Source organism: Leucopleurus acutus (genome assembly GCF_964270905.1).
Source record: "Leucopleurus acutus genome assembly, chromosome: 19".
Lineage (NCBI taxonomy): Eukaryota > Metazoa > Chordata > Mammalia > Artiodactyla > Delphinidae > Leucopleurus > Leucopleurus acutus.
Genome location: NC_139161.1, coordinates 58511921 through 58759763, shown reverse-complemented (window position 1 = coordinate 58759763; position 247843 = coordinate 58511921). Strand labels below are relative to the sequence as shown.

Sequence of the window (247843 nt, the reverse complement as noted above, 5' to 3'; positions counted from 1 at the left end):
ATCGGGAGAATTTCGCGGACTGGTCGACACGCTTATCCATTAGCAGCTGCGGGCGCTGCAGGCAGCAGATAAAGTCCCGTGGAGTCGGCACAAGTCAACGCTTCCGAGCAAATTTTGGTTTCAGAAGATTTTTGTCATCTAGTTTCAAACAAGATGTTGTTTCATTTAAGACGGGGTGAGGGCAGCAAAACCTGTCAACCCTGATGCCTTAACTCTACAGCAAATGGCTTTGTACGATGAACTCGCAAAGCAAGCGGGTTTAATTTGGTGCCCCAAACTAGATCTGAAGCCTGCACGTTGAACTCTGTTTTAATAATTTTTCAAGTTGATGTGTCTGCTTGTGGTGCGTAATCTTTTCTTCTGTTAAGAAGCAACAGATGTCTCTTTCTAGCGTTTGTGCTCATTCCTTGTTTTCTATGGACCACCTTCTCCACAGTGTGGACTATTAAGGGTAAAATAGGACATTTTTGTCTTGGGCTTGGTTTTCGGGGGATGTTCCCAGTGTATCTTCACTAAGTATCTTCTTTATCAGATTAAGTAAGTTTCTGTTTTGTTGATTTTTTTCCCCCAAATGCTTTTGTATAGCATGTATTGAGATGACCATGTAGTTTTCTTCTTAACATTATTAAACATAGGTGATTATTCTGCTAGCTTTTCTGTCAATAAAATCCTGGGATAATTTAAAATACACGTCTGGGTTGTTTGATAGATTCACTTAGCTAACATTTTATTTAGGGTTCTGGTATCTATATTTGTAAGAGATTGGTATATATTTTTTCACCCTCCTCCCATTTTTGTCTGAGTTCATAATCAAGGTTATGCTGTCCTCACTGATTAAGTGGGGAAACTTTCCATTATTTTCTATGCTTTGAAGCAGAAGAACGGTCTGCACCTTGAAGTGTGGCACAATCTGACTGCAGACCGCCTGGGCTGCTGGTGGTTTTTTTTGTTTTTGTTTTTAAGGAAGTTGGTATCAGTATTTAACTACCTTTTCATTTTTCCATGATCATTGACTTTTCTCAGGTTTTCTATCTCCAAAGTCAACCTAATACTTTATATCTTCCTGGAAAATCATTAACATTGTTGATATTTAATATATGTTAGCATAATGTGTATACTTGTCTGTTGCAAGCAAAAAAGTCTTTCATATCTGTGGTGCACTTTTTCTTGTTCATACGTGTGTGTGCGTGTGTGTGCATGTGTGTGTGCTTGTCTGCCTTTTCTCTTTTTTAATTGGTCAGACTTGCTTAATGCTTGCTTACTTTATTAGTCTTTCCAAAAAACCAGATTTTGGATTTATTGACTAATCCTATTCATTTTTCTTTTTCTATGTCACTAATTTCTGTTCTTTTTCTTTCTACTCAATTTGAGTTTATTTTACTCAAATTCTAGCCTTTGAATTGAAAGATTAGATCATTTATGTAATCAATCTCCTTCTGATGGAGGCAAGGGCCTCTAATTCCTGTGGCCTCCCATCTGGCCTTTGCTCTATTTTTAATTTAACTCTTCTAATCAGACATTATTGCTGTTATTATTATTTTCTAGGTTAATATTAAACGTATCTACCTGTTTACCATTGTCTTCACTCTTCATTCCTTCTTGATCACAGATACTCTTTGGATCACTTTCCTTCTCCCTGAAGTACATTCTTTAGAAGTTCCATCAGTGATAACATATTTTTCTGTTTCTATAATATCTGAAAATTCCTTTAATTTTGTCCACATTTGTGAATTTTGACTTCACCAGGTTTCTCTAACCTATTGATTCCAAAGTTATATATATATATTTTTTTTCTAGTATTTTTTTTTTTTTTTTTTTTTTTTTTTTGTGGTATGTGGGCCTCTCACTGCTGTGGCCTCTCCCGCTGCGGAGCACAGGCTCCGGACGCGCAGGCCCAGCGGCCATGGCTCACGGGCCCAGCAGCTCCGCGGCATGTGGGATCCTCCCGGACCGGGGCACGAACCCGTGTTCCCTGCATCGGCAGGCGGACTCTCAACCACTGCGCCACCAGGGAAGCCCCTCTAGTATTTTTAAAAGATACTTTGTAGCTGGAAGGTCTGGGGACTTCAATTCTGCTATATTGCTGAAAGATGAAAAACAAATTAATTTGTAGTCTAACAAACTGTCGGTTTTAGTGACTTTTCCCTGTACAAAGTTATATGTTCATCTCAAATTTATTAATTATAACTTATATTGTCTGTACACTTATTTTTTCTGTTTGACCTATTGATTCCGAGAGTTGTGTTAAAGACTTCCACTATGATTCCTAGTTCTATTAGTTTTTGCAATATTATATACATTTACAGGCCAGCCCTAAGTAAACGGGCTGTGTGCACTTCCGTTGAGTGTATGTCTAGAAGTGGAATTGCTTGGTCATAGGGTATGCATAGGCTCAGTTTTTGTAGATACTGCCAAACAGTTTTCAACAGTGGTTGCATCAACTTATGTACCCAAGAAGCATACGTGGTCGCCACACATTCTTGCCAACTCCTGGTTAATTTCTTTTTTATTTTAGTCATTCTGGTGGGTATCACATTGTGGTTTTTGCTTGGATTTCTCTGATGACAGGTGAAATTGAGCTCTTTTGGTATCCTTAAGTTTTCACACATATCTAAACATTTTTTTCTCTTGATGTTTAAAGATAATCTGCATATATGAGATTTGGGGATTTTGTACTTTATGCATCAACAGTCATAAGTTTTACTGATTATTTGCTCATCATTGATTGTTTTATCTCTTGTTTTCCTCCTTTTTGGATTCATTATTTATTTTGATTGAATGAGTCTTTAAGTAAATTTTTCCCCCCAGAGATTCTGTGGGTGGTAAACTTTCTGAGCCTTCACATGTTTAAAAATATTTTTAAATTTTGCTGTTCCACATGAATACTCTTGACTAGGTATAGGATTCTAGGTTAAAAAAATTCTAAATTTTGAACATAATTCTCCATTACCTGCTGGCATGGCATCTAATGTGGTTGATAAGTCTATGCCGCCTGATTCCTATTTCTTTGTAGTTAAACTGTTTATTTCTCTGAAGCTCTACAGTTTTTTCTTTTTCTCCAGTGTTCTAAAATTTCAGCACTGTTTGTCTAGGGCTGGATTTCTTTTGTTCTTCCTGCTCGGTTCTCTGTGGTCCCTTTCATTCTATAGATTAATACATTTATTTGGCCCTGGGGAAGTTTGAGGATTTCCTCATCTCCTCCATTCTCTTTATTTTCTGCTTCTGGAATTACTGTTAAATGGGGTATTAGAATATCTTAATTTATCTTTCAAGTTTCTTGACTTTGCTCTCAAATGTTCTGTCTCTTTATCTCTGTGGACGGTATTCTGGGAGATTTCCCTAATCTAGTGTTTAGCTTTGTCCAGTCAACTCTTTAGCCGATCTGTTGAGTGTTTTAAGTATTGTTTATCATATATTTAATTTTCAAGGTTTCTACTTTTTGAAATTTAATTTTTGGAATAGATAAGATATTCAGTGTTCAAAAATTATACTGTATTCAAAGGTCTCCCCACCACCCTATCCCCCGCTACCCAGTTCTCCCTCACCCCACAAGTGGGTAACCATTGTTATTAGTTTCTTACGTATCCCTCCAGAGTCTCTTTATGTAAATAGAAGCAAATGTGAATTAGATTCTTGATCCCTCCTTTTCCTTTTGCACAAACAGTACTACCCTTGAGCCTGCTTTTTTTGTTTTTTGGCCGCGCCCCATAGCTTGCGGGATCTTAGTTCTGCGACCGGGTGTCACACCTGGGCCCCAGCAGTGAAAGCCCCGAGCCCTAACCACTGGGCCGCCCGGGGCTTCTCTTGGCCCTCCTTTTTAATCTCACAAAGTGGAGCTCTTCACCCATCAGCTGGCTCTTCTTTTGCAGGTAGAGTCTCCCCTCAGTCTTTCCGAGGACATTTAATAATCTCTTCTATGGGCTTTATTAACTCCTTCTTCTGGTAAATGTACTCCTGTCGGCTTGATGTCCCTATTTTCATGACGCTGAGTAAAACCTGGGGTGCCTTTCTTTGTGTGCTCATCTGTAATTAATTAATTAATTAATTTTTGGCTGCGTTGGGTCTTCGTTTCTGTGCAAGGGCTTTCCCTAGTTGCGGCCAGCGGGGGCCACTCTTCATCGCGGTGCGCGGGCCTCACTGTCGCGGCCTCTCTTGTTGCGGAGCACAGGCTCCAGACGTGCAGGCTCAGTAGTTGTGGCACACGGGCTTCGTTGCTCCGCGGCATGTGGGATCCTCCCAGACCAGGGCTCGAACCTGCGTCCCCTGCATTAGGCAGGCAGTTTCTCAACCACTGCGCCAGCAGGGAAGCCCATGTGTGTGCTCATTTTGAGTGTGAGGATTCCTGTGTCCCTGCCTATCTCTTTGCTGCCTCTGGTGATTGCTGGCGAGCTGTGACGTGCTGCCGGGCGGAGTGTGTAGCCCAGGGGAAGGGCTTGTGTTGTGGCCGCTCAGTGTGCGGGGAAAGCATCCCAGGGCCCTGGCCATCCCAGCCGCCGCGCCCCAGTTCATCTCGTCAGAGCCCATCCCCGCCCCTCTTTCTGTCTGCTGATTTGGAGCCTGAAACCTGTTACCATTTGCCCCTGCATGACGGCCTCCTCCCAAGCTTGTAGTGGGCTGGGGTTCACTCAGGCCATCTGATCCTGAGAACTCTCCACCTTTCAGAAGTGTCTCAGATGCTTTAGTTGGCCAGTGGCCCTGTTTCTCGTTTCCCAGGTCTCTTACTGATTTAGTGGTTTCAAACTACTTCTGTCATTCCAAAGCATTTTAGGGTACCTGGAAGGCAGAAGTATGTGTTTAGTTCATTTTCTTGGTCTGATCGCCAATATTTCTTTTATCTTGAATTTATTTCTGTGTCAGGGTCCACTGGACCACCCCCAGATTTAGTGATTCCCCAGGAGGTGTCAGGGGCCTCAACACATCCCATTTATATGCCTGCGATTTGTCACAGTGGAAGAATACAATGCGAGGTCAGCAGAGGGAGAAGCCCCATGGGGTCAAGTCCAGGGGACCAGGCACAGGCTTCCAAAAGTCCTCTCCTGGCTGAGTCACACGGTGACGCGTCGTGAGAACACAGGTGAGGCGCTGTCCACCAGGAAGCTCTCTGGAGACTCGGCACCAGGGTTTTTTTCTGGGGGCTGGCCACACGGACGTCCTCTGCCTGGCACCTATCCGAACTCCTGACTCCCGGAAGGAAAGCAGGTGTTCAGCATAAACCACCGTGTTTGCACAAACAATTTGGGAGCAATAAGAGCCTCTCTTCACAGTCCTACACATGTCAGGAAGTAAAACCCGAGTCCCCAGCCAAGGGCCAACCTGGCAAGCAGGCCTTTTTTCAGAAGAGCCATCTCAGGCCTGCTCTGTTAACCCTTTTTTGTAAAGTGTGCCTCCTGTTTTCCACAGAAAAAGATGGATACCATACCTGGAACTGACTTCTCCCATCCAGCTTACCAAGTGCTTTTTGCCCTCTCTCTGGAGAGAGCAGCTTTTTTTGAGTATTAAGATGCAGTGATGGGTAAAGAACTGTTTCCTGACTCTGAAAGAAGCCAAAGTATGGCGCGTGCCAAGCAGCCCTGAGGGGGCAGAGCATGGGGTGACTGTTAAATCATTGGTTTTCTTGTTGGTCTTTGGTCACTTCAGGGCAACTGGTGGTTCGTCGTGAACATGGCAGTCCTCAGTGTCATGCATACCTTTCCCATGGTCCATTCTGGTCACCCCGTCCGTGGCAGGCTCTGCTGCCCAAACTCTGGCCCTGGCTCTGCTCATGGGGCATCTCATCTCTCACTCCTCTTCCGTGGCTGTGTTCAGTGGCTTTTGTTGCTTCACTTTGTGTCTAAGTTTAATCTCCCACAAGATTGAGGATTCCCTGAGGATCAAACAGCAAATCACACAGTAGCTATGAACCCAGAGCCTCCCTGCCAGGGTGACTGCTTACACTGTCCCCTGTTAGCGCTGCTTGAGGAACAGCTGTGTTGCAGACCAGGTTCTTGGCCTCCTTAATTAATAGAAATTGACCAGAGGCTAGACAAGAAATTTAGGCAAGGCTTTTTTGGGGCCCCTGCTGCAGCTGGGGGAAGCTAGAACAAACCGGTTCTCTTGCTTGCTTGCTGTCTGGGGGGGTGGTGGGGGGTGGGGCTTGTTCCTTATATGTGGTGAGGGTAGGGGTGTGTCCAGGTGACGGGTCAGAGGGGTGACTTAGCTGTTTTGCCCACCCCTTAGGTGGTGGTGTGTGCAGGGGGCATGCACAGTACCCTGCCTTTGCTCCCGGCACCCTGTTTTTGTTCCAGGCTCTTCGGAAGTGGCAGTTGGGTTTTTTGGTCTCTTTGTATCTTGGGGGTCCAGAATTTGCCCCAGCTGAGCATTCGTGCAGTTATTTTTAGTCCCATATTGTTTCTTTGTATTTTGTTGCTCCCGGAGAGGTGTGTCCAGGGGCAAGCATTGCAGCACTGCAGCAGAGAGTCCCAGGTCCCAGCCTGTCTCAGCTATCCTAAGGACACAGGAAGCTGTCTCTTTTTCATCCTATTCCCTGCTCCCCACGTTGCTGACTTGTTCTGTGCTGAGGATGGTGAGGGAAAGCTCCAAGCTCACATTAACAGCCTGGGTTGTCTGAGTTCTGTCTTCCCAAGCAGCAGATGGTATAACGAAACGTCTCCGTTGGAAAGGCTTTTTGAGGTCATTGAACCTGCGTGTGGACTTAGATTGTCAAATCTTTTCTGACTCTACGGGCAGTGTCCAGTTGTAGACCTCATTCCTCCGTCTCCCCATGGTTTTAGACCTCAGGTGTGGGGAATTGAATTAATCACATGCTCCTTCTTAGCACTTTATCATCGTTGGTCCGTCCAAGATCCTCTCTTGTTTTGTGTGCTTGTTCATGCTTTTGTTGGTTCATTTATAATTTCTTCCTTCTTCTTCTGTGTACCCCACTCTCTCATTCTCTTCCCCCCACAGCCGACTATTCTAATGTGTTTAATACATATGCTTTTGTTGTGTGTATTCTTTTTTTTTTAGCGTCAGTTGTGGTTTTATTTGTAGTTGTATGGCCCAAATGTAACTCAATTTATTCACTATCTTGACTTCATTAGATAATGTGCTTACATCTTCCCAAAATATTTGCATTTGAATGAAAGTCTCTTCCCTATCAAATATTTCCATGTCTTGTTGTATGTATTCCTAAGAATGTGTACTGTTTTGTGTGCATGTTTTTTCATATTTTTTAAAATTTGTGTGCGTGTATTTTTTTCTTTATTTTTAACTTTTTATTTTATGCTGGGGTGTAGTTGATTAACGACGTTGTGATAGTTCCAGGTGCACAGCAAAGGGACTCAGCCATACATGTGCATGTATCCATTCTCCCCCAAACTCCCCTCCCATCCAGGCTACGTGTGCAAGTATTTTTTTTTTTTTTTTTTTTGCGGTACGCGGGCCTCTCACTGTTGTGGCCTCTCCTGTTGCGGAGCACAGGCTCCAGACGCGCAGGCTCAGTGGCCATGGCTCACGGGACCAGTCGCTCCGCGGCATGTGGGATCCTCCCGGACCAGGGCACGAACCCGTGTCCCCTGCATCGGCAGGCGGACTCTCAACCACTGCACCACCAGGGAAGCCCTTGTGTGCAAGTATTTTAAATGGTGTCACGTTATGGCTCTTCCTAGTGTTATCACTCACCGCCATGTTTCTTTGACTCATCCCTGTTGCTATGGTGACCATCTGGTTTGTGTATCCACCACATTCTGCCTATCTCTCTCCTGGTGATGGACGCCCACATTGATTCCTACGCCCAGACATGAACCTCTTGTATTTGTCCCATATGGACTTCTGGGAGCATCTCTCTGGGATTCAGGCCAGGAGAGGACTGCCTGTTCATAGCGTGTGCCTATACTTAATAGAACCGAGTACCACCGATTGCTCTTGAAAGAGGCTGCACCATCCTACATTCCTCCCTCCCCCCAGCAGTGCACAGGATTCCAAAGATCTTTATCTCTGCAAACACTTGGCATTGTCCAGCTTTCTAATTTTTAGCAGCCTTACTCTTTTTATTTACATTTCTCTGGTTACTACTGAGTTTGAGAATATCTTTATATATGTTTGCTGCCTTGTTGAATTTCCTGTAACATGAATTGCCTGTTCCCGCTCTTTCCCCATTTTTCCTTCGTTCTTTTTTTTTTTTGGGGCTGCGCCACTCGGCTTCTGGGATCTTAGTTCCCCGACCAGGGATCAATCCTGTGCCCACAGCAGTGAAAGTCCGAGTCTGAACCACTGGATCGCCAGGGAATTCCCTCCCGCCCCCCATTTTTCTTTTTTTTCTTTTAAATTTATTTATTTATGTTGGCTGCATTGGGTCTTCGTTGCTGTGTGTGGGCTTTCTCTAGTTGCGGCGAGCGGGGCCTACTCTTCGTTTTGGTACACGGGCTTCTCATTATGGTGGCTTCTTCTTGTTGTGGAGCATGGGCTCTAGGCGCCCGGGCTTCAGTAGTTGTGGCCCGTGGGCTCAGTAGTTGTGGTTTGTGGGCTCTAGAGCGTAAGCTCAGTAGTTGTGGTGCACGGGCTAAGTTTCTCCGAGGCATGTGGGATCTTCCCTGGCCAGGGCTCGAACCCGTGTCCCCTGCATTGACAGGCAGACTCTCAACCACTGCGCCACCAGGGAAGTCCCATGCCCCCCAGTTTTCAACTGGAATTTCTGACTAGAATATTTTAGACATTAGCCGCTTGTTGATTTTTAGATGATGCAAATGGTTTCTCCTGATACATAATGTGTCCATTCACTTTGTTGTTGGTATCTTTGTTGAGTAGAAATCCTTAATTCTGTAATCAAAATAACCAATTTGGAGAGTAGAGGAGGGAAGGAGTGGGAGTTTGGGATTAGCGGAGACAAATTGTTATATATAGGATGGATAAACTGCGAGGTCCTACTGTAGAGCACAGGGAACTATGTTCAATATCCTGTGATAAACCATAATGGAAAAGAATATGAAAAAGAATATATATATATGTATAACTGAGTCACTTTGCAATACAGAATTAACACAACATTCAACTGTAGTTCAAAAGAAAAAATTTGCCCCCAGATCCCAAGATAAATGCCTATGTTTGTTGATTGACAACATTTTAATAATCAAGACATTCCACATAAAAATCCAGATTTCTAGCCTCTGTTGAATCAGTCGTGCTTCGATGTTGGCTAGGGTAACCGAGTGGTGGGCTGTCTCGCCTCACTAGTTCTTGTGACCTCTTTTTTTTTTTTTTTTTTTTTTTGCGGTACGCAGGCATCTCACGGTTGTGGCCTCTCCCGTTGCGGAGCACAGGCTCCGGATGCGCAGGCTCCGGACGCGCAGGCTCAGCGGCCATGGCTCATGGGCCCAGCCGCTCCGCGGCATGTGGGATCTTCCCGGACCGGGGCACGAACCCGTGTCCCCTGCATTGGCAGGCAGACTCTCAACCACTGCGCCACCAGGGAAGCCCTCTTGTGACCTCTTGGTTGTGTGGTCTTTTGAGCTTATGACCAGCCCCTGCTGTGTGTGGAGCAACACCTTGAAATAAACAAGCGTGGTGGTAGTAAGTGTGCACGAGGGTGTTAAGTGAACTCGATTATGGGGTGAAGTGGGCGTGGAGCTGGGAGCACAGTGTGGTTGCCGTTCTCACGACGTCCAACGAGTGTCAATGTAGGAACAGAAAACCTATTGCACTGCCCACCATCTTTCAGCAGTAGTAACTCATTCTTTTCAACCTTTCCTGGGTTGTTTCTTGTTTTGATGCATAAAAAAAAAAAAGGCCATGGCTTAGTGGAGTCCGCATATGAGTGGAGGCTCCAAACCAGGGGTCTAAAACCTTGTTCTGTAAAGAGCCAGATAGAAAATATTTTAGGCTTTTCGGGGTCGTACACGCTCTCACAACCACTCTGCTCCTGCCCTGGTAGCTCAGATGCAGCCGTAGACAGTATGTGAATAAATGTGGTTCGTTCATTTGGTCCAGACTTGACCCACAGACTATCGTTTGCTCACTTAATGTTTTCTTCCTTCTGTTGTTTCTAAGGTGCACGGTTATAACATTCATCTGATCACTGCGTAGCAGGTACCTACTGTGTGCCAGTGCTCAGATTATAGTGATGGATGAGACACAAGTTCAGACTTTAGGCTCGAGGTCTGGGTGGGGAGACAGAGAAGGGAGGATAACAGGCCAGGACTGGGTGAGCCCAGATCGGGCATTGGGGTTTAGGGTAGGGCATATCAGGGAAGACTTTCTGTAAGAAGGAGGCGTCAGAAATGATCGGGGAGAGGAATTAGGCAAGACAGGGGCAGGGCCTTTATGTACTTCCTCTACAAATCCAAGAGGCAAGAGTTTTGCTCAATATAGCTGGAAAGCATAGATCTGGGTTTTGTGGTGGCAAGGAATGGGGCTCAGGGTGGATGTAGTAGGGGTGGTAACCAGCCAGAAAGTGGGAAGCAGGAATGACAAGACAGAGACTGGGTGAAAATTCCACACACACAGTTACGTGTGCTTGAATTATCAAAGGTTTATGGTGGGGGCTTCCCTGGTGGCGCAGTGGTTGAGAGTCTGCCTGCCGATGCAGGGGACGCGGGTTCGTGCCCCGGTCCGGGAGGATCCCACATGCCACGGAGCGGCCGGGCCTGTGAGCCATGGCCGCTGGGCCTGTGCGTCCGGAGCCTGTGCTCCACAGCGGGAGAGGCCACAACAGTGAGATGCCTGCGTACCGCAAAAAAAAAAAAAAAAAAAAAAAAAAGGTTGATGGTGTGTCAGAAAATAAGAAAACACAGAACGTTAATTGCACAAAGTTAAAATAACCCTGATGGAGTACAGTGCAAGCCCACAAAAGTAAAGTGTAGACCAAGCTAACATATGGATGTATGCAAATATCCTAGATAAAATAGCAAAATGAATTCAGCAGAAGTTAGAGGAATACATTTTCCCAAGTAAGTTTTATTCTGGGAATTGAAGAATGCTTTGATATTAGGACATAAGTTAGTTTAATTTATTGTGTAAGTAATAAAAGGGGAAAGCTGTGTAATCACCTTGAGAGAAACTGAAAACGCACTTCATGGAATTTGAGGCTGAACATGTGCTTTCCTGAGAAGCTTCCACTGCCCTGCCTTCAGGTGTGCAGTCTCCCTGCCTAACTTCCTCACCTTTTTGTTTCCCTGGCACACCTCTGCTCTTTATTTCTTTACGTTTTCCTTCTTCATGTCCTTTGTGACCCTTTCCTGTGTCCTCGGTGTGGAATTAGGTTATTCTCTTCTCCCTGGTCCAGGGAACACTATTCAGACCTCTCATCGTGCGTTTCAGTTGTAATTCTTAGCCTCTCTCAATACTTAGTTGATTTCCTTCTGTTGGAGCCTGGTCCTGTGGTGGGCACTGCAGATAGGGAGCTAAGTTACATGATGCCGGTCACTTGCCTTTTCGCCCTCAGGCTGGGCCCCGGTGCTCCCCTGGCCTCTGCCGCTGGCTATGGGTGTGAGTAGGAGGCGGGGAGGTGAGAGGAGGGTGGAAGCCAGGGGATTTCTCTGCCGTTTGCTGCCTTGGACCCTGTCTCAGGGGTGGTTCCAGGTCCAACTGAGTGACAGTGGTCTCTGGCCTTTGTCCCACCTCCTTCCCTTGTCCCTTCAGCCTTATTAAACATGCTGGAGGGGTCCCCCTGTTGGGAATCTCTGGGTCGGCTCGCCCCCCGACTTGGCGTTTTAGCCCTTCCCAGACCTTGTGGCCAGTTCCCGTATTAGGTTCCCTCTACTGAGCTACTGCTCTTGAATTCTGTTTTTCTGACTGGACCCTGCCCAATGTAGACAAGAGCCCTGCTTCTGGGTGCCCACAATCTTATAGGACAAACACATTAAAACGACTCTGATTTTTGTCCAAGTAGACCTCACCTCAGGCACAAGCACTGGCCGTGACCCAGACTGAGACCATTGTAGGACCTCACACTCCTTGTTCACAGAGACTTTTCCAAGGATAATCATGTCTCCAAACCAGGTTAATCCCTTTCTTTTGAGCTGCTGGAGATGGAGCTGGTGGGGCCAGAGCCCCCTTCGCTCTCGGGGGTCATAGGATGCGTGAGCTCTGCGGGAGGTTGGTCTTTGGGGGTTTTTTGATTATTTTAAATTTATGAACTTGGTCTTTGTTTGGTTCAGTGTGTGTCTCCAGTGCGTAGTGAGTGCCCAGTCAACATCATTTCATAAAATCTAAGATGCCATCCATTTTCAAACAATTATTTTGTGTTCCACTAAAAAAGAAAAAAAATACTGTCAATTAAACTGCGATGTAATGTTTTTGATTATGGGCACTTTTTATTTTAGGCTTATTAAAAGGTCATTTACACGTATTTAAGACATCAATTCATGTCATACGGCGTCTGGTTCGTATACAGAAAGGAAAGCATAAATGAAGGAAACTGCTTAGGGCATTTCTAAAACCTCCTCTTCTGAGTCACTTTGACTCCAGGTCATCTGTCTGTGACTTTTTGCAGATGATGTCCCCTCTGCCATCAGGAACCCTGGTAACGTGCGGTTGTAAAACTGTTCCTCACTTGTCTCCAGGATTTTCTTTGGAGCTTTGACACCCATTCTTCAAATTTGATCCTGGCCCTTCCTTATCTCACCGAAGGGATCAGCAGAAGGTGTTGATAAAGCAACCAGGACTCACACCGCTCCTTCGATTGCCCGTCTTGGTGTGTAGGCTGAAATATTGTAGGATTGCGGTCGTCTGTGAGGCCACCTGGAACGGAAGCCGAGTCACTGCGCTTTTTCAGGGAGCTTATCTCTTTTTATTTTTTAAAAAAAATTATTTATTTATTTATTTTTGGCTGTGTTGGGTCTTCGTTTCTGTGCGAGGGCTTTCTCCAGTTGCGGCGAGCGGGGGCCACTCTTCATTGCAGTGCACGGGCCTCTCACTGTCGCGGCCTCTCTTGTTGAGGAGCCCAGGCTCCAGACCGCAGGCTCAGTAGTTGTGGCTCACGGGCCTAGTTGCTCCGCGGCGTGTGGGATCTTCCCAGACCAGGGCACGAACCCATGTCCCCTGCATTAGCAGGCAGATTCTCAACCACTGCACCACCAGGGAAGCCCAGGGAGCTTATCTTGTAACCGGCCGAGCAGCACGCCCGGCCAATGGCTACTGTAGGCGGCATGCTGACTTCAGGGATGTTAAAATGTGTGTCTTAGAATCGACAGACTGTGGTATTTGCACAGTTAGTTAAGCGAAGGAACCTGGTGCTGCCTGAACCCATCCCTTACTGAGAGAGTGAAGACAACTCGCAGAAAGACGTGGGGTGTGGGTGTCCCCGGACCCAGTTGTTCCTTGGGCCGCATCCACCCCTGCGCTTTCCACGGTTTATGTACGGAAGCAGGTCATCCCTCCCTCTTTCTTTGTGAAGCTAGTTCAGATTAGTTTCATGTCACTTGCAACCTAGAGAATCATGACTAATCCAGAAGCTTATAAAATGAGTATAAACAATGTGGCGTGTGCAGGAATTAAAAGAATATCAAGGCTCAGAAGTAGCATCAAGAAGAGAGAGACTCGCTGTGTCTGAGGGTTCCCTAAGGAGGAGGTGGTCAAGCTTTGACTGTTGAGTTTCCCAGGTGAGGCCAGACCCTCCGCTGGGGTGCTTCCCAAGGACCCCGTGTACACCCGTGCTTCAAACTACTGGACCCCACTGTCTTTCTCACTGCTGTTTCCTAAGTCAGGAATCAAGGACCCAGTAGATACTCGTTGAGCAAATGAATGAATGCGTTTTGAGGAAGGAAGAGAAATTGCTTGTCGACAGGGGTGGGAAAGGCGCTCCGGGAAGAGAAACGAGAAAATGCAAAGGCATGTGGGCCTGGAGGAGCAAGACGTGCTCTGGAAACTGCATGTAGGGAAGCTCTGGGAGGGGAGGCTCAGAGCTGAGATGGTTGGAGGTGAGACTGAGGGATGGGCAAGGGCTGGGGGATGGGGCTGATGTGTAAAGTAAGATGCTTGGACCTTAGTCCTTAGGCAGTGGGAACCATTGAAGCATTAAAAATTTTTATTGTGGTAACATATACATGACATAAAATTTACCTTCTTAACCATTTTCAGCGTACGGCTCCGCGGCGTGAAGTGCATGCACATTGCTGTGCAACCGTCACCACCCTCCATCTCCAAACTTTTTCATCTTCCTAAACGAAAATTCTGTCCCCATGAAACACCAACTCTTCATTTTCCTTTCCTCAGCCCCTGGTAACCACTCTTCTACTTTCTGTCCCTGTGAATTTGACTACTCTAGGTACCTTATAAGAACCACTGAAGTTTGGTGGTAACACGGTGGGTAAATAGATGTGCATTTTAGAACATTCACACGGGCCACTTTTTAGAGGATTGTCAAGAAGAGAAAGAGTCTGCTGAGTGTAGGGGAGCCAGTTGGGAACCTCGATGGTGTGTGAGCCAAGGCTTTCGCAGTGGGGATGACGAGAGGGCCTGGAACCCTCAGGGCCCTGGGTGTGGGGCTGGAAGAGCTCGTTTTGACACCTTTGTTTTGGCTTGGATACCAGCCATGATGGGGAATCCAAGAGGAACTTGGATGCCCAGGTTAGGATGGGTAGCAGAAGCATGGGTACCCTGTCCGTATCCCCTTCTTTTCACCGCTTCGGTGGACGTTGGCCCGACTCGCAGTGATTAGCACTTGCGTGTCTTTGCCCCGGGCTTCCTGGGGCCCACAGGTGCCCACTTTGCTGCCCAGAACAGCAGAGCGGAAGTGCCAGGGAATGAACACCCTCCCAGCTCCCCAGAAACCCTCCGCCAAAGGTGATGGAGTTGGTGTATAACCACCCCAGGTCCCTGCACCTCCCCCTACCACGGGACAACGCCAAGGAGTGTACTGTATATGCTGGCGCCCAGAGTTCCCCGGTGGGATTAAGCTTCAGGTACTCACAGTGGTAATTTGCTTGATGAAGCACACTTTGTTGGCTGCCTATTCTTTTTCTTGTCTAAATGCCCTGACCAGAAGCTCCAGTACAATTTCACTAGAAGTGGCAGAGAAGACATCCTTGTATTCCTGATCTTAGGAGGAAAGCATCCAGTGTTTCACTGTTAGGAATGATGTTGCCCGTGGGTTTTTAGTAGACGCCTTTCTTCAGGTGGAGGAAGTTCCCTTCTATTCCTAGCTTGTTCAGTGTTTTTTATCAGGAAAGGGTCTTGGATTTTGTCACATGCTTTTTCTATGTCTATTGAGATGATTGTGTGATTTTTACTTGTTCTGTTAATTGATTTTTGGATGTTAAACCAACCTTGCATTTCTCACATAAATTCCGTTTGGTCATGGTGTGTAATTTTTTTAATCTGCTGCCGGATTTGGTTTACTAGTATTTTGTTGAGGATTTTTATATCCATATTCAGAGGAGATACTGGTCTGTAGTTTTCTTGTGATGTCTTTATCTGGTTTTGGTATCAGGAAAATATTGTTGTCATGAAATAAGTTGGAAAGTGTTCCTTCCTCTCTGTTTTTGGAACAGTTTGTGAAGAATTGATGTTAATTATTATTTAAATGTTTAGTAGTGTTCAGCATTGAAGTCTTTTGGGCCTGGGCTTTTCTTTGTGGGTAGTTTTTTTTTTTTTTTTAGTAGATCTTTATTGATAATTGCTTCGCAATACTGTGCTAGTTTCTGTTGTACAAACGGAGTGAATCCGCCATATGCATACATACGTCCCCATATCCCCTCCCTCTTGAGCCTCCCTCCCACCCTCCCTGTCCCACCTCTCTAGGTCATCACAAAGCACGGAGCTGAGAGGGTAGTTTTTTAAATGACTAATTCAGCCTCTTCACTATCACCAGTATAGTTGTTTCTGTTATCCCTTCATTGCTTTCTTTTGCATTGAGTGCTCTCTAATATAACATTTCAGTGGACTGAATAGTCTCCCCCGACTTCACGTTCACTTAGAACCTCAGAATATGACCTTATTTGGAAAGAGGGTCTTTGTAGATGTAACTAGTTGGGGATCCTGAGATATCATCCTGAATTTAGGGTGGGCCCTAAATCCAATGACTGGTGTCCTTATGAGAAGAGAAGAGGACACACAGAGGCACCCAGAAAGCAGTCCACCCAAAGTCAGCAGAGGTGCAGCTACACGCCAGGGAACACCTAGGATCGCCGTGGCCCACCAGCACCTGGAAGAGACAAGGGAAGTTTCTTCCCTAGGGTCTTCAGAGGGAGGAGACACCCTGATTTCAGACTTTTAGACTCCAGCACTGGGAGAGAAGACATTTCTGTTGTTTTAAGCCACTCAATTTGTGGTCATTCATTCCTGTAGACCTAGGAAACGAATACAAACCTTGTATTTTCTTTAGTGATTTTTCTTCCCCCATCATATCTGAGTTATGTTCTCTGTTGTTGCCGCAGGGCATACTGTGTATATCTTACCAGAATCTACTACAGATTTATATTAGTTTAGTTCCAATGAGTTATAGCAACGTTATTGCTGTATGGCTGTACTCCCTTTGCTCCCCTTTTGTGGTATTGCATAGTATATCAATGAATATTGCAAACCTGACCGTACATTGTTAGAATTATCATCTGAACCATCTACAGTGATTTCTTTAGCCCAATAGAGATTTGTTCCAACCCATCTCCTTTGTGTAGCTGTTGGCAAGTATATTGCACATATATTTCTAGATGTTACAGGTCCAACAATATATTATATGCATAATATTTTACATAATTAAAAAAAATCAATTCACAGGAGAGTAAAACCTGTGTTTTTACTATCACTTATAATTACATAATTACCTTCACTGGTGCTCTGTGATTTTTTTTTGCGTGTGAATTTGAATTTCCTTCTGGGGCTACTTGCTTTTACCTTGAAGAACTTCCTCTAGTATTTCTTCTAAAGCAGGCAACAAGTTCTCTGCAGGCTGGCAGACATTTTATTGGCTTCCGCATGCTACAATGGCTATAATAAGATCTGAGGCTGGTCTTACAGGTAAGGCAGTGGGACATGCCTCACTTGGAATGAATCATTCATTGCTGAAGGTGACTTTCAGAGCTTCATAGCTCACCCTACAGGCAACAGTGCACCGCTGGCGTCCAGCTTCTGGGTAAGTGAACTAGGGTTTTCCTCTTGCTGCCAGGTGCTCCTTCTGTATTGCTTTGTGACTTTTAAGTCAGTTGCTCAATTTCCTTTTTTTTTTCTTTTAACTTTTATTGTAGAAAATTTCAAACATTCACAAAAATATACAGCCTCATATGATGAATATTCATGTACCCATGACCTGGCTTCAACGATGATTAAATCGTGACCAAACTTGTTTTACCTATACTTCCACCTAATCTCCCTCAATATTATTTTGTAAGTTGCTCAATTTCTTTTCCTCATTTTCATCTGGAAAAGAGTGTGACGGTATCCTAAACAAATTTAATTAAGGTGTAATGAGAAAAACCTACGAAACCCTTTGATGTGTAGTAATTAAGTGAAAGCTGTATTAAAAGTGCAGGACTTAGTCATTATAAGTAGCAACAAAGGATGCCTAACACCATATGGTAGGGTTTGTTTTTTTCTTTAAAGGAGCTGTAGTGTGGCATTTTAAAAAGTGTTCCAAATGACAGGGTGGTTGCAGACCGAGTCTAGCTTTGAGATTGTAATGATAAGGGACTGCAAGCTTATAGTTTTTTTGGTTGACTTTAAGTGGGCTTTGGCAGAAGGCACATGTAAAGTGACGTTATTTATAACCTGCATGTTGACTGAAGGGACAGAACCTAAAAGGAAAGACTAAAATATTAAACACAGTGTTTATCAAGCAAAGGGTGTGTGTGTTATTTTTTTATGATCAGGAAGAATACTTTTATTTCCATCATCACTGACAGAGTTAGAGGCATTCCATGTGTGTCTCTGTGTGTCTTAGATATCAAAATACGAGAAAAGTTGGCGATGCTTAAGACCAATAGGTTTAAAGAAATGTTTTGTTTCCTGAATTTAATCTCTTTTTTTTCAAAAAGTAATTCTTGCTTGGTGTAAAAATTGCGAACAACACAGATATACGACTTAGTGAAAATTCCTTATGTTCCCCCAGCTGTTTTGTTTCTATTCTTCCAGACATTTCCTGTGCGTGCCCTGGAACACAGTCTATATTTGTTTTCAGGAATCTGCTCATATTAACATAATCACACTGTACTGCTCGTTGGTTTTGTTTTCACATAACACACATCTTCGTATGTCAATATGTGGCCATCTTTATGCTTCTTTTGTACTCTCGTATAGGCAATATCCTGATGATGGACGTTTGGATTATTTCTCATCTTTTTCCTCTTATAAACAATGCTTCAGTAACATTATTGTGTGTGTATCTTTGCCCAGTTATGTATTTTGGTAGAAATGATATCTAGGAGTAGAGGTGATTATACTAAGTGAATTAAATCAGAAAGAGAAAGACAAATATCATATGCTATCAGTCATATGTGGGATCTAGAAAAATAATACAGATGAACTTACTTGCAAAACAGAAATAGACTCACAGACATAGAAAACAAACTTATAGTTACCAAAGGTGGGGATGGGAGGGATAAATTAGGAGGTTGGGATTAACAGATACACACTACTATACATAAAATAGATAAACAACAAGGTCCTATTGTAGACCACAAGGAACTATATTCAATATCCTGGGATAAACCATAATAGAAGAGAATATAAAAAAGAATGTATATATGTGTATAACTGAGTCATTTTGCTGTACAGCAGAAATTAACACAATATTGTAAATCAACTAGACTTAAAAATTAAAAGTTGTGACTATTTAGGATTTTGCCAGTTGTTCTCCTAAAGAGCTGATCAATTTACAGTGGCGAAGAAGGCACCCCCCCAAACTAAAGCAGATCTTCCCTCTCCTACACTCTCAAAGCACCCTGGATTTCTCTTCTGTACCACGTGTCAGAATTGCATTTAAATAATCATGTAAATTCCCCCTCCCCTATTTACCCCCTAAAAATATAAGTTCAGTGTGGACAGGAACATTGTTTCTATTTTATTCATATTTGTATCTCCAGCACCCAGAATAATTCCTTACACATAATGTGTCCTCAGCAAATAATAAATATTCCCCCGCCCTCTCGCCTTGGTATTGTCAATGTTTGCCAGTCTAGCAAGTATCACAGATCATTGTTTTACTGTGTATTTTAAAATGATTAATCGGTGTGAGGCAACCTCTCCCATGTATTTTTAAACCATTTGTATTTCATCTGTGTTCTTTTCTCTTTTTTTCAACTGGACTGTTTACCTTATAATTGATTTGAAGAGCTCTTTCTATTTTTATGTGATATTAGCAGTGTTGCACATATTTTTAATCTGGTTTGTTTCTTGTCTTTTGATTTTGTTTATGGGGTTTGGCGCCCTATAAAAGTTTTGAATTTTTACATAGTAACATTATAAATCTCTTTTTTATGCCTCTGGACTTCACGCCAGAGGCATTAAATTTCCGCAAACGAGCACATTGTTTACATCTAACTTATAACTGGCTGCATTATGACTACATTTTTCTAAAAGTTCTTTTTTTTTTAAATTGAAGTGTAGATAATTTAAAATGTTGTTACTTTCAAGTGCACAGCAAAGTGATTCAGTTATACATATATAGATTATATTCTTTTTCATATTCCTTTCCATTATAGGTTATTACAATATATTGAATATAGTTCCCTGTGCTATACAGTAGGTCCTTGTTGTTTATCTATTTTATATACAGTAATGTGCCTATGTTAACCGCAAACTCCTAATTTATCTCTCCCTCTAAAAGATTCTTGAGTTCTTTCATATCTTAAATTGCCTTTTTTCCCTTTCAATGAGTCACATTCTAACATGGTGAAGGATTCCTGGGTCTCTTCTCCTCCTCAACACTCCACAGACATGGCTCTTTCATCTCTGACTGCTGATGTTATGGAGATGGCTGGAGAAGATTGTTTCCCTGTTATAGGTGATCTGATGCTTCTGCTTCATTTTCTTAGGTTATCTCTGTGTCTTTGAGCACCAGTCAGCTTTGCCAGGATAGAGCCTGTCTTGATTGCCATCTCCCAATTTCCTTGATATACGGTGAACTTTTTCAATTTCAGGAAGAGTTTTCTTATAGTACATCTTTTGTTCCCTTTCCTGTCCCATTGTTCTCTTCTTCAATATAGCAATTACGTGTGCATCACATTTTTATCTTCCACAACAAACATCTTTCTAGTCACTTTCACCCCTGTTTTCCTCTGTTCCATCTTCTCAAATGAATCTTCTATTTCCCTGGCTTTTTCAGCATTTCAGTTTCACTTCTTGCTCTTCCTTGTGTAACGTTTACCATGGGATGGTGCTGCCTTTTTCTTCCATTTGTGTCGTTTTCATCTCCTGCTGTCGTCTTATTAGCTCTTCTGTGATGACCTGTTTCTCCTGTATCTTCCTTCAGTGGGGACCAGAGCCCTCGGTGGGATGTTCCTTGCTTCTACCTCTTAATATAGAGAAATCTGTTACTTGCCAAATTTCCCTCTCTATTTTGACTTTAACTGAAGGGAAGAGTACATAAATATGTCTTCTTTTATAAGAGTTCACAGACATATAGCTTAAAAATTGTGTTTTGTGAGAAAGTAACAAATGACAGTATACAAAATTCAACATGTTCAAAAGGAGGTATGGGGAAAAAGAAGTTCCTCTTTCACCACTGTTCCCTAGTCCCCAGTTCCCGAGTCTGGAAAGAATAAATCTATAGAATACATTCATAGAGTGAAATTGCTTTTGTCAAAGAAGATATGCATTTGTAAATTTAATAGATGTTCCAAATTGCCCTCCATAGAAGATATCAATATGTATCCTTCTGGCAAAAAATAAGAGTGCTGATTTCCTCACACTCTTACCAACATTGTGATGTACCAGAGTTTTCAAATTTTTGCCATGCTGATAGGTAAAACAGATTTATAGTTTTAATTAACATTTCCTTTTTTAAAACTGAGGTTGAGCATCTTATATGTTGTTGAAGAGCCATTTGTATTTTCTGTGAACAGTTACATTTGCACATTTTTATTTTGCATTAATGGTGGTTTTTCCTTGGGTTTGTAGGCACCTTTCATGTATAGAAAATTAACTCTTTGCCTGGATATGAGTAAATAGTGTTTTTCCTCGGTTCATTCAGTGATGTTAATTTAACTATGTTTGTGCTGTGTTTAATTAAATATACAGAAAGATTTGGTTTGTATGTAGTTGATTTTTTTCTTTCCTAGGTTCTGAGTTTTCATATTATCAATAGAAAGACCTTCCCCATTCTGACTGTAAATATTCTCCTGCCCTTTCTTCTGCTACTTATTTTAGTTTTATTTTTCTTTGAAATATTTGGTATTGCTGGAGTCATTTGGGGGTAAGGAGAAAGTAGGTGTCTAACTGCACTTTTCCCCTCAGGTGCCTGTCCAGCTGACCATTTATTGAACCCAGTCTTTTCCTTTGAAATACCAGCTTTATCATGTATTAAATTCCTGTGTGTGTTTGGACCTAATTCTTTTTAAAAAATTAATTAATTAATTTTTATTGAGGTATAGTTGATGTACAATGTTGTGTTAGTTTCAGGTGTACAGCAAAGTGATCCAGTTATACATATATATATATATATATATATGTACATATATATATATTTAGATTCTTTTCCCTTATAGGTTATTACAAAATATTGAGTATATTTCCATGTGCTATGCAGTATGGACCGAGTTCTCGATTTATCGATTCTGTTGCTCTGTTTATTTATTGATGTATACCAGTGTCAAACATTTAAAAATTTAGTCTTATAATATTTTTTATAAAAATACTAATTCAATAATATTATTTTGGAGAGAAATCACGTTGAAAGATTTTAGTAGCATCCTCACAGTAAGATATTTTAGATGGTTCTTCTGGGCATAACCCGCTCTTCATTGTTAGGACATCCGTTTACTTACTTGCTTTGAATTGATTTTGCTGATAGAAATCAGGACTTTTCTACCGTCTCTTGCCCTGGCTCCCCAGTGATATAGGAAATGCATTTTCAGGGTTGGTAGAGGAAATTAGGATTTTTTGTTGTTGTTCCGGAATATATCGGCACTAACTTAGGCTCATACTTGATAGCTTCACCTCAGTAAGCATCCTGCTTTGATTAAACTGGCCATGGATATTCTCCAGGAAAAAAAAAATGCTACAATTTTTTTGGGCAAATGTGTGCGTGAGCTGGTAAAGAAGAACTTCCTTTAGGCACAGTTTCAGAGTTATAGAAGCACATCTTTGTTATCATGATCTTGCAAGTTTGCTAAATGCTTTACTGAAAATAGTACATGGAAAAATACAGCACAGTATGTCCCAAATAAGCCCTTGGGTATTTCTTTTTAAAATTTATAATTTAAATTCTGTCTTGGACTTGTCAAATGCTTTCTTTTAAAAACACATATTTATATAAGCATTTGTTTCAGTGCTTTTGTTACCAAACCAAACTTGGGCCCACTCTCACCAAGCCAATCTACTGACTTCAGGCTGTGGTGAAGGAAAGTACAGCGTTTATTGCAGGGCCAAGCAAGGAGAACCGACAGCTCATGCTCAAAAGACCCGAACCCCCCAAGGGCTCTCAGGGAAGGGTTTTTAAAGACACTGTTAGGGGTGAGGGCTGTAGGGTGTGTGATCAGCTAGTGCACAATTCTCTGATTGGTTGGTGGTGAGGTAATCAGGAGTCAACATCATCGACCTTCTGGTTCCAGTGGGTCTGGGGTCTGCGTGCTGGTGATCAGCATGCAGCTAACTTCTTCCACCTGGTGGGGGGGTTTCAGTATCTGCAAAACAGCTAAGGATACAGCTCAGGATGTTATCTATAGCCCTTGAGGAGGAACGAAAGGTCCTTGACTTGTTTTATGGCTAAACTATTATTATTTCGTCTTGCTAGACTTTTTCCCTTTATTTCTGCATTTTCTGACTTTTCTGATGAACTTTGCTCTTTGGAACTTGAGGAAGGCCTAGGAGGCCAAAGCTGTTCTACAAACAACAGGCAGGGCACACGGAAGGTGGCGAGTTGTCTGTCCCCAGGAAGGCCCTGCAGGGTCCTGCTCAATTTCACTTTCCTTTGGAAGTTTTTCATTCATTTATTAATTCAACAAATACTTCTTGATTCCCTGCTCCATGCTAGATGATGTTCTAGGTACTGAGGTTGGGTGGGGAGTGAAGCAGACAAGGACCCTGCTCTCGTTGAGTTTATCATCTCAGTGGGAAGATAGGCGAGCAATAAGGAAACTTCAGGTCATGATCAGTTCTACGGAGAAAGTTAAGCAGGGTGGTGTGAGAGTGACTATCTGGTGGAAGGTCACTATAGTTATACTTTAAGTTAGTTACCGTTCATTAGAGAGACAATGTGGGAAAATGGAAAAGCATGGGCTTTTTCTGTGCAAATCTCAGGTTTTTTTAACACATGTTGTGTGAACTTCAGCAAATTGCATAACCTCTCTGCTCCCCAGTTTCCTCAACTGCGCTGAGGGTAAAAAGTAATATGTAGCTCATAGGGGCTTTTTAAGGATTAAATGTGCCAATTTAAGCAAAAAACCCTAGGAAAGTGTTGGATCTGTAATAGTTGCTTTATAAATAGTAGCTAAAATATTTCTTGGTTAATTGCCTTCTTCATTAAAATTTAAAAAACAAGAAGCTTCCCCATGATTTCATTAGGTTTACAATCTTGTGCCTAATGAGGTGTTTCAAAGAAAGCACCTTTAAATAGCCATTCATGCCCATGGTCACCATGGTAACTGCTAACACGGGGACTTGCTGGTATCTGCTTATTCATTTCCATGAATCATAGTTTAATGTTCATCTACTCTTGGTCAGATTTTGCTGAGGTCCAAAATAACAGAAAGGGAGCTACATTTGTATGTAACACTGCAAAATTTTAGTAGAACTGAAAGGTAATAAATCTAGACACCAGAACAGGGTTCTAGTGCAGAAACATCAACACCACCAGTTTCTTCTGTTCCGCCGCGAGGAATGCGACATGCTGCGGTTCAGAGGAATTTTACTACCTCGTCCGTACAGCTAGGGGTCCAGGCTGGGATCCTATTAGGCTACAGACCGGGAGCAGGCAGAGCCCCCAAGGTACCAAGTCTGTCAGGGCTGCTGATGGGAACTTTCCACAGAGGAGATTCTGAGGCCAAGCTGGTCATCTTCTTAGATAGGCAGCCAATCAAAGGCCTTATAAGAGCTTGGGGAACAGGAAAGCAGGTAAGTCAGAACGGTGAAACCTACAGCAGGCCAGGGGCTTGTCGCGAGGGTCTGCATACAGCAACAAGAGAAGGTGGGAAGGCTCAGGGAACAGCTAAGCTGACTCCAGTGTGTTTCCCAGCATGGGGCTGCATCCACGTTCCGAACGACACACTTGGTCGTGTACCTACTTGTCCTGGAGACAGGACCACCCTAAATAGCACCACTTCTTTCTTCTTTTCCTTCTCTCTCAAGTAAAGCGGTCTCTCCTCTGTGCTGAGTCAGTGGGACCTTTGTCAACTACCCCCTACTCATTTGTACTCTGACTTCTCCCTCTCCACTGATTTCTTCTCCCTCTACCTGTAAACACGCTCAAATCTTTCCTGTCTTAAAAAAAAAAAGTCCTGGACTTCCCTGGTGGCACAGTGGTTAAGAATCCGCCTGTCAATGCAGGGGACACGGGTTTGAGCCCTGGCCCGGGAAGATCCCACATGCCTTGGAGCAACTAAGCCCGTGAGCCACAACTACTGAGCCGGCGCTCTGGAGCCCACGAGCCACAACTACTGAGCCCGCCTGCCACAACTACTGAAGCCTGCACGCCTAGAGCCTGTGCTCCGCATCAAGAGAAGCCACCGCAATGAGAAGCCCGCGCACCTCAACAAAGAGTAGCCCCTGCTCGCAGCAACTAGAGAAAGCCTGCGTGCAGCAACAAAGACCCAACACAGACAAAACTAAAAAAATAAATTAAAAAAAAAAACTTATTAAAAAGAAGTCCACCCATATCCCCTACTCTGACCTCTAACTGTTCACTTCCTTTTATGCCTAAGTTTTCAGGAATAACCTGACTCCCCTTGTCTCTCATTTCCTCCTTAACTCTGTAACCTTGCTTCTAACTCGGTCTTCTGTAGACTTTGTCCTCGCTGAGTTCAGCAGCGACCACCTAGGGGTATGTCCGTCTCCCTCTGGACTCTTCCAGCTGAATGTCTCCAGCATTTCACATTCAGCATGAACTGAACTCATCCTCCGCTTGAGTGGTGTGATGATTTGAAAACATATCCACAAATTCTTTGATACTTTTCCTTTCAAGAGGTGGAGTTAATTCCCTGTTCTTGAATGTGGGCTGGACTTAATGACTCCCTCCTAATGAATGGAATAAGGCAGAAAGGATGTGTGAGACTTGAGGGTCATTAAAAAGATTGTGGCCTCCTCCTTGCTCTTTCTTGGGTCACCTGGTCCGGGGGAAGCCATGTGCCGTAATTGAAGGCTATTCAAGCAACCCTGTAGAGGTTCACTTGGCAAGAAACTGAGGTCTGCTAACACCCGGCGCTTAGTTGCCAGGCACGTGGGCGAACCCCTTGGAACTCCAGCTGTGGTCAAGCCTTTGGATGCTGCAGCCCCAGCTCAGGGACAGTCCAGCAAAGCCTCTCCTAGATTCCTGACCCACAGAAACTGTGAGATGATAAATGCTGGTTGTTTCAAGCTGGGAAATTTTGTGGCTAATTGGTTAACACAGCAGTAGATAACGAATATGCATGGCAAACCTTCTCTTTTGTGCATCTCAGCAAATTGTTTCCAAACCGGAAACACCTCCTTCCTCCCCCAGATCCGACTGGTGATCAGGTCCTGTTATTTCCATTTTGGTATCTGTAGGTTCAACCTCTTGTGAATTTCTCCGTCCCTCTCTTAGTATATTATATCTCATCTAGACTGTTTAAATTGCCTCCTAGCTGGTTTCTTGCTTCCAGCTTTACTCCCTTATAATCTATCCTCCATGCCGCCATCAGAGCAGTTGTCCTAAAATGTGAATTTGATCGCCTTGCTTCTTTGCTTAAATCCTCCTCACTGACTAGGGCTTATCAAGTCCAAACACCTTAGCAACACAGGTGAAGATATTTGAGGTTTGAGCCCTTCTTGCTTTGCAGCTTCATCTCCTGAATCTCATGCAGGAGAGAGTTCAGCCATCACAAGAATACTTGTTTATATTGCTTTGCAGCATTTCAGTATAGTTTTTAAATATGCCAATAATACGTGAAAAACGTATTTAATTTGTAAAGAAAACTGTCAACTACTGGGGAAGTCAGGCTCATGGAGACTTAGTTGCCCATTGTAGTTTGGTCACATGAAGGCATCCTAACATCTTATAAAGAAGATGTGGTACATATATACAATGGAACATTAGCCACAAAAAAAGAATGACATGATGCCATTTGCAGCAACATGGATGGACCTAGAAATTATCATACTAAGTGAAGTAAGTCAGACAAAGACAAATATATGATATCACTTATATGTGGAATCTAAAATATGACACAAATGAACTTATCTATAAAACAAAACAAAACAAAAAACAAAAAAACAAATAGACTCATAGACATAGAGAACAGACTTGTGGTTGCCAAGTGGGGGTGGGGAGGGATGGAGTGGGAGTGTGGGATAAGCAGATGCAAACTATTATATATAGAATGGATAAACAACAAGGTCCTACCGTATAGCACAGGGAACTGTATTCAATATCTTGTATAAATCATAATGGAAAAGAATATGAAAAAGAACATATACATGTATAACTGAGTCACTTGCTGTACAGCAGAAATTAACACAACATTGTAAATCAACTGTATTTCAATAAAATTTTTAAAAAAGGTATCCTAACATCTTAGCATTAAAAGCCTGGATGTTTTGGTTAAGATTCAGGCCGCTCCAAATATTGATTACTGAGATATACCGTGTCAGCGAGTCACCTGAGAGCATAGAAACGGTCTTAATTGGCATCATCAATGTCTTGAAGAAATAGTTTTCTGTGATTCCTCATTTTAAGTACCCGTGTGAGTGCCTGTCCGGTGTGAAAAGCAAACCCTGGTGTCACATTCCGTACTGCACACTGAAGAGAGAGATCGTCCGTGACCGTAGTTTGAGTCCGAGTGTTTATCCCTTTCTCAGCCCTGAGTGAAGATCAGATGGTTTATTCGGATCATCTGCTCTTGTCCGAGAAAAACAGCAGTGGTGTGGATGGGCCTTGAGTTCCATGTCTTCGAGTCTGCTTTGCGGCTCCTTTTCTCCCTGGCTGCACCAGTGACAGGCCCTCCACCTGTCTAGCTCCCTGAGGTTTCAGTCAACGGTGGGTTGAAGTTATCTGCGATTCCTCTTCCACGTGGCGTGCCATAGGTATTCCTTGACATTCAGAGCATTATTTGATAGAGGAATTTTGCTAACATCTTGTTCTGTTTTCTCTCTGACCAAAACATGTATCATTAACTTTGGGGCAGTTCTAAAAAACGTTCCGTTAGTGTGTGTTCTGTACCAGTTTTATCTCTGAGGGGTACAACATTAAATGAGGCCTCTCTAGTTTTCCTTTGAAATGCATCAGTTTTGCCCTGAGAAACATTATTCTGCCCTTGAGGAAGAGCTTGGTTGGTTTACCAAAGAGGCCACGGTGCTTTGTTTGGAAGTCACGTGGAGGGCATGCGTGGTTTTCTGCCACTATTTCAGAAGCTTCATAAAAGCAGTAAAGTGCTCTAGCCCTTAGGAACAAATGCATCAATGGGCCAATAAATTCCAATTCTTCAGTGTTCGCTGCTGTGCTTTCTGCCTGAACATCCCTATTTTAACTGGCTGGATGGCACGTCACAACGTATGGGACATGCATCTCTCCAGCTTACATTTTAGTCCTGTTCAGTAGTGACCCTTCCAAACAACTGTACTTCAATTAAAAAAAGTTGATTCAAAATAGAAAAAAAACAGTGACCCTTCTGATTGCTGAGTCATATTTATACTCTCAACCTGACCTTTATGTTTCCTTGAACCTCTCTGCTATATCAATTTTTCTGAACTGATATAATGCTACAAAATATAAAAAGATAAAAACTGAGTTTTAACAAATACGAACACCAGTGCACCAATATTTTGAAAATATACAGTGAAAATAGAGTAACAGACCAACCAAGATGAACCACATCCTTTTAACTAAAGGTTAGATGCAGAAAAGTGACGAATGCAAGTATAAATTTCAAACTTAACGGTTATATGAAGAGTGCAACAGGATTTCAGTGAAAAGAATAATCTTAACATTTCAAGTTTGTAAAATACATGTGAGCAAAATTGTTGCATTTGTTTCTTTTGAAATTGAAATTCCCAGAGTACCTTTTGATGTGTTCCTCCAGTTTTTCTTTCAGTATTCAGCAAACATTTACTAAGTGCCCTGTGTTCCGCACTCGGCAGGGGGCAGGGAGAATAAGACAGAGCTTCTGCCCTCACGGAGCTAATGGCTTTTGCGTGTGCGGTTTCCTTCTGTATCATATCCAGTCTGTACTTTGCGGCTTATTTTTCTATTTCCCCTTTTTCTTACCTATTATGTTTCAGATCCATAAACTATTTTAAGTCTGTGTCCTCATTTCAGGTTACTTTTTTCTCCAGTCTAAACATACGATAACAATTGTGGCATTAATCCTTGTGTATACAAGCTCAGAAATTCCATTTTTAAAATTCCAGGTGTAATACATAAAACACATTCTTGTAAAAATTCAAATATAGCAGTACAGAGAGTAAAATATGAAAAGTCCCCTTTTACAACCTCCAGTCCAGCTGCTTCCCAAGAGCCATACATACAAGTGTGTGAAATTGCCTGTTTCCTACATTCTTGCTCACATTGTTACCCCTTTTAAAAAATATTAGTCCATATGATGGGTTTAAAAGTATCTCATTGTTGGGGCTTCCCTGGTGGCGCAGTGGTTGAGAGTCCGCCTGCCGATGCAGGGGACGCGGGTTCGTGCCCCGGTCCGGGAGGATCCCCCATGTCACGGAGCCGCTGGGCCCGTGAGCCATGGCCGCTGAGCCTGCGCGTCCGAAGCCTGTGCTCCGCAACGGGAGAGGCCACAACAGTGAGAGGCCCGCGTACCGGAAAAAAAAAAAGTATCTCATGGCTTTAGTTTATGTCTGCTGGATACTGGGTAGATTAAGCATCTTTTCATGTGTTTATTAGTCTTTAGTATTTTTGTGAATTGCCTTTTCCTACCTTTCCCTTCTTTTCCCTCTGGGACTGTTTGTTTCTCCTTGACTTAACTTTGGTAATCTGGGTTTTCCCACAAAATTATTCATTTTGCCTAGTTTACAAATCCGTATATATAATTATGTCCTCTTTCTTGTTTCTAATTTGGATGCCTTTTCTTCTTCCCTGATTAAATTTGCCAGCGGTTTTTTTCTCTTGTTAGTCCTTTTAAAACACCAGCTTTTAATTTGATTAATCTTCTGGACCATTAAAAACTGTTTTCTGTTTCGTTAATTGCTGCTTTTTCTTTATTCATTACTTCCTTCTACCTTCGGTGGATGTACTACTTTCATTTCTTCCTTCTGCTTTCTGTGCGCACATAGGAAGGTGGGAGCAAAGCTTCAATGGTTGTTGGGGGTTGGGAGAGTAACTGTTGGCGTCATCCCCGCCCCGCGTGCCCCCCTGCCCCCCCACCATCACCAATACAGACGGTTCAGAATCAGGAAGAAACAAGTCAGGCATCAGATGGAGATCGTGTCGGCTTTGTTAATAATAAGGCTGGCTTGAAGAATAATGCGTGACCTGCGATTAGTCAGGCTAACGACCCTTTCCCTCTGGGTTAACTTAACCAAGACATTCTTAGAGCAAATGCTTTTTGGAAGGTTCGACATGAAGCCAGTTAGAGCTGAACAAATCAACTGCTCAGGGGCTATGAGAGCTGCATGCCCGCAGGGGAGTTCAGTCTCCATAGTTCCATCCGGAGACCCAGATTGGAAACAAAGAAAAATGGGTAATTTGGTGGGTCCCCAGTTGGTGGCTGACTGTGCAGGGCCAGAGTAAGGGCATCCAGGGAGCTGGTGGGGAGCCTGGCGGGAGCAGGTGGTCTTGGGGTTCAGACTGGGCCGGGAGGCCTGTGGGACCCGCAGGGGAGGGAAGGAACATGAGTCTGGGAAGGGTGCAGGGGCAAACCAGGCTGGGAGGGAGGAGGTGGTGGGACAGCTGGAACAGGGGCCGCTGGATGTCAGAGACGGGTCTTTCAGGTTCGGAATGCTGATGGCAGGAGAGTCAGGTAGATGGGCACATCTCCAGGGATGATGGGACTTGTGGGGGACCAAGGCTGAGTCATTCTTCAGACGCTCTGGGGCTCTTGTTCTTTTCCAAATTTAGCTTAACATCTGCTTTGAAGCCAAAAGAGTCACTGCTTTCCTATTCCTGGCTAATTAAACAAATTCAAACATACGCGTTGCCTCACTCAGCACCCTCACACGGCTAGGAGCACAGTGTGGGTGGCAGGTGCGTGGCACCAGCAGCCGAGGGTGGTCTGGGCTGCGGTGGGAAGTCAGCAGAGGGGGTCCAGCCCTGGAGCCACATATGCCTCATGGCGACGTGACCTGTCCAGGCTCCTTTGGGCATATGGATTCATCTGGCCCTCCAGGAGTGCTTTTTATGACACTATATCAACGCATTGTAACTCATAGGCTGACAGAACTCTTGTTCCTAGCGGCGCATTTACAGAAAGAGCCTGGCCTTTGTGTTTTCTTAGGGAGGATGCAGTGACCCCTGCCCAGAGCTCTTATGAAGGCCAACTTCACTAACCACGCCTTTCCTGGTGCAGTGTGTCTCCCTCTGTAATTACTCCTCTCTATGTAATTTCCTACGGTGAAATTTTATGCTTTAGAACTAAATTAAAAAGTCGTCTAAAGAGACGGTTGGGTTAACATAAAAGTCAAGTTGCTCTTAGGAGGAATGAGTGTTTACAGTCAGGCCTTGTAGATATTTACAAGGAAGAGCAATGTATATCCTACACGCTGACGTCAGGTTGCAGAGTTTCTATAGTAGATCAGCATATTCATTATGACCTGCTAACCCATCAGGTAAACAATTATTCTTCCTTTCTTTCTTTTTTTGTTTTTAATTTTTGGCTGCGTTGGGTCTTCGTTGCTGCGCATGGGCTTTCTCCAGTTGCGGCGCGTGGGGGCTACTCTTCGTTGCGATGTGCGGGCTTCTCATTGCAGTGGCTTCTCTTGTTGTGGAGCACGGGCTCTAGGCATGTGGGCTGCAGCAGTTGCAGCAGTCGGGCTCAGTAGTTGTGGCACACAGGCTCCAGAGCATGCGGGCTTCAGTAGTTGTGGCGCCTGGGCTCCGTAGCTGTGGCTTGCGGGCTCTAGAGCACAGGCTCAGTGGTTGTGGTGCATGGGCTTAGTTGCTCTGCGGCATGTGGGATCTTCCTGGACCAGGGCTTGAACCTGTGTCCCCTGCATTGGCAGGCGGATTCTCAACCACTGCGCCACCAGGGAAGTGCCAGCAATTTCTATTTATACTCATTTTCCAGTAAGAAACGCTGAATCTGTTGCTGGCAGGTGACTTGTAGAAACCCGTGAAGATTTTCCAGCTGTTTTTGCCCCTGGGAGGGCGCCCTTTCAAGGTGCATCATCACAGATCCTCGTGGGCACCTCTCTGCTAGAATGCAGAGGGGTCCTGGGGACTCTCACAGTCTTTGCAAAAATTCATCAAACATCTGTTTGAAACCCATTCAGAGCCACTTTCATCTTTTGGCTTTGTCCTAGTTATTTTTAGGGTTGATACATTTATTTTTCCAAGAGCAAAACAGAACATTTTAAGGCTTTGATATTTGGCTAAGGTTTCGTAAATTCTGTTCCATGGAGAGCTGGCAGGTTTCCCATTGAGGCGCTTATGAACTTGGCTGGCACAGAGGTTTCCTTTAGCGCTGGTCTGGAGTCATGGACCCAGCCCAGGAGCTGGTCCACCCTTGTACTGTGCAGCCTCCGTGCCAGTGGACACCTGGACATGCCATTGTGGTCTGTCACCTCCCTCTGTTCTGAGATTCTCAGTCCCTGCAGAGGGAACCTTGTCCAGGGTTTACTTATTTCTACAATTAAGAAAGCCTTCCTTGGGTCACATTGAACTTACTCTCTGCAGTATAAGCTATCAAGTCACAAACAGAGTCTGATGCTCTCAGATGCATAATTGTTGTTATGCTTAAATACTGTTATTAAAATTGTACAACGTTACATGTTCATTGTAACGAGTGTAGAACAATCTTAAAAACGTAAAGAAGATGAGAACCTCCCATCGTCCCAGCACCCAGAGATAACATCCTCTTTTTTGTAATTTATTTTTGAAAGTTTTGTTTTAACGTGGTAAGAGCACTTGACGTGAGATCTACTCTCTTGAATGTTTACACGTACAATACTTGATGGGTGATTGTAGGTACAACGTTATACAGCAGGTCTCTGGAGCTTTTGCTCATCTTGCTTGACTGAGACTTTATGCCCGTCAATTAAATAATTAAACTTTATGACCCATTCCCCTCCCCCAGCCCCTGGCAACCACCATTCTCCTCTGTGATTCTGTGAATTTGACTCTTTTAGATTTCCTCACGTTAAGTGGAATCATGCGGTATTTGTTCTTTTGTGACTGATTTGTTTCACTTAGCATAATGTCCTCAGGTTCATCCATGTTGTCACATGTTGCAGAATTTCCTTCTTTTTTGAGGCCGAATCATATTCCATTGTATGTATACACCACATCTTCTTTATCCCTTCATCTGTCAATGGACACTTAGGTTGATTCCACGTCTTGGATATTGTGAATAACGCTGCCATGAACACAGGAGTGTTACTATCTCTTAGAGATCCTGATTTCAGTTCTTTTAGGTGAATGCCCAGAAGTGTGATGACCTGATCATATGATAGTTCCACAGTTGACCCTTGAACAACATGGGTTTGAACTGCATGGGTCCACTTACACACAGATTTGTAAAAATAAATATATGGTTGGCCCTCTGTAGCCACAGGTTCTGCATCTTCAATTCAGTGCTGATGCAAACTTAATACACGAGCCATGGGTGGTTGACTCTGTGGATGTGGTACCCATGGATACGGAGGGTGGACTGCAGGACTTGAGCATCTGTTGATTTCGGTGTCCCTGGCGGGTCCTGGAACCAACCCCCTGAAAACGCGGAGGGACAACTGTGTTTTTAATTTTTTGAGGAACCTCCATACCGTTTTCCATAGCGGCTGCACTGTTTTGCGTGCTCACCAGCAATGTACAGGGTTCCAGTATCTCCACATCCTCACCAACACTTGTCTTCTTTTTTTTTTTTTTTTTTTTTATAATAGCCATCCTGACTGGTGTGAGATGATATCTCATTGTGGTTTTTATTTGCATTTCCCTGATGATTACTGATGTTAACCATTTTTCATATACCTGTAGGCCATTTGTATGTCTTCCCTGGAGAAACATCTATTTAAGTCATTGGCCTATCTTTTAATTGGATATTAGGTTTTATACTATTGAGTTGTAGGAGTTCCTTATATATTTTGGAGATTAACCCCTTATCAGATACATAGTTTGCAAATATTTACTCCCATTCTGTATGTTGCCTTTCCACTTTGTTGGTTGTTTCCTTTGCTGTGCAGAAGCTTTTGGGGGGTAGTCCTGATGGTTTATTTTTGTTTTTGCTGCTTGTGCTTTTGGTGTCATATCCATGATATCATTACCAAGACCAATGTCATGAAGATTTTCACCTTTTTTTTTTCTAAGAGTCTTATGGTTTCAGATCTTATGTTTAAGTCTTTAATCAATTTTGAGTTGGTTTTGTGTATGGTATAAGGGTACAGTTTCATTCTTTTGCGTGTGGATATCTAATTTCCCCTGCACCATTTGTTGAAGAAACTATATCTTTTCCCCATTAGAGATTCAGTGCAGTCCCTGTCAAAAGCCCAATGGCGGGTTTCCCTGGTGGCGCAGTGGTTGAGAGTCCGCCTGCCGATGCAGGGGACACGGGTTCATGCCCTGGTTGGGGAAGATCCCACATGCCGCGGAGCGGTAGGCCCGTGAGCCACGGCCGCTGAGCCTGTGCACCCGGAGCCTGTGCTCCGTGGCAGGAGAGGCCACAACAGTGAGAGGCCCGCGTACCGCAAAAAAAAAAAAAAAAAAAGCCCAATGGCATTTTTTAACAGAAATACTGAAAACAATTCTAAAATTCATATGGAACTGCAAAAAAAAACCACAAATCATTTTGAGAAAGAGGAACAAAGCTGGAGGCACCACACTTTCTAATTAAAAAATACACTACAAAGCTATAGTAATCAAAACAGTATGGCATAAAAAACACACATATAGACCAATGGAACAGAATAAAGATTCTAGAAATAAATCTACACCTGTATGGTCAACTCATCCTTCAACAAGGGAGTCAATAATAACATTTTTAATATATAGACTTTTCTCTAAGTCTTTTTTCTATGCCTATTGTAAATATGGTTTCCTACTGTATACACCTTTTACAATCATATTTTCCACTAATTTATTGTCACCATTGTTCTACATGATCAAATATGTTACAGTATCCTTTGTGAAGTTGCTATAAATCACATACCATAAATTCACAATTTTAAAGTATACAATACAGTAGTTTTTCTTGTGTATTGACAAAGTTGTGCAACACTCACCTCTGTCAAATTCCAGAATATTTACATCACCCCAAAAAGGAATCCTGGAGCCATTAGCAGTCACTCCCCATTCTAACCTATCCGTTCATCCCTGGGCAACCACTAACCTACTTTCTGTATTTATGGATTTACCTATTCTGGAAATTGCATATGAATGTAATCATACAATATGTGGCCTTTTTGACGTGGCTTCTTTCACTCAGCATGATGTTTTCAAGGTTCATATATGTTGTAGCATGTGCCACTACTTCACTCTTTTTTTTTTTTTTTTTTTTTTACTTCTTTCCTTTTTACTGATGAATGCTATTCCATCATATGGACCTACACATTATGTTTATCCATTCATCACTTAATGAACATTTTTTTTCTACTTTTTGGCTATTGTGAATAGTGTGGTTGTGAACATTTGTGTACAAATTTTTGTTTAAACTCCTGTTTTTGGTTCTTTGGGGTATATACCAAGGAGTGGAATGACTGGGTCACACAATGTATGAAGGTTCAATTTCTTCATATCCTTGCCAACACTTATTACTGTCTGTCTTTTTGCCTATAGTCATCCTAGTAGATGTGAGGTGGTATCCAATTGTAGCTTTGATTTGCATACCACTAATGCCTAATGATGGTGAATATCTTTTCATGTGCTTTTTGGCCATTTGTATATTTTATATTCTCCTTGGAGAAATGTGTGTTTGGCTCCTTTGCCCATTTTTTGGTTGGGTTACTTGTCCTTTATACTCTGGATAATAGACCCTTATCAGATATATGATTTGCAAATATTTTCTCCCATTATGTGGGCTATCTTTTTACTTTCTTGATAGTGTCCTTTGAAGCACAAAAGTTTTTAATTTTTATGAAGTCTAGCTTATCTAGTGTTTCTTTGGTTGCTTGTGTCTTGGGTGTAATATCTAAGAAAACATTGCCTAATCCAAGGTCATGAAGTTTTATACTTATATTTTCTTCTAAGAGTTTTCTGTTTTTAGCTCTTACATTCTGAGGTGATTCTTGCATGTGGTATGTGGTAGGAGTCTAACTTCATTCTTTTGCATGTGGATGTCCAGTTGTCCCAACACCACTTGTTGAAAAGACTGTTCTTTCCCCATTGAATCGTTTTGGCACCCTTGTCCAAAATCAACTGCCTATAAATGTATGGGTTCGTTTTTGGACTCTGAGTTCTTTTCTGTTTATCTACATATGTCTATCCTTATGCCAGTACCACATGGTCTAGGCTGCTGTAGCTTTGTAGTAAGTTTTGAAATTGGGAAGTGTGAGTCCTGCTTTGTTCCTCTTTTTCAAAATTGTTTTGACTATTCTGGGTCCCTTGCATTTCCATATGAGTTGTGGAATTAACTTGTCAACTTCTGTGAAAAGAGCAGCTAGAATTTTGATATGGGTTGTGTTGATTCTGTAGATCAATTTGAGGAGCACTGCCGTCTCAAGTTTTTCAGTACTTGAACCTGGGATGTCTGTCCATTTACTTAAGACTTCTTCAATTTTTTAAATGTTTTATAGTTTTTAGTGTACTGCAAGTCTTGCATGTATTTTGTTAAATATATTTCTAAATATTTTTGAGGCTATTGTAAATGGAATTTTAAAAAATATATTTGGATTGTTTATTACAAGTGTATAAAAATAAAATTGATTTTTGTATATTGATCTTGTAGCCTACAACCTTGCTGAACAAGTTTATTAGCTCTGTTTTGTTGTTGTAGATTCCTTAGGATTTTCTACATATGAGATCATGTCATCTGCTAATAAATATAGCTTTACTTTCTTACCAGTCTGGATACCTTGTCTTTCTTCCTCCTTCCCTCCCTCCCGCCCTTCCTTCCTTCCTTCCTCCTAATTTCCCTGGCTAAAGACTCCATTATATTGTTGACTAGAAGCGGTGAGAGCAGACATCCTTACCTTGTTACTGCTCTTACAGGAAAAGTTTCAGATTTTCACCATTAAGTACGATATTAGTTGTTGGGTGTTTTGTAGTTGCTCTTTATCAGGCCGAGGAATTTCTCTTTTATTTTTTATTTATTTTATTTCTCTTTTATTCCTAGCCTGTTGAGTGTTTTGTTTTTTTTTTAATCGTGAACATGCATTGGATTTTGTCAGATGCTTTTCTGCATCTATTGAGATGATTAATATGATTAATATGGTGTATTACTTTGATTGATTGTCATATATTGGAAAACCTTGAATTCCTGGGTAAATCCCACTTGGTCATGGTGTATAATCCTTTATGTATGTTGTTAAATTTGGTTTGCTAGTATTTTGTTGAGGATTTTTGCGTTAGTATCATAGGGAATATTGGTTGATATATGTCACTTTTAACAGCTGCATAATGTTTAATCATGTGAATATACCATCATCTAACCAATTCGATTTTAATTATTTCCTTTGTTATCATCGTTGTTATAATCAAGGATAAGCTTATAAGTCTTGTACACACAGCTGTAAATTCCTTCATAATTATTTTCATAGGATTCATTTCTACAAATGGAATAACTGAACCAAAGGTTATGCATAGATGCTCAGCTCATCTTGTCATTGGCATTTACATTTTGTTCATAGTTTTTGTTTTGCAGAGTTTTTTTTTTTAAAGTAGTCAAATCTGTTTTTCTTTATGTATTCTGCTTTTGCAGGTGGGCTCCGAGGGGCCTTTTTCATCTTGTTTAGATATAGAATCTCCTCTATTTTCTTCTAGTTCTTGTAATGCTTCATTTTTATTTATTTATTTTTTTGCGGTACGCGAGCCTCTCACTGTTGCGGCCTCTCCCGTTGCAGAGCACAGGCTCCGGACGCACAGGCTCAGCGGCCATGGCTCACGGGCCCAGCCGCTCCGAGGCATGTGGGATCCTCCCGGACCGGGGCACGAACCCGTGTCCCCTGCATTGGCAGACGGACTCTCAACCACTGCGCCACCAGGGAAGCCCTAATGCTTCTTTTTCTACCCACTTAAATCTTTATTCCTTCAAAATTCATTTGGTGTGAGGTAGGAATCTCTTTCCTTCTTTCCCTGTCACTCTCTTTTTCTGCATATGACCAGCCAGTTTTCCCAATGCCATTTTAAAAAACAATCCATTCCTTGTCCTCAGATTAGTGACGCCATCTTTATTGTAATCCAAATTCTCGTGCTTGCGCTTTGTTATGGTTCACTGATGATCCTTCTATTCCTGAGCCATACTATTATAATTATTTTACTTTTCTGGTCTGCTTTAATATCTGGGAGTATAAATACACTTTCTTTTTTTTTAGAATTTTCTTTTATAGAGAAGGATGAATTATTTTACCAGATGAATTTTAGGATAACTTTATAAAGAATTTTCTTCACACTTCTAATCCTATTAGAATTTTTATTGGAATTACAATACATTTATAAAATTATTTTGTGAATGATGAATATCTAATTGGAAAATCATGGTATATTTTTCCATCCAGCCCCTCTTTTTGTCATTCTGTAAAATATTGTAGATTTTCGGGGGCAACAGCAATTTTCTTACCAGGTTTATTCATAGATATTTTATATATATATTTTTTACTTTGTAAGTAGGATTTGTTTAGCATGCAGTAACGTATTTAATTAATTATTTTATTACACAATTTAATACCTACTTGTTTTAGAAAATTTAGAAGATGAATTAAAATTAATAATTAAATGAATTATTTAATGAATTAAATGAATTAAAAAAAAAATGACCTGCAATTCCAGAGATAACCACTGTTAACATTTTGTGTATATCTTCCTATTAATAGATTTACAGTCCGATTGGGGAAGTAAGACATGATCACATGAAAGGCTTAACTCCAAGGCGCTAGTGGGTGACTAGCTTGTACTTTTTTGTCTGTCCAGCTTTTTTTTTTTTTTTTTGCTTTTGGGAACTGCTCTTACAACTAGTGGGGTCACCAATCACCCAGGTCCCTCTCCCCTCCACTGGGTTGGACAGTGTATCACTCTGGGGTTCTTTTCTGAGGTCTCTTCTCCTGAGATCTTGAATGCTTAAAGCCCCCTAGTCCTGGAATGCTGCTGGGAAAGGCTTTCCCATCCCAAGAGCACCTGTGTTGGAGTGACGCGAACTCAGGGAAGCAGAGCTGAGAGGTGATGAGAAGCAGCTTCCCAGTGGCGTTTGAACCTCCAGGTATAACTGGCTTAAAGCCAGCTTGAAGTCATCCCCAGACTAGCCAGTTAGCCAGTAAGTTTGCTATGTTGCTGAAACGGAGTTCTGTCACTTGCAGAGTCCGGACCATGGCCACCTCCTGTGACTGTGCCACGGGGCCATGCGCTGGAGGAACCCCGGGGTGAGTTAGGTCCCCATGCGTCCCCGGCACCCTGGAGGATGGACCTTCCTCCGCGAGGGCGTGTCCCGTGCATTGTGCCTCTCGCTTTCTTTAAGGCAAAGAGGGGGGTCCCCCAGAGGCGGCAGCGTTTGCCAGGGGGGCATGGGGCCACAGTTATAGCAACACCCCTGGCGGTGGAGGTAGTGGGGAGCGGTTCTAAGCTGCGTGAGCAGAGCACCTTTCTGTGGTCTGGGATGGGGATGGAACCGCGGTGAACACAGGGGACTCAGCATCACCGAGGCTCTGCCGACCCACACCGCCATGTAAGAGCTACTCGGCTGCTTTTCACACCTATTTTTCAGTAAAATAGCAATTAAAATCCAGTTTATGGCCGTGACTAAGCTCTGCCTGGCCCTGATCCCTTCAGTTCTTGGTGAGTGTGGCTACAGCACAGTAGCTTGTTTACCTGCACAAAATTTCTTCCATGTGTATTTTCCATGCAGCGTGTTCGCCCCCTGTAACAGGAGATCTTACCGTCCTGGGGCTTGTAGGCCACCTGTCGTGAGGGTGCTCTTACGATCTTGGAGCTCTCTGAATTCAAAATTAAGTATGAAAGTATTTATCTTGAGTGAAAAGTGAAATCTCAACCAATCACGGAGCCTTGGAGATCCAGACGCCTTACCTCCGAGGTCCCTAGAGCCTGCTGATCAGAACCACCTGCTTTGAAATGTTCCTGGCTGTAATCTGAGTTTGCCATCCTACCTAGAACATTCTGCGAGTCACAGGCCCCTGAGGCTTCAGGGCAGACTCACCTCTGAAGAGCAGACTGGCTTTTTTTTTTCTGTTTGATATCTCAGGGAGCAATCAGTGAGAAACTAGTCAGCCTACATCTTTGTTCTTATGTTTCAGAGAGGTTCAAAGGAAGTATTCAGGAACCAGTAGGATAGAAGTGATTTTGCAGGTTTTTGCGGGGGGTGGGTGGGGGGGTGGAGGGGAGGGAGAGGCAGAGGGAGAGGCCGTCGGAAGCCCTGGAGAGCAGAGCCCGCCTGTTTCCTGAGCGAAGCGTCGTTCCAGTGCTCAGTGCCTGGCCCCTCGAGTGTGGTTTTCCTCCCGGCCGGCACCAAACCCCAAAATAGTGCGGCTGGCTTGCTGATTGAGGCCAGCCGCTCTGAGAAGCAGGAGAAGCCAAAGGTTTTGCAGTAAGTACCCAGTTGGTTATTCTTTAAGATGGAGGTGGAAACTCTTAGAACAGCTGTATCTGTGGGAAGAGGTTCTTCTTTTGTGGCTGTAACGTCTCAAGTCCCGGTGACTCCTGCTGTGACTACAGCGTTATTAATATATCGTCCTGTGGTTGTGGACTGGGCAAGTTCATGCTACGTGCATGTTTGGGGGCCTAAAAATGGATTTCAGACATCTTCTGACAGCTTGAAAACACTGTCTTTTCTCACTGCCTGTCACTTTTCTCGTCTTGCCAAGTAAGGATAATTAATGCTAACTTTAGGTTAAACGTCTAAAGGTCTTTGGAAGAGAAATCCTCCCGGTGGGTACTAATTCCTAGCAGCGTGGAGATCTGTGTTTCACAACCGCAGTGAAGAGGGCTGCTTCTGTGCGTTCTTCTCGCCAAGGGTGGAAGTCTGAAATCCCACGGGGGAGCCGCCCACTTGCCTGGTTCTTCACCCCCAGGAGGTTCTAGGGCCTTCTCCCCTGGAAGACCAGCTCTGGGAGCACGCCCACCCCTCCTTGCAGAGGGCCCGATAACGTGCCCGTGCTCAGTATCTGGGCCAAACATTGTGCTTGCGAGGCCTGGATGGCAGAGTTTCAAAGATATGACAACGATAGAGGCTTTTCTAGGAAGTTACTCGTTATATGGTTTCTGTTTAGACGGTCTTTTGCCCCACCCGCCCTGGCAAAGGGCTCCAGCTACTTTGAAAGGTCTCCACCACGCTGCTGGAAATTAAGTTTGGGTTTTATTTTCCCCTTTTTTTCCCATTGGGTCTAATCTCTTGGTAGAATCAAACCTTTAGCTCAGTTATGTAGAAAGTCCATTTTTTAAGTTGACTCGAGAAATGTGCTTTGCCCCCTCCCATTAGGATGCAAAGGTGGAGACACACATGTGCTCCTTGGACCTTGGGTCCGTTCTCTGCAGCCGCGCCCCACAGACTATACATTTTTACGTGGCTCTGGCTAGAGTGGCCGTTTCACTTCCCTTCATCTCTCCTTTGCCAAGTGAGTTTACGTGGAAGTCGCAGTGTCGTCTCAGCAGAAGACACCCGCGAAAGTCGAGGGAGTGCAAAACAGACAAGACCACACCTTCATTTGGGAAAAGCCACTGCATGGGAAGCATCTTTTTCCCGCGCTTCAATTTTATTTTTCAAACATGTTAATATTTTTAATAATGATAAACATACCACTTTTGTCTGCTTACTGCGTGGCAGACACAGCAGTTGAGCTCTCCCCGAGGATCATCTTCTCTGAGTCTCACTGTCGTCCCCTGAGGCGCCCACATGTGCGGTCTTCACTTTCGAGGTGGGGAAACTGAGGCACAGAAAGGTCTTGTAACTTGGCCAAGGGCAGACTGACTGGTGGGTGGGGGTGGTCTGGGATTGGAACGCAGGTCTTTCGAAACCCGGAGTAAGTTTAGAAATCAGAGGAAAGAGTGACTCAATCCCATGCACTAAAACGACTTCAAATTTCTATATTTCTCTGGACCTGTACAATTAAATACTATAGCATACTTCTTTATATTATTAGTTCACAGTTATTTTTAATGGCGTATAATGTTCTAGTAAGGGTTTGTTCTATAAATTAATTTACTATTCCCTGTTCTTGAAAATGGGATTGATTTTTGTTTGTTTGTTCGCTGTGATAAAGGGCACTTCAGTGACTGTCTTGTCCGTATAATCTTTCCCAAGTTTTTGGATTATCTGTAGAATGGATTCTCAGAGGTGGGATTACTGGGTCAAAAGCGCGTGAATTTTTAAAAATTAATTAATTAATTTTTGGCCGCGTTGGGTCTTCGTTGCTGCGTGCGGGCTTTCTCCAGTTGCGGCGATTGGGGGCTAGTCTTCGTTGCGGTGCACGGTCTTCTCACTGCGGTGGCTTCTCTGGTTGTGGAGCACGGGCTCTAGGTGCCTGGGCTTCAGTAGTTGTAGCGTGCGGGCTCAGTAGTTGTGTCTTGTGGACTCTAGAGCACAGGCTCAGTAGTTGTGGCCCACGGGCTTAGTTGCTCTGCGGCATGTGGGATCTTCCCAGACCCCAAGACCAGGGCTTGAACCCATGTCCCCTGCATTGGCAGGCGGATTCTTAACCACTGCGCCACCAGGGAAGCCCAAAGCGCGTGACTTTTTAACAGTGCTTTGTATATGTTGCTAGATTGCTTTTCTACCAACACTGTGTGTAAGATGTCAGTTTAATTTTATCCATTCCAGTGACAGCACCATGAAAGAAAAAAAAAAGAACAGGTAAAAAGGAAGCACTTGTTGGTAATTTTGCATCTTTTTTAATATAGTTACGATGAACTTTTTTTTCACGTTTGTTTACAAATTGTACCTTCTCTTTGCTCACTCATCTATTAGGATCTTAATGCGTTTTTTGTGGGGGTGGCTAATTCATAAAGTTTTTTTTTTTTAAGATTTATTTATTATTTAGTTTCGGCTGCGTTGGGTCTTAGTTGCAGCACGTGGGCTCTTCGTCGCGGTGCACGGGCTTCTCTCTAGTTGCGGTGTGCGGTTTTTCTCTTCTCCAGTTGAGGCGCGTGAGCTCAGAAGTTGTGTCACATGGGATTAGTTGCCCCGCGGCACGTGGGATCTCAGTTCCCTGACTGGGGATCAAACCCGCGTCCCCTGCATTGTAAGGCGGATTCTTTACCACTGGACCACCAGGGAAGTCCCCATAAAGGTTTTTAAAAGATTTACTCACAAAGTTTCATCAGTTATTTTCCCCAGGCTATGTTTTACCTTTTTAAAATGAATTTTTTAAAACCATACAGCCATTTAACATTTTTGCATAGTCACATCTGTCCATTTTTAACTATTCTTACTTTAGAAATCTGTCTTTTTTTAAGGGATTTATTTCCTTCTAGTTTTTACTTTGGTGCATGATGTGAAAAGTGGACTTTGACTTAAACGAAATAATGCTAGGCAGTTTTCCCATTGTCATTTATGAGTGATCTTTATGTTCTCTAATATTTTATAATTTTGTCAGTTTATATCCTCAGCTGTTCTATGATATGTGCTTTTTCTGGATTGTCTGTTTTAGTTATAGGAGCTGACCGTGTCTGAGCTGTTATCACTCTGTGTTGATTTTGCTGTTTTAAGATGTGTGGAGAGAATGGGTTGTGTGGAGGGACGCTGAGTCAAAGGAAGAGTTGTTGGCAGCGAGGGCTCCGTCTCAGCCTCCCTGGCCTTAGTCTTCTCATCTGTAAAATGGGGATGGTTATGGTGTCCACGCCATGGGTTGTTGGGGTGGGGAAATAAAGTTAAACAAGGAAATACTGAAAAAGTATTTGGGGTACACAGATATGCATAGAGACATATATATATATGTATACATCTATTTTATATACATAAATATGCATTCTTGGGCTTCCCTGGTGGCGCAGTGGTTGAGAGTCCGCCTGCCAATGCAGGGGACGTGGGTTCGTGCCCCGGTCCAGGAAGATCCCATATGCCGTGGAGCGGCTGGGCCTGTGAGCCATGGCCGCTGAGCCTGCGCGTCCGGAGCCTGTGCTCCGCAACGGGAGAGGCCACAGCAGTGAGAGGCCCATGTACCGCAAAAAAAAAAAAAAAAAAAAAAAATATGCATTCTTTGTGTTTCTTTTTAATGTAATTTTTATTGGAGTATAGTTGATTTATTACAATGTTGTGTTAGTTTCAGGTGTGCAGCAAAGTGAATCAGATATATATAGACATATAGATAAATCTATATAGATACATCTCTATCTATCTGTATGTATAGATATATATATCTCCACTCGTTTTTAGATTCTTTTCCCATATAGCTCATTACAGAGTATTGAGTTGAGTTCTCTGTGCTCTACAGTAGGTCCTTATTAGTTATCTGTTTTATATATAGTAGCGTGTATATGTCAATCCCAATCTCCCAATTTATCCCTCATCCCCCCTCCCCCCCCCGTAACCATATGTTTATTTTCTATGTCTGTGACTCCTTTTCTGTTTTGTAAATAAGTTCATTTTTACCATTTTTTGTTTTTGTAGATTCCACATATAAGCGATATCATATGATATTTGTCTTTCTCTGTCTGACTTACTTCACTCAGTATGACAATATCTAGGTCCATCCATGTTGCTTCAAATGACATTATTTCATTCTTTGTTATGGCTATGTAATATTCCCTTGTATATATGCACCACATCTTCTTTATCCATTCCTCTGTTGGTGGAAATTTAGGTTGCTTCTGTGTCTTGGCTATTGTAAACAGTGCTGCAATGAACACTGGGGTGCATGTATCTTTTTGAATTATGGTTTTCTCTGGATATATGCCCAGGAGTGGGATTGCTGGATCATTTGGTAGTTCTATATTTAGTTTTTTTTAAGGAACCTCCATAATGTTTTCCATAATGGTTGTACCAGTTTTCATTCCCACCAAGTGTAGGAGGGTTCCCTTGTATTTCTTATATAGAGTCAAATGTGTCATTCTTTCCGTTTATGACTTAAGACAACCCTTCATGTAATCTTGGGAGACAGAAAAAGATGACACACTTGACTCTATACACATTTAAAAACTTGGTACATTGAAAGACAGGCATGTGGCAGAGAGAACTATGTGTAGTGCCCATACCACAGAGAGCTGCTAACCATTATAAGAGAGGAGTTTCCACACATCCCTTAGAAAAAGGCAAAGACACACAGGAAAAGTGGACAAAGGCAACTTATAAATAGAAATGTATATTTATTTCCATAAATATATGAAGAAATATTGACAGCCAATAAAGATACCTCGGTAAGAATCAGGGAAATGCAAATTCAAATACTAATGAAATGTCACTTGCCCTGTAGCAGATAGGCAGCGTCAAAGAGAACATATGGAGATGGGCACTGGCAGTCACAACTAATAGGAACAAGAATTAGCAAAGCTTTTTTTGTATGGCAATTTTACAAAACCTACCAAAACGTGCAATAGCCTTTAATGTCTTAGAAAATACTGTACATGTTTTCAAGTACGCACATCCAACATAATCATATTTACATTAAAAATGTCATTATGTTAAGAAACCTGAGCTCTAGATTTTTATTTGTATGAATATAAAAGTTCATTTTTTAAAAAGTTCTGGATATAAAATCTCATGCTGTTCACGGTGTTACTTCTGGAGAGGTAGGGAGAATTAGGGCAAGGTCTCTTTTACCTTTTTCTAGATATACGTCCATGTTTGAGTTTTTCATGAGTCTGTATTTGTGTAAGATAAATACATAAATAGACACGTTTCCGGGCCCACGGGCCAGAAAATTTTAGGGAGCAGGATCCCAGCTGTAGAGGCTCAGGATTGGGAAAGTTCACAATTTTAGGAATTTTAGAGGCAACATTTGAGGCAGTGTTGAGAGGCAACATTTTATTCTTCCTAAACGTTTTTCTTTTTTTAAAAAAATTTATTTATTTATGGCTGTGTTGGGTCTTCGTTTCTGTGCGAGGGCTTTCTCCAGTTGTGGCAAGCGGGAGCCACTCTCATCATGGTGCGCGGGCCTCTCACTATCGCGGCCTCTCGTTGCGGAGCACAGGCTCCAGACGCGCAGGCTCAGTAGTTGTGGCTCACGGGCCTAGTTGCTCCATGGCATGTGGGATCTTCCCAGACCAGGGCTGCATTGGCAGGCAGATTCTCAACCACTACGCCACCAGGGAAGCCCTTTAACGGTTTTTTTTTTTTTTTTGCTGTACGCGGGCCTCTCACTGTTGTGGCCTCTCCCATTGCGGAGCACAGGCTCCGGATGCGCAGGCTCAGCGGCCATGGCTCACGGGCCCAGCCACTCCACGGCATGTGGGATCTTCCCGGACCGGGGCACGAACCTGTGTCCCCTACCACTGCGCCACCAGGGAAGCCCTAATTTCCAGCTTTTTGTGGGTGTGGGGAGGTGGCAGTCAGATGAGGTTACAGGGAAGAAGTCACATCTGATCTGGGGCTTGAAGGATGGGTGAGATTTGAGTAAAGGGCAGTGAGGGTGAAAAAGGCAGCTCAGGCCGGGGAACAAGAAAAAAAGCAAGGATGTGGGCATCTCAGGCTGCTGGGGGCTAGGGAAGCCCAGGCTGGGGGGAGCAGAAGCGAGTTTGGGAAGGTGGGCTTGGGCCAAGGAGAGATGGCATTCGTTCAGCCCACATGAGCTTGACCAATGCCTGCAGAGTGTGACCTCTGCCACAGTCGCCCCCAGGTCTCCTGGCTCTTCTTGACAGTCAGCCCCTCTGAGGTGTTTTCCAGCCACCAAGCAGTTAACTCAGTTCTGGCGCTGTCCACCTGGACAGAGTGTAAAGGCTTAGTCCCACAAGACTGTCCCCGCTTCACACGCTGATCGCAGGTCCGGGCTGACCCCCGTGCTTCGGACCCACCGGCTATAGATCAGGGGTTGCCAGGACCCCCTCCTCGGATTTGACTAATTTGCTACTCAGAGAAACATTTCCTTACGTTTGCCAGTTCATTATCAAGGGTATTATAAAGGCTACAGATGAACAGCTGGATGAAGAGGTATAGAGGGGGCGGTCCAGAAGGGTCCCGAGTGCTTCCTTTGGAGCTCCTGTCCCTGTGGACCTGGTGTGTGTCACCCTGCTGGATGTGTACGTGTCCACCAAGAGATTATGGAGCTTAATCTGCAAGCCCCTCTCCCTTCCCAGAGGCTGGGGGAAGGGGCTGAGATCCCAACCCTCTAATCACTTGGTCTTCCTGGTGACCAGCCCCATACCAGGAACCACAGGCAAAGGCCAGATATATTTCATATACACAACTCCTTCTTCTACTCCCAAGCCCTGGTAACTGCTGGTCTGTGCTCTGTCCCCAGGGTGTTGCCTTTTCCATCGCGTCATGTGAATAGAGTCCCGTAGCAGGAAGCCTTTTGAGGCTGACCTCTTCCCCTAAGCATAATTCATCCACTTTCTTGCACGTACCCCTAGCTCCTTCTTTTTCACTGATGAGGAGTGTTTCACTGCGTGGACACTCCAGTCTGTCTATCCACCCACCATGGAGACAGGTTGTTTCCAGTTTTTGCCGTTATGAACTGTCGATGCAAAAATTAATTGATCGTCAATCTAAGAAAGAAATGGACATTTTATATGAGCCAACCCAGGGATTATAACCCGGGAGACGGCCTGTCAGGTAACTCTGAGAACTGTTCCCAAGAGGTAAGGCGGGGAGGCTGTGATTTTGGCAAAGGGGGTACATACAGTGAAGCACTCATCTCAGTAGAAGGTTGCTGCTGGTCACCAGGAACAGACACCTTAATTAATGCTTTTTTTTTTTTTTAAGTGCTTTTCTAAGTATGGGAAGATGCAAGAATCCAGGTTCATAAAAAATTTCTCCTGGAAATGTCTAACTGTCTGAGGGTTGGTTCTGCCAGGTTTCCCAGAACACAAAGTGCCTCATCTTGGTCTTTGCTCAGAATTCCTTTCAAGGTGTCCTGTGGGTCACTGACTGCACTGCAGTGGCTGATGACTTGGTTCTTGTGGAACTGGATGGTGGGCTACATTCTTTATGTTACAGGCCCCTCCCTTTTGGTCTTAATTTTGACAAAGGTTCGGGAGGCATTTAGTGACCAATTTGTCCCACGGTCCTAGGAATGCTCATTCCCAGGTCGGGTGAGGATTTTGTTGATGTGCCCCTTGATGTGCTGATACTGGACTAGGCCCTGTTAATAGTTGCCCAAAACCTCTGGACCCCCTGTCCTACAGTCTGTTATGGTCCAGGAAACGGTTCCCTCTGTGGCTTCCTCCCAATTCTAGAGTTACACTGTTACAATCACTGATCTTATAGAACTATGTATTTGGTCAGTCGTTTCAAGTCACCTAATCATCATTAATTTTATCTGAGGCTCGGTCACACATTTGGTGACGTCAGAAACAATCCTTTTGTAAAATAGGCAGGATACAGGTAACATAGCTAGTAATGCTAATGTAAGGTCATAAGTATTTAAGCTAAGAACTTCCTTTAGGTATGGCCCAGCATCTCTCTAGGTCTTCTGACCAGTCTCTTCTGCACCAATCACTGTCTTTAAGGGAAATGATATATTGGCTTCCTATATAAAGTCCACCAAAGATATCTGCATGCACCAGGCCAGTGGTGGTCATCGTGACCCCTTACGGGATTGAGAAAGGAATATTGTCTTCTCATGAGTTACATGGCTGGTACCAGAGGGAGAACATTTTTGTTTTTTGTTTTTTAATTTTATTTTTTTACTGAGGTGTAGTTGATTTACAGTGTTGTGTTAGTTTCAGGTGTATAGCAAAGTGATTCAGTTATATATATACATGTCTATATATTCTTTTTCAGATTCTTTTCCCTTACAGGTTATTACAGAATATTGAGTATAGTTCCCTGTGCTATACAGTAGGTCCTTGTTGCAGAAGGAGAAAAATTGATCTTTATGGTTGAGCAGTTCTCTCTGCCATGGGGGAAGTCTGGTTGATGAAGATGCACAGTGTACACTGGAGGCGGGGGAGGAGACCAAAAGCAGAGAAAAAAGTTTCTGTTTAAACTTTTCTTGTCTTGCCTTAAAATAGGCATTTTATTTCATCAGAACCCAAGCCTGTGAATCAGGCTTCCCACTCAGACACAGTTTTCATTTCTCTTGGATAAATACTGAGGAGTGGGATTACTAGATTGTATGACAAGCGCATGTTTAATTTAGTAACGTTAAAAACAAGAGGCCCCAAATGGAGTCGCTGATGCTGAGCCCCACGCCACCAAATTTCACTTAATTACAGTTTCAGCCTCTCCCAGAAATAGGATCTTTAACCAGGGAATCGGGAATCCCCTGATCAGCACCAGTGAGGTCACCTGCCGGGTGGACCCTTGCATCCCTTAAAGGGAAGTGACCTTGCAGTAACCAGCCTGCTTTTTGCCGAGTATAACTTCCTGTTCCCGCTCCTTCTGCCTGTAAAAGTCTTTCACTTTGTACAGTTCCTCGGAGCTCCTCTCTCTGTGCTAGATGGGATGCTGCTCTCTTTGTGAATCATTGAGTAAAGCCAATAAGATCTTTAAAATTTACTCAGTTAAATTTTGGGGTTTTTTTAACAATAAGAAATGGCTACACTGATTTGCAAAGCAGCCGCACCAGTTTGCATTTCCATCAACAATGAATGGGAGTTCCAGTTGCTCCGTATCCTTGCCTGCACTTGTTTTTATTTTTTTAAGCTTCAAGCCATTCTAATTAGGCATGTAGTAATATCTCCCTGTGGTTTCAATTTGCATTTACTTAATGACTCATGCCCCTGAGCATCTTCTCATGTGTTTATCTGCCGTCCAGTTATCTTCTTTGGCGAAGTGTTTAAATCTTTGACCATTTTTTATGGAGTTGTGTGTTTTGTCATTGTTGAGTTTTGTGAGTTTTGCTGAGTTTCCTCCTACATGCAGGAATCAGGTCCTTCATCAGTTTTGTGTTTTGCGGATGCTTCCCTTCCAGTTGGCTTTTCATTTTCTTGACAACGTCTTCTGAAGAGCAGAAGTTTTCAATTTTGATGAAGTCCAATTTATCAGTTTTTTAAAAAATTTTATTTATGGATCATGCTTTTGGTGTTGATTCTAAGAAATCGTTGCCTGACTGAAGGTCACCAAGATTTTCTCCTGTCTTCTTCTAGCAGCTTTCTAATTTTATTGAGGTTTTCAGCCTGTCTTTACACAACATTGATTATGGCCCAGACAGTGGGCGGAGAGCTGTGAAACCACAGAGGAATGAGATGGTCCTTTGCTCCAGGATCCTCTGGACCGAGAAGCCGGGGTGGGAGATGAGTCAGCAGGGTGTCAGTCTGGTTGGGGTGCTGTGGACACTCCTTGTGGTGGGGGAGCAGGACAGGACGGTAGGGGTTAGGTTGAAAGTAGGAGTGGGGGTGGGGAGCCATTGTCCTGGGTGTGGAGTGGCAGTGGGGAGGCCTGGAGGCTGGTGGCAGGATAGCTGCCCATCCTTTGTGGCGCTGGGATCTGAGTGCAGGGCGCCTGGCAGGCGTGGGCAGAGCGCACAGTGGGCCTCATCCCAGAACAAAGAGAAGGTGGGGGCAGCCTGGTGACGTGGCTCATGCCGGGTCCCCTGAGGGACAGGGGACTATCTTTCTTCCGTATCACAAAGGGCCCATCCTTAGGGGACGGCCACAGTGCTGTGGCGTCATTGTCTCAGGCTCCTACCCTGGGGGTGGACCAGAGAGCCGCTGCCGTCCTGCTGTTCCTTGTAGATTCGCTCCCAAGACCCCTGCGAGGCACCCATGATGACAAGGTCGTCCCAGGAGCAGCCTGTACATGATCCCTCATATTTGAGGCTATTGTATATATTTAAAACACAATCCTCAAAGTGTGGTATGCTGGGGAAAGGTAGGGCATGCTCCAGGTGCTGAATACGTTAACCCTGCAAAGGACAGCAGTTGCTTTCATGAGCCAGTTGGCACTACAGGAAAATAGCTGAAGCCTGTGGCTTAGAAAAGAATATTTCAGGAATGTGAAAACAAAAAAGAAATCAGCACGTCCAGTGATTTAACTTAAGCCGGTAACAATAAGGAAATCCAGAGCAATGGCAGAGTCCTACAGCCCTGCTGGAGGGACGGACTCTGCCCCTTACCCAGAGGGGGTGTCTGCCACGCCTGGGGTGGCCAGTGCCACCGTGCGGGCCTGAGTCAGGCCCCTGCACGCTCTGTGCCTGTAGAAGGTCCAGGAAAGTTCTGTTTCCCCCTCGTTTCCTCCCGTGGTCCAGGAGCCAACACAGACCGCTAACAGGGTCAGCGGCTGTGCGGTCCCTCCCTTTGTCCGTCCCCTGCCCCGCTGTCCTGTCCCTGCACTCGAGGTGCTGCAGACCCAGCTCCTGGGGCCACAGCTGGGAGCCTGGCCCGCCCGCTGCCGCTCCTCCGCCACCGCCAAGAGCCAGGGCTTCCATACGCCCCCAAAGACACGATGAAAGGGCCCTTCATCTTCCCGGCCGAGTCCCTGCCTCCCTCCCTGGGCCCCCAGGATGAGAGTTCTCCCGGGAGGTTCTTCAGTGCCTTGGACAGACAGACAGGCAGACAGATGGACGGGCTGCCAGGGGCCACCCTGGCCGGCCTCCCGACACTCCTGGGCCACAGCACGCAGCGTGGCTGATCTCCAGCTGAGACCCTGCCACTCTGAACCCTTCAAGCTCCCATGACTCGGGGCTGCCTTTGCAGAATAATGTCATCGTTATAGAAAACCCACAGCCACCAACGGGGTCCTCTGTGAGTCTGTCAGGGACCACAGGCCTCTGAAGGTACCGATCAGAGGAGAAGTCCGCCCTTTCTGAGTAAGAAGCAAGAAGGCAACCAGAGTCCGTCTTGGTTTCTTCCCTATACAAGTTCTTCATTTTGTCGAGCTCAAGATTTACTTTGCTTATTCAGTTGCTTGTTCCCAAACTCCTAAATGAGGAGCTTGGGATTCACATATACACTCTATATAAAATAGATAACCAAAAAGGTCCTACTGTATAGAACAGGGAACTATATTCAATATCTTGTAATCACCTATAAGGGAAAAGAATCTGAAAAAGAATATATATATGTATATATAACTGAATCACTTTGCTGTACACCTGAAACTAACACAACACTGTACCTCAGCTATACCCCAATAGAAAAAAAATCCTAAAACAGATCGGTTGTTCCCACTGCCACACCCACACACAGACAGACACACACAGATGCACACACACACACACACACACACACAGAGGCACAGACACAGACAGTGCACACACAGGTATACATACATACAGACAGACACACACAAGGTCAGAAACATGGCCAGAGGCCCATGTGGCTAACGTATAGTGAGCCCAGGGGGGCGGTGGATGTGGGGTGGGGCCCCATTTCTCCGCCCGTGGACGGAGGGCCCCTGTTTGCATCTGTGCCCTGTAGCGCTGGGGGAGGGGACTTGTGTGCTCCCCATCTCTGTAGGGCAAGTGCATTGAAGTGAGTGGTGGAGGGCATAGGGTTTTGCTGGGGGTACTGGGGTTGGGGGCGGCATGCCCTGCAGTGTTCGCATTGTTTTCTAGAGGAAATAGAACAGAATGACTCAGAAGTGGCCGCCTGTTTCCTTGGAAGCTGTGCCACTGACATCATAGGGCCTTGCCCCTTGTCCCTCCTGACTGAGGGGCCCCTGGTAGGAACAAAGAAACAGAAAAGGCTGCATAAAAGGTACTTAGACTTGACACTTTAACTTATTGGGTCCCTAAACCTGTGGTTGCCATTGGCTACCACTTAACAGAGCATCGAACACAAATGCATGTATTGTGATGTTTTGGTTAAGGTGTCTGCAATCTTAGAGCATAAAATTGTAAACTATTGGGCTTCCCTGGTGGCGCAGGGGTTGAGAGTCCGCCTGCCGATGCAGGGGACGCGGGTTCGTGCCCTGGTCCGGGAGGATCCCACATGCCGCGGAGCGGCTGGGCCCGTGAGCCATGGCCGCTGAGCCTGCGCGTCCGGAGCCTGTGCTCCGCCACGGGAGAGGCCACAGCAGTGAGAGGCCCGCGTACCGCAAAAAAAAAAAAAAAAAAAATTTGTAAACTATTATTGACTGTTAGGGTGAAACTGGGATGTCTACGCAAATTGAAAAAGCTGCCCTTCGGGAATAAACTCACGAATGGAGATGAATCAGTAGATGATTTCAGAGGTTTGGTGTTGAATAACTTTGGGAACTATTTCTCCAGCATGTTGTAAGTTAATGAGATGAATTTCATAAGGCTAATGCGTATACGTCAACATGAACCCTGTTTTCAAGGTAATAATGCTGGAAGGCTCTGTATCAATATCCATGGGGTTCTCATCCTGAAAGCAATCTGGGGACTGCTTATTTGGTAATTGTTTAGAGGCATTTATAAGCCTTACAGGAGAAGAACTGTCATTGCTTTACGGCTTCGTTTTGTGTTCTCTGATTAATTCAGCAAATACTTTGTGAATCTGGGTGCCTGGCTAGAGAGGGAAGGGCAGGGAGACGCTTGCACACATTTCTTCAATGACAGGCAGGATCTAAACATTCATTAGCTGATGTTGGTTAAGCACCTGCTCCGTGCATCCGGGAACACTGTGACGAACTGGAAGGTAAAGTGCCCTGGGAGCTGCAGGGGGTGGGCGGAGGCTGAGGACCCACGATGGATGATCAGTACAGCCAGAGCCTGGCTGGGGTGATAGAAGCTCTGAAGGAATGACGGGAGGGCTGTGCGGTGAGCTCCTCCGGAGACTGGAAGGGAAAGGCCTTTTGGAGGAAGGACCGCCACCCCCACCCCCACCCCCCCGGGCCGTGTGAAGAGCTGGAGGGGGGCCATCCAGTTCAACGGCCCTCCTTGGGAACCAGCTGGGCAGGTCCGAGGGGCTGGAGCAGCTCCCACAGCACACAGGGGAGGGTCTCAGAATGCAGACGGGCAGCCCCACGATGGCCTAGGACTTTGGGGTTGTGACAGAGATCTTGGATTTGCACTCTAAGTATAGTGAGAAGCCACAGCGAGTTTCTCCGTAGGGAGGGACATGATCTGACTTGTGGGTTTTTTTTTTTTTAATAATTTTTAAAATTTAAATCGTGGTTAAAAACACACACATACCATAAAATGTACCATGTTACCCGTTTTTATGATTTTTGTTTTTTTGGGTTTTTTTTTTTTTTTGCGGTACGCGGGCCTCTCACTGCTGTGGCCTCTCCCGTTGTGGAGCACAGGCTCCGGACGCGCAGGCTCAGCGGCCATGGCTCACGAGCCCAGCCGCTCCGGGACCTGGGCACGAACCCGCGTCCCCCGCATCGGCAGGCGGACTCCCAACCACTGCGCCATCAGGGAAGCCCCATGATTTGTGTTTTTAAAGAGCCCTCCAGCTGTTGAGTGGCATTAACTGTTGTGGGCAAGATGGGCAAGAGCAGAGCTGGGGACCCGGGGATGCTGCGGCATCAGGAGGGGGGCGGGACGGGGAGGGGGCAGGGAAATGCGGGGGGAGTCTTGGGCGGGTGAGTATCAGAAAGTTGTTGGCAGAGCCTCGCAGGAGGGGCTGGAACATTCCTGGAGGAGGTCTCTGAGGAGGGTCCCGGGGCCGTGGGTGCCCCCAGACGAGAACGGTGGGGAGGTCTGGGTCTGGCTGCACCTCAGGGCAGAGCTCAGCTGGGCAGTCCCTTGATCTGGAGCAAGGTTGAGCACAGGCCCCGGCTTGGGAAGTGAGCAAATTCCTGGGGCCTCACTGGGCGCTGACTGTGAAGCATGGTGACATCTCTGCCTCTGGCCCCGAGCCTGGCACGGAGACGCTGTGAGAAGCGTCAGCCTGAAGATGAGCACCGACCGAGAGTCTGAGCGGGAGCGGCGGCCCCAGCTGAGCGCTGGAGCCGGGCAGGAGGACTGCGGGGAAGGGGTGGCTCCGGGACGGAGGAGCCGGAGCTGTGCTCAGTCCATCCGGAGAAGAAGGAGGGCTCGCGGGCTTGGTGCCGGAGCCTGAGCTCCGCCGGCAGCCGTGGCTGTGAGAAGAGGCCGCGGGCCGCGGGGAGGCCACGATGCTCTGAGGTTTTGAGTCTGGGAGGCCGGGAGGGAGCCCTCAAGGATAACAGAAACGGGAAGTCGGGAGAAGCTGCGGAGTCAGGACTGTCTCCGCGCTGTGCTTGGGCAGGCGGCCCCCCAGGAAGGCGACAGGCCAGCAGCGTGGCTGGTCGGTGGACAGACGAGGGTAGGAGCCGCGAGGAGGCCCTCCTGGGCTGGGGGAGGCTTCCGGAGGGAGACCCCTGAGCTCACTTTGGAAGGTGGGTGGGAGATGGCCAGGCCTTCGTTTGTCCCTCCACGTTGCCACCACCTTGTGGATGCCGCATCAGTGGTGGCCGTTCCACCCTTGCACCCCCGCCTTCTCCGTGAGCCCGTGGGTAGCCCTGGAGGGTCGGGGAGGGGAGAACACCCTTGAGGTCTTTCTCTCCCCAGCTGCTCCCGCCTCCCCCCACCCGCCCCCCGCCCCCAGTGCTACTGAGCTGTTTGGGTTAGCTGCATTTCTCTATCGAGGCCTCAGCTTCTGCTCTTGGTCTAGCTCTCTCCGGGTCCCAGCGGCTTCCTCCCCGACCCCGTGGGCCGGGGGTGATAACGTCCTAGCCCAGCCCCTTGTAAAAGGGTCCTTTTGGAGCTCTCCCCAGTTTCCCAGCTGATGTCCCAGACAGTGGCAGGGGCATCATGTGACTGAGCAAACATTCTGACCCAAGATGCTTTTGCCGAAATGGAGATGAAAGTCTGCGGTTCTCTCCTACACTATAGCTTTTGTTTTGTTTTGTCTTTCTTATCACATTTAAAAAAATTGTGGTCAAATACACATAATATAAAATTTACTGTCTTAACCATTTTTAAGCGTTTAGTTCCGTGGCATTAAGTACATTCATTCACACTGTTGTGCGACCATCACCACCATCCGTCCCCAGAACTGTGTTTATCTTACAAAACTGAAACTCTGTCCCCATTAAACACTAACTCCTGTTCCTCACTCCCCCAGCCCCCGGCCCCCACCATTTTACTTTCTGTTCCTGTGAATTTGACTCCTGTAAGTACTTCATATAAGTGTAATCATACAAGTGTGTTTGTCTTTTTCTGCCTGGCTTATTTCACTTAGCATGAGGTGTTCAAGATTCATCCATGCTGTAGAATGTATCAGAATTTCCGTCCTTTTTAAGACAGTAATATTCCACTGGATGTATAGACCACATGTTGTGTATCCGCTCATCCATCAGTGGACACATGGGTTGCTTCCACCTTTTTTGGCTGTTGTGAATAATGCTGCCCTGAACATGGGTGTGCAAATACCTCGTTGAGACCCTGCTTTCAATTCTTTTGGGAACGTGCCCAGAAGTGGAATCGCTGGATCATACGGTAAAATCTATTTTTTTTAATTTAAATTTTAATTTTTTTTGCGGTACGTGGGCCTCTCACTGCTGTGGCCTCTCCCGTTGCGGAGCACAGGCTCCGGACGCGCGGGCTCAGCGGCCATGGCTCACGGGCCCAGCCTCTCCGCGGCATGTGGGATCTTCCCGGACCGGGGCACGAACCCGCGTCCCCTGCATCAGCAGGCGGACTGTCAACCACTGCGCCACCAGGGAAGCCCTATTTTTTATTTTTTGAGGAACTGCCATACTGTTCTCCATAGCAGCTGCACCATGTTACATTCCCAGCAACAGTTCACAAGAGTTCCAAATTTCTCCACATCCTCGCCAACATTTGTTTCTTTCTGGTTTGATTTGGTTTGGGCTGGTTTGGTAGTACCCATCCTAATGGGTATGAAGTGGTATCTCATTGTGATTTTGACTTGCATTTCCATAATGATTAGTGATGTTGAGCATCTTTTTATGGACTTATTGGCCATGCATATATCTTCTTTGGAGAAATATCTATTCAAGCCCTTTGTCCATCTTTAAATCAGGTTTGTTTTTGTTGTTGAGTTGCAGGAGTTCTTTATATATTCTGGATATTAGCCCTGTCTTAGTCTGCCTGGGCTGTCATAACAAAATACCACAGACTGAGTGATTTAAACAATAGGAATTGATTTCTTACCATAATGGAGGCTGGGAAGTCCAAGAGCAAGGAATGTATGGCTGATTTGGTGCTTGGTGAGGGCTCTTTTTCTGGCTTGCAGACGGCCACCTTCTCACTGTGTCCTCCCATGGCTTCTCATCAGTGTGTGTGCACACGAGAAAGATCTCTCTCTCCCCCTCTTCTAATAAAGCCACCAATCCTATTGGATTAGGACCCGCCCTTATCACTTCATTTAACCTTACTTTACCTCCTAAAAGCCCTAGCTCCAAATGCAATCACACTGAGAATTAGGGCTTCAACATGTAAATGTGGTGGGACAGGGGACACAATTCAGTCCACAGCAAACCCATTTGCCAATATTTTCTTCCATTCTGTGAGTTGCCATTTTACACTGTTGATTGTGTTCTTTGATGCACAGAAGTGTTTAATTTGGACATATCCCAATCTGTCTAGTTTTTCTTGTTGCCTGTGCTTTTGGTGTCATATTTAAGAATTCATTGCCAAATCCAATGTCATAAGGCTTTTCCCCTGTGTTTTCCTCTAAGCGTTTGACAGTTTGGGCTCTTATATTTAGGTCTTTCATCCATTTTGAGTTCATTTTTGTATATGGTGTAAGGTAAGGGTTCAACTTCATTCTTTTGGTGTGGATATCCAGTTTTCTCAGCACCATTTGCTGAAAAGACTGTCCTTCCCTATTGAATGGTCTTGGCACTAGACTATAGTTTGTATTCTTAGTTACTCTTTCAACAGACCTTTTCAAACTATTCCTATAGAAAGAGCTCTTGGAAGTATTTTATTTCCGTCTCCTTTCTACTGCCTTGGCTCATTCTTTTAATTCTTTGATGTGAAGCCATGTTATAAGTAAGGAAATAACTACTGATTAGGGGCCACCAGCTCTGTGGGATGCCGGCTTCTTGGTTCAGCTTTGGAGACAGAAGGATGTCCTGGGGCAGCGATTCTCAGGGTTTGGTCTCAATATAGCTCCCAGATTACAGCCTCTCTTTGGGGTCTGCATTTCATATTTAGAGACCAGCTCCTCCTGTTTCTTATTCCAGATTAAGCTCTATTTGTTACGGTCTCCACCTCGTGGCAGCGTGTCATAGTTTCTGCAAGTCCCTATTCCATTTCCAGAGTTTGTTTTTGGCTTGAGATGGTATGGCTAGTGCTGTGCAGATGTTCTCTTCTGTTTAGTTTTTGTCTTATCCCTTCTTGGTTCTCGTTTTCTTTCAATAACTTCTCCTGATAGGATCAGTGAATTTTTGTTTGCCATTTTCCTTCTGATGCTGTGTGGAAACCTGTTCTTTTCTATTTATTTACCAGGAGGGAATCTAAGGCTAACGGGATGATTTTTCATGTCGAGACTAACAGGAAATAATAAGCTTTGAAGAGTTTCCTGTGGCCTCCAGCCGAAGTCCGGGATTCCCTCAGCTGCTCCCAAACTAGATTTTCAGCGTAAACATTCCAATGTTAGCCTAAATGAACCAGGTGCCTAAGAATCAGCGCCCGAGGAGCCTCCCTCTTCCTCTGGAACTGAGTTTCTCGACCTCGACTCTTGACCTTTTAGCCTGGATCCTTCTTTGCTGTGGGGCTGCCCTTTGGGTACTGGGATGTCCAGAGGTACTGGGATGTCCAGAAGCATCCCTGGCTCTACCCTAGCACCTCCCCCCGCCCCAAGTTGTGACAACCCAAAGCAGCTGCGCACATTGCCAAATGTTCCCCCCGGGGGCAGAACCAGCCACCCACCCTGCTGAAGAGGTCAAGAGCAAACTGGCCATGTGTTCTAGAAAGCTCTAGCTAGATATTTTCGGCATGCTGTTCACTTGCCTTCTATTTCCTGCCGAGTCCCCTGGTAGTTGAGCTATGTGAACATTCTTAGTTTGTTCGTTCTCAGACTTGAATGCCTCAGTTCTCGGCTTCCTGGGGCTTATTGTACTTGGAGTGCAAACCTCAATGCCCTCTCCCACTCCCGGACACTCCTTATTTTTTTCAAAATTTATTTTTGGCCAAGCCGCGCGGCATGCAGGGTCTTAGTTCCCCGACCAGAGATCGAACCCTCACCCCCTGCAGTGGAAGCGCAGCGTCTTAACCACTGGACTGCCAGGGAAGTCCCTGGACGCTCCCTGTTATTTGTGATGGTCCAGAATGGTTTCCCAGTCGCCTTTACGTTTTCTTGCCTTAAAAGGGTAACCAATCTGAGGGCCGAGACAACCCCTCCAGCCCAGGTTCTGAAGGCGGTGATGAAGCAGCCCAGCAGCATGTTGGAGGGGCTCTGACTCTCCCCGGTGCCCGGACACTCACCGTATTCCTAACTGTGTTCCCTCTTCCCTCTCTCTCTTCTATCTTTTCTACTTAACTCCATACAATTAATGAGTTACGGTTTAAAGAGAAGTCTTGCACGATTCTGGCGAGGAAAGGAGCTTGATAATTAAATAAAATGAACAATTTAAGGAAAACACCCCTGGGAAGACCCTCTCCCCACCCCTGTGGGAGTGAATTCCTAAATTTAACTGTGCTGTGGACCCTCGACTAACACGGGTTTGAACTGCGTGGATCTACTTACAAGTGGGTGTTTTGCAACAGAGGATGCAGCCGTCTTTGAGATGTTTAGGAGGATGTTAAGAAATCAGGGAATTAGTAATAGAAACTTCTTTTCCCATGATCTTGTCCTTGGCCAGAACCCGTCTATTTCTTTTCCGTTACTTGTTCACATCCCTAAGAAAAGTATCGTTCACCCAGCGTTCACGCCCGTGTTTCTCTTTCAGCAGCGGGGGCCAGTTCTAGTGACTGTAAGGTGTCTGCCCTCGGTGTTCATCTTCCTCCGTACTTTCCCTCTTTGACGTTTCCAAATGAAAACAGGCCGCTCTGTGTGTAAAGAGAGCTCTTTCCTTAGGTGGCCCCGGCCAGTGCACATTGATCCCACCGATCCACCGCTGGGTGTTGCTGAGTTCTTCAAGCAGAGCGGCCCTCAGCTGAACACGGCGACCAGTTGTGGGGGGGCGTCTGGTGTTTGCTGAGTGTCTTCCGGGTGCCGTGTCCTCCTTCATCTTCAGTTCTGCGGTGCAGGCACCAGTAACTCCATTTATCGGGTGACGATGTTGAGAATCACAGTGTTCGGCAAGCATGCCCCAGTTCACGCAGTGAACAGCGGAGCTGGATTTTGACCAGGAACACTGGATCCAGAAGCCCGTGTGCTTTCCCGTGGGAGAAAGATTATCCAGGGAGGCCGTACCCAACCCTGGTGTGTAAGAGCCCATTAAAACTGGGTTTGAATCCTGGCTATATCATAAACTCTGTGGTCTGGGCACGTTGCTTAACCTCCCTGAACGGAGGTGACCCTTACCCCGTAGAATTACAGGGAGGGTTTGACACCAGGCCCGGGGTGAGGGGCGAGAGGAGGGTCGGAGAGGAGACGGCGGGAAGCGGATTGGGTGAAAGGCTGCAGAAACTAGGAGTGGGCCTGAGGGCACCTGCCCCCTGCCAGCAGGAGGCCTTCTTGGGAGTGGACAGAAGGCAGGGCCGGAGCAGGCCGATTTGGAGATTTGGAGAACACTAGGAAGACACCAGTCCTGCTGGATGGGGGTTGGGCGATGCTTAACAAGGTCCTGGACGTGGAGCGTGGGGAGAAGGGTGCAAAGCTGGCCTTCAGCCTGGCTGGAGCGGTGTCCCCACCCTCTGCTCTCATCCTTTCGTCGTCCGTCCCTGGAGAGCTGCTTTGATCTAGCAGAGCCCACTACCCCCGCGGCATCCCACCCCCTGGCACGCTCCCTACCATTAGGGCTCTCTTCCTGGTTCAAGAGGGGACATTACTTACTTCATTGCTCTGTATTTTGATTTCTGGAAGAAGATGGAATTTGAAGAGCCTGGCTGGTGCACGAATACAAAATAGAAGCCTCCGTCTGGGGGGATAACGGGAAAGACGCATGAAGGGAGACAAGGAAGAAGAGCCTGGCAGTGAGGAGGGCCCGCGGGAGGAAGGCCCTCTGTGTACACTTGTCTGGGAGTAATTTGATGGGTTCAGGGTTCTAGGAGAATAAAGAAAGGTGTGATGATGCAAATGAAGTAAACCTGAGAATTCTGCCTCAGAGCAAGTAACCAGGCAGCCTTTGAAAAGTGGCTGCATGGAAAAAAAAAAAAAAAAAGTGGCTGCATGTTTTTCAGGTGATTGTCTAGAAGGTTCTCAGAGATTAAGAGTTTAGATCTGGAGTTTTCACTAGGATGCCTTTCTCCTCCTCTCCTCTCCCCTCCCCTCTCCTCTCCCCTCCCCTCCCCTCCCCCCCTTTCCTTTTCCTTCTCTCCTTCCTTTCTTCTTTCCTTCCTTTGTTTATTTCTGTTATTGTTATTACTTTTTTTTTTTTTTTTTTGCGCCAAGGACTTAGGGCAACATTGGGGATATTTTCTATCACCTTTCTTCTGCTTTTCCTCTTCACATTCTTTCTTCCTTCTGGGGAATAAACAAGAGGCATTTCATTTCAGGGGTGACCTGGGCAGATTTTGGAAAGCATAGATGCACTGCAGAATCACCTATGTTTTCATCAAGTAAGCCCTGCAATAGTCATCTCTAAGTAGTTGCAATCATCACGTAAAAGGGCGTCTTCATGAAACGTATTTTATTTCTCGTCTCCGTGAGTCACACTGACATGTTACCGGTTGTTCCTGCAGTCCTGGATAAAATTCATCAGTAATTCTCTCCAAGAATCACTCAGGCTATGTTCGTTCATTTTACGTTTATATTCATTTAATAAAATTAGTTGCTCTATAGGTCTTAACCTAGGAATTCTTTCATTGTTGCTGTGGAAACCATAATTAAAAATTGTGGGCCGAGAAAGAAAAATAGCTGGCGCTGAACATCGTAAAATACACGAGAAGTGGTTTTTTAAATATAGAATTTTAAAAAATCATGATACCTGGAACCAAGCTGAGACTATTGAACTCATCATATAACTGAAATCGTGAATAATTTTTCTCAAAAACACTTTAGAAAACAAATCGCTGTCTTAAAAATATTATTTTCACAGGACTTCCCTGGTGGTCCAGTGGTAAAGAATCTGCCTTGCAATGCAGGGGATGGGGGTTCGATCCCTGGTCAGGGAACTAAGATCCCCCAGGCTGCGGGGCAGCTAAGCCCGCACACCACAACTACTGAGCTCGCGCGCCGCAAACTACAGAGCCCGCATGCCACAACTAGAGAGAGAAAACCCCTGCACTCCAACCAGAGAGAAGCCCGTGCGCTGCAACGAAAGATCCCGCATGCTCCAACTAAGGCCTGACACAGCCAAAAATAAATAATAAATAAATCTTTTAAAAAATATTATTTTCACCTGTAGCCACATTGGCACAGCTGCCAGGATAGCAGTGCTGCTGCAGAATGAGCCCCAGGTCTTGGACCCCTGCCCCCAGCTAATCCCTTTAAGTAGGAGCAGGAACTGGATGGCCCCGGCTGGGGCGCTGTAGGTTGAAATGGTGTCCCTGGGAAAGGAGATAAGAATGGAAGGAGGACCCCACTACGCCAGGCTGGCGGCAGTGGGCAGCCTTTTCTTTTTCTCAGCGGGACGGACAGGGTGTCCTGGGATGCGGTGATGGGAGAGGAGGCCCAGGGCCGCTGAGCACCAGCTGTGATCCTGGGGAGCAGTTATTTAGCCCCGGGTCCTGTGAGTGCGGCCACTGGCATTAGCTATCACCTAGTGGTGTGTTTTTTGTTTGTTTGTTTTTTAAAATTTTTATTGGAGTATAGTTGCTTGACAGTGTTGTGTTAGTTTCTGCTGTACAGCAAAGTGAATCAGCTATACATATACATATAGCCCCTCTTTTTTGGATTTCCTTCCTAGTGGTGTTTTGTTTGTTTGTTTGTTTGTTTTTTGTTTTTGTTTTTGTTTTGCGGTACGCGGGCCTCTCCCTGTTGTGGCCTCTCCCGTCGCGGAGCACAGGCTCCTGACGCGCAGACCCAGCGGCCACAGCCCACGGGCCCAGCCGCCCCGTGGCACGCGGGATCCTGCCGGACCGGGGCACGAATCCGCGTCCCCCGCATCGGCAGGCGGACTCCCAACCACTGCGCCACCAGGGAAGCCCCCTAGTGGTGTTTTTTAAAGTGCTTTTTTTCAGTTTGTTTCTTGTCTGCGGTTTTGGTCTTCTGTCTCACATCCCTGGTCATGAGAGTCCACGGGGACAGCAGAGTCAGGGCCCCATTGTGCTACTGAGAACAAAATGGGCTCAGAGAGGTTAAGAGGCGGCCGGCCCACCTCCTCAGCACTGATCGAAGGACTCAGGCTGTCTTGCTTGCCTTGGGACGCGGATTCACACTCCCCCACCCCCCAGGTCTTTAACCGCATCCTGCTCCTTGGCATAAATTGTCTTTCATAGAATGTTTTAGTTAGGGTGGGTAACTCTGTCCTATGATGTCAGGTCTGCCCAATTAAAAGCTGCCCTATTAATTTTTAAAAATTTATCTCACACATTTATTGAGGGAGCCCTATTAATTTTTGATACCATTTTTGTCCAAAAGAAGAAAAAACCTGTGCTTCTGTGAAATCTGTTTTTCAAGTAATTCATTTATGTCTACTTGGAAATTACGTTAAGTTGCTCAATTATCAACCCTAAAACGGCAAGGCTTATGGACATAACGTGTCTTGACTCAAGCTGACCTGTTTTATGTGGGGATATAGAGATATATATATATATATATATATATATATATATATATATATATATGCAGTAAGACTGTGCTAGGTGCCCCTGGCCAAGGAGAAGCCATCATTTTGCCAAAGAGTAATGTCAGAGCATCGGTAATATTGCACTTAAAAAAATTTTCATTTAGTTTTGGCTGCGTTGGGTCTTCGTTGCTGCGCGCGGGCTTTCTCTAGTTGCGGCGAGCAGGGGCTACTCTTCATCGCGGTGCGCGGGCTTCTCACTGCAGTGGCTTCTCTTGTTGCGGAGCACGGGCTCTAGGCGCGCGGGCTTCAGTAGTTGTGGCTCGCGGGCTTTAGAGCGCAGGCTCAGTAGCTGTGGTGCACAGGCTTAGTTGCTCCATGGCATGTGGGGTCTTCCCGGACCGGGGCTCGAACCCATGTACCCTGCATTGTCAGGCGGATTCTTAACCACCGTGTCACCAGGGAAGCCCGCACATGTGTTACTAATAGTTTCATGAAAGCTGCAGTGAAGCCAGAGAAAGAAACCTGCTGCAAAGGTACCTTCTCAGTAGTAAGATGCTCTATGTGCAGCCCCATCCCGAAGGCTCGTTCTCCATGACCACGGTGGTGCCCGTGGTGCGTGGGGATGGATCTCTGTGATATGTCTCAGCAGGTGGTTCAAGTGTGGACACACGCTTTTTCTTTTCTGCTCTTGTACAGAAGGACCCACTGGGACAGACATGAGGAGTGCAGCCAAGCCCTGGAGTCCAGTCACCAGAGTGGGAGGCCGTGGGGTGGACCGCGTGCGACCCCTCCCCGCCCCCCCTCCCGGCATGAAGAGCTCCAAGTCGTCCACCTCGCTGGCATTTGAGTCCCGACTCAGCAAGGTATGGATGGGACACACAGGGCAGGGCTGCTGGGCGCCCCGTGACAGTGAGCAAGGCCCCAGGAGCCCCGGCATTGCTTGACCTAAAGGCGCAGAGCAAAGGGGAGGCAGTCGGAGTGCCCTGGGGTGGAGAGGGGAAACGTGCAGCTTAACAGGGTGACTGGGATCCCCTGCCCTGGACCACGTGGACTCTCCAGCCAGAGTTTACCCCCAGCGCCCGCTAGACGGGCTCAGCGTCACCAGGATGCTGACAGTCCAGGTGTCAGCTCCCCACCTGCCTGCAGCTGGGCTCCCTCCTCTCCGTGTTCCTTTCTCCTGACCCGGGCAGCCCCTGGGGGCTCCACTGCTGGCTCCTTCTGACCCCCCAGGGGTTCCTAATATCAGGTGGGCTGGGGGGCCTCCTTCCTCACCCTGAGATGAAACTCAGAGACCGTGTCACCTACCTACACACACACTTTGGAGAAGTCAGTGTAGTATCCTAACTATAAAAGCCAAACAAAGGGAACATCGCTTACAGGTAAGTAAACCGCATTTCTACCCACGTCTGCCTGCGTGTGACTCCGCTGAAGGACCCCCATGCTCCTTGGAGCCCTGTGGGCATGGCAGCTCTGGGCAGACGGATTCAGGGTTGTCGTGCTGATGTCTCAGGTACCAGGAAGGCTGGGGGGGAGACGCGTGACATGTTGGTTTGAATGCTGAGCGCTCTTCGTAAAGTTCTGAACCCAAGTGCAGCCTCCCCTCGTTACTCTTAGAAAGTTGAGTGTATCTTAAAGTTGTGCAAGAAATACACTGTTTTTACATGTAAAACAAAGGGATGCTGTTGGCTCGGATAACAATAAGAAGATGCTCCACCGCTGAGTGTCTGTGGAATCCGTGAGACGTGTGGGATGCAGGGCAATTCTTTGTGCAAGATTGTCACGTTCACGATCTCCATCCTCCTGTCCCTTAGGTGTCAGTAGCACCGCCAATTGCAGTGGCAAGTAAAGATGCCCCCACAGATTTCCAACACACTCCATGAGGGACGGCACCGTCCCTGGTGAGGACACTTGTTCTAGATGACAGCTTCTGCTCTCATGAATTTTAACACCATGTGTGGATGACCCACAAATGTGCATCTCCAACCAGCACTCCTCCAACTGCCTTTGTGACACCACCTCTTGGATGTCTACAAGGCACCTTGAAGGTGACCTATTCAAAACTGAATCTGTTCTTCCTCCTCTCCATCTCTCCTGCCCCCCAAACCTACCGCCCCTGCCCCTGGTGACTCTTCCCATTTGAGTAAACAGCAACTCCATCTTTTTTTAAAAAATTTATTTATTTATATTTTTGGCTGCGTTGGGTCTTTGCTGCTGCATGCAGGCTTTCTCCAGCTGCGGCGAGCGGGGGCCACCCCTCGCCGCGGTGCGCAGGCCTCCCACTGCGGCGGCTCCTCCTGTTGCGGAGCACAGGCTCTCGGCACGTGGGCTTCAGTATTTGTGGCACGCGGGCTCAGTAGTTGTGGCTCACAGGCTCCAGAGCGCAGGCTCAGTAGTTGTGGCGCACGGGCCCAGCTGCTCCGCGGCATGTGGGATCCTCCTGGACCAGGGCTCGAACTCCTGTCTCCTGCGTTGGCAGGCGGACTCCCAACCACTTTGCCACCAGGGAAGTCCCCAGCAACTCCATCTTTTAGTCGCTCAGGCCAGAGCCCGTGGCATCATCCTTGGACCCTCCTTTTCTCACATCCCGTGGTCCATCGGCAAAATGCTGTCTACCTTAAAAATAGATGTCAACTCCCACCAGCTCCCACTGCCTCCTGGGGACCACCGGGGACATGCCACCACCTTCCTGCTTTTCACTTGAGGCCTGTGCTCCGTTCTCAGCAGAAGCTGAGTGGTCCTTTCAACACAAGTCATGTCACTTCTCTGCTTAATACGCTCCAGACTCTCCCCACCGACTCAGAGGGGAGCAAAGTCCAACCCCTACCGCCCCCCAGGCTGCCCAGGCTCCAGACACACGGCCTCCAGGTGCCCTGGCGCTGTCCCTCGTGCGAACCAGGTGTGGTAGCTGCCCCTCAGCCTGGGGCATCCCTCCCTCCACCCCCTGCACTCTGCCGCTTCTCCTCCCCTAAGTCTGTGCTCAAGGTCACCTTGTCAGGCGCGCCCCTGACCAGTCTGTGTAAAGTGTGGCCTCGGCCTGTCCTCCCCGCCCTGCCTCATTTTCCTTCTCAGCTCTTAGGACCCTCACACCCACCTGCATGGTTACTGTCATCTCCCCATGGCTAGATTGGAAGCCCCACGAGGGCCGGGACCATCTGCTCTTTTGTTTGTCACAAGCTGTGTCCTTCACCCTTAGGAGAGCACCTGCTACCTGGCAGCGCTCGGCGTGGATTGAATGCCCAAGCACACCTGTTCTCCCCGGGGTGATGGATGTGGGAACAGGAGGAGAGGGGGTCGGGACCCCCGGCCGCATTGGGACCACCAGCTCTGCCCCTTTCTAGCTGTGAAACGTCAGGCAAGCCAGGTAGCTGCCCTGAGCTCTGAGATGGGACGAGCACCGTACTTGCCACAAGGAGTAAATGTGGATAAAGTGTCCTACTTACAATTTGGATTATTATTCTAATATCCCAGACTTGACTGTTATTTCCATGATTTTAATTATCTTTGACCTATAGCACATTTGGGAGACATCTCTAATATGGATTTTTTTTTTTTTTTTTTTTTGCATTACGCGGGCCTCTCACTGCTGTGGCCTCTCCCGTTGCGGTGTACCAGCTCCGGACACGCAGGCTCAGCGGCCATGGCTCACGGGCCCAGCCGCTCCGTGGCATGTGGGATCTTCCCGGACCGGGGCACGAACCCGTGTCCCCTGCATCGGCAGGCGGACTCTCAACCACTGCGCCACCAGGGAAGCCCTAATACGGATTTTAAATGAATACATACATTTCCCCCAGAACAGACCCTTAGAGCTTCTGGAATACATTAAAATATTTTAAAAGCAGTGTTTCAAAAAAGGTCTGAAGCTCGTGTGTTTCCTAAAGACAATGAAACGGTGGCCGCTCCGCCTTTGATTGGTGTGTGTTTTGGAAACTGGTTCCACGGGGAAAATGTCAGGGGCAAAGCAGATACTCCTGCGGAGACTCTCAGCTCTCGTCCTGGTCCTTGGGATTCCCCGGCCCGACCCTGTAAAAGAGGATGATGGGGCTTGGGGGACGGAGTAGCAGAGAGCCATACCCCCCTGTACCTGTCTCTGCTGTCCGCCTCAATGGACAGAGGAAGCAGACAAAAAACCCGGAGAACAGAAGAGAAAGAGGCAACAGCGATGGACAGAAGAGCAAGCAGATTTCCCCCTGAGTATTTACTACAGAAATCTGTCAGCGTTCAGAGAAGCTGAATTACACAGTGAACACAGCGTCCCACCACCTGGATGCCACAGTTAACGTCTTACTATGACTGCTTTGTAGGAGATGGACACATATGGGATGGACAGATGTGTTTTCACTAGCCCCAAATAGGAAAACTAAAACAAATGCACCAAAAGTAGGATGAAATACCCTACTGCAGATGCTGGCCTGAGCTGAAGGAGCCCTGGGGGAGCAGGTGGGGGAACAGGAGCCTGGATGGGACGGGGTGATGTGAGGGGCTGCCGTGAGTCTTCCTTGTGTCTCTGAGCACAGCACAGGGAGGCAGGTACCCGGACTGCTTTGATGCAGACAGGCTGCGTCACACCGGCCACTTACGCGGCCCAAGTCTATTAGTCAGGACTCTCCTGGTCGCAAATGACAAAACATTGGCTTGAGCAGAAAAGAAATATATGGAACAGATCTGAGGTTCCCGGGTCACTGTGTGCAGGCCAAAGGTGCAAGACCGGAGCACAGATAGGCCAGGACCATAGACTGGGGTGTCCCAGGACTTCGTGTCACCTGTCTCTGCTTCTCTGTCGCCTGCACGTGGTATGAAGCACGGCTGCCTGCCGGCCCAAGCCTCCCTCATCCCTTGGAAGGCCCAGCTGCTTCTTTGCTTCTGGCTGGTTAAAACAAAAGCAAGAGAAGAATTGGCTATTCGCGAGTCATGTATTGATCCTGCCCAGTCTCCTGTGGCCAGGGTTCAGCGTGCCCGGAAAGCAGAGTCTTAAGGTTTATGTCCTCTACGAGTCTCGGGGACCCGGTCAGCCCTGTCATTATCCTTCAGGAGTGAATGCTCTACACCTGCGCCGCCTGGTAGAGGAGCCACCAGCCCCGTGTGGCGATGAGCCCTTGACATGTGCTTTGAGTGCAAAATACACACCAGAGCGGTCGCCTCGCCATCTTCCTGTCTCCTTGACGTCCTCAGAGACGCTGGCTTCCCCACCTCCCGCCTCTGCTAAGCCCTGCCTCAGATACACCATCCTGGGAAGGGAATAAAGGATCCACCCCGAGATGGCGGGACCCACTGCAGCTTCCTGTGGCCACAAGAAGGCGTAGCTAAGACATTCTCTAGGAATCTTCTCTAGTCTCCCTTCTAACTTGCTGCACCAAATCTGTCAGGCCCTAAAGAGAAACAAGCAAGATAGAAAAGAGTCAGAAGAACCTATACTTCTTCCTCCATGAAGCAAATTATCCTTAAAGAAAAACAAAACTCTGTGGCTGACAGGGTCTTGGTGCTCTGGCCGGGTGTCAGGCACGTGCCTCTGAGGTGGGAGAGCCGAGTTCAGGACATTGGTCCACCAGACACCTCCCGGCCCCACGTGATATCAAAGGGCAAAAACTCTCCCAGAGATCTCCATCTCAACGCTAATTCCCAGCTCCACTCAACGACCAGCAAGCTACAGCGCTGGACACCCTATGCCAAACAACTAGCAAGACAGGAACACAACACCACCCATCAGCAGAGAGGCTGCTGAAAATCATACTAAGTTCACAGACACCCCAAAACACACCACTGGACTCGGTCCTGCCCACCAGAAAGACAAGATCCAGCCTCAATCACCAGAACACAGGCACCAGTCCCCTCCACCAGGAAGCCTACACAACCCACTGAACCAACCTTACCCACTGGGAGCAGACACCAAAAACAACGAGAACTACGTACCTGCAGCCTGCGGAAAGGAGACCCCAAACACAGTAAGTTAAGCAAAAGGAGAAGACAGAGAAACACACAGCAGATGAAGGAGCAAGGTAAAAGCCCACCAGACCAAACAAAGAGGAAATAGGCAGCCTACCTGAAAGAGACTTCAGAGTAATGATAGTAAAGATGATCCAAAATCTTGGAAAGAGAATGGAGAAAATACAAGAAATGTTTAACAAGGACCTAGAAGAACTAAAGAGCAAGCGATGATGAACAACACAATAAGTGGAATTAAAAATTCTCTAGAAGGAATCAATAGCAGAATAACTGAGGTAGAAGAACAGATAAGTGACCTGGAAGATAAAATAGTGGAAATAACTACCACAGAGCAGAATAAAGAAAAAAGAATGAAAAGAATTGAGGACAGGGCTTCCCTGGTGGTGCAGTGGTTGGGAGTCTGCCTGCCGATGCAGGGGACACGGCTTCGTGCCCTGGTCCGGGAAGATCCCACATGCCGTGGAGTGGCTGGGCCCATGAGCCATGGCCGCTGAGCCTGCATGTCCGGAGCCTGTGCTCCGCATTGGGAGAGGCCACAACAGTGAGAGGCCTGCGTACCACAAAAAAAAAAAAAGAATTGAGGACAGTCTCAGAGACCTCTGGGACAACATTAAACGCACCAACATTTGAATTATAGGGGTCCCAGAAGAAGAAGAGAAAAAGAAAGGGACTGAGAAAATATTTGAAGAGATTATAGTTGAAAACTTCTCTAATATGGGAAAGGAAGTAGTCAATCAAGTCCAGGAAGCACAGAGAGTCCCATACAGGATAAATCCAAGGAGAAATACTCCAAGACACATATTAATCAAACTATCAAAAATTAAATACAAAGAAAAAATATTAAAAGCAGCAAGGGAAAAGCAACCAGTAACATACAAGGGAATCCCCATAAGGTTAACAGTCGATCTTTCAGCAGAAACTCTGCAAGCCAGATGGAGTGGCAGGACATATTTAAAGTGATGAAAGGGAAAAACCTACAACCAAGATTACTCTACCCAGCAAGGATCTCATTCAGATTCAGTGAAGAAATTAAAACCTTTATAGACAAGCAAAAGCGAAGAGAATTCAGCACCACCAAACCAGCTTTACAACAAATGCTAAAGGAACTTCTCTAGGCAGGAAACACAAGAGAAGGAAAAGACCTACAATAACAAACCCAAAACAATTAAGAAAATGGTAATAGGAACATACATATCGATAACTACCTTAAATGTAAATGGATTAAATGCTCCAACCAAAAGACATAGACTGGCTAAATGGATACAAAAACAAGACCCATGGGGGCTTCCCTGGTGGTGCAGTGGTTGAGAGTCCGCCTGCTGATGCAGGGGACACGGGTTTGTGCCCCGGTCCGGGAAGATCCCACATGTCATGGAGCGGCTGGGCCCGCGAGCCATGGCCGCTGAGCCTGCGCGTCTGGAACCTGCACGCCTGGAGCCTGTGCTCTGCAATAAGAGAGGCCACAACAGTGAGAGGCCCGCATACCGCAAAAAAAAAACCCCAAAAAAACCCAAGACCCATATATATGTTGTCTACAAGAGACCCACTTCAGACCTAGGGACACATACAGACTAAATGTGAGGGGATGGGAAAAGATATTCCATGCATATGGAAATCAAAAGAAAGCTGTAGTAGCAATCCTCATATCAGACAAAATAGACTTTAAAATAAAGACTATGACAAGAGACAAAGCAAGACATTACATAATGATCAAGGAATCAATCCAAGAAGAAGATATAACAATTGTAAATATTTATGCACCCAACGTAGGAGCACCTCAATACATAAGGCAACTGCTAATAGCCATAAAACGGAAGATTGACAGTAACACAAAAATAGTAGGGGACTTTAATACTCCACTTTCACCAATGGACAGATCATCCGAAATGAAAATAAATAAGGAAACACAAGCTTTAAATGGTACATTAAACAAGATGGACTTAATTGTTATTTATAGGACATTCCATCCAAAAACAACAGGATACACTTTCTTCTCAAGTGCTTATGGAACATTCTCCAGGATAGATCATATCTTGGGTCACAAATCAAGCCTTAGTAAATTTAAGAAAATTGAAATCGTTTCAAGTATCTTATCTGACCACAACGCTATGAGACTAGATACCAATTACAGGAAAAAATCAGTAAAAAATACAAACACATGGAGGCTAAACTACTAAATAACCCAGAGATTACTGAAGAAATCAAAGAGGAAATCAAAAAATACCTAGAAACAAATGATAATGAAAACACGATGACCCAAAACCTATGGGATGAACAAAAGTCAGTTCTAAGAGCGAAGTTTGTAGCAATACAATCCTACCTCAGGAAACAAGAAACATCTCAAATAAACAACCTAACGTTACACCTAAAGGAATTAGAGAGAGGAGAACAAAAGAAACCCCAAAGTTAGCAGAAGGAAAGAAATCGTAAAGATCAGATCAGAAATAAATGAAAAAGAAATGAAGGAAACGATAGCAAGGATCAATAAAACTAAAAGCTGGTTCTTTGAGAAGATAAACAAAATTGATAAACCATTAGCCAGACTCATCAAGAAAAAAACGGAGAAGACTCAAATCAACAGAATTAGAAATGAAAAAGGAGAAGTAACAACTGACACTGCAGAAAGACAAAAGATCATGAGAGATTGCTACAAGCAACTATATGCCCATAAAATGGACAACCTGGAAGAAATGGACAAATTCTTAGAAAAGCACAACCTTCGGAGACTGAACCAGGAAGAAACAGAAAATATAAACAGACCAATCACAAGCACTGAAATTGAAACTGTGATTAAAAATCTTCCAACAAACAAAAACCCAGGACCAGGTGTCTTCACAGGTGAATTCTATCAAACATTTACAGAAGAGCTAACACCTATCCTTCTCAAACTCTTCCAAAATACAGCAGACAGAGGAACACTCCCAAACTCATTCTACAAGGCCACCATCACCCTGATACCAAAACCAGACAGTCACAAAAAAAGAAAACTACAGGCCAGTATCACTGATAAACATAGATGCAAAAATCCTCAACAAAATACTAGCAAAGAGAATCGAACAGCACATTAAAAGGATCATACACCACGATCAAGTGGGATTTATCCCAGGAATGCAAGGATTCTTCAGTATACGCAAATCAATCAGTGTGATACACTGCATTACAGATTGAAGGATAAAAACCATATGATCATCTCAATAGTGCAGAAAAAGCTTTCGACAAAATTTAACACCAATTTATGATAACCCTCCAGAAAGTAGGCAGAGGGAACCTACCTCAACATAATAAACACCACATGTGACCAACCCACAGCCGACATCATTCTCAATGGTGAAAGACTGAAACCATTTCCACTAAGATCAGGAACAAGACAAGGTTGCCCACTCTCACCATTCTTATTCAACATAGTTTTGGAAGTTTTAGCCACAGCAATGAGAGAAGAAAAAGAAATAAAAGGAACCCAAATCGGAAAAGAAGAAGTAAAACTGTCACTGTTTGCAGATACATTGAGAATCCTAAAGATGCCACCAGAAAACTACTAGAGCTAATCAATGAATTTGGTAAAGTAGCAGAATACAAAAAAATTAATGCACAGAAATCTCTTGCATTCCTATACACTAATGATGAAAAATCTGAAAGAGAAATTAAGGAAACACTCACATTTACCATTGCAACAAAAAGAATAAAATACCTAGGAATAAACCTACCCAAGGAGACAAAAGACCTGTATGCAGAAAACTGTAGGGCACCGATGAAAGAAATTAAAGATGATAAAACAGATGGAGAGATATAGATATACCATGTTCTTGGATTGGAAGAATCAACATTGTGAAAATGACTGTACTACCCAAAGCAATCTACAGATTCAATGAAATCCCTATCAAACCACCAGTGGCATTTTTCACAGAACTAGAACAGAAAATTTCACAATTTGTATGGAAACACAAAAGACCCCAAATAACCAAAGCAATCTTGAGAAAGAAAAACGGAACTGGAGGAATCAGGCTCCTGGACTTCAGACTATACTACAAAGCTACAGTAATCCAGACAGTATGGTACTGGCACAAAAACAGAAATATAGATCAATGGAACAGGATAGAAAGCCCAGAGGTAAACCCACACACATATGGTCACCTTATCTTTGACAAAGGAGGCAAGAATATACAGTAGAGAAAAGACAGCCTCTTCAATAAGTGGTGCTGAGAAACTGTACAGCTTCATGTAAAAGAGTGAAATTAGAACACTCCCTAACGCCATACACAAAAATAGACTCAAAATGGATTAAAGACCTAAATGTAAGGCCAGACACTATCAAACTCTTAGAGGAAACATAGGCAGAACAATCTATGACCTAAATCACAGCAAGGTCCTTTTTGACCCACTTCCTAGAGAAATGGAAATAAAACCAAAAATAAACAAGTGGGACCTAATGAAACTTAAAAGCTTTTGCACAGCAAAGGAAACCATAAACAAGATGAAAAGACAACCCTCAGAATGAGAGAAAATATTTGCAAATGAATCAATGGGCAAAGGATTAATCCCCCAAATATACAAGCAGCTCATGCAGCTCAATATCCAAAAAACAAACAACCCAATCCAAAAATGGGCAGAAGACCTAAATAGACATTTCTCCAAAGAAGATATACAGATTGCCAACAAACACATGAAAGGATGCTCAACATCACTAATCATTAGAGAAATGCAAATCAAAACTACAATGAGGTATCACCTCACACCAGTTAGAATGGGCATCATCAGAAAGTCTACAAACAACAAATGCTGGAGAGGGTGTGGAGAGAAGGGAACCCTCTTGTACTGTTGGTGAGAATGTAAATTGATACAGCCACTATGCAGAACAGTATGGAGGTTCCTTAAAACACTAAAAATAGAACTACCATACGACCCAGCAATCCCACTACTGGGCATATACCCTGAGAAAACCATAATTCAAAAAGAGTCATGTACCACAATGTTCATTGCAGCTCTGTTTACAATAGCCAGGACATGGAAGCAACCTAAGTGTCCATCGACAGATGAATGGATAAAGAAGATGTGGCACATATACACAATGGAATATTACTCAGCCATGAAAAGAAATGAAATTGAGTTATTTGTAGTGAGGTGGATGGACCTAGAGACTGTCATACAGAGTGAAGTAAGTCAGAAAGAGAAAAACAAATACTGTACGCTAACACATATATATGGAATCTAAAAAAAAGGTTCTGAAGAACCTAGGGGCAGGACAGGAATAAAGACACAGACGTAGAGAATGAACTTGAGGACACGGGGATGGGGAAGGGTAAGCTGGGACGAAGTGAGAGAGTGGCATGGACAGATATACACTACCAGATATAAAATAGATAGCTAGTGGGAAGCAGCCGCATAGCACAGGGAGATCAGCTCGGTGCTCTGTGACCACCTAGACGGGTGGGATAGGGAGGGTGGGAGGGAGATGCAAGAGGGTGGGGATATGGGGACATATGTGTACATAGAGCTGATTCACTTTGTTATACAGTGGTAACTAACGCAACATTGTAAAGCAATTATACCCCAATAAAGATGTTAAAAGAAAAAATAAATGAGTCACAGGGGTGAAAAAAAATACAAACCAGATTTTGAAGAGTGACTACAAAAGAAGTAAAAGACCTTATTAATGTGTTTTACATCGACTGATACTATTTTGAATGTATTGGGTTCAGAAAATATATCGTTAAAATTAATTTTACCTGTTTCATTTTACGTTTTTTCATGTTCCTATTCGACCATGTAAACTTAAGGTCTGTGGTTCTTATAATATTTCCATCGACAGTGCTGCTGTAAACCATTTGGTCCTCAAAGTGTGGTCCCCACACCAGCAGTATCAGCATCACCTGGGAGCTTGCCAGAAATGCAAATCCTCAGGCCCTGCCCCAGGCCTAGGGATTCGGAAGCTTGGTGGTGATGCTAGGGTTGCGGGCTGGGGTGCAGGCAGCCGTCTGCATTTTAACAGAACCTCCAAGGATTCTGAGGGACTCTCAAGTTTGAGAACCACTGCTCCAACCAGAACATGTTATCTCCCTTTAAAGACCGGGTTGTGTTCTGTGTGATGATTTGAAAGCTTTGCATCTCCACCCCCCACCCCATCTTTGTGGAACTGAAGGAATTTCTTAGTTACATTCACCTGTGAGCTGTTCCAAGGTTTTCCTTCTGTCAGCTTTCAGGTACAGGTGCTCAGCGGCTTGAATATCAATGGAAGCGATAGTGAAAATACTTACCAAGCATATCAAAGCAACACCAACCCTTTCGTAGGGATCTTCTATAACAAACCAGAAATCTCAAGTGGTGCTGAGGCTGCACTTGATGACTAGGAAACAAAGCCAAGAATGCAGCCACAAACAGAGAAAGAAAAAGACTTAGAAACGGAGACTCATAGCTTTCTGTGTCTGACGTTGCCTTCAAAAAATAGTGACGGTGTAAGAGAGGCTTTGGCAGTTTGCCTCAGAGGACTGGTAGGATCGCTTTGGGGTCTGTAGGCCCTGCCCCCTGGGAGACCTTCTAAGCCGTGACTCTTTCTCTGATGGAATTCCCTGTGGGAGGTGCAGGAGAAATGAAGTGCTCCCTGTAAAAGCTTTGCTGCCACCCAAACGCGCCGTGTGCGTGGTAGGGAGACACGGCATGCCCCTGGCCTGGAACGTGTCTGACTTATCCTTTCACCTGGAAAGGATGGGCTCAGATCTTTTTATAATACAGAGTGGGACCCCAAAGTCCACGAGGAGGCAGAGTAAGTTGGGTGCGGCTGGTAAAATGGAGCTCAGAAGTGGGCTTCAGGGCTAGCATGGTGTGTAGAAGCAACAGAACTTTCAGGAACAGCTGTCATGTGTGGAGCAGGTGCCCTGTGCCAAGGTGTTTTGTATATTTCATTCCCACTTCTCACAATAGCCATGTGAAGAGTCTGCTATCCCTGGCTGTGCCTGGTACCTCATAAGCACGGACACCATGAATGTTTCCTGGACGTTGTTATGAAAATACGGAGAGTCTGAGGTCCAGGGAGGTTAGTGACTTGCTTTAAAAAGTTCTACTGTGAGCTTCCCTGGTGGCGCAGTGGTTGAGGGTCCACCTGCCGATGCAGGGGACACGGGGGAAGATCCCACATGCCACAGAGCGGCTGGGCCTGTGGGCCATGGCCGCTGAGAAAAAAAAAAAGTTCTACTGTGCCCTCTGGAATCCCTGTTGCATTGCCTTAATCTTTTCCTAAAACAGTCCCTTCTCATTCTTGCTTTCCTTTAATAACAAAAATAATGACGATGAGTTGTGTTGGTTATGATTATAGCCGGCATCTGTTAAAAGCACGCTATGTGTCAGACACTGTTATTCTAAGCACGTCCTATGGCTAACTCATTTAAGCCTAAAAGCTACACTCTGAGGTAGGTACCATTGCTAGATCTGATTTTTAGGTGAAGAAACCAAAGCACAGAGAGGTAAAGTGATTTGCCCTAGGTCACACAGCTAGTAAGAGGCAGAGCCAAGATTCCAACCCAGGATTCTAGGTTTGGACTTAGAGCCTGTGCCCTTAGTCACCAACCTGGGCCGCCCACGTGATGTGGCTTTCCTGCAGCCCCATTTATTCGCCCTCACCCCATGAGGTATGGCCAGAGCCTCTGACTCCTGTTGGTCTCCGGCCCAGCGGGAATGTTAAAGCCCTTGGAAACACAGTGCCGGGCTTAAGTCCCACTCTGCCTTACCCATACAGCCTTGAGTGAGTTAGTTAATCTCATGTTAGTTTTCTCATGTCCAACATGGCAGAGTTGTGGTTTGAATGAGAAGAAATCTGTGGGTAAAGGGCCTAGAAGAACCCATGCCGCCCAGTGTCATCAGCTCCCGTCCGTTTCCTGAATTCTGCCCCCGGCCCTCCAAACAGCCCCGTCCTCCGTGTCTTCAAAGCAAGAACTCGACTTTGCCCTCCTTCCACCTCCCCTAGGTGCCTCCTCTGGTCCTGCTGACAGAGGGCTCTCCCCAGCGCAGCCCCAGCCGGAGGGTTCACCTGGCTGCAGACACATGGGTGTCCCCGTTGTCAGCTCACCAAGTCTGAATCCTTATCACTGCTGCAGACCTGGGGAATCTGGAGGGTCCTGCCCTGGTCCCACACGCTGCTCCCCCTCTCCCCGGCTGCCTGTCCCCACCCTCTAGCACATACCTGTGGCCTCCGGGATGCTTTGCTGCCTCATCTGCCGATAAAAGCCTGGTGGTCTTCCAGGCCTGCTCCAGGGCACCTGCTCCGGGAGGCCACCCGCCTCTCCCGTCCTGGTTTTCTGAGTCACTGCACAGGAACCAGGCCCTTTGCTGGACGTTAACTCAGAGCACAGGCCTGCCTGCTCCGCTTTGACACGCGTGCAGCCTGGCCCCGTGGACTAAGTACACTGTGTGTATTGAGGATGGACGCCCGGCTTGCAGTAGGCCTTCCGGGTCACAGTGTCCAGGACGGTGGGAGCAGCCCCAGGGGTCGTGCTGAGAGGGGAGGAGTCCCAGGGTCTCTGCTCCGGCCCCACTCCCCCTTTCTCTCTCTCTCTTCCCCAGGGTATGTGCATAGGGCTGCTCTGGGCTCCCTGGGACGATGGTACCCAGAAGGGATGCCCTCGGTTCTTTCCCCGGGACCCGACTCTCCCGGCCCACTTCTTCCTGGCTCTCACATCTGGATGGAAGGCAGTCGGATGAAATCAGATATGAAAGGCTGTTCAATGGCCGAAACGCCCTTGAACCTTTAAACTATTAGCAGCAGCTGATATTTCAGATGGTCCCCATATCCCACAGGACACCTTAGGGATGGGGGAAAAGGGGCAAAAGAGCAAAGTGTGGGGGAGAAGGGCGTTTTCTCAGGACCTCCCTGAATCACATTCTTTTGGTGTGAAATGTTGTTTCATCCAGACCCAAGGTGATTAATCACAGAGTTTCCATATTGTCTGTGGAATGAATGTAAAGTCTGCCTTAGGATTAATAGTCAAAATTCACTGTGTTTGAAACAGAGGTTAGATCAAGCCAGTCACTACAACGCTTGGCTTTTACCGCGGTGCCTTGGCAGTGCCGGTGTTTCTGATGTAAGGAAGGGTCAGAGGCAGCCACTGCTGGTGGTAAGCGGAAGGGGAGCGAGTGCAGCCTTAGTCTAGGATCATGATGGGGCTGGCACGCCCTCCTATTTATCAGCCCAGAGCCTGGGGTATTGTTGTTGTCACATCGTTATAGTACTTGTGCTTTGAGCAAAAGCTTTACATTGATACAATATGCAATAAGCCTGATTAACAAATTCTTTAAGCCTAAATAAGTAAATAAAATCTAATATAACAGCTAGGATTTAGGAGGTGAGAAGGATCTTAGATGATTTAATCAAGTTCTTCTGTTTTTTAGGTGAGGAAACTGAGTCCCTATGTAATAACTTGCCCAGGGCCCCGCAGCCAATCAGTCACCTATTTCTAATACATAACAATACCCCATGCTCTGGTTCCAGACTTTTGTTTGTTAGTATGAAGGTGCTGCCGTGGCTACCAGCCCAGAGAACCATCATGGAAGGAGCACCGGGAAAGCTTTCAGACAGCAAAGAGGGAAGTTTCTGGCTGAGTTCCCACAGTTGTAACGGTGATTATGGTGATGCTGGTGATGCTGCTGCTGCTGCTGCTGCTGGTGGTGATGATGGTGGTGGTGATGGTGATGGTGGTGATGGTGATGGTGCTGGTGGTGGTGATGGTGATGGTGATGATGTGATGGTGCTGATGGTGATGGTGCTGATGGTGATGGTGATGGTGATGATGGTGGTGCTGGTGGTGATGGTGCTGGTGATGATGGTGGTGATGGTGCTGATGGTGATGATGGTGGTGATGGTGATGGTGATGATGGTGGTGATGGTGGTGATGGTGATGGTGGTGATGGTGGTGGTGATGGTGGTGGTGATGATAGTGATGGTGATGGTGGTGGTGATGGTGATGATGGTGATGATGGTGGTGGTGATGGTGGTGGTGATGGTGATGATGGTGGTGATGGTGATGATGGTGATGATAGTGTTGGTGATGATGGTGGTGATGGTGATGATGATGGTGATGATGGTGGTGGTGGTGGTGGTGATGGTGACGATGGTGATGATGGTGGTGATGGTGGTGGTGATGGTGATGATGATGGTGATGATGGTGATGGTGGTGATGATAGTGTTGGTGATGATGGTGGTGATGATGGTGATGATGGTGGTGATGGTGGTGGTGGTGATGGTGGTGGTGGTGATGGTTATGGTGATGATGGTGATGATGGTGGTGATGGTGATGGTGATGATGATGGTGATGGTGGTGATGGTGATGATGGTGGTGATGATGGTGATGTGATGATGGTGATGGTGGTGATGGTGATAGTGATGGTGATGGTGGTGATGGTGGTGGTGATGGTGATGATGGTGATGATGGTGATGATGATGGTGGTGGTGATGGTGGTGGTGGTGATGGTGGTGGTGGTGATGGTGATGGTGATGGTGGTGGTGATGGTGGTGATGGTGGTGGTGATGGTGATGATGGTGATGATGGTGGTGATGGTGGTGGTGGTGATGGTGGTGGTGGTGATGGTGATGGTGATGATGGTGATGATGGTGGTGATGGTGATGGTGATGATGATGGTGATGGTGGTGATGGTGATGATGTGGTGATGGTGGTGGTGATGGTGATGATGGTGGTGATGGTGGTGGTGATGGTGATGGTGGTGATGGTGGTGGTGATGGTGATGATGGTGGTGATGATGATGGTGATGATGGTGATGGTGGTGATGGTGATGATGGTGATGGTGGTGATAGTGTTGGTGATGGTGGTGGTGATGGTGGTGATGGTGGTGGTGATGGTGGTGATGGTGGTGGTGATGATGGTGATAGTGATGGTGGTGGTGATGGTTGTGGTGATGGTGGTGATGGTGGTGGTGATGGTGATGGTGGTGGTGATGGTGGTGGTGGTGATGGTGGTGGTGATGGTGGTGATGGTGGTGGTGATGGTGATGATGATGGTGGTGGTGGTGGTGGTGATGGTGGTGTTGCTAATGATGATGATGGTGGTGGTGGTGATGATGGCCGCTATTTATTGTGTTCTTAATTAGGGTCAGAAACCTGGAGATGTGTGTGTTATTTTCTCCCTTTTAGAATCGAGGAGCCCTCAGCACCTTCCCCCATCACACAGGTAGGGAGAGACGGAGGCAGGGTCCGTCACCAGCAGCCTCTCTTGGAGCCACAGGCACACACCTTAACCACTATGTGGGCTGCTTCCCATGGGATTGCTGGGTACCTCATATGTTGAATTCCCACATCCCAAGTCCTCTTTTGCATTGCAGCCCTTATGAACAAAAGCAGACCCTCAGCTACAGCATCTGCGCACTGCTAAATCCCCACTGGAGACCCTCCAGCCCTGAGCCTGGGGTGGTGACCTCCCACCTGCCACCCCTGCCTTCTGTTGCGTCGCCCGCCAACTCACCAAGAACCAAGCTCTATGGGAAGGGGCTGGGGGCAAGCTATACCCCTGAGCCCATGCCCCGGGGCAGGCGGGGATGGGGGCCAGGGTGGGATGGCTGGAGGCCGGTGGGGACCTCTCATTCGGTGGGTGCCCTGTCCTGGTTTGCAGACCCAGCCTTGGCTCTCTGGGCCTTTGCTGCAGAGTTTGATAATTCCGCACTTCTTTGCATCAGACTTACTGATTTTAGGAATGTCGGAGAACCAGACAGAGGAAGGCAGAACCAAGAGCGTATCATTTGCAAAATTACGTTAAGAATTCCCTTCCGTGTTTCCTTTGAGGTGTTTTCAGAGTCTAAGATCAGAATTGATTTCCCTGTGGGGACCCAGGAAGCCCCTGGCACGCTTCTAGGCCGAGTGAACAATAGTTCTTTTCTGTTGAGGAAATGGTGCTGACATCCTGAGCTATTGTCGTTCAGTACTAAATACATGTTACACTGATGACCTGGCGGATAATTTGAGAGGCTGGAGAGCTTGGGTGCAGGGACCCTTATTACTCTGAAATGGGAGGTAGGAAAGCAATCATGGAGTCCGTGTAAGAAGGCAGTTGAGGTATTTCTGCGTCACCCCTTGTCGTATTTCATCCCTTTTGTTAAGCTGTGGTGGCCTGTGCTGTTGGCTGGGCAGTGTGGTTACATTTACATCCAGTAAACTGCAGGCGTGCGCACGCAGATTATCCTGTCAATATTGACTGGTTGTTCCAAACATTGATCATTTGTTAAAGATCTCGACTAGGATTGCTCGGCTAATGTTTAGACTTTACCACCTTTTTTAAAATGTAGGCTGTGGGGCGTTAGTGTTTAAGGAGGAGAGTTTCAGTTTGGGAAGACGGAAAAGTTCTAGATGGTGGTGATGGTTGTGCAACCATGTCATGTACTTAAGGCCACTGAACTGTACACTTGAAATGGTTAAAATGATACATTTTATGTTATGTATATTTTACCACGATCAAAAATAACAATGAGGGAAAACCCTACACGAGCAGTTGGCAGGGTGGCACCAGGGCTTTGCCCCTGGTTTAACCCATCCTCCAGTTTTCTTTCTTTTTTTAGTGAGGCACAACATACTTACAAATCAGCATATAAAGTGCATTAATCTCAGTCTTAGCTGTGCGGCCCGTTGAATTTTTACGTGTGCTTAGATCTGTGTCGCCGTCAGCACCCAGGCAAGATGTAGAACATGCCAGCGCCCAAGAAGTTTCCTTCCCAGCCCGTAACTCCCCCGGAGGGAACCACTGTTTTGACTTCTGTCACCATCATTTGCTTTTGTCCATTCTTTTTTTTTTTGTGGTACGCGGGCCTCTCACTGCTGTGGCCTCTCCCGTTGCGGAGCACAGGCTCCGGACGCGCAGGCTCAGCGGCCATGGCTCACGGGCCCAGCTGCTCCGCGGCACGTGGGATCTTCCCGGACTGGGGCACGAACCCGTGTCCCTTGCATTGGCAGGCAGACTCCCAACCACTGCGCCACCAGGGAAGCCCGGTTTTGTCCATTCTTGAACTTCACTTGCATGGAACCAGGCGTAATATACTCTTTTGTGTCTGGTTTCTTTCACTTAGCATAATGAATGTGAGACCCACCCATTCATTACTGTATTGGTAACTATTTAAATTGCTGCGTGGTTTCCATTGTATACTGTACCACTATTTAATTTACCCCTTCTGTTGAAGAACATTCGGGTTGTTCTAGGTTTGGCTGTAATAAATAAAGCTGCTATGAACATTCTTTGGAGGAGCCTGTGTAGAGCTTGAGGGTGTTTGCTGAATCACAGGGTGCAAATATTTAGCTTTAGTGAATCCTCCCTGGTTTCCAAAGCGGCGACCAGTTTACACTCCCACCAGCAGACGGGGAGTGTTCCAGTTGCTTCCCAACCTCACCAGCACTTGGTATTTCTCTTCTCTTTCAAGCCATTCTGAGGGATATGTCGCAACACCCTGAAATCTAAATGCTGCAAAGGTGGACATGCTTTTTTTGCATTGTGCAAATATCTAGACTCCTAACCTTCAGTATGTGACCCCAGAGCCAGCAAAGCAGGCTGGAGCAGGGCCCTTGGCCGGTGTGGTGGGCCAGGCTGCTGCTTCCACGTCCCGGTTGATTTGAGGGCGTTTTCACGCTGGTTCCCAGGATGTCAGGTGCGTTTGTGGTGGCATCTGCCTGCCTCCATCTTCTGGAACGATTAGTGTTCTTTAGCAGAGACTCACACTGGTTGAGAGAACTTATTCGTGGGTTTTCTCTTTCACCTTGAGCGTAATTTACCTGGGCCAGAGTGTGAGCTCATTTCGGGACGGGGTCCCCCCCTTACACTTCAATACCTTTCAACAAATATTTGTTCTGCACCTCCCATGCCAGGGAAGAAAGCAGAAAAGGAGCCGAGGGTCCCTAACAGCCTTCTTCTGGCCTCCAAAACAGTCCCTCTGCTCCCTTCGGAGGCGGCGTGTGTTTGGGGCCATGGGAGTGCTTGGGGTGAGCACGCGTAGATGTTCAGATCTTTGTATCTCTTCCCCCTGCTTCCTCCAGACGTATGTTTTTGTGCTACATTTTATTGTCTTTGAATTTCTTGTGCGTTGCCCTATCCTGACTTCTGTGTACCATACAGTTCTTTCTTCATCAGTTCCCAGCCTTTTAACTGTTTTTAAAAGACCTCATTATTTGACGTGTGAATGATGGGTAGTAACCATCCGCAACCTTATACCGATCTCTGAAACAGTGATGGAGGATCACACTGTGACCTGTGAGGGCATCGCGGGTTTGTCTGCGCTTTTCCCCCCGCGCCTTCCTGCTACTCGAGGTGCCCTCGCTGCCCCTCAGCTGCCGGGCAGGTGGGCCTGCTCGGTGCTTTCCTGGTTTATAGCGCTCCAGCCCGAAAATGCGTCTCTTCACCTTGTCTCTCTCCGTCCACCTCTCTCTCAGCTCAAGCGGGCCAGCAGTGAGGACACGCTCAACAAGCCAGGCGGTGCCGCCGCTTCTGGGGCAGCTCGACTGAAAAAGACGTCCACGTCCGGGGCCGTCTCCGAACTCGCGGAGAGCCGCCTGAGGGGCCCCCCAGGTAGGAGGGCCCGAGGGAGGGGGCAGGTGGGAGGGACTCAGGGTGGAAGGACTCAGGCAGGTTGTGGGGGGACAGGTGGGAGGGACCCAGGCGGGCCTTTTCTTGTCCATTTGAAAGCACCTCGGGCATTCACGCCTCCTTCCCCATCAGATACGTACGGAGCACTTACTCTGAGTGAGGAACTGGTTCAGGCGACAGCATCCCACAACAGGAGATGGGATGATCCACGAAAGGAAGCAAAGAGGCAGTGGGGAGCCCTGTGCTTCCCCCGGTCCCTCTGGTTGCCCATCATCTAGCACGTGTTGCGTCCCTGGAGATCGGGCAGGGTGGTGCAGGCTCTCGGGCCGTCTTGGTGTCTTCGTGCTGCTCCGCGTGTCAGATAAGCGAGTCGGTGCGTAAGTCCCTGGCAGAGGCAGGGGCACAGCATCCGTCCTGGGCCCTACGGAAGCCGGGAAGGTCCTCTCGGAAGGCTGTTCAGACTCGTTTAGATGCCAGTGGCCTCGGGAACCCCTGGGCTTTCTCAGTGTTACTAGCTCTTTTTGAGAAACCAAAAAGGTTTTTTTTTTTTCTCCCTAAGTTTTAAAAATATTGATTTATTAATTCATTTAAAAATAACAAATAAAACTAAACCCATTACATGTTAACATAATTACCATATCTTTATGAAAAATTTTCAAAAACAAAAAATAATATTGAGAAAACTGGCATTTTATATCTTTGCATATCTTTATTTTTTAGAATTTTATTATTTTATACAGCAGTTTCTTATTAGTTATCTATTTTATACATATTAGCGTATATATGTCAATCCCAATCTCCCAATTCATCCCACCACCACCACCCCCCCTCCACTTTCCCCCCTTGGTGCCCATACGTTTGTTCTCTACATCTGTGTCTCTATTTCTGCCTTGCAAACCGGTTCATCTGTACCATTTTTCTAGGTACCACATATGTGTGTTAATATACGATATTTGTTTTTCTCTTTCTGACTTACTTCACTCTGTATGACAGTCTCTAGATCTATCCACGTCTCAACAAATGACCCAATTTCATTCCTTTTTATGGCTGAGTAATATTCCATTGTATATATGTACCACATCTTCTTTATCCATTCATCTGGCTATCGTAAATGACCTGGCTATCGTAAATAGTGCTGCAATGAACATTAGGGTGCGTGTGTCTTTTTGAATTATGGTTTTCTCTGGGTATATGCCCAGTAGTGGGATTGCTGGGTCATATGGTAGTTCTATTTTTAGTTTTTTAAGGCACCTCCATACTGTTCTCCATGGTGGTTGTATCAATTTACATTCCCACCAACAGTGTAGGAGGGTTCCCTCTTCTCCACACCCTCTCCAGCATTTGTTGTTTGTAGATTTTCCGATGATGCCCATTCTGACCGGTGTGAGGTGATACCTCGTTGTAGTTTTGATTTGCATTTCTCTAATAATTAGCGGTGTTGAGCTGCTTTTCATGTGCCTCTTGGCCATCTGTATGTCTTCTTTGGAGAAATGTCTATTTAGGTCTTCTGCCCATTTTTGGATAATATTGAGCTGCATGAGCTGTTTATACATTTTGGAGATTAATCCTTTGTTGATTCGTTTGCAAATATTTTCTCCCATTCTGAGGGTTGTCTTTTTGTCTTGTTTGTAGTTTCCTTTGCTTTGCAAAAGCTTTTAAGTGTCGTTACGTCCCATTTGTTTATTTTTGTTTTTATTTCCATTACTCTAGGAGCTGGATCAAAAAAGATCTTGCTGTGATTTATGTCAAAGAGTGTTCTTCTTATGTTTTCCTCTAAGAATTGTATAGTGTCTGGTCTTACATTTAGGTCTCTAATCCATTTTGAGTTTATTTTTGTGTATGGTGTGAGGGAGTGTTCTAATTTCATTCTTCCGAAAAGGTTTTTTTTAAACCATTATATTTGAGTCCAGAGTATAGGAAACTTAAAACGTCAGAGAATGTATTTCATTTTCTTTTGCAGCACATAGATAAGAAAGCTAAGCTTTCCGTGGTCTAACTCACAATGCAGCTCCATTAATAATAGTAATGTACTGCTCAATTGTCTAAGGTGGGAACACAGCTGAAATATGACATTACTCATTTATAATAGGAGGTGAATGGTAGACTACTTGTGATTTTTGCACTGTTACATAAAATATCACAATCCAGATTAGCTTTCCAAAGGTGTATTTTAATTTATTTAGTTTTCAAAAAGTTGAATCTGTGAAGAATATATGTGGCTTTTCTTTTCTAGGATGCAGGGGAATGGCCTTGTGTTTCTACATAATGGTTTTACTTTTTTTTTTTTTTAACTTGACACTTCATTATTTTTTTTAATTTATTTATTTTCTTTTATTATTTTTTTGGCTGCATTGGGTCTCAGTTGCAGCACGTGGGATCTTCCCTGAGGCATGCGGGATCTTTCGTTGCAGTGTGCGGGCTCTTTATTGTGGCGCGTGAGCTTCTCTCTAGTTGTGGCGTGCAGGTTTTTCTCTCTCTGGTTGTGGTGCATGGGCTCTGCAGTTTGCGGCACTTGGGCTCTCTAGTTGTGGCGCATGGGCTTAGTTGCCCCGCAGCATGTGGGTGTTAGTTCCACTACCAGGGATTGAACCTGTGTCCCCTGCATTGGAAGGAGGATTCTTAACCACTGGACCACCAGGGAAGTCCCCGCATTTGGTTTGTAAAGTACAACATATGAAAGTACAACTTATTTTTATCAAGGCAGCCTAAGACTGATTCTAAAAGTTAACAAAGGGACTTCCCTGGTGGCACAGTGGTTAAGAATCCACCTGCCAATGCAGGGGACATGGGTTTCAGCCCTGGTCCGGGAAGATCCCACATGCCGCGGGGCAACTAAACCCGTGCGCCACAACTACTGAGCCTGTGTTCTAGAGGCTGCGTGACACAACTACTGAGCCCGCATGCCACAACTACTGAAGCCTGCACGCCTAGAGCCTGTGCTCTGCAACAAGAGGAGCCACCACAATGGGAGGCCCACGCACCGCAACCAAGAGTAGCCCCCACTCGATGCAACTAGAGAAAGCCCGCATAGCAACGAAGACCCAACACAGCCAAAAATAAATAAACAAACAAATAAATAAATAAGGGTTAACAAAGCACCACTAAAAACTAACAGACTGACCTCACTCTCAAATATTGATGCAAAAATGGGAGATGAAAATATTAGCAAGTGTGATTCAACAAGAAATTAAAAGAACAGTAGTGCACATCACAACCAAGTGGATTTACGCCATCCAGGAATGCTTAATAGGAGATTGGGGAATATAATCCATCATACAATATTAATAGACTACAAAAGAAAAACCATATGGTCATCCCCATAGAGATGGAAGATGTCTTTGACAAAATTAACACTCTTCCTGATTTAAAAACAAGCTCTTGGTAGACTACAAGTGTATGGGTACTCCTTTAGTGATATGAAATATATGTATCTTGGGACTTCCCTGGTGGCACAGTGGTTAAGAATCCGCCTGCCAATTCAGGGGACATGGGTTCGAGCCCTGGTCCAGGAAGATCCCACGTGCCGTGGAGCAACTAAGCCCGTGCACCACAACTACTGAGCCTGAGCTCTAGAGCCCGTGAGCCACAACTACTGAGCCCATGTGCCACAACTACTGAAGCCCGTGTGCCTAGAGCCCATGCTCTTCAACAAGAGAAGCCACCGCAGTGAGAAGCATGTGCACTGCAACGAAGAGTAGCCGTCATTCACTGCAACTAGAGAAAGCCCGTGCATGGCAACAAAGACCCAATGCAGCCAAAAAAATCAATAAATAAATTTATATTAAAAAAAGAAATATATGTATCTCAAGCCAAAGCCAGCACTATGCCCAATGGTGAAATCCTAGAAGTCAAGGTTGCCTACCACCAAATTTTTCTGCAAGTATTAACCTAGGCATTGAGACAGGAGAGCTATAGGAGTGTATTCATGTTGGAAATGAGGATACAAGATGATGATTTTATGCAGATAATACCGCTGTATGTTTAGAAAAATGCTTAGAATTTCCTGAAAGTTGTATCATAAGAAAAAACTTAGCATGTCCTAAAAATCTATTAGATATAAGAGTTCAGTGTGTGGCTGGTTATAGAATATAAAATATCAATAGTTTTCTTATCAGTGACTAGTTAGAAAAGATAATAAGAAATGATCCCATTTATGAAGGAACAAAAGAGGTAAAATACCTAGTAATAAACTTAATATTACCAGAGCCTCTATTTTAAAAACTCTTAAAACCCTTTTAAAGGACATAAAAGAAGATATAAATACACATGATTCTTGGATAAGAAGACTAAATATAATATAGATTAAATTTAGGGACTTCCCTGGTGGCGCAGTGGTTAAGAATCTGCCTGCCAATGCAGGGGACATGGGTTCGAGCCCTGGTCCGGGAAGATCCCACATACCGTGGAGCGGCTGGGCCCGTGCGCCACAACTACCAAGCCTGCGCTCTAGAGCCTACAAGCCGCAACTACTGAAGCCCACGTGCGTATAACCCGTGCTCCGCAACAAGAGAAGCCCCAGCTCAGCTCGCTGCAACTAGAGAAAGCCCGCAGGCAGCAACAAAGACCCAACACAGCCAAAAAAAAAAAAGATTAAATTTAGCCGGTATACAACAAAAATATCTAAATTATTCTGTGAATTCGTTTTCATCACAATTAAAATATCAGTGGGAATTTGAGAGTAGAAGCACTGATAAAATGATACTGGGTTTATCTAAAACAGGGGTTCTCAACTGCGGGCGATTTTGCCCTGCACCCCAACCCACGGAACAAGCGGCAGTCTGCAGACATTTTTTGGTTGTCGTCACTAGGGGGGTGATACTGACATCTAGTGGGCAGAGGTCAGAGATGCCGCTAAATATCCTACAAAGCACAGGACTTCCTGCCCAAAACGTCAATAGTGCCGCTGTTGATAAACCCTGATCTAGGAGAATCAATACTCTAGAATAACCAGGAAATTTCTGAAAAATTAGTGATCGAGGGACTAACCTCTTCAGTGGAACAGTGGAGACAGTCCAGAATACACTGGAGGATTTCATGTAGGATAAAGGCGGCATTTTATATCAAGACGGATAATTCACTCAAAAATAATAACTGATTGGATTTTTAGGAAAAAAAAAAAACCTGGATCCCTATCTCACTCCTCTCATCAAAATAAATTCCAAGTGAATTAGAGATTAAATTTTAAAAAGTGAAACCATGCAAGTACAAAGAGAAAACATGAGAGAATCAACTTGTAGTCTCGGCCCTGGAAGGGCCTTTCTAAGTAGGAACAAACACAGAAGCCATAGAGGAAATGGTGAAAAATCACATAAGTATTAAACACTCCTTCGTAAAAAGAGGAAATTATTTGCAAAACATGTAACAAAGGGGGCTTATTTACAAAGAGTTTGTATAAATCAATAAGAAAAAGAAAAATAGTAAAAAAGAAAAGAGTAGTTCACATAAAATGGAAATACAGATAGCCACTAGAAAGATGCCAAGTCTTACTTAGAGGTAAAGGAATGTAAATCAGAGCAATAATTATCACATACAATTTCCCCTAACAGATTAGTAAAAATTAAAATGATTGAGGGAATTCCCTGGTGGTCCAGTGGTTAGGACTCCACGCTTCCACTGCAGGGGGCACGGGTTTGATCCCTGGTCGGGGAACTAAGATCCCACATGCTGTGCGGCACGGCCAAAATAAGTTAAAAAAACAAAACAAAACATTAAAACGATTGATAATTTCTGATGTTATTAAGTGTGAAAGGAACCACACCACATATAGCTGATGACAAGGACAATCTGGTAAAATCTATCTACATTTGAAATACATATAATCTTTCACCAAGAATTTCTACCGCTTACCATTTAGCGTTACTGATATACTTGAAAAAGGATGCCTATATATATGGACAAGATATTCGGTTGTGACATTATTGTAACAGTAAAATACTGGAAATACCTAAGTGTGTATCAGCCCAGCGCTGATTGCAGAATGAGATTTTGGTACAGCAGAACAGTATGCAGCCACGGAAACTGACACAGATTCGTCTGTACGGACGGGGAAAGATCATTACTAAGTGGGGAAAATAACATGGTGCATCTAGTCTGACCTCATTTGTTTTGATTTTTAAATAGATGTTAATATAATTTTTGAAATCATAACTTTTTTTCTGGGAGGATGTAGGGACGCTATCTTTGAGGAGAGTTACCAGAATTGAAAGTGGTGGGGGAGGGACTTCCCTGGTGGCGCAGTGGTTAAGAATCCGCCTGCCAGTGCAGGGGACACAGGTTTGAGCCCTGGTCCGGGAGGACCCCACATGCCGTGGAGCAGCTAAGCCCACACGCCACAACTACTGAGCCTGCGCTCTAGAGCCTGCGAGCCACAACTACTGAAGCCCGCGCTCCTAGAGCCTGTGCTCCGCAACAAGAGAAGTCACCGCAATGAGAATCCCGCGCACCGCGTCGAAGAGTAGTCCCCGCATGCCACAACCAGAGAAAGCCCGCGTGCAGCAACGAAGACCCAACGCAGCCAAAAATAAATTAAAGAAAAAAAAAAGACACACACAAAAAAGAAGTGGTGGAGGAAGGAGACTTTTCATGTTAGAGCTTTCTATACTGTTTAAAAATTTTAAAAACACATGCAGACATTGCTTTAAAAAAATAAAAACAGAGTAAATACAAATCATAACCTAATTTTTTTTTTTTTTGCCTTAGCCAAATCCTTCCTCTTCCACTTGCTTTTTAGTGTGTCTTAACTACTCATTGGTAAATTATTTAACTGCTTGATCCCAGCACGTACGCCCTTTGTTCAGGATTCTAGAGAAAGACCTTGGTTTTACTGGTTCCCACACCCCATGGGCTTTAGTTTCCTTACTTGTTCCCTTGAGGAAATACCTACAGATCTAGGGCACAATGATGTCACAGCAAAGGTCTGTGAATGCTTTGTAAACTGTAATGGGCTATTGAAATGTAAGATGCACTTCTATTCCTGTAGTTATCATTCAAATCCAGTTTGCCATCTACTTGATTGTAATGAAATTATATCCTTTGACCTCATCGAGTTGAATTAGAAAATTGCATTTGTCTCTGGACCTTGTGTTTTGAAGTGCAGGTTGTCCTTAACATTTTCATATCAGCTTTTGGACAGCTGACACTTTTGTACATTGTCATGTATCGCCAAACTGCCTCGTTCCTGTTGAATTTGGACCCGTGCATCAGCTGATGAGCCCACTGTTAGAAGCAGTGGCCGGCATGGCCATGCTGCCCATCAGCCGGTGTGTCTCTGTTGCAGGTGCCAGCACCCCTGCAATTATGCAGTCGTGTTAGTTGGTCGTGTGAATATCGGATCACACTTTGTCTTTATTTTATGAGCACGAAAACCAGGGGAACGAGAGTGTTGGCACTAGTAATAAGTGTGGGTTTTTAAATCTCAGTCCTGTTGAGTCAAAGAGGGAGGTGATTTAGTGTGTTAGAAACGGCACCTCACTGGACTCACAACCATTCTCTATAGATTCAGCTGTGAAGAATAATATAAAACTAAAGAAAATAAGGAAAATGCTAGCAGTATGTAGTTGATTTCCTCTTAAAGGAAAGATGTAATTATAAATTATTTATAGAACTTAGGGGACAGAAATCTTTTTATGGCCCTCAAGTCTTACTTAGTTTTTGAACTTTTGGCTTTAGGACACTTTTTTTGGTAATGCATGGTATGGTATAATCTGTGTTTTCTTTCAAATATATTAAATTTGGAAGGGATCTCATTGTGAAATTATGATACAGTGTTGTGGTTTGAAACTCACAGTGGTTAAACCTGTGATCAGCCTGTATTGCACCCTTTCCTGGGAATTGATCTGTCCTCAAGGAGGAGCCCTCAAACGTAGAACAGGAGAAAATGCTCACTCCTTAGATAATAATGATTGTATGATTGCTCACGCTTGCATCTGTTGCTAACGCACAGTCTAACCCAGGTGCTGGGGGAACTGCGTGAAGGAGCTGGACTGTCTCCGGGTTCTGGTGTCCATGCCCCAGCATCCCCGGGGCCCTGCCGCCGTCTGCAGTAACTGCAGCAGCCGCAGGGGTGTGGACGGGCGCTCGGGGTCCAGCCCCAGCTGGTGCCCCCGAGGTGCTGGCCTCATTCGTCCTCCCAGCAGCCTCCAGGAGAAGGCGGTGTTTCATCCAGATCAAGGGGCTTCAGAGAGGTCAAACGAGCGTGGTTTTGTCTCGCCCACGCCCGCCCTATTTCCACACCGAACACGGGCTCCTCCTAACTGATTCTGAATCAGTATTATAATATCTCTGCGGTACAGCCGGACACACCTGCTTCTTCCTTTTCTCCCTCCGGTGCCCGTGGTGCAGACCTAGTTTTACCCGATGAGCGTGGAGCTTAGAGAATGGGGTGGCCCCTCGTGGTAGGCAGCTGTCCTCCCTGGTACCCCATAACCGCGCATCTCAGCCCCCACGAGATGCTGAGCGCCCCCCAAAGCTGCAAGGCGGTCCTGCCACTAGATGGCAGTCTCGTCCAAACACTGACCCCTGTGCTGGGAGTCCCCGCTCTGACCAGCAGTCCTCCTGGCTTTCATTAGGTCAACAAATATTTTCGAGCGCCTACTGTGTGCTCGGCGCTGTCCTAGGCAACAGAGAGACATCAAGGAGCAGGACATGGAGCTCCGTGAACAGATGTGGTTGCGGCCGTGTGGGGGAGGAGGACAGAGGGCGGGGGGTCCGGGGACTGAGAGAAAGAGGGGTGAATGACCCGACCTCATTTTGGAAGGAGCACTTTGGCTGCCTGTGCAGACTGGACGAATGGACAGGGAAGACCAGATGAGAGGCTATGGCCAGACCCTAGGAGAGAGACTTTTCAAGGCTGAATAATAGTCCATCATATGTAAATATTACATTTTCTGTATCCCTCCGCCATCGGACAGACCAGAAAGACCAGGAACGAGCTTTAACTTCAGGCGGTGTCTGGGGTGACCCCGGTATGCGGAGGTTTCGAACTTGGTGCTGGTATTATCAAGTCCTGGGTTCTTAGGTGGTACCTGGTGGTTTCATGGCCCTGTATTTCCCAGGGGTCATCAGGGCTCGGCGGCTTTCCGGGGTCCTCCCCGGGAACCCGTGGTTCAGAGGGGGGCGCTCTCCCTGCTCCTGCCCCCAGGAACACTGACGTTTCTGCCAAGTCTTTCCGTCCAGAAATATGCTGCCTCTCCAGTTCTCTGAGTTTTCATTTTCGCTTTTCCCTGATGTCTGATTATTGACCCCGTCCTCCCCCCTCCCCCCTCCCCTCCCCGTTCTTCTCCCCCTCCCCCTCCCCCTCCTCCTGCCCAGCGGCTCTTCCTGCGGCTCCTTCTGTTTGTTGAGTTTATGCCTAGGTTTATACTTATCCTGCTTTGGTGGATGGGATTCCTTAGTCATTGTATTTTCTTTCTTTTTCTTCTTTTTTAACATGGAAAACTTCATGAACTTACATGTCATCCTCCACGCTAATCTTCTCTGTATCCTTCCAAGTTTAGAATGTGCTGCTGAAGTGAGCATTTGTATTTTTTTAATTAGATATTTTTAAACTATTTAATTCATAACTGACTCCTTCCCTTACTGGTACTGATGGTTTTCAGTTGATTCTTATGTGTTTTCCAAGTGGAGGATTCTGTCAGCTGCGATAACAATGCCTTTTGTCTCTTCCATCCCGTAGCTGTGTCTTTTCTCTCTGATTCCTGCTGTATCGTGAGACCCGAGTTGTGTTCAATGCTAGTGATGTCCTTGTTCTCATTTTACTGTGATTGCTTTTTTTAAATTTTTATAAATTTATTTATTTTGTTTTTGGCTGTGTTGGGTCTTCGTAGCTGCGCGTGGGCTTTCTGTAGTTGCAGTGAGCGGGGGCCACTCTCCATTGCGGTGCATGGGCTTCTCATTGCGGTGGCTTCTCTTGCTGTGGAACACGGGCTCTAGGCACGCGGGCTTCAGTAGTTGTGGCACATGGGCTCAGTAGTTGTGGCTCGCAGGCTCTGGAGCGCAGGCTCAGTAGTTGCGGCGCACGGGCTTAGCTGCTCTGCGGCATCTTCCCGGACCACGGCTCGAACCCGTGTCCCCTGCATTGGCAGGAGGATTCTTAACTACTGCACCACCAGGGAAGCCCACTGTGATTGCTTTTGATGTTTCCCCATTAAATCAGGTACAGAAAGTTGGCTTGAGATATTGTTTTGCAGGTTCAGTTCTTCCTTTCCTCTTTTGCTCAGAGTTACTAGGATTGGGTGGTAGATTTATTAAATGCCCTCAAGGCATTCTGTTATTACTTTAATTACTGATTTTCTTTTTTACCCTGGAGTCTCCTTCAGGAAATCCAAATATGTGTATACTTGGTCTCCTGGGTATGTCTTCCACATCACGGATTTCCTTAATCCTTTTGATTGCTTTCATGCATCCTCTGATTTTTAAAAGCTTATCATCTAATATGCTTTGCTTTGTTTCTTTCCTTGAATTCAACTATTGTGTCTTTAATCTTTAGTATAATTTCTCTGATTGCAAACTGCTTCTTCTTTATGACTTCTTGCTCTATCTTCATAGCTATAAAAGCTCCTTGAATTTCAATGAGGAGGCAGATTAGAGATTTTTAAAAACATTTCCTATTTCTTCCAATAACTTTGTTTCATAGGTACATATTTATCTGGATTCCTCAGATGATTCCCCTTTTATGAACTGCTGAGCCTTTCCATATAGCTCTAGTGATTTTCTAGAATCGTCCATCTTCACAGAGGGAAATCTGTTGTGTCACGTCCCAGGGGTGGTGTCCACGCGGTGACTTTCTCTCACGCTGAGACTCAGGGTAAACTTTGAATAATGCAAAGTGCTGGTTTCCCTTGATTTACATGTTAGCTGCATTTCTAGAAAATTCAGTGTCTAATAAAGTGTAAAAACTCTCCTTGTGGGCTTCCCTGGTGGCACAGTGGCTGAGAGTCCGCCTGCCGATGCAGGGGACGTGGGTTCGTGCCCCGGTCCGGGAAGATCCCACATGCCGCGGAGCGGCTGGGCCCGTGAGCCATGGCCGCTGAGCCTGCGCATCCGGAGCCTGTGCTCCGCAACTGGAGAGGCCACAACAGTGAGAGGCCCGCGTACCACAAAAAAACCCAAAAAACAAACAAAAAAAACCTCTCCTTGTGTTTCTATGTAAAATAGTGTTAGATTCTGGACTCAGATCATTATAAACAGTTCTTTTTTTCACTTCCCGAATGCTGGGTATCCTAAGAAAGGGGAGAGGGCTGCAAGAAGCAGGCACACCCCTGACGTTTGTAGGGCCTGGGGCAAGGAGGCAAATAAGGGCCCACTGTTTATTGGCAAGGTTCTGATCAGTGTAATTAAGTAGCCTATGAAGGATCAGGGATTTTGGGTGATCTGTTAGGTTGTGGTCCAGGTTGTTGTATATATCAAAAGTTTATTCCTTTTTAATTTCTTCATAGTATTTCATGGTGTGGATGTACCACAGTTTATTTACCCACAAGTCTGGGTTGTGTCTAGTGTTTTGCTCTCATGAATAAAGCTGTCACAAACATTATCATGAATAAAGCAGTACAGGTTTTTACGTGGACATTTTGTGGAAGCATTTCTCTGGGACAAATGCCCAGGAGTGCGATTGTTGGATTGTATGGTAGTTGCATGTTTAGTTTTTTAAGAAATTGCCAAAATGTGTTTCCAGAGTGGCTGCGCCATTTTACAGTCACGCCAGCAATGTGTGAGTGATCCAGTTTCTCCACAGCCATGCTAATAGGTGGTGGTGATATTTCACTCTAGTTTTAATTTGCATTTCCCTGATGGCTAATGATGTTGAAGCACATCTTATTTTTCTTTTGCAACTTTAAAAAAAATTTTATTTATTTAATTTATTATTTATATTTGGCTGCGTTGGGTCTTCGTTGCTGTGCGCGGGCTTTCTCTAGTTGCGGCAAACGGGGCTACTCTTAGTTGCAGTGTGCGGGCTTCTCATTGCAGTGGTTTCTCTTGTTGCGGAGCACAGGCTCTAGGCCCGCGGGCTTCAGTAGTTGTAGCACGCGGGCTCAGTAGTTATGGCTCGTGGGCTCTAGAGTGCAGGCTCAGTAGTTGTGGCGCACGGGTTTAGTTGCTCCGCAGCATGTGGGATCTTCCCGGACCAGGGCTCGAACCCGTGTCCCCTGCATTGGCAGGTGGATTCTTAACCACTGCACCACCAGGGAAAACCCAACCTTATTCTTCTTTTCCAAAGTTGTTTTATCTAGTCTCATTCCTTTGACTTTCTATATAAATTTAGAATTATCTCATCTGTGTACACACAGAAAGTCTTCTGGGAATAGACATCTTTACTGTGTTGAGTCTTCCAATACACAAACATTTATTTAGATCTCCTCTGATTTCCTTCATCAGCATTTTATAGCTTTTAGCGTACAAATCCTGTACCTATTTTGCTAGATTTATACCTATTGCTTTTTTTTAGCAATTTTAAGTGTTATGTTACTGTATTTCTAATTTTGGTGTTCATTGCTAGAATATTGAAATACAGTTTATTTTTTACGTTTATCTTGTATCTTGTGAACTTGCTGAACTCACTTACTAGTTGTCGGAGATTCTTTTTCCTTTAGATTCCTTGGGATTTTCTATGTAGACAATCATGTCATCTACAAGTAGGAGCAGTTTTAATTCTTCATTTCTGACCTGTATACCGTTTATTTCCCTTTCTTGCCTTGTTACACTGTCTAGAAATTCCAACACTGTGTTGAATAAAAGTGCTGAGAGTGGACATACTTGCCTTGTTCATAACCCTAGGGGGAAGGCATTCAATCTTCTACCATTAAGTATAATGTTAGCTTTTGGTTTTTTGTACATGCTTTTTATCAAGCTGAGGAATTTCCCTTCTATCCTAATTTTTGTAAGATTTTTTTTTCTGAGGAATTCCCCTCTATTCCAACGTTTATCATGAACGGAAGGTGGAAAGTGGACCAGCTGACCGCCAATGTATTCACCAGCTAGATTTACTTTTTTTAAAAATTATTATTATTTTTTTAGTTTTTTTTTAATTTTTAGATTTACTTTTTAAAAATGTGGATGGTTGGGAGAGCGTTTTGTGAACCACTCGTTAAGAAAAGGGAGAGTGGAATTTTTAATGTTTTGATTTATACCCTTTGTTGTATGAAAGAATTTAAGAAGTCTTATAGAGATAAATGCAAGAAAATAAAAAGATAAATATGTGGGGGGGCGGAAATAGACAAAGCAAAAGCTAGAAGGAAAGTGCATGATTGCTAGTTTGGTGAGGAGTTTCTAGAAGCCAGAGGGGAGAGGGAAACCTGATTCATGATAAGATGAGAAGAAGCCAGCTACTGATGAAACACACAACCGTCCTGGGACTGAAATGTACAAAAATCAAGTCTCCTTTAGGTATCTGAAGGGAACAAGGGATCGATTTTCTAAAGTCGGCAAAGGCATCTTATAAAGCAAAACTTATATGTCTGAACACCTCACTAGCACCCCTAGGTAACAGTTCTCTCCTTTATTATTCTTTTAAACAATTCATACATTGACTCTCCCTCTCTGCGGTATTTAGTCAGAAACACAGCATTACTGTTAGATTTCGGTGAATTTAAACCAGGTGAGAATATTGGGTTATGTGCCAGAGTGACATTACAGCAGTAAACTTCAGGGATGGAGATGTGATACTACTGATGATACGTGTTTGTGTTGACAGCTGGGGTCTGCTAGCTGAAATGTCGAAGATGCCTGTGCGTAAGCGTGGCAGGGGCAGTATGACTGCAGTACAGTGGGTGGAGGTCGAGGACATTTGCCACTGCAACTGCCCTTCCCGGGAGAGCATGGTGACTAATGGCCTTTAATAGGGTCAGCTTCTGGACGGAGGGATGGAATGATTCGTTCTTCTAGGAGGATGATCGTGGGTGTTGCTCCTTGAGTGAGCGTGAGCTGGTTCCTGGTCAGAACCACGTGGCCTGGCGCCCGTGCCCCAGCCTTCTTTATGGAAGCGGAGAAAAGGGAAGGAAACGGTGAGTCCCACTGTGGAATGAGTTTTATGTTCCAGAAGAAAGTTCTGCTTTTCTGGTTCTGGGTAACCGTCACGTTGGATGGAAGGTAAGCCGGAGGTCTTTCCACTGAATTCATGGAACATTCAAGTTCCAGGCCCTGAACTTGGCCATGACCTTCTGAAACGTTCACATCACCCTCTGGAAAACATGACCAGACCTGCTCCCTCGTGCTGCCTTTCCTGGCTGCCGACGCACAGTAGATTCTCAGTGCTCTGTTCTCTCTTCCTGAAAGTTTGTCTGGATGATTAAGCTTGCCGTCGAATTTTATTTCTTAGCATATTGATTTCCGCATCAAAAATTAGGTGAATACTGAGGAAAGCGTTTTTCCTAAGCAAATTACAGTACAGATAGAGTAGAAGTGTGTCCTGCGGATACGTGCCGTCCCCCTCCCTCAACTGAACCTTGCTCAGGTTTTCCTAAATGCTCTTGGAGGGGATATTTATCCTCATTTGATCAATTCCAAAAGACAGCCCAGCCGAGGTGGCTTTATGCTGCAGGAATTCGTTTCGGAACCCGAACGCAAGAGATTGATAATAAATGAAATCAACATATATTTGATAATCTAAGTGCAGAGTATTCAAGTCAGGAACTGTGTGTGGGGTTGATGGCGGAGGGTCCGAAAGGAAGGCTTGCAGACAGCAGTGGAGCAGCAGGAAGGCTGGAAGAAAAGTGGCAGAGGCGGGCACAGACGCGGCTTTGTTCTTCCCTTCCCGCCATGCCCCAGCTGTGTGGCCTGAAGCAAAAGGATCCCCCAGCAACGCTGCCAGTCCCACTCTTGGAGTAGCCGCGCCTGTGGGCTTTCAAATGAAATCAGGTAGGAAGGGTCCTTCTGCCGTTTGCCTCGTTCTCAGTGCGTTTTCCGAGTTAACCCATCCTGGCTCCCGGCCACCCCTGGGGCTCCTTTTGGGCCCTTGCAAACCATTCCTTTAAAAATCTGTTCTATCAAACTCTAGTCTTTGGTCAGGTAAAATTTTTAAATCATATTCATTTTTTGAATCGGTCATAGAATCATATGGCTCACAATGTAAAGGGTACAGTGAGAAGCTTTGCTGCCACCCCCCTGTCTGCCTCCTTCAGCACTGTCCGGCCCTCCGCTATCCTTCTAGAGATTCCCAGTGTGTGCAGAAGCAGGTGTGCGTCCTCTTCCCTCTCTGTGCACGGACGGTGGCGGGAACGGTCACACGTTCCGCGCGGTGAGCCCCGGAACCCAGTCTGCACCCTCCCACGTGTGCGGTGTGCTTCACTCCTCTCCAGCCTGCCCCTCATCTCTGTGCTTATGAGAGCCGTTCATGACCTTGTTCAAAGTTATCTCCGCTTCTGGGGTCGTCATTTCCCTGGGCCAGGAAATTTATGCTCCTTAGGTGGTTTTCTTGGGCTTGAGTTTTCTCTCACTAAGGTTTGGTCTGCCCTCCACAGGGCAAAACCATTTTGGGGGGCACGTGTGTGCGGGAAGACAGGAGGAGGGGCAGAACTTTTGCCCTTAATTGTTTTCAGCAAACATCAGCTCCCTTCCAGGATTAGCTTTCCAGACCATTTTCTTACAGGTTTCTGCCAACTTCATAGTCAGGCAAGGCTCTGCGTCCTGTCTTTCAGTTTTACGCAAGTCCTCGACTTTGCCCGGGTCACCGTCACCCTGATTGCTTAGGGATCACCCCTTTCTCCCATCGTTACTCACTGTGGGATGAGACTCTCCCGTTTGGAGAAGCATCACTTGTTTCGTTACCTGTAAGACGAAGTTAACCCCACCCATCTCAGCGATTGGGGACCACAAAAGGCAATGGCCTTTGTCAGGGACCAAGAACAGAGCCTAAAATGTAGATATCTCTATAAAACCTGCTTTTCCTCTCAAACCATCCTCCATAACAGGATCTCCGAGTTAGGAATGGTGACAATTAAGTAAAATCCACCTGCTTTGGACTCTGGGGCGTCCTGACCAGGCTCTTCCAGCTCTGCTTTCCTAAGATGACGTGCTTTTTTCTTCCTTGCACTTTGTCAACAATTCCTTTTTCAGTCAAAGTTAGAGTTCTCCTTTTTGGTTCCAAGCAGTAAAATTAGGGCCAGGTTTTGACTGAATATATGGAAGAATGTTCTAGCAGCCACAGAAGTGCAGGGAAGCGTGCTGCCCCAGGAAACCAAGAGCTCCCGGTTATCGGTGGGGAGGTTTCATTCTGCGCTGAACTCCTTGCTGGAGATGTTGGAGGGCGATGGGAGCAGATCCTCACTAACGTCCTTCCCAGCCCTCAAGGGGTTGCTGTGAAGCTCAGAGACCTCCTCCTCTTGTCTCCTTCCATGTGGGAGACACTGCTCCAGCCCCTCGGACCACCAGGTACCTGATGACTCCAAACCTGCATCTCTCCCCCACCTTGCACCTGCCTTCCGGAAACACGCCTCCAGCTGCCCACGGCGTCTCGTGGATGTGCTGCACGTGTTGTGTCCGTCCCTTCGTTCCTTCAACAAATGTGTCCGCTGAGTTCCAGGCATCTTCCCAGGTGCCGGGGACGCAGCCACAAGCGAGACAAGGGAAGCCCCGGCTCTCCTGGGTCTTACACTGCGTTCGTGTGGGATCTGTCGGAGTGATGCCCACCCCTCTCACTGCACTTGTTTCCCTGCTTCCTCTAGCATCTGACTCCTGCCGACTGCAGCGCTCTCCCGACACCCAGATCAGCTCTCCTGTTATCCGTCAGCCTCCTTTCCTTCAGCGTGTGATTTTCTTTGTCACCACGTCTACCCACTTCTTTTCATTTCCTCTGGGTTCCCCTGACCCCACCTGGCACAGCGTCTCTCACCTAAGGCACAGAGGCTTCCTGGTTGAAGTCGGGCTGCTGGTAATGTTTGCCCCACGCTCTTGTCCTGAGAGACTGGGACCAGTTTGGGTCAGTTCATTGACAAAGTTGGTTAAATTGGGGAATCCTAAAAAATGAAAGATATACTTTAAACATTTTATTTTCACCTAAAATGTTCAAGTGCTTTCATTCACTGATGTCCAGCTACAGAGCCAAGGTATTTTCTTGGAGCGCACCTGTCGGTGGGAACCCTTTGGCATCTTCCCACACCTGTGACACACCTTCCATGATTTCCAGCTTTAAACAGGAGCGAGAACTTAGGTGCTTCCGAAGAAGACTGCCGGCAGAATCCTTTCACGTGTTTGCTACTGGTCCCCTCATCATTTAGAGCTACTTTGGGCACTTTTTAAATTGAAGTATAGTTGATTTACAATGTTGTGTTAGTTTCAGGTGTACAGCAAAATGATTCCGTTTTTTATATATATATATTTATTTATATGTAATATGTGTTTTCAGATTCTTTTCCATTATGGTTTATTACAAGGTGTTGGATATAGTTCCCTGTGCTATACACACACACACCTTATTTACCTCTTTTATATATAGTAGTTTGTATCTGCTAATCCCCAGCTCCTAATTTATCCCTCCCCCATCCCCTATTTTAACAGCTCACTTTCATCCAGTCTTTTCAAACCATTCAGAGTGGCTTTTTTTTTTTTTTTTTTTTTTTTTTGTGGTACGTGGGCCTCTCACTGTTGTGGCCTCTCCCGTTGCGGAGCACAGGCTCCGGACGCGCAGGCTCAGCGGCCATGGCTCACGGGCCCAGCCGCTCCGCGGCATGTGGGATCTTCCCGGACCCAGGCATGAACCCGTGTCCCCTGCATCGGCAGGCGGACTCTCAACCACTGCGCCACCAGGGAAGCCCCAGAGTGGCTTTTGAGGAAACAGTCTCTCTCTCTGCGCTATTTCATTGGTTTACATAATAATTAAGTTATGTAAATAAAATCACTGGTACAACTAGCATAAATAGGGTTGGAACAAATAGACCTACTCTCAGTATGCAGACAACCCATGTGGAGGGGGCTGAAGTGCACGGCTGTTCCAGGTGGGGCCTGCCAGCCAACTGTGCTCGTCCTGCCCGGGACATTGGTCAATGTGTCCTGTTCAAACGGGCACCGTGGTTATCTTGGTGAGCTGGTTATGTGTAAAATGCTAGGAAGAGGGCGGATGGACAGCAGGCTTTGCATCAGCAGGGCCCTCATCCTGAACCACAGCTTTGGATGGCTCAGCCCTCTCCTCAGACACCTGCGGCTCTCCCGCGGGAGACCAGGGGCAAAGCTCCAGCCTGGATCCAGCGCGATCCCGCAGCAGCCTCGGCCCAACCCCGTTCGTGCCTTGAGCTCCAGTCCTGGGCCACAGGGGGGCTGGTTCTCCAAATACACTCAAGACTTTCCGACAATCAAGCCTTTGTTCGCCCTGGTGAGCGCAGACCTGGCAATGCTCCTCCAGGACACACGTCCAGGCCCGGCACCTCTCCTGCTGGCCCCTCCTGCCACTCTGGACCTTGACAGCAGTGCTGTTCACCACAGGAGGGAGGACCAACTGGTAAGCATCACCTCCTCCGTGAAGACTTTCTCGATCCCACAACAGGATGAGCTTTTCCCCTTTTAAAGATACACTGCGTTTGGGCTTCCCTGGTGGCGCAGTGGTTGAGAGCCCGCCTGCCGATGCAGGGGACACGGGTTCGTGTCCCGGTCCGGGAAGATCCCACATGCCATGGAGCGGCTGGGCCCGTGAGCCATGACCACCGAGCCTGCGCGTCCGGAGCCTGTGCTCTGCAACGGGAGAGGCCACAACAGTGAGGGGCCCGTGTACCGCATAAAAAAAAAAAAAAAAAAAAAGAGCTGGAGAACCTTAAATGCAGATTCCAGAGTGAAAGAAGCCAGTCTGCAAAGGCTGCATCCTGTACGATTCCAACCATACGACACTCTGGAGAAGGCAAAACCACAGAGACAGTAAAACAATCAGTGGTTGCCGAGGTTTGGAGGAAGAAAGGTGGGGGGAAGACTAGGTGGATCGCAGGGTACTTTTAAGGCAGTGAAGCTATTCTGTGTGACTCTCCAGTGATGGATACATGTCATTATACATTTGTCCAAACCCACAGAATGTATAACCAACCCGAAGAGTGAACTCCAATATAAACTGTGGAGTCTCGTTAACAATAACGGATCTATAACATTGTAAATCAGCTATACGTCAATAAAAAAAGTGAAAAAAAACACAGATCTATATTGGCTTATCGATTGTAACAAATGTACCCCACAGCGCAGGCTGTTAATAAAGGGGGAAACAGAGGGGGGTGCGGAGGGGGTATATGGGAACTTTCTATACTTGCCACTCATTTTTTTTATAAACCTGAAACCTCTTTAAAAAACAAAGGCTATTCCTTTAACAAAAATCGTGATCCAAATAACTGCCTCGGGCTTAAAGTAACACCACAAAACAGGAATAACAGTCACAGGGGGATCACCTGTCCATCAGCCATTTCCTTCTTCTTTGCTAATGAACTCCACGGAACACGATGCTGATAGAAGGTCACACTGTTCTTAGCTCCGGAATGAATCTTAATTACACGGTCGAAGCCAATCGTGGTGATTCCATTTTCCTTGCTAGTGACTGAGGGAGGTCTGGCGGGAGAGTCCAGGAATGCTTTCTTGCCCTTAAGGGGACACACTGGAAGCATGCTCTCTTCTTCCATGGGGCTTTGTCCTCCCTGCTTGCAGTCACCAGCACTACAGCGGCCATCCCCACCAAGACGGCGAAGGGAGGTGGCCAGGAGGGTAGATGAGAAAGACAGAGAGAACTGGTTCTCCCACGACATCACTGTGTCCCCAAGGTAAACCTGCTCTGAGTCACCTACCTTCTGTTCTGTTAATACAACATGGCACGCTTCCTCAGTGTTGAAGTCCAGCTGAGTCAGATAGGATCTGACCTGGTAGCTCTCCTTTTTCTCCATAAGGGACTCAGGTTCAGAGAGATTCGCTATCTTGCCCAATGACATAGAGACAAAAAGGAAGGAGCCAGAGTTCAATTCAGGCCTGTTGCCTGCGAAGCACTTGTTCTTTCTTTCTCTACCTCTCTGACTTCAGGAGAAGCTGGCCCCGGAATCTTCAAAGAGAAGCGACTCTTTCGGGATTCAGAAAAGCAAATAGTTTCTTGTAATAAGTAACTGTAAACTATGGGAGAAAATCTTGAAGAACCCTTCCTGAATTAGAGAAAACACATTTTTTAAATCTCCAACAGGGCTTAACTTAAATATAAATGACATCGCTAGAGGGTAAAGGAAGGCAGATTGAGATAATGGTCATTACCACTATAGACCCCGGTACAATAAAAATGCCCATTGTCTGTCCTTGTCTCAGCCACTGACTCATTAGGTGGCCTCACCCAGACCACCCCCGGAGCCTACAAGAGCCTTATTATCTACCCATCACCTTCCCTTGGAGCTTCCTATGAATAATAAAAACTCATCACTGGCCTTCAGATTCTGAAGTTCACATTATATGCGAAAGACAAGCCTAGGGGCGTAACGTGAGTTTTCCCCTAAGCTTTCAAGTCTAGGAGCACAAAGGGGGTGGTGTTCCCCTCAATGATTTCTGGAAGTCCCAGGAGCATGGGGCTTAGGCTGCTTTATTCAATCAATAATATTCAGCACCTGTGTTGTACATGACACTCTCCAAGTTTTCCATCTTCTAAAGGAGGGGGGAAACCTCAACTTTCCTAATAAGTCAAAGGCCAACGAGGTTCGCACAAAGAAAACCAAGAGAAACTTAAACGCTGGGAGAAAGAGTCAAAGAGAGGGTAACAGAAGAAGTCTAGTAACTGAATCGGAAGAAAATTTCCTCAGGCAAACAGCACATATATTGGTCTGAAAAACACTCCAACGACAAAAGGTGGCAGGAAACGTCCAGGGCGCATCTGTAGGGACAGAAAGCAGATTTGTGGTTGCCTGGAGCTGGCGTGAAACAGGAATTGACTGGAATCAACAGAAGGCATCTTTTCGGTGTGACAGAAATGTTCTAAAGCTCCGTCGTGGTGGATGGTTGTAACTTGGTAAACTGACTAAAACTCTTTGGCTTGCACATCTTAAATGGGTGGATTTAGTGATATGTAAATTACACTTCGATAAAGCTGGGTTTTAAAAAAATTTTTTATTTCTTTTAATTTTTTAAAAGTTTTTTTTTTTTTTTTTTTGCGGTACGCGGGCCTCTCACTGTTGTGGCCTCTCCCGTTGCGGAGCACAGGCTCAGTGGCCATGGCTCACGGGCCCAGCCGCTCCGTGGCATGTGGGATCCTCCCGGACCGGGGCACAAACCCGTGTCCCCTGCATCGGCAGGCGGACTCTCACCCACTGCGCCACCAGGGAAGCCCTGTTGCTCTTTTAAAACAAGCATCATAGGTGTCTTTGACGTCCCTAGAGCATTTTTAAGGTTATTTAGCACCGGTTCTGGTTCTGGAGCATGTCAGCTGTACCTCCACCTGTGGCTCCGGACAAACTGATTCCACTGGAAATTTTATCCTATTCCAACACTGGACGGTCAGCGTTTGTTTGCCCAGTTCGTATTATTGCCACAACTTGACTTCTCGCTGTCCTGCTTTCAAAGTTCTCTTTAAAAGATTTGTTTTCAGTGATGGCTGATACTTAAAATTGTGAGGTCGTGCCCTCAGGAATAATTACTAGGAGTGTGTCAAATTTCTCTATCTCCTTTTAAAATGGTTTTATCAGGTTACCGCCATCAGCATCTAAAGCTGTCACTGATGGATTATCACTGTCACTGGTGGTCCAGTGGTTAGGACTCGCTGCTCTCACTGCAGAGGGCCTGGGTTCGATCCCTGGTAGGGGAAATAAGATCCCACAAGCTGCGTGGCCAAATAAATAAATAAAACTATCATTGATGAAGGTTATTTCAGGATGTGTCTTCCTTAAACAGTATTTAACATTGATTGGATCATGATGTTTTTGGAAAAAAAATTTCTTGGAGGCAATTGGGGAAATTTTAATATGAACTGTGTACCGTGTAATATTTTGAGAATATTATTTTTCGTAGGTGTGACCATGGTGTTGTAGGAGAGTTTAGGAGATCCTGCTGGAAGTATTTGGGGGTGAAGTGTTGTGATGTCATGTGGTTGGCAACATACTTTCAAATGAGTCAATGAGAAGGAAAATGGAGAGGGGTCGAGATAAAGGCCAAATGTGGTAGAATGTTTATGCGGTAAAATGTTTACAATTGGTAAATGTAGGTGATGAATATAGAAGGGGTTCATTGTGGTGTTCTGGGCACACTTTCCTGTGAATCTGAAAATGTTCACAGTGAAAAGTCGGACAATAAAAAAAGACTTTTTCCCTTTCAATATTATAAAACATTCATCCGTGTTTACTTCAAGACTTTTATATGTTCATATTTTACACTTAAATTTATACTGAATTGAACTTATTGTTGGCATAAAGAGGGATATATGGCTGTCACTTAATTTGAAGTGCTACTTTATGTTCAATTCTTTAATTTTTTTATAAATTTATTTATTTATATATTTATTTTATTTATTTGGCTGCGTTTTGTCTTTGTTGCTGCGCACTGGCTTTCCGTAGTTGCGGCGAGCGGGGGCTACTCTTCGTTGCGGTGCGCAGGCTTCTCATTGCGGTGCCTTCTCTTGTTGTGGAGCACGGGCTGTAGGCGCGAGGGCTTCAGTAGTTGTGGCACGCAGGCTCAGTAGTTGTGGCTCGCGGCCTCTAGAAGAGTGCAGGCTCAGTAGTTGTGGTGCATGGGCTTAGTTGCTCCGTGGCATGTGGGATCCTCCCCGACCAGGGCTCGAACCCGTGTCCCCTGTGTTGGCAGGCAGATTCTTAACCACTGAGCCACCAGGGAAGTCCTGTTCAATTCTTTTAAATCTGTTTTTTGGGGAATTTCCATTCTGTTGTAACCACACTGGTTTTCTGATGTAATTTTATGGCATGTGTTCATCTCTAATAAGGCAAATCTCTTCTCTTTTTCTTCCTCTTCCAGAGTTTCTTAGACTTTCTGATGCCTTTATTCCTCCAGGTGAATCTTGGAGTAAATACATCAAGTTCATGATTAATTGGAATTTTGTTAAAATTACAGATTAATTATTTGGGCAGACTTGATGTCTGTATAATATTTAGTCTTTTCATTTCAATAACATAGGATGTCTCCGGAGAGCAAAGAATCCTTCAGAAGTTCAAGTGACCATCCCAGAACTATTTTGTTTGTTTAAGTTAGCGTTTTTTTATAGAGTAGGTAAATATATTATTTACTTCAGTTTTATGAGATATGGATGCAAACATGACTAAGACAGCATCATGCCGCTCAAAGAGTTCACAGTCTTACAAAGAAGCATAGTTTAAATAATGTGATTCTGTGGGAAAATACAAGCATTTACAAGGGACAGAAATACCATAAGGGAGTGAGTATGTATTTGATTCTGGCTGGGATGGGCAGGCTCCCAGGGGGAGTGATGCTTGCCCAGGAATTTAGAGGAAAGCATAGGCATTTGCCAGGTAGCGAGGCTACAGTGGGGTATCAAGTCAGAGGGCATATAACAGATATGAAAGCGTAGGGACCTGAGGCAGTAGGGCATGTTTCAGGGCACCACAACTGGCTTCATGTCACTGGGAGATAAAGGGAGGGTGTATTTTTGAAAGATGAGGGTAGAGTAAGGGGTAAGGGGGTGCAAGATGATACACCAAAAACTGGGGACTTTATGCTAAAGGTAGAAGGGAGCGGCAGGGAGCTTTTAAGCAGAGGTGTGATAAGGTCGCATTTGCCTCCTTGATGGGTGGAATGGCGGAGGGGTTTGGGCAGCTGCAAAACGGGAAGCATCGAGTGAGTTGGAAGCTAGTGCTAGTTTCTCCTTGTGCGAATTAACAGCCTGAGTTAAGCAAGTGCCAGCAAAGATGAGAGAGAGGCAAGATTAGAACAATGTTAAGAAGGTGAAATACACACAGGACTCGACTTAAATATTTTCGACTGTGAAAGAGAGTCGTAGTTGTACAGGATGTATCTCGGGTTGGTATCTTGTCAAGTTTTCGTGACGAGATACATGTTAACTGCATAACAGTTTATGGGATTAAGAAGATGACTCATCAGTTGCAAAACACTCCAGATAAGTATGTAACTGTTCTGTAAGTGGAAGTGGTGTCACTGTGGCAGTGTTCACAAACTCAGCCTTTGTCGATTGATCCATACATATTTTGGGAAGTCAAACATCTTTTCTGGGCTTATTCTTCACCATTTATTTATTTATTTACTTATTTATTTATTTATGTTTGCGTTGGGTCTTCATTGATGTGCGCAGGCTTTCTCTAGTTGCTGCAAGTGGGGGCTACTCTCTGTTGCGGTGCGTGGGCTTCTCATTGCAGTGGTTTCTCTTGTTGAGGAGCATGGGTACGTGGCTTCAGTAGTACCCATGTTGGTTTCTACTTGTTGGGGAGCTCTAGGTACGTGGCTTCAGTAGTTGTGGCTTGCGGGTTTCTCTTGTTGGGGAGCTCTAGGTACATGGCTTCAGTAGTTGTGGCTTGTGGGCTCTAGAGCGCAGCCTCAGTAGTTGTGGTGCACGGGCTCAGTACTTGTGGTGCACGGGCTTAGTTGCTCCGTGGCATGTGGGATCTTCCCGGACCAGGGCTCGAACTCGTGTCCCCTGCACTGGCAGGTGGATTCTTAACCACTGTGCCACCAGGGAAGTCCATTCTTCACCTTTTAAAAAGGGGGGTTGAGCTTGATCTCATATGCATTTCTGTTCTGAAGTCATCCTATGCAATTTATTTTCCTTCATACATCCGCTTCTATGTGCTCTGGGTTGTGCCAGGTTTTGTAGTTTATAGAAATAGAACTATGGCTCTTGTCTTTGACAAACTAGTTTTGATGGAGAATAACTCACAGCACTCCTACTGAAAGGAAGTAACGTGTAAGAGCTGATGTGTTTACAGTACAGCTTATAAACTCACTCATGCATTCATTCCCTGCTCTCATGATGTTTGCACTCTACTGGAGAGACAGTAAACCAGTTAACAAGTAAACATACAGTCGACTAAATGGTGGAAAGTGTCACAAAGGTCCACAAACCAGGGAAGTGTATGTGTGGAGGGTCTGATTGACTATTTCACATGATGTGACAAGAGAAGCCCCTCTTAATCGAATGAAGGAGAAGTGAGAGCCTCTCGGAAGTGAGAGTGAGTGAACCATATGGTCTGTGTAACGTAGGAATGTGGGGAAAAGTGTCCCGGGCAGAGGGAACAGCAAGTGCAAAGTCCCTTGGGTGGGAGCAACGTGGCTTACCTGGGAAGAGTGAGGAGGCTACTGTAGCAAGACAGGTGTGTGTGTGTGGAGGGGGGGCGAGTCCACTGGTAGAGGGAGGGGAAGGGAATTCAGGGCCTTGAAGGCCATTGTTTGGGCTTGGCTTTTCTGCCGAGTGAGACAGAAAGCCATCAGAGCGTGTCAGTGGGGGTGTGATACAATCTGACCTGGGTTTTAGAAGCATCACTCTGTTACGTGAAGGTCAGGAGCAGAAGAAGGGAGAAGAAGGTTAGGAGGCGGCTGCAGTGATCCTGGTGGGAGGTGACTGTGGGCTGCACCAGGTGTGGTAGCAGTGGAAGCGGTGAGAAGTGCTGAGGAGGTGGCATTTACCATATTGATCCTGATATCTTCTGTTTATGGAGATGGAGGAGACACGTGAGACATCGATGGAAGAAAATCTAGAATTTGGTTTTGTTCCCATTAAACTGAAGATGCCTATTAGGACATCAAAGTGGAGGCGACAAGAAGGTAGTTGGATAGATGAGTCTGGAGTTCAGAGGGCAGGATCAGGCTGAAGATATACAGGCGGGATCTAAAAGCCACAGCTTGGCTGTGATGGCCAAGTTAAAGGCAAAGAGTAAGTTGGATGGAGGTGACTGGGCATTAGGGCGCTGGGGGTCTAGAGGAGATGAGGAGAAACCAATGAAGGGGACAGAGAGGAGGACCAGGGAAGTGGCAGAAAACTAGGAGAGTGTGGTGTCCCTGAAACCAAGGGAATAAACTGTTGTTGAGGGTGACCAGCGGTGACCTAAGATGTTGAATGAGAGCTGAGAATTGGCCAGTGTTGAAGTGATGCAGCACGTGGAACCCGCCGTCCTCATAATTTTTTTCCCCATTACATACTTTTCACTGCAAGATTTAGTGAGTCCTAAGCATTTTCACATAAGGCAGTCATTTCTTTTATTTATTTATTTATTTTTGGCTGCGTTGGGTCTTCGTTGCTGCACTCAGGCTTTCTCTAGTTGCGACCAGCGGGGGCTACTCTTCGTTGCGGTGCACTGGCTTCTCATTGCAATGGCTTCTCTTGTTGCGGAGCACAGGCTCTAGGTGCACAGGCTTCAGTAGTTGTGGATCGCTGGTTCTAGAGCACAGCCTCAGTAGTTGTGGCGCACAGGATTAGTTGCTCTGCAGCATGTGGGATCTTCCCGGTCCAGGGCTCGAACCCGTGTCCCCTGCATTGGTAGGCAGCTTCTTGACCACTGCGCCACGAGGGAAGTCCCCGATAAGGCAGTCATTTCTGAGGGCAGTTTGTCCTTGTGACTGGCATGCATATTTATTATTAGTGGCAGTATTCATCGTGGAGAATGTTGTTAAAGCGTCGTCTACACTGCCTCCGCCTCAAAACTTGCTTATCCGTCTACTCATTCATCCAAGAACTAAGTCCCCAAAAATACTTACGAAGCGCCTGTCTTATGGCAACCCAGATTTCCCGAAGGTCTGATTTCTCACGCGCGGGACTGTGCCTTCCTTCCTCGTGACACCTGGCCTCAGCGTCCCCGCAGTGGGGTTTTTCCAGCCTGCAGGGTCCAGCCGCAGTTCTCAGCGTCCGCCCCTAGAGGCCGGAAGTCGGGCAGCGGGCGCGTCCCTCCCCCGCCTGGGAGGGAAGCTTTGGAAGATCCAGAGAGATATGCAGATGAGGTGGGCGGGCGGTATGTAGATGAGGTGGGCGGGCCGCGTGGGGTGGGTAGCCCGAGTCGAGGTGGAGGGCCTGCGTGGGGGGCGGTATGTAGATAAGGTGGGCGGGCGGTATGCAGATGAGCGGGCGCAGAGCGGCCGGCGGTCGCGGGGACTCGAGGCGCCGGCCCTTTCTTTGACTGGAGCGGACCCGCCGGACGTAGCCGCCTCGCCAGCCGGAGCCGGCGCGAGCTGCCGCGCGGTGGACACGCCGTCCGAGGCGGCCGGTCGGCCGCTGCCCGAGGCCGCAGAGCATGGGCAACCACTCGGGGCGACCCGAGGATCCCGAAGCAGGTCGGTGCGGCGGGCGGGGGGTCGCCGCACCCCCTCCCGGCCGGGCGCCCTTCCCCCACCGCCCTGGGCCGGAGCCGCGCTGCCCGCGGGCGCCGAGGGGCGCGGACGGCGAAGTTCTCGGGCGTGAGTCCCGCCTCTGGAATGCGCGCCGGGGGTGGTGAACTCACCTGTGCCCGCGCCGCGACGGGGAAACGCCGCCGGCTCACCTGGCGCCTGGGCCCGCGGGCGGGGGCGGGGCGGGGGCGGCCGAGGGGCCGGGGTCGCCCCCGTGGCCGTGTGGGCAGTTCGTGCGGACTTTGTGGGCACTGTCCGTGTGCGTGTCACACACTTTCCAGAGTCCTGTGGAAGGTGGCGGCCCATCAGCAGGTCTGTTAACTCATCCTCAGACCCGGGGCTGGATTGTGACTGTTTCTTACTCAAAATAGCCAGTGCTTATTCTGGGATTCCGGCGCTTCTCCGGCTTATCAAATTTTTATTTGCTCAGAGATTGGGCGAGCTGGGTGGAAGGCAGCTGGCCTCTGGTTTTCATCTCCTGTTGGTCGTTCTGACCTCCTAAGCAGAGTTAGATGCTGCTGACCGCGGGGTCGCGTTTACAAACAAAACAGAACATTTCTGTACTGTCACACACGCAAACGGGGTTTCCTTTAGCCCTCCAAAGTGCATCTTGGCCGGTTGGGGAGAGATGGTCCACCAGGGACTGGAGTCCTGGGCTGGCAGGTGACGGGTCTGTGTTTGTGGGACAGTCAGAACTCGGAATACTTTTTCCAGCGGGTGATTTTTAAATTTGAATTTGAATGAGGAAATGGAAGCTCTGAGAGGTGCAGCGAATGGTCCAGGTGACTTATCCGTCGAATTGGAGGCAGGGCCAGTTAATTAAGACCTGGATCTCAGCCTCGGGTCACTGCTCTTCACTCACCTTGGCAGGGAGGCCAAGCAGGGCCAGGCCACATCCTTGAGGCTGGGCGGAGGCGCGTGCCTCCCTGGCAGCTGTGGCACATTGGACTGGTATGACAACCGGGATGGAAAACTTTGCCACACAGGGAGACAGACCGCGAAGAAAAACTCTAGAGATGGGGTTACTGCATTGATTACGTAGGGGTGACTTTCTAAACTACACAGCACTTATCCAAACTTCTTTGGGCAAAAAATAGCCAACATTTGCAAATTAGTGCAAATTTGCCTGTGTCATAGACAGCCCTGTGGTAAGCTATTAGGTGAAGGATATGTAACATTTTTTTTTTTTTTGGCCGTATGCGGGCCTCTCACTGTTGTGGCCCCTCCCGTTGCGGAGCACAGGCTCCGGACGCGCAGGCTCATCGGCCATGGCTCACGGGCTCAGCCGCTTCGTGGCATGTGGGATCCTCCCGGACCGGGGCACGAACCCGTGTCCCCTGCATCGGCAGGCGGACTCTCAACCACTGCGCCACCAGGGAAGCCCCGGATATGTAACATTTTAAAAACACCTCTCAGTAGTACACACTTGCTCTGTGTATTATTTCATTAGTGTCAAAACTGTGAAGAGACTGTGCCCTTTGTTAGAGTTTTTAAGAGTTATTCGGGTGCTTGTGTTCCGATTTCTAAGTGACCTTTTTATTTTTTTAATAAATGTATTTATTTATTTATTTTTGGCTGCGTTGGGTCTCCGTTGCTGCACGCTGGCTTTCTCTAGTTGCGGCGAGCGGGGGCTACTCTTCGTTGCGGTGTGCGGACTTCTCATTGCGGTTGCTTCTCGTTGCGGAGCACGGGCTCTAGGCTCTCGGGCTTCAGTAGTTGCAGCACACAGGCTCAGTAGTTGTGGCTTGTGGGCTCTAGAGCGCAGGCTCAGTAGTTGTGGTGCACGGGCTTAGTTGCTCTGCAGCATGTGGGATCTTCCCGGACCAGGGCTCGGATCCATGTCCCCTGCACTGGCAGGTGGACTCTTAACCACTGCGCCACCAGGGAACTCTGATGGATAGGAGATGAAAAGGACACTTTATGCCAGTGAGTTATTTTATTGCATTTTTCAGAGTGCAAATAATTTCAGAATGGGAACTCAGGCTGATTTGCTGCGAGTAAAGATACCCAATTAGAAAGTCTTAGGAAAGATTGTAATGCTAGAATATTGTTGGCTGAAAGTGTGTGTATAACTTTAGGTGATCTCCGTGCTGTGATGAAATGCTATAGAATGCGCCAATGAGATCCTGGAAATGAGAGTTTAGTTAAAGATTAACGAATCCTCGATCCCTTTCGCCACCTCGCCCACACGGGGAGTGGCGGTGCCTCCCTCTGGCAGGTGCGGTGCATTGGACTAGCATCAGAGCAAGTGCTGTGGTGGGTCATCAGAGCAGGGCCCAAGGGCGGGCAGTAGAAACAGGCAGACGAGGCAGAGCGACAAACGCCCAAGTATGATTTTCACACCCATCTTCTGTCGTGTCAGTTTTGTCCTCTGAGGCGCAGACCCTTAAACAGAATCAGGAATGAAGGAGGGTTTTCAGAGGGGAGACGGAAGGGGTGGGAAGCAGGACCGGGCCTGGAAAGCCTGTGGACCATGATGCAGACGCACCACCTAGGAATGGAAAAGGAGGGAGCAGCAGGTGTGGGCAGAGAACCGTGCAGGTCCGACCAAGTCCTGGCCAGCTGCCCGGAGCCCCCAGCAGACCGCCCAGCAGAGGAGCCCCCGCTCGGGCAGTGATGGCCAGTCCTTGGTCCTCTTGCTGGAGGCTGCCTGGGAGGAATGTGCCTTAGGCCCAGAAGCCAGGCTGAGTCCCAGCGGCGCTGACAGCTGGAGTGTCAGCTAACCCCAGCCCTTGCAGCTGAACGCCGAGGTCTTTGTGGAATGGAGATCCAAGTGGTGCACCTCCTGGCTGACTCCCTCGGATCCCTGACCTCGGTTACTCGCACAGGGAAGGGCTATGAGAGGGTAAGTGAGGCAGAAGCCCCATCTCCAACCCTACCCCACCCCAGCCCCCTCTGCGGGCAGGCCTGAGGCGGAAGGCGGTTCTCAGCTGCTGCTGCTTTTCTAGCCTTGGAATTGGCTGCTGTGACAGCAAGAGTCTCTTTTGTGGGGTCTGCGATCCTCTGAGATGAGTCACTTTTACTGTGGTGTTACAGGATGGACAGGAGAAATGAATCAAGCAGAAGGCATGAAAGTTTGCACGGATGAGGGCAGCTGGAATCAGAACGTGTTGATGACCACACCTCTTACTTCCTAAAAGATCTCAGTTAACAGTCTTTCAGTTTCCAACCAGGTTGTTGGTGCCTGCAAGTCAGAGAGGGCTGCTGGGTGTAGTTGCGCAGGTCGCACACTGTTCAAAGGCAGCTGGGAATAAAGAAACGAGTGGGCCCAGGTGGGGTTGTATCACTCCAGAGGAAGGGGTACCATTTTGCCATTTTATGTTCACACAAAGGTACCCAGTATGCTAAAGGAGGTGTTAGTTTCTACTTAGGGTTAGAAGCTTAGAAGGCTTTTCCCAGTCTCACAACTAGCTGATATCTGCTTAGTCTTTGCTTTAAATTTGCATGTATGTGTTTAAACAGTGGCTACCAGTGATAGGAAACAAAAGTAAAAGCTTCTACCCACACTCCCTCAGGTTCCACTCGGTACTGGTTACAGTTAATGCTAACTGTGGTTAAAGACGAATCCCAAAATAGCCCCTTAAGACAGTAAAAGATGATTTCTCGCTCAGCCCCCAGTCTAGGGGGAGGTGGGGGCCGTCCAGGGAGTTGTAGGGTTCTTAGAGGCTCAGGCTGGGGAACATCGTCTTCAGGGTCTGGCTCCCTGGTTGTGCTGGCTCTGGTGGCGGTCAGGAGAGGGGAGAGGGCATGAGGTTCCTGCGGGGGCTGGTGGGGCCAGGCCTGGACGGGGTGCCCCTCATCCCTACCCGCATTCCACCGGCCAGGCTCGGGGCTGGAAGGCAGCTCACTCTCAACCACATCTGTGTCAATATTTTCTTACGAAATTTTAGTCAGAAAAATGGAAAGATATATATAGTTAACAGCCATAGACCCACCACGTAGAGTCTACAATTAACATTTTGTTACATTTGCTTTATCCTTCTATTCATCCTGCTATCCATCCGTCAGTCCCTCTTATTTTTTGATGCATTTCAAAGAAATGGTGGTTATCTCTGTAATTCTACATAGTATGCTATACCTGTGCTATTTCTTGACCTATTAGCTTTGAAGGCTGTCTACGAACGGTCACTGTGCAAGGTGAGGAATTCAGCACATTTTTACTGCTGTCTTCCTGTCCTCCCCCAGTCCTGCAAGTCATACTGAAATTTTCTAAATCTATTGTTAGTAAAGTGTTAACGGTGGAATACAGTTGTTGGTGTTTGGTTGTTTGCTGTAAAATTCTTTTAACTTTGCTCTATGAAATTTTTATTCAAAAAGCAAAAATACTAAGGAGATCTTTTATTATTTACCACTTATATTTTTTGACGGTAACCAACTTTAAACAGTGTCCTTGGCTGGGTAAAGGAGGATATGCTGTCTCTAAAGTTCTTCTGCCTTTTCCCCTACATCCTCCATACCCTATCCTGGCCTACTCTCAACCTTTATTTTTACCTGGCTAGAACATTCTGTTTCCTAATCAGTATCATTAAATCTTCTGTGCATGTTTGTAGGTTGATTCTAAAAATTGAAAACCAATCAACATTTAAAATATTAGGATCCCATGTATATTATGTGCTGGAAAATCAGGTGGTGCATTTAGATGTAGAAGAGAAGGACATGCAATCTTAGGTCATTTAACTTAGAATCTGTGACAGACAATATTACTTTAAAAGAAAAATAGAACGAGTAAGGAGATTGGAAAGTAGTATAGTTATTTATTGATACTTTGAAAATTATCTTAACATGGTTTTACCCTCTTATCCACCTTCTCGATTTTATGGATTGTCATGGAGAATTCATTTTCTTCTTAGAGACACAAGGCATGGTGGTTGAGAGTTTGGGCTCTGGAGCCAGACTCCGTGTTCAAATTTTGTCACTTAGTAGCTCTGAGACTTTGGGCAAGTGAGTTAAGCTCTAGAAAAGGGGATAGTTGAACAACCTACCTTATAGGGTTGTTGTGGTCATGAATAGGTTGAAACACATGATGGGTTAGAATAGGCTCACACGTCACAGAAAGTGCCTGGTAAGGTTTAGTTGTTACTATTCTAGGCCTTCTGACTTAATGTTTCCGTTTGGACTTGGTTGCCTTTTGGTCCTGACTCACTCTCAGGACAGACTGCTTCTTGAATCCTTTTTCTCTTTTCCTGCATTCCCTTTGCTTTGGCTGGAATATTTCCTGTGATTCTCTCTGTTGCTGAACTTTTATATATTGTATCACCTCTATGTTCACATTTTTCTTCCAGGTTTCCTATTGACTTCTAAAATTTCATCAACTCTGTTATCTATTTCCAGTGTATTTTTTTGTGCTCTGTTTTATCTTATTCATAGCAGTTCAGGGTTTTGAGTTAAGGGAGGAGGGGAGTGGAGTTGGTAGGAGGGCTTGAGTAAATGAGTTAGTGGCTTCTCTTGTCCTTAGTTTTAGATTTCAAGGATTCATCAGAGTTTTTACAATAGTCACAAAGAAGAGAATACAGCATGCATTTTTCTCAGATGTATTTTGTTCCATAGAAGAATTTCAGAGTGGAACTAGTGTCCTGAGAGACATACTTGGGAAAATGCAGCCTTTTAGGATTAAAAAGATGTGTATATCAAAGATCAATGATAACACATAATTAAAAAAAAAAGGTGAGAATATCAGATGTATTTGTTACTATAATAAATGTGAATGGGTTAAACTCACTTTAAAAAAGAGCCTCCTCCTTTAGATTAAAACAAAAAACAAAATATATATGCTGCAGAAAATCATATTCAGATGTTAGTTTGCTTCGTAAAATTAAGTCAGTTAAAGTTGTGAATAATAAGAAACGAATTCTAAAGAAAGCTTTCAATTCAGCATCTTGTTATTCTATTTATAACTCAAGTAAAATTTAATAATCATTTAAGGGTGACTTATTAATCACTATTTGATTAGTATTTATTAACCAAGTGTTCAAACTTGGTTAATAAATTTTAAATATTTTAAATTGTGTTTATTTAATATATTTAGGTACCTGTTAAAGTCTGACTGACAAGTCCAGATTTTAGAAGTCTTATACATTTAATAATTATTCTTAAAAATATAGTGTTTCTTAAGTCCTCTTATACATCCCCAAACACTCACACATTCTCTCTTTAGATGTGCGTGTATATAGATGCACACTTTCAGTTACACGTTTTAAATTAGAATCTTGAGGCTGATCGGTAACTCTTGGTAGGTCCAGTTCTCTTAAACATTAAAACACGTAATTCCAAAATGCAGGTATTTCTTAATACATAATACTATTACTACTTGTTAAATTATTCTGAATATTTTTCTCCTTGATTCTAACCTCTCAAATTAAAATATGTTTACTTAAGTGTTTTATTCCAAATAATAAATGGTATTGGGATTTCATCCCATATAATTTTGGGGTTGCCTTCTCAGTTTGCTGAGGTTTTTTAACCAACAGAGATTTCTGGCAGGAACAGGGACGGGATTCTTACCCATAGCAGCCAGAGCACCTTTTGCTGTGGTTGGGGCACATTCTTGAGCAGTTGGGTTTGCGCCCATGCAAAGATAATCCAGGATGCACTGACTCAGCCTTTATCTGAGGATATCTCTCTTATGCCTTCAACCTTACTGATAGGGTAGAGAATTCTAGGTTCAAAATCCTTGTAATCTCTCTGTGACACTAACTTCAAAACTTGAAGAAGGAAGTGGTCATAATGCCCATGTACCTTAGATTCAAATTACATTTTACGTAATTCCTGTTCCTCCCGACAGCAGTCTGAGACCTCCATTCAAACGGCCGGCCAGCCGGCCGTATCACTTGATTAGGGTTTGCGCGCGTCTTTGGGACTTAAAATATGTAGACGTTTTCCCATCTGACTCAGAAGACCTTTGACTTGATACAACTCTGCCTGCTTTTCTTAACACTTGGTCTCTTAAGTCGGTGTCTTTCTTGATAGTAAAGCAAAATGTGATTTAATTGTGGCTATCGCTCACGCCTCTGCCTGGCTTACAGCTGACTGTAGTATCATTTAAAGACACACACCACAGAGTACCTTAAATCAGACAGGACCTTCTTTATTGATAAAAGTACAATTCCAGAAGAAAAAGTAGCAGTTACAAAATGCAGTATACTAACTAGCAAAACCGTGGAAGTGATTAAAGCAAAAGCTATTAGAAATGCCTGGAAAAACCACATGTGAAATGAGAGACTTCAACCTGTGTCTTACAGTTTTTCTAGATTGTTCGTGGAATGGTTAAAACATTGATCTGTTCTAGACCAGAAAGAAAACCTTATTACCATCTCTTAAGGGAAATTTTACTGGTCACTGTGTGATTGTAAGGCAATAAAACTGTAGGAATAAGAATTGAAAATTTAGGGCTTCCCTGGTGGCGCAGTGGTTGAGAGTCCGCCTGCCAATGCAGGGGACACGGGTTCGTGCCCCAGTCCGGGAAAATCCCACATGCCACGGAGCGGCTGGGCCCGTGAGCCATGGCCGCTGAGCCTGCGCGTCAGGAGCCCGTGCTCCGCAACGGGAGAGGCCACAACAGTGAGAGGCCTGTGTACCACAAAAAAAAAAAAAAAAAAAGGAAATTTAAAAACTTAATCCATCTGGGTACAGCATGGTGTGACTATAGTTCATTATAATGTATTGCACATTTGAAAGTTGCTGGGAGGGTAAATCGTTTTGTTGGTGACCAATGGTAACCAGACTTATTGGGGTGGTCATTTCACAGTGTGTACAAATATCCAGTCATTATGTTGTATACCTGAAACTAATATAATGTTGTTTGTCAATTATACCTAAAAAAAAAAAAAAAAAAACTATTTGGAAATTGACGCAAATAGGAACTGGAAACTATAATTCACATCATTTAGAAAAATAGTTATGAAATACTTCATAAAATTACAAATAGCAAGCAAATTCATTTCTCTGAAAGCTTTTGTTATCATAAATGAAGTGCAGAAAATTAGAAAACAACAAAAGATATCTGGGAAAACAGGAGGGAGGTTTTTTAAAGGGGCAGAAATTAATGAAGTAAATTATGACAGCGGCTGTTCCCCCTTCTCCTACCCTCAGCACCTGGCAGGTGGCCTGGCACATGGTTGGCACTTAGTAAATATTTGTTAAATGAATCTATGAATTAACAAAAAAGAAAAAAAAACCGCTAGAATTGAAAAATCTAAGAGTAGGTCCTTTGTTAAAACAATGAAGTAGATAAAGCTGTAGTTAAACTTAGAAAAAACCCCCCACAAATACCCCAAATTAGTAATGTAAGAATGTATGTAATCAGAGATGTGGAGATTTTAAAAAAGAAAAAAATAGAAATTTTTGATGAAACTGAAATTTTCTAGGGAAATGAAATTACCAAAATCAATTCATGAAGTAATGAGATACTTGGGCAGAAAAATAATCTTGGAAGACATCACAAAGTGACTTAAGAAAAAAAGCTCCAAAAAGAATCCTGAACCCAGATGGTGTTATAGGCAGAGTTTTTCAAAGATCAGAAAAGTAGAATTTCTGTGCTATTTAAAGACGTCTAATGCATCGTTTCCCAAAGATTATTATATTACAGAAGGTGCAGATAATGGTTTAAGGTATATACTGATGACTAGTTCTTATTTTAATAATTAAATTAAAATGTGTTAGAAAAATTGTAACTAGTTCGTTGAATCTGTGTTGCTTAGGACAAGGTTAGATTTTTTAAAAAGTGAGTCGATATTAAGTTTATGCAGAAAAATATTAAATATGTAATAGGACAGGTAAATGCAAATACAGCCAAAAATGTAAAGGTGATACTCAAATAACAGAAGCTTGAAAAATACTCCAAAGTACATAAAAGATGGAGAGCATTTCAATTTATTTTGACAGAAGCAGTGCTAATACTATCAATGCTCATCCTGATACCAGAGCCTTTCAGAGAGAGAGGAAAAAAGAAACCCAGAGGACAGTATGGAGTGCACATCCCGGCTGAAATATAAGCCAAATTTACTCCAGCGATGCCTTTTTAAAATATTATACCCACTGGTTAAAAAAAAAAAAAAAGGTTAATTCCAAGAATGCAATAATAGTATTATATAAATAGAATTTACAAGATCAGTAAATTTAAAGAGGAAAAAAATTCATCTTACTGTATGTCAGTAATGCATTTAATAACACTTAACATCTACCTCATAAACATTTAATAGGAATGAATGGATTCTTTCTTAAGATAATAAATAAAATGGCCTGAAAGCCACACACACACCATGCTTAACAGGAAACTAAAAACATTCCTTCAAAGGTCAGGAAAAAAACAGTGGTGCCCATAGAGGACGTTGTTTTCAGATAGACTAGCCAAGGCAGTACGATTTTTTTTTTAAGGTTTATTAAAAATGAGACAAAATTAGCATTATTTATAGAGACTGTAATTCTTCTGTTATAATAGCCAAGAAGATCAACTGAAAAACTATTAGAACTAGTGAGAATACAGTAAGGTAACCAGCTTGGAAATGCACGATATAGTCCTATATGTGCGAACATGCGTATACGTGCGTCCATGTGTGTATGTAGATGTGTGTAGGACCGTAGCTTTCTTTAAGTTAATGATAACCAGAAACAAGGGTTTATTAAAAGGTCACATTCATGGCGTGAGCCTGGGGAGAAATGGGTGTGTGAGGCCCTCTGTGATGAGCTGTGAGCTCTCCACTCTGAGCTGCATGCTCGCGATCACAGGATGGATGTCCCCTGTTACACGGAGGAATTATCCTTCACATATTACAGGTTCTAAGGTCAGAAACAGTTTCTGAGTTTTGTAAAATGCCTCTTGGGCATTGCTCTTGAGATGATGATTTTTCTTTTTAGGCAGAATAATGTGATGGATTTGAAATTTTTCACCTTATAATGAAATTTTCAATCAGGTTTTTCTTAAATTCTCCTCTTGGAAAAAAACACTTTTTAACAGGAAAGGTGAATTATCAGTTAAAGCTTTTCTTGGTCCCTTGTTGCCTTGTATGTAAAAAAGGGTGTGTGTGCAGGGTTTTCTGCTGCCTTTAACATTCTGTGACTTTGGGGATGGGGGAGACTGGGATTTCACCTGGGGAGTGTGTTGCCCGAATGTGCTTTAGGTATGAGATTTCTAGTCTGTTGAATCCTGTTTTACTTTCTTTAAGTGTTGTTATGGCTCCAATCAGCTGAGACCAGACTGTGTAGTAGTATCATAGAAGCAGCATTAAAACATGGAGAATTTCGAAGGTTTCCGTGTATCCTTATGAAGACCTTAATGGCAGCTGGCCCTTGTATTGCCAGGGAATTTTTGAATTCTCAGGAGAAAGTAGGTTTGATATTTCAAAATTAATGCGGTTGGCCAAATATTTAAAATTGAGGTTAAAAAAATCATTTAATGTTATGAAATTCAGAAAAGCTTCTTTCACAGAAAGAGTTTTTCTGCATTCCAGGCCATTACAGAGATAAGCCAGATATCCTGGGCTGAGGACTCCCTGGGGGGCTGGCAGGACATTGCCCCCTTCGTCTCCTTCCCTGCCTGTCACAGAGGCCGTCCCCCTGTCATAACTCAGATCTATTCGTAAATATTCTCTCACCAGTGTCCTTCTGCCTCTGCTCATTTTGTAAAACCCGTGCTCTGTTTCTCTAGTCTTTTCTCCTTTACCCCTTATCCTCCCTCATTTCCAGCTGCTTGTTCCAAATTAAACCTAATTACGATGAGTGTTAAGATTAGGGGTTATGATCAACTTGGAAAGTAAAGTCATAAGTTTTGACCTGAAACTATATCCAGGAAAGAACCAGTGCCAACCACCTTCAGAGCCCTTGAAAATCCCCTTTGTTTTATCTGCCAAAGAATTCATCTCCTTCCTCTAAATGGTCCTGCTTTTCTCTCTGGCACCAGTAGCCACATTAAAAAACAAAACAAAACAAAACAACTTGGAAGGTTAAGTTATCAGCAGTCTAACCTTCTCTTCTGATTTACAAACAGATGAACAAAGAGCCTATTCAGAGGCTCACATGGGCATAGAACTATCATGAAAATTATCTGTTCGTAGTTTTATTTTGGTCTCTTCTGCTCTCTCTTCAGTCTGAGTACGTTACAGTGTGCCAGAGTTACGTGGAATTACATGCTTGCAAGCTGGACCAAAGATGTGGCAGAAGAGTGTCTTTTTGCAGGTTCACAGTGTTGGGGAGGGGTGTGCCTTTGTGTGTGTTGTGTTTGTGTGTGTCCCTCACAACTTTGCTGGCATCCTAATCTTCCGTGGCTTTCTGCTTTCTGCCTACGTAGGGATTTTCAATCAGTAATTCTAGGCGATTAAGAAAATATGAAAATGAAGAGATAACAGTGATTCCATTTTAATGTAATCTGTACATTAAAACAATCTCTTCTCTGTAATAAATTCTGGTATCCAGAGTCTTATGCTAACCACTTCGGATACAAAATCATCCCCCAAAGTGTTACCAACGTCCTCCTTTTGTTTACCCAGGTCGCCACTGTCCATGTCAATTCTGTCCCCAGCCTTGACTCTGGGGTGCCCCGGGGCTCCTTGATGGCTGTGGTCAGTCCACACGGGGTCATGTGCTGGTCACATTCTGGACTCCCCCCGTCACTTACCTCTTGCTGCAAGTGTGTTCCCACGCACCTGGAAACCAGTCACCAAAGCTGCCAGATGTGTCTAAAGCAGAGGTGCTTCTCCTGTTGATGAAAGGGTGTGAAGTTTAGGGCACAGACATGTTTACCATCTCTGGAGATCTCTTCTTGTTCCCGGTTAATGACAACCCCGCAGGAGGCTGAAGGGCCGTCCAGTTGAGCCTTAGCCGGGGCCTCAGTGCACACCTGTGTGGTCACGTGCCGTTCCTGCCTAAGGCGTGTCCTCTGTGTCCCGTGACCCACCTGCCCCTGTCCTTGCCCCTCTCCTGGGTTGCTCCTGTCACAGGACTCACAGCCCGCCGCGGGTTACCCTGCCTGCCACCGTCCCAGCTAACGCCTGCCGCCCGCCCATCGGTTTACTCTTATCTTCACCGTCAAAAGTGCCGCCATTGAGAAGATAAACGATACCTTTAACCTACTCCTCATGCTCCCAGGCCTCAGCTCAGATGTGGCTTCCCCAGGTGGACCTTTCCCCACCAGCCCGGGCAGGCTCCCTTCTCCCCGCCGGGGGGGGGGGGGCGGGGAGGGGGAAACATTCTTTGTGTGGCCGCCGAACGCCCCCGGGGCGGGGCGAGGCGGGGCTGAGCCGGGGTTTGTGCGAAGTAGAGAAATTTAGGCTTCTTTGCGCGAGAGGACAGGACGGAGCAGGGCCAGGCCGGGAGGAGTGAGACAGGAGATGCTTAGGTGGGGTGGGGGGGCAGGGAGGGAGGTGAGATGGAAGAGGAGAAAGAGAGGAAGAAACAAGGGGACGTGGTCTGTGTGGGAGGGGGGAGTCACTGCTGTGATCCTGGGCAACCTCCCTCAAGGAATTCTAATCCCCTCTTTCCCTCAAGGCTGTAGCATCAGATTTTTTTTTTTTTTTTTTTTTTTTTGCCGTATGCGGGCCTCTCACCGTTGTGGTCTCTCCCGCTGCGGAGCACAGGCTCCGGACGCGCAGGCTCAGTGGCCATGGCTCACGGGCCCAGCCGCTCCGCGGCATGTGGGATCTTCCCGGACCGGGACACGAACCCGTGTCCCCTGCATTGGCAGGCGGACTCTCAACTACTGCGCCACCAGGGAAGCCCTGTAGCATCAGATTTAAGTGCTTCAGAAATGAGACCGTCACTGTGCACGATGCAGGGAGGGGGTTGATTATACACGGATTGCGTGAAATAAACTGCATCTTCTCTCAGTGATAGGTCGTATATTAGACAGAGCCCTGGATTCAGAGACAGACGCTGGAGGTTCATTTCTCCATTTTGACCCGGTGGGTTTTCACGTTTGGTCAGATGAGGGCCTGAGCTGTATTCGTGATGCCCTTTCCACCTTTTAGAAGAAGTGCATGATTCCACGGGATGCTTCGGAGATGCCAGACTAGAAGGCAGTTTGAGTTTCTAGAGTACTGTTTTTTTCCCCCAATTGCAGGCCAGAAAGGAAAACTTCCAAATAAGGGTGCATGAGCTACTCTGGGAAACAAAGGGAAATCATACTAAAATACAAGTCTAGCCTTTGCCTTGGCATGAAAAGAATGCAGACTGCTGACTGACCTAAAGGTTTCTGTTTTATTTCATATTTAGGTGAAATGGGCAGCTTTGACCATTATTCCCAAAGAAGTTGCAATTTAGACTTTAAAGATGTTTGCGTAATACCGAGTGGATTATATTATCCTTGAGAGCCTGGTGCTCACTTTTATCGGTGAAACTGCCATGCTTCATTGTCTGTGTATCAGGAGCAAGGCCTGAAAGCCAAATTTAGAAAAACTTAATCTAAGCCCACAGATGTTGACAGTAGACGTTCAGTCAGCGCCCCATCTGATAACCATCCCAAGCGTTGCTGGGTCACTTCCCCACAGTGTAGCCGTCTAAACAGAAGGAATGGTCCAGTGATTGTGGTGATTTGACTCACTGGGCAGCACCAGACGGAACCGTCAGGGTTACACCCAAGGATGAGAAGCATGTGATGTCGAGGGGGATGAACAAAGCCGAGTGCAGAGTTGTGTGTGTACCGATGATGTCTTTGTGGAAGTACGGTCCAGAGGATGTGGATGGGCAAACCTCCTTTATTTCCGGAGCTTCTGGAAGTTTTCGGATGGGGCCTGAGCTCCACGTGTCATATTTCCCTCCATTTCCTTTGGCTCTTTACTTTGTCTTTCAGGCCTGTGTGGATCTCTTGGTAGTTGAGCTTTTGACCTCTGATTGAAGAAATTATAAGACAAATTAAAACGAAATAGGACTTGGGACTTCCCTGGTGGCGCAGTGGTTGAGAATCCGCCTGCCAGTGCGAGGGACACGGGTTCGAGCCCTGCTCTGGGAAGATCCCACGGAACGACTGGGTCCGTGCGCCACAACTGCTGAGCCTGCGCTCTAGAGCCCACGTGCCACAACTACTGAGCCCGCGTGCCTAGAGCCCGTGCTCCACAACAGAGAAGCCACTGCAATGAGAAGCCCCCACACCACAACAAAGAGTAGCTCCCGCTTGCCGCAGCTAGAGAAACGCCGTGCGCAGCAACAAAGACCCAACGCAGCCAAAAATAAATAAATAAATTTATATATTAAAAGAATGAAATAAGACTAAATTAAAAGAAAGATTATTTTAAGATCAAGTAATTAAATGAACACGCTACACACGTGTAATGAGGTTTTAACGGATTGTTCTGGTTGCTTCCGGGGAAATAGGCCCCGAGACAGAGATTTGTGTGCAGCAGGTTTATGGGGGGGTCCCCGTGGAAACAGTACCTGTGAGGGGGCCACGGAAGTGGGGTGGCAGAGGGGGAGTGATGCAGTCACAGCCGCTGTCCGTCAGTCCTGGGGGAGCCGGAGCTGGGACGGTCCTCACACTAGGCCCACATTGAGGCCGGGTGGTCAGACCTTTGTCGTCCCCCATCAGCCAGGGGAAGGCCCCAAGGGAGAATCTGTTTCCTGGCGTCTTCCAGCAATCTTTCATTTCCTTTACGAATTCTGCCCCGAAGGGAGCACTCTGATGTCCTGAAAGCGGATGAAGATCACCCGGAGTTTTCTTCCTTAAAAAGTTCACTCTCGGGGAGTTGGCTCCATGGGAGTTGGCTCCATGCTGACCACAGGTCCTGCCCCACAGGGACTGGCTGACTCAGGAGGTCAGCGCGGGGCCTGACTCGCTCTGTTCCCCCTGGGACACGTGCGCCGGAGGCCCTGCAAAGTCACAGGCCTGGTGATGCCTGGCAGAGTTAAGACATATACATCTGGGCCCCGGTTCCCGGCACAGAGCCCCGAGACCAGTGGAATTTCTGAGTGATGGGGTGAGGGGAACGTCTTTTCTTAACTGTAACGAGCTCCTTCTTCCGTACCTGAGGCCGGGGCTGGTGGCAGAGGGACCAGCGGGCGGGCGGGCGGTCCGTCCGTCGGTCGGTCAGAGGCTTGGGACCCCTGGGGCGGGGAGGGGGTGTGGAGGGGTTTCACCACCAATGGCCAGGGATCCCATCAATCTTGCCTACGTAGCGGAACCTCCCTAAACTCCTCACTGTGGGCCGTGGAGCTTCCCGGCTGCGGAGGGCGTCGAGGTGCTGGAGGGTGTGGCCCCCCTGGATGGGCTTCTCTTCCATCCAGCTGTGCTGAGTTGTGTCGCCTGCAGTAAACCAGTGATCTACCTGTTTGCGGAATTCTGTGAGCGGCTGTAGCGCATGATCAAAGCTGAGGGGGAGGCTGTGAGCCTGGTGGTCCATAGCCGTGTGGTCAGAAGTACAGGCGACAACGTGGAACTTGTGACAGCACCTCCGGGGGGTGGGGGGAGGCGATCTTGGGGACTGAGCCCTTACTTTAACCTGTGGGTCCCGGGTTAAGTCCAGGTAGTTAGTTAGGGCAGAACTCAGACGGCTGAGAGAGGCGGCCGGAGTGGGGAACCCACCCCTATGGGGTCGGCTGTCGGGGCAAGTGCAGCGGGGAAGCAGGGTTCGTTCTTTCCAGCCAGGGGCCTCCCCACATCCTCCAGCTCCGCCTGGCACCTTCGCTGTGGGCTCGGCACCTCTATCTGCAGCGCCCCCCCGGAGGATGGGGAGCCCCCAGTCGGGGCCAGTCATTCCTAGGCTCCCGCCTCTAGCACCCTCATCAGACGTTGGAACCCTCCCTCCTGCCTCTGCTGTGGGCCAGCCCGGCAGGGCTGACACCCCTGGTGGTGCTTTGCCAGGTAATTGGTGATCCCTGAAGTCCATTAACCCTGTTCTTTATCTCAGGTTAATTTTCTCCGGTTGCTTTCTTCTTACCATCTGGCTTTCCTACAGTGCTTAGGTTGGTCTCGCTGATCGTCCTCCGTGTCTCTTAATTTAAAAAAAAAAAAATTGGGCTTCCCTGGTGGCTCAGTGGTTGAGAGTCTGCCTGCCAATTCAGGGGACACGGGTTCGTGACCCGGTCTGGGAAGATCCCACATGCCGCGGAGCAGCTGGGCCCGTGAGCCGTGGCCGCTGAACCTGCGCGTCCGGAGCCTGTGCTCTGCAACGGGAGAGGCCACAGTGGTGAGAGGCCCGCGTACCGCAAAAAAAAAAACAACAAAAAACCCCCAATTTGTATTCATCCCATTATCCTTTTTCTCAGGATTCGGAGTGACTTTCCTTAGCTGGTCTTCTGACTCAAGGACTGGTTTTCTGTTGTGGGCAGTATGGCCAGGCATCGGTATTTAGCACCTGAAAGCAGTCTTTCCTGAGGCCAAGTTTTCCCCTTAAAGGAAGGTGTTTTCCTTTCAGATCTTATTGAAAACAGGGAAGGGAGACTTTGCAAAGGTGTATTTCCCCACTGGCCTTGCCCTGTAATCTGGGAACCGTGACTGGTTTACTTCCGGGGGTCAGTGCTGCTGCCGGCCTACAGTCACCCACCTCCCTTCCACCGGCTCTCCTGACCAAAACGAACACTTCTTACAGGTCCTGGGGCTTCTCTGACCACTGTCAGCTCAGGTCCTCGTGCGGGGAGTGTGCGCTGGACTGACGGACTGGGCGGACAGACTGGGCGGGGGTAAGAGGGAGGGCTGGATGCCTGGGAAGGATAGACCCCAGGCAGCATCCCCGCAGCCTTCAAACAGCCCCTTTGGCATCAGGCCGCGGGGTTTGCGTCCCCGTGTGAGTCGGAGTACGCAGAAAACAGAGCTGCACCAAGCATGGCAGGTCGAATAGAGAATAGTCCTTTAATAAGTTCAGCCTAATTTAAAGCATATTTATTCCCTGTGTCTTATGCAAACGTGCAAATTCCTGCCGGTCCCTCAGTGTGTACGCTGTTTCTTCTTAATATTCAACAGCCTGGGCTCTGGAGCGAGAATTCCTGCATTCTTATCCTGGCTTCCCTAGTTACCAGCTGGGTGGTCCTAGGCTGGTTGCTTAATTTCTTGTTTTGTTTTCCTTCTCTGTAAAATGGGGATAATAGCACTTCCTTAAAGAAATTCCCAGAACGACGTAATGTTCTTAGAACAATGCCTGGAAGGGGGAATAAGTTCTCAAAAAATGTTAATAAACATTAACAAATAAATCAGCAATAAACTTGAATGTCTCAGTAAATGTTAACCTCTTCTCTCTCCTCCTTCCTCTCATTTTCTTACTTATTTTCCATCGTTTTCCTTGAGGTAGACAGTGGTTCGTTTATCACCTGATGTTTGACAGAGTGTGTCCCCTGTTGCCCTGTCCACCCCTCCCCCCTCCCCCCCCCCCCCCCCCCCGCTCCGTCCCCTCCCCTCCCCTCCCCGTGCCCGCCCCAAGGTGCTTTTGGTGTGGTCAGGAGTGTATTAGTTTCCTATTGCTGCTGTAACAAATCCACAAACTTACGGGCTTAAAAGAGCACAGATTTATTTGCCTATAGTTCTAGAGGTTAGATGTCTAAAATCAAGGTGTTGGCCGGGCTGCATTCCTTCTGGAGTCTTCAGGGCAAATCTGTTTCCTTGCCTTTTCCAACTTCTAAAGGTCACCTGCATTTTCCCTCCACCTTCAAAGTTCCTCCTCCAGCCTCTGGTTCTATGGTCACATCTCCTTTTTATGTCTTTGACCCTCCTGCCTCCCTCTTACAAGACCCTTGTGATTATGTTGACCCCCTAGATGATCCAAGATAATCTCCCCGAGTCAAGATCCGTAATCTCATCATTCCTGAAAAGCCCCTTTGCCATGTGACATATTCCCGGCCCCGGGGGTTAGGAATGGACACCTTTGGGGCATCGTTGTGTCTACCACAGGGAGGAAGACACACAGTAAACCTCGTTATGGCGCCCTCCCTCCACACTGCTGCCCTGAGCAAAGAGGTGTGGAACCCAGACCAGGAAGCAGTATTTCTTCCTGGGGACACTGGGGAAGTTTTCACAGAAGAGGGACATTCGAGTGAGTCTTTCAGGATGAAGAGGCCTTTTGGGGGTGGAACGGTCTTTCTGCAGGGGGCGCAGCACCTGCCAAGAAGTGGAGCTGTGCGAGGATGCAGCAGTGTTGAGGGCTGGTTAGCTCTTTGTTGTTGCCAGAGCATTAAGGAGGGATGGGAGGCAAAGATGTGCAGGTTAAAAAGGCAGTGTGCTGTGGTCAGGGGCTTAGAATGTACCCCGTGGAGCCCGTGCAGCTGTTTTGGTAGTTTTTCTTAAAATACAAATGTCTTGTCTGATTACGTAAGTAATACGTGCTCATTTTATAGAAAATGAAGAAACTAAAGAACTGTGTCCAGACAATAAAAATCACTCATAATCCTGCCACTCAGAGATCATGACCCTTAACGTTTCTGTGTGGTGTGGTAACTGAGCCTTTTTGATACGCACTGTCACACAGTTAAACCGTATTGTGTGTTCAGATTCACGTCCTGACTTCTTTACTTAACACTGTATCATAAAGTTTCTTTGTGTCATTAAATATTCCCAAATACTCTTGACATCTCCGTGATATTCTCTTGTTATGTATTAATGTGTCTAAGTTTCTGAATATATCCTTAGGCTAAATTATTAGATAGATATTTACTTGGCCAAAATATAAGATCATTTGTAAACCTCTTGATAGGTATTCTGTGTCCTTTCTGGAAGTGTTATAAAAATACATGCAGCTGGGTAGGAGGAGAGTGTTGGTCTCATGGTAGCCTTGCCAGTGTTATTCTGATCCTAAATGATTTCTCCTAATTAGATAGGCAAAAAAGTATTTCATTGTTTTCATTTGTGTGACTCTTGAATTTCATATGTTTGCGGGTTATTTTTTCTTGTGATTTGTCTGTCCCTGTCTTTTCGCAGTGTTCCATTGGAGTTTTAGTATTATTCTTGTTTATTTTTTTGGCATGTGAACACTGCCAATCTGTTTCTGTTCTATTGTTGCAGATAATTTGTACAGGGTTTTTTGTGTGTTTTTTTTGGTAGTATATTAATTATTCAGTTTTTTGAAACATAGAAGTCTTTTTTTTTCCATTGTGATTTCTAGCATTGTTTCTAGGCTTAGAAAGATTTTTCCTTCCCAAAGGTCAGATGTTTTGGGGTTTCATGTTCGCATTTTTTAATATTTATGTCTGGAATTCATTTGGAATGTACTTTGACGTATGTTGTAAGAAAATGTATTTAAAACATTTGGCAATTATTCCAGCAGCATTTACTGAGCAAAATTTCTTTTCCTCACTGATTTGAATTTTCCATTTTTTATCTTATGTTAGACACTTGTATATTCTTGGATATATTTTCTGTTCTCTATATTTTGCTCATTGGTTGTATGATTTTAATTGTTGTAGTAGCTATGCAGTATCTTAGTATCTGACAAGACAAGTTTTCTTCATTGTAATTTTTTTTACTGTTGTTCTTATTTATTCTTCCAAATGAGTATTTGAGTCACTTTAGCTGGTTTCCAAAACATCCAATTTGAATTTTAGCGAAATTGTATTACTCTAGGAGGGAATTAGCACATTTTCCAGTATAGAGCTTTTCCTTCTAGGAATGTGATAGATGTCTTCAGTAATTCTCTTTTGTATTCTCTAGTAAAACTTTTCACTTTCTTCCCATTAAAGGGAGAAATGAATTAAAGGTGATGTGTGTTAAGATTGGGTGGTTGGGAAAATGGTGATATCAGTAAGAGAGAGAGAGAGACAGAGGCTGAAAACAGGGACTTCCGGAGGAGGGTGTGAGAGACAACGTGAAGAATTCACTTTTAGAAATGTTGAGTTTTAGCGCATGGGCACATCTGAATGGCTCTGCGTCTTCTGTTAAGCTGCCATCGATTTGTGTAGGGGAAAGTGGTTGCTGGTCGATGGAGATGGTCTAAGTACCTCCCTCCCCGCCCCCCACCCCCCAGGGATGCTTCCTTTCCTCCAGGAGGGTGGACAGCCATTCTGGTATCTTTTACAAGTCACTGTACAGCAGGTGCGTTTGCTGTCATCCCTGCTGTGCTGCCCTCAGTCTTTATGGAGTCCTTTCTGGGTTTCATCCTCTTAACTGTTCTGTCTCAGGATGGCGCTTTTCAAGATGATGGGATGCGATTGGCTCCTCCCTAATTTCTGAAATGCTGGTGTACTCTTTGTTGTTTTATTACGTGCTGTTTATTTTACTGGGTTTGTAGCTTCATCTGTCTGCTCCACTTTCTTCATCTGCAAGTCCACCAGCTCTGTTGGGATGGCCTGTCTTCACTGCTCCTATTGGTCTGTCCTCAAGACCCAGCTTAGTTGTGATCCCTTCCTTGACCATCTCCCCTGACCCCCTGGGCTGGACCCAGTGCCCTTCTGCTCCCAAGTCTCTCTTTTTACTGCTCTGTATTGAAAGCACCTCTTTGGGTATCTGTTACATACGTTCTGGCATCAATACCATGTACCAGGGTGCTTGGCACGTACAACATATTCAGGAAAGCTTTGTTAAAATGCATATAATCTGGGACTTCCCTGGTGGTGCAGTGGTTAAGAATCCGCCTGCCAGTGAAGGGGACACGGGTTCGAGCCCTGGTCCGGGAAGATCCCACATGCCTTGGAGCGGCTAAGCCCATGCGCCACAACTACTGAGCCTGCGCTGTAGAGCCCGCAAGCCACAACTACTGAAGCCTGCATGCTGCAACTACTGAAGCCCGCATGCCTAGAGCCCATGCTCCGCAGCAAGAGAAGCCACCGCAATGAGAAGCCCACGCACCGCGACGAAGAGTAGCTCCCTCTCGCCGCAACTAGAGAAAGCCCGCGCGCAGCAAGAAAGACCCAATGCAGCCAAAAATTTTTTTAAAAAAGCAAACAATCTGAGCTACATTCATGCCAGGACATAGATATAGAGAAATTACACAGGTGGTTGGAAATCTTATAGCTGGAGATTAATATTTGGGAATCATTCACATGGAGTGGCTGTTTGACACTTCAGAGGCGGGTTATGGAAAAGGTACAGAAAGGGAAGAGCAGAGTCAGCACTCCCCCACCTGCAACCCCCCCCTCCCCCTCCCACCCCCACCCAACCCATCTCCTGTGAACCTTATTTACGTCTGGAGTCTGGGGATGGAGATGGTGTATCTCAGGCCTGGTCCCATCTTCTGGCCACTGCTCAGGACACAGGCGGTTTTCAGCACAGGAGGAGCCGCAGCGTGTCAGGTAGAACAGTGCCCTCTGCCCTCCCTGCCTTCAGCCTGGAAGGGGCCCCGGGTCCCGAAGATCCCAGGAACCTGGAGCGGGCAGGAGCTGGCCGTTGGGAAGGAGCACGTCTCCTCTGTTTATTCTCAGAGACGTGAGCTCAGACGGAAATGTTCCCCATGGCTGGGTGGAGGGGGTCCCAGTATGCCAGCCCGTTCACTGCTGGGTTCCAGCATGAACGTTGCCGCTGCCCTAGAAGCATTGCTGTGTTTGGATGCTGGGGGCCAAACCCTTTTTTTTTTTTGCAAAGAACAGACCTGTTCCACCTTAAGAGAGATTGAATAACTTGAGCTGGAAACCTCAAGCTGAACATTGAGAATAAAGAGACAGAAGAAAGCATTCACCAGAAGAAAGTGATCATTCTCCAGGAGTTAGTATTCCTGATGAAATACAAAGGATCGCAGCCCCTACTGAGAACTGAATTAGTCTTCTGGAAGGAGTGGCTTGTAAACACAAAGATACTGTTATCATGAGGTGAAGAAGGGAAGATGCTGGAGGTCAACCCAGGAGACCTGGTCATTGAACACCAGGATTTCTAGCAGGGAACAAGGAACAGATGGAGAAGACATAGAGGGACTTCCCGGGCGGTCCAGTGGTCAGGACTCCCCGCTCTCACTGCCGAGGGCCCAGGTGCCATCCCCGGTCGGGAAACTAAGATCCCACCAGCTGCGTGGCCCAGCCAAAAAAAAACCATAAAATTAAATCATCAGTAAAAGGGGGAAGACATAAATAAGTAAAGGGAGAAGACCTGAGCCGAAGAAAACTTTAGACGTCAGAGGAAGAGGGCTCACAGAATTCTGGAAAAAGACATAACTTGGTGGCTAGACTGCAGAAATGAAGATAGAAATCCTGGCAGCTTCTCCACAGGAGGACATGCAGCTTTGAGGAGCGTGGGGATGGGGCCAGGTGCCCCTGCCCTGGGGGCGAGGGTCACATCCGTAGGGACGAGTGACTCTGAAGGTCTTCGCGGCTTCCGTGCCAGCCCTGCGGGCCTGGGTGCTTCCCTGCAGCCACAGCAGCTGGTTTCGGTTCCTTGAGGAAGAAAACTCAGCTCGTGGAGGCCATTGAGTGGTTGTGGACTTGTCCCGAGGGCTGGCGAGCGAGGCTCGGGGATGCTGCAGCCAGGAGCAGCGCGCAGAACCGCAGGCAAGGTCAGCTCCAGCTGGACACGCCACTGCGTGTGCAGGAGCGTGGCCAGTGTGCCTGGCCCCAGACACGCTAACACCGGGGCCACGGCCAGCGCCTGAGCCACCGCCTGCCGGGACCTGGGGGTGTTGCTGCAGCCACCATGCCTGCCAGTGAGCACCCCTGTCTTGGCGTCGCTGTGCAGCGGGAATTCCGGAGTCAGAGTCCAGGGCAGGCGCACATGACATCAGGACAAGGGGCCTCCCTGGCTGCAAGGGGAGGCGGGGCGGCAGCTGGGAAAGCAAGCGGGTGACGTTCTCAGCTTATTTGATGGGAGGTGGACCCTGCCCTCCCCCGGGACTCACAGAGTGTGAAGTCCCCAAGCACAGGAAAGAAAGGGTGCCGGATGCAGCTCGCCCTGCCAAGATGAATCAGTCCAATGAATCAGGGCAGGAGAAGGGTATTTTTAGACATGAAGGACTTACGTTCCCTACTTGAGCAAATGTTCAGACGTCCAATGAGATGTTGGTGATTGGATCCGTAGAAATGGGGGGGGGGGTGAAGAATTCAGGAAACACTGCACACAAGTGGAGGACGCTAATGCGGCTGAAAATGTGAAGTAGGATTCTTGAAAAGAAGGATTGCCCTCTCAGGGAAAATCTAGGGAATAGCCCAGAACTAAGAACTCTTGCCTACCTCAGCAAAACCCAGGCTTGCGGCTGGGGGCATTCAAGACATTCAGATGTAAAATTACTGTGAAAGTGATCTCGTCTTTGTTGGCAAGGGACTGGGGGGCATCGTTATTTAATTTTGATGAACGTGTGGTTAGGACTGTTAGGAACGCCTGGTAACCACAAACAGAATAGAAAAGCTAGTTTTCCCCAAATAACAGGGATTGAGGGTGACCATGAGGGGTAGGTAGGCCACAGAGGAATGGGGAGAAACAGTACCAAATCAGCCAAAATGGGGAGAGGAAAGATGGTGAACCAGGAGTTAATACGCAGTAAACAAAATGAAGTGGAAACAATAAAGCCAAAGAAACAGCCTCACAATAAGTATTCTTAAGCCAAATTCACCCATGAAAAACAGAGGTAGCAATATTAGTGTCAGACAAAGTAGAGTGAAGAACAAAAGCGTTGAACAGCACAGAGAGATATATACTGATAAAAACCAAAAGTACGTGACCATCTTTAATCTTTAAGTAACTACGCAGAACAAAAACTGGGAATAGAAGAAGAATTGAATTAAAAAAAAAAAACATGTTATGCCAGGAGATGTTAATTATGTGTCTTTTCTAATTTGACGGGCCAGGGAAGCTAGGTTGCCAACTTGGGATGCCCACAGGGACCAGTTGGGCAGCGTGAATATGTGAATTCCTGGTGTAAAACAGCACAGATGACAGGATTGCACGATGAACTGGAGGATGCATGCCTTGCCTAAGGGCATTGAGATTCATACATTTTAAAGCACTTTGCCAGCTAAAGAAAACATATCTGTACCTTGCAGGCTGCCAGTTTTCAACCTCTGAAACAAATTAAAAAAGCAAAGTAGGGCTTCCCTGATGGTGCAGTGGTTAAGAACCCGCCTGCCAATGCAGGGGAACGGGTTCGAGCCCTGGCCCGGGAAGATCCCACATGCCGTGGAGCAACTAAGCCCATGCGCCACAACTACTGAGCCTACGCTCTAGAGCCCGCGAGCCACAACCACTGAGCCCACGTGCCACAACTACTGAAGCCCTCGCACCTAGAGCCCGTGTTCCGCAACAAGAGAAGCCATGACAATGAGAAGCCCGCGCACCGCAACGAAGAGTAGCCCCCGCTCGCCGCAACTAGAGAAAGCCCGTGCACAGCAATGAAGACCCAACGCGGCCAAAAATAAATAACTACGTAAATAAATAAAACAAACAAAACAAAACGAAAAAGCAAAGTATACAGATTATAAATAGCACACTCAGCAAATTTATATGTTCTTCCTCTGGACCTTAGGATTGTTGACAGAAGTTGATTGTGTGCTTTGTCACAGAAAACAAAAAGTAAAATATAAACATTGTGATTGTATTTGCAATATGTCATCTTAATCCAATGAAATTAGTGGTAAAAAAAAAAAGATGATTATTAAAAAAACTGCTTTGGAATTCAGAGACACTTTTAAAATAATCTCTGCACCAAAAGAAAGTCAAAACAGAAACTACAAATCACCTAGAAATAAACGGAGGGAGGAGAGTTTTGTAGCAAAATTCATGGAATAGAACTAAAGCCATACTCAGAGGAAAATGTATAATCATAGACGCATATACTAGTATATAAGAAAAGAAAGACTGAAAATATATGGGTGAAATATTCAACTTATGAAACAGAAAAAAAATAAAAGAGAAATAAGTTAATAATGATAAAAGCTGAAACAAATGAAATAGAAAACATAAAATGGTAAAGAAGATAAATAAGGCCAAAGACTAGTTCTTTGAAAGGCAAATAATGGAAAGTATCTCTGATTAAAAAAAAAAAGAGGAAAAATATTAAAAATGAGTAAGAATCTATTGTTACAGTATGAAAGAAATGAAAAATTGAGCCCACATTTGAAAAACTGAAGGACATGGATGAATTTCCCTCAACATATAAATTCACAAAACTGTTCCTAGAAAAAATAGAAAACTTGAAGTTATTATCACTAGCGTTTAACATTGTTCTGGTATTAATGCTATTAAGCAAAAACGTCTCTTGGTTTAAATATTGAAAAGAAAAAACAAATTAGACCCAAGAATAAGGGAATTTGATTGTAAGAACAATAGCTTTTTTTTCTATACTAGCAGGAACTGGTTAACCCTGGAAATTAAAAAAAAAAGAAAATCACGGGTGCCATAAAATATCTAGGATTAATTTTAACTATTATAGAACATAAGGTGGAAAATATTAAACCTCACTGTGGTTCATAAAACAAGACTTGAAATGATACAGAAACTGTACTTCTCAATTAATATGCCTGGATATGAGACTAATTTCTCCCCAGAATTATTTCCTAGGAAAAAAGGAAGTTCCTTACATTCAAGCCTCACAAAATGTCACTTTTAACTGAGCATGTCCTTAATTACTTTATTCTGAATAACAAAGTAATATTTGGGGAAGACAGACTAAAATAACCTGACTCTGATTTAATTTTAGAGTTTTAATTATAGAGTTGGTTTAGAAAAAGGGAGGCACATTTAAAACAAACTTAGTACTTATGCCATGAGGTATGATCTCAGAGTTACAAGCATCATAGGTTGTTGGCGTGAGGCTTTGAAAGATTACGTGACAGTACAGTAGGTGGTTAGGCCGTAGAGTTCTGAAATACATATTCCCATGGGAAGAACTGTTTTTTAAAGAATCAACCTGATATCATGCAAATATGTATTTGTGACTTGGTATAAAATTTTCAGTGACAGCATGATACTGTCACTGGACTCAAAAAGCACAGAATCTCAAACAGCTTCAGCGGTTCCCTTGTAAATTGGAATAGATGGTTTAAAAGTAGCTCTAGGGCTTCCCTGGTGGCGCAGTGGTTGAGAGTCCGCCTGCTGATGCAGGGGACATGGGTTCGTGCCCCGGTCCAGGAAGATCCCACATGCCGCGGAGCGGCTGGGCCCGTGAGCCATGGCGGCTGAGCCTGCGCGTCCGGAGCCTGTGCTCCGCAACAGGAGAGGCCACGACAGTGAGAGGCCCGCGTACCGCAAAAAAAAAAAAGTAGCTCTAGTGGTGATGGAGACTGTGATGTAGAATGTAGCTTGCGACAGAGCTGGACATTTTCTTGAAATGTGAGTATGGGATCAATATTTCTGAACGAATATATTTTATATAATGTGATTTTAAATATGTACATATAAACAGGAATTTAATGTATTAATATATATTATGTAATACAGTAAGGCATTATATATAATCATAATATATATTAACACATATAAATATATAATTAAAGTACATATTTTGTAGGGAAATATGGAATACCTATTATATGTTAAATATATAATATATAAGTTAAAGATAGGGATTTGACCCCTTTGTCTGCAGCAGTGAAACCTTTCTCAGGTTGGTCAAGAAGCTTGTATTTTGTTTTGTTTTTTTTGCTCTTTGGGAGATGGGTATCACCTTAGATTCAGAGTCACTCTATCTTAGGATTACGTTTGGCTACAAGTGACAATCCCCCTCCCCCAAATGATAGAGGTTGACACCAGACCCAAGTTTAGTTCTCACGTGAAAGTCTAGGTACGTGGTCCAGGCCGGCATGGGGCTTGATGTTCCGGGCCTGGGCCCCCGGTGACTTCCTGCTCCACCGTGTGAGACCCTGACTTCGTGGTCCCAAACGTGGCATTTGTACTTCAGGCTTAAGGATGGAGGAAAGGGGTGTTAAGGAGACCTTGCAGAAAATGCTTCATCCAGTTGGCCAGAACCTAGTCACCCAGCTACACCCAGCTGCAAAGAGGCTGGAAAATGTCCTCGTTCTGAAACCATGTGCCCAGTGAAAAGTCAAGTTACTGAGGAGGAAAAGGGAAGGAATCCTGGGCTACAGCCAACCTCTGCTTACAGATATGTAACAATCGGGGGAAATATTGCAGGATACCCTGTGTCTGTGATGTCCGCCTAGAAACAAATAAGGAAAAACTAAATGCCAGAGTGGGTGGTGGTCCAGGTCAACTGGCAACAGTATGACAAGCAACTAAATGGTAAAAAGGAAAGAAAAGAAAAAACAAAGATAGTGAACATCAGTGGTGATCAGAGAAGTGGAAGTCAAACACAACCATTTTTCTCCCATCGAAAAGAGTAATAGCTTCCCGGGCTGGTCAGAGACTCGAGAAACAGTTACTCCCCGACGTCCTGGTGGCAGCATGAGTGATTGCAGTCTTTTTGGAAGGCAATCCGGCAGTAGCTGTTGAGATTGAAAATACACGTTTCTATTGACAAAGCAGTTCCGTTTGGGGGATTCTGTCCTCTAGAAATAAAAGCACCAGTACTTAAGCACGCAGTGAAGGTAGAAAAAGTTTGTCAGTTGCAGTACTTTTTTTGTAATGGCCCAAATCTGGGAACAGTCTGAATGTTCCTTGGTAGGAACTGGCTGAATAAATTGCAGGACATTATTCTTAGGAAGTATTGTATTATTAAAAAAGCAGCGAGATCTATTCCCACTGTCTCGGAAGGTTGTAAATGCAGTGTATTCTAACGTGATGAGATGGAATTCACAAAGGAGCGTTTGCAGCTTTATGCCGTGTATGCAGATGTCATGATCCCAAACAAAAGACTAAGCCCTTTTGTCTCAACGGGGAAGAGCACGTTCTTCCCATGCCTCATAGTGCTTATTGATGACTCGGGAAGGTAGGGGATTTTGATTATTTCAGTTTTGTTATCTCTGTGTGGCTTCACTCCTTGGCATGTAGTGAAGACGTGGGACCAGCTTGTCCAGGAAAGTGCAGACCACAGAGAGTCGTGTGCTTAGCAGAGTGGACTTTACAGGTGTCTTCACTGTGCCTTGGGGACTAGCAGATCGCCAGTAGCATGGACGTTGGCTTCATGTCTGGACGGCTCAGTGAGCGGTTGCTGGTTTTATGAGATGCAGCTCTGTCTTGTCCACCTGTGGAGGTGCTCCGACCACTAGATATGACGGAAGTGATGCTATGTGACCACCGGGGCTGGCCGGGTTACGACAGGCCTGGCAGCTGCCCTTGTTTGCAGAAACAGGGACGCTAGGAGCCCTGAGCCCACCTTGCCGGGAGCTCCCACCTGCCGGCCGTGCGGGCAAGCCAGCCCAGCCCCTCCCACATTTCCTGACCTGCAGAACCATGAGCGAAATAAAATGGTTGTTTAAAGCGTTGAGGTTATGGGGAAACTAGTCCTGAAACAGCAGTAACTGAGACATGCAGGGTTGGTAGACAGCGTGACTGTGACGATGTTCATACACTCAGGGTAGAGGAGCCTTCACGGGGCTCATCCCAGCTGCGTGTTGCACGCAGATAAACCATGCCATAAACAAGATAGGTTTGCCTAGTTATAATAAGTACTCTTAAAATTTGGTATCCCACTTGGCCTTTTTACATATAATGTTTTATTTTTAAGTATTACATGTATGTATTATATATTGTAATTGTATATATGTTATATATATACACTAAACATATGGCAAACAGTATACATTTAAAAAAATTTTTATTGAAGTATAGTTGATTTACGATGTTATATATATAATACATATATAATATATATTATAATTATAATACATATATAATACATATAAGTATGTATTAGATATTGTAATTGTATATATGTAATATATATATATTATATATGCATTACATACACTAAAAGTATGGCAAACAGTATACGTTTAAAAAAATTTTATTGAAGTATAGTTGATTTACGATGTTGTACTAATTTCTGCTGTACAGCAAATTGACTTATATAAATATATATATATATTCTTTTTCATTATGGTTTATCCCAGGATATTGAATATAGTTCTCTGTGCTCTACAGTAGGACCTTGTTGTCTCTCCATCCTATATATAATAGTTTGCCTCTGCTAATCCCAAATTCCCAATCCATCCCTCCCCCATGCCCCTCTTGGCAACCACAAGTTTGTTCTCTCTGTCTGAGTCTGTTTTGTAGATAAGTTCATTTGTGTCATATTTTAGATTCCACATATAAGTGATGTCATATGGTATTTGCCTTTCTCTTTCTGATTTACTTCGCTTAGTATGATAATCTCTACTTGCCTGCATGTTGCTGCAAATGGCATTATTTCATTCTTTTTTATGGCTGAGTAATATTCCAGTGTGTGTGTGTGTATTATATATATATATATATAAAATATATATATATAAAAATATATATATATACCCACACACCACATCTTCTTTATCCATTCATCTGTCGATTGATTTTTAATTGTTGCCTAATATCCCGTGCTGGGGTCTGAAGCCTTATTTGTTTCTTCGTTTTGAACTGGAGTATTATGCCATTTTCTCTATGCTGTATTCCCATACTGGCGTACTATACCAGGAAACCGACTCAGCTTTGCTCAGACCACGTTGTGAACACGTTCTGAAACTTTGATGTTTGTTTCCAGCATCTACTTCCCTCTTCTTTCAGGAATTCTCCTTGGCTAATTCACCATTTCTCCACTTTTAGTAGATCAGCCGATCCCTTGACATCAGTGAGACGAGGATGGTCCAGTCAGACTGAGATGTGAGGAGACATTGTCGGGGCTTCTGGGAGAGACTTAGCGCTCTTCACTGGGTTTGGGGGTGTGCAGATAGATATGAGGCCTCGAGCTGCCAGGGGCATCCTGGGCCCTGAGGCAGAGCAGCTTACTGATGAAGGGCACCTGTCCGGGAAGGGATGGAGGGAAATGGGCCCTGAGGACATCTTCCTGCTGAGCTGGACCTGACATTGGGCCGCTCCTGGACTTCCAGTTCTGTGAGCCCCAAAACCTCTCTTTTTATTACTGCAAGCTTGACTTGGATTTTCTGTTGCAAAAACTCCTAGTGACCACGTCCGCAGCATTTTTGAGATTCTGGGTGACATTTCGGAGGGACCTTGCTAAATCAGGGGATCTCCAGGCAGTTCATCTGGTGACTGGCCCCGGGTCCTGGGAGGCCTGGCGGGAAGGGTTAGGAATGTCCTGTCTCGAGAATAGAAGACCAGGGGGATGAAAGCTGCCCTCAGATGTTCAGATGTCACGTGGAAAAGGCAGTCCATTTGTTGTTTGTGGTTCCAGATGGTTTCAGAACTGGAACCCACATGTGCCATGTTAACGAAGACACCGTTTAGCCGAGTATAAAGAAGGAAGGTCCGACTATTTGAGCTGCTCAGCAGTGGAAGCAGCTAATGCTGGGCCCAACGTGAGAGTGCAGAACAGCAGCAGAAGTTGGATGCTGTCGATAACTACTTTTCGTGGAAGATGAGGCTGCATGATTTCTCTTTTTCTTCCAGTTCTGAAATAACAGGATTTTGAGCCTCCTTAGGTCTCAGAAGATGTACTTATTATGTGACCCTCGGGCAAATTGTGAGGCCTCTCAGGCTCTCGTTTTCCTTTTCCATAAGATGAAGATAACAGCACGTTGCCAGCTGATTCTTGTGAGCCTCATAATGTGTATGAAAATGCTGTGAAAACCAAGGCCCTCCACACATGGCAAAAGCTGTTATCACTGCCTACATTGTGAACTCCAGTTGAAAGAATGTGGACAGTTCCTTAAAGTTCTTTGTTTGTTTTGACCTATGGGTGGTTAAAAAAAAAAGAGAGAGAGAGAAAGAAAAGTGATACTAATCAGATCAATAGGATTCAGCTTGCCCAGTCCACCTAATTCTCTTGTTTCTCCAAGCGCAAATTCAGGTGAATTTCATATCTTTTAATGGTGGAACTCGGAAGTTTCTTGGGGTTCGCTGTGAGATACAGCCAAGTGTCTCATCTTAAGGAGCCAGAGCTAAATCATGATCCGAGATAGGTCGCTCCCCCCTGCATCAAGCCTCGCAAGGTCCATCTTTTCTGTCTGACCTGAAGGAAGGCTGTGCATGGAGAGGCAGGTCTTTTCATTCACTAGAGCCCCTCCGCCCCCAGATCCCCCTCATTCTTCGCGTTTGCTGCCTGGAGACCCTGGGGATGCTGGGAGATTCCTGCGTGCAGATGCTGAGCTCTAGGGTTAGGCAATGAGGATGGTATGTGAGGAGGCTCACGTGGCCTGCAGGGCGAAGTCCGGGCCACTTTGGTTCCAAGGGAAACTAGCTGTCCCCCCGTGCCTCTCGGCCGGCACCTTGGGAGCTGCCCGTCCAGCTCCCGTTTGCATTTCGGCTCTTCCTGGTGATGACAAATCGAGCGGCTGTTCGGGCCGCGTGCAAGAAGCTCTTCTGCAAACACTGCCGCTTTGTCTCCTGCCCCATCTCGCCTTGAACCCGGCACAGAGCGGCCACTGTGTCCTCCCCAGGCCAGAGCCCCTCCTGGGTGTTAGGGGTCTTTTGTTCAGAAGCTCCCCGGTTCTGGAGCACTGTACGTCGTGGCTGCGGTCCAGCGTGAGTGTTTGGGAAGGAGAAGAATGCAGATTTCCGGGTGTTTTGAAACCTCACCCAAGTCGCTGACGAAATGGAGCGTGAGTGAAGTTAATTCTGCGTTCTGGAGAAAGAAGAGTGAGGTGAAGATGAGACAGCCCATTTGTCCTGTTTCAAAAACCAGCTCCGAATGTGGACCCTACTGCTTGCCTTCGGTGAAGGAAGCCAGATGAGCACGTCATTTGGTTCATTTGTGTGCGTGTAGAACTCTTTCGTGTGTTTTCCTCTGTTTGGTTTGCAGAGGGAGTTTCTGTGAACTTTAATATGAGGTATGTGTGAATTTCTGGAAATCACTCCATTGAGATTCTCCGGAAGGCAGTCCAGCTATGGAAAGGCTTAACTGCCACAGGCAAGGAGCGGCCGGAGGCGTGATAAGAGACTCCTCACGGCAGTGTTGCTGCTTGCTGAGTGGCCTCAAGCTGTCCTCCTTTATCTCGTTTGTTCTAAGTCCAAAGGATCAGCGCTGCCTGTAAAACCAACTGCTGATTACCTGCTTCCACCCTGCATCCACAGACGCTCACATTTCTTTTTCTTAAGTCTTATTAACAGAGTGACAGATGCACAGGTTAAAAAAATGAAATAGGGCAAGACCCTTATTATGAAAATCCAGGCCACTGCTGCCTGTCACCTTCTTCTTTTGTGTCCCGCTTCTGAAAGGTAACCATTTCATCATCTAATGCTGCTTAGTTTTTTTTTAGTAGACTTTCAGAGCAGTTTTAGGTTCACAGCAAAACTGAGCAGAAAGTACAGAGATTTCCCGTATGCCCCCTGCTCCCACCCACACACGGCCTCGCCCACCAGCAGCGTCCCGCACCAGAGCGGTGGGCCTGTTAACAGTCGATGGGCCTACATGTCATCATCACCCAGAGTCCGTAGTTTGCACCAGGGCTCATTCTTGGTGTTTGTACATTATATGGGTTTAGACAAATGTATAACGACATATATCCATCATCTAAGTATTTTACGGAAGAGCTTCACCGCCCATAAAATACTTCACACTCTGCCTGTTCATCCCCGCCCCCCTTAAAAGCCTGGCAATCACTGATCTCTTTTCCTGTCTCCATAGTTTTGCCTTTTCCAGAATGTCATGTTGTTGGAATCGTACAGAATGTAGCCTTTTTCAAATTGGCCTCTTTCACTTAGTCATATGCGTTGAAGGTTCTTCTGTGTCTTTTCATGGCTTGATAGCTCATTTCTTTTTAGCACTGATTAATATTCCATTGGCTGATGTACCACAGTTTATCCATTCCCCCACCGAAGGACATCTTGGTTGCTTCCAAGTTTTGGCAACTGTGACGAAAGCTGCTATCGATATCCATGTGCAGGTTTTTGTGCGGACATAAATGTTCAGCTCATTTGGGTAAATACCAAGGAGTGCAGTTGCTGGACTGCACAGCAAGAGTATATTTGGTTTTGTAAGAAACCACCACTCTGTCTTCCCGAGTGGCTGTACCACTTTGCGTGCCCACCAGCAAGGTATGCGTTCCTGTTGGTCCACATCTTCACCAGCATTTGGTGTCAGTGTTTGGGGTTTTAGCGATTCTAATAGGTGTGCGGCGGTATCTCACTGTTGTTTTAATTTGCAATTCCCTAATGACATACGACACTGAGCATCTTTTCATATGCTTACTTGCCATCTGTATATCTTGCTTGGTGTCTGTTCACATATTTTGCCCATTAATTAGATCGTTCATTTTCCTATTGTTGAGTTCTCTGTGTATTTTGGATAACAGTTCTTGATCAGATACGTATTTGGCAAATTTTTTCACCCCGTCTGTGGCTTGTCTAATCATTCTCTTGACATTGCTTTTTTTTTTTTTTTTTTTTGCGGTACGCAGGCCTCTCACTGTTGTGGCCTCTCCCGTTGCGGACCACAGGCTCTGGATGCGCAGGCTCAGCGGCCATGGCTCACGGGCCCAGCCGCTCCGCGGCATGTGGGATCCTCCCGGACCGGGGCACGAACCCGTGTCCCCCGCACTGGCAGGCGGACAGACTCTCAACCACTGCGCCCCCAGGGAAGCCCCGACATTGCTATATTTTAATTTTTCAAGTTTAGATGTTTTGTGGATTCCTGCTGTGATAGATGAGGATTTAACTCATAACATTTCACCTCCTCCCAGTGTCATAATATCACTATTTTTAGCTCCTTTCGTGGTTACCTCTTTTATTTTAATAATGTATTTCATCTTTTTTTCTTGTTTTGTCAACTGTATTTAGTATCTTGGCCTCTCCATTTGTAAGATGAGGATGGATATTATTGTCTCTACCCCTTTCTGCCAGCTCTCTCCACCTTGTCTTCTACCTCTCAATTTCTTTCATCTGTACTTTAACTTTTTTTGCTAACAAGGATGATAGTATTCAAATGTTCTATAAAATAGTCTTTCCTACTTTGGGTCTTTCCTACTTGGTGTCAATTTAAGTAGTATTAATGTTTTTATGACTACATAGATAGTCTTCCTTGCAGAGTGAAGTCATGTGCTATGATTTTGTTACCTTTCTTATGTGGCTTCTTGTTTTTATGAGGTTTCTGTTTTCTTCACCATGTTTATTATACCCTCATTTCCCCCCCCCCACCCCCCCACTCTCACCCCCCGTACTCATCATCCGATGAGGTGTTCTGTTAAAGAAATTCCCTTCTTAGGCACTTTGTCCTCTCACCCAGCTTGGGCTTGTTCTCCAGACTTGCTCCATGATTACCATCTTGGACTTCCCTTGAACACTTTCCTCTGATAGGGCCATGCTTCCTGGATCACTCCTCCTCTTCTCTGTGATTTGTTTCCTTGTTTTCCTGGAGCACATCCTCAAATGACTTCCTCAGAAAGGGTGTTCACCATTTAATTTTCTGAGACTTTGCGTGTTTCGAAACGTGTTTTCCACCTCTCTGATTGATTTATAGTTAGATTGGGTATAGAATTCTAGGTTGAAAATCAGTTTCCCACAGAACTCTGAAGGCGTTTACTTTGTTGCCTTCTAGCATTCAGTACTGCCTGTACATGATGATGGCCAGTCTCATTCTCAGTTCACACCCCTTCCCTAAACTTTCAGGCATTCTTGGTATTTTGAAACTTTAAAAAATATTTATCTATCTCCATGTAGATCTTTTTGCCTGACACGAATTCTGGAGACTCAGCATTCTTCAACTTTGGGGAATTGTGTGTCCGTTCTTTGATTATTTCCTCCACTCCGTTCCCACTGATCTGTAGTTCTGGACTCCTATTAATTGATTATTTGATTGCCTGGATTGGCCCTCTGTGTTTCTCTTTTCATCTTGTTTCGATTCTCTTGTGCGCATTGAGAGAGTTCCTTGATTTTGCATTCCATTCCTTCCGTTGAATCTTTTAATTTGAAAAACATATTTAAATCTGCTGAGAGCTTCTTCTTGTTTTATCTCTGTTCCTTTTCCATAGCGTCCTGGCCTTGTCTTAGTGGATGTGTGTCACCTTGAATCTCAATGGCAAGACTTTCCCTGAGTGCCTTCTGCCAGTTAGCCTTCTGCCTCACCCTCCCTGCACTCCAGGGCCTTTGCCCATTCTGTTCACACTTTCCTAGCCTTCCTTTCTCCCTTTTATCTAGCTTGAGGTATTTTTGTGGTAATTCAGTTATGCTTATGAAGTTGTTTGATATTCAGATGTTGCTCAGAGGAGAGGACCGAATGAGAGAAGGGATGTAGAAGTCATCAGTATGTAGGTGATGTTTAAAATCATGGCACTGAGTAGAAGCAGCAAGAAAATATTTGTAATAAGAGAAGGGAAAAGGCCCAGGACTGAGATCTGAGGAATTCCGGCATGCAGAGAGCGGGGAGGGGGAGGAACCAGACAGGGGGTGGCTGCTGAGGTCAGAGAGAGTAGGTCAGCGTGTGACATCGGAGGCATGTGTCAAAAAGGGAGGTATTGTTCCCGCCCTGCTGAGCGGATTGGAAACGCCCATTGCAGTGGAGGTCACTGATGAACTGGCATTTGGTTGAGTAATGGGAGTGGGCAGAGGAGGGGATATAGGGGGAGACATGAAGGCCACCAGTAAACACAGCTTGGGGCAGGATTCTGCTGGGAGGGGGAGGGGCAGATCAGAGATGAGCTGGAGGAAGATGTGGATTCAGATTTTTTTTTTTTTATTCTTTTAAAAAATTTTTAATTTTATTGTATAGTTGATTTACAGTGTTGCATTCGTTTCAGGCATACAACAAAGTGATTTGGTTATACATATATAATTATCTATTCTTTTTCAGATTCTTTTCCATTATAGGTTATTACAGGATATTGAGTATAGTTCCCTGTGCTATACAGTAGGTCCTTGTTATTTACCTGTTTTTTTCTCCTTTTTTTTTTTTTTGCGGTACGTGGGCCTCTCACTGTTGTGGCCTCTCCCGTTGCGGAGCACAGGCTCCGGACGCGCAGGCTCAGCGGCCATGGCTCACGGGCCCAGCCGCTCTGCGGCATGTGAGATCTTCCCGGACCGGGGCACAAACCCATGTCCCCTGCATCGGCAGGCGGACCCTCAACCACTGCGCCACCAGGGAAGCCCTTTTTTTCTTTTTTAATACATTTATTTATTTATTTTTGGCTGCATTGGGTCTTCGTTGCTGCGTGTGGGCTTTCTCTAATTGCAGTGAGCGGGGGCTACTCTTCATTGCGGTGCACGGGCTTCTCATTGCGGTGGCTTCTCTTGTTGCAGAGCACGGGCTCTAGGCGCGTGGGCTTCAGTAGTTGTGGCACATGGGCTCAGCAGCTGTGGCACACGGGCTCTAGAGCGCTGGCTGAGTAGTTGTGGCGCACAGGCTTAGTAGCTCCGCGGCATGTGGGATCTTCCTTGGACCAGGGCTCGAACCCGTGTTCCCTACATTGGCAGGCGGATTCTTAACCACTGCGCCACCAGGGAAGTCCCTATTTATCTGTTTTATATACAGTGGTGTGTATCTGTTAATCCCAAACTCCTAATTTATCCCTCTCTCCCCTTTTCCCCCTGCTAACCATAAGTTTGTTTTCTATGTCTATGAGTCTGTTTCTGTTTTGTAAAGAAGTTCATTTGTATCATTTTTAAAAGATTCCACATATAAGGGATATCGTATGATATTTCTCTTTCTCTGTCTGGCTTACTTCACTTAGTATGATAATCTCTAGGTCTATCCGTGTTGTTTCAAATAGCATTATTTCATTCTTTTTTATGACTGAGTAGTATTCCATTTGTGTGTGTGTGTGTGTGTGTGTGTGTGTGTGTGTGTGTGTGTGTGTGTATCTCACATTTTCTTTATCCATTCATTCGTCACTGGACACTTAGGTTGTTTCCATGTCTTGGCTGTTGTAAATAGTGCTGCTGTGAACATAGGGGTGCATGTATCTTTTAAATTAAAGAGAATTCAGTGTGTTTAAATGCCAGTCTGAAGTATCCAGTGGAAAGAGAATGATACCACAAGTCACATGTGTATTGGGGACACTGGCTAGGGCTCAGTGGGGGTGGTGGAGAGCAGAAACACCCAAATAGTGAGTATGGTTGGCTGTGTGCTTAGAGATTATGCATGACCTTGGAGTGACCTTGAAGCCACGGGAAGAGGTTTGACGTTGATGCAGCAGACGAGAGGAAATACCTACAGATTCTGGAACAGAAAAATGAGAGTTTTTTAAGGGTTACTGATCCAGAACATCTCAGGTGGGAGAGGCTGGAATCAGGAAGCCCTGTGAGAACGTTTCAGAAATTTCAATGGAACATCCCAAGGACCTGGCCTAGATTCAATACTGAAGGGAAAGGAAAAATGTGGAGACTTTTCGAAAACCAGTTAATACGTTTGAGTGACCGACTGGTTGCTTACAAAAAGAAAGGGGGAGGGAAGTTTTAAATATGTTTTCAAGGTTCCTTGAATGGGAGAACCTGAAAAACATTTGGTGCCAGTGTCAAACGTGAATAAAAAGAGTGAAGATTCTCAAAAGTGAGCCGCCGGCCAAGAGCGGAGAGGGACAAGGAGCCCGGGGAAATTAGATTTGACGGTGAAGAAATTATTGGAACTTTCCGAGAAAAAGGTTATGAAGACTTAACAGTAGGGGCTTCCCTGGAGGGGCAGTGGTTGAGAATCCACCTGCCAATGCAGGGAACACGGGTTTGAGCCCTGGTCCGGGAAGATCCCACATGCTGCGGAGCAACTAGACCTGTGAGCCACAACTACTGAGCCTGCGCGTCTGGAGCCTGTGCTCCGCAACAAGAGAGGCCGCGATAGTGAGAGGCCCGCACACCGCGATGAAGAGTGGCCCCCGCTTGCCACAATTAGAGAAAGCCCTCGCACAGAAACGAAGACCCAACACAGCCAAAAATAAATAAATTAATTAAAAAAACAAAAAAGTACCAATGCCACCGTGGATGTGAGGATTAAATTAGTCAGTGCTTTAAAAAAAAAAAAAACTTAACAGTAAAGACTAACCTAGTAGTTTAGATTTTTAGACACAGAACGAGTGAGTCCCCTTGTGTTTAGGAGGCAGGGCAACAGGCGTGTGACGATGTGAACCACGTGTATCTCCTGTAGAGCAGGTCCTCAGATCCTTGGTGCCTAAACCAAAGGTTAATCGCTTACTTCAGGATGCCACCGTTTCCCTCACCCGTGCACGTTAGAACAGCCCCAGTAGCATGTTCTTTAGGTAAGATGAGGAAGTCAGAAAGGGACTGAAAATATTTTATCTTCAGCTCCTGAGAATCACTTCTGAAAACCTGGTCCATGATTGAAATGATCGCGCTATTGTTACTTACAACGTGCTTTTTGTTCTGTGGAAAGATTAATTTTTCCCACCCCCTTCTCTCTCTGTGTGTTGGCATGATAGGATTTTTCCCTCCTCTTTTTTTCTTTATTGCATAAATGTAACTGTAAAAAGAAACAGGAAAATTACTCACAGTCCGACCAGCTTAACACTCTCCCGTTGTGTTCTCTCTTCCTTTCCCGTGTGTGTCTCTGTGATACGTAGTTGGGTGCACCTGTGATCAACCACAGTACAATACAGTTTTTCATTTGGCATTGTGAAACGTGACACGTCACACGCGGCTTAAAAAAAATGATCACGTTAGGTGGAGCCTGCTTTTACTTTAACTTCTTGCAGTTGGACCACCAGCCTTGGTGAGGAGTAAGCCGTGCTCTGGTGTGAGGAGGGGAAGAAGACGAAAGATTCAGGGCGCCAGCTGAGCCGGGCCCTGTCCATGGACCCAGGCTTCCCGCCACCTTTGCTGTCGCCCTGCCCCGCTGTCCCGTGCGAGGGAGCGTGCCCAGGATGGACGGTTCCGTGGTGAGCCTTCTGAACTCAGTACTTGAAGGAGAACTGAGAAGAGGAACTCTTCTGGCGGATGACATCATAAGCTGGGGGACCGCCCCCCTGCCAGTGACAGTGCCGGGGTGTCTGGGCACAGGTGGGGGAGCGACACCCACCTTAGTTTGGTCTGATGCTGAATTTTAGCAACCCTCTCAACTTAACCTCGGCTCGTTACAGTTTCTGAAAAGATGTGTCCAGAGATGGGAAGAGGCTTTCAGAAGATCAGGGGGCAAATTGTACTGGTCTCCGGGGGTGAAGTGGCAGGAACGGAAAAAGGAGCAGATGTGGTAAAAGTATAGCTGGACTGTGTGCTTCATAATCTACAACTGGGTGCATTTCATAACGTCCTTTGGTTTGATGTAAGCAAATTCCTAGTGGTCTAGATAAGGCACGAGCAACACCAAGTGGCGAGCAGACCAAGGGTTGTTGGCAACAGGAAGGACTGAAGCTGCAGCTGAGAATGATGCCTGGGTTGGTCTACGGTCCTCCGTCATTCTTCCCAAACCAACAAATAGCTGAAAAAGAGCCTTACTTTTAGTGGTGTTATTAGGAATGGAAACCGCCTCTATGACAGTCAGTCCTGGACTCTCAGCTTTGCCTGTTCTGACTGTAATTATGTCAAAACTTTAGCTACCCTCCAGTTTTCATTATGGTCCTTGCCAAGATTACTTCACTCCAGAGGGCTGGTGTTACTAAAATGTTTTATCGCTTAGTGGTTTTAATCTTCATTTTATAAGAATAATTAAATGCATCTTTTCTTCATCACTGTTTAGTGTGATGGCAAGTGAGGCGTCTGGACACCTACATGCATTACATGTGTATTATCGTGCTCTTAGCTTTCTGGTAGCTTAATTTGGAAAAGTTAACTTAAAAACCATAACTTTCCAGTGTATGAATATGACAGTTTAGCCTTTATTATGTCAAAGTTTTCAAAGCACTCAGCCGTCAGACACTTAGCAGAGGACGCCACCCGCCTCCATTTCATCCCCTCGGATTCTGGGATGCTGGGAGATGCAGCTGCTCATGTCTCAGGAGCTGTCTTGGCAGTGGGTTCAGAGCTGTTTCACCACAGTGGTTTCTGCTTCTGCCTCAGAAGACGGAGGCCTCTGCCAGCCTGTGGGCACGTCCCTGCTCCCAACCCTCCCTACACAGCAGAGGCCTCCAACCCACGGTGCAAATGTATAAGTTACTGCGATCGGCTGTGATTCATCAAATGTCTTTTGAGTTTGTAAAAGAGGTCCAGCTTTTTCATTTTATACTTTAACCTCCAAGGGGGTTTTATTTCTAGAGCATTTAGGAGATCGATGTCTGGGTTTTCACCCCTAGAATTTTTTTTGACATCGTCTAGAGTAGTATAAGTGAAAATTAAAAATGTATTATAGATGAAGACTAAAAAATAACGATGGTGGTATAGGGGAAAATAACAAATAGTTCCGTACCTTACATTTCCCATTATAAGTATTCTAAATCCTGAATCATTTCCATGTTATATAAATCCGTTTGGCATTGAAAACCATACCATAGATGAACATACTGGGCCCTTATCCTGTTGGTTCTTGTTTCTATATGAATATAAATGCACACAGCATTCACACTTAGGTTAAAAATAATAGGTCATTGAATCAGATCAGTGTCTCCTTAGTATTATTTGGGTCTTATGATTTCTTCATCGAATTTGTGCTCAGTCAAAATATGTTAATGATAGGGCTTCCCTGGTGGCGCAGTGGTTGAGAGTGCGCCTGCCGATACAGGGGACACGGGTTCATGCCCTGGTCCGGGAAGATCCCACAAGCCGTGGAGCGGCTGGGCCCATGAGCCATGGCCGCTGAGCCTGCGCGTCCGGAGCCTGTGCTCCGCAACGGGAGAGGCCACAACAGTAAGAGCCCCGCGTACCGCAAAAAAAAAAAAAAAAAAAAAGTTAATGATAAAATATTTTTGAGTGTTTATTTAGGAATTCACAACAATCCTGTATTTTGTTTAGTTGCCAGGACTCTCAGTTCAGATGCGTTCTGTTGCAAGTTACAGAAAACCCAGTTCAGGGTGACTTATGGAGGGTGACTGTTGGCTTGCGTAATTGGAAGGCTAGGGGTAGGGCCAGCCTCAGGGTGACTGTTGCACAGCTCCACAGTCCACTAAGAGCTCGGTTTCCTTCTTTCTACCCTGCATCCTCACCTTCCTCTTGTGATGGTGGTTGCCAGCCATCGCCAGACTTAACACGATTGCTCACCCGTGTCCAGTATGTTTTAGAAACTCGCCCAGGGGTTGTGTCTCATGGACCTTGACTGGGGGGCTTGTGCCGTGCCTTGAACCAGCAGCCATGGCTGGGGATGAGGTTATGCTGAGTAGCTCAGCTTGTAGTCAGCTCCCCGCTGAAGTACAGGTACAGAAACCCCAGTCAGAGCCCGGTAGTTACTTAGGGGAGGGGGATGGAGGGAGGCAACAGCCGCCCTGCTCACCGTGCCCTGTAGTTGGAGTTGTTTATACAAGCGCTCGCTGGGTTTCACTCGTTTCTCCTTCTCTCTTCAGGGGCTGTGGCAGCAGCCAAGCGGACAGGCATTCCCACCCCTCGAGAACTCGCGGTAGCTGTCTCGAGAGAGAGAACGCTGCCACGCGGTCCCTCCAACTCCAGGAAAGTGGTATCCAGCCCCACCTCTTCCAGCACGCCCACCCCCACCAAGCATGTGCGGGCCACTCCCACGAGACCCAGGCCGGAGCACGAAGACGCAGAGAAGGCCGCGCTCGAGTCCCAGGTTCGGGAACTCTTGGCAGAAGCCAAAGAGAAAGATGGTGAAATTAACAGGCTCCGAAGTGAACTCAAGAAATGGATGGAGAAGTGGACTCAGAACACCGAAGGGGCTGACGCTTTGGACCCAAGTGTGGACGGAGCGTCAATCTTGCCGGGTGACTCGGAGCCTTTGATCAGAGCCCTCGAGGAGAAGAACAAGAACTTCCAGAAAGAGCTCGCTGAGCTTGAGGATGAAAACCGGGCCTTGAAGGAGAAACTGACTTATTTTGAGCATTCCCCAAATTCAGAGGGGGGAGCGAGTCACACGGGGGACAGCAGCTGCCGGACGTCGGCAACTCAGGAGTCCAGCTTCGGGAGCCCGATGGGAAATGAGTTGTCGGGCGAAATGGACGTGTGTAAAAAAAGCCCACACGATGGTGTGTTGCGGACATCGGGCTCTTCGAGCAGCGATGTCACCAAGGCTTCCTTGTCCCCGGACGCCTCCGACTTTGAGCACATCCCAGCAGACGCCCCTCTGGGGCCCCTGTCCCCCGCCGGGAGCCTCGTCAAGAGCTCCAAGTGCTTGGCGACTGGCAGCTCCCCGCACACCGCGAGCGAGCTGTCCCTGGCGTCCCTGACGGAGAAGATCCACAGGATGGAGGAAAACCACCACAGCACTGCCGAGGAGCTGCAGGCCACGTTGCAGGAGCTGTCGGACCAGCAGCAGATGGTGCAGGAATTGACGGCTGAAAACGAGAAGCTGACGGACGAGAAGACGCTCCTGGAAGCGTCCTTTCATCAGCATCGGGAGAGGGCGGAGCAGCTGAGTCAGGAGAACGAGAAGCTGATGACCCTCCTGCAGGAGCGAGTCAAGAGCGGGGAGCTCAGCACCCAGGAAGGAAAAATCCTGGAGCTGGAGCAGAATTGCACGGAGATCCTGGAGCAGGGCCGCTTCGAGCGGGAGAAGCTGCTCAACATGCAGCAGCAGCTGACCTGCCGTCTGAGGAAGGGCGGGGAGGACCGGGGGGCTCTGGAGACGGTCCGGCTCCTGGAGGAGGAGAACGGGGAACGGACCACCTTCCTGGAGCCGGAACGGCGCGACAGCGGGACCATGGCCGAGACCCTGGAGGAGTGTCGGGTTCCCTTGGAAGGGCTCAAGGTGGAGAACGGGTCTCTGAAGGCGCACCTGGAGAATGAGAAGCCGAAAGCCGTAGAGACCAGCCCCCCGGGGCACACGGCCGAGGGCTGTGAGGTTCAGGAAATGTTGACAGTGGCCCGAGCCGAGAAGGACCAGCTGGAACAGTCCTGCGCGGAGCTCAGACAGGAACTGCTGAAGGCACGTGGTGAGGTTAAGCGTGTCTCAAGCCTGCTGTCCAAGGTAAGGGGCGTTCTCTCTGCCAGTGTTTGCTCATCCTTGAAAGCGCAGCCCTCCTCGGCCTTTAGAGGCACACGGCACAGAGAATCAGGCACTCGATTTCATTCATAATGCAGCATTCTAGCCTGAAGATCTGTCAGAGTCCAGACAGACTGGGGATGTAGAAACGAGACACCCCAGTTTCTGGCTGCAGCAGTTGAATGTGTAGTGGGGATATAGTGAGTCTGATGCAGGGATAAAGATGATGCGGGATTAAAGAGCATCGCAGAGGACAGCCCGGAGTCCAGTGCCCAGAGGAACACCTAGAAAAACATGGATAAAGGAGGTAGTAGTGCCGGAGGACTTGCTGGAAGAGGTGGCAGTAAGCTGTGTCTTGAAGGAATGAGTGAGAGGCATCCAGGTCTCTCGGATACCATGCTTTGGGCACCTAGGAACAGAAAATTAAAACCACCCCAAGTTTCCCCACCAAGTAATGCTATAACCACTATTTTGGTGTTTTCTTCCAGATGTGTGTGTGTGTGTGTGTGTGTGTGTGTGTGTGTGTGTGTGTGTGTGTGTGTCCCACAAGTTAAAACAAATTTTTTTTAGAGTCATCCTGTGTATATTAAGTTTTTAAAAATCTGATGTTTCCTGAGCGTGTTATTAACTATTAACTATTAGTTAATCATTAACTCTTCATTAACTATTAACTATTTAATAGTTAATAACTATTAACTATTATCATTAACTATTCTTTGAAACATGATGTTGAAGGCCAGATAGTACTCTGTTCTATAAATATTTCCTAAGTACTTTGCTAGTCACCTGTTGTTGAACATTTTTGTTCTTTTCCAGTCTTTCAATAGTGTAAATCATTTTTTATCTCTCTGACTTAGGAAAAATTCCTACTCATTGACTTACTGTGTCAGAGTATGACTGTTTTAAGGACTTTGAATACATTTGGCCAGATTGGCCGCCAGGAGTGTGACACAGGTGTGCTCCCACCAGCAGAGGGATTCCCTGACCCGTAGCCAACACTTGGTATCAAGTTGTTGAGTCATTCAGATCTGGTTTTCATTTCTTCTTTGACCCTTCCCCTTTTTACTTAGAAAGATCTTCCCCAACCCAGGATCGAATAAATGATCACCACCTTCATTTTTAAAAGTAATCCTTTAATCAGTCTGGATCTTTGTTCTGTGGTGAAGATTGCTGGTGATTGTGTGATATTCTTTTTTTTTTATATATATAAATTTATTTATTCATTTTTGGCTACATTGTGTCTTCGTTGCTGCGCATGGGCTTTCTCTAGTTGAGGTGAGTGGGGGCTACTCTTTCTTGCAGTGCGCGGGCCTCTCATTGCGGTGGCCTCTCCTGTTGTGGAGCACAGGCTCTAGGCACATGGGCTTCAGCAGTTGTGGCATGCAGGCTCAGTAGTTGTGGCTCGCAGGCTCTAGAGCACAGGCTCAGTAGTTGTGGCACATGGGCGCGGTTGCTCTGCGGCATGTGGGATCTTCCCGGACCAGGGCTCGAACCCATGTCCCCTGCATTGGCAGGCGGATTCTCAACCACTGTGCCACCAGGGAAGCCCAATTGTGTGATATTCTGCCCACCCACAGAGCAGTGCTGGAAAAGTGTAGACAGGTGGCTTCCAATTTCCTGTTTCCTCTAAGCTCTGGGTCTGTGATTTAGGGGTCCCTTGGTGAGAGAGCTTGAAAACATCTTCCCACCTTATTTCAGAGGCTGTCACTCTTTTAAGAAACAACTTTGCCCTGAACCCCCAGGGGGATTTCTCTTTCCTGCTTTATCTGCCTTAAGAATTGTCACTGATTGACAGTTGAGCCTGATTCTGGCATTGGGCCGATCTGAGTGGTGGGCAGTGTTAGAAGTTTTTATCATTGTGTTCTGAATTCACAGCATTTTATTGAAAGTGTGGAAGCGGTACCCTTGGCAGGTACTAGCCAGGTGCCCATGTGAACTGTTGGTTGGTAATTTGTAGCTTTACATTGAGATTTCGTGTCTGGAATAATCGCCCCTCTGTTACTCTGTTGCAAAATGTTTGATCTCCCAGGCAACTTTCTTGAAGTCCTCCATCAGTCCTTCATCTATCTCTTTGTTATTTCCATTGGCATTACATTAAATACGTGCATCAGCGAGAAATAATTTGGCATCTTAAGACAATAGCTTATTTTTCTGGTCAAAAAGTTGTATATTCATCACAGAAGGTTTAGAAAATACAGACAAGTTTGAAGAAGAAAATAAATATTACCTTTAATCTCACTACTTGGAGGAAAAAAATGCCGCTAACATTTTTACTCTTTGTCTTTTCAGACATTTTTCTAGGTTAAGCACATTTTGACATGCATACAAACTTGAACTGGCATAATTACAATATTTAATCTTCCAATTCAGGAGAACAGAGGATGTCACTCCACATTCTGTGAACACAAAGACTCAGTTGGATTAGTTTATCAATTCTCCTATTAATCTGTTTCTGATTAATTTGTTTCTACTTTTATCTTTATCAGTTCTTTCATCCTGCCTTTTGTATATTTCTTTGGTTTCTTCTTAGTTTCTTGAGTAGAATTCTTTGTTCATTTAAGTTTATCCTTTCTTGGTTGATAGTATAAGTATTTAAAGCTATGAATTTGCCCCTTATTATAGCTTTGGCTAAATGAAGACAGTAAAGTCTAGAATTTTCTAGGATAAATGGAATCTATTTTGGAGAGAAAGAGAAAGCATTTTTTAATATATATGCTTTAAATCAAGCTGTTTATTATATTATTTGTATATTCCATATCTTTATTAATTGCTTGCTGATTAGAATGATCACATACTTGACAGTAGGATGAAAAAGGTCCTAGCTAGTATTTTGACATGAGTTGGAGGTAAAAGGTGTGAGGCATGATGTCACAGATTGAGATCTTAGGTCTGTGATTTTGTGCTTGTACAGAGAAGTTGTAACTTCTAACCTTTATGCCCTTTTCTGTTACGTAGGAAAGTAAAACCCAGATCTCCTAGCCTAATAGCTTATTGTAGCCCCACCGAAGCATATCAACTGACCCACCAGCGACCGTGAATTTAGATGGTAAGACGTAGGGATTCTTGCCCAAAGGAAGCCAGAGCACTTTTAGCACAAAACTCTAATGAGGATATAAATGCTGGACCAGCTAGAACGCTTGGGTCCTCCTGACTCAGCTGATGGTTAATTTGGTGACCATGGGCCCCTTCCAAGTGTACAGTAGAAGCGTGATGGTAGAGGGATCCTGGCCTTGTTCCTGATTTAAAGGGAGTGCTTTCAGCATTTCATCATGAAGGCTGTCCATGGTAGGCATTGGCTATATACCTTTTATTGAGTTATGCAAGTATTTTGCGAAGAATTAGTGTTTTAACTTCATTGCTTGTTTTTAAAAAAGGGATGGGGATTGAATTTTTCTATATTTGCTGTAGACCTTAGACATCTGTAAGATCTATGCAGTAGATCTTGTACATCTACTAAAATCTTACAGTTTTTATATAATCATAATGAGTTTTCTCCTTTAATGTGTGAATGAGGTAGATTAGGGTAACAGACTTTCTAAGGCAGTCTGATGTTAAGCCACTTTTGCATTCCTGGGTAAATTCTAAGTCTCCAGTTCTCAACTGCTTCACTGGACACTTTGCATAGAACTTTCAAACGTAACCTCCTTAAGCAGGTGCCAGGGTGGCTGTCCTCTTTGTCACCAAGCAGACTGCGTGGTGCTGAACAGCTCTTGCCCTTGAGCCCTGCATCCGTCCACCTAATTCTTGGCAGAAGGTGAATATTACGAGAAAAGAACAAAATAACCTATTTACAGAGAGGAAAGGCAATGCCAAACCATCCTGTGACCTTTTAGATTTAGTAAATCTGGAGAAGTCTCCAGTTTAGATAAGTTACTTAAGTGACTCAGATACTGTTAGAAGAACCTCGGAAAGGCCTTAAAAAGTACTTTTTTTTTGGTACGGGGCGAGGGGGTGGGGTGCGTGTGTGTCAGTTCCTCATACAGGGAGTGGACAGTTGGCGGGTGTGTTTGTTAATGGTGTGAATGTTTTGTAGGCTTTCTCTTCCTCTCATTTCTTTGTCTTCAGCTAATGTCTTCATTCTTTGAGCTTCTGTGACACCCATTATATGACTTTGCTGCCAGCTTTCTGTGTGAGTATGTAACCTACCTCTGCACAGCTTTGAGGGAGGGGCTGATTTCCACAGAATCCTGAGGTCTCGGCCTCCTGTGATCGCACACGTGCCTGCCCCAGCCAGCCAGGGGCGTGGAGTTGGACCACATCGTTGTTTCCAGACTATAATGCAACCCAGGTTTACATTATTTTGACTTTCAAGTTTTCATTCATTTGGGATCTTGATGTCAGGCTAGAGAATTTATAAGGCTTGGAACCTAGACATTTTCAGAGAAAACACTGATGTTTTTCCCCTCCTGAGGTTGAAAGCTTATAGGTGGTATCCTTTGAAATTCAGTTCTTTCTGCAAAAACTCAGGTGTTTTGTCCCGAGGAGTAAGGGGATCGTAAAGAAACACGTGCTGTGAATGGTCGGGGAAAACTAGAGGTGACATGATGATCGTGCGACCAGCGTTGGTCACCAAGGCAGAATAATTAGGGTAGCTACTGGCCACAAACGGCAAAAGCAGAATTCGAGAGGACGGCGTGGCCAACTGGATGATCCTGTCTCCGTGACTGAGAATAGGACCCTGCCAGGACTGGAGGGACCTGGACCCTGCCTTAAATAGCAGGTGGTCCGTGAGGATACCCAGGTGACGCTTTGGACCGTGAGAAACAGACCCCTGGTGTCGGTGCCCGAGCCGGCAGATGCGCACTGCACTCCGTAACCCAGAGCCTGGGGTCCAGGCGGGGTAACGTCACGGCTCCAGGCTGGCGGCTCCGTGACCCTCTCGGCCCTCCTGCCTGGGGTGCAGGTGAGCGCGACCTCTTCAGCGTCTGGTCCCCACGGTCCCTGCAGGCAGGAGGCTCTCAGTCCCGTGGGAAGAACTTTCCCTGGGAGCCCCTCAGCAGCCCTCCCTTTATACCTGGTCAGAACTGGGTCACACACCCTCCCTTGGTCACCTTCCCTGAAATCACAGGATCACAGCCTGATTCCTGAATAAATGGGCGTTCTAAGTAAGAAAAGCAGGGGGAGTGGCCCCTGGGTAGGTGAGCCATTGCCACAGCCAGCAGGACTCCGCGTGGTCACTTCCCCACCTGTCTGCTCGTCTGCTTCCCCCTCCAGCCTCGGCCCCTTCACTGCCCTCCCACCACCCCCATCCCCGCCGGGCGCAGTTCTCGCTCTCAGGTGTGGCTGCCCCCTTCCTCCCCCTGCAGGTCCTGTCGTAAGCTTTAGGTCTCAACTGCAGCGGCCCTTCTTTAGGGAGACCCTCAGCTCTGGGGGGCTGTGGGCTTGTGGACCCAGGTCATCATGTCCCAAATGAGATGGGGCCTCTTGCCCGCCCCGGGCACCTCAGTGGTGCTGAGTTGGGCCTGAGCGCCATTCTCTTCTTTAACTTGACCGCAGGGCTGGTCTCTGAAGCCTCTGGCCACCCCGGTGAGATCTTGGGAAACACCTCGGGGAGCATCACAGCCCTGGCTTCTGAAGGTCTCCTCGAGGATTCCCCGGTGAAATACAGATTTTTTACCCTCTTCCTTGAGTTTTCCGTCGCCATTTTTCTTTTTCCAGAACAAAAGTGCAGACTGAGTTAGCCTGTCTATTCCCTGTCCCGTGCAGAGTAGCACTGTAAAAAAATAGTGCAAACGTAGGCCAGAGTGAATGAGACCCGGCTCTCCATCAGCGGTGTCTGCTCAGAACAGGGCCAAGAGTCAGCAGAAGGAGTTTTGGAATAACCAAGTTCGATGTAAAACAAACACAACAAAATAACACACGCTCATGGTAGTTACTCAAGCCGTCATACTGTGTACAGTCGTGACATGTCCCTTCTTCCATGTATTAAGCCCCCGGTAAATGCTTGTTGAGTGAGTGAGTAAATGAGTGAAGGATGAATGTCAGAGAAACTCGCAACAGAATTAGGAGCGCGAGGCTGCTAGAATTTTATATCAGTATGTTAAAAAATAAAAGTTTGTCATATTTTAATAACAGCTTCCGTTTTAGTAGGCACTCTTAGGGCCTTTAGGTCATTTAACCTCACTTAATCGTCGTAGTTTTAGGCTGTAGGTAGTCATTATCTATTTTTTTTTCTGTTGAGGAAACTGAGGCAGAGAATGATTAAGTTACGAGGCTTAATTAATTAACTGATGAAGGCCAGGATTCAAAGTCGGGTCTGACCCCCGAGCTCTTATTCTTCATCCCTGACCTACGCTGCTTCCTGGTTACGTGACAGTAAAGAGGAGAGAGAGAGAACCATCGAGAGCAGACCTTAAGGGCTCAAATACAGTGTAGTCTTACGGGGGCCAAAGCCCTTTGGTTTGAAGAAAGCAACCGGTTGGGTCTCGATGAACTAGGAAACATTTTCTTACGTGTAAACACAGTAGAGAAGTTCTCAGTGAAAAGCTGAGTCATCAAGACACGTCCTCCTGTTTGATTTATGACCTGAATCTTGAGGGGAGTCAGGGTTACCCAGGTGTGTCGGTGGGGCGGGGACAGCGGGAATGTCGCAGGAAGAGAACAGCAAGTTCTCGGGCGCCGATCAAGGAAGTGGTTTGCAGTTGCTGAGTGCACGGTGGAGAGCTTTGAACTGTACCCTCAAGCCAGTGGGGGCCTCTGAAGAATTGTGTTTTTAATGCCAGCTTTATGGAGATACAATTCATATAAAGTGTACAAGTCTGTGGGGTTTAGTATATGCTCAGAGTTGTGCAGCCGTCGCCACCATCACTTGTAGAGCGTATTTATCACCTTGTACCTGGGAGCAGTCACCTCCTCGGTATCCCCTCCCCCGCAGCCCCTGGCAACCATGGCTGCTCTATTTTCTGTCCCTGTAGGTTTGTCTGATCTGGACATTTCGTCTAAATGGAGTTGAAGTCTGTGGCCTTTTGCGTCTGGCTTCTTTCCCTTGACATAACGTTTTCGAGGTTCATCCGCATCGTACCGTGAGCCCGAACTTCATTCCTGCTTAGAGCTGAGCGATAGTCCGTTGTCCGGACGGACCACGTTTTGTTTATCCCTTCGTCAGTTGATGGACAGGCGGGTCGTTTGGGGGTGTGCAGGAGAGAGGAGGGGTTCAGTTCATTGCGGATCTCTGGCTGTGTCACTGACGGCGTGGTTGTGCTGCTTACCATAAGGTGGGGTGTCATGGAACACGGAGCAGGTTTGAGGAGGGACGGCTGTCGGACGTGGGAGTAGTGGAGCCAGAAGGGACGTCCAGGCCGGCAAAGCCCGGCTGCTCTCGGAACCTGCCGACCCAGCCACGGGCAGATGCTGAGGCCGGACGGGGATGCCTCCGAGTCCAGGAGGCCCCTCCGTTCTCGTGCCCGAGGACCCCTTGCCCCTCCGGTACCTGAGACACAGGAAGAACACGAGTAGGAGAACACCCTGCACTTACCTTTGCTGGGGTTCGCAAAGCGTCTCAGTGGCGTCAGGGGAGGACACGTCCTTGCAGGTAGGGTGGGTAGGATTCTGAACTTGCCGTCACCACCCTCTGCCCGTGTAGACGACCCTCCCCCGCCGTGGTCAGATCACCTGGTGGTGAAACCATGCCAACCACTTGTCCACTCCCCTGGGAGAGAATCTAGGGGTGTGTGTGGTGCCCCCGTGGCCAGCCCAGGAATGCTCTGTAGTATCTGGGGGGACGGGGGGCGCCCCCAGGGCCCCCAGCACCGAAGCCCTCCTCTCCCGAGCACCCCGCTGGAGCCCCTCCCCGAACCTGCCCTCTGTGGGGAGAGCCGCCGCCTTCCGGGGTGAGTGCCCCCATGGCTAATCCACGGGGGGTGAGGGCGTGGAGAAAGGCCTGGCCCTTGGCCCTTGCTTCAGCGTGGGGCAGCCCTGCAGGGCGTCCTGGGGCAGAGCTGCCCTGGGAGGAGCTGAGCCTCTGCTGTGACCGCTCCACCGCTGCCCGCCTCAGCCTGAGGGTTCCATGATGTGGAGCCCGGTCACTCTGCAGAAGAAAAGCCAGGTCTGACTCGGGATGCAAGACTCACAGGTGCCCTCCGTGGCTGCTTTTTTTTTTTTTTTTTTTTTGCGGCACGCAGGCCCTTCTCACTGTTGTGGCCTCTCCCGTTGCGGAGCACATGCTCTGTTCACGCAGCTCAGCGGCCATGGCTCACGGGCCCAGCCGCTCCGCGGCATGTGGGATCCTCCCGGATCAGGGCACGAACCCGTGTCCCCTGCATCGGCAGGCGGGCTCTCAACCACTGCGCCACCAGGGAAGCCCTGTGGCTGCTTTTTAAAGGCTGCCAGACGTCAGCCTTCTAGTAGCCAAGATGTAGTGGTTCTTTCTCTTTAGGAGTTGCCTTCTGTTTATTAAAGTAGCTATCATAGGACGTAAGACTTCTGGCCTTTTCCATGTGTTGTAATTTTCTTGGACCTGTATTGTCATTTAACGTGCATACACGAAGACAGAGAGAAATAATAGTTTCCTTTGCATGCCTACCATGTGCCAGGCACTGTGATAAACTCGTGAAGTGCACTGTTTCATTTAATTGTTCAGATGAGGAAACTGCAGCAGGGAGCTGGAAGGATACAGGGCTTGGTCTGGCAGAACTGGGATTTAAACTCTGCAGTCCGGCTCCGGGCCTGCAGCCTCCGCCCCTCGGATGTCACACAGCAGCCTTCAGGCTCCTGACCCCGCTGCAGCAATGGGCATGGCCCTCCAGAGCCACCCTTTCTCACCATCACTCTCCCCCTTACCTTGCCCACACCGGTGCTCGCTCTCTTTCTCTCTCTCTCTCTCTCTCCCCCCCCTCTCGCTCTCCCTCTCTCTCTCTCACCCTCTCTGTCTCTCCCTCCCTCTCTCTCTCTCTCTCTCTCTCTCTCTCTCTCTCTCTCTCTGTCTCTCTCTCTCTGTCTCTCGCTCTCTTCCTCTCTCTCTCTCTCTGTCTCTCTGCTCCTCCCTTCTTCCCTTCCTTCCTTAGTTATCCTTTGTCACAACCTCCCAGTTGAAAACCAGTGCAATACTGCCCTCCAGTGTTTGTTTATTCATTCAGCAGCTACTCGTTAGATGCCTCCTATGGGTCTGGCGGTGTTGGCACCAGGGATAGATACACCGGGGAAGACTGCAGATGGGCTCTGTCCCCACAGAGCTTACGGCCTACACGTTTTGTACATTAAATGCAATTGGAAAAAAATTGTATCATATATGGAGACCCCCTCTCCCAAATCTAGTAAGAAATGTGTTAGGGATCAAGCTTATGTTACCAAATATATAGTTATTTAATAACAGAGAGCTACAGAAACAGGGTATAGTTCATAATAATAAAATGATTAGTGTATTCAGACAATAGAACACAATGCAGCATCTAAAGTAGTGACTTAGGGAATCCCCTGGCGGTCCAGTGGTTAGCACTTGGCGCTTTCATGGCCGAGGGGCCCGGGTTCAATCCCTGGTTGGGGAACTAAGATCCCACAAGCCTTGTGGCATGGCCAAAAAAAAAAGAATAAAGCTTTCCTTAAAAAAAAAAAAAAAAAAAGAGTACTGACCAGAGCAATGTGTATCATCATGAATACACCTCAAAAACCTAGTTGAAAACAAGTTACAGAAGTGTAATCAGCATAGCATATAAGAGGACACAGTATAATACCGGACAAGAGCATCTTACCGTAGGATACAACGCAGTATAATACAGTGCGCTGCAGAAGCTTCATACAGTGTAATATCATTTGTGTAAAACTTTAAAGACATCCAGAACAACACTGTGTATTATCTTGGGCACGTCCACATATAGTAAACCTGAAAAACCATTCGAGGAAGAACCACATGCCAACTTCTGGACACTCTCTGGTGTGGGAAGGAAGGTTGAGGCTTTAACAAACGTTAAGGATCTCGCAGGCGTGGCCGCATTTAACCATGGGTTCATCTGTTCTGGTGCCTGGTTACCGCCACCTTTGGTGCCTTTCTGTGTGTTGAGAACATTCACTGATTAAACTTGAACAGGTGAAATGGGCGTGTTGTGTGCTTCTCCCTGTCTGGCGTGTGCACGTTTCTGGCATTGCTGTCACATGGATGTTCCTCTAAAGAAACACTGTAGCTACAGAGGTTTGGGGTGTGTGTGTGGGGGTGCCAGCCTCCTGGGGCCCCAGCAGGGGGCGCGGCAGCATAGCGGACGCGAGGCGGCTGGGCAGCACCGCGGAAGGGGCAGGAAGGACGGGTACTTAATAAGCACATGCAGCTTTCTGTAGGCTGTAGGAAGGGGCCCAGGGTCCCCCCGTTTGGCCACTTAACATCCACCACGTTCCTCTGCACGTCTGCTGCCTTGGCTGTTTCCGAGGCTCAGGATACAGAGACGGTGCCGGACACACACGTGCCCAGAGCTTCCTTTGCCATTGCATCGACGGGTCTGACGCTGACGTGCGGGCAGCTTTCTCCTGTCCAGGTGAGCAGGGAACCTTCCTTTTCTTCCAGGTGGAAAAGGATTATTCTTACTTGAAGGAGATATGCGATCATCAGGCAGAACAGCTGAGCAGAACCAGCCTGAAGCTGCAGGAGAAAGCGTCGGAGAGTGACGCGGAGATTAAAGACATGAAGGAGACCATCTTCGAGCTGGAGGACCAGGTGGAGCAGCATCGAGCCGTCAAGTTACACAACAAGCAGCTCATCAGTGAGCTGGAGAGTAAGTGGAACCAAGCCCCGGGCCGCGTGGGTCAGGAGGGAGGGGAGCATGCTGGTGAGAGGTCTTCCTCTTGCGTGTGCTGTGGTCTCCCGGGAAGAACGGCAGTGAAAAGAGACAGAATCGTCAGTCTCCTCGACTGAGCTGCAAAGCAGGTGATACAGAAGAAAGACTGTGGATCGTGGGCGGACAGTGTGTGGAGTTACGAGCACCGCGTGTGAGCCGCTGCCGACCACACGGCAGGTGCCAACAGGTGTTGCCATTGGGCTCTGATGGATGGAAGGGTAGGGGGCAGGGGGTCGGACCGATTCGGACGGCGTGTGCTCTTGGCCTCAGGAGTAAACAGTTCCAGCGTGGGCCCCAAGGATGGTTGGTATCAAGCGACTTACAGATGTTACCACTTCTTACTCAAGAGGCACCACTGTATGCCTTACTTGTGAACCGGTTGCTTGTTTTGAATAGGGAGGGATGTTTGTCAGAGATGAGTTGAACACTGCCTGCCTTGTCCAAATAAGCCTTATCAAACGATCACATCGAATGTTTTCCCTTCGTAACAAAAGAACTAGCGTGCAGAGCTGTTAGTGGCACCGGCCTTACTGGCAATAGCACGCTGGTTGCCTGAAAAGTCCCCCAGCGGGTACAGCCCATCCTGATTATTTGAGGAGCCCTTATTTTCGAATTCACCTGCTCGCCCAGACTGACTTGTAACCCCCAAAACCAGTACTGACAGCGCTCCCACTGCCGCCGGCGCCCATGCAGAGCAGCGGAAAGCTTGACCCTCCCGATGTGCAAAACGTCGGGACCAGAGGCCCACGGGAACGTGACCCGTCTTTGCGGCGGGAGCTGATCCCGTGCGCCTGGCGACTGTACGTACCTGCCTCGACCGTGGCACCTGGCCGCATAGTCTATGCCTCGCTCCGGTGGTCAGCGTCACGGCCACTTCGTGTGCAATGTGGGGGTGACGACAGGACACTCAGCATCACTGTCACCCAGGCTCTTCTCAGAGGTCACACCTGAGAGTACAGCAGAACACCTGACGCCGGACCGGACAAGTACAGGGCCAAGCAGGAGGAGACCTGTTTCGTTTGCATTTTGTTTGTTTTTGCTTCAGTGATTTATTGTTGTCGAGAATTCGGTCATACTGTCCCCAAATCCTAAAAAGTCAGCACAGACACACCAAGAAAGCAGCATGTAATTACTATCCGGAGCACATCAGGCCCACTCCCTCTGGTTACGTCACAATGTGTCCAAGACTGAAAAGAACAGTGACAGACCTGCATCTTTTGAGAAGCCGTTAACGTCTTCTGGGGACGTTAGGGTGTTGATAGGTATCTTTTCACCAGGAGACGCGGGGACATGAAAATCCATCTCGAAAAGAACCGCTCCTCCCCCTTAAGACCCTTCAGAGGAATGGACAGAAAGATAAAAAGAAGTTACGGAGCGCTGTCCTTTTCTGCACCGTTGACCCCAAACACAAATCCTCAGGCCCCATGTGTGAACCTGAACTGCTGGGGTAGAACCTGACCATGTGTGGGTTTTTTGAAGCTTTTCTGGTAGTTCCGGTTCATATCCGTAATAGACAAGGACGGCTTTGGAGGGACCGTGAGGACCCACTGGAGAACTGACACTACGTGTAATGGACGCGATCAGATTTAAACTGAACGACTCTTGACAGCAACGTGGAGAGAACTAGAGAGAGAGAGGGACTGAGGATTTTTTTTTTTTTAAGTTTCTAATTCAATTTTATTTTTTTATTGAAGTAGAGTTGATGTAGAATATTGTATAAGTTACGGGTGTATAAGACAGTGATTCAGAATTTTTGAAGTGTTAGTCCATTTATAGTTATTCTAAAATATTGGCTGTATTTCCCGTGTTGTAAAGTATATCCTTGGAGCTGATTTTATACCTAATAGTTTGTACCTCTCAATCCCCAGCCCCTATATTGCCCCCGCTTTCCTCTCCCCACTGGTAACCGCTAGTTTGTTCTCTATGTCTGCGAGTCTGCTTCTTTTTTGTTGTATTTACTGGTTTGTTGTATTCTTTTTTTTTTTTTTCCTGTGGTACACAGGCCTCTCACTGCTGTGGCCTCTCCTGTTGTGGAGCACAGGCTCCGGACGCGCAGGCTCAGCGGCCATGGCTCACGGGCCCAGCCGCTCCGTGGCATGTGGGATCTTCCCGGACCGGGCCACAAACCCGTGTCCCCTGCATCGGCAGGCGGACTCTCAACCACTGCGCCACCAGGGAAGCCCTGGTTTGTTGTATACTTTTAGATTCCACGTATAAGTGAGATCATAGAGTATTTGTCTTTCTCATTCTGACGTATTTCACTGAGCATAACACCCTCCAAGTAAGATGTTCTTTACTAAGGAAAGGAAGTCCAGTCCCCAGTGGAGCTGTTAACGTACACCCGCCAGACCCTTGTCACCCTGGGAGATTCTGAGTCTGTGCAGAGTCTGGGGCTTGAACATCTGCTCTTTTGGAAAGCTTCCCAAGTGATTCAGAGTTTTAACTGCAGTTAAGTCCCATGGCTCTAGAAACTGACCTAAAAGTCACGACGGTAATAACCAGCCATATCCGCTGTTACGCAAAAGCCCTCCCTCCACCTCACGGTGATGAAGGACGTTCAGGCTGCCGCGTTCACTTCCAGGGAGGCCGAGAGTAAGTGTGTGAGTGTGAGCCGCTGTTTGCCCTCTTCCCGGAGCTCTGTGAGGCTGTGCCCTAACCTCACGCCGCCGCTTTCCCGAATCATCCCGCTCTCTCTCGGAGGAGCCCCCGCCTCTGGCTCCCGTGCTCAGGACGCTGAGATGGGGCCCCGGCAGGCAGAAGGCGTGGGCTTCAAAGCCTCTTGCAGGATCTGGGTCTGCTCTGCTCCCGAGCTTAGCTTCTCCCCAGGGTCTTGAGACTTTTCCAACTCCGTCTGCCTGTTCATTTCCAGGCAACGTGATGAAACTGGAGGAACAGAAGTCGGACCTGGAGAGGCAGCTGAAGACGCTGACGAAGCAGATAAAGGTGAGGTGCAGTCATGCAGGGATGGGGCGCCCGCCATCATTTTACTGGAGGGGTCCCCGGGAACATAGGTGTGGACGCCGTTGAGAGGTGCCCTGACGGCTCCCTGGCCCGCTGTGTATAGCAGGTTTGCGGGGGCCCGGGTCCTGGAACCAGGAACGGTGTGGCCGGGAGGGAAGTTCAGGCGGCCTTGACTTCAGGACGGGCACTCCGACGCCTGAGGCTGCAGCCCCGCCCGCGCCTTTACCTGAGGCTGCAGCCCCGCCCGCGCCTTTTCCCGGCGGCGAGGCTGCTACAGCCAGCCTTGCTCGGGGACCCACCCGGGGCCCCCCCGCAGCCCCTGCCTGGGGGCCGGTCTGAAGCGGGCGCGGACTGCGGCTCTTCCAGGACGAGACGGAGGAGTGGCGGCGCTTCCAGGCTGACCTGCAGACAGCGGTGGTGGTGGCCAACGACATCAAGTGCGAGGCCCAGCAGGAGCTGCGTGCTGTCAAGCGGAGGCTGCTGGAGGAGGAGGAGAAGAACGCCCGGCTGCAGAAGGCCCTGGGGGACGCGCGGGCCCGCAGCAGGTGGGTCATGCCGCACGCACCCTGGGCCGGGCCCACCTGCCCTCCTGGCCAGGGCCGACGGCATCCACGCACGTGATGCTGGGTGTCTGTCCTGAGCCCTCCCCTCCCTCCAGGTCCCTCTGCCCCCATCCCCGGCCAGGGAATATCTAACCCCGGCCAGAGAATAACTAACCCCGGCCAGAGAATAAGTCACCCCGGCCAGGGAATAACTAACCCCACGGCCAGGGAATAACTAACCCCCGGCCAGGGAATAACTAACCCCACGGCCAGGGAATAACTAACCCCGGCCAGAGAATAAGTAACCCCGGCCAGAGAATAACTAACTCCACGGCCAGGGTATAACGAACCCCACGGCCAGGGCATAACTAGCTCCATGGTAGAAATATTCTGCCCAACACCGTCACCACCATTCCCGCTGGTGAGAAAGCTCGTCACTCGAGGGGACAAAGTTTTAGCCAAGTCCCCTCCGGGTTTGGAGGAGAGGATGCCCTTACATCTCATTGTTGGTCCGGGCAACTCGTGTCGGTCACCCTCACCCAATGGGAGAAACTGACCGCTTCCTGGGGCCTGGCCACCAGGTGGAGGCCTCACCGTCCTGGCCCAGGACCTGCTTCTGTATTAGCAGCCCCCGTGGGCTCCCTGCAGAAGACCTTGAAATAAGCCACTTTATTAGAAAGGGTAAGCGTGGAGAACATATGTCCGGCTGATACGTGATTCCCTTATGCTCTCGAGGGGATCGTTACAGTCCGTTACCCAAGCAGGCCCTTCTTAGCAGCGAGCTTTCAGAATAAGCTGTTCCGAAAGTGAGCCCAGAGTTGGTTATTGCTTAAAATTTAAATGCTTTACAAACAAGACTATCTACAGTATTTTAGGCTTCAGCTAATGCAGTGCTGTCTCTTTCCCCATCAGGAATAGATGTCCTTGATGTTGAGATTCTTGGTTATTAGAAGTTATTTTGAATTTTTGGATTTCTCTCAACATAAGATGTAGTAGAATTTAAAAATCAGATTTATTACATTTTGGGTGCAGATTTGTACATTTTGCCCTTTTTATCTGTTTTCCAGGGCTGACAGGGGCTGGATTCTGAGCCTCTGGGTCTGATACAGTATCATGAACTCCACAGCAGTGGAAGGAGTAGATTTCTGCTCAGAATTCTCTTTTGATTCTCTTACCAAACTTGCTTCAATCAGTCTGGCGGCCCTTTGTTTATAAAAATCAAGATCAGAGTTTTATAGTCACACCTATACCCTCTGGCCACCAAAAGCACGTGAATTTTAAGGGAGAAGCAGAATAGGAAAACTAGATTTCATAGTGTTCTCTATTGGAATGATTGTGAGGTCATTCTGGTTTGCTTTGGTGTCTGCTTTTGTGTATTTGTCCATGTGTCTTGCTTTTCTATTGTGTGTCTTTGGAAGAGGAACCACGTCATAACCTGCATTGCTTCATATATACGTGAATTTACAGATAAATGATAAAAGACAAGCCTTGCGTTTAAGAGGTGGCCCTAAATAAGTTATTGTATGGGATGCTGCATTTCTTACTTAGATTCTAAGATACAGGTCAGATTATACAACTTGAACCCTGATACGATAGGAAATCTGCGTGCGTCTTGACAGTTTAGGGCCCCATGTGCTACATCCAACGTTTTCAAACTTAGGGTCACTTTTTTTTTCAAACACAGTATGTTTCTCTTTTGATTTTCCAGTGATTTGCAAACCTACCTCCTAATTCCAGCAGTTTAATCCCTTATCACAAAATGTTTCAAAATTCGAGAACTGACAGCAGTTCAGAACATGGTGTGCTACTGAAACCCTGCAGGCGTCCGTGGGTTTCTTGGCTGTCACTGCCCTTCAGATGATTGCCAGAGTGGTTTCTTGTCTGATTTTGCGCTGCCCCTTCTAAAGCATTGGCTGTTGGAAAGTTACTCGCAGATGGCTCCACCTCTTCCTGAACCTACCACGTTGAGCCAGACTTGCAGCCAGCTGACACCCTCCGAGGCCCCAGAGCCGCAGAGGGTTTCCATCTTGGCTGCCTGGGTTCTTGACTTTGACAGTCTTCTGACGAGAACTCAGAAGTCCTTCTCGGCTCAGCCACAGCCAAAGAACTTGCAGAAAATTCTCTGATGGGGTCCTCCAAGTACAATCAGGAGAAAGTAAGAGCATCAGAAAAGCGACTTGATCGTGACCCTGGATGGACTGACTCACATTCTCATCAACTGGCATTCAAGGGATCATAGGCCAGTAGGCAGGCAGGTGGGGTGCCTGGGTGTGAAGGCAAGTTAGCGTTTATTACCAAGAACTTAATAGTTAAAGTGGAACATTCCTTAACGTAGTTTTAGATGATTCTAAAGCTTAGCTCATGAGCCATCTTCAATCCTGTGATGTTTTCAGAGGTATTTTTATTTTGGAGTCAGAATAACTGATGTTAAGGTACATGGGAAAATGAGGCTCTGGTCTCATCTTCGCCACCAACTAGCAAGGTTTTCTTCCCAGACCGAGCTCCTTCCTCTCTTAAATGAGAAGGTAAGGGCTTCCCTGGTGGCGCAGTGGCTCAGAATCCGCCTGCCAATGCAGGGGACATGGGTTTGAGCCCTGGTATGGGAAGATCCCACAGGCCACGGAGCAACTAAGCCCATGCGCCACAACTACTGAGCCTGTGTTCTAGAGCCCGCGAGCCACAACTACTGAGCCCATGTGCCACAACTACTGAAGCCCACACGCATAGAGCCCGTGCTCCGCAACAAGAGAAGCCACCGCAGTGAGAAGCCCGCGCACCACAACGAAGAGTAGCCCCCACTCACCGCAACTAGAGGAAGCCCGCGCACAGCAGGAAGACCCAAAGCAGCCAATAAATAAATAAATAAATTTATTTTAAAAAAAAAAAAGAGAAGGTTAAGAGTAGGTCGGATTTTAAGACCCCCCGTAAGCTCTGTTCTGAGACTGGTTGGTCAGGGAGCCTTTCTCTGATGGGGGAGTCAGGGACACATGTGCCCCCAGTACCACGTTCCCAGCTCAAGCCTTGGGTCTCCCTTACACAGTGGCATCTCCGTATTGTAGCTGGGCCATGGACCTCCTCTTTCTCTTCCAGAAATTTGAACAAACCCGGGTAGTTTTTGTGGACCTGAAAATGATCTGTTTTGCCAGACACAGAAATTATTGGATGGAAGGATAATGAATAACTTTTTCAACTCTGGCTGCGTCTTGTTTTGAACCATTAAGAGAAATACAAGGAAATTAAAACTTTCACCGAAGTTAAAACATCAGAACTTTTTCCTGAAAAGTTGAGTCCTTGGGCTTCAGAGAACACACATGCAGCTCGACTTAATGCCTTGCTGGGCCACATGCAGCCTTTCTAACAGAAGACACTGTCGGTGATATGTACATGACATGGGCCTCTCAGACAGTAGCAGGGAGAGACCTTTGTGTGCCTCCTGTTACTCTGACACGGTGTGGACCATTGTTTTCAGGGTGACATTCGATTTTTGCTGTATGTATCGTACGACACCAATAAGCAGCCTCTTAAAGAATTAAACACACTGAACGTCTGTGCCTAAGTAACTGTATCAGTTTCTGAAATAGAATGTCGAAGGTTCCCAGTGTGTTTAGCTTGTACCGCTGGTTCTCTTGTTGTCACCTCTGAACTGAGCAGCATGGCGGCCGGTCACTGCCAGACTCTCTGGAATTGGCTTTTAACTCTGTGTGTGCACACGTGCCTTCTGCCCTGACGTCAGTTGTGTGCCTGTGCGCCCTGTGTGTCGTTCTTACAGCTGTAATGTGTCACAGCCGCTCGCTGGGTGTCTGGAGCTGTCACTGGAAAGGGAAAGTAGGAAGTTGGAGGCATAGCTCCTTGGGTCACTGAGATGACTTGTCCAGCTCTCTCCCTGCGGATGCTTCGATACAGCATCTCCGGCCCTCCAGCGAGGGGGCCAGTTCTCGTGGGGACTCCTGAGCAGTTTCCGAGCGAACCTCACATGCGAAGCTCCAACTGTTGGGGGCGTCTGACATTTTATTTGCCCCTCGAAGTAGAAACCGGTCCTCTGGTATCCCAACAAGCGTAATCCTTTCACTCTCATATGACTTATTTTTTCATAGCTTCAGTTTGCACCTGTGGCGTTAGAGCTGTAGCCTCTGATTCTAAAGAGCTACGTCTGCTTCTCTGCTCCCAGGCCCCTGTCTTTACAGATTTGCTTTGAAAAGTGGGCGTGAGCTTCCCGGAAGCCTTTAGAATGTGTATACTGAAATAGTAAAAGAAATCTTTTTTTTTTTTTGGCCTTAACTGTAGGACAGTAGAGGGAAGCACGAGCCATTCTGTCAATCACAGGGACCTGATTTGGTTGGTCTTGGACATCTCTGCCGACACCCTTGTCTATTGGTGACGGTCTAGTGGGAGGAGCCCGACATTTTGAAGTTTTAGCGTTTTCTCTGTCTGAAGACCTTTGACTCCCAAAAGAGATGGGGACAGTCGAAATTCAGACGTGCTGCTCTGAGCTTTTCCCCGTGGACAGCGCCAGCTGTTAGTCCTTGTGTGTGTAGACTAAGGTCGTGTTGCGTTAAGTAACACCTTTACCAGCCTTTGCCTCCCGTTTCTATTTTCCAGCTCCATGGTCTCTGTCAGCTATAGCAGAGCAGGTGGTGGAAGAGAGGCCGCCCAGCCCTTGCCATGATGGGAAACCACAGCCATTTCTTTGTGAAAGGGGGAATGTGTAGAGGAGAAATAACCTTTTGATAAAGAACCAAACGGTCTCCTTAGAACAGCCACTGTTGCCCAGTCATTGTCATCAAGTCTCTTTACCTTTTTTTTTGTTTTCTTTTTGCATTTTGGAGTCAACTCTGCACAAAGATGATCCTTCCCTCTTTTTTTTTTTCTTTATTCTTCACAGAAGATTCAGCAGTCTTTTGTTTGGAGCACGAAATAAAGTTGTTCTGCAGAACAAAGTCTGTCGTGAAAAAATTTTTGAGATGCAGCCAGAGTGCTGAGCGAGGGCCGTGGCGTTGCACGTGCAGAGTGAACACAGCCCAGGCTGTGCTTTACTTTTTTGGAGTTTACTTTTATGTTTCCTTTTGAATACAGTGTCTGATAAGCTTGGAATTAACACTGTTTTAGGTGAAACAGGAAACCATCTGCATGACGTCTCGTTCTGAAGAAGTTAGAAAGTTCTGCTTCCTCTGTGTCCAGTCTTGATTTCACCTTTTCCAGCTGGGGTCTGACTTCCTTAAGCTTGTCTGAAACAAGCCACCACCGTGTTTTGGGCTGATTTCCAAAATCTCTTTGGGGTTCAATATGCATCGATGTTTGCTTGATCATGAAGGATGTAGTTGAATCAGATAAGCTTCTGTGGGGACGATGCTAACTGGAATTGAACTGAGAACTAACGAACGACGACAAAAGCCTCGTGAATAAAACTCACCCTGGAAATCTAAAGACTTTTTCAATCCGGAAGCATATAACTCAGAGGGATCCAAGATTCAAAGTGTGACTTGAAACTCTTGGAAGTACGTACGTTTGTTAAGATCTGGGTCCAATTCAGCAACCTCCCTCAGGCAGAACTCATTGCAGCTCTCATGTGAAGAACTTCTAGGCCATTAGCTACGTCATCAGGAAGGTGAGACAAGATGGGATCCACGGAAAATCAGGAACAGGAAAGCCCTTTAACTCAGGAGAACGTTGTGAGTGTCAAACAAGAGAGCACAGAGTCACTAGAAAAATTCGACTTGGTGACAGAAAGAGGAGAGGTCGACGTCCTCTCTGTAAAAATAGTTCTGACACTCGCTGGAGTTACCCTAGTGGGACAGGAATTTATATCCTGGGAGATCTTCACCTCGGACTGAGAATCGTTAGGATGATATAAAACTCATTTGCCGGGTGTTTTCAAATACAAACAAGAAAAAGGCAATCTCAGCTTCAAATGCACAGCTGTCTCACATATTTTGATCTTTCTCTGGGGACTGTCGAGTATTTTTATAGGTAAGCGTTTACGAAGTGCTAAATAAACATGTCATTATTTCGAAGAGTCTTTTGCCTGATTTTTAATCACCGGCCACGTTTCTGCAGGGCCTTCTGGTCACTTTGTTCTCAATTTTCCAGGGTGTGTAGTTTCAGAACTTTAAAGCCATGTCGGATGACTGGACTTGAGGCAGAAGCAAACGGTGTTTTCAATGCAAGCTGTAGATCGGAGGTTGATTTTTAAGTACAAATGTTATGTTTTAAAAAATGATTTCATTATTGGAAACAAGAGGGCAAGGAGCAAATATAATAATTTTGCATAAATGAATTTTTAATTAAAGATTCTGGAGTATTGGAAAGTACAGGACATGGTATTTGAAGTCTAGAACTGTCTTGTTGAAATTTAAAAACAAATAGTAGATTGTTTGGTGATTTACTGTATTGGATTTCTTCTTAATTATGAAGTAATATTAGGTGAACCGGTAATAAAATGGAGGTGTTAAAGAAAAATATTCATCCTTCTCCCCCTTGAGTAGCGTCCTGGAAGGTAATCAGTATTCTTCATCTGTTTTACACACATACTCTCTCGGACATTTGGTCTGCTTTCTTTATTTAGTCTGATGTGAGGAGTGGGTCTTCTTCTTCCAGATGGACAGCCATTCACGCCAGCACTGTTTATTATATTACCACACCATCCTCTGCCCGCAGAACTGAAATCCCGCCTTGACATCGTTCATTTCATCCGTTTTCAGAGAGACTTTCCCAGTATGCCCTTGTTCTTTTTTCTCTGGAGCTGATTCTGCTTTAAACTGTCTGCATGGGATTCTTAGATTGCTAATATAATTTTTGACACTTGGCCTTTCATCTTAAAGTGTCATCCTTCATATACTTTCTTGAATTTTATTGTATTCTGAAGGCAGATGTTTTAAGTGTCTAAATCTGTTTCCTGTTCCGTATTTACAAATGTCTGTTCTCCTTTGAGTGTGGTGATCCTTTTCAGTTTATGCTGTGAGATCTATTCATAGATCAGGGCCTGTTTTTTCCCATCACTTATTCTTGCTTCAGTGGGTAAAAGTGTATCAGGGCCTGTCACTCGCCCAGGATCAGTGTCTGGATTCTGCCTCGATCTGTACTCACTCTGCCTGACTGCTCTAGAAATCTTCTCGTATCTTAAACTTGAAGGAAGCCTCTTTAACGTAAATTTCTGTGGCACGTCGCAGACACAGACAGGGCGAGGAGGAGCGCAGAGGAAGAGGTGCCCGTGGGGGAACTTCACCCGTGTCCGGTTTCTTCTCTGTTTGGTGGAGGCAGCATGGAGGAGCCAGTTTTTGGGGGTCTGTTTTGCTTGGCCGTTGTCCATTTCAGGCGTGTCCTGTGGCCTTTCCCAATCTGCTCCTTTTTACTGCTGTCCTTTGTGCCGGGAATCAACCACCCTGGCCTCCTTGGACGGGCGTGTCTTTCTTTGTGTCACTGATCCTTTGCAGGAGGGGTGCTCTGCCTGTCCCCCAGGTGTTGCCTCCAGCCCTGGCTGCCCTCCAGGACCCGGGGCCTCAGTGGGGTTTCCCACATCTTCAATCTCTTTGCAAGGGAATCGGGGTAAACCGGTAGTAATTTTCTTGTCACTTTCCCCCACTTATTCTCTGCGTCGCAGAAATTCTTCAAAGTCTGAGGCACGGACGTGCTATCTTTCTGTAGTTTCTGGTGCCGATGCAGGATTTTTACGATGTATTCCTGTGTTTCTTGCTGTTGGGATTTGGAGGGTAAGAGGCTTGTGTTCAAAATGCTCTTACGCTGTTTGTTTTTATTGTCATAGACATACTTACACAGAGATTCCGAGGACCCTGACACCTGAGACAGAATGCTTAACTGATTTCTGTCTCGCTGTGGACCTGCAGACTTCTTTTAGGTTTGTGTTGTGCATAATAAGAAGACACACTTTGGGAAGGTTTCCTTCCACGTCAGGATACAGAACGAGCAGAGGCACGGAGGACGGAAGAGGAAGAGAGCATCAGGCGGCCGGGCTTTGGTCCGGAAGCCAGTGGGTGGAGGGGAGTCACGGGCCGTCGGTCTGCGCGGCCCCAGGAAGGGCCTGGGTGGGCTCCATTCAGTTGTTCAGGAAAGAGCTGTCCTGAGCGCGAGATTGATGTGCCCCGTCTTCTTTACAAAAACTAGTCTCCCGGTGGTGGAGGCAGCAGTGGTGTAATGCGACGTTTCCCAAACGTAGTTAACCCTTGAATACCTTAAAGCTAATTGCAAGCAATAACCCACATGTCCTTGGATCAAAACCAACAGCAATGCCGAGCTGTGCCCTGTGTGATGACCTAAGAGCCGTAGAAAACCGACGCTATTTGAAGATTCTGTTCTGTAACCAGACAAGGGAAGCCGTGCGTTAGAGGCATTAGACAACATTTAATAAGTAAGGGGTAAGTACAGACATAGGCGCGTGTACACGTTTACATACCAGTGAGAGGTACAGAAGGTAGGCAGCGGTCAGCGAGCAGGGGACGTGGTCCACGGGCAGGACACACCCCCATCTCCTGTGTTGGTGCCTCGGGTGACCTCACATACAACTGACTGTCTGTCGTTCTCAGAGATGGGTTGCCGCCTCCTAAGATCAGATTACCCCATAAAAATAAGAGCAAGGAAAGAAATATTGGTAGTATTTTTCTTAAATATACATTAAACAAATTTGGAGAAGTCGTCCCATCAGCATTATTACCTTTTTTTTTTAAGAGTCCTTTGTGCCTCTCCCAGGACACCCACGCGTCATGGAAAAACCTGAGAAAGGCGTGTCAAACAGCTGGGTTTTCACCCCAGATTCACCACATACCAGCCTTATGACCTTCATCAAGTGTTTCGTCTAAAATGAAGGATTGTAACTTATGGAGTTTTTGCGGAAAAGTATATTAGATAATGTTTTTAAGACCCATGGTACTGGCCGTGGAGTTACATATCAGACACAGATTTTTTTGTGGAAGTTATTCATTGTCACCAGAGTTGTACATGCTGGGAGCCGACGGGAAACATGCCTCGTTTCTGTGGTTGGTTAAACGTGGTCGCTAAACGACGCAGCTGTCTGACCTGCACCTGAGAAGCAGACTGCGCAAAGCGCACGAAGAGCAGCTGCTTTTGTGTGCAGTTGTGTTTACAGCACCGTGCAAGCTGCCGTTCTGGGCGATTCAAGGGCTTTCCAAGGCTCCGTTGGCTACATGTGTGATTTTTACTTTACAGATAAACCCGAGAGCCTCTCGTGTGTCTTAGGAGGCCGTGGCTGACCGTGAACAGTGTTTAACCCGCAGTGGGCCCTTGGAGTGTTTCCTTTACTTAGTGAATTGGTTAGTGTACACCTGGTTGTATGCTTGAGTATTTCTTAGTATTCTTTATAGAATACAGAGTCTTTATTCTTCCGCAGAACAGAGGGAATGTCGTACTCAGTGTATCGCTGGGGTTGTTGCTGGTCGATCCCAACAGTCTGAAGCCAGGTGGTGTCCCTGCTCACGGTTACAGCACTGATGGGACCAACAGTGTCCTATGCGTCTTCTCCCTACACACACACACACACACACACACACCCCTATGCGTCTTCTCCCTACACACACACACACACACACCCCTATGCTTCTCCCTAGACACACACACACACACACACACACACAAACACACATTCTGTGGTTCTCCCTACACACACACACACACACACACACACACACACACACTTCTGTGGGTCTTCTCCCTAGACACACACACACACACACACACACACTTCTGTGGGTCTTCTCCCTAGACACACACACACACACACACACACACTTCTGTGGGTCTTCTCCCTAGACACACACACACACACACACACACACACACACATATCGCTGTTATGTAACGTGGTAGGTCTTTAGTCCAGTAGCTTCGTTAACCTACTTAAACAACTGGCTGGGTTTTCTCACACTCATTCTTGCTGTCCTAGCCCAGCAGACTAGCGTTGCTAGTGTGGAATGCTGCCCTTGACACCTGAAAGCAGGGGGGCTGGGATTGCTTCTTGCATCCTTGGTACTTCCTTATGGTGTCGAAATGAGTCGTCTGTATCATTTGATGTTGTGAGTCACAGAGAAACTTAGGTAATCAAAGGGAGCACCTCAGCGGAATGTAATTTTATTCTTATTAAATTATCAAGGAGTGCAAAAGAAGTGGACTTTTAACAACAGTCTTCCTTTGAGGGGTGCTCTAAATCCTCCAGGCCAGGTGGCAGGGCGGGTACATGGATGGGCAAGAAAGTGCCCTCTGTATCACCTTCCTGAGAATGGCTGGGACAGAAAGGAGAGGTTTTTCCCCGGCTCGTACCTAACCTGATTTCGCTCTCTCTCTTCCTACTTACCATCTGATTTTATACTGTGTGACACAACAGGGAAAATAACAAGAACCAACCCCATTCGATTAAAAAAACAAACAAACCCTTACCAATTTCTGAAATACCTGATATTTCGTTCCAGAAAAAGTCATCAATTTACTGATTTTCTTTTTCACTCGAAAGAAGGGACTGTGGAGACCAGAGTGTAGGGCAGTGTGACTTAAGCGTTTTAAGTTCTGTTTCACTTAAATTTATTCTACTCACGTTGATTACAGAGCAACAGGAGAAAGCTTTGAGGATTAAGGACAAGTAAATTCAACCGCAGAAGCTTATGAGCAGCTAGGTTCCTTTCAAAAAGATCAATAAATGAATATTTTAAACTTCCACTGACCTTGCCGGAAGTATTCTGTTTGAGCCGTATTCTCATAAATTAGTCATCTTTTTGCAAAACAGCTGTGGCAATTTGACACAATGGAAAGAGCAGTGCTTTAGGAATGGGAAGTTGGGAGGTGTTGCCTTGGCACATTCACAGGGAGATTAAATGACAGGCCAACGTCCCCTGGATGAGGAAGCCATGCATGGGAGGATTGACGCAGATGGTCTGTCTTTAAAAGGCTCTTCTATGAGTCTGTGCTGCAGTCTGGAAACCACAGAGAGAACTCACCAGGAAAGTGTGGGAGAGCGGAGAAGCCTCAGCTCATGCAGAGCTGCAGTGTTGCTCTAGAGCACAGTTACCATCCTCTTGGGGGGCAAACACATATGAGTCAGGATTCTCTTGTACCTAAGAGATGGCAGCCTCGGGGGTTTAAGCAGGAAGGTACTAAAGGGCTTGCAGGACTGTTGGGGGATGGGGGGATTGCTGGAGAAACAGACTCCAGGCTCAGCTTCCAGGAACGACGCTCGAAGTCACAGCACACAGAACTGGGCTGCCAGGCCAGCTGCTGCCTCTGCCGTGAAGGGGAGCCTTAAACCAGGAAGTTGCCTCCCTGGTCGGAAAGCTGCCACCAGTTTCCAGCAGCAGGAGAACCTTGCCTCTGCTTCCGTCTGTCTCAGCGTAGTGAAGGCCCTGTGCCCGGCCTCTCCTTCCTGACTCGGGTCCTGGTGCACGTCTTGTCCAGTCTTTCTGGCAGGAGCCTAAATCCCCCATCTGAAATCCTAGCTGCAGGGGGTCCCGAAATGTCATCTTTCCAACCTCTGTGTGCCAGGTGGGGATTAGATTCCCATCGACACACCAACCCGTTGTATCCACCACGGACAGTAAGCTGTTTTATGATAAATAACATTTGTCTGGGTTTTTTTTTGCAGTTTACAGTTACATCCTTTTTATTTAGAGCTCATGTCAAGTCACTCTGCATAGAAAAATGCTATCTCTGGCCATTCCGGAGAAAACATCTCTGATACAAATTAAGAGTGGTACCCACGTTATTTCCTAAAATGCAAAGCTGGTACGGAAAACAGGATTTTCAGTTTGCGATCCCCCTCCCAGAGTTGTTTCTCTTCTCGACGTTGGTTGTTTCCACCTGTGTCCTGTGTCCCGTGGGGACATCCTCCACCTTTTCAATCTGATTTGCTCTTTGCCGTGCAGACCTGTGAAGGAAGATTCGGAGCCCTCCGAGGTGGATGTTCCTGGCCGGTGGCACGGCGGCTACGTGAACAGAACTCCTCCGACATCTTCGGAGTCTGCAACCACCGTTAAATCCCTTATCAAGTCATTTGACTTGGGGCGTCCAGGTATTTCGTCATTTTGTTTCATGAGCAAAACTTAAATTCAGACCGTGGCCCCATGGATCAAGCCTGTCCTCCACCACCCTGGTCCCACGTTGGCGTGACCACGGGGCCCTTCCCAGACCATCCACGTGTAGACATGGTGCATGATGCCCTCTGGGGCTCCAATGAGACAACAGAGAGAGCCAGCTCTCCTGTCCTCCCCTCCGCAACTCCAGTTCCTCCTCTCCACCTTCCTCTTCTGCCTCTGTGTCTGTTAAATCCAGGTCACTGCTGAGCGCCTTCTTATCATCTCGTGAGGATTAGCAGGGCCAGCCAGAGGCTTCGTCTCTTGGGAAATGAGGCGCTCATCTGTGTGCTCGGCTGCCTTGCTGACACCCTGGGCTCCTTTATCCTAGAACGTGCTGTTACATGCTTCTCCCCCTGGTCTTGTGTGTGGCCGCTGGTGCTGACCTGTCGTTCCTGATCGTGGGACATTCCCAGCTTTTTCTGGCAATGTCTGCCTGACTCACAAGTCACCTTTAGTCACTGTTACCGCCACATGAGAAAAATGCACCTCTATACTGTACACCTGTAAATACAGTAAAGAAAAGAAACCAAATGTGCCTGAATCCAAAATGCAACATATTTTTTCCCTTGATTGCAACAGATGTGCCTGTTGTATTGGAAGGCCAGGGTAACAGCTAATCCTAGGAGGCTGTCTCTGCTAAAATAGTTTGGGGCTAAATTAGATTAAGATTAGACTACAAAGACTGGAAGCTGTGAAGGCTCAGTGACTACATTCGGTCTGTGAAGGTGGGAAAGGAATGAACAATAATGGTTTATGCAAGAGTGTTCTGTTCTGCCTGCTGTAGGTGACTCATCACCTGTATGTTTTCTTGTTCCGCGTGTGTCCTACATCTAAGACCAGCCCCCATTTAGTTAACTCCCCCCAACTCATTCCCCAATTCAATACTGGTCCAGGGCAGAAGAGGGTGAAAGAGTACACGTAATACCTAATTAGCATCATGGGATACTTTTTTAGTCACCAAAAAGAGTAGCAAGTCAGGAACTCTTATTTGCTGTTTTGAACCGGAGCAGCGTAGAAATGTCCCCATCTCTTTTCTTGGCAGGTGGAGCTGGGCAGGACATTTCTGTCCATAAGGCCTCCAGGAGCCCCCTGAGCGGAATCCCCGTGAGGACCACTCCAGCTGCCGCTGTGTCTCCAATGCAGGTATCAGAGCCAGCGGCGTGGGGTGGGGGGTAGGGCTGGTGTCACACGGTACCCAGGCAACAAAAGGGAACCGAAAACCAGTGGGTTTATTTTTTTGAGGCACATGGAACATTTTTTTAGTACGCCCAAAATAATAATAATGAAACTTCCATTAAAAATTGCCTTTTGATTCCTGAGGAAGGTCTGAGATGCTGCAAACGACATACGGGTTTTTTTTGTTTGTTTGTTTTGTTTTGTTTTGCGATATGCGGGCCTCTCACTGTTGTGGCCCCTCTCATTGCGGAGCACAGCCTCTGGACACGCAGGCTCAGCGGCCATGGCTCACGGGCCCAGCCGCTCCGCGGCATGTGGGATCTTCCCGGACCAGGGCATGAACCCGTGTCCCCTGCATCGGCAGGCGGACTCTCAACCACTGCGCCACCAGGGAAGCCCCTGTCATACAGTTTTGTTAATGCCTCTTTCTTGGTTTCCCATAAGATGACACTGTCAAAGTTTTCAGTTAAATGAAGATTGTAATTTTTATTAGAAGTGGACATTGAACTGGGTATATTACTCAAACAATCGATTTTTTAAAATGCCCCCAGAGAGAGAGAATGTTTACAATGTATAAATTCTTAGAGTTCACTGCATGTGACTGCATGTGAAACCTGAAGGTTTTAGACCACAGCCTCTCGGCATTTCTGTGACCAGGGCCTTTGTTGTTATCAGTAGCACTCAGCATTTTGCCTCTGCTGAGCTAAGGTTGATCTTGTCATCAACAGGTTCCATTTCTGATGTTATTAGTAGTTATGAACATTGTTTGGGATCTTTTAAGCTTTAAAAAAAATACTTTTTTCACTTTTTTGCCCTTGAAGGTAACTTCCACCACCTTCTGTGTAAAACCAAATAAAACAATTATTTATTTTATGATCATCACTTTTTATTTAATAAAAGTGAAAGAGGTCATGCTTCATTTTTACTTATCTTTACTGAGCTATAAACACGAGTTTGCTAGTAAATGTTTTACAACTGGCTCCTTGGGGGAAAGAGCCCGGATTTGTAGTGTTTGCCAATTTCTTGGTAAATATTCCCGTTGTGGCCAGTTTCAAGCTTTTTCTACGACCTCAGTGCATGTGGGGTTGAGAAGAGATGTACATTAGATAGTATTTGTACAAGACAGACACGGCAGGTATGAAAACGCCATTAGCAAAATGTAGAAAAATAATTAGGAAGCAATGAGTTTTGAGTATTTATTACTTTTGCTTTTAACATAGTCTCATTGTAATAACAGCTGTGGTTAGTAGCTTAGCCTGCACATTTCCTGAAGACTTATCCGTCGGCCCTATGAGCAGGTACACACCAGCGGCAGCACACCACTGGCTATAATTCACGTACCGTGAAGTACAGGCCTCTTCAATACGTAACTTGGATGTTTCCATGTGTAACCAACACCAAGATACAGCATGTCTGTCACCTCAGAAGGGGCTCTCATGCCACCATCTCGTCAGTGACCCCTTAGAAAGAACCGTTCTCTGACCTCTCACCACAGATTAGTTCTCTGTGACCTCAGACTTTGTCACTGGATGGTTTTGCTCAACGCTGAGTCTGTGAGATTCATTCCTGTTTTTGTGGCAGTTCTTTTCTCGTTGCGGTGTCATGTTCCTTTGTGTAAATATACCATTCTACTGATGGTTTATCCATCCTTCTGATGGTTGACTTTTAGATTACTTCCAATTTTTAACTCGTGCTTATTTTATTTTATAAATTTATTTATTTGTTTATTTGTTTATTTTTGGCCGCGTTGGGTCTTCGTTGCTGCGCGCGGGCTTTCTCTAATTGCGGCGATCAGGGGCTACTCTTCCTTGCGGTGCGCGGCCTTCTCACTGAGGCAGCTTCTCTTGTTGTGGAGCACGGGCTCTAGGCACGCGGGCTTCAGTGGTTGTGGCACGCGGGCTCAGTAGTTGTGGTGCACGGGCTTCGTTGCTCTGTGGCATGTGGGATCTTCCCAGGACCCACATGGTTAAAAATCCACCTGCCAATGCAGGGGACACGGGTTCGAGCCCTGGTCTGGGAGGATCCCACATGCCGTGGAGCAACTAAGCCTGTGAGCCACAACTACTGAGCCTGCGTGTCTGGAGCCTGTGCTCCGCAATGGGAGAGGCCGCGACATTGAGGGTCCCGCGCACTGCTATGAAGAGTGGCCCCCGCTCGCCGCAACTGGAGAAAGCCCTCGCACAGAAACGAAGACCCAACACAGCAAAAATAAATTTATTTATTAAAAAAAAAAAGTGTGTATTTGTGTGCGGGGGAGTGTGTGTGTGGGGGAGTGTGTGGGGGGGGTAGTGTGTGGGGGGGGGAGTGTGTGCGTGGGTGTAGTGAGGGAGAGAAAGTGTTATAAATTGGGTCACACTACATGTTATTCAGACACTGGCTCCTTTCGCTTTGTCGTTGGCATGTACCCCTGAGGGCAGGGATTTTTATCCCTGTGGCTTGATGTTATATCTCTTGTCCATAACAGTGGCTGCACATAATCATATCATAGTAGAAGCTCAATAAATATATGTTGAATAAATGAAGGAATATATCAGATATCTTTAAATGTCAGTGTTTGGAGAAATAATTCATTCTTTTTGAAGGGTGTATGATAATGCAGTGATTAACTTAACCACTCCTCTGTTGATAGGCATTTAGGTTGTTTTGGATTAAACTTATTACAAAAGTGGGGCTTCCCTGGTGGCACAATGGTTGAGAGTCCGCCTGCCGATGCAGGGGACACGGGTTCGTGCCCCGGTCCGGGAAGATCCCACATGCCGCGGAGCGGCTGGGCCCGTGAGCCATGGCGGCTGAGCCTGCGCGTCCGGAGCCTGTGCTCCGCAACGCGAGAGGCCACAACAGTGAGAGGCCCACGTACCGCAAACAAAACAAACAAAAAAAAAAGCAAAAAAAAAAAACTTATTACAAAAGTGAAATTCCTTCTACAAATTTTTCCCCACTGAAGGGGCTATTTCTCTATGAATGTGTATCCCCATTCTTTTGTAAGTACGTCAGTCACTCTAGCTAGTTAAGCAGGAAGGAATTTAACACAGGGAAGGCTGCAGGGGAAGCTCTGATCTGCACTGAGCTTCAGCAAACGTTCCCAGAACACCCCAGAGTTGGCCCATTAAAGGAACATCTATTTCTGCCAGAATCAGGAAGTCTTCCTCTAAGTGCAGCCTGGGACCACTTCTGTCAACATCTAGTTTCAGCTTTCGGGCCACGGCACAGGTGCAGCCCCTGTCAGCAGATCCTGCCCTCTAGATTCATCCAGGTCGTAGCTAGTGACAGGATTCCTTTCTTTTTTAAGGCTAAATAGCATTCCATTGCATGCAGAGACTTCCTTTATCCATTTATCTGTTAATAAATTTTTAGGTTGTTGTGAATCATGCTACAGTGAACATGGGTGTGCAGGTACCTCTTCAAGATCCCATTTTCAATTCCTTTGTGTATCTACCCAGAAGTGGGATTGCTGGATCACGTGGTAGTTCTATTTTTACGTTTTTGAGGAACCTCCCTACTGTTTTCCATACCAGCGGCACCGTTTCACATTCCCACCAGCAGTGCGTGAGGGTTTTCTCCACACCCTCACCAACAGTTGTTTTTTCTGTGGTGGTGGTTTTTTTTATAATGACCATCCTTACAGGTGTGAGGCGTTATCTCATTGTGGTTTTGATTTGCTTTTCCCTGATGACTGGTGATGTGGAACATCTTTTCATGTACCCGTTGGCCATTAAAAAACAGTATTTTTTTACACGCATCCTTGAATATACATAGAATATTCCAGGAAGATGTTCACAAACCTGATTAATAACAATTACCCCAGGGAGAAGAACTGGGTGATGGGAGTGAAAGGGAGACTTTGTTTTCACTCTGTGTCCCTTCTGTTCCTAATAGGATCTATTACCTATTCAAATAAAGAAGTCGTTTTAAAAGGTCCCCCTGGGGATTCTAACGAGCTTGAGAACTGTTATATGCGCATGCGCACACACGCACCTGCACACACACGCATACACACACGCACACACCCCTTGCTCGTGCTGTCCCTGATGTGACACGTCCACCTATGTGCGGGTACCTTTTGGTTTCAGAGGCATTCAACCTTCAGTAGTGCTCGGCCAGCCAGCAAAGGAGTGACTCAGCGCTTGGATCTCCCAGACCTTCCCCTCTCAGGTAAATCACCTTAAATAGGAAGTAGTTCTGACTTACGTATTGTGAGGTTAACTTTTCTTCTTTTCTTTGCATGAAACTGAGCTTAGAAAAAGAATCATTTTTTTGCAATAAGTGGCATTTATCGCCAACAATTTCAAATTCTGAGTGTATGTGTTATGGACACAAGACCCCAGCTGTGTCCTGCTGGCTGCACTTCTCAGGGTGCGTGAGTTTGGGAGAAATGTCAGGCTCTGGAGGTCTTTTGTCTGTTCTTTTAACTAAATCTCAAGAGACTATCGCATCTTTAAAAGAAACTATTTCGAGAAAAAAATCTTATCTGATTCTGAAGGTCTGTTGCTCCCACAGTACCTAAAATATGCCTCTTCTGAGCCGTCTTTGTCTCTGAGTGTAGACCTCTTCCTGTTGTTATGCCATGTTTTAAAAACTTCGGATCCCGACGGCGAAGCGCTGCTTGTGACCGCAGGGCCGCACGCGCCTCATTTTCGCTCCTGCTGCACATGCTGTGCTGATGGCCGATGTGAAGGAGCTGTTGAGGGGGAACCGGGGCGGGATGGCGTGTGGGCTTGCACCTTGGCCCCCCTGCTGCCTGCGGTCCGGCTCTGGTCCGGATGTTCCAGCCCTCGGCGCTGGGGTTCCCCCATCTCCGAAACAGAAATCGTGCCGTCCGCCTCGCGGGACGGCCTGGAGGGTTGAGTGAACCCAGCCGGGCTGGAGACAGAGCCGCGGAGGGGCTGCTGTCACCTACGCACTGTCGCCTGTGGAGTCAGCTCACACCCCAGAGCCGGGAGGCGTCAGCGGAAGGTTCCAGCTGTGTAGAACATTCACCCTGGAAATTGATGGCTGGCTGCGAGGTCACTGCTATGAGGAAACAAAAACAATGAAAAGAACACTAACTGACTTATTCCTGGTGCCTGTTAGAAGGAGAGAAAGCCAGAAATCTAGACCGCATGGAGAGAAATCCTTTGTGTCTTTTAAGTGTCAGTTTCTGTGACATGGTGAATAAAAAAGACATCCCCACTATCCTTTTTTTAGGTCATGGTCAAACACAGGTTTATCCTTAAAATAGTTGTTTCTGTGAGATAAGTTTTACCCTTTGACTGTAAACTGTTTCACCTCACCACCTTATTTTTTTCGCTTCTGAATTTTTTCTTTTTCATGGAATTAATAGGATTTTAGCCTTAGATAAACCCCGACATTGAGAATTTAAAGATTACCTTGGTCCGTTCCCTGCATTTGACAGGTAAGAGACTCAAGCCCTGAAGAGCTTAAGCAATTTACAAAGGCCACACTGATTTTGAGTAGCTCTGGGACCAGGATAGGATTTTTCCTGATTCTTTCTACCCGGTTGCCTTCTGGTGACGAGGCTGGCGATCGCTCTGATAGCAGCTTCATAATGAAGTGGTCACGGTTTGTATAGGACTTCAAGTTGTCATAATGACTTCCAGGAAGAGGAAATGGTGACCAGAGACCACGGGTTGTCCAGCGTCAGAGGAATAAGGGAAGCAGAGGGGGTGCCCGCGCTGAGTTCTCCACATTTGTTTGCCACATAGTGTGAAATAGGAATGACTTGGTTATAAGCACAGGGCTGTGTGTGTGATGTTTTTTCAATTGTGGTAAGATACCTGTAACATCAGATTTACCATCTGAACCATTTTTCAGTGCATCAGGTGAACTTTTGGTCTTAGTATTGGTAATCTCTGTTCCTCCAGCTCTAAAATTCCCTTTGTGTAGAGAAACCGTTCGTTTCATTGACAAGATAAATACTGACGCTGAGACCACAGCGGCGATTGCCCGGAAGTAAACAGTTCATCCTCAGCCACCCGCCTTTCCCCCCCGCAGGCCCCTGTCCACCCAGGTGATTCTGTTTACTTGGCTCAGAAAGGACTGCACGGTGACAATTGCCTGTTTTCTGGCCAGCCTTGCAGCATCACGTCCCCAGAAGCTGCAGGACTGGGGTTAATACACTGTTTTTGTTGTTCCCTTTAGTGACGTAAACTCTGTTTTTCTCTGCTCTTCCCAGCTAATTAGCCTCACTCCCAGCTTGAGCACCCATAATTGATGCTATCAGCTATACAAGTATTGTTTTCTCCACGACTGTGGCGTCAGAGGAGGGACGCTGGGCTCGGCCTGGTCACCAGCTGTGTGTGGCATCAAGCAAGTGACCAGTTTCCTGCTCCCAGATCCTCTGCACATACAAACTAGACAGTCTTGGGAATTTTCTCCCATTCTGCACTTTTGTGATCCTTTAGGGAATATCCTCTGGAGGGTTAGGCTGTTTCATTAGCTCTTTTGCCACAGACTAATAGGACAGCAGAGAGGAGCCTCAGAAGAAATACCGTGACTGATTTTTGGCAAGCCAGGCCCTGTGGTTGGCATGGCTTCCTGTCCTGGGAAATGGGTGTCACTCCTGTTCCCAGCATTTTGACCTGATAATCTCACTAGAGGTCTTCCTGCTGGCGCCCTCCCTCAGATGCGCGTTCGTTAGAACATGCTGCTTCACCGGGGGTCGGGCTGGCTGCATGGGCCTGGCCACCTGCGCACCTGCCAGAGGCTCTTAGAAGCAGGATGTCTGTTCAGTGCCCTGCTGGTACCATCTTGAAATTCGGAGTAGTTTTTGAACGAGGGGCTAACTTGGCATCAGTCCCTATGAATTACAGAGCCAGTCCTGCCTGGAGAATCCTTTCTAGAAAACACCACGTCCCTGTTTGCATTTTCATCACTCAGTCCAAAAAGTGTATCTGTGTATCTCCATCTGTATCTGTTGTGTAGTTTTTTAAATAATTTTACTGGAGTGTAGTTGATTTAAAATGTTGTGTTGGTTTCAGGTGCACAGCACAATGAGTCAGTGTCTGTTGTGCATTTGTACGTGACACTGATGTGAGGATTGTACTGGAGAGTGTGGTGACCCGTCGGGTCTCTCCTCCTCACACGGGCGATTCTGTTGTCCCCACAGATCTTCTGAAGGGAAGGGCCGAGGACCTGAGACCAGACCCTTATCTCCGCAAGAGCCCCTCGCTCGAGTCCCTGAGCAGACCTCCTTCTCTGGGCTTCGGGGGCTCCAGACTGCTGGGCGCTCCCACCGGGGGCTGGAAGCCACAAAGCAAACTCAGGTATCCATCAGAGCCTGTTATGTCTCCTGCCTTTGCAGTGTCACACCAGCAATTCTGACTGCTGACGAGGTTCCGGCCGAACTGCCTTCCTTTTGTCCTTTCACACTCCTAAATACCACTTCTCCATCTGTGTCAACCCTTCCCTGAGGTTGCAGCTCACCACCCGGTATCCGGGACACCCCCTTTTCTGCCTTTGGTGTCTGACACCCATTTGGTGTTTAATTTACCGTTGCATAGTGTGTGTGCCATGGTCCCCGTTTGGGCTATAATTTAGTGGACAGTAAATACTTCATCTTAACACTTTAATCTCTTTCTCAGCCCCTTGTATTGTGCTACACTGAGCCTTTCAGTAAATATTTACGAATAGGCAGGTAGATGAATACACAAAATGGGCTACTTTAGAAGTAATGGCTTTTTAACATACGTTAGAACTACCATTATGAGTATTATAAAAGGATTTTATATAAGTCTGAATACCTCAGGCCAGCTATTGTCATATCTTTGGGTGTGGCCTATATTTGGACCCAAATAGATGAGGTCATATCTTTCAGAGGTTTAATTTAAAGCCCCAGATATTACATTTCTGTCATGTTTATGTGCAAGAGATTTAAATAATCAAAACAGGCTTTAAGTACCAGAATTAGTGCTATTCTGAAATTTCTCTCTTCTTTATGCCAGAAATGTATATAAACAGGCTATGTGTATGTTAATATGCTATTTATATTATACATTCATCATGAAAGGTTAGATTAGTGAAGTTAATCTGTTGTTTCATTTTTATATTCATGTTATTGAGACAAAACAATAATAGAAATTATTTACTTTGGAAATTCCCGTAGTATTATAATCATATCTAGTTAACTTTATAATTTTAAAGAAAACTGGTAAATGTTTTATTTGTTTATGCAGAAACTCTTTTCCAAGCCTTCCCTCAGTCTTCTCTGATTTGTCAGGCCTAGAAACTTGGCTGACAAATTCGTTGAGTTAAGTGATGAATTAAGACCAGGCATAGTAAAAACAGGCAAAATCCCCATAACTTCATCGTTAACGGTGATTCTGACCACAGAAACTCATGGACTCCAATTTACAAATATGCTGGGTACACGGGAGAGAAATCACCTGAGGTCCAGAAGTGTCTCGTTACGCTTTTAAAAGTCATTGTAATTAAATAGTGGATGGATACAAAAGAAGAATAATAAAACATGTCTAAGGCATGAAGAATTAACAGTACAATGGAGATGCACCTGGGTACTTACCTTCTAGTTTAAGGAAAAGAAAATCATTACTTTTGAAATTTCCTATCAGCTGCTTCATTGGTATCACCTCTCTGCCCTCATTCTGAACTTGCCTTGCTTTTCGTTATACTATCACCATGTATGTTTGTACCTCTAGCAGTATAAACTATATTATTTAAATTATGTGTTTAACATTTTGTATACATGGAAACATCTTGTGTTTATTTCCGTTTTTTTAAATTCAAAATTTTTCCTGTGATTCACTCACGTTATTGCATACATCTGTAACTCTTTAGTTTTTACTGGTATATAGTATCCCCTGGTATGAATATACCACAGTTTATCCATTTCCTGATGAGGTACATTTGCTTGTTTCCAATTTTTTGCTATTATAAAAAGTGCTGCTATGAACATTCTTGTATATATGCCCTGATGCTATATACATTGGGGAGGAAATCCTATTACTCTTTTCTAAAAAATTGAGGTATAGTTGATTTACAATATTATATATGTTTCAGGTGTACAGCAGAGTGATTCACACTTTTTTTTTTTTTTTTTGCGGTTACGCGGGCCTCTCCCTGTTGTGGCCTCTCCCGTTGCGCAGCACAGGCTCCGGAAGCGCAGGCCCAGCGGCTATGGCCCACGGGCCCAGCCGCTCCGCGGCATGTGGGATCCTCCCAGACCGGGGCACGAACCCGCGTCCCCTGCATCGGCAGGCGGACTCTCAAGCACTGCGCCCCCAGGGAAGCCTGATTCACACTTTTTAAAGGTTATACTCCATTTATGGTTGTTATAAAATATTGGCCATATTCCCTGTGCTGTACGATATATGCTCGTAGATTATCTATTTTACACGTGGTAGTTTGTACCTCTTAATCCCCCCACCCTCATATCGGCCCCCCTCCACTGGTAAACACTAGTTTGTTCTCTATATTTGTGCGTCTGTTTTGTTCTATTCACCAGTTTGTTCTATTTTTAGGTCCCACATATAAATCCTATCATAGAGTATTTGTCTGTTGCTCTTAAATTGTTGCTACAGGTGCCGCTCCGGACGTGCACCACCTCCTGTTCTCCCTCTACTCCTAGCGGTGTAGGGAAATAGAATACTGTTCCACATGCTATAGGAATGTAGTTCTCATTTCATGATATTCGTCATGGAAGACACTGTGTGGTCTTTAGCCCCTCTTTAGTATTTGGATAATTTTACGTCACATACGAAGTATAGGTGTCTATAGAAAACTGAGGCTGGGGCATCCAAACTCTTGCTCTTGGAATGATATGGTATTAATTAGTGAAATCACTTCCTTTGGCTAAGCAGGTGCTCAGAATTGAGTTCCTGCACCATAAACTGAGGAGTATGAGTGGCACCTTCAGAGTATCAGGTCCCCCCCGCCATTTTGAGTCACTATTACCGATTTCGTTTTTCATCTCCATTCCCATCACTTCCCCGTAAGTAGCCAATCTGGTGTTTTTAAAATGCCCTTCCAATCTACCTTTTATTTGTTACATGGAAATAGGTGTAGCCTTGAAGCATGCAGAGTGTTTTTCTATAGGTGTCTTTAATTAAAGTGATACTGTACATAAGTATTGATACATAAATAAAAGGCTAGAAGGATGGAGCAGCAGATAGATTAGAAAGAAAAAAAAAAACCCTCCTCAGACTTCTGAACGCCAAGAAGCACAATTTACTTTCTCTTTCATACCATGAGACTTGATAAAAATGTATTGTTGATGGGACCAATTGGGTGGTTTCTTTAGAGTCTCACTGGATAGACCTCGACTTCTGCTTTTCTAATCTAGTTAGTTGTTTCCTACGTATTTGTGGGTTTTAAAAGTTAGCATCTTCTCTGTACTGTGTGCTCTCCTCTCTAACTAGCGTGGAAAGAAGAGACCCCCTGGCTGCCTTGGCCCGGGAATACGGTGGCTCCAAGCGCAACGCTCTCCTGAGGTGGTGCCAGAAGAAGACGGAGGGCTACGCGGTAAGGGGCGGCGGCGGCCAGCGCCCAGCGGCTCGGGGGGGCGGGCGGGGTCCTGTGTCCTGCGTGTGTACTGGCCGGGCTGGGCCACTGTGCCTGTCACTGTCGGCTTCTGTTCTCACAGGCGGGGTTGCCAGGGAGGGAGATGTCTGTGCGGCCCCAAGGGCCCCGTCGGAGAGGCGGGCGGGACTGAAGGCCCGTCTGTACTCCCAGCAGACGTGACCTCAACGCAGGCCTGCGTCTCTTACGGGAGGGGGCCCTTTCCTTTGCTCAGAGGAGGTATAAACCCCCAAGCAGGGCGCCCGACAGGCTGCTCAGCCCGAGCAGACAGCTTTCGCTAAATCATCTTCCCAAAGAGGGAGCCGTTTCCTAATTCACATAAAGTCCCCACATGGTGGACCTTCAACTTCTTCTGTTACTTTAGGAGTTGCTTGCATTTAGTAGAAGAGTTTCGGTTTGCTGGGACAGTTTTTGTTTTCTGTGAAGTTTAAACAAGGAAGTAATACCTGATATAAGTTTGTTTTTTTTATTATGAAATTTCATGTACAAAGACAAAAGCGCGGCAAGCGTGAATCATAGTTTCATGAATTATTGTCAAGTGAAAACCCACGGAGTCGCACCCAGAAGCGGCACTGCCGTCCTCCAAACCCTTTGTGTGATTTTCCTGTCATAGCCCCTCACGACTCCCACAGGTACCTTTGTCCTCAATTCGGTTCCTGATGGCTTTCTCCAAAAGTGTGCATCCCTAAATGCCACGTCCGTTTTGCCCACATTTGAACTTTATATAAATGGAAGTTAAAAACTGTAGTATTTCCACCTGTCTTTTTAAGTTAAGTTACTGAGATTTATCCATGTTGCTGCCTATAACTGTAAGTCTGTTCATTTTCTTCAACCCATCAGTAACCTGTTGTATGATCCCAGCATTATTCATTTATCCCTTCTGCTGTTGATGGGCAGGTGAGTTCCTTCCATTCTGGGGCTGTCATAAATCCTGCTGGTATGTTCTTGTACTCCTCTTGGAACACACACGTGCTCATTCCTTCTGGATCTATACCTAGAAATGGAACGGCTGGGCCACAGGATGTGCGTGTGTTCAAGTGTGGTAGCAGATTCCCGAAGCAGTTGGACGGTTTACCTCCCACTAACGATTTATGACATTTCTGTTTTCTCTACCTTCTCCCCAGCACTTGCTGTTGTCAGTCTTTTTGCTCCTGGTCATTTGGACGCATGTGACGTGGGGTCTCACTGTGGTTGTGACTTGGCGTTTCCCTGCTGGAGGGTGAGGTTGAGCTCCTTTTCATGTGCTCACTGGACATCTGTCTGGGCTGTCTTGGGACACCTGCTCAGGCCTTTTGCCCATTTTTAGAAGCAGACTGTCTTTCTTTCCTTATTGCTTCCAGGAGTTCTTTATATATTCTGCATACAAGTCCTTTGTCAGATAGACAGATATCCTCTCCCAGGGTGGTTGCATTTTCACTCTATTGTTGAACAAAGTTCTTCATTTCAGTTAAGTATAATTTATCAGTCTCTGATGATTAGTGCATTTTGTTTCTGTTTAAGGAACCTTTGACTATTCCACAGTCATGAAAACATCTTCTTACGTTTTCTTCTGGAAGTTGGATTGTTTTACCTTCCCGTTAAAGAGACGCCCTCTTTCAAACGGCCAACTTCTCCACTCTCCTTATTCAGACCCAGCCTCCCGTGCCTTTACCCCGTTTTTCTAAAAATTCTGAAGCCGCCGGCACCACGACTCTCCTTCCCCAACCTCCGGCTTTTAAGGGTGGCAAGAAAACAAGGCCTTGGCTGAGAGCCAGCCCAGACGGCAAGGCAGCAGCTGGGATGTCTGTGTAGCAGCAGCAAGTCAAGCGTCTCAAGGTCAGACTCTGCCCAAGGAGAGAAGTGTCCCGAATATGTGACATCACCTTCTTTTCATTTTCTGTTAAAAAAGCAAAAGAAAAGGTCAGGGTAATGACCAATAATAGAGGCTCCCAAGGTCAAAGGAGTCAGAGAGGAGAGCTGGTTACAGGAGGTTTCAGGGTGAAGGAAGTAGACCTGGTAACAGAAAAGTGAAAATGGGAAGGAGTAATCAACCAGGCGCGAGGCCCAGCCATGGCCCAGCCCGTGGTCGAAGGCACTGTCATTTCCCCGATTCACAGAAGAGGGCTGAGGGACGTGCTAGAACAGGTACGAAAAGACAATTAAAATTTTCAGAAGGAATCAGCCCTTGAACGTGGAACGTCATTATGATTAGGTCACAGGGAGGGATTAGACGAGACATTTCCAGTCGTGTGAGTGAGAATGACATTTCCTGCTGTAGTGCTTTGTTTTGCTTTGTTTTTTGTGAACATTCTGAACTAGTTTTCAAAGCATCTCGCATTGGATGAAACCCAAACTGATTTTGCCTGCAGAGTATCTTCCATTCATTGTTAAGTCTCCGTTAACTTGGAGAGAAATACAAATCATGTGTGTCTGATTTATTTACTCTTCACAAAATATTCTCTGTCTAGACCTGTTTGTTTAAGACAGGCCTTTAAAGCTTGTTCTCTCCGACTTGGGAAGCCAAAAGTAAATTGTAGAAAACTCAGACAGTTTAAAAACCATCTTTTTAAAAACCGGTAGCCATGTAATTTTGAGTGAAAATGATTTCTTTTTACCCCACCAAAGTGTAGTGTGATGGGTTAGATCAGAACTCTCCTTCTGGGACTTCCTGATGGCGCAGTGGTTAAGAATCTGCCTGCCAATTCAGGGGACACGGGTTCAAGCCCTGGTCTGGGAAGATCCCGCATGCCGCAGAGCAACTAAGCCCGTGCGCCACAACTACCGAGCCTGCGCTCTAGAGCCCGCGTGCCACAACTGCTGAAGCCCGTGTGCCACAACTGCTGAAGCCTGCGTGCCACAACTACTGAAGCTCATGTGCCTAGAGCCCGTGCTCTGCAACAAGAGCAGCCACCGCAACGAAGAGTAGCCCCTGCTTGCCACAACTAGAGAAAGCCCGCGCCCAACAATGAAGACCCAAAGCAGCCAAAAAAAAAAAAAAAAAAAAAAAGGGAACTCTCCTTATATTAATTCAGTGAATTTGTATTGAGGTGCCAGTTGGGAGCCGTGTAATATTTAAGTGCTGGAAATGGAACAGGCACAATCTCTGCTCCCGAGGAACTTACCTTCTCATGGGGAACGACAGTTAATTAAAATAGAAAAGGAAAATATGGACTGTATCAGCCAGTGGAATGTGCTAGGGAGAAAAATAAAGCCAGGAAGGAGGACTGGGAATGTCGGTCCTGTGGATGCCATTTTAACACAGAGGTCAGAGAGGTGATATTTGGGGGATGGCTCAGCTCACCTGGAGAAGGTGAGGACTCGTGTTTTCATCAGTGTTTGTCTCACACCAAGTACTAGGCTCAGAGGTCATGGCCTTAGTGGTGCATCAGTTGGAGTTGAAGTAATGCGAGGTGGTTGCTTCGTTTGGTGGCGGCGAAGGTTAGAACGGCCAGCCAGACCCTCGGCTGGCCCCCGGCCCAGCTTTCTGGTGTCTTGGGGTTGCCCCAGGATGGAGGGTGGGCAGTAGAGCCTGAGCAGACCTGCACTGTGGGGTGGGGCCCACACTCATTATAGGAGACCCTTCCAGACGGTCTGCTCAACTCAGATTTCCTTGGATCCTCTTGGGAAAAAGTCAGACTTCCGGGGAAGGCCCTGCAGCTGCCCTCAGTCTTGGGCTTGGCACTGGTTATGCCTTTAACTGTATCCCACCCAACCCACAGAACCCCTGCTACTCCCTTTCTTCATCTGCTTTTAGTTCCCTCTTTGGGGTTATGACAGAGAGATTTCCATCTCTAAAGAACCAGGAAGCGTTCTGCAGAGGCGGAAAACCACGATGGTGGTGGGTGGGGTGAGCAGAATTCTAAGAATGATGCCCAGTGACCCTCGCCCTGTGGAGTTTCCCACTGTATATGTGACAAAAGGGAGATTACCTGGGTGGACCTAACACATGAACCCATAAAAGCAGGGAGTTTTCTCTGAAGCATAAGGACCCATACCGTCGGTGGGTGTGAAGGTGGAGGGGACGCGTGAGGGGAGCTGACAGCCAGCGAGGAGACCAGGACTTTCCAGCATGGAGGCCTTGCAGCGCCGAGGTCCTGCCAACACCCAGGAAACGCCGTGGGGGCACCCGGCAGTTCTGAAGTGGACCGGCTGGTGCTGCAGGTCCTTTGTCCCTTCTGTCCCTGTCCTGATGCCCTCGGACCTCAGCTGGGCTAAGGGTGCTTGGCTTGCTTGGCCTTCTGCCGCCCTTAGCTGAGGGACCTTGACCTGTAACCATGACGAATGCGTGGAATTCAGCCCCCATCTCGGCAAGGTCTTGGGACCTCCCAGGAAGCAGGACAGAGGCGCAGCCACCCCGCCCTCTGCAGGTGGCCCCTTGGCTGCGTTCCCAGGGCCCTGCCATGCCCTGGACTGCGGCCACACTGGCAATTCCATCAAGGTCATGTGGCAAATTTAAGAGGGCGAGTTCTGGCAACACCCTGAGTCAACTGGGAAGCGGATTCTGCCTCAGAGCCTCCAGGGCAGGGCCTGGCCCGGCTGACACCTTGACGTCTGAAGCAAAGAACCCAGCAGAGCTTGCCGGCACTTCTGACCCACTAAACACAAGCTAACAGTAACTGGGTGTCGTTTCAGCTGCTGCAGCAACAGAATGCTGGCAGCGTGGAGCTACTGGGATCTGGACGCAGCAGAGAGAGCCCCAGGTTCTGCCTTCGGGTCAGGTTATTTACTTTTCCTACGTGATCAACCAGGGACAGACGCTTCTTCTTCAGGCCATTAGTGTACCATTCATTGAACGGTCAGCTCATGCTTAAAAGGCCCAAGCTCCCCATGACTTTCAGGGAAGGATTTTTAAATACAAAAAGAGGGAAAGGGTTGCAGGGTGTGTAATCAGCTCGAGCACATCCTTCTGATTGGCTGGAGGTGAGGTAACAGGGTGGTGTTTCAGGAATCTTAGTCATCAACCTTCTGGTTCCAACCAGTCTGGGGTCTGCATGCTGTGGTCAGCCTGTAGTCACCATCCGTCACGTGGGTGGGGGTCTTAGTTCCTGCAGAACAACTCAGAGATACGCGTCAGGTTGTTCTGTGTATCTCTTGGGAGGAACCTGGACTCTGTTTTCATGCGGAACTATTGTTTCTTGACCGCTTGTCCTTTCTTTCCACATTCCTTCCTTACCTAATTAGTAACTGCTTAAATCTGCTCTTTGGAGCTCAGGAAAAGCCTAGGAGACTAAAGCCTTTTTTCTACAAAAAAGAGACAGGGGACACGGGGGCTTTTGTACACGGGAAGGCCCCACAGGATCCTGCGCTGTTTCAGTCCCCCTCTTTTCTTTGATATACTCCTCCATCCTGAGGGGAACGGGGCAGGACATGGAAGGGAATAAGGTTTTTAGATAGAGACGTTTATCATAAACTCCGCAGGGGAATTCGATTTTAGGGGGATCCAGTTTCAGAGGGAGTGTGTGGGTACAGGGTTTCTTTTGTAGGTGATGAAAATGTTCTGGAATTACATAGTGGTGGTAGTTGTGCAACCATGTGCAAACACTCAGAAGCTACTGAATTGTACATTTTATAAGGGTAAACTTTATGGTATGTGAATTATATCTCAGTAAAGCTATTATTTACTTTTAGGAAAGGCAGTTAGAAGAGCTTCTGTAGAGAGATCAAGGAGATGGCGGGTGAGATGTAGGTGGGGGCAGGGTAGGAAACCAGTACTTAAATTATAAATCTTATCAAACTATAACTTTAAAAAACATATCCATGTATTACTTTGTATATTAAAAAATAATTGAGGGACTTCCCTGGTGGTGCAGTGGTTAAGAATCTGCCTGCCAATGCAGGGGACATGGGTTCGAGCCCTGGTCCAGGAAGATCCCACATGCCACGGAGCAACTAAGCCCGTGTGCCACAACTACTGAGCCCATGTGCCACAACTACTGAAGCCCGTGTGCCTAGAGCCTGTGCTCTGCAGCAAGAGAAGCCACCGCAATGAGAAGCCCACGCACTGCAACGAAGAGTAGCCCCCGCTCGCCGCAACTAGAGAAAGCCCTCACGCAGCAATGAAGACCCAACACAGCCAAAGATAAATAAATAAAATTTTTTTAAGATATTGAAAAGTAAAATGGAGATACGCAAGGTTTTGGTCCTCTAGTTTTTATTTGGGAGGTGGGATTCACACTTGTTCACTTTAGTATCATGATTCATAATCCAGATATATTCTTTTTATCTATCGTTGTGTTATGACATACAGTTTGGGGGTGAAGTCTGAGGGAAAAGGCCATAAAAGTGTGTTACAGTCAACAATTAAACCAGATCCTTTCTGACAAAAACTTTAAAGTGGAAGAGCAGAACACCTAAGGAATTATAGTACAAAGAATGGGCTTGAAAATCAAACATAAACCTAAAAGGTTGATCGCACATTTTTCAGAAAAATGGGCTTCTCCAAGTGGTATACCTAAAATGTCCTTAACCCTGAATGGCACATACTACAACTCAGAATTTTCTCATTTTGGCCTGGCTCGTCTTATCTTTTCACATTTTATATCATCAAAGCTTTTGCCATTTGAAATAGCATAGGTCTGATCCTGTTACACTAAGTAACATTTAAGTCTTGACTCAGATCAGTGTTCAGCCAACCATGGCCCCGGGGGCCAAATGTGGCCCACCACGTGTTTTTCATGAATAAAATTTTATTGGCACACGGTCACATCCATTCATTTACATGTTGCCTATGGCTGCTTCTGTACTGCAAGAGTGGAGTCGGGTAGTTGCAAAAGAGCCCTTGCCGGGAGAAGTTGGCTGACCCCTCCCTTAGATGAAGATGCATACAAGTATCCCCCATCATTCAAGTCATATTTGGCTTTTGCATTTCAGATATCAGATAGCAAGAAGCCAGTGTTCAGATGTCAAGAGATGTCAAGAGACTTACTTGAAAATGTATCTGAATCTGTTCAGTTTCTGATTTTGTATTGCACGAGTTGAGCTAGCAAGGAGGTAGCTGTGCTGTCACGAAGGCCCAGACATCTTTGAGCCTGTTTTTAACCTCTCAGCTAGCAGCTACGCATTCTCCTCTGTTAGAGAAAAAAGCAGTCTTTGTGTTGTCCAAAACAAACCTTATTTTGCATCTGGAAAGAACACCCACGTCGTTGTCCCCGGCGCTGTGTTTTTCTGTCTCTGCTTCCCGGACAAGCACCAGCAAGCACCTAACCAATAGCGAGCAGCCTGTGCTCCGTCGGGCCACTTGGGGCTCTGTTGGTTGTTTTCTTTTTTGAGACAGGTCTCTTGAGAGCTGCGAGCACGATTCAGAGAATGTAAAATGCTTTGCTTTGTTTATCGTCATTAAAGTGGCTCTTTTCCTGCATTATAAAGATAGATTCCCAGTAGTAAACCAATGTCCTTATTGGCCTGTACTCTGTGGAGGCCCCTTTTCACCTGCTGTCTCTGCTTCTGCAGCTGTTTGTGAAACACGGTGATTTGTGAAGACATTTTTCTTTTACATTAAAAAAAACTTAACTATAGTCGATTTACAATATTGTGTTAGTTTCAGGTGTACAGCTTCAGATTCTTTGCCATTATAGGTTGTTACAGGATATTGAATATAGTTCACGTGCTTGCCATACAGTAAATCATTGTTTATCTATTTTATATACAGTAGTGTGCATCTATGAATCCCACACTCCTAATTTATCACCCCCCCTTCCCCTTTGGTAACCATAAATTTGTTTTCTTTGTGAGTCTGTTTCTGTTTTGTAATTTCATTTGTATCATTTTTTTAGATTCCATGTATAAGTGATATCATATGATACTTGTCTTTCTCTGTCTGACTCCACTTAGTATGATAATCTCTAGGTTCATCTGTGTTGCCGCAAGTGGCCTTATTTCCTTCTCTTTATGGCTGAGTAACATTCCATTGTATTTATGTACCATGTCTTCTTTATCCATTCGTCTGTTGATGGACACTTAGGTTGCTTCCATGTCTTGGCTATTGTGAATAGTGTTGCTATGAACATTGGGGTGCATGTATCTTTTCTAATTAAGAGTTTTTGTCTTTTCTGGATATATGCCTAGGAGTGGGATTGCTGGATCATGTGATAACTCTACTTTTAGTTTTCTGAGGAACCTCCAGACTGTTCTCCATAGTGGCTGCACCAATTTACGTTCCCACCAACAGTGCAAGAGGGTTCCCTTTTCTCCACACCCTCTCCAGCGTTTGTTGTTTGCAGATTTTTTGATGATGGTCATTGTGACCGGTGTGAGGTGATACCTCATTGTGGTTTTGGTCTGCATTTCTCTAATGATTATCGATGCTGAGCATCTTTTCATGGGCCTGTTGTCCGTCTGTATGTTGTGGAGACATTTTAAATGGCACCAGGCATTGCCTTACAGCGTGAGGCAACAGTAGAGCTTGTCTGGAGGATAAAGATGAAGTTGTGGTAGACGTGCAGTCGACCCGTAACTCCTGCAGGTTGTATCTCGCGAGCCGGTGTGCTCAGGAGTCCCCCTTTCCTGCTCGCATTTGTGTATGCACACCCAGAGGGATGAAATTTTGAGCAATAAAAAGGTTTTTCTGAACAACAATATCAAATGAAGGTTGTAGATTGTGAGGTTGTATGCGCAGCAGATGGGGAGGGTCTTCCCCCACCTTCACCTACACGATCGCAAAGCAGCCCCGTGACGTCCTCTCCACTGCCGATGGGTCCGGGGAGGCACCCGATCTAAGCCAGGGGGTTCGGAACTACAGCCGAGAGAGACGTGACTCCGATACAGCACCAGACACTGTGCAGCTGTGTTTTCATCGCTGTGCAGGAAAGAGCGGGCGTGGCGGGCCTGAGGAGGCTGTGCCCACGAGGCTGCCAGCCAGGGGGCCCGGGCCTGGCGTCTGGGGACTTGGATTTTGGGAGGGTTCCCACCGTTCCCAGAGCTGATAAGAGAGGCTCACTGTGCCTGAACAGTTGGTACAAACACTGTGGTTTATGCTGAACCTCTGCTTTCCCTCTGGGAGTTTGGAGTTTGGGTTCATACTAGGTAAAGGGCGTCTGCATGATCAACCCCCAGAAGAGAACGTTGGTGCCGAGTCCCCGGAGAGCTTCCCGTGTTCTCACGGCTTGTCGCCACGTGACTCCGCCTGGAGAGGACGCGTGGAAGCCTGCGCGCCTGGACTTGAGTCCACGGGGCTCTTCCCTTTGCTGATCTTGCTTTGAGTCCTTTCTCTGTGATAAGTCTGTGCACAGATTTATCACCGTGAGTGTGACTCTGGGCTGAGTCCTGGGCACCCTCCGAGTGGTCACTGAACCTGAGGTGGAGGTGGTCTCGGAGACCCTGACGTGGCTAACTGACCAGGAAAAGAGTGGAGGACAGAGAATGGTTCAAATACACGGGGAGATGGCCAGATGATACGACAGAATGAGACACCTTGAGTGTCCTGGTTCCAGCATCTCAAGGCTCAGCAGCATCCTTTTTGGCTACTGTTGGCTTCTGTGAGACACTAACATCTTTAGGACAGATTTCCCCTTTTCTTAAAACAGTTCCAGTTGGGTTCTGTTGCTTAACAGTTTAGCTCATACAAAAGGATCATAACTGATCTTCTCTTTACTTCTGTGTTTTCTGAATATTTTACGCTAAGCATTTGTTCCTTTTATTATTAGAAAAAATGGTGCTGTTTGCTTTATTCCTTATTTGTGTTTTTTCAATTTAAAAAATCATAATTCTTTGGGAGAAAATAAAATAATTGTGTATAAACAGTGACATAGGGACTCCCCTGGTGGTGCAGTGGTTTAGAATCCGCCTGCCAATGCAGGGGACACGGGTTCGAGCCCTGGTCCGGGAAGGTCTCACATGCCGCGGAGCAACTAAGCCCGCAAGCCACGACCACTGAGCCTGCGCTCTACAGCCTGAGAGCCACAACTGCTGAGCCTGTGTGCCACAACTACTAAAGCCCGTGCGCTTAGAGCCCGTGCTCCACAGCAAGAGAAGCCACCACAATGAGAAGCCCGCGCACAGCAACGAAGAGTAGCCCCTGTTTGCTGCAAGTAGAAAAAGGCCGGGCGCAGCAGCAATGACCAAGTGCAACCAAAAATCAATCAATCAATCAATCAATTTATAAATAAACAGTGACAACTCCTAGCCCATTGCTCAATTCTACCCTCTAAAAATGTTTTTTATAACAATTGGGTATTTTTCTTTTCTTTTCTTTTTTTTTTTTAGCGGTACGCAGGCCTCTCACTGTGTGGCCTCTCCCATTGCAGAGCACAGGCTCCAGATGCGCAGGCTCAGCAGCCATGGCTCATGGGCCCAGCCGCTCCGCGGCATGTGGGATCTTCCCAGACCGGGGCACAAACCCGTGTCCCCCGCATCGGCAGGCGGACTCTCAACCACTGCGCCACCAGGGAAGCCCCTCTTTTTTTTTTTTTAATAAATTTATTTCTTTATTTTTGGCTGCATCGGGTCTTTCTTGGCGGTGCGCAGTCTTCTCATTGTGGTGGCTTCTCTTGTTGCAGAGCACAGGCTCTAGGCGCACGGGCTTCAGTAGTTGTGGCACGCAGGCTCAGTAGTTGTAGCTTGTGGGCTCTGGAGCGCAGGCTCAGGAGTTGTGGCTCATGGGCTTAGTTGCTCCGCGGCATGTGGGATCTTCCCGGACCGGGGCTCGAACCCGTGTCCCCTGCCTTGTCAGGCGGATTCTTAACCACTGCGCCACCAGGGAAGTCCCTGGGTATTTTTCTTTAAATCAAGGTTTCTCAGCTTTCACCCTGCTGATACTTTGGGCCAGATCGTTCTTTCTTGTGGGGGCTGCCCTATGCCTTGTAGGATTACAGCAGCATCCCTGGCCTCTACCCACTAGATGCCATGGCATTCTCCTGGTGGTGACCCAAAAATGTCTCCAGACATTGGCAGATGTCCCCAGCCAGGAGAGGGAGGGGACAAGGTTGCCCCTGGTTGAGAACCGCTGCTTTAAATATACAACTGTGTGTATAAAAGCTTAACTTCACAAAAATGAGGTTGTATATTGATCTGTGATGAACGTTTCAGTTGATGTCTGTGGTCATCTCTCTGTTGGTGCATTTAGAGCTACTTTATTGCGTTTCACGCCTGCATAGGTTTTCACGGTGTGCATCACCATACTTTATCTGGTCTCCCATTAATGAACCGTTAGGTTGCTTGTTACTTTACGTTTGAATTTCTCAGGGTGCTTTGCTACAGACCACTGAATCCACTCCAGGTGTTTTAAGCAGGAAGGGGTTTGTTTAGTAAGGGCATACTTGGCTCACAGAATTGTTGGGAGTATCAAAGACACATACTCCAGGCTGAAATTCTAGAAACATTGGGTTGGCCAAAAAGTTCATTCGGGCATTTCACAACCGCTTGCTAGACACCCGAACGAACTTTTTGGCCAGCCTGATAACTCCCAAATTGTACGTGTCAGAACTGACCTGCCAGGGGAGCTGCATCCGTGATTACTGGAGCTGTGGGCTCCAGAATCAGACCGCCTCTGCTATGGGGTGGACGCCACAGCCTTGCCTCTTTCCTCGTGTGACTCAGCTCTGAATCCGTCTGATCCAAGTGCCTCTGATTGACAGAACCCAAATCACATGCTGAACCCAGGCTGCATGTGTGCCTTGGAGATGTACTTTTCAACTTCGGAGGTCCTTGAAAGGGGTTAGATGACCGTTGATTAAAGTAATCCATAATATCTGTCCTACCACCACCCCTAGAAATGCTGCCAAGGGAACAGCAGCAGAAGTGGGGAGTTAGGAAATCCAAGACTCCATCCCTCTACAAAAGCAAGAAGCAAGGTGGCAAAACTGCCAGGACCGACCTTTTCAGAACGCTGAAATCTAATCAGAAACTTACAGCAACCGGGGGGGATACGTAACAGGTGAAGGGGGAAAATCACCGGCAGAATTCCAGGCAGAGAGCTTCCCCTGCTAGCGTCCCCCGCACCCCCAGCTCAGTGACAACTGTGAAGATGGAGGCCACTGTTCCTTGGGCAGCTCGCTAGTACCAGAGGGCGCCAAACAGACCTTGCTCTCCGAGGACTGTGGTTGTGCGTTTTGACCTGTTGATGGTTCCTTAAAGATAGGGTGGCTTCCCAGGTACAAGCGTTTGAAGGCAGAGGTATTCTGCCTCCCAGGTCGAGGGGTGGACGGGTGGTTGAAGCAGAGGCAGCCTGAGCAGCCCGACAGGAGAGCCTGGGGAGGGAGGTATGTGGGGACGGGGCTGTGAAAAGTCCCCATGTATCCCGAGAATCTAGAAGCTCAGGAAGGACCTGAAAAGGCCTGAGCTCTGACCTCTGGCCGACCTTCAGGCTCCGCACAGGGAGGAGGGGAAGGCTGAGCCCTAAGCGGCTGCAGGCGAGTCCATCCCAGAGCCGCCCTGCAGAGACTGGGGAGGTCTCCCGGCGTTTGAGGGAATCTCTGTCCAGTCACTAGCTGGTCACTGATCTAGCAGAGCGGAGACTGCAGTGACTCGCTCGGAAAAGAATACAGACTCTGCAAAACTAGTTCAGAGAAGTCCCAACACAAACAGGCACCACCGCAAATGGTAACAACAAACCCTGCTGAGGGAGAGACTCTGACTTCCCGAGTTGCCACACGGTCATGCTCTGAATGCCAGTTTGCAGCAGAAAGTTACAGGTACGTAGAAAACCAAGATAGTTTGGCACCATGCACAAGGGGAAAAAAATACAGGAACCGTCCCTGAGGAGGCCCAGACACTCCACTTACTGACAAAGACTTTAAACCAACTGCCTTCAATACACTCAGCTCAAGGAGGCCCCGGCCAAAAAACGAAAGGAAATCAAGGAAGGGATTCATGAACAAAATGGGAAAATCAGCAAAGAGATAGGGAGTATAAAAAGGGACCAAACAAATCCTGCAGCTGAGAAGGATTAGAACTGAAGTGAAAAATTTGAAAAGTGTTGGCAAAGATGTGAAGAGATTGTACCCCTCGCACCGCTGGTGGGAATGTAAAATGGTGCAGCCGCTGTGTATTTCGGAATTTACCTTCCCATTGCTAGATAGCACACTTATACTGCTGTTTCTTGTTTCTTATTTTAGATGTTGTGTCTTGACCTCCTCCTGTGAAAGATGAGGGTGTATATTTTTCACCACCCCCCGTACTTCCTGTCTTCCCATTCTACCCAGTGTGGTTGTGGGTGTTTGGAGTTTACGTTAAAATGATACAAATGTTATCTGTGGATAAGCCATGTAATAGTGTACATTACATTTTCTTTTCTGCATAATCTTTTGTTTTACTTGTATTTTTAATCATCTTTGTGTTTCTTTGTTTACTTTAGTTTTCTATATGATTATCACTAATTCAATCCAAACCCTCATGGAATATCTCCTTACATCATACGTGTGAGGGATTCCACTAGTTTCCCCCTGAGGAATCTTTCCTGAGCTTTCTGACCTCCTCTATCCTGGCTTGTCCTCTGTGCCTGGTGCCCAGCCGTCAAACCGTTTCACTGTTGTATTTCTTTTCTTTTCTTTTTTTTTTCCCTGCTTTAGTCACCTTTATTCAGCACAGTACCGAAAGTCCCAGCCAGAGCAATTAGGCAAGATAAATAAATTAAAAGGCATTCAAATTGAAAAGGAACAAACAGAACTATTCACAAATTACATGATCTTATACATAGAAAACCCCAAAGAATCTACAAGTTGCAGGGTACAAGATCAACACACAAAAATTAGCTGTAGTTGTATATATTCACAGTCAACAATCTGAAGATGAAATTTAAGAAAACAGGCCTTTTCTGGCAGAAATGGAAAAGCTGATCCTAAAATTCATATGGAATTGCAAGGAGTCCTGAAAACCCAAAACAGTGTTGAAAAAGAAGAACAAAATAGTGATGACTTTTGTGTGATGGTTACACAAAATAATGAATGTACTTACTGCACCTGAACTGTATACTTTAAAATGGTAACACTGTAAATTTTATGTAATCTCTTCCACTATAAAAAATTCATTATGACATCTATGTGAAAAAATTTTTAAATGGTTACAGCCTTTTCTGTAAAACAATAAATAAGGCAAGAAAAAAATGAGAAGCAGTTCAGGCATGAAATAATATGAACAGTATAATGGCATTAACCCCAGCCTAGAGTCAAAGCCCGCTTGTGATCTGGTCTTGGATAATCTCTAGGCCTCCATTTCCTCATCTGTGAAATGGATCTCTAGGCCTCCATTTCCTCATCTGTGACATGGAGATAATTATTATCCCTACCTTAAAAGATCAGGAGGATTCAATGAAATAATGCAAATAAATCACTGAACACTGAGACTAATACAGAATAAAGGCTTAATAAATGCTAGCTGTCCTAATTGCAGAACTGTATTTATGGTTACAGTTATGTAAAATGTATGCTCTTGATGTGAAGGTCTCCTCCAGCTGCTATCTCCTGATCTAGTTGATGGGATACGCAGTGTGTACACTTTATAAACCATCAGGCTGCACATTTATGATCTGTACCCCCTTTTGCGTATATGTTTTACTTCAGAAGAAGTTTACTTAACTGAAAAAGAAAGGTGATTGCGCAACATTGTGAAGGTACTTAATGCCACTGAACTGTACACTTAAAATGGTTAAAATGGCAAATTTTACATTATGTAGATCTTACCAAAATTTTTTAAAAGGAAGAAAAAGGACAGAAAGGTGTTTGTGGTGATGGTGTAGAGAATAGATGGGGCAGAGGAGAGATGAGTGGGAGACCTACAGGATGCTCAGGTGTCGCTGTTATATTTCTGCCTGCCCCCCTCTTTTTGATCTTTGGGGTCCCATACCCTATTTTTTTTTCTTGTTTTGGTTCCTCCAGTATCTTCTGAACAAGAGTTCATAGAAGGTAAAATTTTATGACCTTGCATCTTTATTTTACTCTGACACTTGATGGTTTCGTTGGGTATAAAATTTTAGGTCATAAAATATTTTCCTTCATAATTTTGTAGATGTCACTCCGTTGTCTTCTAGTTTCCAGTGTTGCAATGAGAACAAAATAATTCCAATCCTTAGTAATTTTTCCTCTCCAGAAGCTCGTAGGAGCTTCTGTCCCCCAGTATTCTACCATTTCAGGGTCATCTGCCGTGATGTGTATCTTTTTTTTTTTTTTTTTTGCTGTCATACTGGACACTCACTGCACCTTTTCAATAAGGTAATGCATGTATTTATTTTCTTGAATTATTTCTTTGGTAATTTCTTCATCTCTGTTTTCTTTTTCTCAAATTCCTCCTAGCCTGGATCCCCTATTATCCTATCTTTTTTTTACCTTTTTTTCCATCTGTTTTACAGTTTTGTTTTTCTAAGACTTCTTTAACTTAGTCTCCCAAAATCTATTAAATGTTTCATTTCTGCTATCATATTTTTTGCATCCTTTCAGTTTATTTTAATCTTTAACTGTAGTAAAACACATATAACATAAAATTTTAGCATCTTAACCATTTTTAAGTGTACAATTCAGTATTAAGTACATTTCCACTGTTTTGCAGCCATCACCACCGTCCATCTCCAGAACCTTTTTATGTTCCCAAACTAAAACCCTGTCTCCATTAAACACTAACTACCCGTCCCCCAGCCCTCCGGCACCCACCCTTCTACTACTGTCTGTCTCTATGAATTTGATGACTCCAGGGACCTCACACAAGTGAAATGATACTGTGTTTGTCCTTCTGTGACTGGTTTATTCTACATGATAATGTGGGCATAATGTCGTCAAGGGTCATCCATGTAGCACGTGTCAGGATTTCCTTCTTCTGTAAGGCTGAGTAATATTCCTTTATGTGTATGTGCTATCGTGTTTTTAAGTCTTAGGGGTTCTTTTTTTTGGACCCTGAATTTTTTATAGCATCCTATTCTTTTTCCACACATGTAATATCATCTATTAATCTTGCCGAGAATAACAGGTTGTTTTTATTCCCCAATCTTCCCCCGCCTAGATTTTCCTGCAGATTCCTTTGTTGTGTTGGTGTCTCCGGGTCTCTGTTCTTGCTGGAGGCTTTATCGGAAGCCAGGTGGTCTTGATGGCTGTGGGGCTCTGCAGAGCTGACTGGCAGCTCCTGGCTTGTGACTGAGGCTGTCACTGTGGAGTGCTGTGCTCGTGCCATGCCCTTGACAGACTCCTGGTGTCGGTGTCTGGGGCTGGTCAGGTTCCCCAGAGAAGGACCTTCCGGTCTCCTGCCTGAGGGCATCGGCCTGGCAGCAGGGGTTTGGGGCAGCAGATCAGAGAAGAGGAGTCAGTGGGGAGGGGCGGGGACTGTCCGCCCCCTGGGCACCCAGTAAATACCTCTTGATTCCCTGTTTTCGGGACATGCCTCACCATGAAATAGGAATTTTGTATTGTTTTCTGATAAATGCTCTCTTGACGAAAGGAATCATGCTTCTCTTTTGCGTTTACTGGGAATTTGTTTTTAAATCCAGAAATAGATAAGCACTGTGCTCGATAACCCCCCAGTCCGGGGACCCCCCCTTTGCTCTCCAGGCTTCGGCCACGTGGAGGGGCCGCCCCGGGCTGTACAGAGATGCCCGGGCATCTGCGGCTCTGACCGCTGTGCACGGACTTCCAGACCCGGGCCTCCTGGTCTTAATGGCCTTTGTCCCCACGTCCCGGTGCTCGTGCCAATCGCCTGACCTTGGGGAGGTTCTGCGCCGTCAGGTTGGATCTTCGCTCTTCCCCCTACTGGCCTGGGATTTCGTTTTCTTAGGTCTGTTGTGTTAGCTATTTCCGGTGCACCTGCTTTTCAGACAGCAGAATTTTGTTTCCTTTCCCGTTTCCTTTTTCCTTATCAGTTAATACCTTTGGGGGAGAAAAACAAAATCTCTTCTCTGAGGTTTTAAAGCGGCTTTGAGAGAGAATGATAGTAAGAGCATGTGTCCGTCTGCCTTCTCTACCCAGGAGTCTCAGAGCTATTTATAGGTTAAAATATTAGCCTTCAGCTGCCATGGTGGTTCCAGATATCCTTATTTAAACATTTAAATCTTTCTTTTTTTTTGCAATTTGTGTTTATTTTACCAGGTAGAATTGTAACGTTTTTTTCTCAATGAGTGGCTCTGTGTTATAGCATCATTTATTTAACAGTCTTTGCTAAACCACTTAATAGACCCAGACATAAATGGAAATTCAGCATCTGGACTTTCCAGGCTCTTCTGCTGGTCTCTTGGTCTGGTTTTCTGCCATCAGTGGCTGCCGTGCAGAAAAATGGGAAGGTGACCGGCAGGTACTTGCCATGTGCGGAGCCATGGGAAGGGCTCCGAGAACATTCCTTCTCCTTGTGGTTGATCACAGTGTTTGCAACTCTCCGTTTTTCATTATTTGGTTGTATTTGTTGATTTTCTAGAGTTTCTGAGGCAGACTATTGCAAATAATAACTTTCTCCCTTCTTTCCAATATTTATACTTCTCGTACTTTTTTTGTTTCCTTCATTCGTAAAAGTTCAGAAAATGTTGAATAATACTTTTGATGATGGATATTCTTGTCTTGTTTTGCATTCAAGGTGAGTAGTATCTCACCTTTAAATATGATTTTTGTGTTGTTTCCTGATAAACACTCTGCGCGCTAAAGGAAGCTTAGTTCTGAGTTTACTGAGAGGTTTTTCTTTCTTTAATCCAGAAATAGATAAGAAACGTATCAAATTCCTTTTTGGCATTTGTCGAGCAATAAATCCATCAGGTGTTTTTCTCTTTTAACCCATCTGTGTAATTAACATAAATAGATTATGTAACAGATTTCCCATTAGGGAAATATTCTTGTATCCCTTGGGGGCCAAATTCCAGCTCGGTCATGGTGTATGGTATTTATTAATATGGTGTATTATTCCTGGGGGAAATCTCTGCTTGATTGTGGCTGTTCTTTTAATACGAAGCATATTGTTTTCTGTACTGTATTCGTCATAAAGGACATTTGTCTTGTTGCGTGGTTTAGGCTGGACAGTGCCCCTCACTGTACGGTCAAGGGATTCGTTGAAGTCTTTCACGCTGATTGTGGTTTTTGTCAAAATCTTTGATTTCTAAGAGTTTTTAAACATTATCTTGATTCCAGATTTAAGGGTTTGTAGCTCTTACACATTTTCCTGTCATTTCAGTTGAACCTTTTGATCTGAAAGTTTACATTCTGTGACACAGACATTACTGTTCCCGTTGCTGTTCTGCTTTTATTTGCGTGATGTTATCTTCGGCTTCCTTTGTATTCTGTCTTCTTTACTCGCTCTAAGTGGATTTCTTGTAAATACTTTTAGCTTTATGTATAATCTGAAAATTCCTCTAATAGGGAAATTTAGTCCATTCACATTTTCTTGTGGCTTATTAGTATGGATTTAGTCTTATTTTGTTCGTAGTATACTTTTCCTACTGGCTTTCTTTTCACTGATTTCCAGCCACGGCACCTGTGGTAAGCATGCGGGTTGAAAAGGTGGGAAAAGCACAGGTGTCCCCACCTGAGAATCCAAGTGAAGATTAAGCTAAGGTCAGTACTTATCAAATTTGAGTAGCATAAAGAGACCTTTTTCATCACAGTTAGGTTTTTAAAATGTAGAGCTAAAAAGCCAGTCGAATGAATGAGAAATGGCTCAGGGATTCCTTCCGGGGTCAGAGCGCAGGCCGGCTGCTCGGGCCAGGTGGACGGGTCAGCCTCCAGGGAAGCAGTCAGAGCCAGAGTCGTGGCTGAGAGGGAGAGGGACTTGGGAGACCTGGGAGCCATCTGGAGAGGAGGGGGTCAGACAGCAACCTGGAAGGGTCGGGGGGGTGAGCAAGCTGGGCGAGGGGAGAAGGAGTGGACGTGGCCACACCTTGTGGTCACACATGCAGCTGTGCAGGGTTCCAGGGACAGAACGGTGCCAACAGCACAGCCCAGGAGAACTTCTGAACAGCGATTTGATGGAATCTGAACTGGGCAAGATTACTTAGCAGCTTGCTGAGTAGAGCAGGATATTCTTTTTTTTTTTTTTTTTTTTTTTTTTGCGGTACGCGGGCCTCTCACTGCTGTGGCCTCTCCCGTTGCCGGAGCACAGGCTCCGGACGCGCAGGCTCAGCGGCCATGGCTCACGGGCCCAGCCGCTCCGCAGCATGTGGGATCCTCCCGGACCGGGGCACGAACCCACGTTCCCTGCATCGGCAGGCGGACTCTCAACCACTGCGCCACCAGGGAAGCCCCAGGATATTCTTGAAAGTACTTTTAATTACCCAGGGAGCATCCACTGCTGTCAGTGAAGCCCACTTAGGTACTTGTGTTGGTGTTTGTGGGAGGAGCCATCCCTTCAGCCCGGTTGTCTTTCTTGTCCTCCATCTCTCTCTCCCTCTCTCTCTCTTTTTAATCGTGATCAAATATAAATAACGTAACATTTACCGTCTTCACCATTTTTAAGTGCGCAGCTCAGCGGCATTAGGCACATTCGCGTTGTTGTTGAGCCGTCCCCGCCCTCCAACCCCAGACCATTCTTATCTTCCCAAACTGAGTCTCTGTCCCCACTGAACAGTGATTCTCCCTCCCCCCGAGTAAACTCTGTTCTCTTTCTGTCTCTGTGAGTTTGCCGCCCCAGGTGCCCGTAGAAGTGGCCCCGTGCAGCGCTCGTCCCTCTGCGTCCGGCTGATAGCACTTGGGCAGTACGTCCTCGAGGTTCGTCCACGTTGGGGCAGGTGTCACCCCCCTGCTTTTGCAGCCCTCCGCCTGCCTCGTGGGTGAACTCAGCAGGAACACCTCAGTGCCCTGGGACCACTTGCCACCCTCAGTGACCCGACGTTAGACCCGTACCTGTGGGCTGTGTGAGAAGGTCAGGCTTTTCCAGCAGGAGTATTTAGCTGTTGTTTTCGCTTGCTTTTCTCAGAGGTTTGGAATGTAGTCCCCCCCAGCCCAAGTCACCACCACCTACTGGAAAGACTGGGAGAGTAATTCCTCTGTGTCCTCCAGGAAAAGGAGAGTGTTTTGGTCCCCGAGGATTTGGACTCTGGAGTTCCGAGGTCATAAAGGTCTGTGTTGAGGAACTAGAGGCAGGGGGTCCCCGAGGGAGAGGGCTGGAGGGCAGGCTGGGTGTGGGCTGGAGTCGGGCTGGGGAGGGGCCGTCGGGGGGAGTGGGCAGGAGGGTCGGCAGCCCAACAGGCCACAGGCCGAGGGACCCACATCCTGTCCGTTCCAACCTGCTGAATTCCTAGCAAGTGCCGGAGAAAGGCAGGGGGCGGAAGGAAGTGGGCTTTTAGGGGCAGCGTTCAAGGCTCTTGCTGTGAGTTAGCTGAGGCTTGTGGCTGCACAGGATCGTTGGCACGAAACGCCTGCGTTCTTACACTGCCAGTGCATCCATTTCTCCGCACGCATAGAAATGTTAGGTGTCCCGCCGGCTTCAGGAAGCAAGAGCAGGATTTTCAAAGTCAAATGGTGTGAGAATGTTTCCTCCTGTCTGCTCCCTGGTTGTGGGGGGTGGCTCTGGAGATGAGATACACCAGCAGCCAGTGCGGCAGGGCGGCACCACCAGACACCAAACGCCATCGTCCTGCCTTCAGTAAGAGGCCTGGATGTTTGCAGCCCTTCCCTCTCCATCCTCCAGGGCAGCACGCAAGTCTGTTTAGATATTAACAGTCCCAAGTGACTCTGCACTGAGGATTTTTTCCATTCTCTTAATCATGAAATGTTCATCTGGGAAAAAGAAGCGTTCCAGCCGCAAGAAGCTTCGGATTTCAGAGGCTGAATTCAGTCTTTCTGGGGGTGGGAGGTTAAGATTGGCTTGAAGATTGTTTGTCTAGTATAAATTAAACTCGGTCTTAGAACAGAATTCCTCCACAAGTTGTTTAGCTATTATGTATTATTTTCTTAGTAAGCACATCCAAAAATATACAAGTGCTGTTTCCCTTAAAAAATGGGGTTTTTTTTCCTTGCTAAAAATATTCTGTTTGGAGTGCTTAGAACATGGTAGGGTGGACAGAATCATGTTGTTCCCTGAAACTTTGTGGATTCCCTTACAAATGTGTAGAGAAGCCACTGGTATGTTGTGGGGTGGGCATGGGAGGGAATAAGATGAAAGAACATCCTGGAGGGCAGTTTGGCAGAATCCATCATAATTTATTCCACATGTGTGCAGAGTGATAACAAAAGACCGGCAACAGCCTAAACGTCTGTTGTGTCCATGCGTGTCATAGGAAAGAACGGAGATGAGAATGAGCTGGTGTATAGTGAGTATCTCACGTGTGGCGGACATTGTTCTGCATGCTTACCTGTGTCTTGCGCATTAATCTTGACTGCAATCCTATGAGGTATCTATTCCAAATCCACTTTAAGGATTCGGAAACCAAGGCACAGAGAAGTTGCCTACGTGCTCACAGTCATACCACTAGTAATTGACGGGACTTCTGGCTTCAGAATCCAGCCTCCTAGTCTCTACACTGTAACCGTCTCTATCTTATGTGGTGTAAAGACCTATCTCTGTGGATCTTGGTGAGAGGGAAAAAACCAGGATGCAGAACTGTCTGCACATCATGCTACATTTGCATAAAAGGAGAGGAAATAAATATACGTGTTTGTGTAAGTGCAGGGCAGGGCTGTCCAGTAGCACTTTCTGTGCTGATTAGAATATTCTAGATCTGTGACGTCCAGCACGGTAACCACTCACCACTCGTGGTTCCCGAGCATTTAAAAGATGGCTCATGTGGCCGAGAACCTGAATTTTAAACTTTAATTTTAACTAATGTAAACAGCCACCCGTGGCTAGTGGCCATTGTGTTGGACAGTGTAGGACAGATCAGACGCGGGAGCTGGCGAGAGAGCATTTAATCGTGTGGTTTTCAGGCTCGACTTTAGCAGAAGCTTCTGCAGAAGCTTTCGTTGGAAGGGCAGGTTCCATAGCTAGTCATTTCAATACCATGAATATAATCTAACCACATCTGATCTAGGCATTTGGGAGATGGGGAAACTAAAAGCCAGAAGAGTTGAGTCATTTGCCTGAATTCACAGTCACATGGCTGCTTTAGTGACAGAGGAAGACCCGGGCCTAGGAGCTGGTCACAACTCGGGTGTGCTTTTTCTCCTTAGAGCCACTTACGTTTTGGTTTGCCAAGGCCCGTTCAATCCGACTTTCGGCCACAAAAAGAAAACAAAAACCGGACTTTTGTCTCCAGTGTCCCACAACCACATGGGGAATCCCGTCCACGACTTGCTGGTTCTCTGCAGCCCAACCCCCAGGGGCCTCCTCCATGTGACACCCCCTCCGCCATCGCGGTGTGTCTGCCCCGCCTGCTCCACTGAACGTGGCCAATCATTCGGGCCGGGAACGCGCTTCGTTGTTTGTCTGTCCCTCAGCGCCTGACCCCCGGAGGGGCTTGATGAACACTTGCTGGAATTAGATTTCAGAGCAGTGGGTTGGGCTCTTCCTCCAGCCTAGAGATTTGACCCATGGGTGCAGATGGTGCGTGAGAAGGTTTCTGTAACACATCCTTGATGGATACAGATAAGCTCTCAGCTAGAAGGATGGGGTTTAGGGGTGCAGAGAGATGACGGAGCCTGGAAAGGGGGTGACTGGGCCATTCTAGGATGAATGGAACCAGCAGAGCTGCAAATAACCATCTCCTTTTTTAGAAAGACGCAGCCAAGAAGGTGAGTGAAATTAATGAAAATGATGGGTGAAATTAATGAAAGGCAGTAGAGGACAGGAGAGGAAGAAGATCCTTGAAACGTGTTCCTCCTGGAACGAGACCTCCCTCCAGGAGGGCTGGGCCTGGGGATGGGGCACGGCAGGGGGTTGTTTGGGAGCCAAGCTGAAGGGGTAGGGGAGACATCACAGGAAGCTGCAGAGGAACTGCTGTCCCCTGTCCCCGTGCTGAGGGAGGCCAGCCCTGCAAGCTGAGCTGGGGGCAGGGCGGGAGGGGCGCTGGCTTGGGGCTGGACCCAGCTAGGTAGTTCAGGGGCCGGCGTGAGGCAGCAGGGCACTTGCAGTGAAACAGGACCACGTGTCACAATGCCAAGGTCAGAGAACCTCAGGGAGGGAAGTCGTGGCTGGCGACGCTCCAGCGCTTGTTCAGTGAAGAAGGACGAAGCAAGAAAGATAAGCTCCAGCCACTCTTCTGATGTCAGTACCCTTTTGACTCTGTCTCCAGGGAGAGGTTATGCATATCTGCCTATACATCCCTGGAGACACAGCAGCCCTTTTGTCATCAGAAAGCCCTTATCCTCAGAAGGTGTTCCTGTTCTCTTTCCCCTGTAACTTACCCCTTGGTCCTCGCCATATAAGGCAAAGGGCAACCCTTCCTAGACTCGCTGCTCTGAGCTACGCTTTCCCAGGTCTTGAGGCCTCAGTTCCTTCAGCACGGATACAGTGTGGGAAGACTCATTGAAAAAGTAAATTATTCCAAATTAATCTCTGAATTCAGTTCCAATTAAAATCCCAACTGGGGGACTTCCCTGGTGGCACAGTGGTTAAGAATCGGCCTGCCAATGCAGGGGACACGGGTTCGAGCCCTGGGCTGGGAAGATCCCACATGCCTCGGAGCAGCTCAGCCTGCGCGCCACAACTACTGAGCCTGCGCTCTAGAGCCCACGAGCCACAACTATTGAGCCCACGTGCCACAACTACTGAAGCCCGCATGCCTAGAGCCCGTGCTCCACAGCAAGAGAAGCCACCGCAATGAGAAGCTGGCGCACTGAAATGAAGAGTAGCCTCAACTCGCCGCAACTAGAGAAAGCCCGCGCGCAGCAATGAAGACTCAACGCAGCCAAAAAGAAATAAATTAAATAAATAAAATTTTTTAAAAATCCCAATTGGATTCCTTTATTCATGAACTTAAAATAGTTAAAAATTCACCTGGTAGAACAAACAAGAGCAGCCAAGAAAGTTTTGAAGGAGTGTGTGGCATAATAATGGGGGTGCACTTGCCATGCCTGATGGGGGGCACACTGAAGCTGGAGTAGGCCAGGCCCCTTCATCCTACCCCGTTAACCCACCTTACGGATTCCAGAGAGATGACCATAACATCTTAAATCTTATGCTCAGTGAAATACGTCAGACAGAGAAGACAAATACTGTATGACATCACTTATATGTGGAAACTAAAAGATAAAACAAACCAGTGAATATAGCAAAAAAAGAAACAGACTCACAGATATGGAGAACAAACTAGTGGTGGGGAGAAAAGGGAAGGGAGGAGGGGCAAGATAGGGAGAGAGGATCAAGAGATACAAACCACTACACATAAAATAAATAAGCCACAAGGATATACTGTACGGCACAGGGAATATAGCCGATATTTTGTAATAACCATAAATGGAGTATAACCTTTAAAAACTGTGAATCACTGTGTCGTACACCTGAAACTCACATAATATTGTACGTTGACTGTACCTCAATTTTCCAAAAAATTTTAAATAAAAAATAAATAGATAAAAAATAATTTTTTAAAATGTGACTAGTACAACTGAGGAAAAAAAGGGTAAGCAAAACTTTTCAGACTGGAGAGAGAATCAGCCACATAAAATCTTAAGTAGAGAAACAAATAATTAAAACGATGATATGAATAGGATCAGGAGAGGAAAGGGATTCCAGGGAAGCCCCAGAGTTACTTGCTTGAGGGACAAAAGGTTGGTTTCCATTCTCCACTGTGCAGCAGACATGAAAGAGGTACATTAAGCAAGTTCTGAGTTACCTATACCTGTACAGCAAACCACCGCCAAACCTAGTGGGTTAGAAGAACAATAGTGTTTTGTTCCCAAGTCTTCAGTTTAGGCTTGACTTGCTTTGCTGCACCATGTCTGGGGCCTGGAGCAGTTGGGGGCTGGCCAGCCTCTCTCCAGACAGCCTCTGCCCTTGGCTGGGGTGGGCTTCCGCATACCGGGGGCCTCGGGGCTCCCAGAGATGGTGTTCCGAGTCCCGGGTAGAAGCTTAAGGCTCCTTGTGCCCCAGCCTTGAGGGTCCCACGGGTCACTCCTCCACACTCACGTAAACTATTAAGGCCAAACCAGATTTCAGGAGGAGGAGGGGGTACACTCAGCCCCTCCCGTGGAAGATTTCGGAGACTGTAGCCTCCTTTAATCTATCACAAGGGGAAAAAAATTACGGTCACTAGACTGTCTTTCTAGCAAGTTCTTAATTCCATTTTCCTTCACTCATCTACAGCCAAGTCTGTATTCTCCTTCCTCAAAATTTTGGGGGGGGGAAGAAAAAAGAGGGCATAACCCAAGGAACTATTCAGTATAGAAACATACAATTATTAGGACTCAGATTCATTCATCACCTTGGAATCTACATTGGCTTATTCTGTCTGTATTTGATGCCATTAATATTTTTAATAATGTGTATTATTTTTCCTAATTGTAAAAGTAGCACATAGTCATTGTAGAAAAAAAACAGGAAACACATACAAGAGGAAGATGAAGAATTAGGTTGAATGTCAGCTCAATTTGGTTCCTGTTTCTGCTTTATTGAAATCGTTTTGGCGTCTGAATCTGTGCATTTGTAATTCTCTGTCTCTCCCAGATTTCCTCAACTAAGTCAATGATGATGTAGAAGAATACAGGAACAACCCTCTAGACTAACGTTTATCCAATAATTCATGAAAAATACCAAGTATCTAGAAGTTACTGCATATGGCAAACATTTCAAAAACCAGAACGTCGGAGTTTTCCCACGAGCTTCATTGGAACGTATACAGATTAGAAAACTGAGTTACAGATTTTTTATGAAGTTTTTCAAAAGAAAAGTTTACTTAGCTTAATTGGTAGACAACCTAGGGTATTGCCAGTTCCCCATTCCGAGTAATGATGCTGCAGTAAACATTCTTGTAGGTATGTCTTTGGGCAGATAGATGCATGACTCTTTCTTCTAGAAAAGTTGCCTAGAAGTGAAATTGCTTGATCAAATCATATTTTCATGAAAAAAAAAAAAGCTTCCGGTTGCCTTCCTAAAAGCCTGTACCAATTTGTGTTCCTATCAGCCAATATAAGAATACCTATTTCCCCGTATCTTCATTACCTCTGTGAATTTACCATCTATTTCATTTCTGCCAATTGGTTGAGTGAAACATTTCACTACTTTTATTTTCTGGTGAGGCTGAACACCTCTTCTTATGTTTCTGACTGTTTGTTTTTCCTCCTTGGCACCTCACCAGTTCATTCCTCTGCCAGTGTTTGCTTGAGCTGTTTCTCTCTTTCTCATGGTTTAAAGGAATAGATGCTGGATATTAGTCATTTGCTGTATGTATGCATCTATCTTATTTTTAATGTTTGTCATACAGAAACTTAATTTTATGTAGTCGGTTCTCTCAGTTCTTCTATGCTCGTTGCATCTTGTGCCTTGGATGGCTTTCTTTCCCCAAGATGATAAATCCGTTCATCTATATTCTAATAATGTTTGATGTTGACTTATAAATTTAGCTATCTGATAAGACATACTTATCTCCAGGCAGCTAATCTCCGAGAGAAGGGAAACTTGCGAGGTGACCCCATGGTCACAGCTCTCTGCTGGGGAACAGTTTCCATCATGGTGCAGAGCTGGCGTGTTTTGGGGGAGTGGGAGGCAGTGATCAGAGTGGGCACCCAAAACAGTGACATTCAGCAAGTATGGGGCCTCAGAAAGGAAGAATCTGCAGAGAGGGGCCCCTGTGGTCCACAGGCGGGTCTCCATGGCTCCATGGCTGAGGACTGTGCTGGCCACGTGTGGGTCCAGGCCACTCGGGGTTCACCGGGTAGCCCGAGGCTGGACCGGCTCCTGGAATGGGATGGATGCAGACACGTATCCAGACAGGGAGTGAGGCCGGGTCACGTGCAGGGGAGGGCGTGCAGGCCGCCTTTGTGGTGATTTCACCCGCCACCTGCCACCCGCCCCCCATGTGTGCACGTGCTCTGTACTGTTTCTCACCAAATCTTCAAAGGAAGCTTGGGTCTCCCCGGGACTCCTTCCTAGACAAGCTGAACCTTGCTGAGGAATGGGCTGATTTTATCCTCCATGAGCTATAAATTGTTACATCCCCCCCCCCGCAAAAAAAAAACCCAGTCTGATTCTACAGCTGTGACAATAAGACGTCTCCAAAAAAGGTCCAGGAGGTTCCAGAGAGGGGATGCTAAGGCCTCCCTGTGCCCAGGACAGCTGGTCCCTACAGCAGGGGACAGATGGCATTTTCTAATCAGTCTCCTGTCTTCTTCCCAGAACCTTCATTTTTTTTTTCTTTTTAACTTTTTAAGAACTCGTGCATTTAGTGCACACAGGGTCGACCCGCTCGTAGAAATCTAGCGGAAGAGCCTAGAGAGACCCTGAGAGAAGATGAAGACGGGGTGGGAGCACAGCCATATCCTCGGTGGGGTTGAGGGGACCCACCCGTGCAGGCTCGGCAGAGTGGTTCCTGTTTTTACCAGATGTTGGTGTTTCCAGGCAACAGAAGCAAATGAGATGGACCTTCCAGAAGCAAAAGCTGTGGCGTGTTGGGTTTTGCTCTGCTCCGTCCGTCTGCGTTAAGAGCGCTGCCTCTCCACTCGCCCTTCTGGAGCTTGTCTACAATCTCAGCCACTCTGATTATTTTCTTGGATGTTCACTAAAGTCAGTTTAGCTTCCCTTGTGCCCTTCAGTGTTTCCATGTTTCTCAAATGACTTTTGCTGTCCTGAGGACAGAATTCTCTTATCTTACGAAATTTTCTTCTAAGTGCTCCTAGAAACTTAACCTATTTTGGAGATGCTCAGAATGTTACCTTTTTTATATCTGAGCCTTCCTTTCCCCAGAATTTTCTCTCACTGAGAAATATCTCTGAGGTATTTATATCCCAGAGAAAGTTAAAGATAATTTACAGTGAGTAATCACCCTTGGGAAAATAATCAGCAAGTTTCTTTTGGTTGTCGCTCTGCTGTTTCCCGCCAGTAAATCTTATAGTACCTAAACTGCAAAATGTTGGCATTCTTTTTAATAGCCACAGTTCAGCCCCTTAAGAAGATCAGGGTCCCAGTTTCTTTCCTTTTTCCTTCCTAATCCATCCCCCTCCCCCCTCCCCGTCCTCCGCTCCCTCCCCCTCCTCCCTCCCTTCCTTTCTGTTTTATTGATGTAGGTTTTATTGTACATACACACGTACAGCTCAGTGAATTTTCACAAAGTGCATGTAGCCCACGTCACGAGCGTCCAGCTCACGACACACAGCATTGCCCCCACCCAGAATCCCCTTCGTGCTCCCTTCCAGTTACCGACTTCCAGTCAAGGATAGCAGTTATCGCAGTCAATGTTACTCAGGAATAAGTAACAAGGCATTGAGGATTGAGGATCCTCAAGATCCTCAATTGAGGATCTATCTTGTAGAATGCCTTGTTGGCCGTTTTCCTTTTTTCTCTAAGTTATTCTTTTGATGAAGCCCTAAGATTCAGCTGAATGGGCATTAGGAAGAGGAAGACATCATATTAGCACTCACAGGGTGTTTGTGTTCTTGTCTTTGGTCAGTGCATCTATGAGCATTGAGGACTGTTGCCCGCAAGCTCGGCAGGCCTCACCCCTCACCAAGGCTGAGCCGACCTTGATCATCCCCAACTGAAAAGAAGGCTTTTCATCCTGTCCAGGGGTGGGGCCTGGAGTCAGTAGTCACCTTGTTCCTTGGCCCAGGAAACTGTCCTCTCTGCCCTTAGCCGGCACCCTGGTCCCATACACGAGTACCTCCTGCTGTGTTTCCTTGACCTCTCTGGTCACGGCAGTGGGGCTGGGCCCACAGCCCCTGCCCAGCTACCCTGGATGCCTTTCTTGTCCAGGGAAACTGGCCACCCAGAGATAGGTGGTCCCTGTGCTGCCACCGGCACCCCCACGCTGTCCACGCGGTCCAGTCTGCAGGGCCCCCGGTAAGGCCGTGCCGTCCCCAGGAAGCACTGGCTCCCTGCTCGGCTAGGCCATCGCCCTGCGTCCTCAGCATCCCCTGCGCCCCCTCGGTCTGCTGACCAGAGACCCTCAGAGCACTCAGGTCAGTGATCTGAAGACGGGTGCACAGGTGAATGGGGATTCAAGTGAGAGAGACCCGGTAGGGCACACATCAGCTCACCCCTTTCCTGTGATGCACGTGAAAAACACGGCCGTTATCAAATTGTGTCACCCCACAGCTAACCCCTCACTCACCCAAATATACCTTGGGGGGCGGTAAGGAAGCACATGGGGTGGTGATATAGCAACAGGGCGACCGCTGAGGCCTGATGCCTCCGCGCGCTGGCCCTCACCTTCTGACCACACGTGTTTAGCTGTCCCGCCAGCTGTGCTGAGGTGGGAATTGTTGTTACTCTTGTTGTTCACATAGAACCATGGACAGTTTCAGATGACCTTCAGGGAACTAGAGCTGGGTTGTTCCACCCAGAGATAAAAGTAAGGTTTTTTTGATAACATCATGTTCTTGGAATGAACGTAATGTGACGAATCGTAGCCTGATGCCGTCTGTCTCTGCCAGAGTCAGAACTGTTCAAAGTCCGAAACCTGGGAAACAGTTGACATGAAAGAGAAGCCCTTCCTGACCCAGATGTTGGATTTGCTGAGCTGACCGGATTTGGAATTTCCATTATTCCTTTTTTTAAAAGCTAGGACACTGCCTCCTTTGTCTGGGACAGTGTTGGGTGGTCCCGCTGCTGAAACGTGAGGGTCTGCGTGTGTCTCAACAATCCCCGATGGCCTGCGAGGGGCTGTCCATCCGGAAGTGACCCGGCCATCTGCGCTGTCCTGAGGGCATGAGTCGTTTTGATTGACTTTTCAACCCTGGCTTTGGTCGCACCAGATTTTCGTCTCAACCTGCTCAATAAACGAGGACATTTGCACTTCAGATCAAAAGCTGCTCCTGAGTGGTGTTCAGTGAACTAAAACAGAGGGTGCCGTCCTGGTTTTGTGAGGTGGATGGCATTGTCATCCCTCTGGGTCCCTTTGGGCTCTCCAAACGCCAGTGAAGATTGTGCAGATGGGGGGAAATGATGCTTTCTGTCATAGATGGCATGAGAGAGAAGTGTAGAAAGTGTTTTCACGTTTTAGGAAAAGAAAGATCTGCCAAGTGTCAGACGCTTTCAATGTAAAGTGAATTTACACAGGAAGCAAGTCAGGGAGGGAGGGAGAGAGAAAAGAAAGGGAAAAGGAGGAAGGAGACACAGCAAGAGGACACGTGCCCTGCAGCCGCGCGGGCGGGAGCCGGCCCGCGGCTCTGGTACACCGGCAGCATTTCTTTTCGCTTCAGCCCTCTCACCTGTCAAATGGTCACCACACCGCTTACCGTGCATGGTGGTTCTGGGAGCTAAATGAGAAAATACACAGCGACAGGCACCTTGTAGACACTCAGCAAACGTTTCTGCCCTACCGCCCCCTTAAGTCTGGACCGCGGAGCATTTGGAAACACCGCCCCTCACGGCGGTGCCCGGTTTCCCTGCAGCTGGCCCGGCCCAGCCTGGCTTCCCCTTCCCAGGGTCTGATGGCCCAGTGTCTGCTTTGAAAGCTGGGAGTGAACTGGATGGACCGTGGCCCCGCCCAGCTCTTCCCTCTTCAGAAGGTATAAAATCAAAGCACTTCCCATGTCTAGAGCAGCCCCCAGCCCCTTTGGCTTTTGAAGCCAAAGATGCAGATGAGCCACTTGTCAGGGGTCCCGGCTTTGGGTCCAGCCTGAGAACAGACGGGCCCCTCCCAGCGGGGGTTCTCAGACGTTTATGTCACACTGGTACCTGGCAGCTTGTGTGTTTGGTTGTGCTCTGGGCCACGTCCCTTCGCGGGGAGTGGGAGTGTGCTTGCAGACCAGACCCGGAGCAGGACACACAGCTGAAGGCGGTGCTCCCGAGGGACGTCCTGGGGTCCCGGGACCACCCTGGACTGCAGTTGGAGGTGGGAAAAGACTTGTTAGAGAGGCCAGATGTGGGCCCTGGGTCCCTGGCGTGTCCTGGTTCAGGTAAAGCTGCATGTGTGGCGGCAACACTACCTCCTCCACCGAAAGCACCCAGGACAGGCCTGCGCTCGGGGCCCCCTGGGGTGTGCCCTCCTGCAGGCGCTTCCACGGCCTCTCCCAGGCTGTGTCAACACATTCAGGCAGCCGCTGTGTAGATCAGCCTAAGCTGTGAGGGGTCGGTGGGCGTGGGAACCTGGCATTTCATTTGGGATGAGCCTGTGAACTTGGGAAGGAAACCAGCCCTGTTAGGATGAGCTCGGTCAGGGAGAAAGAGGCAGATGGGTGTGAGGGTCTAAGAGGTGGAGGTAGCCTGGAGCTACCAGGGGTCCTGCCTGGGAACCGTCATCTCCGTGGGCTGCCTGTCAAGTTGGATGTTGGCTTCCTTATCACTGTTTGCCAGGCAGCTCCTGGGGCTCCCGCCTGTCCTGAAGGAGGAGCTCCTTTCTCCCCCCCTGAGATGCCCCCAAGTTGTAGGGAGAAGAGGGTAGTGGCAGGAATAAGCCATGTGGGTTTTTAAGGTCTTCTTGTGGTCTCCCTGTTGTTAATTGGGGTCATAGGTAATGATGGTGGTGGTGATGGTGATGATTCTTCTTTGGCCACATAAGGCTGGGAGGTGCTGGGATGTGCAAAGCTGACTAGGTAGGTTAATTTGAGAGTAAGATGTCAGAGCCTTTGACATACCAGAGGGTGGGCAGAAGTTCCCTACTGTTTTGAGATGTAGAGAAGAAACTTACGGTCACCAAGAGGGGAAGGTGGGATGGGGTGAATTGGGAGATTGGGATTGACATATATACACTACTATGTATAAAATAGATAACTAATGAGAACCTACTGTATAGCACAGGAAACTCTACTCAGTGCTCTCTGGTGACCTAAATGGGAAGGAAATCTTTAAAAAATATGGATATATGTATATATATAACTGATTCACTTTGCTGCACATCAGAAACTGACACAATATTGTAAAGCAACTATACTCCAATAAAAATTAATAATAAAAAAAAGAAGTTCCCTACTGTTTTGAGCTCCAAAGGCTTTTCTCGTGCCTTTTTTTTTTTTGGCCATGCTGCATAGCTTGCAGGATCTTAGTTCCCTGTTACCCCTGTGGTGGAAGCATGGAATCTTAACCACTGGACCGTCAGAGAAGTCCCTTGTGCTTTTCTGTGAATGGATTTGGGCAACACCAGGCCACCATTCCTGGTACCAAAATTAAAGGTACTGCCAGCAGATTGGGTAGTGTCTGATCTTGTCTTACTGCAAACCCAGAGGTGGATACGCACATGGATCCTAGCACAGTCCCGTTCATAGTCTGTGACTTGGCACGGTTTGGTGATAAATGCTGCTTTTCCCCCACAGAACATCGATATCACCAATTTCAGCAGCAGCTGGAGTGATGGCTTGGCCTTGTGTGCTCTCCTGCACACCTACCTGCCTGCTCACATCCCATACCAGGAGCTGAACAGTCAGGAGAAGGTAAGTCCCCCCCCCCTCCCTGGTCACCCCTGTTACCCTCCAGAACACACAAGGGGAACTCCTCATACTTTCAATACATCCCAACCGGGGTGAGGTTTGTGGACTTGAGGTGGTAATTGGGGTATTGATTCCAGCACAGGTAACTACGGAGGACAGGTCTACACTGCAGAACCCCGCCCCTGGTAAATGTTCTCAGTTTCCTTTGTTACCTAGAAAAACACAGTGGAGCCCAGTTGACTGTGGCTGCTGAGAAGTTCCTGTCACCCGGTTTTCAAAGAAAGCCCTGATGGACTCTCACCTTCATGATTTCAAGACCTTGGCCAGCATTTTCAAAATCTTTCAAAATCCAAAGAACCAGAAAGCACCACTAAAAAGAGTTCCCTGCTCAAATAAGCTTGGGAAGCTGTGTATTTGATCACACTTTTGGAGATTCACAGCACTCGTCAAGACTTCAAGAAGTCCTTTGTTAAAGAAACCTGTGTGACTCTGTTTAGCCCAACCTGTATCAGAGCCACAGAACCTTTTTAACTTTTAATATAATCACCCGTAACAGGAATCAGCGGGCTTCTCCTGTTGGGGGCCAGTGGTAGGCTTTGTGGATCTGTGTTCTCTGTCACAGCTACTCAGCTCTACCACTGTGGCTCCCAAGCGGCCACAGATGTTTGTAAACAAATGGGCGTGCTGTGTTCCAGTAAAACTTTATTTACAAAAACGAGCTGAGGGCCAGGATTGGCCTGCAGGCTGTGGTTTGCCAAATCCTGACCTAGAACATCCTAAAAATCACATTCCACAGAGTGTACTTTGGGAAACGCTGTCCCGGGCGCCCTGTGCTCATTCACTCAACAAGCATTTCTTGCCAGGCGTCAGTCACAGTAATAAGGGCAGCAGTGAGCACGTAGACAGGTTCTTTGTCCTCAGCAGGTGGACGTTCAGTAAACAAGTGAGTAAACCTGTAACAAGCAACACTGTAAATAAACAAAATGTGGAAGAACATGAGAGAAACACGAGGCTGTAGGGTGAACAAGGGGACCTAACTTCCTTCCACCAGGAAGGCTGGGAAGGTCTCCGAGGAGGCGGAATTCCAGCTGAAAAGCTGACATGAAGGAACCAGTGACACAAAGCGGGGGAGCTTTCCAGAGCCAGGGAGCACAGCCGAGGGGATGCCCGGTGCTTGCAGCCAGGGTTGCAGGGGACAGGGAAGGCGGCCTGCCATGCCGCCTGGCTTCCACAACAGCTGGCAGACGGCATTGGACAGTGACAGACGACGATTCCTGTTCTGAAAAGATCTCTCTGTGAAAAAGTGAACTGTCACGGGGACAAGAATGAAAGAGAGGCTGCAGTTGGGAGGTTGTAGGCATTGTGGTGAGAGCTCACTTCCCTGTTCACCCGTTAGTGGAGGCCAGTAGCAGCATCGTGGGTGGGAAGGCGGAGGAAGATTCGAGATACATCTGAGACGCAGAACCAGCTGGACACGGTGACTAAGTGGCTGTGGGGAGAAGAGAAAGTCGGAGGCGACCCAGGTGTCTGGCTGGCAGGACAGTTTGCTGAGGGGGAAGGAACAGAAATGTTTGAAAGCTCTGTTTTTGACTTTCTCACACTAGGATGTAAATAAAGTCCAAATGGTCCTGGCACTGATGGCGATGATAACTGAACAAAGTGATTTAATTGTTTAGTGTGTATCAGTCAGGGTTCTCCAGAGAAACAGAACTACTAGGATTTGGGTGTGTATGTGCGTAAACACACAGATATATATACACACATACAGAGAGAGAGAGAGGGAGAGAGATGTTTATTTTAAGCAGTTGGCCCATGCAGTTGTGGAGGCTGACAAATCCAGAGTTTGCAGGGCGGGCTGGCAATCTGGAGACACAAAGTGTTGGTGTTATAGGTGGAGTCTAAACGCCGTCTGTCAGCAGAATTCCCTCTTCTTGGTGGGAGATCAGTCTTTTTTCCATTCAGGCCTTCAGCTGATTGGGTGAGGCCCACCCACGTTATGGCGGGTCGTCTGCTTTCCTCAAAGCCCACCCACTTAAATGTTAATCTCGTCTTAAACATACCGTCACAGAAATACCTAGAATAATTTTTAGTCAAATATCTAGGTACCAAGGCCTAGCAAAGTCAACACGTAAGATTGACCATCACAGAAGTATTAAAGTTTCAGGGCATAAATTAAAATTTATGCTTTGTAATCTGTAAAGCAGGCTGGACAGGATTATTAAACATTGTGGGGGGGAAATGGTCCATTTTGAATCATGTTACATCTGAGATGTCTGTGAAGTATGCAGGTAGCAATGGCAGAGGCAACTGGATAGCAAACCCAGGGTTCAGAGGGCAGGTCAGAGCTGGAAATAGAGATTTGGGGCCCCAGGAAATGGACCAGCTGTGTCTAATTGAGCTTAAATGATGGAAATGTGATACATGCATGCTGTCCCGTGCGGTAGCCACTCGCCCCATGGGCTGCTGATGGGAAGTGTCTCGTGTGACTGGAAAACTGAATGTTTAATTTTAATTACTTTTAATTAAATAGCCACATGTCATGAGTGACATGAACCTGAACAGGGCAGGTATAGGTGGTATTAAAGCCGTGAGCGTGGAGGTCACCTGGGCCCCAGGCACTAAGGAAAGGCCCTCCCCTGTGGCTCCTCTGCTCTCAGCATCTCACTTCTGACACCTCTGTGAACAGCTGTGGGGGGCCCACACCAGGTGATTCTGCACCCCCTGCTGTGTGGCCTGCAGTTTAACTCAGTTCTGACACTGTCCACAGTTTAACTCAGTTCTGACACTGTCCACTTGCAGACGGCGTCAGGTCCCACAGGTTAAGGGCTCAGTCCTCCACAACTGCCCACCCCCTTCAGACACCTGTCACAAGTCCAGGTTGTCACCTGTGTTTCCAACCGACCGGCTGTAGATCAGAGGTTCCCAGGACCCCCTCCTCGGGTTCAGTTAATTTGCTAGAGCAGCTCAGAGAACTCAGGAAAACAGCTGACTTACGAGGTTACTGGTTTGTTACAAAGGATATTAAAGGGTACGGATGAGCAGCCAGATGAGGAGATGCGTAGAGCGAGGTCCGGGAGGGTCCCGAGCACAGGAGCCTCTGTGCCCTGGAGTTTGGGGCGTGCCACCCTCCCACACATCGATGCGTTCACTCACGCAGAAGCTTTCTGAACCCCGTCCTTTGGGTTTTCGTGGTGGCTTCATTATTAGAGGCATGATTGGTTAAATCATTGTCCTTTGGTGATTGATTCAACCTCCAGTCCCTCTCCCGCCCCTGCAGGTCAGGGCGTGGGACAGAAAGTTCCAACCCTCTAATCCCGTGGTTGGTTCCCCTGGCAACCAGCCCCATCCTTCAGTCATCCAGGGGTTTAAAAAAAATTGCCTCATTAACATAAACGCTGGTGTTGTTGGAAGGGGTTTGTTATGAGTAACAAAAGACACCTGTTTCGGGCTTCCCTTGTGGCACAGTGGTTAAGAATCCGCCTGCCAATGCAGGGGACACGGGTTTGAGCCCTGGTCCGGGAAGATCCCACCTGCCACAGAGCAACTAAGCCCGTGCGCCACAACTACTGAGCCTGTGCTCTAGAGCCCACGAGCCACAACTGCTGAGCCCGCGAGCCACAGCTACTGAAGCCCGCGTGCCTAGAGCCCGTGCTCCGCAACAAGAGAAGCCACCGCAATGAGAAGCCCGCGCACCACAACGAAGAGTAGCCCCCGCGCACCGCTACTAGAGAAAGGCCGCGTGCAGCAACGAAGACCCAATGCAGCCAAAAAACAAAAGACACCTGTTTCACCTTTATTGCTCTGAAGCTGTTTCTGGAACCGAGGACAGAAACCAAATATTGTAACAAAAGATGCCCCCGTGGCTCCTACATAGAAAATTACAAAGGTTTTAGGAGCTCTGTGCCAGGAACCAGGACAGAGCAAAGGTGCATTTCTTATTATAAATCACAGCTTCACAGAGGCACAGGGAGAAGACCAAGGAACAAGCTTTGAGGACTCCACACCTGTCAGGACAGAGGAGGGTGTCGCCACGGAAGGACCAGAAGGTACCGCCACGGAGGAGACCAGCGGGGGCACGTGGAGTGCCGGGGTCCACGCAGCCCGGGCATTGCTGACAAAAAAAGTAATCAGCTGATCTAACGAAGAGATAGAAAATTTTCTTGGAGCCAAGTTGAGGATTATAACCCGGGAACAGCTTCTGAGAAAGCTCCAAGAACTGTCCCACCCTTTAGAGGTCAAAGCAGTTACATAGGCTTTTGAGACAGAGGGCTGTGCATTAAATGGTTAACATGATCCAGGTCTGCTGCGGGTCATGGGTCATGACGGCCCCTGGCAAGACTAAGAAGGAAGGCTGTCTTCTAGGGAGTGTCTCGCTGGTGCTGGGAGAATGGTGCTCCTTGCGGTTGAGCAGGCATTCCTGCCGATGGGGAGGTCTGCTCTCAGAAACAGTGTGTCAACACAGGCAGATCAAATCATTACAGTTTAAAACTGAGCATGTGTGTGAGACTCAGCCTGGGAGTATCTTGCTGGTGGAGAGAGGGGGATTCAGGCAGGGAAGCCTTCCTAGAAGGGGCCTATTCGAAGTTGGGCTTCAAAGGGGACGAACTAATTTGAACAAAAAGTATGCCTTTGACATCATCAGGACGCGTGGAGTCCAGCCCTCACCCGGAGCCTGAATCTGGGGAGCTCTCAGTGCTGGGCGCTTCTCGGGTGTTTTGCTGAGCAACATACACCCAAAAGGGCACCAAGAGAGGCCGGTAATATTTGTAAAAACCCATTAAAATCAGAATTTAAAAACTGTATGATCTAGCTCTCGACAGCCCAGAACGTTCATAAGTCATGAGCTGTTCCTCCTTCCTCAGTGGAAGTGTGACATCGGTACTAGGTAGGGAATTTCTGATAACATTAACAAGGATGTCTCCTGAGACGGTAAAGAGATTTACAAACACGGGATGTGAGTTACAGTCAGTGGAAAGCTTGGTGTTTCTTCAGTAATAAGCCTATTCCTCTGTCCTCCTGTGAAACTCCCGCTGAGGTCCCCAGATTCAGGTGATAGGATGGACCGTCTTTATGTTGGTGTCTGAAACGAAGTACTGATGTGAGGAGGAAATTCTGGGCTGGGGCTCCTCAGTCCCATCAGTTTCAGGCGAGATCCCCACTGCAGGGCCAGCTGGCAGCAGAGTCCCCATGGCTGGGGGCTTCCACTGTCCAGGGGCTGGAAGGTCCTGGCCGGGCACACTCTCTGCGTCTGTCTCCCCTCTGGCCTCCCCACAGTGGCCGTGACGGTGTTCTAATGAGAGAGTTAGGATCGAGATGCTTCATCACTAATGTCCTGCTGCCACCAAAACCAATAAAAGTCATTTTCATGCCCCGGAAACCACCTCTCCCTGTAATGGTCCATGTCATACCATATGCAACTTCAGAGTGTTTTCCGACAAGTTTTCGACTATTTCTTCTTTGTTCAATTTCTGCTTAGAAAACACTAGCAGTTTCATTAGAATCAGGATAAAGGGTCTTGGGGGGCGGGGGGGGGGGAATTCTGTATAAAACCTGAGGTTTAGAAATGCCTTTTCCTTAGACCTTACTGGTAATCAAAGAATACAAATTAAAACAAAATATTATTCTTAGCCTGTCACATTTGGCAGAGACTTTTGAAAATCGTAACATTCTGTGCAAGTAAAGGTGGGAGAAAAGGGGCCCTTAAACGCTGTTGCTGGAACTGAAAACTGTGTTAACATTTACAAAGCTGTTGGGCATTGCATACCAAAAACCGTAAAAGAATGTTTGTATCTTAATGTCTGGAGTAATGGGAGCCTAAAAACCATCGGCTTACAGACCCCTAAAGTTTCCGCTCAGTCCATCCCCATTAATTACCTTTAATATGGAGGAAGGGGGCCGGCGGCTTGGGCAAGATGACCACACGTCAACGGCTTTCCAAGGCCCCGACCACAGACCAGAAGAAAAGTTTTTTGCCGTGTTCTAGTGTTTCCCGTGACCTGGTACCTAGTACAGAGAGTTTGCCTCAGTATCCAGCGGACCCCTTAATCTTCAGGCACCAGATGTGCCGGAAAGGACGGAAAGGGGAAGTGGGGAGATGTATAAAATTCTGTAGAAAATCTAAATGCATAAAATTACAAAATTCTGCTGAGCAACAGAAAACGTGAATATATAGGGAAACATTCGTCTCTCAGTTAGACTGACTTTACCAATTTCATTAAAGTTTCATATAATCTGAATGACTTCAAATGAATTACGGGAGGAGGTGTGACCAAATGATTCTTAAGTTCATCCAGGTGAAGAAGCATCAGAGAACAGCCAGAAAGGGTCTCAAAACAGGAACAACAAACGAGGGCTAAGTGATGTGGAGCCTCTAAAGTCCTAGGGGAAATTATTTTCAACCTAGAGTTCTGTATCCAGCCAGATTATTAACCAAGTGAGGTGGCAGAAAAGAGAACATTTCGTATATGAATGCATCCAGAAAGTGTATCTCTCCCACAGCCTTTCTTTAAGAGGGAAACTAAGAATGTGCTTTAGTAGAATGTGGTTCTCAGGGGAATTCCCTAGCGGTCCAGTGGTTAGGACTCTGAGCTTTCACTGCGGAGGGTGTGGGTTCAATCCCTGCTCGGAGAACTAATATCCCGCAAGCTGCAGGGTGCAGCCATAGATAGATAGATAGATAGATAAAAAAATTTTTTAAAAAGAACAGGGGTTTTATCCAAAAACTGACATGAGGTTTGTGGACAAAAAGTGTCGCCTGCCATATCAGTAAACAAAGGACGTTGCGGCCATCAAGCCCTCAGCCACTGCCCCCGCCCCGACCATGTAACCTGCGAGGATCCAGGATGGAGGAAAAAAGCAGGATACGGGCCCTAGATAGTAAAGGTGCATTTCAGAGAAACGATTTCAGTGAGCCCAGACTCTTGCATCTTCCCATGCATAGAAAAGTGCTAAACTCACTAGCTTGAGAAGTTTGTTTTGTTCCTTAATTAGCAGAAATCTTTTGATATTCAACTACCTGGTTTGTTTTTGCAAAATTCCTATGTATTCTGGCTTCTCCCTGACCTATTCGGAACAATGCCTTCAGAGCTATCTGAGAGCCTGTCTCCCAGGCTTAAGTCCTCAGTATGTCCACCAAATAAAACATAATTCTCCACTTTTAGGTTGTGCTTTTTTTTTTTTTTTTTTTTTTTTTTTTTGGGTCAGTCGACAGGTTCTGGAGGACTCCAGGGCTGAAGGGTTTCATAGAATAATGATACGATTAAGAGCTTGGGGGTCTAATAAAGGGGGGCAATGAGAGAACAGAACATATTAGAACAGAAAGTCAGTTTGGTACAAAGAGAATATCATGGATTGTAAGCCATAGTCAGAAAGATAAGAAACCAGAAGATGAGAGGAGGCACCGTTCTTCTCCCAGCAAGAAAAATCCCAACAAGCAGAACTGAAAACAAACGGACTTGAGGACAGTCAAGGTCCAGGTCTACAGCACACTGAAACGTGGTGTGGATTTGAGCCGTTGGTCGAGTTACAAAGAAGAAAATCATTTGGAAGAAATGTTCTGAGGGGCACAGCATCACGACTGTGGAACTGGGGAGACGAATCTGATCTCAGCTGCTGTGTAAACACCGCTTACTGTGTTCAGCCTTCAGAGTCGTTCTGTTAAGAGGGTGCTGAACACTTAAGTGTGGTTGAAGGAAAGGAAGCAAATTCTGTCAGCTTTTAACAGTTTAAAACTTGACAAGGTGGATGCAAGGCAAGGGGACGTCTTCCTTATCATCCAAAGTGGAGTCGGGAACTGCTGTCTGCAATTGATGGGACGAGAAATGGAGGCTTAAGGAAAATGGTCCAAGTCACAGACATAACTAACACAGGCACAAACGTGAGCTATGTGAGTATAATGCAGGGAGGAGAGAGGCACCTAAGTCCTCATTATCTTGGGAAGAAGTTAGAAGGCAATGCCTCTGTTTCGGAAATCAAGCAATGGTGGTGTGAGCAGTTACAGAGATATGGAGGAGATCACCAGAATTAAAGAGAGAAACAAAAAGGTCTTCTCCCGAGGACCAGGATTGAGGGAAGCAACAGTTTTTCATATGACTATGTTTAACGATGTGCACATATTCCTTTGATAATTTTTTTGGTGTAACACCATGATTAAACAACTTGATACCCAACATAATGACAAAGCAAAAAAATAAATAAATAACCGAATTAACAAAAATGTATCTTTGATGGTCAGGAATCAATCAATAATGTCATTTTTAGTGACAACGGTAACCTGTTAATCTTTTTTTCCCCGTGAACTAAGATCATTGGTTGCATACTTGACTTCAAAACTTAAGTGTTTTATAAACAGTAGGTAATCTTTATAGGAATGTCAGTTGGTGTTTTTTCCTAGCAAAAACTATATATTTTTTTTAGTTGATAATTTCATTGTCTTTGTCTTTTTAACCTAGAAAAGAAATCTCTTGTTGGCATTTGAAGCAGCTGAAAGTGTAGGCATCAAACCCAGCCTGGTAAGTATCCTCCTTCGTGTCCTTGTGATACTGTGTTCTAATCATATGAGGAAGAACTTTATACCATCTACTAAATAATTTTTACACAACAGTGAAATCCATCTGCTGAAGATATGTTACTCATGATTCCTAATGAAAATTATCCAGTTGGTCTGACCACATGTGATTTAGAGTGTTTTCAGTGAAGATTTCACTGTGGATAAATTTCAGTTCTAGACTGAATTATCATTAAAACCCTCTTGTTCAAGGCACCTAGAAATCTGAATAAAATGTAATTTAAAAAATATTAGGGCTTCCCTGGTGGCGCAGTGGTTGAGAGTCCACCTGCCGATGCAGGGGACACAGGTTCGTGCCCCAGTCCAGGAAGATCCCACATGCTGCGAAGCGGCTGGGCCCGTGAGCCATGGCCGCTGAGCCTGCGCGTCCGGAGCCTGTGCTCCGCAACGGGAGAGGCCACAACAGTGAGAGGCCCGGGTACCGCAAAAAAAAAAAAAAAAAAAAAAAATCAATACATAGCTGATCTCTGAAGAAAGACGAGGAAATAACCAGATGCTGGAAATTAAAAGAGGCGTGAAGACCAGAGCCCTGAGGCATGTGCTGGGACTCTGGCCACCCCCAGGGTTGGGGCTGGGGTGGTGGAGGGAGCTCGTAATGAGCGGGCATCTGATGGGTATAGGCTGTGGTTCTTGCCCATGCAGGGGCAAGAGACAAGGCCCTGAGCTCCTGTAAACAGTGCATTAGTCCTGAGACCCCTGCACAAAACCAAGGCTCACAAATGCTACTCTTAGTGACGGGGAAATAAAAATCTCCACCTTCCAGTCCAGGGAGGTGATAAGGAAGCTTGGTCTCCTCCTGGGATTTTTTGCTGGCCAAAAAAGGAAAATCTCCTGTAAGGAAAGAAAACTGGGCCAGATGAGGTTTGGAGTCCAAATTTATAATATCTACTGCAAGCATTCCCCGGTTTATACTGTCTCTGCTGTAGGAGGCTCCTGGGCCCGTAGCACAGAGGCTGCTGAAAATACACTCACAATCCAGAATTACAAAACGCTCAAGAAAATGGTCTACTTGACAACGAGGACCTACTATATAGCACAGGGAACTCTACTCAAGATTCTGTGATAACCTATGTGAGGAAAGAATCTGAAAAATAGTGAATATATGTATATGTATAACTGAATCACTTTGCTGTACACCTGAAAGTAACACAACACTGTAAATCAGCTGTGCTCCAATAAAATTTTAAAAAAGAAAAGAAATCCATCTACTTGAGCTAGTCAGCAGGCACCACCAACAAGAGGATCACCTACCAGAACTTGAGATAATAAAACAGGAAGAGACCTCAAGAGACTGTGTTTAAACACATTAAAATCATAAGGAAAGAACACAGTACTATAAAAAAAAAGACTTGGAGAAGAATCAAGTAAAACTTGTAGAAATTAAAATTTGGAATTAAAAATACCAGTTACCAGTTGGGCTGAAAACTGATTGGATACAGCAGAAGAGAGAACTACTGAATCGGAAACTAGATCTAAGGAAATTACCCAGAACATAAAACAGGGACATTTAAAAATGGAAAATGTAGTAGAGGGGTTTTATTAGTTAATAGGTTTTTCAACTTCAAGAATTGGAAAACCCGTCTAACAGTTGCTTCAACCATAAAGATATATATGTGTGTGTGTGTATATATATATGTATATATATGTGTGTGTGTGTGTGTATATATATATATATATATATATATTTTTTTTTTAGTTTCAGGAATGGTTCACTGCTCAATGTTATAATCAAGGACCCCAGAGTGTCTCTTCTCTTCACTCCACATCTTTAATCTGTTGGTTCTTTGCCCTCATACTTGTTTCTCTGTGGTTGAACATGACTACCAAGCTCCAGACATCACTCCTGTCTGCAGGGCAGGAAGGAGGGAGAAGGGAGAGGAACAAGTGCCTAACATCTTCCCCCTTTGAAAAGGAAACCAAAAGCCTTCCCAGTGTCCCTCCAGCTCATTGGTAGTACTCTGTTATGTGGCCACACCAGCTGCAAGGGAGTTTGAGAAAGTAAGCATATAACATTTCTCATTCTCTAAATTTAGCGGGAAGCCTTTCAAGGGAGAGAGAGGTTGGGAACATCTGATAGTGTCTGTCACAGAGCTTAAGAGGCATGGAAGATAAAGTCAGACCGTGTCCAAGTCCCACGTCCAGTGGGAATTCCAGAAGAAGAGGAAAGAAAAAGTGAAGAGAGATAATATTTGAAGAGGTGGTGCCTGAAATTTTTCCAGAATGATGAAAGACCACAGATTCTTAATGAATCTCAAACAGGATGAATAATACAAAATATCCATCCAGACACATCATAACATAACTGCAAAAAAAGCAAAGACGTATAATCTACAAATTATTTCTACGAACCAATAATAATAATTTTTAAAAACCTAGTAGAAAATTATCAAAGTCTGGAACAGACAACTCACAAATGGCCAGTAAACATTTAAAAAGATGTTCAATCTTACTAGCAATTAGGAAAATCTCAGTTGAAGTAACAGTGAGTCATACTTGTGTAACCTCAGAGGATGAAATGACAAAGGGAAAGGACAGCCATCAGGAATTTTAGTACTGTGACAGTGTACGCCAAAGTGTTTGAAACAGAATGGGCAGTTTTCTAAAAAAAATATGTAAATACGTTCCTTCAAATAGCAAATGTAGGGCTTCCCTGGTGGCGCAGTGGTTGAGAGTCCGCCTGCCGATGCAGGGGACACGGGTTCGTGCCCCGGTCCGGGAAGATCCCATATGCCGCAGAGTGGCTGGGCCCGTAAGCCATGGCCGCTGAGCCTGCGCATCCAGAGCCTGTGGTCCGCGACGGGAGAGGCCACAACAGTGAGAGGCCCGTGTACCGCAAAAAAAAAAAAAAAAAAAAAAAAAGTAAATGTAAATATTTCTCCAAAACTTAGAAAGAAGAAGAACTTTAACCAAGTGAAATTCATTGTTTTAAATATAGTCACACACACACGAACAAAAAATTCCCAGTAAGCCCAAATTCCACTGAACCTTTAAGAAACAGGTGTCCCTATTGTGTAAATACAAGTCTAGAGAATCTAAAAAGGAGTGAGGGGACTTAATGTCTGGCCAAGACGGCGTAGCAGAAACCTGATTTATCTTCTGAAACACTAAACAGCTAACAAGTGACCACAGATAATTTACATAAGGAATCAAAGACACCATGAGAACTTGTTAGAAGATGATATTATACACAGAATACGGTTTTCTTTGTGGTGTTACAGTTAATATTTGCTTTTTAAATTTAACAGTTTTTCCTCTTTTTCATCTCACATACTACTGTAGTGAAAGCTGGGGAGCAAATGAGATCATCTTGTTGAACTAACAGTCAGAGCCAGCAGTTTCATTTGTAGAGATGTCTCTGAGGAACTACTGACAAACATCATGACGAATCTCAAAACCTTTTAGGAATGTTTGTGAGCAATTTAACCCGTTTATGCCATCAAAAAAATAGAAGCTTCCTACATTATTAAATTTGCTTTACAGTATCGTGAGATGGATTGAAAAATAACATATTTAATTACACATGACATTTTAAAAATACACCCAAACAGAACTGACAGCAGTAATAATCCCAAGTCCTTGGTCAAGTTCTGTTATTAGATTAGTCAGGAAAAAAATTCCCTTATATGTGTATATTCTAGCAAATATAGGTTTCTGGGTTTACCATTGTTAGCAAGGATGAGATTTTTTACAAGTGAAAACCCTACAGTGTTCCCCAAATTTTAGAATGCATTCCTTCCCAGCCACGGTGTAATATAGAAGTTTAACACGCCACATCACAGGTGGAACAACTCCTCACAGGAAGAATAGGAGAGAGAATATGTGTGCTACTGTTGCCACTGCCGTAAAAGCAGCCAGCATGTGTGCCCTTCGTACCTGCTGAGGTGGGCACGCCCGCACTAGGTCATACGGTCTGTGAGGGTGCTGCTTGCTGGGTGAGCCGGTGTGTCCACCAGAACGGTCACTCCTCACACAGCCTAAGGTCCTCAGGTCACCTGGGAAGGGAGGTCATTGCAACTCAGGATTTTACGGGGATATCAGAATGATTCCTTAGGCATAACTGGGCCTGATCTGTAGCATAAACTTTATAGAGGCTACTTAGACAATTAATTCACTTACTATGTGCATGTTTACTCTGTGCCGGGCATTGTCCACGTGTTGGCTCATTGGCCCTCTCAAAAGCCCTGCGACGTAGATGCTCCTTGTGGGTGGGACACTGAGACAGTGCGGTTCCCTGAAAGGGCACATGGCCAGTGAGTAGCAAAGACAAGGGTCAAGGAGCCCAGCTGTCTCCAGAGCCCACGTCTCACCCCTCCGTGACCCTGCCTCTGGGCAGCCATGCCCACCTGGGCTCTGAAAGCACAATTTATTCATAGTCTGTGGAGCACGTGTGTGTGATATTGTAATTTCTCTGATTACAGAGCTTATCTCCATCCCCACCAAGACCCCTGAGGACAAGAAGCCCTATCGTTTTTCTTTTTATCAATTATTTTTATTGTGGTAGAATACGCATAACATGCCCCCAGTGTCTGCCCCTTGACCAGCACCACTCTGCCTTGATCAATAGAGCTTTAGAAATTGTGACATCAAGTCTCCCAACTTTATTCTTCTCTTCAGAATTGTTTTGGCTATTCCGGTACCTTTGCCTTTGTAAATTTCAGAATCAGTTTGTCGCTATCTACCCCCAAAAACAGCTTGCTGGGATTTTGATTGGGGTTGCATTGTATCTGTAGATCAGATGGGAGGAATCGCCATTTTAACAATACTCCGTCTCCAAGCTATGAACCTAGAACATCTCTCTATTTATTTAGAGCTTCTTGATTTCTTTCATCAGTATGTTGTAATTTTCTGCATGTGGTGTTTTATAGTTTTCTGCATGTAGATTTTTTGGGGTGCCATTTTAAATGGTTGGTTTTTCTTTTTTTTTCTTTTTTTTTCATATGCCGTTGTTCATTGCTGGCATGTAGGAAAGTTGTTGATTTTGTGTCCTGAGACTTGGCTAAACTTGCATATTAGTTCCAAGAGGTTTTTCTGGTAGACTCTTTGGAGTTTTCTGCATAGACAGTCATGTCATCTGCAAATAAAGACAGTTTAGTTCTTTCTAATCTGTATGCCTTTTGTTCCTCTTTCTTGCCTTATGCACTGGCTAGAACTTCCAGTACAGTGCTGACTAGGAGAGGTGAGAGAAGGCATCCTCACCTTGTTCTTTTTTGCTGATCTTAGCGGGGAAGTGCTCAGTTTCTCACTATTAAGTATGATGTCAGCCCTTGGGTTTTGTATATGTTCTTTATTAGGTAAAAGAAATACCCTTCTATTTCTGGTATTTTGAGAACCTTTATTATGAATAGTTATTGAATTTTGTATAATGCTTTTTCTGCATCTATTGATATGACCATATGGTTTTTCTTATTAGTCTGTTAGTATAAATAACATTGATTGATTTATGGGTGTTGAAGCAGCCTTGCTTTCCGGAGATGAACCCCACTTGATCATGATTCAATTGATAATATTTATTAAGGATTATTGTGTCTATGTTCAAGTGAGAACTTGGTAGTTGTTTTTTGTAATGTCTTTGTCTGGTTTTGGTATTAATATTGGCGCTGGTTTCACAGAATGAGTGAGGAGGTGTTCCCTCCTCTTCTGTTTCCTGGAAGAGATTGTGTAGAATTGGTATTATTTCTTCCTGAACTGTTTGGAAGAATTAACCAGTGAAGCCATCTGGGCCTGGTGTTTTCTTTTTGGGGCAGGTTTTAAGCTACTAAATCAAACAGGTGTCATGCACTAGCAGATTTTTATTGATGCGGCGTACCCACTCTTCTCCTGAAGAGTGCTAAATGATTTCTTCAAACACGTTCAGATGTCACATTAACCATGGACCAAAATATTTTAAAATTTAATTATTGTTAGGTTCAGGCCTATCGGATACTCTGAGTGAAACAGTGAATATTGATCAGACTTCCGAATCCTCTCTAAGCAGGAAGACGCGTCCTTGCCCCCCTTGGAGGGAGGTTTGCCGTCCCTCCAGCATCTCTGGAAAACACTTTGTTTTCCTTTTCAAATTGTTCTAGGTACATCTGCGTGGAATGTTCCACGCATTTCTTTTCCACCCCTTTCCCGTGACCAATGCTGTGCTGATTTCTTCGCATAACCAGGGAGCAAAATCAGTAAAATATATTCAGATGTTGAAACAGAAGCTAAATGGCTGGTTCCAGGCCTCAGCCAGTTCTGACCCCGCCCAGGAGCAGATGTGCTAAGGTCAGCCTGCTTTTCCACTGCATCTCTGCTTCTGGCTTTACGCCAGGACCTTCCCTAGTGTGCTCCTGTGACCACACAAGAATCCAAGTTCAGCCCCAAAGTGAATTACTAAATTCGTTCAGCACCATGAATTTCAGGAAGGCCTGGCCACGCAGTAGACGGAGTGCCGTCCTGCCTGCCGCCACTCCCGGCCTCTGCCTCTGCCTGCTCGTTGCCAACGAAATGAGGGGGAAACAACAATAAAACATGGAATGGTGACCCTTCATTCTGGTAAAACAGCTTTCAATCAGGTCAGGACTTTTGTGGCACGAATCCGACAGAAGGAAGCAGTACCGCACAGAGGAGATGATCGCTGCAAAGTCTGCGGTGAAGGAGGGACCACGGTCACGTGCCGCGCACCGAGAGGACAGCGCACATCCGCTAAAACGACACAGCACAGTTGTGCGGGAAATTGTGTATGAAAAGTGTCAAAGCACGGGGCACACAGTGACGGAGCGTGTGGGACACAGGTGTGCGTTCAGAGGTAGCTTGGAGAGGTGGGAATCCTTTTACAATAATGGAATCGCGGTGACTCTTTTCAAAACTTTTGTTTTATTGAAGTCTAGTTGATTTACAATGTGTGAATTTCTGCTGTACAACAAAGTGATTCCGTTATATACATATGTACATCTTTTTCATATTCTTTTCCATGATGGTTTATCACAGGATATTGAATATGGTTCCGTGTGCTCTACAGTAGGACCTTATATCCATTCTATATATAATAGTTTGCATCTGCTGATCCCAACCCCCTCCTCCTTGGCAACCACAAGTCTGTTCTCTGTCTGTGAGTCCGTTTCTATTTTCTATATAGATTCATTTGTGTCATATTTTAGATGTTGGGGGTAGGAGTTTATTAATTAATTTATTTTTGCTGTGTTGGTTCTTCGTTTCTGTGTGAGGGCTTTCTCTAGTTGTGGCAAACGGGGGCCACTCTTCATCGCAGTGCGCGGGCCTCTCACTATCGCGGCCTCTCTTCTTGTGGAGCACAGGCTCCAGGCGCGCAGGCTCAGTAGTTGTGGCTCACGGGCCTAGTTGCTCCGTGGCATGTGGGATCCTCCCAGACCAGGGCTCGAACCCGTGTCCCCTGCATTAGCAGGCAGATTCTCAACCACTGCACCACCAGGGAAGCCCTGTGTCATATTTTAGGTTCCACATGTAAGTGATGTCATATGGTATTTGTCTTTCTCTGTCTGACTCCCTTCACGTAGTATGGTAATCTCTGGCTGCATCCATGTTGCTACCAGTGGCATTATTTCATTCTTTTTTATGGCCGAGTAGTCTTCCATCGTATATATGTACCGCATCTTCTTTGTCCATTCCTCTGTTGATGAACATTTAGGTTGTGTCCACGTCTTGGCTGTTGTGAACAGTGCTGCAGTGAACATTGGGGTGCATGGGTCTTTCCGAATTATGGTTTTGTCCAGACATATGCCCAGGAGTGGGATTGCTGGATCATAGGGCAATTCTTATTTTTAGTTCAAAACTTCTGTTAATGTTCACTGTCATGTTGTTAAAAGATGGGAGAGGCGGGAGGTCAAGTCTAATGTTTCCTAAAAGGGACAGCATCTCTTGAACAAACGGGAAGGAAAAGCTTTTCTTTTCACTAAGCACCTTTAGCACCGGCTGGGTGTTGCCTGTACCTGCCGGCTGCATGGGAAGGCTTTGTGGCCCCCTGTGACCTCTGCCCTCTCGCGCAGGAGCTCAGTGAGATGCTGCACACAGACCGGCCCGACTGGCAGAGCGTCATGCAGTACGTGGCCCAGATCTACAAGTACTTCGAGACGTAAGTCTGGAGGCAGCGCTTGCTGCTCGTCCCTGCTCCGTCCACCGCCCAGCTTGCCCAGGGCCAGCACACACACAAGAAACAGCCAGGTCCACCACGCCCACCTTGAACGCCGACGCACATGGCCCGTAAGTGGGGGGGCCACGCTCTCTTGGGCCCCCCTTCTCCGCGGGAGCCCAGCGGTGTGTTCACTGGAGCTGCCCTGAATCTCACAACAAACAGCACTTCCAAACCCCACCGTCTCTACTACAGATGCTGGCTTCTGCCTCTATAAAAACTCTCCACTTGACACCTCCCAGACCCCTCCAAAAGAAAAATGCCCAACAAAACACAAAAAGAGAAAGTTTGCTCTCAAGCAGCCCTGAAACACACGAGCGCCCTGCGTCCTGGGGAAAAGACTTACGTCCTCAGTAAGGACTTCACCACCTTTAGGTCTCCTGTCCCTTATTTGATTCTTTGGGTGGAAGATCAAACTTGAGATGTAAAGGAGCCCCTGGGTAGTTTGCTAGGTGTCCCTGGGAGGACAGGAGGATGTGTGTCTGGGACGCAGTCACACCAGGACACCGTGCTCAGCGGCGGCGGACGGGAAGCCTCCGTGACTGTCATCTGCTCCAAGTGTCCTGCACGTATTCACGCCCCATCCACACCCACACGTTTGCCCTGCACGGAACCTGACAAAGTCGCTCAGACAGAAGGCACTGGCCTGTGCCGGCCGGGGTCCTCGTGCTTTTGCACAAACAGTTGGAGGACGTGTATTTCTTGGGATGCTGGGCAGACGGCGATGTAAAGAGTATTTCAACTCTGGCTGTGGTTTTAGCCCTTCCCCAGGCCGCCTACATTTGCACGGCAAAGGAGGCCCTGGGAGCAGGCAGAGCCGGCTGGGGTACAACTGAAGGAGGCAACTCAGTTTCCCTAGAGCCTGCAGTCACCCTAAGCGGCAGCAGAGCCCTCTCCAGAGCCGCCCTCCGCCTGGGAGGTGCAGGTGCAGGTAATCACCTGGGCAAATAAATGTACATTACGTAGCAAATGAGGTTCACCCCGGCCCAGGGGGATCCCGCAGCTGCTTACATCAGCGCCCGTTGACCAGGTCCTTCCCACGGCCCCAGAGCCCAGGACAGCTGGCGCAGTACTCCCTGCAGGCTGGTAGGAGCCCTTGTTCGTAGCCGGGGCCCCATCGGTCCCTGTCCTGGGGGCGGCTGAGCTCGACCCTCCCTCCCGGCCGCCTTGGAAGAGGCATCCGGTCCCACACGGCGCCCGTCCCTCCACCTCAAGCTGCCGAGGCCGCTGGCTGGGGTCCTTCTGCAGGGGGTTCGTTGGTAACACTCCTCACCTGCCCCAGCGTGGAGTCAGAGTACTGGGAAGGGGACCAGGGTTGCGTTCTGTATATTTTCAAAGTCCCCGAGAAGCGCTGAAAGGAGAGAGTCTGGTGACGGTGGCCGTGACGATTTGTCTTCACGTGGAAGCTGGAGGTACCACCGGACAGGTGTAGCTCTCGCCCTCCTGAGGGGCGGCCCGCTGAAAGATACTCCCGGTGTCTCCTCGTCCCCCGACCCTGCCTTGCTTGCTTCCCCGGGAGTGCGGTTGGGACGTTGCTGGTTGTGTGCAGCCTGGGGTCACCGTGAGGCTCCGTGTGGGAGGGGCCGCTGATGCCTCAGCGCTCCTGGAGGGGCCTGGGCGCTGCGGTGTCCTGTCTTCAGTGATCACTGAGGGGGATTCGGAATCAGCACGGAGCCTCTGCGGTGGAGGTGTTGCTGTTTCCCCTCCCCCCATGCTGGAGCTGCTGCCGCCTTTAGGCTAAAAAGAGGAGAGGAGGCCACGTGCAATTTGTTTTTATAACGGAAAGAGGTTGCCTGACTGCTTTTCAGCAAGGGCACCCTTAGGGCACAGGGCACCTGTGTCCTGCCCGCAGGGACAAGGGTGGCGTTGGGGCAGGTCTGGCCCTGCGGGGCTGGGGGTGCCGGCTCAGGCCTGTCAGCACTGCAGGGTCGGGGCGGGGGGCGGGGGCAGGGGGCCGCCACGTAGGTCAGGTTTTAACTGGGGAGCTCGGAGCACAAGGTGAGTGTGGAAAACTTGAGAACACACGGTGGTTACTGTCAGCAAACCGCATCGTCCCCAGTTTTCTGTCCTGAGGTTTTCAGAGGTCACAGTACCCGTGTTACTTCCCGTCTTCCTTCAGCCAGTACTTCGTCACCTAAAATTATTTGGTGGTTCTACAGATCCTTTTTCCAAAAAATGTATTATTTTTATACACAAGATAGATGCAGAATGCAAGACCCCCCCAAGAGTGGAGGAGTTTTGTTTTGTTTTGTATTTTTAAAGACATGAAGAGAAGCCCATGGTTCTTTGCGTTGAGCTGTTTCACAGCTGATGGTGGCACGGGCCCTGCCCACCAGGCGCGGTGTCTGGGCAACCAGGCAAATTCACCCACCTCCCATTCTGTCCCTCCTCACTTCAGAAACAAGACGGCCTTTGGTTTCCCTTCTTCACCCAGCTGTTGTTTTATAGCTTTTGTTGATTCCACCCAGAGGATCCTGAGCGGCTCACACCTGGCGTCACGGTCCCCAGACCCACGGGCTGCTTTCCCAGTCGCCCCCCACGTCCCTGCTGAGGGGACAGGCACCGCGCTGCCTGGGGACAGAGGTCTCGGTCGTCAGATACAAGCCCCTTTGCCAAATCCAGCCCTAGTTCTTCCCAGCCCAGAGCTCGAGGGCCATTTGAGAGGAGCTGACGAGTGACGTGCGGCAAAGGACAGGACCCAGCAACCTTTTTATAGAGGATTTTTAATATTGCGTGTGCCTGGCATCACTGCGGGTTTCACTTCTCCGACCCAGGTTAGAGTTGGGCTAAACCTGTGCTGTCCCGAGTAGCTCAGTAACTTCGACTGCATGAGTGGAATGCAGCAGTGTGTTTGTGGCCTCATTTCTGCCAAGAGCACAGACCGTGCCCAGCGCTGTCAGGACGCAACAGAGGCGTGTGTAACTGTGAACGTGGACGCGTGCGATGTATGGCTCTGTAATATTTCTAATAAATATATTTTGTTTCTGTCTGACTATGAATTTGTCCCAGTGACATTTACTGTTACTATTTTCTCAAAATGCCAGGCTTCCATTCAGTCTGTTTCCAAACTGGCATCTTCGCGTCCCTGTTCCTCACTGGGCCGTGGTCCCCACTGCAACTGCCGGGGGTCACCAGAAAGGACTGGGTCCTGATGCCCCTTGGCCCCCTCCCCTGCACGGCCCCTTGCTGTGACCGCGGTTCCCCGGGGGCCCCGCCCTCCAGGGCCGCACGGGGTGCTGCAGAGCTGCTTGGACGTGCCCACTGAGGGTGGGGGGCAGGAGAGGTTATACCGAGATCGCGGAGGCAGAGTGAACACGAACTTTAACGGACCGGGGATGCTGGTGTGTGCTGACACCAGGACGCTGAGCGAGCGATTCGTCAGGTGACGTGTGGTCTTCGGGCACCACTCGGAGGCCATCCTTCATGGTGCCTTTGGGGACCAGCCCTGCCCACAGGAGAGGACAGAGGAGAAGCCTCTCCACCTGCCCCTCCTCCCACGGAGGCCCCACGCGCTGGCCTTTCCCTCCTGGGGGACTCGGTCTTCCCAGGACAGCACAGCCTGGGATGAGGGTGTGACAGGCCCGGGGCCAGGACGGTGGCCGCCAGCCACTTCCTCTGGGCCGTCAGTTGCCGCGTGACGCTGCACCCAGAAGATACCAGGCTCCCCATGTGATGACCCAAAGCCGTGTCAGCAGCTCAGCCCGCATACGTGCGTGCGCGCCCACACACACGGACGCGTGGACGTTTGGTGGATGGCCAGTGCCTCAGCCGTTGCCAGTCATCCCTCCGTGGCTCGGGGTCCAGCGGGGAGGTTCCTGGTCTGTGGGCCTGGGCCCCTCTCTGGACGAAGCATAGCCCGCGTGTGCTGAGTCTGCTCCCGGTGGGGCTGACCCGCAGCCCGTGCTCCTGGTGGTGTCTCGTGACTCAGCCCGAGTGGCTCTGAGCTGCCCGAGGGGTCTGTGGCCGTGGGGTCTTGGCCAGCGGCCAAGCACCACCACCTTCCTGCCGCAGGGCACTCAGCTTCCCCAGGGCAGAGCCGCGTCTTCATTTGTTCAGAAGACGAGATCGGATGTATGACAGGGCCAGGGATATTTTCAACCAGTCTGAGCTTGCAGTCCTGTAAGCCAGGGTGTTAGACCTTATCTCCTAGACCCAGCTCATGCCCCTCAGGGTCTCAAGACAAGTGTGAAGCTGTGCACTATGACTTTTTTAGGGATCTTTTATTTTGAGGGCCTCAATGTTTTATTTGAAGTCTTAAAAATGTTGAGAATTCTACATTCCCTCCACAGCATATCAGTGAGTTTCATATAAAGATGGTGACTTTTCCCCTAAGAAAATCTTTGAGTAACACCAGCATGCCAGCAAGGTTCATCACCTCATCCTAAAGCCATGTCCCGTGGTGTCGAGAGCCCACAGGCCTGCCTGCGAGTCCGGGGAGTGAGTCCAGCTTCGGGGTGGCGCGAGTCCAGCTGGAGAAGCACAAAACTGGCCATAAAGGTGAGTCACAAATTGTGTAACTGCAGGCATCTGGGAATAGAAAACCAGGGAGCATGGTGGTCACCAGCCTCCTTGGAGCCCCTTTCTACACGTTTCTGGAAAGGTTCTCCTCTGGAGCTGTTTGCACATGGCAGTGTGAGGAACCAGGCTGGATTCCAAGAACATTTGCTGGCCTTCCCATCCTCCAGGTTGAGTCAGCTGGAACCCACCTGCGTTTCATTGTCTGTGTCCCCAGCCCATGGAGGATTCCTCCCCTACTTCAGACAATGGAAAACTGTCTCCCAGCAGAGAGCAGACTTGTGGAGCCTGGGGATTTGGCAAATCTGGATCGGACCTGGACCCAGGCATCTTCTCCCACCTGTTCACAGTCTAAAGCAGCAGGCGCTCTTCCTTAACTTGCGGCTCCAAGCTTGCTGCACAAGAGCAGAGATGTGGTGAGGTCTCTGCTGCTGTGAGTGGCTGTGGGAGATGGTACCCTCAGCAGCGGCAGCATTGCCGCCTTTGAAAGTGAAAGACTCTGACGATGAAACCAGAAGCCGGAAGATGCGTTTCCTGCAGTAGTGTAAATTGTTTTAAAGTCACAGTTGTTATTAAAATACATGTTCAGTACAGAAAATACCAAAAAGTACAAAGACAATACAAAGCTCTGGGCATCACATAAAAAAATGCGTTACCAGAATTAACCTCCTTTTGGTGTTTTATTGGTACACTTATGGATCATTTAGGATTGGGTTAACCTGTAAGGGATAGAGAGACCTGAGCAATAAATACTATCTTAGGTAAGAAACTACTTATTTCTCACCAAAAAGAGAAAGAAGTCCAGAGGTGGAAAGTCCAAGCCTGGTATGCTAGAGTCATCAAATCCTCAGGGACCCAGACCCCTCTCCACTCTGACATCCCCAAGGAAGTGGCATTTGTCCTCATGAGCTAAGATGGCTGCCAGAGTTCCAGTCATCACAACTGTATTCCAGGTGGCAGGATAGAGGAAGAGTGCCCTGTCCCTTTTAAGTCTTCCTAGAAGACCCATTTAACACTTTCACTTATATTTCATTGGGCAGAATTTAGTCTCTTGGCCACACCTAGCTTCACAGGAGGCCAGGAAAAGTAGTCTTTTAGGTGAATAGCAGTGAAGCTGGCTAAAAGTTAGGGAGGGGAAGAATCAACATTGTGTAGGCACCTAGAAGCTTCTGTGACAATGTATACACTTTTTCATCTTAAAGTTTAATTCTTTGAATAGGTTCAAAAACTTATTTTTACTTGGCTCAAAAATGTAAAAATTATGAAAAGATATACAGTGAAAAGTCCCTTGTCTGCTCAGTCATCCCTCCCCCCTCCCCTCCCCCCCCTCCCCTCCCCTCCCCTCCCCTCCCTTCCTCTCCCCATACACAATCTCACTGGTAACCGTGTTATCAGTTATTTTGTGTATCCTTCTTGAGTGTGTTATACAAGCAGGTGTGAATATCATATGCTCTCCATCTTTTTAACCTGAAAGGTGTCAGGCTAGGCACATCTTCTGCATTTTGCTTTTTGTTTTGTTTTCCCCTAATGATGTATCATGGAAACATTTTCCCGTCAATACAAAGAGAGCATTCTCACTTTTTGTTTCTGCTGTCTGGTGTTCCACTGCGTGAGGGTAGCATAAATTATGTATCTGCTCCCCTGGGGAGGGGTGGGGTGGCTGGATGATGTGTCGTACAAACCAGGACCCTTCCAAGAGTGCACGTGGGGGTGTCTGTTACTAATTACACTGGAGCAGAGGTGTAAACTGTCCCAGGCAAACTGGGGCACAAAGTCACCCCACAAGGATGAACATGGGGGTGTCAGTCGCAGTGCTTTGCAGTTACAACAATGCTGTACATTTTAATGTGCACGTGCATAGATGGCTTCATCTGAATAAGTCTCACATATGATCACTGGGTCAGAGGGTGCCTGCCTGCATTTGTGCTTTGGGTAGAAACTGCCACTTTGCCTCCGTGGGAGCTGGACTGGCTTCTCTCATCATTACAGCTTGGCCCACAGAGCATGCTGTCAGACCGTTGGATTTTTGCCCATCCTAATAGGTGAAAAGCGGCGTCCACATTTAGTTGTTTTTTAAAATTGCTTTGGCCATGCTGCGCGGCACGGGGGATCTTAGTTCCCCCACCAGGGATGGAACCCGCACCCCCTGCATTGGAAGCGTGGCATCTTAACCAGTGGACCACCAGGTAAGTCCCTGAATTTAGTTTCAAGGTGCATTTTGCTGTGAATGAGGCTGAGTATGCTTTAAAATCCTGTTTGTGTTCCTTTCCGTGTGACGTGCCTTTTCGACTCCTTTGCCCATTTCTTTCTTACTGAGTGTTTAGAAATCTCATCTTGGAGCTTTTGGTGCGTGAGAGAGATGATGCTGGTGATTTCAGATGCAGATAGTTTCCCTGGCTGGTTGTTTGTGTTTGCTTATGACGGTGTGTTGGTTTTTGCCACGTAGGAGTTTTTTATTTTTATCTTTTCTTTGATGCCTTTGGATTATAAGTCAAAGCCCTTCCCTGTTCCAAGGTTATAAAAGGAGCCCTGTTATGAAGGAGTGCTTCAAAGTTTTCTTCCAGAACTTTCTTCTATTTTAAATCCTTGGTTCATTTGGGATTTATTGGGGTGTTCATATGGGGTATGGATGCATATACT

The 247843-nt window shown here is 46.5% G+C and overlaps 1 protein-coding gene across 7 annotated transcripts; it reads left to right on the top strand.

Annotated features, from left to right (window-relative positions):
• Positions 1-63922: 63922 nt before the first annotated feature.
• SPECC1 (sperm antigen with calponin homology and coiled-coil domains 1) lies at positions 63923-240635 on the top strand (the record flags this gene model as incomplete). Of its 7 annotated transcripts, none has more annotated exons than XM_082861465.1 (14): positions 63923-64069; positions 83548-83683; positions 152081-153657; positions 164162-164369; positions 167302-167375; positions 167760-167938; positions 179812-179957; positions 181064-181164; positions 185268-185349; positions 188303-188459; positions 191571-191673; positions 223875-223991; positions 232439-232498; positions 240546-240635. In XM_082861465.1, 14 exons carry the CDS (start codon positions 63923-63925, stop codon positions 240633-240635), a joined length of 3177 nt encoding a protein of 1058 aa, XP_082717591.1. The 7 variants fall into 7 exon arrangements, with proteins under 7 accessions (XP_082717591.1, XP_082717590.1, XP_082717589.1 ...); XM_082861464.1 differs by having other exon boundaries at positions 188276-188459; XM_082861463.1 differs by having other exon boundaries at positions 188273-188459.
• Positions 240636-247843: the final 7208 nt, after the last annotated feature.